The following is a 241,462-nucleotide window of genomic DNA, read 5'->3' as shown; positions in this document are numbered from 1 at the left end:
TCTTCAAAGAGGTATTATTACCTCGTTATTAAACCACCGGTCTGTCAGTTGACACTGACATCCGTGAATAATGGCCTCCATGTGACCCAGCCGAGAAATAAATTACATCCGTATCTATAAAACGTACACAATCTGTGCATTTTTATGTAAATCACGAGATGTGCCAGGATACACTCAGTTATCTTACACAGAGATATGTACTTAGTTTAAACGATTGCTTTATAATTTGTCTTACTTACAAAAAATAAATATTTTGTACCATTTATATCTGTAGATATACGAGTATAATATATATTTTTTATTTTAGACCTTAACTTACCTTGATTCATACAATAATTAACAGAAATAAACCGATTTGGAAAAGTATTTTACCACTTATTTGTACTAAATTTACCTTTCGTAATAATTCCAAGACTTCAGTAACTGATAATATTGAATTCGGTATATAGGTAACTAATAAAGAAAATTATTTTCTATGAAAATAATTTAAAACCAACTCAATTAGTCCTTTAGAGTTTAGAACGTACAACGATAGTCTCACTTGGTTATAACTGTTTTTTTATACTAAAATCCATGATTAGGGTATTATAAACAAATTTTAATTGAAGTCAAGAATTATATTTTGTATAGGATATATATTGAAAAGGTAGGTGTGAACTAAGCCTAAGACCGCTCTATATATTGTTGACTGTAGAAACACATATCTATGTAAATCTACCAAAAAAACAATAAAAAAAAAGTATCGAAAACACACTATATTCATACACAATCGATACATTATTTAAATAACATCTAAACGAATATTAGTTATTGGTAGTAATTACATTATTAACTCGAGGCCAAATAATATACTATTCGCCTTGAACTGTCAGTTGGGTTTGAATTTGATCGCAAGAGGCTTGTAAACAGCCGTATTTGGCGTGGCGTTCATTATTATAACAAAAAAAAAATACGTTTTAAAACGAAGATTGGAAAAAATTTGTTAGTGAATTTTATTTTAGCTTATTTTTTTCAAATATGAAATATTTATGAATAATAGTTCTACTTATTGAGGCAACTACTTTATCAATTTGATAGCATACAAGGATCTGTGAACTGTCGTATTGTAGTTCATTATTAAGTGAAATTTTCATTAATATTTGAGAGAAACATTATGTCTTCGAGCTTTTTTCTCTAACATCCGTGAACTTGGAGCTACGTTATCATTTTAACGGACTCGATTTTGGGAGGCATCCAAGAGGGAACGTTGAGAAAACAAATAAAACATCTCCACATTTCTAATGAGTATTTTATATGAGCAACCTGTTTTCTATGTTATATGTATGTTTGTTTCCTAGCGCATATCTCTAGCGCAGGTGTTTAGTGTAATCACAGCGAGGAATGCCGGGGCAGGTGACAGGACGAGCGTTAGAGCTCAAATCACTATTAGCCATAGGACTATGACCGACCATAGATGTAGGAATAGAATGCTTTGCCAAAGATTTTAATCAGATGTTCCGGAAAGTTCCAACCACCTATAGATATTATAATATACGTATGAATTTAAATCTCTTTTCTCCGCTCGGTTGTTAGATGTTAAATATCATTCTATTTAAAAGTAATGAAAAACAATTATCTTGATCGGTTTTTTTTAGTTTTCGTCACATACCTACTAATAGAACGCACAAGAAATGTGTGTACACTTTGTGTTACGACAAATTGGTGGTAGCTTTGTTTAAAGTTTTTTGTAAAGTAATAAAAATAGTTTCGACGCATTTATAGGACTTTTCTTCAAGACTTGAAGGATCATATTATGTATTGTGAACAGAGTCTGTTCTAATAAATCACGAAAATATCTGTATGTATAATTAGTTTATATTTAATTATTGAAAGAAATCCCTTCTAAATATATAAGATCTGTGGCGAGTGTAATGGCGTAATTCTAGACGACTACATATATAAGGTATGGTAAGTAACAACTAACAGGATTAAAAAGTACTACGACAGGTGGCGGCCGGTGTTAGAAAATTGTTAGGATTATACCAGTTTGAGACGCTCGCTTCCTCTTGCTTCTTATTTATGTTTTGTATACTTATATAAAGCTACCATGCTTTTTAAATTACATACAACGACAAATCTGCCTAAGATTTAAAATGAAATGCAATTTTAATTTGTGACAAATATTCAAATATCGTCATAATATTGTGGATAAGGCCTAATAGATTTTATTTGTCAAGAAATTTAGACATTATGTATTTGATTATTATACATGACGCACCAGTTTTATAGCTTTATTTAAGGGGTCAAGAGAACAGATAAACAATTCAACATAGTCATATTTTATATAAAAAAAAGGACTTAAAGTTTAAAAATACATTGAACTATTAAAAATTCAAATTACAAAATTACCAAGATTTTGAAACATACGTAGGTAATTAATACGTCAATTGTCGAATATTCCTTTATGTGCGTATTGTCACTAGACGTCAAACATACCAAATGACATTTGACAACAATTGAAGATTAGTTAATCAGTAAATCACGTTTAAATAAAGATTTTTTTGAGAGAATATAGTGTGAATAACGCATTCACTAACGATAGATACATATTTTACGGTTCCATGAGTCTTAAATTAACATTTTTATGGCAAGTAACAATGGCCATAGATGCGTCTCTGATTTCCGTTACTTTATGTCAATAGATAAATGAATTTAGTATGTGGGCGCTTTGCACCTGCCAGCATCACAAGTAGGGTTGACTGAAATTAAATTACTGTATGTCTAAAACAATCGAAATTTTAAAGAATAATTATTTTAATAGTTTCAAAAAGAAACATAACTAGATCAAAAATCCAATTGAATTTTTTTTTATGCAAGCACAAGGTTACCGTACGGTCCTATATAGTTATATATTAAATAGAAATATATAAAACCGTAGTGTTAATAAGATTCTTATAAGAATTTTTAAATAATCGGATTTTCGTATCCATTGAAATAGTTTTAAATTAAATCTGTTGTGATAGCCCTAAACATCTAATAATTACAGAATGGTCTAACACGATTCTAATAGGAAACGTAATGGCGGCAACCACCTGGTGTGTTTCTCAGTTAACACCATATAAAATGTATTGTATACTCGTCGATGTCGTAACAACATTGTTTATAATTATATGATTTACAGAAATTTTACACAGATAACCAAACGAAATTGCTATATTGGGAGGTGATTTAGAAAAAGGTTTTATATTCTAGCTTATAAATACTTTTTCATCGAGGCGGCCAGTATCATTAATTCTAGTGTTTTGCTCGGATTAAAGTTGAATTAAAATAACTTTTATTTTAGCATCACATATCCGTATTTTGAATTCACGATTACTTGACATTTCTATTATCATTGCACCGTGCATGAACTTTTTGTAGAAAATGACCTCTGAAACAAAGTTGAATTCATGATTAGTCGGAAATAATACTAAGATGAAAAAACAAACAATTTTATTTGTCTTACATTGACCGTAATATGAAACGGACTCGATGAGTATGTAATTTTAATTTGTATTATGTGATTGTGTATCTGAGACACACAAAAAATGGTGTTGAATTGGAAATTAGACATAGAACCCAAAATATATATATTTTTTTAATTTATCTTTTTGACAACTTTATTTGCAGAATGCAGATCATATTATCCTTAAGGTAAATAAAACTAATATTTTCTAATTTACTACGCTTTATGATATTTAAGATTTTCGCGAGTATTCATTTTAATTAAACATATATTTTTTGGATTATACTAAGCGTATTTTTTATTTTAAAACTACATACTCCTGTTACTTTGCATACGTTTCGGTTACTTTGCAGCAACAGTGATCACGGGCTGACGAAATGAAAATTCGAAAATATTAGTTTTATTTAAATGAAACTCGCAAAACTCTTAGATCTCATTACTCTTAAGGTAGCCTACTCTATTCTTATCATATATTTTTCTAATATAAGTAAATACAAAGAAGGTCAAACTTATAATCCACTCCCCTGTAGTGAGCGTCGAATGCGGATATTTACTTACGAGTTACTATCAATGACGAAGCAACAATTTACATAAACTGAACAGGTAAAGGCTATAAAAGATCTAAAATAAACGGATTCTCTTTGTAATGTCAATAATAATGTTACTATATTATTGTACCTCATAAAAGTATATATTTTCTAATATGTTAAAATTTGTGACATATTATAGTTACATATGTGTTCACATAAATTTATTTATTTTAAACTTGAACGCATCTAAAATAACGTATACAGTTAGCATGTGTGGAACTTTAAAACAAAAATGGCCGAACAAAAACTTCATGATCTAATTACACAGGAAGTTTCTATATCGGTGCAAAAACATAATATAACTATTGCGCAGTCTCATTAGACAGAAAATATTATGAACACCTGCCGGTTCAACGGAAAATGACAATTTTCTTTGACGATCTCTCGCCAGCAGCTAGTTTTGCAGCTGCGTATTGAGTACGGATTAAATTAATTTGTTGGTCAGTCTTACACTCGTGATCTAGGATTTAGAACAAATATTTAGATTGCATCTGTGTAGCGACCAGTTGAAAATTACATTATAAGTGAAGATAAACGAAAAATGACTTATTTCGCTGATTGTGGTACGAAAACAATACATTATTTACAACATTAGTGTGAAATTCGTTTTAAAATTATGTCGAAATATGTAAGTTTAATACTTACCTTAAAGCCATATAAGAACCACCATTAAAAACAATAATAACAATAAAAGATTCAATATAAACATTATAAAAGCATGGCAGCTAAAACTGTGAAGTAAGCTCCCTAGTTTAAGAAAATATGATAGGTACTCCAAGTGGTTAAAACTTAGAAGTCGAAACAAGAATTAGAAGAGTCACAAAAAAAACATAAATCCTCATAAGCAAATACAAAAATATTTTTTTTAAGTTCGACTTATGAAAATAATTAAGAATTGCTTAACAATAATTATTGCATATTTATATTAAGCTGTAAGTAAATATGTATGTGAAAGATGTTTTTATAAATTTTGTATAAATCGTGGTATTCAGTGACTTTATAAAAATAATATGGAGTAGAATGAAATGAGAATGAGAGTGCTAGAAATCATGAGGGTAAAGGACATACTATCAAAACCAAATCTGACCAAAACTTATTTAACAATAAGTATTTTATGATAACAAGCTCGACTATTCAGTAATAAGGTACAAAACAAAATGGCTTCCTGTCAAGATAGCCAAATATAGATTTGTTTCATAAAAATTAAACGCATTCCATAACTTACAAAATGAAGAAGACTGTAAGATAAAAAAAAATAGATTTTACTCTAGATGGTAAGACAATAAGAGAATAAAAGAGAATTTATTACATGAATTTTACTTGGAGTGTTAACTAGACATAGTTTTAAAATTAAATACGAATACTTATTAGAAGAATTAAACATAACATAGTCAATAATTAAGATAACCAGTCATACAAATAAATTGTTTGTGTGGCCATCTTTATTTGCAAATATTATTTTTTGAAAATTTTAATAATAATAAAAGTTTTATTAATAAGATTATTTTTGTCTAAATATTTTTTATTTCATTTCGTCCTTCGTAGGATCATTCATTTTTCAAGCCACCATTTTAATGGAGGTGCGTCAATTATTATCTGCATATAGGTAATTTATGTTCGCTTATTTGAACACCAATATACTAACATACATGTTTACTCTAGTTTAAAACTACTTAAAGACGGCAACCGATACACAGGGTGATTTGAAATGTAACAATTAAAAGATTATTTTCATGCAAAATAAAATAAAATCGCTTTACAAATTTCTTTTTTTACCATTGCTATTAGATATAGTTTCGTGTTTGTTTATTTTTATACACCTAGACTACTAAGACAAGTATTGTACAATATTTTATTGGCTTTCTCTTCTTAAAATATGTTTGCAACGTCACACTACGTACGAAACGTTTACAGTTTTATATTCACTTATCTTTTCATATTATAGTATCAATTTGTGGTTTATTTTATAATGACAAAAAGGTTGGGTTAAGCATATTGTATTCTATAAACTTGGGTTAAGCATATTGTATTCTACACACACTAATACCCTTATGTCAGAATAGCTACCACGTCTTTCGCCTTTTTTAATAACAATTTTACATTTCCAACATACATACATGTGTACATTTTTATATGTTAGTAAATTGTCAAATGTTTGATTGAGATTATCGATTACGTAATTACTCCAATACTATATACACACCCTGTATAGTTTTAAGTCGGCCCACCTGTGCACACTGAGCAGTTCCCACAACGCCTCCGTCAATATTGACACTGATTAAGTCAATCTGTGTGTTTTATCTACCTGTTTGGAGGACACATCAGTTACTGATAAGCATTTAATTATGTACACTTACGCTTCATTCAATCTAACCATACAATTAGCTAAAATATCTGCCATACTGTCTTCGTTTTGATAAACTTGAAAGAAAGTTATCAAGTTACATTCAATTTTAATGTGCGTATGTTGTAACTATGGTTCAACTTAAATAATTATCATACTTCTATATATTTTTAAGGATTGTTTTTTTTTATGTAATGAAAATGAGAAACGAAAAAGTTACATTGTTGTTAACAGATTTAAATTATTAATCTGATTCAATAGTTTATGTGTTAGAGTGAATGGTTGTTTAAAGTTGTTGTCAAGTAAAACTTCATTGATCAGTTTTCGTGTTTTACATTCAGTTATGTTTTATGACATGTTGATAATTTTATCATAATAAACCTTATTCCCTATGCCTTTGTCTGCGCTTCTGTGTATATATTTTTTTCAAAACAAACAAAAATACAGTGAAAATTTTAAAATGATCATAAGACGATATTCGGTGAGAGAATCTAACAATTCATACATAAAGCCTAATGAGGCTAATTTCTAAGACTTAAGGCATTTGGATACGTTATTTTTATGCCATTGTTTTTTTCGCGTGATCAAACAAAATATACCTATACCTTATGTAAATGAACACGCGCTTAAAATAATTTATGTGTGTCCAAAGCATGTTTATTTAATGAGATCTAAGATTTTCGCGAGTATTCATTTAAATGAAACTAGTATTCTTCGGATTTACTATGCGGATTTTATTATTTAAAAACTATATAATCCCGACGTTTCGGTTACTTTGCAGCAACCGTGATCACGGGCAGACGAGGTGTGTGTATTTAATTAAAGAGGAATCTAACATTCCACTAATAGAACATGCATTATGTTTATAGATTGATCCACATGTGTAGATAAATTATAAAAGCACATAAGTTTTGTTGCTACTACCTTAAAATACGTGTGGTTCATAAACTATTCGGTTATAAAAAAAGCTATTGTACAAAAAATCGATTTCGCTACTCCGGCAAGCAATTAATCTACGTTTGCTTTTGGCGCCGCTTTTAGTATTGCTATATTTGATAACTAATCGAATAACAGGTTTAAATAATATTCTCACCTAAGTTTTTTGTCCATCATATCATTTTTATGTCGTACATTAATCACGAAATGGGTTTTTTCTTGCATATTATTTGAGATGCTAATGTATACTTCTCGTATACATTAAATATTTTAATGCTCTACTAATAATTATGCTACAGTTCCCGTGTATCGATTTTTATAGCTAGACATAGATACGGTTTGTCTTTAAAAACTTCTATAGTAAATTTGATAAACACGACTTAAGTGGATACTCAATAATTGAGTATTCAAATTTTATTGTTTTCGAAAAAACTTTTTATTAAACAATAAAAAAAAACTCACCAAGCAAAACTTTACTTTTCGTTCGTCACACTTATAGTATAATCGAAGTTTAACAAATTAAATTTTATATAACCTTTACAAATTCCAAAGAACTAATTTGGTTGGAATTAAAAAAAATTGTACTTCACATATTTATTGTAAATCAGATTCCAAAAAATACAATGATTTAAATCGTATAGCAGGAAAGGTTTAGTAAATCAAAACAAAAAGCTATCGCGATATCCGTTAGACAATATTAAGTGTCCAATTAGTTTTATCAATACAAATAGGGATTACGTTGTTAGCCGTCTCCTACGTTATTGAGGCACGTTTACAAACACTCAAACAAAGAGATCTCGCAAACAGCTATGAAAAATACAATTATCTCGGATATCGTTCATTATATTGACAATAGTAAATATATATGATTACAATACATATGTGTATATTTTTAATTAGTTTATTTTTTGTATTGAGTTCCTCCTTAATTTGTTTTGCATAATTTTAAAACATTTGTAGGTTATATCCATTTGTTATCAGCTGTTTTTAAGTTAAGATTAAATATTTCATATATGATTCTCATATTATACTTTATCGAAACTCATTTTCGTTTGATAATAATATTATTCGTTTTCATGTTACATTACTTATCTGTATTTAAAAAAAAACATTTTTCGATACTTCGATATTAAAAAAATATCGTTCACATATGATAAGGCAATGTTAGTTTGCTTTAATTTGGCTTTTTTCTTTATTCTTTTAATTAAATTTGTTTAATTCTAAGAAGGATTGATTTAATGAAACAAATAATGAAATTATGAATAAAAAATCGCCCACAGCTAGTCTATTTTATGAATCAAATTGGCACCATCCTAAAACACTAAATTCCAAACGTCTGTGATATGGTTTCGGACGCCCATCTAACAAGCAAGGTTCTTTAATAATTGCCCACAGCTGCAAACACGAGATAGAACATCTATTTTTTGCCAATTCTATACGGACACGTTTTTAATGGGCTGTTGTGAAATCAATGACGGCAAATTACAGTTTCGAAAGTCGTTCGGCGATCACCAAAGCTTAACGATCATATAAATGACATAAAAATTTATTGCAAAGGATATCCTCTTGTTTTTGCGAAGCTAATGGATTTGTTGTTAATATAATTTAACGCATTGTTATATAGATATAAAGAATATATATTCTTTATATCGAGAAGGAAATTAAATTCTTTAATTTTATTTCGTACCTTCTATTTTGTGTATTTAGGTTACTTCTAAAGAATGATAAATGCTTTTGCTGTTATGTCAAAGTATGTTTTGTTTTATATCAGATTTGAAGCCTGTCTTTCTCCTAGAAGTATCTCCAAAGGATTTCTTTTTAAAATCGTCTTACGACATCACTCCAGAAAGTTAGGTGTCAGATAGCATTATCCGTTTGAATAATTGTTTGACTTAATCTCCTAACTATGTCTTATTCGTTGGATAGCACGTTTCCAGTTTCCAGCTCAACGTGATTGACTTTTATACCAGATAAGTGATTTATGACGATTTGATTGGACCATTAACAAATTACTTGATATTTGTGCCAACTGGCAAATTTACAAGTGCTAATAGCTTATGCGCTCGTCGAGATTATGTAACTTGTTGGAATTCCTATATTACGATTTATCTGATATACTTGGCATTTTTAACTTTGACTATATATAATAAAGTATACTTTGCAATGACAAGTTTTGAACCGTATCTAAAATACAGTATTTCGAAGGTGAACTTTAAAATAAGGGGATTATAAACTATTTTTTATTGTATCATTCGTCCTGTAGGCGCATTGTAGCGTTTGAATACCAGATGTCAATACACAGCCGGTCTATTGTTAACAAATAAGGGCACAATGCTTTACATTATTGTATTTAGTGAAGCCAAGTAGTTCGAACGAGCCAAATGTCAGCAATTTGATAATTGGGGTGATGAGGAGCTAAATATGTCGTATTTTGTATATCACACACAGAAAAGGTAGGCAGTAGGTAACTAAGGTACGTTAAAAGCAAAAGAATTGTTGATAGCAGCTCAATAATAATAATATTTTGAATATAAATTTTGTTTACAATGCGTTTGACTAGAGCATCGTTTTAAGCAAAAATTGCTTGTGTTAGGACACCATGATTTTCCATTATAGTTAACAATTCTTTTGAAACAAACGTTATAGGATACTTGTATATGATTATTCTTAATATACGAATTAAAATTTTCACATATAGATGTAGTGAAATAAGTTTAGTTACTTAACACTTTATACAACTCTTTAAATACTTATCCTAGCCTATAAAAGTTATAAGTGAGATTGTATAATAACTTTTTTTTTATAATATTCATATGGGAATCAGTACGAAAATGTTAAATATGGTTTTAATTACTGTAATTTTAAAAACGATGGTTTAAGTCAAAGTTTTTACTCAAATAACTAGCTTCACCTATTCCTGTCAGATTTTTGTGACTTACTAGTCAAATCTAATTTAAAAACAAGAAAATTATCGGAAAATTAGTACATGGATGGTTTAAAAAACACTAATCGTTATAGAAAAACAGCATCTTTCACCATCACGGCTTGACTTAGAATTTATTAATTTATAATTTTACTTCCCACCATTTTAGTTCCCAACAATGTCAGCACATTTTTTTAAAGTACCAATATAGGTCGTTATTATATGTACGAACTAGTCTCTTCTCGGACATACAGACATAAAAAAAACTTATAAAGAGTGAGAAAGTAATATTTCTGTGGGAATCAAATCATGACGCACGCGCAGCCGTGATCTTAAGGACCCACATAGAGGGTGCTTCTTTCAAAAATTAAAAAAAAATCAAGAAAATACTATAATACTGGTTTCCATACATCCATACTGCATTATACTTATTTATTTCTCCTTTCTTAATATTATTATCTTATTGCACGTATTATTTATGGCACGACAGTTACGTGTTTTATATATAATATCTTATCTTATTGGTATCTCCAGCAACGGTAATCTTAATATTTTTTACATTTAACATATATTTACTTAATGTAAAATTATATAGAGTGATATAAATATGGTGTCATTTATATCAGAGCACGCTGTATACAGTCCGTGGGCAGGTATAGATGCACCTGAGTATTTTACGCCCCGACTCGCCGGCGCCGCGGTGACAGCAACTAGGCTCTCTACAATATAACTTCCTAAACGGTAAATTATACGTACAATATGACTAGAAGTATACAGATAATAAAAAAATAATCCCACAAAGTAAGAGGCAAAACAAAGAGAATAAAAAAAATAAAAACAGGCTTAGCAATTTAATATAGGTATAGAAAATATATTTTTGTTATAACTACGATTTAATATCTCTATAGTAAGACGCAAACTTCTATATTCACATTGAACACTTAGAAAGCGATGGCTGGACACCGTGAAGCAGGATATGAGAGCCAATGGACTTACCACCGCGGATGCTAAAGACCGTGCAAAGTGGAGGAGTTTGAGCAGGAAGGCAGACCCTGGCTAATGCTGGGATAATTGCCAGGAAGAAGAAGAAGAAGAAGATTGAACACTTAGTATATAGAAATATAATTAATATAGACGTACGTGTAATGTTATATTATATTATATATATATAAGATTTCCACTAACATAATATATTGAGTCATCACGATATCACATAATGCGTAGAGACTTGAAATTTAGTAGGAATACTCCTTTGGAAGTGTTGAGGCCAGCTAAGAACGGACTATAGGAAATTCCACCAACAAGGGCTGCCAGGGCGTCAACAACGAAAAACTCTCGTTTTTAAAATATAGCTCCTACATGCTCCAAATTTGGTAAGAATCTTCTATATATATATGATGTAGAAATGATCTATAAGCGAATTTATAATAACTTATCCTTAATGATGATTTCAGGGTGGGTGAAGCAGACAGGTAACGGCTAGTGTTATATAATTTAACTACGCCCAGTGCAAATTTTTCCTTATTCTGACAATGACTTAAACAACGCTACTTATTATTAATTTATCATTACATCGCACTGAGAATGTAAATTAATATAAATTGTTTGAAAAATTACAAATTAGTACTCAATAGAAAAGCGATGGGGACGTCACAGACAACAGGAAATACCAAGAAAAGCTTTACTTTACAAGAAAAGTTCTAGAAAATAATTTTCATGTTATGTTATAAAAATTCACTTTGATAGATTAATAATAAATAAAATTTTGGTTTAATACTTTAGTTGCTCCCACGACAAGAAAATATATTATTTAGTGATTGATGTGACAATGACTCACAAAACATATTAAATTATTTTGGTATTTGATTAGATACTTTGAAAACATGACGTTTGACTGATAGTGATAGTTGACTCATAATCTTCTATAATCTATATTTTTATATATAAAATAAAGTCGTGTTAGTTACACTTTTTATAACTCAAGAACGGCTGTACAGATTTGGCTGGAAATTTATGGGAAGGTAGGTTGGAATCAGGAGACGGACATAGGATACTTTTGCATTCGTTAGACCAAAAAAAAATTCCTAATAATCCAAAAATCTGTTTATTTACTGCCTGTAAATCGAAACAGTTCGTCCGGTCAGCTATTTATAATTATTAAACTGACGCGGACAAAGTCGCGGGCAAAGCTAGTCATTTATTAAATCTCTAATAATTATGAATAAGCGCCGTAACGCACTGTGTTTCACTTACACATTATCATTAAATTTATATAGATTACTTTAAATATAAAACAATTACATTTTTTTACATACACCAAGTGTGTTGTTTTAAAAAAACTATTATTTTTCCAATACATGGAAATCATCTCGAGACTCTAGGTACAGATAACTGAAACCAGTTAGTTCGATCGGGTTATAGTAGATGGCGTTGGAAATATTAAGTTTCTTCCTAAATATCTTTAACCGACTTCAAAAAGGAGGTTTCTCAATTCGATCGTATATATGCTTTTTTTATGTTTGTTCGCGGATAACTTGAACCGCTTGTGATGATTTTTTTTTTTTCAATACTAAAAAAATAATATTCTTTGGCAACACACGAGACCTTGTCATAAAAATGATAAGAGAAAATCTCAATCGATACATATTATCTTTGAATGTGTCGTTATATATAGGCCTGTTTAGTGTAAGTCATTTCAACAATTTATAATGGCTTTAGTAGAAGTAAGTCAGGGTTATATCAAAGGCGGAAAAACGACTACAGACAGTGGAGTGTCGTATTATGAATTTCTTTGTATCCCTTATGCCAAACCACCGGTCGGAAACTTAAGATTTAAGGTAAAATAAATTTTAATGTTTTAAATTGGGCATTGTTATTTTACGTTTTCATACAATTTTACGTTTATTCATCTATATTCTTGGAATTTACAGAGTCCTGAACCACCCGAAAAATGGGATGGTGTTTTAGATGTAACAGAATATAAGGAAGACAAAGTATGTGTGCAAATAATTTTAGAGAATAACAGTTGTATAGGAAATGAAGATTGTTTGTATCTTAATGTTTATACACCTAAACTGCCGGAATCGGATTCTAAGCTATTGCCCGTTATGGTGTTTATCCATGGAGGTGGTTTCGTAAGAGGCAATGGTATAAATAATAAGGAACTTGGACCCCAATATCTCATAGATAAAAATGTTGTTGTAGTAACCTTCAACTATAGACTTGGAGTTCTTGGATTTCTTAGTTTAAATATTCCTGAAGCTTCCGGAAACATGGCCCTGAAAGATCAGGTTCAGGCACTTAAATGGGTTCAGCAGAATATAGATAAATTTGGGGGTGACCCGCATAACGTTACACTGTTTGGGATGAGTGCTGGATCAGTATGTGTAGAATGTCACTTAGCGTCTCCTTTGTCCGAAGGACTATTCCACAAAGCAATTCTTCAATCTGGTCCTACCCTCAGTTCTTGGTCTATCAATCATGAACCTTTTGAAAGTGTCCTTAAACTTATAGAAAAAATGGGCTACACTGGATCCACAAAAGACAAAAAAGCTATTCTTGAATTTTTGGTGGCAAGCCCAATAAACCAATTATCAAACAAAGCTGGTGAGGTAGATTTTGAATCAATTTGTGCTAGAGGTGCGTTCGAATTCATTCCAACCATAGAAAAGAATTTAGGCGATGGAAAGCAAATGCTTACTGAACATCCATATAAATTAATAAAAGACGGACAGTTTAACCGTGTGCCTACAATGATGGGTGTCTGCGAAAAAGAAGGTTATTTTTTGGAGTTCATAAAACCGGATTCTTTCCGTGACATTAGTGAAAATAAAAATTTCGCAGACTACTTGCCTTACAAACTTGAAGAAGGATACAAAGACGCGGTTAATAAACATTTCCTATCAGTTTATTCTATGAACCTTACCGATGGTAATGACGATAACAAATTGGCAGTGGATTTCTTCGGCGACCTTGATTTTGTAGCTGGGTGCTACTTAAGAGGTGATACAATGGCTAGGAAAGGAGTTCCTGTATATTTCTATGAATTTCATTATGATGGAAACATTAATCACTGTAAAATCTTTTTTAATATCAAAAAAGAAGGTTCCACACACGGAGATGATTGGACTTATATTTTCGAACATGACCCAGTATCAAAATCCGCTGATGAAAAAGATGAATCTGTAAGGGAAATTGTAACAAAATTGTGGACCAATTTTGCAAAAACAAGGTAAATAATAATAATTTTTAATATCTTATAATACTTTTCCGTTGAATTTATCATAATGCTCTATTAAAACTATAATTTCAGTGACCCCACTCCAAACGACGATTTAAACATTCGTTGGCCGTCATATAACACATCGAAGAGCTGTCTCATTATTGACGAGAAACCAGAAATCAAATCAAACTATCTGTCAAATAAAATAGACGTATTCACTAAAATGTATAATATTGCAAATTAAAGAGTAAATAAATAGACTTTTGTAGTAGAAAAATATATATTTTTATACAGTCATGTACATTTTGTTCACAGATAACATTTATTATTGTTAGGCTTTATTAATTAATATTTACAAATGTTTAACGTTTGGAACATTTACTAAACAATTCCTGAAATAGTTTTGTTCTTTCTGTCCGTGCATCCTCTTTCATTGACAATTTGTCATCAATCATTAAACAATTGAAGCCGGTCTCCGCTAGCGGTTCCCAAGTTGTCGTTATAACTTCATCAATTGTAGGTGTTGGGTCTCTGTAATATAAAAAGATATTTAAAAAAAAAGATCTAATAAGGATTTTTATTTCATTTATAAGACATTCCAAAAACATTTACCCGAACTTAGCAAAATTTGTCCACATTCTACACATCCTCTCTCGCACTAATCTATCTGTGTCAGTTATATCTCCTTGTAATAAACCAGATTTAACTAAATATCCACCCTCGTCGCCATGACAGGCTCCTTTCCTATCGATATTCAACTTTTTCTTCAAATAATTCAAATTTCCATCGTACGAGAACTCATAAAAGTACAACGGGGAAATGTGTTTTGAAATTAATTCAGCGGATGCAAATATGCCACCGCAGAAGTCGACATCAGAAAAGAAATCTATTGCATAGAAATCACTTTCATTGTATTTGTTAACACCTTCTAGATAAATATTTTTTAATTTAGTTTGTAATTCAGTTTTCTGTGAATTGTCCAGATCAAACGGCAATAAGGACAAAAAGTCTTTGTCTCTCACTAAAGTATCAAATGTGGCTTTGTGAATTGAATACATCATTAGTAAGCCTTCACGATCACAGTAACCCGTCATGTAAGGCACTTTATGTATTTCTCCTTGTTTGAGCAAATCATATGGAGATTTTGTAAGGAATGGTTCCCAATCTCTATCTTCCTCGACAGTAGGAACAAAACCAAAGTTAAGTCCACCCTTTGAGTTTTCTAAACCTATCACTAACATAGACATAGTTATTAAATCTTTTGTAGATAGATTCTTTAAAAGTTGCAACAGATCTTGACTGTCAGTAATATTTTTCTTCTTAATAATAGGGAATTTTAGCACTAATTCTTTTATGTTATTATTTTGTGACCAATGTAGCAGTGATGATCCAGATTGGGCAATGGCTTTGTGGAATAATCCTTTTGACATTGGTGACAACATCTGCAATTCCACCGACGCCCCTCCAGCGCTCACACCAAATATAGTGACATTATTGGGATCACCATTGAAGTTTTTAATATTATTTTTTATCCATATCAATGCCTGCACTTGATCCTTCAAGCCCATATTGCCAGGGGCTTCTTTACAGCCAAGTGAGAGGAACCCGAGAATGCCAAGTCTATAATTAAGAGTAACAACTACAACATTCTTCTCAACTAAATAATCTGGCCCGTGAACAGAATCGTCAGTACCATTGCCGAAGAGAAAACCACCCCCATGGAAGAAAACCATAACAGGAAGTGGTGGTAGGTCAGCTTTGGGTAAACTTGGAGTTGATACATTTAAATATAGACAATCCTCATCGCCCACCACTTGAAACGATTCTCTATCAAGTTGGGCACAAATATTACAGTCTTTTGTGCCATCCCGTACTCCGTCCCATGGTTCAGGTGGCTGTGGTGCCTGAAGAAAAAATTAAAAACATAAAAGTAAAATAATTCAATAACAACATGGAAAAAGTAAAACTTGTGAATTGATTCTTCTGTTCAGGGATTTGTGGAAATCCTAAATATAAAATTTTGAAATTACACTTCATTCTCTCTTTACACAAAAGGCATTAATAATTTCTAATAATAATAATAATGAATAGTTATTAAAATTTATGCATAACCTATAAATTTGATGCTTTCATGGAATAATGAAAACTGTTTCTCATGTAACATAATAAAAACATGACTGAAATAAAAATTTAAGATAGCAAAACATGCTATAAACTGTTAAAATAGCATTTACGGCTTTAAGAAACCTAAAAACCGTATCAGAACTTTAGCTGAGTAAAGAATACTTAGGTTAAGTTAGTCACTTTTGAGTTGTAACTGTACTTACTGCAAATCTCAGAACTCCTACTGGCGGTTTAGCATATGGAATGCTCTTAAAAGTAAAATAATCTGTATTGTTTGAAGTTTTACAATGTTTTCCAGATATTTTTCCCTCCACTACATCCACTACTGGGCTTTCCATTTCGATATAAGATATCGCAGATAATTTAATTTTAGACACCAAATTATTACTTTACGAAGTTATATAATTATTAAAATAATAGATTCAACAACAGGCAACAAGTAGGTTACAACAGTGTTGATACTTGATATTAATTGTTAAGTTTGACAATTTCATGAAGCTTGACATAAGCTCGCTGTCAATAAGTAAAAAAACTGTAGATATACACAAAACTTCATGATATTGAAGCCATAAAGGAGAAAAAAGTTATCTATAGTCCGAGCTTCAATGCTAGTGACCTCTTAAGATATTATGTGTGTGGTAAAACGGAGTAGGGCGCGAATGATAAATCTTAAATAATGTTACTGGTAAATTTCAATACCACATTTTAAACGGGTACACAATTAAAAATGTTAAAACATTTCTTATATATCAATAAAAAAAAAATTTTTTTGCTGCAGACGACGACGACGAGAACTTCTCAGCATTTTATGGATTCACTGTGCGGGTGTCGGATCCATCGCGTTGCAGGAAGAGGAGCTTTAGCAGTGCCTGGGAATTGTGACCCAGATGTAGGTTTGAGGGGCCCCCATCTAACGCGAGTTAAACGCTCACCTCCACCGTCCAAGCTCCTCTCTCCTCCTAACCAAATTTAAAAAGAATCTACTAGGGCTGCCTTCGAAGTACGTTCTAAGAATCAATTGATATTAGTTATGGAGAGGCCCAAGTCTTCTAGTAGGTTATGGAGACATTTAGCAGTTGTAAGTCTCGTTCCCACTTCCACCGCGTACAAATTTACGACGAACCTATTTCTAGTGAGTTCGTTAGTGAACTCGTAACACTAGTTGGCCTCGATGGCATTGTCTTTGGAGATGTTGGTTTCCTAAGGAACCGAAGCCCTAACACAACAAGTTTTAAAATTTTCGAATACAGAAAATTTCTGGTCTGGACGCCGACGCATAAACTGTAATACTATCTATATAACTTCCTCAGTGCGTTGACTTTTCCTCTTTTTTACTCCCTGATCAGAGTCATGAATATGAATCCGTTTTTTTTATTTAGTCTAGATGTCCTTGAAAGTGAAAAATTTGGAATTTCCAAGTTTGGTAGACTCGTATAACGATTTGTATTGTTTTACGGGCTGACAATTCTGTAGCTACTGCTACCAATTTATTATCATTCATATTATGTTTGTGTTCCATACTATTCGGGAATCCTGTCAGCCTTTCTTTTAAGAATACAGCTGTAAACATTACAGACAACTTTTTTCACTTGTGATGGTATTGGCGGACCCAACACAAATCATCAAGCATAACCTATCCCAGTTAAATCACGTAACCTTCGTGATAGTTGACGGTTATATTCACATGTGTTTACTTCTCCTGCCTGGGTCCTCCATACCTAAGGAGATGACTAGTAGTAGTGTGAAGCCTTTGATATAATATGTATTATAATATCGAGCAACAAAAACAAAAATTTAAAAACAACAAAAGGCATCAATGTCGTTTTGTTTATAATTTTACTTAAAATTTGTCGCTTTAGTTTTTTAGATGAAAAAAGTGCAATATAAGTCTGGACTTTTCTATTTTTTAATATTTTCGGTTAATTTATAATAACTTTCTGTTTATTGAAATCTTATTTGCTTCATGCGTGAAGATGCCCCACAGACATTTGAAACATAGGAAAGAGTGCCAGAATTCATAAAACATTCTTACATTCTTTATATCTAGCAGGAGTAGACAAACACAAATGATTTTCTCGCATTATTTTATTTTAACTGGCCTATTAATTATTTTATATTAACTTATTATGAAGGGCATTGTGATTGTATTTTTGTGCCTGCACCGTTGATTACAAATACCTTTATGCTTTATGCCTACTTTTATGAGTTTTTACATCAAGATAAATCAAATAATTCAAAGAAAATTTTAATATTGACAACTGTCATGGCCTTAATTTAGCTTGGTATGTTACAAGAAGATGTAACAAAAATGCATAAATTGTTGCGACAAAGGATGTCGGATATGAATAATTTTTGCAAAATTTTGGGTAAATTATTTAGGAGCAATACTGACAACTGTTCTAATATACAACTATTAATGTTTATTAACGATAATGTTACAATTATTACTGATGTCCAACAACTAAAACTAATGAAGTTATATCAACAGTTTTTGAACTATTTGCATAAACTGACTGACTACAAATGTGTGCAGGACGGTGACATATAAAATTTTCCATTACAGACGATTTCCCGATGACAAAAGGAAAATTATTTTAGGACTTATTTCAGTAATTTTAATTAATATTACACAAGTGTAATAATTCAAAAACACAAATGTGATAAAAATAATTGTTAACATAAAGTCGGTCGTTGTGTAATGTGTATCAATACGTTTCTATCTACTAGTACCTACTGTTTTTTTCTCCTTTATTTTTCAAACTCATGAAATATTTTTCTGAATATATTAGAACAAACGTACGTTTTTTTGTTTTTGTTAGATACAAACCAAATTCTTTCCGTGACATAAATGAAAATAAATTATCGTAGACTACTCGACTTATAAACTTGAAGCTGATTACAAGAACATGGTTATTTGAACAACATCTATAGTATTTAAGTATTCTTATACAATTATGGTTTATTGAAGCTTTAGTATTATATGAAATAATATCAACATTATGAGATCTAAGATTTTCGCGAGTTTTATTCATTTAAATGAAACTAGTATTATTCGGATTTACTACGCGGATTTTATTATTTAAAAACTACATAATCCCGACGTTTCGGTTACTTTGCATCAACCGTGATCACGGGCAGACGAGGTGTGATTGTCTGTCAGTTGATCCTTGTTATTTATCACCTACCGCCATCGATTTCTTTTCGATTCGATTCGATCGATTAAATTGACGATGATGATGACGTTTTAAGTTTGCTTTTAATTAGAAAATTTAAAAAGATTACAATCTTCCTATTATAACACTTATTACTTAGGTGTGTCATTTCTATTAATTTTCACTTATTTTTGCCTCGATTTTATTTCTTTTTGACTTTTTGAAAATTAATTTATTATATAAAAATATGTTTATATGACCAACCTTCAAATTAGTCACACATAATCTAACCTTTGTTGTGGTTTACCAATATTAATGTCTTTCGAAAATATGAATTAAAATTCAAAATTTTTTTTTTGTCTGCTATTTAATTAATAAATTCTTTAGTCATTGTTTTATGTTTAATTAGAGCGGGACTAAAATAATTCAAATCGCGGTATAGTGAGACTAAGATAGCCGGATGCGCACCTGTGTGCGGCTGTTCGTGAGAACCGAGATCTCTTCCACACAAAACAACCTTTTAATCACACACGCAGGACCATCAAACGATTAATATACTTATTCGCATAAATATAAAGGTCATATTTACTTACACGAATAAAAATCAATGAGTTACGTATGGCTGTATCAGGTGTTTTTCGGTATTTGTTGTGTTATTTTGTAGGCTTTGAACATCCGCGTAAGTCTATTATCGCAACTTTTTACGTCACTCTGTGACCATGATTTGTGTAAAAAGACTAAAATTACTATCAAGGATATGATGACATATCCTTTTTTCTTCCTTTTTAAAAACTGTTCGCGCTACTTGAGTGCGTGTAGCTACCAATATATGTCTTTTCCTTTATGTCAAAAACGGAAATTGAAAGGCATAAGCTACATTCATGGAGCACGCAGTAATGTAATTAAAAATCTAAGTTTGTAGCTATAATTCCAGATTCCAGATCTTAATAAAAATAATATTCTTTCCCACCAACAGATGTAACGGACAAAGTAGAGATCGATGCTCAATATTCAGCTTTGTGTACGATCCTAACTGTCCAAAAATATATATTCAAATCAAAGATAACCGACAATTGTTATTCTAATATAAAAATATTCATCTCTCTTTTAAACGATGTCCTGCAGGAAATATGAACTGCTCGCGGAAAATGTTATGCTACAAAACATGTCGGTTTGTGGTTTGAAAAACATATATTAAATAGGTACATGTACGACTTACACGTGTGACGATAGGTTTTATAGATCACCTTGGGAATGTTAAATAGAGAGGGCAGTTATTTCTATCTGTTACTGAATATTTTTGTACAATTAATTACAAATCCTCCGCACACCCCCATCAGAGAAACCAGATTTGGTTATAACATTAAACTTTATTTAACTATACATTAAACTATACATTAAACTCTAGTTAAATTTGAATCTGATTCAATAATTCCATCAAAATATGCACGTAGTACCACATCACCATATTTTGGCCTTCGGTTATTAATCTAAATCATGAAGTTGAGTCCTTTCCCGTCCCTATACTGCACGTCTACTCCTAGACACCAGGATGCATCTCACGTAATGCTTTGCGTTGAAGTTATCGATAGCTTCGTATGAAGTTATGTCATGTACGCAGATTAATTACATAAAGATAATAGTAATTAAGAGGCTCCTCGTTATTTCAAAGCATGGAATCCCTACAGTGAAACACGTGAGATGTTTGCAAAATTTGGATCCGCGGTCGTGTGAACCCGATTACAGAATGTCGAATGTTCCTTTTACCTTTTATATTAATAAAAAGAACTTTTTGGAGGTTTGGTATTGAGTTCTTTCATAGATTATACACGTCACCACGTGGGAAAAAGACGAAATAAAGTTCTATACAAACTTTATGAAATTACCTACTCCTTTAAGTCGTTATAAGTTATTGGTGTTGCTAGATAATAATATATTTTTGATAATAATGTTTATTTGGTTTGTATAATAAATAACAAAAAAAAAAAATTTAGGTTGTAGTTTCCCGACTTAAAAATTTTTCTTGTCTTCAATAACATAATGTATTAGCATTTTTATATCTTAAGGCATGTTTAGAAACTTAATGACTAAGAAATACCTACCAAATAAGATACATTATACATTTGTGAAATTGAAATGAGATGAATGAAAAATCTTGCTATTACTAGTGTAAAGGTTTTTTCAATTCGTTATTTTGAACAGGCTAAGGTCTTAGATCATTCTGCATATTCATTAGTATTTTTCTCTTCATTGATTTTGATCAGGTTAATGTCATTATATAAATTAAGTATTTATTTTGTGACCAGTGGAGACAATATTTAAAAATCCACTTCCAGTTCTTCACACTTAATTTCAGGTTTCTTTTTAATTCTGTCAAACTTCGCGGAGTCAATCAAAAAACAGACCATAGTATTATTTCTAGTCAGAACATCTGTAACAATGGCCGTTATATTATAGTATAGTTCACAGTTCTAACCTAGATAAAGGTCTGAACGTGAGGTAAGGTCATTGCTTGTGTGTGTAAACGCTGTGCGCAGGTGTGTTCGAGACTGGACGGCGCCGGCGCAGAGAGAACATTCCTTCGATGGTCACGGCGCTCTCGTACTTGATGACTACCAGCATAGTCATCGAACATTAAATACCTTACTAAAATAGTATTATTCATACAAGTTATAATACAACATATAAACAATCTATTCTTCAACTGTATGAAGGAGTAAAATAGACCTAAATTGAAAGCATTTACTAAAATAATTATAATACTAATATTGTAGCGACATCTGTGTCAATTTTGAAATACTTATTCAACTTGTTTATGAATAGATTAAACTAAAATTGTCATCGCTATTAGACAATAGATGTCGCTTTTTGTCAAATATAATACTTTTAGAATCTTAATTAAAAGTCCATTTCAAAAATTATTTAAAATAATTAAACATATACCGTGTTTAATTACTAAAAAATAAAAAAAAATCTATGTACTTATTTTTCTTTTTTTTTTAATGGTAACTCAGTGAACACATGGAACATAGAGTTCGTTCAAGTCGCCGGGAATCGTACGGATTGCGAATATTCTAGATTCAAGATTGATAAAACTGTCTGACAAAACTGCGCTCATTTGTCTTTAACAGTATCGTGCAAAAGTATCGGTACAGTTGATATTATTCTAAGTCATGGCTAACGTTGCAAAGAAATTGATTCCTCTACTCGATAGAGTTCTTATTAAAAGAGCAGAAGCAGTAACCAAAACTGCAGGAGGTATTGTTATCCCCGAGAAAGCTCAATCAAAAGTTCTTCATGGAGAAGTCGTCGCTGTAGGACCCGGCTCACGAAAGGAAAATGGAGAATTCATCCCAGTCCTTGTGAGCGTCGGTGATAAAGTGCTTCTTCCAGAATACGGCGGCACCAAAGTGAGTCTCGAAAATGACGAAAAAGAATACCATCTCTTCAGAGAATCTGATATCTTGGCAAAGATAGAAAATTAATGTTAATTTTAGTATTAGTTTGCGCGGTTTCGAATTTTGGTTAGATATATAGAAGAACATTGTAGTGTATGTGATTGTGTAATATGTTCAATACTGTGGGACATACTGTTATCTGATTTGCATTTATTATAACATTGTTATAAAGCATGTTGTATTATTTCCCCCATTCGTGCTAAATGTTATATCGAAAATGATTTGTACATGAGTTTCCCATTGTATAGGTTAGTTGTTGAGGTTATACCAACTACGGATGATAGAAATGAAATTCAAATATAAGAATTAAAACAATCCTTGTATTTCTTTATTTACTGTGGCTGATATATGGACCCATTAAAATATTTCAATCGGATTTCGGTTGGATGTGATAATTATTGAATACAATGAAAAAGCACCATAAAGCTAAAAATATGTTGAAAAACGCAAATAACATATATGGCAATTCAGTTCAATAATGTTAATTTTTAATACTGATAATTGTAATATAGGCATACAAAAATTACTTAATACACACTTCCCTTGTTACTTGATAGATAAAGTAAGTAGTAATTTAAATAATGGAATTCCTTTAACATAGTTATTAATATTCTAGATTGTTCTTTCCTTTAGTTACATATACAACTATTTATTATATTATACATTATTGTTTCATTGCCAATAATTAAAGCCAAAATCATTCATTTCTTATTCACTTACAATATTAACAGCATGATTAATTTTAATTATTTTGCTTGAACCTATATAAACTTAAATAATAAAGGTACGTAATAATGGCATATAGAGGTGTAAATTCAATTAATTATTGCAATGATATGGCCGTGCGTCTTACAGCTGCTGATAAAGCTGGATTCGGGTCAGGTGGTTCAGTGAGAAGTTGGACTGTTTTCCAGCAACCATCTTCATCAGATTGGCGTAATGCTTCCATGGTCGCCTGAACTCTCTGCCCGTCTTCAAAGGTGGCTGCGGTCCTTACTGGCTCTTTAATCCAATCCATCTGTTCCTTTACAGGAAGAAATGCTTCCTTAAGCGCACTTATCATTTTACAAAGACCTTTAATATATGGTTTTGGGATAACACTTGATGCACAACTCAAGTCTTCAATATCTACATAAATTACCTCTTCTTTATCATGAGGTCTTTTACCTTCATCTTCTAAAGCACTTTTAGAGTTACTCTTATACAAGCGACCATGTAAATCACCTCCTCGAACTACTAAATAACCCTTCTTACTGCAAACATAAATTTCTTGATTAAAACAAGGTCCCGGCAAGTGATTGTTCAATGTTGCTGTGACCAATAAACCTTTGTCCATTTGTAATTGGAATGTACAAAAATCAGGAGCTGTGATCCTTCTTATGCCATTAACTTTTGATGTCTCATCCACAAATGTTCGTAAAACTCCATGTACTTTCACAACTTTCTGCCCACTGAGATATGAAACTAAATCTATCACATGACTTCCCACTAAAGTGAGCGTACCTCCACCCATGGTGTCATCACATAGCCAATTATATGTTTCTCCTAGTAGAGATCCCATTTGTACTCTCACATCAATAAGTGTCAAGTCACCTGGATTGCCTAAATAACCATCTATAATACATTTTCTCATATGGCTAAATGCTGGTAAGAATCTTAGAGAATGATTGATTATAGATATTAGTGTAGGATAATACTGAGCTGCACGCACCATTTTTAAGGCTTCGGCTTGGCAAAGACCGGCGGGCTTGTCACATACGACGTGTTTACCTATTCCCAATGCTTTCATTGATATTTGCGCATGTAAATTGGGAGCGCAAACAATAAATACCAGGCTCACATTTTTTTTTAATAAAACGTCGTCTATTTTATTAGTGTAGAAAGGTATATTTAATTCTTTTGCCGCATTTTCAGCGTCTTGAACCGTCACACCCCATATAGCTTCGACTGGAAATCCCTTCTCCCTGAGGAAAGGCACCAAAACTTTAGCTACAGAACCAGTTCCGAATACACCGATACCAGGAAGCATGTCGAAAGTTTTCTTAATTTTGTTACCCAATTCTTAACATATTACATATGATAATAAATAATAATTGGTACTTAAAATACAATCAATAAGACAAAACTCGCAGGTTAAATTCTTGTTGATTTGTCAAAGTCACAAATCTACTTACAGCAAACTATACGTCTTAAAAAAATTGTAATGTCACTTTGACATTTCACTATTTACATATTTTTTAATGAATAAATTTATATAATGAATGCATTACATAATTAATTACATTAATGAATATAGGTTAAAATTTTAATTCTTATATGTTCCTACGTTTTAAGCTTTTGGTTTTTAAAGATAGCGTATACCTTCTATTGTTAAATGGATCGCAAATATAAATATATCTTTATAATAGAATATATTTTTTTACAATTTGATATAGATATTTAAAAGATATATTTGCTAAAAATGATTTTGGCTGTAATGTAGTTATGAAGAAATTTAAATTTTTATATGGAAACACATATAGTCAAATAAAATATGTCGCAATGAAAATATAATACACCGAAAGATGTAAGAAATTGAATAAACAGGAAATTCCTAGTAATATTTTACCCTTTCAGTTTTTTTTGTCTTTCCTAGTAAGAAAAGAAAAAGTGTTCATGAACAGGGTGATTGCGATTTATGCGCTACTTCATCCAAGACAGTATATGCGTTACTAGCAATTAGAGATAGATTGTTATACAAAAAAAGTCACTAACTATTTTTTTATGCGAAAATAATACATAATATATTTTAATGTATTAATTGAAATACTGTATTTAAAATTAGGTAATACTGAAGTAAACTTATAACCACTTTAGATTAATCAACTACTATCCAAATATTTTGATGACTAAATAATAGACTTTTCTCATTTTTTTTTTCATACTGCATCGTTTAATATTTGTTTGTTTTAATAATAATTGACTTTGCTCACGTCGTCTGTACTCAATACTTAGTTTTGTTACTTTGCCTAAGTTACTCCTTATTACCGTAGCTTTTCCATGAAAGTCTCTTTAAAACCTTTTAAAGGATAGGTAAGCCAAAACAAACAAACATATAGATAGACAAAACGTGTAAAGAAAAATTACTATTGTACTATGTACGTCCCCTAACGCTTTTACTAAAATGCGGTTAATTTAATATTACAAAATAAACACTCCAAATATAATTAATTACATACCTAGACATAGAGTTTCTTAAATAAAACTTTAGGAATTTTTCCTCAGATTTAAAAAGAAAGGTATTTGCGTTTACCTAGCAATTGCCGGTGACTATTTTCAAGAGATATGTTGATTTTGTTCCTATTAAGTAGTTATTATTGAATATGTAAGTGGAACAATGAATAATATTTGTTAAGAAAACACGGCAGCCTCGTAAGTCACACGAGCGATGGCGCTTAAAACGAATCACTTCGGTTCAAATGCTTTGATACCAACCACCTGGAACTGCTAGGGTTGTCGAGCAGGGGGATCTCAATGTAGTTAGTTATGAATTTATATTATTGTTAACTTATAAGGTTTATATGAAGAATATTTTAATTTAGTTTCAATGAAATTTTTAAATCACACTAAATTCATTTTCAATACTTTGATCCTGAAGAGGTTTTTTTAAATCTTCTATCTTCGGGCTTCCCAAAAGATAAGGCGTTAATTACGTAAGCGATAAATATTTATTAATAATAATATTTAACTTTACATTGTTGTTAACAGACCACTCAAGTATTATTGATTTAAACATATTGAAAATAGAAATTAATAATACGCATCTAGCATCGTAAGTGGTAACCCTGGTGTCATCCTATTTGAAGCTTATATCTCGTTAGAATCCACGATACGTAAGGTACAGAGCACCTCCATAATAAGAAACGGATTATATTACACCGTAATGTAATACAGTCTGAAATAAATTTGAACATTTCATTTATAATACTTCAAATTAATTTTCACTAGTAAAACTAATTTTTAAGTATTTAAATCCTTCTAAGTACACGTTTATTTTATGATAATTATTTGTGGGAATAAACTTTAAGCATTACATTTTTTTTTCTCTCCGTTTATCAGTTGTGAGTGTGTAGCACGTGTTGCTGTCACAAAGTATAAAGTGTCGGAAGTGGGACCCTTAGCTTAAATGTCAATCTTACCATCAATGACGTCTAATAATTGTTTAACGCGTTTTTATTATATGAAGATAAGTATTGCAAAATTAGCACAAGTAAGCAATAAAATAAAATATAGTAAGCAATAAAATTTCGTAACGAATATTATTAACTTAAATGGGAAAAGTGAAATAAGTAATTTCATGTAAGATTCTGATTTTTTGTATCTTTAAACTATAATTATATCCAAATAATTTATGTAAACATATAATTCATCAACACAAAAGTTGCACGTATAAAAACAGAGATCTTTCGTTTCATTTGCTGAGTTATAATCCTGAAATCGTGTCGGGTGTGGTTTTGTATAGCGCCGCCCAAACAGTCGCCCGCCCTGCGCATACGCAGCCTTTACTCAAATAGCAAACGCCGCGCGCCTCGGCCACTACACCCTGATAGTGTTGTTAGTGATGTTATTGTGTGATTGTGATAATGCCTAGGAAACGATTAAATCGATCGAATATCGATAAAAGAGTAGAAGACGGAGATGATGATGCCTTCCTTTTTGAAGATTCTCTGTCCAGTTCCGGTAGGATTGAACATGTTTCTATTGATTTCATTAGTTTAGATTTAGTATTTCTTTTTGTTAAGTTATTTCAATGAAGAAATTTTTACATAAGTATATCAATAGGATAAACTTTCTTTAATCTACTTATTAGTTTGTTATTCGTTAATGTTCTAAATAATTTCGTAACATGTATTTCAGTTTGACACAGAATAATTTACGATAGAATGAATCTAGATTTTCACAATTGCTCTAATCATTTCCATGCATATACAGGAAATGAGATAAATTGAATGCTTTTTAAAATACATACCTATAACGTATACTAATTAGTTAAGTACATCCTTTTCATCGTTGTGATATATTAAAAAAATATGTACATTAATTAAATATTAGGTAGAAGCGGTCACGAGCCCCAACATAGGAATGCCGCGAATGCGCGGGAAAGAGCCCGTATGAGAGTATTGTCGAAGGCTTTTTGCAGGTGAGTTATGGCAAACACAATCTGTTTAAATATTTACAAGTCAAATAACATTTCGCTAGACCTAACAATATTATTAAAACACCGAGCATAATCCTTAAACAAAACATGTTTTCAAACAGACAAAATCAGGAGTGAGGCACATATATATGTGTAGAATAATTAAGATGTATTCCTTTTGTTGCTGCATGTCGTAACAATTGAAAGATTTCAAATTTTACCGATATCTAACAAAGTTTTTTATAGATTTTGATATACCTACCAAAGCCATCTTAAACGACATAATGCCGTTTCGAGTTTTCGACTTTAAATTGGAATTTTTTTTAGAAGTGAAATAGTCATAGTCTTATTTTTTTTTGTGATTTATTTGATAGGAATCATATGTCAAGAAACTGTATTTTATGCCACTCATACTGTGCTTGCGATAATCAGGAGATATGGACATGTAAGTTTGTTAAATCCATAGGCTAAAGACCACCTTACCCTGGGTACCAGCTGACACTAAGCTCTCCAAGCTGGACACTCTTCGTTTGGCTGCATCTTACATCGCACACCTTCGCGCTCTGCTGCATGAGCCGCGATCCGCACACACACCGCCGCATCCGCTCAATCTCGTAAGATTTTTCAGCCAGTTGTATTATTTATTCTTATGGATATAAAATGATTACAAATATTATCAGTTTGTAACTAGGTGAAAAATTATCCCTAAAAACTTTTAATTTTATAAAAACACATTCAACCTTTAGTATTTAGTAAATGAAAATAAAACAAATACAATGATTATATTTTCATAATAATTTTGAGACCATTTTATGATTTTATAAGAATTGTTAATGAAATAGAGATACAGTCGCTTTAGAAATGTTACAATTACGGTTATAGTCGTCTATTGTATCTGTTTTGGGCTTATTCATTAAAAAAATTGGCAATTATGAATATGTATGTTTTTTTGAGAGAAAATCGTTATTTAATACTTGACTAATATTTAATATTCTAAGGCGCGTTCGATTAACTACTATGTATTTAAAAAATATAATTTACATTTTTATTTAAAAATCTCGTTTAATCTAAAAATATTACGTTTGTCCAAAGTTTCATACGGTATTACATCTTACACGGTATTAGAAAAGCTGTTGTAATGAATGCAGAAATTAAAAAAAATACTGGGGCTAGCACTGATAAGGCAAACTCAATAAAACAAAAAGTAAGTTTGACAAATACTTTTTTAGGAAAACTTATATCATCTAGTAAAAATATTTTATATATAAGTGCTTAATGATCGAAACTTTAAACAGATAAAAAAGAAGTTCATTGACTTTATTTGAGAATTTAATTTAGGATCTGTTCATAATATGGTGCAGTTGTATGAGCTTCCGTTCTAAAATGCACAGTTGAGAAATAATCGAATTATTATATTATAAATTGATTTCCTTTTCTAACTGTCAAAAAATAATTCGTAGCTGGTGTTTGCAAGTAAGAAAACTTCTGTGTCATGGAAAACATGCTAATTCTACTAACTACCTAGATAATGATAGTAACTAAATAGACAACTAGTGTTGTTTATTTCAAAACAGACCATAAAGAGTGTGATCCCTTAAACCCGCCTTGGATAAATTTTCCTTTAAAAAAATTATAAATGACAGAAACAGTACCAAGCTGATTATTAACATTAATTTAATATATTAATGAAACTCTGTTTTAAACATTTTTTCTGTTACGTATTAACTTAGGTGAGTTCTATTCAAAAGATGATTTGTTAAATACATTCTAACTTTTTAATTAGTCAGTTTTTCACCTTTTTTTTTCTCTATGACAAAAAGTAATATTTTATAAGCACCCTTATTTTACTATGAATTATTTATTTTATTATTATTTAATTATTTTCAAGTAAATGAAATATTTATAAATTAAGCATGAAAAGTTAAGTTTTATCTGAGATAACAAAAACAATATCTGTTTTATTAAGATCTCCATAATACTAGCAATACGACTTTGTCTTTCATATTTAAATGTATTGAATGTGAGTAAAAAACAAGCATTTATGTAAGAATACATATTATTTTTATAATTACATATAATTTTTATAATTATATATATAATTGAATTTTTATTTCTTACTATGCTTCAAGTTTAAAGATCAAAATGATACAATTCCATTAATTTCTCAGTTGATTTCAAAACTCGTATTTAAATAAAATAACAAGTGGAGAACAATTAAATATTTTTTTTTACTTCTTTCTCAATAGTCTATAAAGTATATACAAAAAAATTCATAAAAACGCCATGTTGTCACATTATAATTGTTGACCATTTATTTTCTGTCACAAGTGTCATCTTGTTAATTCATCCGTGACACGACTGTCTTAAGGTCTTTACTCTGTGAAATATTTCAGAACTTTTGTATATTTTCGAACATTTAATGTGAGATATACACAAATTTGGTGGAGGTGTTAAATAAATTATATTTCGTTATCCCTGAAAATCATTATTAACTATTAAAAATGCTAGAATTTTCTAGGGAAGCAATTTGAAAGTCGTTATTAAAATGTATAATAATAGTATTGAAACTTGAACATAATATTTTGCGTACGTATATAAATCAATGACTGTAATGTATTAGGCGGGCACTAAACGGCACCGCATCCCTGTCAACGGAGGATTACCGTTCCAAGAAGGTCGCTGACAAATGAATGATTAGGTGACAAAATTAAAAACTATGGCAGTCGTAAATTTAACGTAGATATAAGACTAAGCTTTTAACACCAAAATACTCAATAATTAAGAAAAAATGTACTCGTACATAACCGTTTAAAAATTTTGATTATATTAGTCCTCAATTTTTTTTAAATAAAGATATTTTTTATCTGTCGCCGTGTGGGTTCCGGATGTCCTTAAAAACATCTTTGTGTTTAAAGCGCGAGGTTAAGCCTTTAAAAAGGCAAATAAACAGTTGGAATGAGGATAGATACAAAATTACAACAATAAACAATTTAACGTCGGGCGCGCGCTGACCAAAAGTTTGCAGCTGTTACTGGTATAAATAAAATTTATCTCCGGACGTTAAGAGATTCCGTTTTATTGTTCCCTCGATGTTTTCACTGATGTCTAATTGTCATGAACTTTTCAGATTCAATGACATATTTAAAACTGAGCTTTTTAAGGTTTTATAACTTGTCTTTTTTGATGAAGTTGTCGAGCTTATTATGTTCTATATTTTGTTAAATTGATTTTAATTTAGTACTTATATATACTAAAATATATATAAAGTATACCGTATGCCAACAATATGGCATCTAAGGACATATTTCTTTGCGCCGCAAGAAAAATATACATTTTTCATTATAAGAATTTCATCGAATTCATAATTAGAAGATAGGAAAATTGTGATTAAGAATATTAAAAATTAAAAGCAGTAAAAAAGCAGTAAAAAATTTGTCAAGGTTAATTTAGTTATTGATTCCGTACAAATGGCCTTAAGGCCTTAATAGAAAACATAGGAAATTGGTCGCATAAGAAAAAAATCTTTGCATTAAAATGAAATAGTAAATGATAATTCATCTCACAGCTTATATTTAGGTATTTAAATTAAGGCAAAGTGGAGCCGTAGTGTTGCGACACCTAATATAATAAAGTAATCTTTCTTTAAATTTCTTTACAATCTTCATTTTACACACATCCTGTATTCTTGATCTCTCTCTTTCTACCCTATATTTAGTTATTAGTATTTATTCTTTTTATTCCAATAAGTTTCAATATACATGCAACCATTCATACAAAGGATCGATAATTATAATAATTTGTATTAAAAAAATTTCGTATAAAATGAATAATCTCGTGCCCTCTCTACTTATATAATATATAAGTGTACCCAGCAATAGATTTAAGGTCTTTTAAGTTGGTTTTGAAGGCGTAGCATGGTGATATTAATGAACTTAGAATTACTTACGTTGAGACAAGACAAATTCTCTTACTCAATTTGAAACCAAAAAGTACAATAAAATCAAAATAAAAAAATTAAAATATATACATAATAATATTCGATGCCGGCTTTTTAAATGTTCGAGATAATTTTAAGAAAAATATGTTCAAAACTACTTTTAGAAAGCGGTGCATGTAATGTAACTTGTAAGTTACATAGCGAAAAATGTAGTATTAATTATTATTAAGCCCTACTTATTTCAATTAGAATGAACGTTGAAATGTCTTGTTAGTACATAGAGCGGCAAGACGGAATGAGATGTGTTACTAAATAAATAATATTAATATAATTATTTTGATTTATAAAAATATGCATCAGGTAATGAGATCTAAGATTTTCGCGAGTTTTATTCATTTAAATGAAATTAATATTTTTCGGATAAACTACGCGTGATTTATTTTTGTAAAAAACTACATACTCCCGGCGTTTCGGTTACTTTTCAGCAGCAAGTTTTAGACTTTAGATAAACTTCAAATTGCCTTAATTTTGCATAGGCGAGTTAGTTTAAACTGAAGGTGTAGATTTTATTTATTTGATAGTGAATGTTATTCAACATTAGGCATATATATTCATTTACATTTCAACTTTGACCTGTTACATTCCCATTTTATTTCGTTGGCTTGTCTAAAAGAATCTTAACATACTATGTTAATATATATAATTTAAGGAAAACTACTGCATTGAACTGAACGCTTTTAAACAAATGGTATTTGAATGATAATTGAATTTTGTGTGAGGATAAATGTAATTTTAGGGCGCAGGTCAAAATATGTTTATTGTTTATTTGGGTTAGCAATAGACAACCCTAAAACAACTGATGATTCCAGTGCGAATGAAGCCATAGCTTAATAAAAAAAAAAGAGTGGTCGATGTTTTATAAATGTAACTTTTTGGGTGGTCCATGACACCGTGGTAGTTTATTTTGCCACCTATATAAAGTTTCCAATAAATAACTTAGATATTCTCTAGGTACATAAAAGGTTTCGCTTCTTTACTTAGCTTGCATATATAACACGTACCTAATGTAATTTAGTTATCAAAAAAATATAAAATGTTTTTGGGCAACTGTTCTAAATATATCCTTCATATTACGGAAATTAAAATGGCGGCTTGTCAGTTGAGAGTTTTATTTCTTGGAAACAGTTTGACATATTAAGACATTTAAATACATATATTTGTAAATCAAACAAAACCGTACCTTATACTATAAGTAATTACTAAATACTCTAAGTAATTTATTTTACTCTGCCATAAAATCATATAGAGAAATTTTAAATAAAAATATTATTAGAAAACTTTTTGCCCTGACTGGGTTTGGAATGAAGACATTATAAAATCGAAGAATTGCTTTACATTATAATAATACTTCATATCAAATTGTAATCTTCCGTCGTAGTATCTATTCTGGAATTTGCTTCGGAGCCAATGCTGAGCAAATAACTTTATTTATATTTTTGTGCTATTAAAAATTTTTCATTTTATTTTTTATCTGGAAAAAAGTAACAATTAGCAGTTCGAATAATTATTCTCATTAATCCGAATTTTTTACTATTTTATTATCTTTACTTTACCTTACATATAGTAAATCTTATCATTGGTTTTATTTCAAGTGACTGTATACTATTTTATATCATTATCTTGATATCCATGACTATAAATGACATATTCGTGTTGTTTACAGGCATGGCCATTTGCATTCCAACATGGTGGCAGTTTAAGTTGTACGATCTCTCAAAGATGGAGTGTTAACACACAAAACTGCGACTCAACTGCCGAGGAAAGAAACCAAATCCAAAGAGAAATACATAATAGCGGAAGATGCAACGAAAATTATAACCAAGATTATTCTGAAAATGATTACGAAGACAGAAATTACGAAGAAATGACGAACGATGTCCCTTGCAATAACGTGCAATATTGTGATTACGGTTACAAAGAGAATTATTATGAGATGAGGAACTCTTATTCGTCAAACGGATTAATGAATGTGTGATATTATTTATTTTGCAATATATTATTTTTTACCACAATAAAACAATGTACTGTCTGATTTTATTATATTTTTAGCCTTCGATGCAAAAAGAGGGGTGTTATAAGTTTGACGTTGATGTCTGTGTGTTTATCAGTCTGTACCATTATAGTTCGGAAACGGATGGATCAATTTCGATTCGGTATTTTTCGTAAAATAGAGCTTTTTCCTGCGGTGGTTCTTACTTTTGTTTGATTAATATGGGTCTATTAGTTCTTTTTCTAAATTTTATTTAACATTTTTGGGTCCATGATACTATAACCGTTAAATGACAATTATTGTGTAGAAGTTTTTTTTTTTGCGGCAATTAAAATTTCTTACTTTAACCAAATATGTATTACTATTTTGTTCTGAGCGGAATATTATTGTTACCCAACGGTTATTTGATACTAAATTACTTTCTGTCTAAACTGCCGTCAGCGTCGACGTTTGATCTCAGAGTGGCATAAGTGGTAACATTATATCTTAACACTCTCTTTCCCCGGAACCTGACAAAACAACCATTTTTATGCAAAAAAAAAAATGTTTTTGAAATTTCATTTCCTTCTATCTGTTTTTCATTTTTATTAAGATAACAACATAAATATAAATAGTCTGAAAAAAATGAAATTTTATTTAAATATTTATAACTGTTGAACACCGGATTAACAATGTTTAAAAAAAGAGGAGAAAAAATGTCATGAAACATAATACTACAATTTATTAAAAATCATGACTGAAATTGTACCTCGAACATTAGGTAACCTTAAAACTATTTGTGATTAAATAGACAGTGAACACCCAGTAAAGCTTTTCTCATTAAGGTGCCGTTGTCCGCTAAACAAATTCCTTTAACTCCCCACAAGGTCATTTTTCAGTTTGCATTGTGCGCGTTATACTATAACAAACCAATTGTACATGATCTTTGTTTGATAATTTGAATCATTTAATTTGTTATGACTTTATTTTCCTAATATTAATTTCACACGAGAAATTATCATTATATCCAGAATCCACACATTACATCTAATGGTCTTCCATAAAACGGAAAAGATTCCTGATTGTTCTTTCCATGAGCTACATATTAAATGTTATCCTTAGGTTAGTACTGAGAATGGCATTGAGAGTGGTGCGAGGATACCGCACTGTCTCCCACGACGCGGCTTGCGTGCTCGCTGGGACGCCTCCCTGGGACTTGGTCGCCCAGGTTCTGGCGGAGGTGTACCAGTGGCGCGCACGAGCTCGATCCCAGGGTATGAATCCGCCCTGGGATCCGGTGGATGATTGGCGACGCTCCGCACGCGAGGAGTTACTCCGTCGATGGAGGCGGCGGCTCTCTGAGCCAGTGGCCGGGTTGCGCACCGTGGAGGCGGTTCGACCGCTCCTTAAGGAGTGGGTGGATCGCCGACACGGTTCCTTGACCTTCCGGTTGGTGCAGATCCTCTCGGGGCATGGTAGCTTCGGGCGGTATCTGTGCCACATAGCCGGGAGAGAGCCGACGGCGGCGTGTCACCATTGCAGTTGCATGGATGATACGCCCGACCTACATTAGCGGAGTGCCCTGCGTGGGAAATGGAGCGTCGCCAACTAGTCACCGAAGTTGGCACGGACCTTTCCGTAGTTCAGGCTATGGTCGGTAGTGAGAGGGCCTGGGCGGCCGTGGTCTCTTTCTGTGAGGTTGTCATCTTGCGGAAGGAGATTGCCGAAAGGGGGAGGGAAGACGATCCTTCCTCGGCACCGATGCGCCGACGAAGGCTGGGTCGTAGGCAGCGGGCTTATGCCCGCCGAATGCCTCCCCGGTGAGAGGAGCCTGCGGGTGTCGGAGGGGTAATCCGATGCCCGATGATCCAGGCAAATGGAGAGCTGCAGTTCTAACGTTCTGGCAGGCAGCTCTTGGAGAAGGAAGGAGGGTGTGGGTGGGGCCCACCTCTCCTACCGAAGGCGGAGTCCCTTAGAGGCTCGTGCGTAGTGAACGGATGAATGGCAGGCCGCCCCCGTTACACTAGCTTACGCACTGCGCCGAGAACGTCGAGGTGGTTTTAGTGGGTAAAAATCCCACATGCCCCGGCCGGGTTCCCCCTCGGTCGGAAGTCTTTTAGAAGATCTCCCCTCGTAAAAAAAAAGGTTAGTACTAAGAACTGGAAGTATTAAAGCTTAAGACTTTTAATACGAAAAAAGCTTTGCTGCGAATGTTCTTATACTTTATGAATCCTGTCTTGTGTTGCTCAGGTTGGTGGAAATATAGAAATAAAACGAAAAATATAGCCTGTGAAAAGTTTAATTGATCTTCTTAAATTACAATTACATATACATATTATGCCAGAGCACACTAAATAGTTAAAAATATTTACAACAAAAATGTAACTTAAGCGAGGCAATGTTTTGGTAAAATTGTTTCAATACTCTACAGCACTAACTAAAGGGAAAGGAATAAACACTCGATGAATGTTTCAAGTCAGAGGCTTCTTATAACATAAACAAGATTTAAAAAATATATATAATACAGATTATATATTTTCTGATATTTATCATTGTAGATAAAAGAAATGCGTATTTAAATGAATTGCATTCAAATAAAGTATACCATTCATCGTATCTCTTTTCATACAATGGTGCCATATAGAAAATTAAAAAAAAAAATAACAATATTCGCGATTTTGAAGAAATAGAAGAATCATATTCATCCCACATCACTTACGCAATATTGTACATCTTTGCAATTTTTTTGGCAGTAAATTATATAAGGTAAAAATTTCATAATTTTTTTTTGTTAATATATTCGGTAAACAGAACATATCAAACGTTAATTTCTCTTGAACTGTTTCAATTATTTTCATACGTCTCGTAGCATAACCATTAAATAACAGAATAAGTTAGATACAGGTATTTAATATTTCAAACAAAAAATATGCCATTGTTTTGTTACCATTGGTTATACAGTGAGATGATGTGTGTAATAGTTCTTGCATCGTCAGTGTGTACAACACCTAGCACGAGTGCATTGTCAAACTAACAACGGTATGTATTCAGTTTTACATTCACGAACCTGAGAACTGTTTACGTTCAATTTGACGATGCACACTCGTGGTTATAAATGCTCAGCACAAGTTGCTGTCCCAACACTAGATTTGAAACGTTTAACTAAGATCTATAAACCAAAAACTGTTACGTTCAGTATGAAGTTAAGTTATAGTTATGAAGGTCAGGATGAAACAAAAAGTAAACGTAATTTCACTACAGATACGAGCTAAATATTAAGCTAACAACGAATATTGAACTATTTTGACACTAGCGTAACGCATAATTATTGCTAAGCAAAACGTCCCAATACTAAGTATACTAACAAAATTATCGTATAAGTTTAGCTAAATTCTCTAAATATAGTAGCTACATAGCAAATCAATGCGTTATTGATTATATAAGTGATAATCAAACATAGATCGCGACCTAAGTTTAGTGCAGTCACACTGCATTTTTTTTTTTTTTGGTATAAACAAAATTTGACACTATTGTTTTTTATTATTTAAAGCCAAAATTCCAGAGTATTCACGCCTAAGTGTATTATAATATTATTGCGTCACTATACCTACATAAGTTGAGACGGCTACCCCATACTATCCGATACAAACCGTGTTTCATTTTAAAACTACTGATATAAGCCGCACGCTAAATAATTAACTACAACACAATCTGTTTCCATTGTATTATATTCCGTATGAGCGTTAGTTGTTATAGATAGACGAAATCTGCTTGTCTCTGAGCTCATCCATCATGCGATTTGACGTCACACGGATAGTTAAAAGTTTTATTCTAAGTATAAGTTCATTATACTATTACTAGATGTATTTTATGTATTAACTACAAAACTGTAATAGTTTTCGTTATCTACAACTCACAATATGTGCATTGATAAAATACTTTTAAGACAATATAATTAAAATTCCTTTATATCTCCAGACTACTTAATAATGTTCATAGATTGTGTACAAATTCCATTAGAATATCTTAAACGAAAATATACTTTAAATGATACACATTAGAGATAGCTCCTGTTTATATAAGATAATTAAAATTATTGCGGTCATTTCATAATGGATTTCCTAATTTTAAAATACCCTAAGAATTTTTGTAGTATTAAAAATAAATACATTTGCATTCCAATGTAATGTAACGTTTACTGAGGCAAGTTGAAATGTTGCAAAAATAATTACCCGTCTAGTTGCACGTATGTACAAAATTGACATAAACGAATTGCATACGTGTACAAAAGTAGCAAAAACTGCATCACAATGTACATTTGTAGCGAGTGTACATGTGGACAAAGATTTCGGTATTAATTTCTCTTAATTTTTATAATTTTATTGAAATTTTTTATTTTCGAATCTGTAGAATTCATTCTTTTATTGTTTAGAAATTAATGTTTATTTAAAAAAAATATAACCTCAAAATATATAAAAATGTATAAGTGTATACAATGTATAAGAAATTGAATAATCTTATACATTCCCAGTATTTGTACACATTCCGTGTATATATATTTTATAATTTCAGATCAATACACAGGAGCAATCTCAGTTAAATTAATTGATGATTAACTAAAAATAATTTATTTTATTAATATTAAATAATTTAGTCAAAGCTTAAAAAAAAAATTGTAATCTAACATTACAATGTACACGCTAGAATCGATATTTCTATTATTAATGTCAGTCGATACATCGCGAGTCGCAATCGTTTTAACATTGATATCTATTCGATTAATTAATTAAGAAAATATTAGAACTAGCTCTTATATGATTATATTGCTTAAAAACTAAGCGTTAAATACGATTACAGTAACGGGTTACACGATTAATTATTACACGAATTCCCTGTAGAATGTCTTTTTCCATGAATGAGAGAGCTTCATTTTTTTTATTGGATATAATTCATTGAATAATTATAATAATGTCATCAGTAATAGGTTTTCCCAATAAATACTCTCAAACGAGAAATGTGGCATTCAATAGAGTGTTACGAGTTATATTGTCATGACGTGTTGACGAGAAAATATAACCCTTGGATATATATATATATATCCTTAACCACATGCGATGCGTTCACAAACCTATATATAATGTGCGTGCAATGTGTGAATTTTTAAAAATTAATTATAATAATCAATAATCACAATAATTAATATAAAAAAAATCAAAGATTCAGTCCCTTCACTGTGTTTCGTTCATTGCATGAAATAAATTATGTACATTTAAAAATAATATTGACTAAACAAAAAAAAAAAAATTAAAAAATTAAATCGTTAATAAAATTCATCTAAACGAAAATTAAATAACATATAGATACTATTTACAAATAAAATCTTATAAAAATATTGTCTTATAAATGTTTTTGAACGTAATATGATTTGAAATTAATGCGTACATTATTAACATCGTTTCCTTACTATGAACTACCTGCCAGAGAATATGCTGATTGAGTTTGATGTTGTGCGTTTCCTGACGAGAGTAGCTTCAACTGTAATGAAATAAAAAAATAATTATATACCTATATAGGAACGTCACTGTCATGTTATTAACATAGGATTTTTATATAATCTGTAAGCAATTAAAATGGCAGCGAAGCGGTAAATCGCAAAGCCCGGTTTGGTAATTTATGTTTTCATTGTATGTTCCTGTTGTATGATTTGTAAAGATGAAAGTATTGTCTTGTTCTAAATTTTATGATTCCGATTTTTCACATTAACTGGTGATTCGAAAACTATACAACTTTTTTTGTCATAGTCTTAATATTTCTAGAAATGAATTGTACTATTGCTACCTTTTTTTTTTTTTTTTGATGACGCAGGGAAACTCTTTTTACGAGCCGTCTCACCGGCCTTGGTGGGGCCGGAGAGGATGTGTGAGACTCGACCTGGGCAGGTCCCTACTCACTAAAACCACTGCGAAAGCCATCGGCCGCTATGTTGGTGCACCCCGGATCTGTCAGCGACAGGGCACACCAGCGACTGGCCGGTCCTGGCAAAGACCGGACTTACTGCCTCGGAGAAAGGGGGCGATCCCGGCAATTAGGATCGCCCCGACGACGCCGGGCTTTCACAGGAGCCGGGTTACCAGCCCGACCCCAGCCCGGGGCGCAGGGGCGCTATTGGAGGAGGCGTTGATATCGCCCCCGGCGCGCCCCCGTCCGTCGTCTGCGGAGGGAGGGTGCATCAGCCGCAACCTCCCGTTCCCGCTCAGATGCCTCCTTCGTGGACATGACCGTCTCACAGAAGGAGGACACCGCCATCCAGGACCTGTCACTCTCGAGCATCTTCTCCGCGACACTCGAAAGCGACAAGTCCACTCCGCCGAGTGCCGCCACAAGGTCTTGGCGCTGCGCAGCCCATCTCGGGCACACCTCGAGGGTGTGCTGGGCTGTGTCCACCGCAGCGCCGCACTCATGGCAGCCTCCTTCCGGCTCTCTCCTGGCCACCCGACACAAGTAGTCACCGAAGCAGCCGTGCCCGGTGAAAACCTGCGTCAGACGGAAAGTGAGAGGCTTGCGTTTCCGCCTCATCCAACGCTCTAGGACCGGACGGAGCGCAGCCGTTGTACGTTTACCGTACGGCTGCCCCGCCAGGTCCTCCCCCCACTCCCGCATAAGGCGCGACTCCCCCTGCCGGCGAACCGCCCGGATCTCCTCTGTCGAAGGGTTCTCTCCGAGAGCCCTCCTACCCGAGACGTAAGAGAACACCTCGGCGAGAACCGACGCCACAAGATCCCAAGGCGGATCGCCGGCAAGAGCCGTCGCTGCGGCCCAGGAGACCGTACGGTACCCCCTAACCACCCTCACCGCGGGCGCCCTTTGCGCGGAGTGCAGAAGGGCCTTGACCCCGCGGCTCATCGGGCGATCAGCCCAAACGGGAGCACCGTACGTGGCTATACTCCGACAGACCCCAGAGTATAGCCGCCTGCAAGCTGCGCTGGGACCTCCGAGGTTCGGGAGGAATTTCCCCAGCGCACCTGCCGTCCTCATGACCTTCGGCACCAACTCTCTGAAATGGGGCACGAAGGTCCACCCTCCGTCAAGGGTGAGCCCCAGATATTTCATGGTAGGGCTCACCCTGACCCTCCCTCCTCCTATGAGGAGGGTGGCACCCGGCGGGGGTCCTTTCCGCCCAGTCCCGCGGAAGAGGAGGGCTTCGGTCTTGTCGATTCTGACCCGAAGCCCCAACCTCTCTATGCGGCTGACCACGAGAGCAGTTCCGACCTCGGCCAGCCGCGCCGCCTCCTTGTAGCTCCGTCCCCGGGATAAGACGAGGGTGTCATCAGCGTAGCATATGACACCCATCCCGGGGAGGAGGCGGCTCCGCAGGACCCAGTCATACCCGACGTTCCACAGGACAGGTCCCAATACCGAACCCTGTGGAACGCCGTTGTCGACTGTCCACCACTCTATGGACCCCCTCCGGTTCTCGACTGCCACCCTCCTCTGGGAGAGGTAGCTGCCTAACAGCCTCCTCAGATACAGGGGCACTCCGAAGTATACGAGTGCCGCCTGTATCGCGCTGTGTGGGAGGCTGTTGAAGGCGTTGGCGATGTCCAACGACACCGCCAACACTACCTCTCCTCTGCGTTCCGCCTCTTCCGTCACCGCCCTCAGGCGTTTGAGGGCATCAACGGTCGACCGGTGGGCTCGGAACCCGAACTGGGACTCTGAAAGTCCCGGTCCCGAGCCTTCCTCCAGGTGCCGAACGAGACGGGTGGCTATAATCTTCTCAAAAGCCTTCCCCGCCTCGTTCAGCATAACCACCGGTCGCACCGCCGAAGCCGAGTCCGGAGGCCGGCTGCCTTTCGGAAGTAGGCATAGCCGGCCTTCCTTCCAGGCCCTCGGGAACTGCTCGGTCCTCAGACAGAGGTCGAACAGTTCCCTGAGGGCTCCTCCGAGGTGCACCAGGGAGAGGGCCAGAACCCTCCCGTGCACCCCGTCCGGACCCGGTGCGCTCTTCTTACTCTGGAGGCGAGCCAGAATCGCCTCCATTTCAGCCTCCGTGACGGTGGGCGGAACGCGGTCGCCCTCTTCCAGCGTCTGCCGAGCCATTCTGGGGGGAGTGAATCCCGCCGGGGCGTCGGGGAAGAGTTCCCCGACGATCCCCCTCAGAACAGCCGGCTGGAGCACCTCCGTGATGGGGGCCGACTGGGCGCAGATTTTGTTCCGCGCCCGCTTGTACGGTCGGCCCCAGGGGTCTCGATCGAGCCCCTCCACCAGCTCCAGCCAGGCTGCCTCTTTGGCTCGGCAGATGGCCTGCTGCAGGATCAACTTTTTCGCCACGTAGACCCTGTACAGCCGGCCATCACGCTCCTCGTCCTGGGGGCGGCGTCGCCTGCTCCGGGTATATGCCCTCCTGGCCCCGTTGCAGGCGACCCGGAGGTCGGAAATGTGTTCCGACCACCAGTACACCGCACCCCGCGGGGGTGGACGTCCAACGGGGGGCATCGCCGCTCTGCAGATGTTATTGAGAACGTCCCCAAAGCGACTAGCCCCCTCGTCCACCCCCAACTCTTCACTCCCCGGGAGACTCCAGCGGCCGACAACGGCCGCTTCCTCAGCCAGCTCCCGGTTGAGCCTTGACAGGGCCCAACGCGGGAACCGACTTCTCTCCCGGGACGACGAGGTACTCGACGCTGGACTCCGGCGACCGGCAGGAGTGGCAGACACTTCGAACCGTATGTAGCGGTGGTCCGAAAGCGTCTCCACTCCTGCCTCAACCCTCCATCCCTCCACTCTGCGTGCGATGGTCGGAGTGGCGAACGAGACGTCCACCACTGAACCTCCCAACCGTCGCACGCACGTCTGGACTGTCCCCGTGTTGAGTAGGGACAGCCCGGCAGTTAGCGCCCATTCCTCCAGCTCCCTCCCTCTGGGTGTTGTGAGGGGATTTCCCCACGCCGTGGACTTGGCGTTGAGGTCCCCCATCACAACCACCTGGAGAGGCGCTAACTGCCCTACCACCGGCCCGAGAGAGTCGAGAAATCTCTCAAAGGCCGGCAGGTCGCGGTTCGGAGAGAAATATACCCCGACTATGGCAATCTCCCCCCGAACCGCCGCCACATACCCGTGGCCCCTCGCCTTGACTGCGAGGGGGGGCACGGCGCCCGGCCGCGTGACGATCGCCACGGAGCCGCCCCTGTCCCCCGCCCAATGAGGTAGGGCAGGGACATAGTACGGCTCCGCTATGACCGCCACGTCAACGGCCCACTCCACCATAGACTGCAGGAAGAGGTCCTGAGCCCCGGCGGAGTGGTTCCCGTTGGCCTGCAGGAAACTGAGATGTCCAGCCATTATTCGGACATCTCAGCTCCCGACGCCCGCCTCGAAACCCCCGCCCTTTGTGGCTGGGCCGGGAGTTTCCCACGGGTGGATGGGGGGCGGCACGAATGACCCCCCATAACATGGTCCGCCGGCTTGCTCGCGTCAGCGCACACAGCGCAGCGCGGTGACGCGGAGCACTGGGCGGACTTGTGGCCCTCCTTGCCGCAGCGGTAGCACAAACCGCTGCGGTCTTTTGGACTGGGGCACGCGGCCGCGACGTGCCCCGTTCCCAAGCACTTGAAGCAGTGCTTGGGTCGCGCCTCCATGTGCGAGAGCCGCACCTGGCTCCACCCGACTGACAGGCTGCCCAGCTGCAGCAGCTTTTTAGCCGCCGCAGCCGGCACCTCCACCAGGGCGGAGCCTGTGCCGCGAGGCCCAGGTCGCACGCTACGAACCCTGACCTGGGCCTCGGTGCAGCCCCCCTCCTGCGCGACCGCGGCTATCAGCCGGTCCGCGGTCGTCGCGTCGTTGAGGCCCGTTACTCTTACGTCCGTGAATTTCACGGGCCTCGACACCTCCGCCTCCTCCGCCAGCACAGACTTCAGCTTAGCGGCCAAAGCGTCGGCTTTGTCCGCGCTGGCTGAGCCGGGCACCTCGATGATGCGGGCCCCTGTTGCCGATGAACGGATTTTCAGGGGCCCGATACCCAGCTCCTTCGTATTTACCTCCCTCTCGGCCCTTAAGAGGACCGACAAGTAGGTCGCCCCCTTAGCCGCTGCTTCAGGCCGTAACTTCAACATTACGGCCTGTGAGCGTGGGAGCGCCACTTTCTTGGGGCCCTCCTTAGGGCCCGCCTTCTTTTTTGGTTGTGGCGCCGGTGTTTTGGGTACCGGCACCACTTCCTTCTTTTTGAGGGCCTTGCGGCGGACCACCTCCGTCCACCCCGCCGCAACGGCCCCGGCCCCGGCAGTTATCGCCTCAGTCCTTCCACCGGAGGTGGATGGACCGAAGGCGGTCCAGGCAACCTCCTTCCCCCCCTTTGATTTCTTGGCCTTCCCCTTGGAGGGCGCAGGGAGGGAAGGGAAATCATCCTCTGACACTAATATTACCGGTGCCGCTGACGCCGGTAAAGGGGCTGAGGATTTGGCCCCTCTTTGTATGGCCGCCTGGCGGATCGCCGCTCTGGCAGCCACGGCGACGGCCGAGTTATCTCCCGCCAGGGGAGGGCGGGCGACCTCTTCCCGCCTAAGCCGGGACTCCAACGCGGTCAGCCGTCCATCCACCAGGTTGCCCACCAACCTGGCGATGTTTGCTTCAAGCGCCTGAAGCTGGTCCTGGCCGACCGGCCCACCTGCCTTAACCGCCGCCGCCCTCTCCCTCATCATCTCCTCGTATTGGAGACGGTGAGCGCGTACCTCTTCTTTGAGACCCGCGTTCTCCCTCTGGAGCCGACCAATGTCGGCTCTTAGGCGGTGGGTCTCTTCAGCCTCGGTGCGCGATACGAGCGCATCCAGGGACTCCCTCAGGAAGGCAGAGGCCTTCATAATTCGGGACGAGTAGCCCCCTTTGAGGTTTCTACTCTTTCCCACCAACTCTTTGATAAGGTCGAGGCTTTTCTCGGCCTCGACCTTTATCGCCTCCGCCCCCATTGCTTGCAGGTCCAAAGGAACCTCCCCCCCCTTCCCCTTCGCCTTCCCACCCCCGTCACTCTCCTTTCGGAGCCTCTTTTCGAGGCAGGAGTCGAAGGCAGCCTCCGACTCCTCCTCCTTCCTGTCCCTTAAAAATTTGCGGGCTCTCGCCAGCGTACGGCCGCGGCCCCGCCTTCCCGACACTACCGGACCCCGAAACATCCCACCCCCGGTCTCGGTGTCGGAACCAGATACGTCCGAGAACAGCCGTTTGGCTCCTAACACCGATTCCGGGCGCGATGACATTGAGTCATCCGCAAACACACTCTCCTTCATCTCCTTACCCGGTATTTCCCCCCGGGAACCCCCCCCACCATCATACTCTCTCTCACTCATCATCTCAACCACACTCACAACAACTTCTAACAAACACGAAAGCAAACGAAAAGCAGAAACGAAAACGACCTCGTTTTCCACGAGTCAATAACGATATCACCTGAGTTAAAAGCAATCAGCCAGTATATCTGTACTATTGCTACCTGGTCAATGTTTCTTAGAAACACCTATTCATAGATTTGTCTTTTGTCAGATTAGAACAAAATTCTACTATAGTAACATTTATTTATTTCATTTTAGAACCACGTGCTTGAAAGTTAAATAATATTTAATATTTTTCTATATACGTACTGTTTTGTATGACATTGTATAGTTTTGTGAGAATTGCGTTTGTGTAAAACATTTATATTTAAGTTGTTTTACAAGGAATGATCAGACATTCTATAGATGCGCACTAAAACGTCATATTGTGCAGCATTGTACACAAATTTGTTCTATCAATCTTAGCTATGTTTTTATTAACAATTTTTTTTTTATTGTAATCAATAAAAATTATATTGCATAAATATTTTTAGTCGGCTTTTAATGAAAGAATTAAGCGCTTGGTATTATCATTAATTATTAACCATTAACCGAAGAATTAATATTTATAAATATGTGGATGAGGTCTAGTCGCAACTAAATTGGTGTTGACCTCATTTGGACAAAATCTTGAAACTAAAATACCATCAACTTTGATTGATTCAAAGGCTAAACCAATTTTGATGTGACTGTTCTTCCGCTCATGAACCTCTAGATTTTGTTCAGGACTTGATGCATTAGAAATTTGAAGAGCACTTCATTTAATAGGACAAAAATTTAAATTTTGTTTAGGGTTTCGAAAATTCTTTCTAAAATACGATACATAATTGTCTAGCTGTCAGAGTATATGATCATCGTATTTTAAATGATGCTGGAAGAAATGTATTTGTACTTTGTCTTCAGAAGTATTAATAATGAACCCTCTACTAGTTTGCAGTTCTATAATTATACGAATCTGATGATTTATTTTAATCATTTTTTAAGCACACTGAAGGGCTAAATTTCCTTAGGCAAATATTGTGAATGGATCATCTGATGATTTGTAGCTCTGTGGTAAACTTACCGTTCAGGTCCTGGGGAGTGAGCGGTCTCTTCAGCGTCGCTTGTATGACAGCGAGCCAGCCCGCCCGGTCCTCGTGTGTGGTGGCGGCTAGTGAGAAGGTTCGCTCGGGAGTCACCAGGTGGAACGGAAACCGCGCCTCCTTACAACCGTTACCCGTGTTCGATACTTTGATATGATAGCCGTTTGATTCGTGGCCTGTAAATATCGATAGACATCGATTAATATTTCCATCGATAATTATGTTTTACATCCCTATTATCGTATAAATTAAAAATTATAGATTCAAAACTGGTCTAATTTATTTAGGAAATATTTCTAAGCGCTGTTTGATTATCAATACTAAGTCAAAAAGCTCTTTTAGCCATTTTCTCAAATAGCTTACCGATAAATATCTCGCCCTTGGGATACGCGTCCAACGGTTCATCGTGGTACATGAGCTTCCTATTGTCCAGTGTGAACCACCTTCGCCTGTGGACATCTGACGGCCGGGGACCTGTCTTCCAAAGCCAGCCCTCACGAGCGAAGTCTTTTGGCAGACGGAGCAATAGATCCGATTGTGGTGTTGATGGGAACGCTACTTGCAATATGTGCAGTTTAGCGCATCGTATAGCCGTATACCTATAAACATTAGCAGCGAAAACTATATATCTATATATATATTATAAACTCGTTAGTTTGTGATGTTTGGGATGGGAGTGTTGCTTGGTACTGCTAATTGATAACCACTGAGGAGATTTTTATAAAACTCTACAATAATATGTATTCTGTATCTGAAAATACAGGCTCTATATTTATAATATATTCTATGTAGTCCAGCGAGCCTTAGTGACTTAGTGTGAAGTTGTATTTTGAATGAAGTCGTGTAATAGACGATAGCCGGCGCTGCTAGTTACAATAATTGTATATTTTGCGCAGACATTCATTGCTATCCAATACTCAATTCCAAAATTCATTCGGTCAAAATTGAATGCATATGTAGTGTTACAAATATTTTTACTTTTTATATTAAAACTCTGTGAAAGGATACTCCATGCTTATATATATTTCAGTTTACAGTTGATATATATATTTTGCTATATTATAAAACATTACAATAAATACATATATCTGTTTTATTCGACTAATTTACTTTATATATTATGTGGATTTTTCAAACAATTTGCTATAATCGTGATTACGATAGAGATAAAAGTCTCTAAGGGACGAACTGGAATGTAAAATGGATTTTAATATTTTATATGAAGTTAAATTTAAATTTGGCAAATCGTGACTATATCGATGTACCTTCCATCACTACGATGCCAAAGTGTTGTATATTACGAAGGTAATATGTATTTGCAAAGATTTAGTTTGTTCGTTTTTTTTTTTTCGTTGTTCAGATTTTTGTGTCCAAGGTGTTGCATACATTCGAAGTTGATAAAATATCTTTCTTACTAAAAACAGTATAAAACCAAAATGTTTTTACTTATAAGGTAACTAGTACAAATCTGCACTTATTCTAAACACAACCTCCTTTTTCTGAAAGTACGTTTGGATATTTTTTATACATAAAAAGAATATTGTTAATATTGTAAATTTGGTTACGTATAACAATTTAATTTTTTTTTTAACAATTGTTCATATAGAAGTAAATAATAATACAAAAACGAAAAAATAAAGCTTCGAATGTCGAATAAAGAAACAAGGATAGAAGATTAGAAATATCAATAAAGTATAATGAGATCTAAGATCTTCGTGAGTTTTATTCATTTAAATGAAACTAATATTTTTCGAATAAACTACGCGTGATTTATTTTTGTAAAAAACTACATACTCCCGACGTTTCGGTTACTTTTCAGCAACCTTCACCACGGGCGGACGAGATGTGATCATTTAAATCAATAAAGTATATTTCTATTCTTTTTTATAAGTAGTATAGAATAATATTTACACAAACCCGTAGGCATTCAGCCAAAGTTTTTTTTATATTTAAAATAATATATAATAAGCATTACCAGCAGTTAATGACTTCCGGATCCTCATGGTAAACGTATATGTGTCTCGTTGAGCCGTCCTTCATGAAGGTTAGCTGCATGGAGTTCCTATGGCCGATCTTATCCGGAGCGAAAGACACGTTCAGCTCAGACAGCTTCAAAACACCCTTCGGCTCTCTATGTTCCTTAACGTGATATCTATTAAATTGAAAACTTAATTAAAATGGAATATATCAATTAATGACGTGAAATAAACAATTGAAATGACATCCCATAGTGTGGATAAAGTAGTGCCGTGTGCTAACATTATATACAAAACGAACGTACACGGTTGAGACGTCGACTCATATGATAATTTCATAAACTTAATTTAATATGAAAAGCGACAGAAAAGAAATCCCGAAGAAATAACGAAGCAGATTTCTATAAAATTATTATCCTGAAAACGGTACTTTCATGTTAAATAAATATATTAAAATACAAAATAATTCGTAGATGTATGGATATCTGTTAACTATGTGTTTCAGTTCCATATATTGTGACTTCGAATGTAATGTATTTAATGATTGATGTGAATATTATTTAAATTCAAGCATACGTTACAGGATGATCATATTTACAAATAGCGTGAGTGGGAAGGCTTATAAGAAGCAAGCGATATTAAACCTTTTTATACCGGGAAGCTAAGCATAGTTGTGAACGCGGGAAGAGATCGAACGTTTATTTCGATCGAATTTTCTATACATATTGTTTTTTTTTTTTAATAATATTAAAATTCTACATAATCTGTGCTACATTGAACCGTTAAACACTTCTTACCTCAAACGACCCAAGTTTTTGAGTCGGAGATGTTCGAAAATCCGACCGAGACAACCCGATGCACGGCTACAGCCGTCGGAAGCGTCTTGGTACCTAAGAACCATTCCGGATTAACACTAAACTAATTAACAGAATCATTCACATAATCAATTTTGATATTTTCCCTCTTCTTATTCCGTGCATCTCCTCTCTGTATTATATAAACGTCACGATAAGGATTTTATTAAATATGTCACTGAATGTCACATTTCACTTTGACATATTTATTGTTAGGATTTTTAATTTTTTTTTTTTTAAGAATTATCGCACAAACTAGCTACGACTTAAAATAGAAATCCTAATTTATTTATTCAATTTAAATAATAAGTGAAGTTCTTTTTTTAATTTATTTAATGTCGATGAGATATTGCGTGTTTTGATAGTTGTCAAAGTAATTTATTTTGAGGTCAAGCGGTTTTAATTTTTTATAGCAATTCATTTCATATAATGAAACTCAAATTCTGCTTTCATCCAACTATAAAAAGAGCAAATAACATATTAATAAGTATGAGTTGACTTGATATTAGTTATTTCTTTGATGTTTTTATTGAGATAAGAATAAATTTCTCATAACATAAAATAATTTTAAGACAAATGAGTGCAGTTTCACGTTAAAGTCCTAGTTTCATACGTAGTCGTGTTACGTCAATGGCTTTCCTTTGTGCATTCATTCGATTTGCCATATGCGAATTAATAGTCTGACGTCTTAAGAATTCAATAATGAATCTAATAACGCACATTATTCACAGCGATTGAATTTTTTATACCTATATTAATGTTTGTTTTCTGATAAAGATGTGATAAGTGTGCAAATTGAAGTCAGTCACAGCAGCAAAACCTCCGAGGAGTTCAGAATTACGTCAGCAGTCAATATTTGTTCTGGCCTCCTGACGTAGCAGTGTGGAAGATTTCTCATCATACGTCATTATATCAAAATTCTTTGATTAACAGTTAAAACTGCTCTACACTACACTTGTCAAAACCACGGAGTTCGTATATACGGTCGTGTAAAACGGACTTAATGAGTTTAAAACTCAGAATTTGATAAAAAAGTCATAACATCTGGATAAAATTTGTTTGTGTATTTCATCATTGTAAAATATACACTGGAGGCGCTTATTGAATGATTATACCGTCACTGTAATTTAGCCACATGAAATAGCGTGTTAAAAGAAATGTATGTCAATGAAAAGCGATTAGATTAACACAAAATATTTTTTTTTACGACTGTTACACAGTACCATCATCACGGATGAACATGTGATATGAACTGAACATAAAAATATGAACGATCGGTGTGACAGAGACCAATCACGTAACATGCATGTTAAAGGGTCTTAAACATTGACTACGCAATACACATATAACTTAATGTGACGTCTGATACAGTTTCACCCGGACTTACTTCAGTGTGTCCTCGCTTTCATTGAGAACAAACTTTCTGAGCTGATAGCGGCTGTCTTCTTTGCCTCTCTTCATCAGAAAACCGACCATTGAACCAGAAAGGTAATTCTGACGCTCTGGGTGACAGAATTCCTCTCTCTCGTACTTCGCTCTTATCCACTGCTCAATTAAGACCCTGAAAACATTTATATTATATACATATACGCATACATATAAAAGCTTATATATAATAAATGTCTTATTAACAATATTTTATTTAACTCTCGTTTTTATCTGTTTACATTCACTGTATGGGATGTTCGATATATAGATAACGCATTGAGGTCAACTTTTTTTTTTCCAAATCTTGCACAGATTTAACGTGAGCCCATGAAATTGTAAACAATATTATTATGGTTATACAAAGTGGATATTAACACGAGCGTATTTTACGTTAATAAATATAAATCTTGTGTTATTTATTAGCGGACTGTTAATAATTTATACCGCCTATTTATCATATATGAATGGATGCAACCTAAATATACACCAAGGATAAAGGATATATATATATATATATGTGTATGTGTGTGTGTGTATGTATTTTTTGTACTAAAGCCTTTCAAAAACTTACTGCGGATCATTCTTCGTGGGACGTCTGTAACAGGGTGGTACTCTCTCCTCGTATTTATTCTTAGCAGCTGTATTTCCCACTTCCTTCATCCTCTGGACCTGGGAGTCCTCCCAGCGGTCGAGTTCCAGGTGTTTGACTTTACTGATGTGCGCCCCCATGCAGCGATGAACACTGGCGCATCGCATGCATATGAATATGCCGATGTTGTATGACGCCCAGTCGGGATCTAGAATGAGAAGTATCGTATAATGTTTTTACTTTATATTTATAAATAGTTTGTCCTAGATTTAAAAATTTTATATAACGTACGCATGATATACCTCCGTCGTTTTTAAACAAAATCTAGGCTAGCATTTAGATAACATTGTATACAATTCCATTGTAATAAATAACAAATATTATATAAAATTAAAACATACTTTGTTATTTACGTTAATCATATGTTGTTGTTAATCTTGTTTGCAATAAAAATGATTTATAATTATGTATTTAATATGGTATTATGCGGTGGCGAATAGGCATAAAATAAATGCCCTTCCGATAAAACGTGTTTATCAGTTATCTGAGATAATACGTTTAAGATCTAGTGGATACTAGATATTAATATATATTAATACTATATACAAACATACTTTACTCTATGGCACTGGAATGCTGATACTTCATTATATTACCGGGGTACTTAATGTTGATTTTGATTTTATATAGAATCCATACATTCAGAGTACAGAGTAATTAAAGTGACAGACAAAACATGTATATAATAAACATCGATAAGTAAAGAGAAACTAGGTATATAATGAAAAACGATTTTAGACGCTGTGAGAGTGCGGTTTTTGGCACGGAGGATAAGTCTGCGTTAGACAGTATTTTTTGCTTTATTTTTTCTAACGTTATATATTTAGAACTGTTGCATTTGATCGTTATTTGTTATTTGTTTGGATAGATAAAGGTTCATTGTTATCAGCGACGATTGAACAAACAATAACGTACTCTATGACGTCAGTGTAAGCGCCTTGCGATATGCAAGTAACAAATCAATAATAAAAAAATGCCCACATCCGCTCAACTGTTTACAATATCTATGAATGGAGTCAGCGGATTAAACGAGTCAAGAATATACAACGCGATGGTCAAACCAAAATAGTATTAACATTCAGCCCCCGTAGAGAATTTGAATCATCAGTTTAAGACAATCGTCTTGTTTCATAATGTACGGTTACAACTACACAGACACGCGGACACGCCGACACGACGTCACACACTCACACACACAAACGTGGCCTCTCTCCGTCGTAAATAACACGCTATGTTTTGATCATAACAATTGTATGAATCTGTTATTGCGATTTTTTACTGGTTTAAATCGTGTTATCAAAGATTCTGATTCTCTACTAGTTTAATTATATATATGTACATAGGTTCTAACATTCATATATATTTTTATCTATAGTATATAAAACATTCATGAAATGTTAAAGTAAAAATTATTTGGTCTAATACGTTTATTAATAGTTTTCATTAAACAGAACTTAATCAACCTCTTTAGTACCAAACTCTTTATTATATTTCTCGTTTTTAATACGGTTTAAGAATTAAGTCATAATTTATTCAGAACATTTGAGTGTGAATCCGTTTTCTATTTTTATAAATTACTATTATATCTTTGATACCTACATAATTTGCATCGAATTTGCTAGCGATCGATGGTAAAGTACCGAAAAAATTATAACAAACGTAATCTTTTATCTTATAAATAACAAATATTTAAATTGATAAAAATATCAGTGGCGAAAATCTACAACTCTAGTATATATTTTAAGACCATAAAGGTTGTTTACACAGGATGTCAAAAAAATGCTTTAACAACTCGTAAAATAATAATATATAAAATGAATGTTAAATTCCAAAATTCCTATCGCATTGCTAAGTTAATTGCTTCTAGATAAGATTAAACGCAAACATAAATGGTTTGGAATGAAAGAAAGCTTGCATCCGACGTCCAAGTAAAATGTACACGTCATTGATTGCTTATCTCAAAATACCGATCGCAATACAACAGTGAAAAGAACACTAAAGAGCAGTTGGTGTTGTTAGTAGCGATTACCAACCCCGAAGTAATTTGACATTTGACAATTAAGCTAATGAATGAAGGAGTGAATGCTATTTTACTGATATTGAATGAGAGAATACAAACAGCTGAAATAACGCTCAAGACTTAATAACATTCGTTCATTTGCGTTTCAATGTTTTGTATTTCTGAATTGTTCAATTAAATACGATTAATATTATTTTTATTGTAATGACACTAAAAAATCATTTATTTCGACACAATCGAATGTATACTGGCATCTAAATTAAACATATATATTTTTTTAATTCATATAAATTTATAAAAGACAATTCTTATACAAGTTGGAGATAACACTTAATAGTAGTCATCAGTTATTTTTAAACAGTGATAAAAAACAAGCATTTCTATTTATATATATGATTAATGTCAAACAAATATAAAGCAGGTTTTATATTTATTTTTTTACGAAAACGTATTATTACCGCATTGCATCATGACGTCAGAATGGTGACGTTAAAGATAACAGAGTCAATAAATGTAGCGATTTATGTTTCCACAACGTATTTATAGTAATTTAAATTCATATACATAGGTATACATTTTCATGGATATCAAATTATCGCGACGTGTCCAATCGAATTTTGTTTCTTAATTGGCGGTAATTAAAGTTAATTTTTTTTTACCCAAAATTCGGGTGCTTGAATACGAAGTATGTATTATCTTTAATTCGTAATAAAAAAAACTAAATTTGACTCCTGCTGTTGTACTTTTACCTTTTACTTCTATCGAATAAAATACGTTCCAATGGGCTAAACCAGGGATAAAAAAATGTTGCAATAATTGCCTTCCTGTTTACAACAATATGGCCGTTTAACCGCAAATATGTTTGCTTTTAGTAGCAAAATCAAAACAACTTTTACTTTTACGTTATAAACATATAATACGGTAAAGAAATTAACCAATTATCGAACAGGATAGACCTTTTAACGTATTTAACATCCTAATTGAAACCTTACAAGTTCCTGTTACCAAAGTTGTTGCGCGGGAAACTCCAAATATGGCGGAGTCAGCTAACCATGAAATAGGGTGACCACATATTCAGGGCGTTGAATGCCCGCAGCCAATCTTTTAATACTGCCTATTTTAACCACAATTCTTAAAGTTCTTCCTTGGCTTGAGCTTAAAAATTTCAGTGTAACTATAGGCTGTATACAAATATATAGTGCTTTTCTCTACATACGAATTTGAACCGTAATCTTAACATCCATATTCTCTATCTGAATTTACTTAACGTATAATTTTTTATATAGGTTTAAAAATGTGAAGATAATTTTCATTAAAAAATTAATCGGATTATTATTCTGATAAAATTTTAAATTATGCAAAAAATATTGACGGTCTCATGCCATGTATATTCAAGCAAACAGAGAAATGACCTCTTTTCCTTCCATTTTAAAGTTATTTAGCCGAACTTACTAATTTACATAGTAAGCGGAATGTATTTTTTTTTAATACCGAAATATTATAATGCACTCATGAGTCTAAAACTCCTGAGTGCATTATAATATGCATTTGTTCTGCTCGATTTCTGAACGTCTTATTATATTTGCAGTTTTAGAATGATTTACCTGATAAGACTCTTTCGGTATGTAATGTAAAAAAATAACGTATTGTAAAAATAGTTAAAAAAAGGAAATTAGAATTTGTCCATTCTTTAAGTCGGTTGAACAGTTCAGCAACTTACGAAAGTTATCAAGGTCACTAGAGATTAATCATTTCACGGTGGATTTCCATTTGCAAATTATTTATTTTATTATTTATATATGAAAATTTAAGTTCATTATGCAAAATAACTTGTCCGTAATTTAAAACGCTGAAGTACATATAATATTAGTTATATAATAATTGGGACGTGATAATGTTTTTAGCTAATATATTAAATAAAATGTTACATTACTTCTTCATGTATTTAAATTCCGAACATGTTTTTATTTATACAGTGAGTTTTTTTTTTATTAATTATCGCTTAGGCTTCATTCATACTGACAAAAATTTTATTCATAAAGGTGATTGTTACTGAAATTTCCATTCATTTGTCGAGTTAAATATATTTTCTAAATCTTTTAAGTTTTTGGACTGAGATATAACTTTTGAATTTATTATGATTAAATTAGGCGATAGTTTATCCATACAAATATTTCGTAATGATATTTTATTTATGTCTTCACACTTGTCAAATATTAATACAATGTAATATAAAAGTTAGATAACGTTTGGAGTTTAGTACAAAATAATTTTCTTTACCGTTCAGTAACGTTCTTTCGAGTTTATATTTCACAATAAACACGTAGAGTCCCATGGTTTTTAGATTCTCATATATATACCTATGAATGAAAACGACGAAGTTGTCAGTCTGATTACTGCAAGTACCTACTACGGACTATGCTGTTGTGTTTCAATCATAAAGAAATAACGGTCTGAGAGGGAAGTGGTGTTAGACATAAAATTCCCATGACTAATGATAATAATATCTCTCATTATATAATTTTCTATAACTCTATTATCTATGAATGAATAGACGAAGACAGCTCAATCACTAGCTAGAGGTGGTTTACATCATATATTTTTTATTTTACTGTAATAATTATATTAATAATTATTTTTAAATCTACGTTTATACAAAAATAAGCATATTAATGAAAATGAAAACGTTAGTGTTTAGGTTGGGAAATCAAACTCGTACAAGGCCAATACACTTTTTCCGTCTCAAGCGTCAAGTGTTTTTTTCTTAAATTGATGAACTAATAATAAAATAATAAAGGAACTTCGCCAATAATAAAGATATTTGTATTGTTTTTATTATAAAAAAATAACAATTTTAAGCAATGTAAATATTAACTGTCGTTTCATTTTGATTAGTCGACAAACGTCTGATATAACAAATCATAACACGCGTCTTCGATCGCTCCGCAATACGTTGTACTTGTTTCGGAGTCACCATCTAGGTCATGACCTAATTGCATTCGTTCTTTAATTATTATTTATAAAATTGTATCATATCTATTTTTGTTACATATACGATCTCTTTTGACAAACACCTTAAATGTCAAAGTCAAAATGATGTTTTATAGTTTGTTTTTTTTTTTTTTATTGTTTTTAAAACGCAATGTCACCGTTCAAACAGCTATCTCGGTTTGTGAAATCTATTATATTATCTAAAGCTAGTCGATCGGTTTCCTAGTCTGACTCATATGAAAGTGGCTATGTAGGTCTCGCACCCCACCGCTAGACGGTGAATGAGTCATTGCGATGAGGAAAAACCATAATATTTCGGTACATCAAATCACCGCCGTTTACTGTTACTTACTGTACTTATCATTTGGCTTTGTCTTAAATGTCAAAAACTTATAAATAAGATATATATTATGTTATATTAAATAAAAAAGAACTTACAATAGCTTATATTTTTCTTTTAATAGAATAATATATCAAATTTATATATTGCTTAATGTTTGACAATAATAAGTAAATGATAATATATAAGTATATTTTTAACAACCCGTTGCATAACCGTTATACAGGGATAACAGATAATTACACATATAATTTTTTATTACTTGAAGTTATTTAAGTGACAAAGTTCGTATCTATTCATCTTTGCGACGTAAAAATAAAAACCCTTAATTGCTTCAGTTATGCCAAAAGTCTGGATGGCTTGCCAAATGTGTCTGCATTTCTTATTTAAAGTAAAATATAAAGTCGTTCTTACTTTTTTTCATGTAATTTTTTTTTTCATTTCATGACAAATCTCAACCTGATAGTTTAAAAGTTTCCAAATATCGTTATAAAATGCAATATTAGAAAAAAAAAATAAAATTTACGCGATCAGAACCTATATTTTGACTCTACAATAATTGTATCGTAAAATGTATACCTTCTTCTGAAATAATTTTTAAAACATCAGACACATAATTGTTTATTTTTATTTCATATGACTATATTCTTTAATATTTTTTTAATATATTATTACGTTATTATATTTCCGAGCCCTTATTTAACTAGTGCTGTCGTGTCTACATGTGGCGTATAAACAAGAGTGCAGTAAATTATGTAACTTAATCTACAGATGTATAGTGAGTTCGAAGAAAATTTTATAAAATGGACGTCTAAAAATCGTAATGTCATCAAATTATAATAATATTTCATACATTTAAGAGCTTTAAACAAAAGCTCGTTTTTATTACTGTTTTTATGTTTTCTTTAATTATTATTTTTTTCGTTTTCATTTCGCTACTACACACTACTGCATCGAGTTGGATGTAAATTATGTGATTTTTATAGGCAGTATAAACAGTCTAAAAATAATATATATTTTATAGTATTGTTATATTTACCATGAAGGACACCTATTGGTAATAAACACAATAATAATCCTTCCTTCCTCAACAAACATTTAACTTTTGAATTTCCAAACAATAATAATAAAAACATTTTTGCTCTGATAAGTTATTGTAGAGTTAAGGTTAATTTAAATCTTAATTATTCGTCGTCATATTCAAACATCAAGAACATGCCAGAAGTTTTGTACCACGAAATATTGACTTGAATTTATATTATACAAACCGGACCAATTCTCATAGGCGTTCTTACATTACCTACTTACAACATATCCGCTTGTTTGATCATCGTTACATTGTTATTGTGCTCAATGTTGATGATTTGTTTTCATTGAATGCATTTTACGTCGAGGTCACTGAACTCCCAAGCATGGACGCACTTACGCCCCCCGCCTATTCACCACCCCATGGAAATACCACGCTTTACAAGATGTGTAAGCCACTAATAAAACACTATAACATACCCACGCTTCCACAGTCGGCACAAACATTATTCCCTGGTTTCTTTAACAACTCCTGTAACAATTTTTCGTTATGATCTACCATCGTGGAACTTTTGCATCAATAATGAAGACACACGCCACTAGCGTACGTCGCCACCCGAAAGTCAAACGCACGCCTCGAACGCGATCTTCGCTACTGCGCGAGGGAGCGAGCCAGACTTCGACCGACGCGGCGATTTGGTTCAACAAACGCCATTTCGTACGTAACTAGTTTCTGTTTCACTCGACCCTATTATACGCCATTGGCATGAATGAGATGGAAAGAGAGGTCTAGTTTCTGTATATGAATGAAATCAGTGAGTAGCGGACTACACGATATAGGTGTCTATGTGTCGATGTAGTGGTTGTCTCGTAAAGTTTTACCTGTGTGTGTTTGGCGTAGTACGTGATACGACGTAATACAAGCGCCGTCGCCGTCTCGCGTAAATTCTTTATGTAGGTACTTACAACATTAAGTATATTCCATTTCAATAGAAATTGTCAACTACGTAAACGAACCTTCTATACCATTATTATCCGATATCCTTTATAAAATAAAATACATTCATTGATTTACTGGCCTTTTGGAATAATAATCGTAACATGTTCAAAAGATTTAGGTCAGAATTTTTTAAACAACTTGTCATTGCGGCAACTTCCTAGTAGTTTAAAAAATAAAATATATGCTGGCATAACAATCAAATGGTTATTTTTTAAATAATTTCTCCCTCACTATCAAGTCCGTCACTTAGACAATATTGGCTTTGTTAATATATTTATATAGTACACTGTCTTATGGAATATTTAATGGCTATTTCCAGCCTTATGATACATGTAACTATTTTAAAAAAGGTGTATGAAGATTATATTGTTGAGATTAATAAATCTAGCTCTAAAATTCTTAAAAAAAACAACATTAATTCTGAATGCGACAATCAAAATAAATAGAAACTGTCAGTCATTGATTCATAATAGCAATGTTAAAAAAATTACATCCACAGGAAAAAGTTTTTATTTACTTCCCAAGAAAATAATCTAAACATTATAATTGCTTGTTTAACTTTATAATGAATGAGACATAAAACAATTTAGGTACGTTCCCACGGACGGTGTAGTGTGAAAATATTTGTACACTAGCTTCACTCTTGAGAACTTGGAATTATAATTATTCACATCTAGCTAATGATCTCATTATGAACACGATCATAATAACAGTATAATAATAAAGTAGTTTACATTTTTCAATATTTCTCCGCTCTTTAGAAGAGAAGTCATATATTTTATGTATAACGTATTCTTGCAGACCAGTCACGGCCATATATTAATTACCTAATGAATTACTATTTAACATTCCTTATGAAGAGTTTTATGTTATTAGATGAGACTTTCGCGAGTATTCATTTAAAAAAAACTAATACTTTCGGATTGCTAACGCTTTATTTAAAACAACATGCTCTTGACGTTTCGATTACTTTGCAGCAGCCATGATCACGGGCAGATGAGTTTTATGTTGTTTAAGAAGATTAACATTACGATAAAAATGGATGGTTTCGCTTTAAAAATATATATTAAATTACTGGAACTATGTGCATGTTACAGCACTAATTCTTAGTTCTGACTCTCCAGCGCCTTGCATCGAAGACGCTTAGAGAAAAATATGTAAACTTTAGAAAAAGTATTAAATTTAATAATTTTTCAATTAATAGTAAAATTTATTTTTATCTGAACAGTTGCCAACCGATTCTGTTCCCTTAAAAAATTATATATATGTATTATATAAGGTTTAATAAAATTTTAAGATACTTATTCTGTATGATTTTCTGGAATATTGTTACGTGAGTCCTCTTTATTGTCACTATAAATATGGACGCAAATCATGATGTTTTAATAATTTTGAGAAATTCTTCTACAAACTCTATGATATATAAAAAAGCCTTGAATATACAAAATAGGGCCGTGAAATCAACATTAATTATTCTTTCATTCTTGTCACAACACATATATGTAATGTAATTTGGAGTATTTCAACCAAGCGTTATTTAACCTCATTCCTGCACCACTTCCTGTTACTCCTTTGAATGCTAACGCTCTACCACTAGGATGAGCTGCATTCATTACCTATACTTATAGCAAAGGAAAGAATTCTATCTTTCCTATTTAAATTACACTAAACTATTTTTATTTAATGTTTATTAGGTTTATTTCAAAAACATTTAAGCATTATTTTATTATTTTGCCTTACTCTCTCATAAATGATAATACTTATTAATAGAAACATAAAATATTTTTGTAGCTTATGCCTAATGTAAAATTTTGTACTGATTATAATTTAAGCCGTAGGGTTTACAAAATTCTATTCTGTGGTTCAATAAGTGAGCACAGGATGTTTAGCAAATTCTTTTAAAGAGCCTGTACTTATCTATGAATGTTTAAGTATATACAAACGACTTCGCTCTTCAGGTAGAAGCTATGAGTAAAGTTTCACATTTATATTCTTAAGCAGTCAGCAAAGATAAGCTGCTTCAACCATGTGGGGCCCTATTTTGAGCGAGGCCCGTTACAAATACAAAACTTCCTAATTTTTATATAATAAAACAAGCACTAGTTCTATTACTATATCAACTATTTAATATTTAAATATTACTGGATAATTTTTTATTTATACAAGAAAACAATTCTAAAGGAAATTTACAAAATGTTCCTATCTCTCGGTTATTGATATTAATATCAGACTCTAAGTCAAGTATCTAAGAAGTTTAAATAAAGGAGGTATTAAGTTTATAGGTCTGTTTTTTTTTTTTTAATTACTGTATGCTTTTGATTACAAACATAATGAATACAACAATGTTATACTATTCTCCTGTGTAACAATTAGGCTCCCATAAATTAATTAAAAGAAGTATAAGGAAAATTTAAAATTAATAGTTCTGTTTAAAATAATTTTATCATCTCTTTTATTATATTCAAAACTCTAGTTTATATATTTTTTAACTATGATGAAATATATACTTTCCTATACTTTGTTTCGTGGTTATCTGTGAATCCATGAAACATATAATTGTCAAATACAGACATTGACAGCAGAGTAAATTATAATTGTGTGGTAGCGGTTATAAAATCTTTATTTAGTATATTTAGTCTTAAAAGTTAATTTTAACTTTAAATTCATCAAAGAACTTATGTTTTAGTTTTAGAATAAGCAAATACCCTTGTAAAGATGGGGCGACGTTCAATAAATACCACCAAGAGTGGTAAATATATGAACCCTACTGACCAAGCACGTAAGTATTTCTGAAATTATTGACTTAATTATAAGTATTAGAAATAAATAAATTGTGTGCGATCGTTTTTAGTATTGATTTTGATACTTATCTCACAAATTTAGTTGGTGTGAAATTTGTATCGAAGTTTTCCTATTAATGATATGTAAACAGTTTGTATAATCACGTCTAGAATGATCAAGATCCGACATAATATATGAAAATACATTACGATTTATTGTTTTATAACAGGAAAAGAAGCTAGAAAAAAGGAATTAAAGAAGAATAAAAGACAAAGACAAATGGTCCGGGCTGCAGTGCTTAAAATGAAAGATCCAACTCAAATACTTGAAGAACTGCAGAAAATTGATGAAATGGGTATTTTTTTTTGGAAATTCGATGTTTATATTACTTATATATTTACTTTAAATCTGTGTATTGCTTTATTTCAGAGTACAATGTCCTTCAGCCGTCACCTCTTAATGAGAAAGTACTTAAAGAGAAAAGAAAAAAGCTAAAGGAAACCTTTGACAGGGTTCTGAAGATGTATGTAAGTATCAATTTGATGGTGTAAAAATTTACAATCAATACATTATGATATTATTTACACTCTAATTATTTCTAAGCTATTGTCTGTTCAGTGTTGTAGAATTTTATACATTTTTCTTTCAGGATAAAGATGATCCAGAAAAATGGGTGGAGCTAAAGAAACAGGAGATGGAATATGAAACGCGCAGGGCTCATTTAATATCATACTATGAATCTGTGAAACATGCACAATCTGTGCAAGTCGATGACATCCCTTTACCCACACTGCAGGTTAACAAAGTTTTTGCAATAAAATTAATCTGAAGAAAAAAATCTTTGTAACTGAGACAGCAAGTTGAATTAGATGTGTTAAGATTATGAGATCTAAGAATTTTGCAAGTATTCATTGAAACAAAAATTAATATTATATAGATTTACTGTGTTTATTACCATGATGAGGTTGCTCCAAAGTAACCCAAACATGAGGAGTATGTAGTTAAAGATAATTATAAACATGTAGTAAATTCGAAAAATATTAGTTTTATTTTAGATATGTTATTCTGAAAGTAGTGGGTTTGAGTCCTGCTTATATTGTTATTTTTAAAAATATGTTATCCTTTAATAATCTCGTACAGATTTTAAGAGCTGGAGTAAATTAAAATCAAAATTCTTGTGAACATTTCATACCTTTTACAAAATCATTACTGTTTAGGTACATGACATATGCTATATATGTATATGTAATAGAATATTGTACTATAATTGTGTTTATAACATTAAGGAAATGTTGCTTTGAGAACTTAGCTGAATGTTCAAATACAAAATATATAGAATGAACACTATTAATTTTATGATATATTTTATATTTTTGTGTATTTTCACTTAAATGGAACTAAGCTTTTGGGATACTCTGCGTTTTTTTATTATTTTATATCTACATTATCCCAATGTTTCGGTTCAGTTAGAGAAACCGTGATCACGGGCAGACAAGATGAAAGTGATGTTTTGTTTCAGAAAGCTTAGTTTCATTTAAAATTTATTTACTTGCTCAGTGTTCAAACCTGAATCTTCAGGAAGTTGGAAGCTATTCAGATATTGAAGGATCAAATCCTTTGTTTAAAACTTGTATAGAACCTCTAGAACTTAGTCTGATTGATAAATTGCCGCTAAAATGAACTGTGATAGTTTTTAAAATTGAACAGTTTTGATTAGAGAACCTTTAAAATAAAAAAATATATATCTTAGTATGTTTATAATAGTACAAAAAAGAGATTTGTATATAATTTGTTTCTGTCCTAAATATTTAATAATTAATTTATATGCATCTAATAATTTCCAGGTTCCTGACAATCTTATTTATGGGAATGTGCCCTCACAGATACCACTGCCCATAGATTCAATACATCCAAATTTACCTGTTCGACCTATACTGAAAAAGGACTCTGTATATAGAGTAAGTTCAAAATATATAACCACTATATTTATATATATATAAATTGATTTCTTTACAACAGTATTTAATATCACACTCAAACAATAAGATGAAACTGAATAATGAGCCAATAGGCTAGATTTGGGCACTTCGTTTGACGGCTGTCCATAGCATAATGGCCGTCCTCACTCTCAGTCACAATAACTACCCTGTTCTGAACTGGCCGCTCATAATTTTTATGAAACAAATCGACTCAATTACTTATAAGGTTCATTATTAAACTAGTTCAAAATAGACGCACAGTCGCACATATATATATATATGTATATGTATATATATATATAAAATTTAAATTATATTTATGTATCATAAGCTACAATCTTCTAATGTATACATATATAACTGAGCCCGTCTGTACATTGCAAACATATACAATGTTTCTCTTGCAATGATTAAAATCTTAAACTGTCATTTGTTAATATTATCAATATCATAATCATAGACATACTGAAAATTACAATGGTAATTATGTTCCATGTACATTTCTAAAGTGTTGTGTATATTGGATTGTTATCTGAAATGTACTACAAAATCTTATATAAGTAAATACAAATAGTTTATATAGTTGATCACATAACAAATAGATAGGGTAGTTTACAATAGGGGCCCCCTATACCTACACCTGGGTTATAAGTCCCAGGCACTGTTGAAGCTCCCCTTTAGAATCCATTGAATCGTTTGAATGTTAAGAAATTTTGCCTCTGTTTTCATATCAAACGAAGATAAGTGTATAGTATATTAATTTCACAAGTAATGGTGGTGTTTGTATGTTCTTCAGGAGAGGCCGTCAGGTGTTGAGCCTCCTGGAGTTCCTCCCGGCCCGCCACCGGATTTGGAGTCGTTACTCGGCCTTGAAAGCAACAAGAAGGACAAACACAAGGAAAAGAAGAGCATCCGATTCTCAGATCTACCAGACGAACCTCCGGGAGAACATGTGAGCTGTTTTGTAATATATTTCAAAATAAGAATTATTATATATATTTTTTTTTATATATTCCACTACGATGGTTTAAACTAAATATCTTTATATTGGTATAATTAATGTTCATATTCATATATGGCAACAATTTTAAAATACAGTATTATGTGAAATGATAGCATGTTTTTAACTCTAAAGCTTATATTAAATTTAAATGTGATATTTATATTTTGTTCCGTTTCATCATATATCAATAACAATATATTTTCAACATTATTTCATATAAATTTATTTAATTCCGTGTATTTATTGATTAAATAAGTATTACTTGAGGACAATCTTGTGTAATCACAGCAATTAAAACATATTTATATGTGATTGCATGTTTTTATAGATCTTATGTAGCATTAAGTTTTTATTGCTTGTAATTGATCTTGCCTTTATTATCTATACCATTTTTTATGTCATTATCATCGTAGAAGAAACTTCTTTAAGTAAGGAAATTATTTTTTTGTATTTTTTTTGTTGTTTATTTAATTTATTACGTCTGTAAACAAATAGATTGGATTTAAGAAAGTTTACTGCAATGTTTACGGATACTTGATTACATGCGAATATCAGCAGAGATGTCTTTTAGCAGAAAAAACTTCTTTGTGATAACTTTTAACGGATATGCAAACATTTTGATCTTGGTATAATTTGTAATGTTTTTAAACAATTAAATCGGCTTTGAGAATTTACTTAACAATGTTAATGTTAATCTATGTGTGAATGTTAACAGAGATGTCAGAAAGTATCGAATCATGAGGACACTGAAGATACAGGGGATTCAGAGAAGCAGTCTCAAGCTCCGAAACCGACTTCTCTACAGCAAAGAATGTTGATGCTGTCCGGACAGAACATAGACGACTTCATGAAAGAGATGGAAGAAGTGCATCGCAAGAGAGAGAGAGACAGAGCTGCGGATTTGAGTGCCAGGTGCGGTATAACAAATTGCTAATGTGTGGTACATGGGAGAGAATTTTGCTTGTAAAACTTAAGATTGTATTATATGTACTATCACATTGATTTCTGTGTAGATTAAAATATGACAGACTATTTATATGCCTTCATTGTCAATAAGCTATCTTTAATTATTTACAGATAAAATATCCAATAACTTTCAAATTTAAGGACTACTTTTTTCAGTAGTTTGCAGTTTAATATATTCTGCCAGTCTCATGAGTCAAAAACCATAAAATAAATGCCACTATAACCTCTTTCCATATATCACTTCACATTATATATGTAACATACAATGAGACCATACATAACAAACAAATAGCTAAATATTGATAGAATTTTTTTATTTTAGACTGACTGCCCTGAAACGTTCCGGTGGAAACCGTGACAGTGACTCTGACAGCGACAACGAGACCCACGGTCATCACCACCACCACGACTTCACGCCTGAACCACCGGGGGCTGAACTACGACAGATACCGCCGCTCATACCCCCAGGTTTCTTGTTATTTTGGTTTATCTTAAGTATATATATGTGTGTGTATAGTAACAATTAGTAGGAGTATATACAGCTTGCTACAGTGCTCTAGTTAGTTTAGCTTAACTTAATGTTCTTCTTGAGCATATAGTTATTATAAGCTAATTTCGTTCGTGCCGGTGTAAACATTATTGATTATAGAGAAAAATACTCTTCTGTTTTTCCAGTTAGCAGATTTTTGTCGTAATAACGATTGTATTATTTTTTAGGGCTCCGCCCTCCGATGCTTCGTCCGCCTGGAGTTCCCCCTGGGGCGCCGCCCGGCCCCCCTCCCGGATCACACCCTGCACCACATTCTGGTACTATTAACATTTATTTAGAGGAAATATATTTACTTTAAATTTCTATTTACGTGACCATCTATCGAATGTCTTTTTTGAGTAGAAAGCTTTAAAACCCTCACCCTATAAATGCTTATAAAATAAAAATATTTTGATTTCAAATGTTTAAAGGTATGTTTTTAATAGGGCTAACCAGACTTAATAGGGTCTAGGGTCAATAAAAATGACTATGCACATTATTATTTTGTGTTTGCAAAATTAGCCAGGTATCCAAGCACAAACATTGACGATCGCAATGACATGGATTCGGCTATACCGTCAAATAGACATTAAAAAAACTTGTTGTAGGAAGAAAAAACAACAAAAAACAACAGTTAATTTGGTATAACAAAAGAATTAAAATTATTTAAGCTCTACTAATTCGTTTGGCCTGGAGGTTAAAGGCCCGCCTCTCACACGTAAGGGCGCGGGTTCGAAACCTGGCAACTACCAGTGTGATCTTTTCCGAGTCATATGTACTTTCTAAGAGTATTTAGACACCACTGACAGACGGTGAAGGAAAACATCGTGAGGAAGCCTGATTTTATAATTTCAAATTATAAGTTTGAAATCGCCGACCCGTCTTGAGCAAGCGTGGTGATTAATGCTCTAACCTTCTCCATGTGAGAAGAGGCCTTTGCTCAGCAGTGGGCTCCGATAGGCTGATGATGATAAAGCTCTACATAAAACTGTTAGGTTAGGTTTATAAAGAAAATAAAAAGTGTGTCCATTGATTCGAGACGATAAATAGTTCCATATGTAAATAATTTTGCACAATATTTTTATTGCGCAATAATATTGAATGCCCTCTTTGAATCCAAACGTTCAATAATGTATAGAAATAAGACACAGTACAAAACATACATATTGCGCAATAAAGTTTAAGCTCGCTCAAACTTCTGTTCAGTCATTGCGCAATTGTTCAATATTATCACTACACTGATAGTAATATTGTACAATCAACTATATTGTGCAATGTTATTGTCGATGTATGGGCCGCCTTGTATGTAAGATGTCCAATATATGAATCTCTTATCCAGGAGGTCTGATGCTGCCCCCGGGTCCCCCGCCGGGTTTGCCTCGCGCCGCCCTCCGTCCGCCGGGCCCGCCGCCGGGTGCTCCGCCCCGATTGAGGCCACCTCACGCTCCCCTTACAACCCACGGCCCCCTCGCGCCGCATGTTTCAGTGCTCTCCGCCGCGCCACAGCTCATCACCAAGAAAGATGCCGTTCAAGGTACCAATGGACTATAATTCTAACATTAAATAATATAAGTAATGTATGTTTATAAATCTCTCATACATCTGGAAGTCAGAGACTTGCGAGTGACATCCCTAAATAAAGAATGGTATGCCTCGAGAGTGACAACCCTACCACCCTTACAGAACACATCACTATTTAAGCAATACATTAATATGGCTTACCGTTTTAAATTAATGATATTTATATACTCCTTGTTATTTATAGAATGGAAACTACTGATCACAGAACTTTAAACAAAAAAGTATAGGAACTAAGATTATAATCAAATAGCAGTTAAAGACCACCATGAGTGAGAAGACGAGATACAACACGCTATACTAAACCGGATCCACACGATCGATTCATCATGTTGTTTCGGTTTAACAAGGCATTTTAGCTCTTAGTCCCCTGACTTAGCGATTAAATTTATCTATCTTTTAAAATATACCATTTTTTACGTATAAGTGGGTTGTATTAAAAATCACTTATACACACGATGCCATCAACACACATCATATGTGAATTTTTTCCTCGAATTCAAACGAAGTTAAATATGTTTTCAAAACCATATTTATCTAAACACGCGAACCCAATTTTTTTGGTAATCTTTTTGTAGGTGCGACGATCAGTGCGAAGCCTCAGATAAGGAATTTATCGGCGGACGTGACCCGCTTCGTTCCGTCGGCTTTGCGCGTTAAGAGAGACGATAAGAAATGTAAGCCGGACATCAGGTCGACCTTACACCGCCCGCCGGAGACGAGGCAGCCGAGCAAGGACGACGCCTACATGCAGTTCATGAAGGAAATGGAGGGATTGTTATAGAATTAATAGCAATAAATATATAGAAATAGCTCTTGTTTTATTTCACACACAAACATACACACCTACACACACATATGTATATAGTTCATTTCAATAGAATTTTACAATTTTGTAAACAAATCATGAGAAATATATAATTAACTAGTTTTTGCCCGCTACTTCGTCTGCGTTACTTTCAAAATTAGAAATCTATAGCTAACGGGGGGGAGGGGACTCTGTTCCTCCTTAAAGGCAGAAAATAAGCTATATCTCCGATAATTTTCGGTATAAACCGTAAAGCCGTTCTTGAGCTATAAATAGTGTACTCGTAACTAACACGACTTTCTTTTATACCTAAAAATATTTATAATCATTATTATTTGAACTTTAACCAACTCACAAAGCAAACCAAAGGCTGTGGTGAAAATCAGGTAAAATGCATTTTTTTCTGGTATTTAGCAGGCGGAACTAAATATACATAGCACTAAAAGTACAAATTAAACTTTTTTTTAAATTGTCAGTGAGCTCGTAATACTTATTGACTTTGATGGTGTGGTCTTTGGGGATGTTCCTTTCCGAAGGAACGGTTAGCTTTATTAACACAACGCGCTTTAAAATTCTCGAATACAGAAATATGTCTAGTCTGGACGCCGCACAAATATCCTCTGGGATTTTATATTATTTCTTATAGTTATCCATCATTATAGTCCAATCCGGAGCCGCTTTAAGAGTGACGTTTGATGCTACAGCTTTAGTGCCTCCTCTCACACACCTATTGATCGTTCGTTTGTGGTTATTTCTTTTGGTGCTTTATCTACCGAAAGACTAAAAGTTTTACGTATGATTTCTAAAAACCTATCGTGACGATACGAATATTGATCGCTATACAGGAGTATCCTACAGCCTATCAGCAAATGTCTAGTAGTTCCAACTGCCTCCCCGTAGATACAGCAAGTTTTTCGGTACTTTTACCCCTTCTCACTTAATTACTCTGATCTGGGAAAGTCATTTGGAACGCATTGAGATAAATTTTAGCAGGGCTGGTGGTCTGTGAATAATTAAGGTCATTTAAGTGTTATTGGGATGCTAAAATCTCCTATGTGTAACCACTCGTTCTGTATTTCTAAACGCATTAAAAATACTAGTAAATACTTAACAAAATATTAATAAATTAATGTTTTTTTTTATATAAATACTTTTTTTATAATAATTAAGATTAAAGTATCTTATAAAGTACTCACATCACTAGGGGCATAGACAAATCTGTCAATATCAGCTGATCACGTTTGTTTACAAGATTGTTAAATTCTATTGAAATGTGTTGTTCATTTAGTCTAAGATTGTGGTACGAAGAAATTCAACGTATGGTAGAATCAACAATAAAATCTATTTTAATCATTATTATTAAATTCATGTTAAAATATTCCATATTAAAGAAAGGAAATGTGTTAAAGCTTTGTATTGTAATCATATATCAAAAACGTGACGAATACCTAATATTTGGATTCACTTAATTGCTCTGTATTAAATTTATATAGGATTTATCTCAATTTTCTAATGATTGAGTAATTGTTATCATATTTTTTTTTCTTGCGAGTTATCTGGAGCTAAAATTTCTTCGTTTACATGTGAAACTAAACAGTTCGTCTTTTCATACCACAAAATCAACAGGCGTTTCGCCTGATAAAAAGTTTTCTTCCACCAGCCTTTACTTTAAGGAATATATGTACATATATTATATTATTGTTAAGAACAATACAGGGACCAGTGGCTATTGATGTGGAGACTTTTGTTTTTTTTTTAATCACAATAAAAAAAAAATATGATTAATAAATCATTTGTCTATTACCTATAACTAGTTTACATTCGTGAAATTTATGACTCGTTGGTTTATATAAAATGAATTGCACGAGTACTTTTAAGTTATAAATTGACGACAACATTATATGTAGTATACCTATATAATGTATAATTTATTTATTTAAATATTAACTGGAATTACGTAATTATATTTATGTAAAGTATCTTATATATAACCTAATGGAAAAGAAACAATTGATTCATGGTTATTGAGTCTTAAATATTTAATAACTGGCTTTAACTACTGTTAAATATTTATACTTAAATGTCACAAATTAAAAAAAAAACCTTTTGAATTTGGTATCTGTAATTTTTTTAACCACTGTTCATTGTCTTTTTTTACTATTCTCCAATGAATTTTGTGATGCTAAAATGTAGTGGGGTAAAAAAAAAGCCGCATAGGAAGTTTCACTTCAGAAATGTTTTTTTGTTGCAACAATATAAAAATAAAAATAATTTGTTCAATGTAACAACTTCTTCGGTAATACTAAGTTCATATATTTACAACTGCTTAAAGTACTAAGAAGAAAAAACTCGACACAATTGATAACATTCAGAAATGCGAACGAGAATTCCTCGAAAAGTTTTATGTAGGCGCTAGGTACCTACACTTTTTATGAGATACAGATTTACGCTCCACGAATAAAAACGCATCATTACAAAAAGTATCTGTATAATTTTTTTTATAAAAAATTTACATTTACAATATATTTTTCAATACAAAAGTTTTTATTTGTAATTGTAGTTCGCGGATCACTGATAAAAAAACTAATATATTTGAATATTTTGTTTCTATAGTTTTGCTAGTCATTTATCATTCAATTTTATTGTTAGTGTTACGTCACCTAATTGACAAGTTTTCGTACTTTTAAATAGATGTCTGTCAATCTTTTTGATTCCATGTCAGTTTGACCAGTGTCTTTTTGCAGGGACACAGGGAAAAATCGAAATGAAATTAATATCAAATACTCTGATATTCCTAATTATAAGAGAAATATAAATCCATGTTTAAGATGTGTTATTTCTTCTATGTAATGTTCAGTTATTGAATAATTTATTAAGAAAATCAAAAGTACAAAAACTGTTTTTCGGTACAATACCCTCACATTATGAGTCGGACTTTAGAGACTATAACATTTAAATGAAACTAATATTTTTGGATTACTACGCGTATTTTATTATTTTTGCAAAATGGAGTATGTAACTCCTGAGATGTGATTCACACCTTGTCTACTCGTGATCACGATTGCTGCAAAGTGACCGAAACGTTGAGAGTATGAGTAATGAACGTTACACGAAGAAAGGATATTTTGAATTCTCTTCTATTTCTACATCTTTTATTTTATCATTTAGTAGATATAGTCAAAAACATTTCTCCAAGTGACAATAAAAAGTCATTGCTATTTCTATAACACTAGATGTAATATTTAGATTTTAGTTCAGATATTATTTTAATACATACTTAACATGCGGTTCGATTTTGAGAAAGAATTAAAAAAAAAAAAAAACTTGTTTGTTTCAAACTCTTAAAACGTTGGGGATTAGGCATGTCTGATGCAGCCGTTACCTTTCCTGGCGATTAATTTTGTCTCTCACCAAGACATAGTCTAAAAAATTAAATAGAAAGTCCACGTTAATTTGGGAAAATCTTCAGGGCTGTGGTATTCATTAAGGCAAAAATCTCCTCATAGATTGGCCAAGTGTCGGCTCTTGTTTTATTAGAGTAGGGGTATGATAAGATGACTTACAAACTACAATGTAACACAGTCAACAAGATAATATTCTCTAGCTAAGAAGTTCCTCTTCTTCCGTTTTTCAAATAGAAAGTCGATAAGACCTCAAAATTCTAAATACATCTCGTTGCGATAACACAAAAATGTATTTAGTGGAACAGTAAATCTGTATAAAAGTGAAAACATCTTCGGTAGAGAAGTGAAAGTGGCCGCCAATGACCTAAAGCGGCTGATTACTGGGTGAATTTAAAGGGTAAAGCTGATTCGTTAGGATGCGGTCTATTTCATATGCACTGTATCAAGGTGATAGTTGAGTCATAGGAAGGTCTTGAGCGGGACAGTTACGTCGCCTTCCATGATGCCTAAAATTATTTAGCTCTGGAAAAGGTGTCGTGTTACACAAAGTCAGGCGTTTATATATAGTATTTTGCAAGTCCAAACATTAGAGAGAAATTAGGAAAGTAAACCTAGTTAGATTTCTACCCAGACTCGAAAGACCATAGGATGATGTTAGTTTAGGAAATTGCCTCTACGGTTATTGTCGTAGGATTTGCAAGAAGACTTAATTGGTGTTAAGCAGCTGACTTTATGATTTTGTGGCGGTAGAAGGTCATAAAAATGTTGGGAGAATTACATATTTTTTCGAGGACGGCATAGTTTTTTCATCTGACAGGAACAGTCCTTGGACTACGTATAGCGGATGGTTTAGCAACATTCACAAAGCTCCTGAAGTTATTCCTTGTAGCCTCGAAACAGAGGTGGAAAGGAAAGTCTGCATCTACAAAAAAGTAGCATATCAACCAATAAATGTTTTAGTAACTGTCTGAGTTAAATATAGGGTTTTCCATTAAGGGCGCTTGATCTTTGAAAAGCAAAAAAAAAAATACATGTAGGAAAGATATTTGCGAATTTTTTTTTTATTTGGAAGGTCTATCGACCCCATTATGTATGGAATATGACATCATTCAAATGACCGTCACGGCTTCGGTTGGTGGCGCGCACACGAAAGGTCCAATTTTCGATGACTCTGGCGCACAAATCGGGCTGTATTTGATCGATGGCGTGGCGTATGTTGACTTTGAGGGCATCGGTGGTTTGCGGCTTGTTGGCATAGACCTGCGACTTAAGAAAACCCCACAAGAAAAAGTCCAGCGGGGTCAAATCGCACGATCTCGGTGGCAAGTTCACGTCGCCTCCGCGCGAGATGACCATGTCCAGAAATTGCTCGTGCAGAACTTCCATCGTAGCGTGTGCTGTGTGGCACGTAGCGCCGTCCTGTTGAAACCACATGTTGTCCAGATCCATATTCTCGATTTCAGGCCAAAAGAAGTTGGTTATCATCGACCGGTATCGCTCACCATTGACGGTGACGGCCACACCATTATCGTTTTCGAAAAAATACGGACCAATCACGCCTCCGGCCCAAAATCCGCACCAAACAGTCACTTTCTGCGGGTGCATTGCCACTTGGTGAACCTCGTGTGGACTGGTCTCGTCCCAAATACGGCAATTTTGCTTGTTGACATAGCCATTCATCCAAAAATGCGCCTCGTCGCTGAAGATGATTTTTTTGCCAAAATCGGCGTCAACTTCCAACTGCTCTAATGCCCAGTCAGCGAACACACGGCGCTGTCTATGGTCATTAACCTTGAGCTCTTGGGTCAGCTGGATCTTGTACGTGTGCAGGCTCAAGTCACAACGCAAAATTCGCCAAGTTGTCGTCTGCGAAAGGCCGAGTTCCTGTGCGCGACGCGGAATTGACTGCCGCGGGTTTTCGAGGACACTGTCGCGCACAGCGGCGATATTCTCGGCAGATCTCGCGTTACGTTGACGCACGGGAACCGGCTGATTGTTAACTGACCCGGTTGACTCGAATTTGTCCACCAATCGACGGATAGTCGACTCGGCAGGACGATCATCGCGACCGTAAAACGGGCGAAGTGCGCGGAACGTTGCTCGAACTGAAGACCCATTTTCATAAAACAATTTTATGATTTGCACGTGCTGCTCGACACTGTAACCTGCCATGGTGGTTTGGGAGGACGGAATGAATATAACACACTGCATTTGACAGCTGTCACTCAAACAACATGGCCGCAATCAGCTGTAAAAGTTCAAGCGTCCCTATTGGAAAACCCCATAGTTAGAGATACAAAGCGGTGCAATACTAAAGCTGTGTTCAAGATCTCAATCGACACAGGAATACACCATACTAGGGCACAGAAGTAGAACAACAAAAGTATTGATTTAAAATAAGACTAATTAAAAATATACTGTTATATAGATAGATGTTTTCTACGGTGCTTATATTCCACGAGCATTTACCGTTACTACACTGAAAAATAATACAAAAAAAAAATACAGTTCCTAAAATAAGGCCGTGTCAAGTATTCGATACTTATATTTAAAAAACAATGACCCAACACCCAAACAATCGTATATTTTAATGCAAAACCAATGTCAAGAAATGATACAGGGACAAAATATGCACATTTTGATGTAGTTTTTTTTTATTTTATACATTATTTTGTGTTAGTATTTTGACCCTTATAGGTATAATTTTAAAAAAGGAACATGATGCGTTATGCGAGTTCAAAACCCTTAAATCGAAATTCGGTTTTTACTGCATCACTTCGCTTTTTTTTTTTAAATACCTTTACAATGCAACGGATACTGGTTATTGAATCCTATAATGCTGGACTTTATCTCAAAAATGTTTTAAAAAATATTATCATATTTATTAAATTATCCATTATGTACACACATCCTTGAATCTTGTTATCGTTAAAAATATATAGCATTTGTTTTCGGGTTGTTTAACAGATAACACATTTTAAAAACAGGAAATACCTTATTTCTGGTTTTCTGTTGGTTTTCTGTAAATAGACGATATATTGAAAATTTGTAGTAACGTGAAGAGAACCAGTTCCATCAAATTAATTATATTTTATTGTCTGAGATAAAAGATGATGTTTTTTTTTCTTTTAGCAGAAGATAAACAGATTACTTTATATGATTACTTTTCAAAATTTGGATATGTATTTACATATTTTTGGTGGTATATGTGATGGAGTATTGCTGTAAAAAAGACAGCATTTTGTGTATCGACTATGTTGACAGTCAATATTTGCGTAAAATCTCCTAATGAACTGTTTTGTTTCTCGGTCTCTGTGAACAACTAAGTTTGTGTGCCACGTGATAGCCATATCCCATTTAGGCGACTACCAACTTGGTAACTATCAACATAATTAAATATTCTTCTTTAATGTTTTCCCTTTTATAAATAAATATCTGTTGCCAGTGAATTCCACATTAATTGATACCTGTTTTAATATTATTTATATAATTTAATTGCCTATTACCTAGAAATATATGAGATTAATCATTATGCTTTCAATTACTACCTTATTCATCAAGGTTCTCGTTTCAGACAAAGATTTCAACCAGGAAATCTTATTAATAAGTCATCATTACAAACCTACCTCCATAACCTACATAATACGAAACGAGTTCTCGGTTAAAATACACGAGTGTATACAAGCTATGGTTTAAATATCGCTTGATAAATAAATAATAAAAATAAATACGAATTAACAGATTTATAGATGAAGATATGACCAAATAAATAAATGAAGTAACCAACAAAAAGTATCTTTACCGTTTGTTTGACTTTGAATAGATTTTATTCTATTTTGTAATTATATTTATTACTTTATATTTTTTTTAAATACTTCCATAAGTGTACCAGATATGTACATCTATCATGTCTATAACATACTTGTAATTAATCTGTCTTATTGATCACGCTTGACGTCAGTAAAATCCATAGTCCTTTATTGAATACAAATTCGTATCGGAATAAGCAAAAGAAATCTCGTTAACTTTTCTTAGAAACCACGTATTGGTTTTTCCGTGATAGACTTGAAAGGAATAAAATAGATTTACTGACTTGCTCACACTTCCGTGGATAATCATAATGAAATCATTTTGCTTTACGACTTTTTTATATTGATATAATTGAAGACATCGGTAATGCATATCTAAACGGAATGCACCTTAATGAAAAACATGTTTAGAAGTTTAGGTAGATTACATCTGTTCGGTAAAAAAAAACTATGATCTTTTATTAAATTTGACATTGACAACTGTTAAACTTAAAACTATTAATTTATCTTTGAACTTTCTGAAATAAAGTAGTCCTTGACTGTCAAATTACTTATGTCGGGCTTCGGCCAAGACAATTTAAATAAAATTAATCTTACAGAGTTTTCGCTAATTATTCCAACAGATATATCCGCTTTGAAATATTTTCTAGAACATGACCAACAATCGTTTTACAGTGCGTCGTGTTGTCGACAAAATTGAATTTAAAATTTGAGTCTAAAGTTTTTTTAGCTCTTCCTTTTAATTTGCTTTAATTTTGTAGAAAAAAACATCTTTTTTTATTGCACATTATGGGTGTTACGTATACAAAGTTAGCTAAATCCTTTCATGCCAGTTTTATATCGTGTTGCCTCTAATGTCATAGATAGGTCCGATTTCTATGACATGTAAAAGCATCATCAAAAAAATAATAGCAGACAGACAGCCTTGAGCTATTAATTACTGATATTTATGTTGTATGAAATAAATATGTCAAGTATATAATTATTGTAATAACAACACTATAAAATACAATATAATTGTGAAATGTTTCCGCTTATTCTATAGGTCAAGTATGCCTGTGAAAGTAATGCCGCTCGCATTTCCTCTTTTCTGCTATTAGGATAACCTTTATGTAAAGTTTGTTTTATTGAGAGGGTATTAATTATTAGCATAACATTAATATTGGAACATCTGGGTCCGGGACTAACAATAATTATTATTTAGTATCGATGAAATCGTAAATGTAAACTATTATATATATCGGATTTAATTATAAATTCATTGTTTTAAAGACAGGACGCCAGCCTCGCTGACGTCACTAATGTCACTTGTTTCAGTACGTTCCAGATATTTTAAAATGAAACTTCAATTCTTCTAAATGTTCTTGTATTTCTCGAAGGTTCTTCGCTCCGCACCACGATCCGCACTCGCTGAACTCTGCAGTCCGCCGTCGTGCGTCCAGACGTCTTATTTATACCAGAATTCAAACATAGTTCTATTCTCTTTGATTTCGTTTTACTTTTAACAATAGTAACGACGACCAATGAGTTGTTATAATAATTGATGCCAGTCTTGAGTTATTTTCATGTTGCATCCGTCATTGAAGCTGCTAGCGCAGATATATATCTTATCTTTTATCTACGAGTTTATTTTGCATCCTTGGTATGGGAGTAGGAATGTTGAAAGCCTATATTATAAGTTTTATTTACTTTCTACAGACTCATAACCTATCAATTACTTTGAATATTAATTTATTGGTATTAAATTATGAATTGTTGCACAATATGTGTCGGAAATTTCTAGAAATTTTGTTTCATAATATTGAAACACGGAATCACAATAGATTGCGTAATTGCATGAAGTTGAGGGTCAGCATAATGATATTTGAGGGTATATGGAAATAGAGACAACGACAAAAAATACCAACAATCTTTTCTCATTGTTTAGATGACCTTTATTCCTAGCAAAAACTATATGTATTATATAATAAAACCAAAGCATATTGGATGAAATTTGTTTAGAGTTTGATAGAATGGTTTCTCCTTATTTTTCTTCTTCAGACTTCTTCTTCAGACTCTGCTTCTTATTTGCTATTTATTACCTGTGTCTGATCATTACATCAGGAGCTAACATAACATTACTTGTAAGTGAAGTTTCTAGTAATATTATATTTCTATTAAAGGAAAAGTTTGTTATGATTTTTGACATATAAAGAATAATAATGCTAACAAAGATAAAACAAAGTCATTATAAATAGTGTTTAGTGCATTAGTCTCAGAATCCTTAAAAATATATAATTATTTAAGCAACATGTCGAACTAGCAGCCATTTTAATTATTTCGTATATTGTTAGGCTTCACACACAACGTTGTTGAGTAATAGATACCTTTGGTTGATATTACTAAAAATAATTAAACATAAAATTAATAAATACTTTATTTGATTATAAAATTTATATTTTATTTATATGTACATAACATGAGATCATTTTAAATATTTAATTCGAATTCAAATGAAACTTATTATTAAGTACATAATATATTTTCATTTGATTATAATATTCATGATGTGTCATGGTTATGTTTTTATGCTCCATTCCAGCCATCAGCCTCATTATAATTAGCAATGTTTTTCGTTGCAGACCATTCTTAAAAAAAATATTAACAATATTTTTTTTTCTTAACTCGTAGTCAAGAATTGTATTAAGTCCGGAATGGATTAAATACTGTTCTTTTGGAAGGGACGATTATATTGGTCTATATGCTAGAAGTATAAAACACGTCTCTAAGGATTTCGTCATAAGTGGTTTGAAAAATGCTTAAATATGTACTTGATTAAAAAGTATATAGCATAAAACTTTAAAAATAATAAACACAAAAAGGTTTTACTTTATCCTATTCTCACTAAATCCTTTTATTGCTTGTCCTCCCACCAGCATCGCAAGAATCTGACACCAGCCATAGTTGATATAGTCAGCACTATAAGCATTGATATGTGTTATTCACAGAATGAGCAAGATATTGAAGAATTTTTCAAACGATATGTAAATCTAATACAAACTGAGAACAATTTAAAGTACCATTCATCCCGTTGTGAGTTGTGAATGTGGTTTGTCGTACATTGGACAAACAAAGAGTCCAATTATATTGGTCCAAGTACCAAAGTCCAAAAATAAAAATGTGTCGGAGTCAGCAGTAGGTGAAGATACAGTGGACACTTGATGCTCTTACGTCCTTTCTATAATCTATAGATCTATAATCTAAGACAGATATTTATCAACACTAATTCGCAAGGGTATCGTAATTAGAATACAGCCTTATTTTAATAGAGAAGATGGCTGATAATTATCTAACATTTTAGATGCCCTCATCACAAATATAACATCCAATTTCTATGACCGCAATACCCTATCTAAAAATACTATTGGGGAATTTTGCTTGTAATCAGAGTATTATGAGAGTAAATTGAAAATACCAATCGGTTTTGACAAAAAACAGGACCGTCGTACTCACGGTTGCAGAGAATTGTTTAAAATTTGAATTAATAAAAAATAGAAGTAAATTTGAACAGTTTTATTTAACTATAACTAAACTCCTTACATTTTTAACTTACACTTATATAATTGTCACCAGAGTAGATATTTTTAAATATATAATATATTCTTGCTACGGAACCCTTCAAATTTATTCTTACGAATTCTTCTCAGAAATGACGGACTTCCCCAGATAAGATTTACATTAACGTGAACATACTAATTGCTGCAAACTGCTTTTTTATTGGATACAAGGTCAGAAATGTCATTTACCAATATTACATCAATTAAAATTTCGCATTGAACTTATCAAAGTTATTTCCTTTAAAAAGAGAGCAAAATAACGGAAAAAACTTTAAATTTCATTATCATTAACGGTTAACAAATTTTCAGATAATGAACAATTTTGAAAGCAATTAACTTACATTATACAACATATTTTCAGATATTTTTCGTTCTCAGAATCGTGTTACAATGAAGCACATATCTGCATCATTAAGAAGAAACACTTCAGGCAGCAGGGCTACGCCAATCTTATGAAATTTAGCGCCACTAAAACGTCTTTTCATCGCCAAGAGGAGTCCGGTAACCTTGACTCCAACTTTTTGAAATGTGTCCTTGGAATATTCTGACCCTCTCCAGTTACTAGGCATAGAGGTTTCCTACGACATTAACTTAAGACGCTTCATTGAGTCCAAAGTTAACGCGGCTGCAAGGAGACTCCGCCTCCTTGCGAAAGTTCGGCAGTACTTCAAGCCGCTACAGCTTATTTGTTTATCCAAAACATAGGAGCACTCGTGGGCGAATACTGCTGTCACATCTGAAAAAGCGCTGCCAAATGTTACTTCTCCCGCTGATAGTCTGCGGAGAGACGTGCTAAAAGGCTTATTGGTTACAACTTGATTAAACCCAATCTAGTCGGCCTAGAGCACAAGCAAAAAGGAACCAGTCTCCAGGTATTCTAAAGGATACACTCTGGAAAGTGTGTGTAGAAATTACAAGCTATAATCTCCGCATCCAATTTCTATCATCGGACAACAAGGCTCACGGTGGGCTTCTATCCTTTCCTTGTACACTTTCCATTCATCCGGACTAAGAGATACGCTTCCTCTACCCTAATGCGCACAGCAAAGGATTGGAATAGTTTGCCTACATCTGTATAATTTAGGCGTCTTCAAGAAGAGGTTGAATATACTGAATTGAATTTACTGGAATAGTGCATTTACCAACTACAACTTCATTTAAACATTCCAACCGCTATCCAGTCGACAATAGCACAAACGACACGCGCTATCCAAACGAAATAAAAACAATGACAGATTCTATATTTAGTATATTGTGTTTCTATTTTTATATTATTATTTTTTGAATAATTCATATATTTTTAAATGTCATTGTTATTTAAGAAAATATTTAAAATGTGATAATAATTAATTTGAAAATATTTAAAATATGACTTCAACTTTTTATGTATTTTAAATTAATGTATTTCAAATATTCAATACTTATTTAAAGTAACAAAAACTTTATTCTTATTTAAATTATATACAAATTTATAACTGTCTTACAAATGTACCCACAAATACAAATTGTAAAATTACATCATCCTAATTTATCTTTATTTTGAAAATGTAATGATAAATTAAGTTACGTTCTTTATTGCTAAAAATATTGCAAAACTCTATACCATACAATAACTGTTGTACACTGAGTAGTGTCATAAGAAAAAAAAACCAACAATTTTCAATCAACATTGCAAAAATTAAAAAGTAACCTACATTTTAATTCGAGTCTTATTGACATATTACAAAACCGGTACTATAAAGTCTTGAAATAATATGTAGGGAGTATTTTTAATAGATAGCTATGAAGCCGTAAAGGGGAGTTGGGTTTCTAACCCGCATGCATGTATCGGGTGAGCGTAAATATTTTTGCTGTTACCTGCGTCACGGTTTTACTGAACACGATAAGTGGAACATGTTACGTATTTTCTTTGTACCGCGAGTGTACATAAATATTGAAAAGTAAATGAAAACTTAATTCTCACTGAAATTAAGTCTATAAATTAAAATATTGAATAATTTTATGTTTAAACATAATTCTACGTTATAAACGGCTGTGAAAGTCACACTGAATAAGCTGGTGACATTGTTATACTAGCTTTTACTTGACTTCATTCCGATTCCAGTAAGAAATGAATTAACACGCGAGGGTTTTATAAATAAGAATGTAATTATCTTTTTAAATCAGTAACATTAAATTTTTAAAACAGTCTTCTCCAAGAGTAGTTGAAGGGAGATGTTATAAGTACTTTTCATTAAATAAGACATCAATATGAAGCAGTAGATAGCTATTGAGGAAATAATTATAGGTCTATTATATCTGTTAGCCAATGGTCTGAATGTCTGAACTGCTGGATCACATGGGATTTACTTTTTATTATTTGTCGATCTATACAATTATATGAACGAATATTTCTTTATTATGGAATAGAATTTGAATGACAGAATTTTTTTTTTTTGAGAAGAATGTCCTAAAGACCCGTTCAAAAAGTTAATTCAAATTCAAAAGACCCGTTCAAAAAGGAATTAATTTGATTCTCAAGCAAAATAGTAGTTTATGTTCTGAACTATTTAGAAATATGAAATAAGGGCTGTTATTTTACCTACAGCAAGTTTTTTTTTTGTGAAGTTTATGTGACCAGGACGAATCTATTAGATTATGGTAAAAAAAAATTTTTGGGGTCTACTACCTGAACCGCGACCGTTGTATTACTAGTTCAAAATAATATTCTTGAAGACGATTTAGTATTGGCACATTCTTGATAACCAAAACGATAAAGATTTGACGCGAATCGTGATACTGTTATAACCTTTTCTAAAAGTATATACTATGTTGTTGTCGACTTATTAATCTGTGTCACTTTGTTTCAGTGTCATTGTTTAAAAACATTATTGAGATAAGCCAGGTCCATAGTTCCATCAATAATGCGCATTTTCATGAATCATATCCCCTTTGATAGATTATGAGCAGCTGTTTATGTTCCAAACGGCAAACATACTAATATTTCCTTTATATTATTTCTTAGCACACGATCGCGCCACTATTAGAAAAAAAAAAGAATAACTTAAACAGAAATACCTACTACAAATACCACCACTTCAATTAATTTATTATTTATTACAATGTTTTTTCCTCCATTTATATATCATATTAAATATAATGTTGAATACTGTTTCACAAACTGATATTTTTGACATTTGTCAATCTAATGTTATAAAAGTAGAATAATAGGCGCATTTGCCTTCTGCATTGACTAACATATTGTCTGCTCATATTATAACATTATATTACAAAAGGAGAAGTCTCCTGTGTAAACATTCTTTGGACAGATAAGTTATATTTTATTAAATTTATATTTTTTGTTTACCGCCTTAGTTATATAAAAATAGTTATAAAACCTACCTACTACCCACCCTATTTATCGACCGTTTAATATTTATGTGAAAGACGCAATATAAATATTATCTGTTATAATACTGTAAATTATACAAGAACATTTGTTTGTTGTTGTATTTTCAAATGTAAACAGTTTATCATAGCGAGTGTTCAATCAAAATGTTTATTTGGGAACCGAATGAACTAGAAGAAATAAAATAAAAATATACTCGTCAGTAACGTTTCAGACAAAATTTAATTAATTGTTGCTTCTCAAATCTTAGCCTATTTCACAAGTAAAATTTAGTGACAAATTTAAATATAAAATGCGTGTCACGTTTAAGTTTTCGTCGTAATATTATCATGATTCATATCCTGCGTAGGATTTACAAATATTTTATTATAAATATTTCCTTGATGTTGAATTATTTTATAGTCTTACTGGTTATATCAATTTGAAATGCAAAAATTTCTCATAAGGAAGACAATGTTTCGTTGTCCTGCAATACGAAAGTTTAAAAGAGTATTGATATAAAAAGTATTTATATGCAAAAAGTATATTTACTGCTTTTATTTATTTCCTTAATTTTTTCCTATGATAATTCAATTAACATTGAAATAACGATTGTAAGATATGAAGTATTTTGTAATCTTATATCAATGATTATCAGAGATATGACCTTAGCCATACCACCAATCTCTCATTGCGATAAGCATATTGGACTTAGTTTCTTAATTAAAACAATACAAATATGTTTATTGTAAACTCGCTGCGATATTAAACTTCGATATCGTTAATACAAATAATGTACTCGTATATATAATTTCACACGTCATGCATGTTTAAGTCATTGTTGTAATTTCTGTTTGATTAGTTTAGTTTGTCACGGGCATTCATGCGACACTATGTTTTCGTGTTCACGGGGAGGATAGTTAGCTGGCATGGTTTGATTTTTCAGCCGTCAGTCAGGCACTGCGCGCCAATGTGCCCGCCGCGTGCATTCGATTTTGACACATAGTCGAGTGGATCGCTTTTTTTACCGCGCGGTTCGAAAGTCTCGATTCGTGCGGATATTGAAGTGTATTTGTGCATCGTTTTCTTTTTAGATTTGGTGTCACATTCTTTTTGTATTTTATCTGTGCTTTTTTTTTTGTTTTCGAAAGGTGAGTTTTTAATTATTATTATTTTTTTATATTAAAAGCACAGAAGTCATAATTAAACAAAAAAATAACCATAACGAAATGTTTCACTGCATAAATAAAATTTTGAGCTCTCTTTAATTTTTTCGATTCGTCTATTGTTGTGAAAAAATTAATTTTTGATTTCGAATATATTTTTTATGATAGTCATTAATTGAAATTGTAATGAAAAAAGACACTAAAAAATGACCTTTTTTTTGTCGTTTTCTTTTTAGTAAAGACATAAAAGCAAATTAATTTCTTTTACTAAAAAAAAAAATTAAGATAAAGAGGGGTTTTGTGAAAAACAAAATGAAAAACTACTCTTGGTAATTCAGGTAACTACATCAATGATATGGATTTCCGATTACTTTGAAAACAATACATTAGTTTATCATAAATTAACAACTGTTTTTCTTTAATCATGATTCCATTTAAATTATTTATATGAATTATTTATTACAAGAGATCACGTGTCCTGCTTTAATATTCGAGCAAGTTGAATTACACAGAAATGATAAGAGTTGGCTCAGTTTTTCACGGAATTTGACTTATTTAATTAAAAACTTTGTTTGATTGATGTCAAAGTTAATGTTTTTTTTTTAATAAAAAAGTTACAAACAAAATATATATATATATATACATGTCATAAAAATTCAACACCGCTTCGAAATAAAAGTTTTTTTTTTAAATGACGGCTGTATTAAATGATTGAAAGGTTTTATTAAATCTGACATAAGAAAAAAACATATTAATATATAAAAAAAATTTTTTCGGAATAAAAATGTAATTAATATTCTGAAACAGAAAAAAATTCGTTAAAGTTATCTTAATTATTCAATTATTCATAAATTATGAATGAAATATTTGCTAAGGTCTATATATATTTTTTATATACTCTGTTCTCATTTTTTTTTTACTTTGGTCAAGCTAACATATAAAATACTAAAGACAGTAGTTCTAAAAAAAATGTAGTAAAAACAAATAGATTTAGAATAATAATAACTATAAATATTATAAAGTATATTTCACAGAAGTTCTACACAACTTCGACGTCAACAGAAATTAGTGTGCCGTTATAAAATTATTCTAATAAATTCAATGAAAGAGCACTTAGAGTCAAGCTTTTATGTAATGAATTTTGAAAACGCTATTGAAATTTTAACTACGTCCTTGAACTATTCGTTCAATGATTTAACAATAGTGATTCTTCATTAATATTTAATATCAGATTAATTGATAATGTTATATAAAATATTAACAACGAATAAAAGTAACAGTCCTGATTGTTAATTCTATTATAAATATCACAATCAGGTTTCAAATCTACTATTATACGTTAATAAAATGACATCTTTATTTATCTTCTACAATACATTAACTGTTGGTTGTTTTTATTTTAATAAGTATCAATGTCTCTAGCAATAAGTCATCAAAAACTCAGACCAGATATAAAGTCAACAGCCCTATTTTTCAATACTAGTCCCGATACATTCACATCAAACACGAAACGTATAAGTTATCGAAATCTGTAGCGATGTAAAACAAACATATAGTAAAATATAGAGAGAACAGTTGTTATCTTGTTTATGTAATAGAAATATAAAAACTATGGACTGTTTATCGAGTTTTGTAATAGAATAAGCAGTGTATGCACGCACGCACATGTTCATATAGTAAATACTCTTATGTTATGCAAACCTATTTTGGCTATCCATATATATATTATATCGGCATTTCGGCATTTGGAATGGTGGCATTGGTTTTGGAAGTTCACTATACAAATAACGTTGATTTAAAATATAATATGATTCTAAACAAGTAACCCTTGACATAATGACCAAATAAATATTTCATTATTTATGCATCGATTTATTATAAACGGTTTATATTTAAAAATTTTATATTAAAACAACATTATAAATCACTCTCACTTTCTAGATTATATTATAAAAATTTATTTCTTCGAGTATTTTTTTATGTCGTATAATTCCGTAGAACTTTGCTCATGGCCCGGAGAGAGGACTAGTAAGAGGGATCTGATTCTGTTAGAGGGTAAAGAGTTTTATTTAACTATACCTTCTTGATTGTCCAAGGTTAGAATGGTTGCTATTTTTTATATGGCGTATTGGTTAAGTCTGAGAAATGTGGAATGTATACACCATGTGAAAAAAAATCTTTCCTTGGCAAAGTAATGTTAAGCTAACCTTGGTTGGGACATCTTGAGGTTCAGTTGTTTGAAATCCAATAAAGCCCACGTATACAGAGAGTCCCAAATTAAATCTTTGTCAGAAAAATATCAGATATTAATTTTAATGAATTCGCAATTTTGTGTTGTGTTTGTACCAAATCGAGTTTAGCTTATTTATAGCTACTCCAGGAATTTCTCAGTAGACATAATAAGTTTTGTTCTCTATACGCTTCGCTGTTGTAACAGGCGTCAATTTACATAGTAAAGAATGTTCCTTGTTTGCAATAAAAATTATATCAGAATCAATAAAGTCCGAGACATCACAGAACTATAAAACGATATAAATACACTCTTCAAATTTTTGCATACAAAATTACCCCCAAGTAATAAGACCTTTAACCCATTTTTCGTTTACGACTCCTACGTCTGATTATAAATTTTATTTGGTTCTCTTTAAGATTGATTTTTCTTTACATTTCACTTTGATTTGTTATTTTAATTAATTTTTATTTGTGCTAAGTATGATACGTACAAACATTATAGTATTTTTTTCTCTACAGTAATATAAAAAGGTTAAGAGAAAAAAAATATTGCTTAGCTTATAAATTAAGTTGTATTATAATTTAATAACCAGCGTCTAGAATCTTCGATTTTTATAGTTCTTTTTTTAAACATTAATCATAAATCATGACAATGACGCAACTTTTATATAAGATCAGATTGATGCAATTTAAATCTTTTAAATGACTGTCAGATATTTCAGAATTGAGTTAGATTGGTATTAATTGATTCGCTCAACACTACCTGTTATAAACACGATGCTTTAATGTGTCGGAAAAAAAGGCATAATAACGTTTGAATTTATAGAATTATCAACTGGTTTCTGCATTTTTTTATGATATATGATGAAAAATTTAAAATTTTCCATGTCGGATTGTATAAATGTGAGGTAACTGTCACGTCGAGGTGTGAGAGATATTATTTTGCAGATTTTGATATTATGTAATGTTTAATTTGTGTCGACGAAGAATGTTATTACTCAAGCCGAATGTATCAAATTCACAAGTACAATATTTGGGATGACGTGGTACAATTCGGTTATTCAAACATTTGATTATTTAAGTATTTATTTATTATATGGACAAAATTTTTTAGGCAAATATAATTAGTTTTTCTAATGCCATTTTTATTTCATTAAATATTAAATTCAGGCGTAATTACGATTGGTATGATATATTATACTAAGTTAATAAAATTCATTCGTCTCATAAATTGTATTTATGGTAAGCAGAAGATTATGAACATTTATAAATAAATTTCGATATAATCTGGGAATTTCGTCTCAGGTTATAAAAAATGTATCTGTAGTTTGTTTCGAGAAATATTAAGCAAAATGTTAGCAATAAAAAACATGTTTCAATTCAAAAAATAATTGTTTTAAACGATCTTTTTTTTATTGCATATTATAACAGCCTCACATGGATTTCACGGCAGTGAGAATTTAATTAGTATTATGGTTTCTTTCCTATAAATACTTAATACGAAAATTATATTCAGGTTTAATAGTTAATAATAAAAATAAGAATATATATGAGGCTTCGTAATCCGGAGTGTATGCTTTCATTTGTTATGTTTTCTTATATGTAATTTAGAATTTATTTCTTAAATAATAAATCAAAAACAATATCGAAGTGTTGTTCAAATTTTCAAGGCGTTCTAAAAGCATTTATGAGATTGTGGTAAAATATTTTTAGAGTACAGAGGACAAGACCTGATAAAAAAAAATCCAATGACTTAACAGAATAGGCGCTAAACTGAAAAAACGTCTTCACCAAAAAAATTAAGTGTTAGGTTATAATTTGTAACAATTAAGTTACTTTTTATACTAACTCTGAAAAATCCCAGGTTACTTCTATTCACTATTGTTTTGCTTGAGAATTTTTGAGACGTTTCGGTTGCAAAGTAAGCTTTATTTAATTTTTTCACTGTTGTTAATACAATGAGAAGATGCAGCAGGTTTTATACTTGAAATTCACCAGCGATAATTGCAACTATACACAAAGGCTTCGCATTTATAGCAAAGTAGAATTTCGTGAAAGTCTATCATTGCGGATAAGTTCATTGCCTCTCGTTGGTCAAGGCAACTGCGATCGGAAAGCGTGACTATGAAGAAACGGCTTCTAAAGCTCTTTTTTTTGAATAACTCATTTGTATTTCAATCTAAATAGATTTTCTGTATTGAATATTTTTTTTTATGTCTCACGGACGTTTCGATTCGCGCACCATTATAAGTCTACAATTTTCACTCACATACTTTACATATTGCTTGGTAGAAGTAGTTGTTCTTTCAATCAATTCCGCTCCAATATATTCCGCCTCAGTCTAGACTAATGAAAAAATAAATTGAAGTATAAAAATATTCAGGCAGATATTGCCATGGAGACTTTTTGTTGCGTTACCAAAAATACAACGAGGCCTGTATGTAGCCCATAGTTTTTGCTGCTACATATTTTTTCTGTTTCATACTTACGAAGCATGACTTTTAAATATGCCGTTATAGAATTTTTTGAACTTAAACTTAAGTTTTTTATTAAAATTGTAAATTTATATGTAATTTTACCTTTAATTTGTACAAAATACTTTTAACATTTTATTTTATGAGTAAATTAAGATAATTATACATTTTACTCGGAGAGTTATTTTTTAATATATCTTAAACGTATTTAATTTCTAGAGCATTAACTTAATCACATTTAATGAGCTCGTTATTATTTTTTTAATAAAAAAAATTATTAAACGTTTAAGTTGATATTAGATATAAAACTGTACAGTATTTGAAATTTTAATAGCTGGTTTAAACAGCCTTCAAAAATGTTCATTTTGATGTAAGCGTTTCATCATGGACGTGGCATGTTTGAGTTTACTCAATACATACTGTTCTTTAGATCAGAACTAATAGTCTATGTCGAAATTAACACTTACAATGACACAGTCAAACATAAGAAACCACTCAGCCAATTGCAGCGACACTCACTCAGTGTTTCTAAAAGGGTGCAATTACAATTTAAATATTTTTAAAGATTTAAAATGAATAACTTAAATGTTACAGTCTATTTAGCACGCGGGCTTAAAAGTGTCATACAAAATAGATACATATTTACTTTTAAAAAATAACTTTTGAATTTCATTCACTTGAACAAGTTTAAATATTTAACACATTTAAAATGCAATTTTGAAAATTGTGTGTGATAAAAATTATTATATTAATTATAAAAAAGCAACCATTACTGAATACGAACTAATATAAACTTTCACAGATAAATCGAGAGAAACATTTTATAATGTTCAAGAAATTTCTGTAGAGAGGTAAATTAACTTTTACTCACCCATATGCTGTCCTTATTGCGCGTTTTAAAATCATATATTTTCTTTATTTCAAAACACCTTTATTAAACTTGTTTTATAAAAAAAAATGGCAACACTGAATTTAAATATCGTATGGAATGTGATCATATGTTAACATCCTGTAACTATCCGCAATTAAAATGTCTTCAAGTTATCGTCAGATTTAAAATCTTAAATACTTAGAAGAATATTTTAATAGGTGTGTTGAACTGAGTTTGATTGTGAGACGTCATCTGTCTGTTCATAGATTTAAACACATATTTTTAACTGTCAAATAAACATGTGAAGTCTAAAATTATTTCCCTTTAGTTGTTTCCGAATTCATGCTAGTAACAAAGTTATTACAAAATATTTATTGATATTATGTATTTACTTTTTAACTGGACAGTAATGTTTTAAGAGATTCAGTACTGAAAAATACAACAATCACTTATTATATGTACGTTTATACAAATATTATTAATGTTTTAACCGTCAAGATACAAAGATGAGTACTGGATGATAGAAAAATAGGTTTTCTGAAGTCTAAGACCTATTTTATTTTTTTATTCTCCTCTTATAAATAGATTCTAATCCGATCTTCTCTCTGTAAATTATAGGAGTGTTTATATTTTGAATTAAGCTCCTAGTCTACTTGAATTAAGCTCCTAGTCTACTTCTATGTATACGGAATAGTTGGCGATAAATATACCTATAATAAGGATATAAGTCTTGCGAGTTCAATATCTTTGAACTTGTTGGCTTAAGATGTAAGTTAAAGAGAAAACATTTTAAGTGAAAGCTGTTAAAGTGGCGAAACACGTTATGAACTAGAAATTCTTACTCACATAATAATATTAGTCACTGTGTTATATAAGTTGTATATAAACAGTAAGTTTACATGTGTGATTAAATATATATATGGAAATATTGAAAAAAAAAAATCTATCTAAATTTAAATAAAAAATATCACACAAAATATACACCGTTACTACGAAATGTAGATAATTAAATGATAATTTTTTCATGGTAGATGTAATTCCTTTGTGAGCTTGCTTAAAATTCTCAATAACTTTTCCCTCCCTCCCTTGCTTTGATTCTTAAACCAATTAATAATAAACCTTCTATCTTGATTTACATGGCCGCTGTAAAAAGTTTTCAGATGCTCACAAAATGTCAGATAAAAAAACCTTTTGTGACAAACAATGGCATTTAAATACATAAAAATTGCGTTCCGCCTTTTATTCTTTCTCCGACAGCACAAGGAAGTATCCTTTTTTCATCACTGTCTGCCATTGACCTTTTGATAAGGATGTAATCAAAAAATGCTTGTTATTTAATGTATATATTAAGCTATAATATTTGCATACTTTTTTTTTACAATACCATTTGGTAAACTTGTTATAATCTAAATTGGTATCAATCTAAAAATAGGCTTTTTTATATATAAATATATATTTGTATATATATATTCATACTTACGAAATATATATATCTCCTTTCTTACTTTTAATTATTGTATCTTACTTTTATATGAAGTGCATTTTAAGCGCGACAATAAGTGGGACTTTATTAATGAAATGAGATAGCGACTTTCACTAACTGTAAACAAGGTCTCGAGTATCTTAAAGTTTTAATGGTTCATTAAAACATTGTCGTAAAGTTAAACGAAATTTTTGTCCCCAACTCCGTTACACGATATAATTTAGTTTTCCATGATAATTTATCTAACTCATGCTCAATACTACATTTTGCTTCTAAGAATCATTGATATTTTTTATTGGAATGAAAAAGCTTCAAAAATATTAGTTTAAATTAGATATAATATCATCAAGACATCCACAAATAACGTTCAACACTTGGACGAAAGAGTAGTTTTATAATTATATTTTTTCTTTAAGAAAATTATATTATAATAGGTTTTTATGTTATAAAACAAATACAATGGAATTCTCTTCTCTGATAACATTTCATTGGTAAGATGTTAGCTTTAGTATATTAAAATAACGATTTCAAAATTTGAATATTCAAGTACAACATGAAAAAAATAAATAAAAGGAAATATGGAATCTATTAATATTTGAAAATTAATGATAATAACACTTTTCTTTTGTTTCAGACAATTCAAAATGGATTTGGAGTTTCGGAACTTGACGTACACAGTATACAACAAAATAGTTAGAGGTATATCTAAAGGAAAAAAGTTATTACATCACCAAGAGATTATTTTCATTTCACTTCTTATTAGTATGAAAAGAATGTGTTTTTTTTTTTAATTTTATTATTCAACAATACCTTACCAAACATTAATAACGACGCCGAGATTGGGGTCACAATTAAAATACAGTTTGTGGGTTAAGCTATTGTTTAATAATGGTATTTGTTTGCATTGTCCGCAAATTCTATCGCGAGATTAGTTATTATGATAAAAAAAAAATTCGCAGTAAACCACAGAGGATTCATTTTCGAGGCCATACATTTGTGGTTGTTGTAACAAAAGTGAAAGTACTTTCATATTTAAGCGGTAGTACACACTGGCTGCTGTTTTCAAGAAAAAAAAATATCGACATCTGGACATTAAAAAAAAAGTAACAGAGAATGTGACATTTATTGTGACACTGTAACCTCACTGACTATACCGCGTTAAATTAATATTCCTTTTACAAAATTCATTGTTTCATCGATTTGTAGTCGTGAATTATTTAACATTACTTTAACACATAATTCTTGTTTGTCGACGACTAGTTAGAAAACAGTTTTCTGTAGTGTAATATAAAATTAGAAAGTGAACATAGCCCGTATCTAGGCTTTATCTTATGCTTCTTTGTATCTATTGTTCTCTATATTCGTGACAGTAAATGCCCTGTTGTATGCATTATATTTCGAAACTTTCTTTTTAAGTACTTTTTGTTAGTACCGTCATAATCTCGTGGCAAGCATAAGTATATATGTTTAACAATAATAAATTTTATTAATTAACTGAATCACGTATTGGGTAATTTATATGTATTTACATACATCAGCCAAATAATGTTCGTTTTTACCATTAAAATATAAATCCTCGATACAATAGAATTAATTGCGTTAATGATAACTTCGCAAATATATAAATGATTTAATTAATTGTGATATAAATTAATTATTATCTGTATATAAATGTAGGTGAAGGCTAAATACTATTATGGCGGAATTAATTACTATTATCAGATTTTGTGACAAAGTTTACATTGGAAATGTACCGAACAAAAACCAGTATTACAATAATCAATAGTGATATTTGATACGCTAATGACTTCCCGGAAGTAAAACAGGCAAACTGTTGTTTTAAAATTATATTTAGGCGCCATTTTGAAATATGAGTAACGTTAAAGTGAGATTTATAAAATTTCGTTCAGTGGGACATTCATCTCTCTTTGCGTACTTTCACATTTGCGAATAAAGTGGGACTGTTAATGTTTTACGGGTTTGCGTGATTTATACTTTTTTTATTTGTTTCAAAATGTGACAAGTTTAATAATGTATATTTATAATATTAAGTACATATGCATATATATTTATGGCCAGTATTTTTTGTCTTATCTTTAAAAAAAATTACGACATTGTATTTTTTTTTTACATTAAATCAGTCTTGTTCTATTCCCAAAACTTCAGTCGCATTATTACAAACTTGCATCGTCACATCCTGAATCTGCGCACATCGGTTTAAAGATCTCTGTTTCTCACAAAAACAATAGTTCATTTAAAATGAGACATAGTGTTATTTCTTGTTAGTTATTATAGTTGCATTAACATTTGCATGTGGCTAACCGGGGTATAAACAATATTTCTTGTATGTACATGCATACATGACAGTATCAACTTGATTTTGCGAATGAAAAACTGTTCCTTACGCGATACGACGATGAAAACTTTAAGTAAGGTAATGGTATGTCGTGAATGTCAATTATAAAAATTTTATTAAAATTTGTGTAAAAATATACCATTGTTATATTTCGTACTTTCAATAGAACGGTTTTTACGAATGCTTTTAACAAACAAAATCTATATTTAGGGCGAATATAAATAAGCGCTTACGTAGTGTTGTACCAGACAGCATATACATACATACATACCCATTTACATACAAACATTTTGTTTAAGAGTATTTACAGCACAGGGACATTGCACTTTAAGTGTTACACTAAAATTTGTTATGGGAGTGCAAAGTGAGGAAGAGGGTACGATTTCAGAATATATTTTAAGATGTGCCAATTTTCATTATATTTTATCACAAACAAATCGACAATAGACACAAAGATTGATGATAGATTTACTTTTTTTTTCCTCAACGCAAAATTTTTTTCGTGTCGATGTTCAAGTACCCCATTATCGTTTGTTGTTTTTAATTTATTATGCAATAAAAATAATTTTGACAGGAAATCGATTAGTTTCCTGTAAGTTCCTGTAAGTTTTCAGAGGCGATATTATTATCAAAATACATCCGGCATTATTTTATAATTTAATATATATTATAAAATAAAGTACCCCGCCGCGTCTGTCTGTCTGTCTGTCCGAAATAAACAGAAAAACTATTGCACCAATTATAAAGCAGTTTTCACTACTCGATAGCGTGATTCTCGAGAAAGGTTTTAATATATAATTTGTTAAGGTTTTGTATTGATTTGTGTGTACATTAACAACATGTGTGAAGATGTCGGGAAATAATGAGCCGTCTGTCAGCTTTTAAAGAAAACGCTGCCAAAACCCTTTGAGATATAACAAAACAATGTATGGTGGAATTGTGTATTTAATATAGGTCTTTAGAAAAGTCCACGATGGCATATGTCTATCTTTTAAGGATAACATACTATATCCATTTTACAACTTTCAAAAATTGGCATTCCTAAAGCGTTTATTGGAAATCTATTTAGTATTTACATAAATACGGTTTTAAGTGTTATCAAAATAAATTACTTCGTTTTCAAGCCTACATTGGTATCTGTAAATTATTTTTTAAATCATTTAAATCGGGCGTACCATTTGAAAGTTATCATAATATAAGTTTAATAAGTCTCAAAATTAAATAGGTTATTTTATATTTTTTGTAAAGAGCCCGTGCGAAGCAGGGGCTGGTACCGAGTATGTTATATGACATTCTTCATAATGTCAGTTGTTTTTTGACATATATGATACTATCTTACTCGGTGTGATACTGGCTATAGTTAATATATAGGTGTGAATTATAGATAATAAACAGACATGGAAGAATGAAATAAAAAAAAATTCAAAAGGTTGATGAGAAGGACATTTGTCTGAAAAAAAATTAATACACGAATATTTGCTCTTGGTACAGACTAAAAATATTTCACAATGTAGCTAACAAAATCTGTTGAGATAAAATTTCATACCCAAAGTAAAGGTTTAAAGAAAAAATAATGTAAGTCTGATAGAATTAAGTCGAGCTGCCTTTTAAATACATGTGCTATTGCTTACTGAAAAACTATTTTGCATATGTATAATGTCACACGAGTACCAAAAAAACACACAAATAATATTTCTGAAATTAAATAATCTTATATCATTGATTACAAGCTCAGATATAAAAACTTAAAAAAAAACATTTTATTCGTGATTTTCGAAGTTTGATCAGTAACCTGTCATATGATAGTAATATAACGAAAAATTTATTGGGTGGTGTCCAAATAACTGCAAAATCTATAAGTTAGGTAAAAAATAAATCATTAATTTCCTGTTACAAAAACTGTCTAGAAAGAAAACCTTAATTCTGGACATAAAAATCGGATGCAGGTGGAATTTAGTTTACCAGTTTTAAATCACTATTTTATAACATCTGGATGACAAATATCAAGAAGAACAACAGACATTTTCATCTCATCTGTCGTTGATCATGGTTCCTGTAAAATAGCCGAAAAGTCATGTAAAATGTAAAATAATATAAGAGGTGCTCATAATGTATCCGAAAAACATGCTTTCATTTTAATGTATACTCGCAAAAATCTTAGATAAAATTATTTTAGAATTCACAATTTGACGTTTTCGAAATACCCATTAAACCTTCCTTCGATAAAAATGTCGTTAATAATGTATAAAGTCAAGGAATTCATAAAAATGTATCGTAAATATATACATACGTCGAGGAAAAATAAAAATATTATAAATATTTTGCGATGGTATAAACACGTATAATGAATAAATAAAAAAGACGCTGGAATCAATTGGATGAGTATGGAGTCAGACCGGTTTTTGTGAAGATCTATAGGGAAGGTATAAATCCAGGCATGTAAGTAGACTGATGGATGTTAGCACTTGTGAGTCTCAAAGGTTATGTTATAGTACGTATCGACGTACAGAGAAATGCATTGCTTTTAACGTTTAGCAACGTATTTCCCAGTGTAATTATAAACACCAGCGTTTTTATGTTTTGCGTATTTCTCAAATTGCACAGAATCAGCTATAAAGCTACTAAATACAAGTTTTATTTATGCATTACATTGTTTTTTTATTGCTGTAACATTGTTTTAAGAACGAGTTTATCTTGATTTATAAATTATAAGAAGCTACTAATTTTAATTTAACCTGATTGTGTTATTTTATCGTGGTACCAGCAGGTTTTTCACAATTCCTGTATTTTCGGTTTATAGCCTACGAATTAAATTTTAAATTAATTAGAATAATTAAAAGTTTTCTTTTATCAGGCTCCTTGGGATAGAACGGACTATTTTAACCGGATTTAAATAGTCCAATCATTCCAGTCCGCAAAACAGTCACGCATTTATTCCCAATATTATTATATGATATATAGTTATTTCAATAAAAATTTTAATAAATAAAGTCATAGCATCTATAAAAATTAGGTTTTTAATAATTGGGTTCTTAATAATTTAAGAATCCTGATATAATATAAAACATTATTTTTATTTTTAATCGCCATAGAAGAGGAGGGTATCAAAATAAAATTGCTAACTTTGAGCTGGAACCTATCAAAAACATTTTTTTTTTCATTTTAACGAGTGGTTGTGACGAATGATATTTATATTATTTTCAATGATGAATGAGATTAAATTTATCAATATCCAACATGACACACTGTAATCAATTCTACATTGTTCAATTGTATAATTTTAGCAGTATTTTTTGTTATGCATATTGAGGAAACGGATAATTTTTTCGTTTTTATAGAAAAAATTTAAAACTTTTGAACCCTCACGTTTTGTTTGATTTATTCAAAAGAATTATTTAAACAAGTTAAATGACGTAGAGTTTGATAGAACAAAACTCATACTGAGAATACAGTTTGGTTTCGAGTATAAAAAAAAATTATGTCTTGTTTTGTATACATTTGCTTTCCACAAACAGATTATAATATAAAAACTTAATATATATTGTTAAATTTGAAAGAATATAATTGATGTTTATTATCACGTAACCGAATGACCGAGTTGTGTGGTTATATTATTTCAAGGACGATCATATCATGAATTGAACTTTGATTTATTTATCTTAATTATAATTAATATTTAACAAGAACACCACTTTGTAAAGAATGCTTTTGTTCTAGTCACTTGATTTGCGCATGCGCAAATCTTCGGGTCAAGCAAACAAATTTTTTTTTAAATATGTTGACTTAATATATAAATATATATTTATATTGACTTAGTTTTAGTGGAAAACTTGAATGCTTTATATTTATAAATGTGGTTATAGGATGTTTTTAAATATGTTATACTATTAGTAGCATAATATGACTAAGTTGTTTGTCCGTGTTTTCTTTCATCACAGTGTGGGATAAAAAATATGTTTTTTTTTAAACACACGTATGAGGAACTTCAAATATTTTATAAGAATTATAACGAATAGGAGATTTGACTGCTTTCAGATAGTATAATGACTTATTTAATAAAACCGATCAACTATGATTTACACTCCAATTATACTTGATCGGACGTTAATATTCTTAGAAATTATTCCTGGCACGCATCCAGGTATAAAACGTGACAAATTTTATTAGATAGAAATAAACATGGACGTATTGAATAGACTGACTTTTTCTTATCCACCTGTATAATAAATAAGGATCCAAACGAGCCAGCAATAAAAGCCAGCTATCGAGCCTAGATTTAAGAGTTTTAAATTTCTTGTAATTTACATTAAAAAGATTTTATTATTAAATATATTTAATGTATTCAAACATTAATTAATGATATGAATTGCTAAATAAGATATCACCATGTATATAGTTTATAGAAGGCTGGTTAGTATTATTTCAAAGAAATATTCAATTGAATTGAAATCAAAGTTTTGTTGTCCAGTAAAACTGATTTTTTGATTAAACATTTTGTATGGCAAACAACACTGACATTTAAAATCTGACGAAATCCGTCAGTTTGGCAACTCTAAAAATGGGGCAAAGCTTTAGAAAACTCGAAATCGTCTATTTGTAGAAAAACGTCTATAAAATAAATATCATTACCTACTAAGATTTTGGTAGACAAAATTTTTATACATTGCATAAACTGAGAAACGTCCGCAACTTTTTAAATGTTGGATTGGATACAAATGTTTATCTCTTAAACGAAATATTATCACAAGATGACATATATATAGAACACAATTTAGTTCAGCCGTAGTAAAAAAAAAAATCAAATAATTACAATTTAGATTGGATAATTCTTGCATATTATTTTCTACTGATTTTTAATTCTTGATTTATAAGAAGAATTGGTAACACGGAAGCGGTTCAATTTAGAAATCTATTATCTGCTATGACATAATATTGAAGTATTAACAAAAATGATTTATCACTAATTCATCCTTGTATGTTGTTATGCGAATGGAAGAAAAAATATTATTTAATATTAATATTAAAAATATGAATATTGGTAAACATAAAAAACTCTAAAGAAACATTTTTTTATTTATGTATCACGACTATGAGATAAAAAAAGTCATGAGATAAAAAAAGTATATATCTGTTTAATTAGATTTTTTTTAGGTTACACATACTCATATTAATTTTTTTAAATTATAATTATAACTTGCTGTTACCCGCGACTTCGTCTGCGAAAAAAACAAAAAACAATGAAAAAAATTCCGGATTGTTTTTTGGGACCGGGATAAAAACTAGTTTAAGTTACTCCGTATTACATCAGCTACATGCCAATAAAAGTCCCGTCAAAATTGGTCCAGCCATTTTAAACGTTACCCGGAACAAACAGCAAGACGGACAGACAGGCGGACAAAATTGTATATAATCAAAATGTTATTTTGGTGTATTTACCGTATATATATGTATATTCATGTGTATGTATTAAAAACGGTTATTTCAATATTATAAACAGACACCCCAATTATATTTATATGTGTAGGTTTAAAGAAATAACGCGCGATGTATGGAAAAATGTTACTCTCATGAGTAAATTGACACCGTCCCAAATAGACGGATATGACACAGTAACTAACATTAAATACGTTCCAATTAAAAGACCCAGTTTCAATTCTTCATTTATATGTGTAATGCCGGCTGCATTTGGTCTGTTTCTCTTAAAAATAAACAATATCACGTTTTGCTGATATGATTCATACACGTTTGGGTGATTATCCGTGACGTACAATTTACATATATATTAATAACTTTATCAAGGAAACCGTGCATAAGTTGGAAGGTATTTTAAAATATGAAGAAATTCTATAGATGCTGGTCGGTTAAACGGCTAAAACTATTAGGAGCAGTTAGTTAACAATAAAACCGAGAACAAGTTTAAGATCGGTATAAATAAACCTGATATCCACTATTTAAATTAATATTGAATATTAATTTATTACAAATATTATAAGATAATTAGATCAGATGTCTGTGTGTTTGTAAATGAAAACTTGCAGTATCATTAAAATATAGTAATCAAAGGAGATAAGTGTTAAGGGTGATGGCCAGTGAAAGTTCAACATAAACAATTATTGGAAAATGAAAGCATGTGTAACTTGTTGAAAGACCAGAATTTACAAAAGTCGCGCGACACCTCTCACGCTTCTAATTCTTGATTACAACGTGTTCTACGCTTCCGTCACGATTTTATTATAATGTATGGCAAAACTGATAAGAGTTAATTAGTGATTCCTCGTTTCAGATTTAATTGTGTGGATTCCAATAAAATAACCATAAAATAATAATAATTATGGTAAGAAAAACGTGATATATATTTATATTTCCAGCTATCTTGGTTTTTATAAATAGATGGGTGATGTGAGCTAGCTGGTATAATTTATAATAAAGATAGTTTAGATTCAGGGCCCGAACCAGTGAGGATATATTTCTTGGAATAAATTAGAAAATCAAGCCTAAAGAAAACGAAAAAAAAACCACTACATTTGTTTTAAAAAAATATTTTTTAAGCTGTATTATAAATAACAATTTATCCTCACCAACCTTACCTTATGACATTAAAAAAAAAATCATAACATTTCAAAGAATTATCGTAATTTTATTCGTTTCAATAGAATTATTGTCATCCCATTACTTAAATTTGGCAAATTCATTGCTTCTATATAAATAAAATTGGTTTGTAATGTTCTGTTATTATTCCGACAGCCGTGTTTCGAAAACTACCTTCGAATCAATAAAAAACGCCTATTGAGTTGGACAAATAAGATTACTGAGACTTAAAATATATCACGAACATTATACTTCATAGAATGAAAAGATATATATAGATTTAATATACAATAACGGTCACGTTTTTGAGGCTGGTTAAAAAAATACATACTCTGATACTCACAGACATAAACAAGGAAAATATTTACACCTCCAATATCGTGTTGAGAATTACCTTATAGCTTTTTGATCGTGAGCTATTTCATATACAAGTCGATGAATATTTGGTTTCGGCTACGGTTGTACGTGGATATAAAAATAATACTAGAACCAGCTATAAGTTAAAATATAATATAATTTCCAAATATTCTTTGTGTAAAACTGTTTTTTTTACCTATTCATTTTATCCTCGACTTGAATAAAGACAGTTAATGTTACCAGTCATATCATAAAATGAGCAGAAATTGATTGAACGCTGTATGCTCCTGACAATACGTCAACTATAAAACATGCCAGAACGGGATTTGAGGCAGAAAAGGGAAAAGCGTGTAGTTTGACGATACAAAATTGTAATGAGATCTAAGATTTTCCCGAGTTTTATTCATTTAAATGAAACTAGTATTATTCGGATATACTACGCGGATTTTATTATTTAAAAACTACATAATCCCGACGTTACGGTTACTTTGCAGCAACCGTGATCACGGGCAGACGAGGTGTGATTTAAATGATACAAAATTGTGCTAAGCAAACTGAGAGTATAAGTAGTAGGTGCCTATAAGTCGCTCACAAGCGTCCAAAGATTAAATTTTTACGTTGATGTGTCATTGCATATATATTTTTGTACTATATCCTTTATCCTTAACAATAAAATAAAAAAAAGAACAACAAGGTAATTTACAAGCGGTTCAAAAAAATATAATATGCATAATAATAACCTGTCAATTTATGTGTTAACAGGATATCGTTCAAGGTCACAGTAACAGCCTTATAGTGGGGAAAATATTCAGTTATTCAATTTATTATATGTATATTCTCTTTAATACAACAACTTACTAAATGAACTTATTTTCATTTGGGCAGTTTGGCAGCTGTTTAGAAAAAAACAAACCTACTTTGATATAACCTTATATATAATAAGATCTAAGACTTTCGCGAGTTTTATTGATTTAAATGAAACTAATATTTTTCGGATATACTACCCGTGCTTTAGTTTTGGTTAAAACTACATACTCACGACGTTTCGGTTACTTTTCAGCAACTGTGATCACGAAATTCACATCTCGTCTGCCCGTAATCACGGTTGCTGAAAACTAGCCGGAACGTCGTGAGTGTGTAGATAAATTAATAAAATACTTGTAGTAAATCGGAAAATATTAGTTTCATTTAAATAACCTTATATAGTTTATACGAAAATTAATCTCAGCAAATTATAAGATAGTTTTCGTAATCATTATAAAATTATTATTTTGTCGAATTAAGTATATATTAATAAGAAAACTTAGGCCACCAGCATGTTACTGGCTCTGGAACCAATCGATTCACTGTACCGTACCCCAGTTTGGTTTCTATAAATAACAGACTGGATTGTATTTCCAGTGCATAGTAATTACGGGCCAACGACCGATGCACCTAGGACATTACACCCGGGCCATAACGGTTAGGTTGCATATTTGTGGACTAGGTCAAATACAACAACAAAAAATATGCCTAGTGGTTCAATACTATGATAAAATAAAGCGAATTGTTTTAATAAAACTATTATATCTATTACTATACTATAAACTAGTATATTCGGATTCACTACTCGTTTTTTACTATTTTAATTATGGACGAAATGAAAAATCGGCCTTTGACCACGGTTGCCGCAAAGTAACCGAAACGTCGGGAGTATGGAGATAAACTAATAAAAAACGTGTAGTAAATCGGAAAATATTAGTTTTATTCAAATGAATAGTCGCGAAAGTCTTAGATTCATAAAGTGATTTGTTCTTAATTCGTTGCCATGGATTTTCATAGAGCAAGAACATTAATAACAAGCGGCAATGTTGAATTATTTTCTCAAATAGAAATTTAATAAGAGCATCTAATCACACGATATAATTTATGTAAGGGGCAGATAATAAAACAACAAATATTAATATTATCCACAAAAAACTGTTTTTTTGAAGTTTGTAAAAGAGTAGGTGAATAAGAGATAATAACTTATCACAGGTCTTTGATAACCAGTTCTCGCAACCTAACACTGTATGTCAACTTGTTGCCAAAATTTAAAAACATTTTGTTAACATTTTGGAAATCGTTCCTATACTTTTTTTTTATTCTTTTCTTGACCTTATCCTGCCTGTTGATAATTCGTTTGAGTTACATTTTGTCACTGATTTTAATTTTTATTTACTTCAGATTGAGTCTTCTTATTCTTCTGATATTATTTTAATGTATTTTTGTATGGATGTTTATTGCTCAAAAATCTGTTTTCGATGGACCATTGTAGTAAAGAAGCTTACATTTAGGCTATAATTTATCCCTTCAATACGTTCAACTCCAGTAGAATTACGGCATAACAGTTGTTTAAAGTATGAAGTCGTGTGACACAGCCTGTAGATGTCACTGGTGGTTATAATTCCAAACTTCAAAAAAATTACAATCTTTCGCTTCACATTCACCTCAACTATTTAATTTGTAGAATACTTTATTGTGCTTTGAGATATTAACAACCTAAGACGGTAGATAACACAAAATGTCAAATAAAATTAAAAACAAACAATTTTATTGAAGATAAAATATCAACGATCTTGCAGAACGAAAAGCAAAATCTTCATATTTATGTTTAGTTTGTATACGGCGTTACTATTCTTAGGCGAATAATATAAGGAATTGGTATGTTAAGACAATCGAAATTTTTGGTACAAAATATTTAATTAATCTTAATTAATCCATTCAGTTAAAGATAAAAAAACGTTTGCGTAATAGGGTACAAGAATACAATTGTGGATCTGAAATAGGCAGTTTAATTTCTTATGCAAAAAAAACGCAATAAAATATGAATATTTTTTTTATAATTCTGATTTATTTTTGTTATTTATGATTTCTGTCAGAATTTCATACTTGAGATATATTCACACAACTTTGGAACGGTTGACAAAGAAAGTAGCTTTAGCTGTAGCTGTAGTTTAGCTATAAATATATATATAATAAATAGATATATATATATATAAATATTCCTTTAATGAGTGTTTATTTAAATAGATGAATAAATCGAATCGAAACGGAAAAAAAACACTGGAAATATGTGTCGGACTCGCAGATATATATAATTTTAATTCAGATTATTATAATACTCATATTAATATATAATTTGTTACTAATCAAATTATACAAACGTGAGCACATGATATTAAAGACAAACTTTTATCATAATTAACTTTCATTTGTTTTTATTTTTATCAATCGAAATATATTTTTGGATGATTATAAGTGATGTGAATATTAATTGATAAAAGATAAACATATTTTTATGAATCCTTTGTCCTTATATATATCTATATATATTTTGTCCTTATATATATATCTGGCTCATAACATAACATTACGTAATCTGGCTTAAGTAGCCGATCTAAATATCTTGTACCCCGCGAAAGTTGATAAAGTAATAGATAAATATAATTATCATTAAGTAGTGCTTTCTTTAATCATTCCTTATGTATATGTGTAAAAAAATCTTGTATATTTTCAACCATCTAATGTATTAGTTGATAATTGTATCAGAATATGTGTAAGATTTATATAAGATAATAAAAGTAGAAACGAAACTACTACAGGGCTTTCATTTTAGAATAAATAGAATCGTGTTTTTATTGCATGAGATTTCATGGAATAAAAAACCGAATTGTGAAGTGTTTAGTGTTGGAACATTACAAAGTACAAGCTATCGGTAGTTATTGGTTAATACTTACATATATTACTATTATTTGTTCTATCATTAGTACTCCTTACTACTTCCGAGCCTCACTTTTAGCAGGCGCCCTTAGAAAGTATGTACCCAAGGGGCTCTTCAGGTCCTTCAGGCCGGTCCCAGTACTGGCCCACTCTTCCGGTGACGCTGTAAAAGCCGCTGGGTTAATAGCAATACACAATTTAAAAAAAAACTACTTACTACTGCTACTATCATTACTACTGTTACTCATATTTTGAATTAAATTCAGTATTTATGTTATGTTTATGACTTCTCTGACGCCATATATATAATATATAAAAATCTGTTTAATAGTTTTTGAGTAAAAGATAAAATCTTTAACCTGAATTATCACCTTTTCTTACTTATAATATAAGTAAGGTATACGTTACTATTGTCATTATAATTAATAAATAGGATAGGCTATTACAAATTAATATTATGTTTATTACTAATAAATTAAATATTCGTCTCAGGCATGATATTGAACATAAATAACGACGTTCGTTATTTATTCATAAAAAAAATTGATAAAAATCTATGCATTTTTGATACTGGAGCTCGTTTAAATGCATATTAGACTAATTACACAAAAATATACATATTCATAACATTGTTGCCAGTAAATTATCTCACATATATTCGGTAAAATTTAAGAGTTTTCTATTGAATTATGATTCTAAAATAATAATATGTTTAAAGGTCCGGGCAAGCAAGTCGTAAAAGGCGTCAGTGGCAGATTTATGTCCGGACAACTCATAGCTATTATGGGACCTTCAGGAGCTGGCAAAAGTTCTCTATTGAATGTTATATCTGGATACAAGTATGTATTAAAACATTTTTTTCCTCTTCGTTCCCTTTCCATAATTATAATGTCACGTGCAAGAAAACATATGCATAGTTAGTGTAGAACAATTATGATCTATGGAAATTGATAATACTGGAAATCATAGCCTTAGTATGAATTTCAACGACAAACTAAGAACCTGGGTATTGGGTTGGAAAACATAGATCTGGGCAGACAAACAGTGTTGATATATATTCTTATAAAATAAAACATTGCAACATTGAGTATTTATTTTGATAATGATTTTGTGTTTAGAGTTCAGATTGCACAAAAAATACGTAAAGACTATTATATATCACACTCGTATCGGGAATGCTTCAAGGTATTTGAGAAAGCCCATGATTGATTTCGAAAATAAAACCACTACTAAAACATGGTCATTAATAGTTGGATAAGTGCTTGGGTTTATCAATAATATAACGAGTTGAGTTGGTCAATAAATTGCGATTAGCTTAAAAATACAGAGATCTTTATTAGGGCTTAACATGAAAGAAGAATAACAAAAAATATTTTATCAGGTCCGCTGGAGTCACAGGTGAGTTACTGGTGAACGGTCAGGCACGTGATGAACAGCAGTTCAAGAGATCGTCCTGTTACATCACACAAGAGGATCTTCATCAGCCATTGCTCACGGTGCGCGAAGCGATGGACGTTGCAGCCAAATTCAAGCTACCAAGGGGTGTTAAAATACCATCAGAGGAAATTTTGCAACAACTCGGGCTCTTGGAACACCAACATACAAAAACAGATTTATTATCTGGAGGGCAAAAGAAAAGGTGATTTACATTAATGTTACAAAAGTTACTGTTACAAAAACTATTTTACCTTGCGGAAGTGTTTTCAGTGAAATCTTGATTTATTTCGCTTACTCCATTAAGTAACCGGTCGTTAATATGGCGTAATATATGAGTTTTGTTACATATAAATACTTATGTAATTATACATTTAATTATAATTGTGATTTTCATTGAACATTGTTTCTGCAGATTATCTATAGCTCTAGAGCTGGTGAATAATCCACCAGTGTTCTTCTTGGATGAACCAACTAGCGGTCTCGACACAGTCACAACTTTGCAGTGCGTGAAATTGTTGAAGCAGTTGGCGAGGCAAGGACGAACCGTTGTGTGCACTATCCACCAGCCGCCGGCTTCTCTGTTCGAAATGTTTGATCAGGTATTTGCTTAGGGTTTGAAACAATGACGTCATCTGTATTATTGCTGCATACTTGCTGCTTAAGTGATTTAGTGTTACGTAAAAAGTAGCAATCCCAACGAACATAACGTCTTGGCAAATGTGTATCTTTATTACATTTTATTCGCCGTAATATTACCTAACTATACTGTGCTACAGTTACAATATGTGACATTCTAATAATTGTTTGTCAATGTCTATTCCTATTAAAGAAAATGTGACGCTCAAGGCCTCGCTTCAGCATTGATTATAAGCATCATGTGGTTGTAATAATCTCTTTATGTATGTTAATCGTAATCCTTTTCAATATTTAAAAGACACTCGTATTTTTACTAACACACGTTTTTAGGGTTATATATATCAAAACGAAAATAAAAAACTGTTTTAAGATACGTGATTTTTTTTTGTTGGAATACATCTGCAATGAATATAAATTTTAGAAATATTATTAAGAGTATATTTATAAAGGATAATGTCCGCTCATCTTGACTTTGGTAAAAGAGTTGAATGAACTAATGTCGTTCCGTACTTTTGTTTTGTATCCCTTCATTCCTTTAAAAAACATTTAAGTTTCTATAACTTTAGAATTTATCAGTATTTGTATTCGTTACATGTCACATTAATCAGGGCACAAGTTTGTATTCTTTTGAATCTTCTTTAAGACGATATTTCTTATTAAATTCTGTTTAAAAAACGAACTCTCGTATAACAAAAAACGTATATGTTAGTATTTATATACAGGTATAAATCTTTAGATGTGATATACAAAACTATTAAAATGTTAAATAAGAAGTATATGAAAAAAATTGTGATAGCTGAACTAGTAGATATAATAATACTAGCTTTAAAAACTCTTAATCTTTATGAGATTTGCCTGTTTGATATATTATATGAACTTAAAGTGTATTGCAAGCTTTTATATGGCAACAATTGCAAAAGCCAATACGTTTGCAATCGACTAATGACTTTATCCATTGCAAAAGTCGCAACATAATGGGAATGTTTTACATACAGTAGCTATTATTATTTGCGCAGTCAATTATGTTTGCACACATTATATGCTGTTTTTGTTACATATTACGTATTTATTTATAATATTAAAAGTGGGAATTGTTTGATTTTTTCTACTTGAAACCTAATTTGAAGGAAATTCATATCTAGAAAAAATATTGTTTTTTCTTTTTAAAACGCAAAACTTTCTCTTCTGTACTGGCTATTGCAATCATTACAAGGTTGACACAAAACTTCAGCCCACATAATAGGAAGACCATAACTATTGCGTAATCTAAAAATAATGCAAAAATTTCAATTACATATATCCGTTATGAGAAAAAAGTTTTACATATTTCTCGATAGAGCTTGAATGATGTATAAACATTAATGAGATTATCAACTTGCATTTAACACGAATATGCATTCATGAATTTTGAAAATCATGATTTTGGAAAGCTAATAAATACTAAAACTCTTGAGGAACTTAAAATAAGAATAAAGATCGATCTACCACGAGGAAATTGTATTTTGTTTCGATTTATGCGACCCTTAAACAGCACCACCCCGATATACAGACGTATTGTGATAAAATTATTTTTAAATATATCTTAATTAAGCATATACATACCCACTCAAATATTAAAAAAACACACTTGTTATCCAATTATAATCTTACAAAAAAAAAGTTTGCGCTTACAGAAATGATCAATGTTATATTTTGTTTTTACCAAACATCAATAGTGTTTTAACGGGAAATTACAATGAAAAACGTCGTTTCTGAATTTATATTCATTACAAAGAGGTTTCTATTTAACCAAGAATTACTTCCGTGTTTCTCGTAAACAGTTTTCGATGCAAGGTATACTCTGAAATATATAATAATTACGCGTGAACGCATATTACTTCGGGAGTAAAGTAAATCTAGATTTTATTACAACTATTTCTATTACTAATTTGCTAGTTATATTAACTCTGTCGTGATATAAAATGTGGTAATACTTCAGCAGTACACTCAGTCATACCCAGTCACAATACCTAAAACCTTGATGGCAAGATTTTAATCATTAAAACAATTGATTATGTGTCTATAAAATATAATAGATCTTCTATCTCGCTTGTTTTATTTATTGTAAGGCATCTCATAGTCCCTATAGTCAGATTATTATATATTTAAATATCCATTTATGCAGATATAATTATAAATTCTATAATAATGACAGCTTTGTTAGCTTGATATATTTATTATCCACAAAGTGAATACTTCGTTGTTCGTAATAAATCAATGTAAGTTTAATCGATTTGAATTTATTTCATCATTTTAAATATGTTTTACATATTAATATGTACGCGCATTTATTTTAAAGTTTAAACTCCGACGGGTTGTTATTGGACGATGGAAATTTTGTTTATGTATTATTTATGTAAATGTTTATTTTTAATAGTTAGTAAATAATATAAATCTGGTGAAATTAAGATATCAAAAGATTTTATTCAACATAAGTTTCTTTGCTTCTTTGCTGGCAACTATTTATTTGTGTAGATAACGGAAGGTCTCGAATTATTTCAATTTTATTTATTTAGATTATTCTGTTTTTCATTTCTTAATATGTTGTTGCACTTAATATATTAAAATTGTGATTATTTTATCTCTGTAATATGTAGATCGGTAAATATAACACTTTTACGCCTAAATGAATCGAAGTGGATTGGTAAATGATAAGATATTTAAAGAGTAATTTCTTGCTCTGACTGTTAATTATCACACAGGCCACAGTTTTATAAATTTTGCTTGTCAAATATACCTAAACCGGGGTTTGCAGGAATCATTTTCTTACTTCGGTCCTTATATGTATTTTTATATATTTACATGCAATTTAAAGTATATATTGCTTGTAAATATATAAAAATATAAAATAATTTAAAAAGAACGTTTAATTTATAACTAATAACCTTGTAAAAATTATTAATATAAATTTTGACAATAGACTTATTTCGTGTCAGGTAACAATAAAATCCTTGAGACCGTAGCAGAATTAGTTATGTAGAGAACAGTTAAAGTTAGCTCAACAAAAACGTCTGAACCGATTTCACGAAGTCCGTATTTTTTTGCTTTCAATTCAATGGGTTTGCGACTTGATTCGTCTACGATGACTGGTGATATTGAACAGTTGTTAGCCAACTGAAATAACTCACGTAAAATTATTCACTTTACTGCATATACACGCATTTTACTTAGATATTTATTTTACTTATACATACGTATTATTAACGAATGCTACGACAAAAACTTAATGTCATAATTATTTATCGTCGTAATAATTAAATGATTTACAGCAAGTTTCATTGTTATGTCAGGACGTCGCTAATGTACGTGTTACAAGTTATATTGAATAATATGTCAAATTAACAAGAAAATTATCAATAAATTATATTAATTCACTGTTTTTACGCTAGATAATGTAAGGTAATTAAAATATAGATGTTATTCTAATAGAAACGTGTGGACGTTTAAGTAATCCCGTTATGGATGTACAAAGTTTTGTTGTCAGTTTTCTCGTTCGTTCCTAGCATACAGGTATTACGTTTGTTTTTTAACCATAATACTATCAAATGGGTATTTGATAAATTAATAATTCTAAACAACTACCTCGGTAACATTATATGTTAGATTGTCTTAAGCTCCATATAAGTTAAATATCCCGATATCAGTATCGAAAACAGAGTCAAAACTGACGCACTGATTGTGGTCTGTATACGCGAGTGTATTTAAACTTGTGATCTAGGTCTTCGTCTATCCAATGTGCGTTTGTGTCTAAGTCAAAATTCATTATCGTTAAGGATATTTACACTACTACACACTTCATAGATAAATGTTATGACACACTGCCTGCACAAAGATTGGCATAATTAAATAATAATTTGCCATTGCGTGTAGAGTTTTTCATTGTTAAAACGTTACAGCAATTATTTTTAGGTAGTAGTATCACAGAGAATTATGTTGAAATGATTATTAGAAATGATGGGGAATTCTCGTTGAAAATTGTAGAGTTAACTCACTGAAGATTAACATTGGTTAAAATAAATAATTAATCATGTGTTTGGTATTTATTTAAAGAAATTATAAATATTGCCAAGCACGAAAGACAACTGCAGATTATTTTGGAATTTGGATCATCTCTGCTTTACTTTATAGTTGGTTAGCAAAATGGAGGCTCTTTAAAAAAAGCTATGAAATAACCAAGTATCTAATATAACCATTGCTGAACTGATCATAATCAAATAAGGCTTCAATCAAACATTTATTTAAATGTATGAATACAATAAATTTACTAATTTTAATAAACTATTACCCGGAAAAATCATCACGGAATAAAAGGATAAAACAATCTTAAAATCTGTTTATAATTGCAGTGTGCAAATTAATTACTTTAATTCTCACTTATATTTTGATTTTCAAATGTTTATATGTTGTTTCAGTCCAAACATTAAATATTTATAAAAACACGTAAAAAGAATAAATAGATCTTAATAGATTGATGTAATTGCAAACTTATCTTCGTCATAACAAAAGACTAACCGACCATTTTATGCGATATGGTATTGTAAAACAAAAACAAAAATAGTTTTGAATTAAAATTTAGAGTAAAAAATTATGTTTACAATTAAACTAATTACTTACGATTAAATATACTAAAATGAATATATCAAAGTTTACAAACATTACGACTTCTAGTGAGATATCCGGAAAGCAGTCTTTCGTCAGTGCCAAATGTATACCCATAACGCCTTAATGTAATATTTAGCGAGAATTTCTTTAGCAAATATGTCTACAAGAAGCCTAAAGAGATTTCGCATATCATTTTTAAATCGGACCTCTACAAGGTTTTGATTGATAAATAGTATTGCGATTAAAATGCCGAACCTTGAGATCGTCCGAGTTTAATTGACGATGATAATACTCACTTGGAACCTTGTATAATAATAAAGTGGTTCGCGAAGCACATTAAAAAATACACATTTGAATCAAGCGTTGCTTTTTTTTCGTTTAAAATATTCGGTGAATATTTTAATGAACATTTTATAATCAAGTAATAGGTCTATAATTATATAAAAAAAATAAGTTATAATAATTTCCTGTTATCTTGAATGAATGTTATCTTGAATGAAGTAGTTTTGATTTAATTAAATGAATAAAAAAAAATTACAAAAAATCCTTATCACACCTTGAAATATATTTTTTTGCCTAAACAGGATGGACTGAAATATTTTTTTTTAACAATTATTATATCTTTATATTATTTAGTTTAGGTTTTAATATTTATTGTATAATATCAATAGTATGTATGTCAAGTGCCTCATATAATTTCAAGTAAAGGGATATATTGAAGATTATAATATATCTTTAGCCATCTATGAACACCACTCGTGGCATCAAACATAACAATTACGGTTCGTTGACTTGCGCTATTCGTTTGTCATAGAATATGTTCATAGAAATATTTCCAGCAGTTTGTTATTTGTTTAAAATAAATTTTAAAAAGCATCTATTTATCAAATCGTCTCAATATATATTTTCGTCGTAAAATATTATAAATCCTAATTCTGCGTTAATATATTTAAGTATCCTGGAAGGTGGACAGTATTGTGTTAACATTGGAATACGCATAATATTAATATAATGTTTCAGGCGTATGTATTAGCAGATGGACGCTGCATCTATCAAGGAGATACTGAAGCAATGGTGCCACATCTACGGAGCATCGGTCTTGTTTGTCCGAGACACCACAATCCTGCAGACTTTAGTAAGCAACACTTTATACATACATTAATAAACTGACAACTCGAAAACTACTTAATTTGAGTCGATGTAGATATAGAAAAAAATTATTCGAAATAATTTTGCAACTTGTTTATATTGAAAAGAAGTATATTTTTTGAATAGTTTTTTGCTCATACTTAAAGATTTTTTGAACCTAATTAAGAAACACATTATATTATAACGTTATCTTAAAAGTAATAAGTTGTTTTTTGTTTAAGTTTCTGTAATCTTTAAATAGATTTTGTAAAAAATAATTTACGATTCATGTTTTTATATTCATAATTTATTGTAATATACCTGACCTTAAAAAAACTTTGTAAGTTAAGTGTTTAATAATAATTGCAACATTATGTCCATAATAGTATGAACAATATTAATTGCTTTATTATATTTAGATAACTTTAGATATCAAATTTGTATATTGTATGTTATGATGTTCTTAAACTCAAACATTTGGTTGATGTTTTTGTTATCCAAAACTATTTTTTCTTTAGTTAAATCTTCATATAAATATTATAGTTGTAATTTTTTATATATTTTTTTTTAGTTATCGAAGTACGGAAAATCCTGAAAACGTAAATATTATGTGCAACGAAACGTTAAATGGAAAAATTTATAAGTCATCTAAATTAGAAAATATAACGACTACTAGCGAACCCATGAACAACATGCAGCTAAAGATTTGCTATCAAACAGAAGATGAGAGCGGGGAAACGGAAATAGTGCTGTCAAACGAGAAATGCACATATAAAGTACAACAGTATAATGAGCCTAGTAACTCAACGATTTCATTGAGTCGAATGTCGACTGATGATTCGTCTTTAGCCTGGATGAAAGTACAAAAGTCGACAAGTCGCTTCCCAACTACTTATTTCCAACAGTTCTCAATACTTCTCTGCAGGATGTTGTTGCAAATATCAAGAAACAGACAGGGTGAGAAAAATTTACATTTCAAACTGTGACTGTAAAATCTTTGTTTATCGAAACGTTCGAAGTGTAGATATTTAATTACGTAATACAGTCACCTAGCCATTTGTAAATGTAATTAAGACGCAAATACCTATAGCTTTGGCATGACAAATTTTATTGTTGATAAGATATGCTAATGTGTGATTTTTTTTTTTACATAATGAACACTGCATCTGAATTTATTAGTACTAGAAAACGGAAAATCGCGTTAAAATAAATGATTTTAATATTAGTTTCTTTGCTAAATCTTTTGTAAGGAGTGTAGGTGTAAAATGTGAATAAAAAACTTAACAGCAAGATGTGGTATATTTCACAGTTTTGTACTAAAACTTTACGAGATATTACGGTCGGGTGACCATACGTGAATCATAGCCTTTGATGAATCTGATGCATTTAAAACGATGCGTCACATGTCCGTTATACATAGATTAATCTAATCGCCCCATTGTTTTCTAAAATAACTCATTTGCATGTGTCCTTTATGGATGATTGTTACGAATGGCACAATTATGAGATCAAAGTCAACGGATGGAATTACAGTACCTAGAAATTAAATCGAGTAGAAAAATAAGCGTGATTTTTTTTTAATTTGTTTTTTTTTCCAGCACTATGGATCCAAACGATACACCACGTGATGTGTGCGGTATTAGTGGGTATATGTTTCTTTAAGACGGCCAACGACGGCGCCCAAATGTTCAATCATTTGAAGATGTGCGTTGGGCTTGTCATATTCTTCGCGTATACACAAATTATGGTGCCCGTTTTAGTCTGTAAGTAGTTTATTGGGATTGAAAATAATAAAAAAAATATATACAGTTACTTGTCGATGATTATTATATTTTGCACGTTGTTTTAATCTTCTTTTAACAAAATAAACGTGACAGTGTTGAAGCCTATTGTACGTAGGCGATTTGAAAGAAAAGCAAATCTGCACACATCTTCGCAATCTTCTCAATTAGCGATTATTTTGTTGATATGATATTGTTATTGTAAGTATAGAAAGTACAGCATTTTTTATTAACAATTAATTCATGTTTTCAGATCCCCAAGAAGTAAAATTGGTTAAGAAAGAGCACTTTAATGGCTGGTACGGTTTGCTTCCGTACTATGCCGCATTAACGGTGTCGAAACTGCCGGTACAAATATCGTTAAATATGATATTCTGCACCACAGTGTTCTTCATGGTGGGAGTGCCTTTTACAATACCGAGATTCGTAATGTTCTGTGTTATTGGAAACATTATATCTTTGGTGTCCGAAGGTATCGGAATGGCCATCGGATCTATGTTTAGTGTGACGGTTAGTATCATCGTTTACATTGGTTTATTTTTTGGAACATTTGACATAAAAAATGCAGTTAAAATTAAAGGTTATTAATGCTACGCTTTTTTCTAATTGATATATTTTTTTACCAAAAACAGTTCTTTTGTGACCTTCTAATTAATTAATCAAAATGCGTACCTACACTATTATTTTTTTAATGTTTTTAGTGGCTCGGCTCTTGTTGACGAACTTTGTAATATCAGAGATGAATGACACAAAAAAGAGATAGTCTTAGTCCCGAATTACAGCTAATTTAATATAAAAACACATTCAAGTAGGTTCGCAAATTTTTGCGACGTCAGTAGTGATATAGAGCGAGTATTATGCCTAAATAACTATATATGTAAATATATAGATATAGGGTCATATTTAAAGTAAAAGAATGCAGATATCATTAATATTAAAAAATTAATTATCAGAGTTCTCACAAACAACTTTTTTTACAAGTACTTTTTATGTTATTGCACATTCCGTATTTGCTATAATATAAATAGTTTCCTATTTAATGTGTCGAAGAATTCCAACGAAGCTGCGATTATTAGCTTGTTGAGTAATGAATACATACACGCACATATAAACTTTCATATTTATAATATTATTAAGAAGTGAAAGTAGTGTGTTTTGTTGAAAGCCTTATAAGATAAAGAGTAACTTTCATGTAAAATATTATATTTTCTGAGTATTGTTGAAAGCAGTTACCGCGAGTATCATATAGAAGACTAAAAAATAGATGGATTGTGATTTTAATGTATTCTATTCGTAAGATTTGTCTTGTTTAAGTTGCGGCTAAAGTACGAATTAAAATAATACATTGAATATAAAATAATTCCAATAAAACTAATATTTTTCGGATAAACTATGCGTGATATATGTAAAAAACACATACTCCCGACGTTTCGGTACTTTTCAGCAACCGTGATCACAGACAGACGAGATGTCCGAATGTAGTAACCGGAACGTCGGGAGTATGTAGTTTTTTACAAAAATAAACCACGCGTAGTTTATCCGAAAAATGTTAGTGTCATTTAAATGAATAAAACTCTCGAAAATCTTAGATCTCATAATTCCAATAAAACACGAAATAAAAGTAGTCCAATATAAAGTATTACGACGCCATTACATTACAGAACGGCTGTGCTATTGGCCCAGCAGCGATAGCACCGTTCCTCGGCCTGGCGATCTACGGCTTCGATTTCGCTCACAGGATCCCGTTAATCATGAACATCATCATGAAGACCTCGTACATCAGATGCGGTGTTGTCGCCATGGTTCTAACCGTGTTCGGTTTCGGACGAAAACCTTTGGAATGTAAAGAAATGTACTGTCACTTCGCCAAACCCGATGTCCTCATGAAATATCTAGATATAGAAAATAGTTCGGTTTACTTTGAAATTGCTATTATGGTGTTTATCATGGTATCTGTACGGTTTCTGTGTTATATGGGATTGAGATGGCGTTTCGCGACATGATATGCCATAAGCAGTTTAAATTACAACGACTGCAAACTAAATGTGTGATATCGTAAATTGTAGCTGTCACGGTTACATTCTAATGATCGTATGCATTATAGTAAAAACCAAAGAACATATCTATAAGATATTACGGGGGCAATGGGAAAATTTTTAATGATATTTAATGTATGAAAATGTATGTTTTCTCACGATCCAGCCATTAAATACATGAGTTTTGTAATATCATCCAAGATTTTAATGTATCGTCATTATACTATTTACATAAAAACTAAAACCTTCTTAGAATGCGGTGTTTTAATGGAGAGGTATATTTACTTAACGACGGCGATTTTGGTCGCCATTTGTTCATTTTGTTAAAATTAGATGGGAGAGATTTAAAATACATCATTTATAAAAACAGGACATGCAAAAAATCTAACAACAAACTATCAAACAACAGAGGAGCCCACAAGGAGCTATATTTTATACTTTTTAAAGTGGTATTAAAAAGACAATGAATTTAATTCATAAGTATTATATAAGAGCTTATAAAGCGTTTTATATATAGTATACCTAAAAAAGTGATTATAAATAATATTATTTAAATAAATTATGGTAAGGAGTTTTGACTTTTATAAATAAAATATTTTAAATAAATACATTTTTTTTAATTTCTTTCACCTATTCCGTTATACGGAAAATGTTATTGTGTGAAGTTTTATTATTTTAATACGTACATCAATGAATATACTCGAAAATCTTAGATCTCAATGGATAAGTCATATCATCAATAATTACATTTTCATCATCATTATCATCATCAGTCTATCGGAGCCCACTGCTGAGCAAAGGCCTCTTCTCTCATGGAGAAGGTGATTATATTGTAGTGAGGTTGAAAATAGCAGTCATTTTAGAGTTACGATTATGTAATTATTATAACGCTTTAAAAACAGCTTTTAAAAAGTAGTAATTTAATCAGGGTAAATCGACCAATTTTAGAACTGCAAGAACAGTCTTTGAGTCAGTCTGAAATTAAATCACTAGTTAGTTATGGTAATGATAATAATATTATTTGAAATATCAAAACTTAGACTTGACTAATAAAACTTTGCTCTTTGTTTCTGTTACCATTTTTATGTAACTTAATTGTAATCAATAAGCATTTTATATTTAAATACATAAGAAAACAAAAAATCTATTATTTGCATAGAAATTCTCAACTTAGACAGTTAAATTAGCAAGTAGGTAGGTACATCATTATTATTAAAAATATTAAGAATGGCAACTTATAAGCTAAGGTATAATAAAACGCAAGGTTTTCTTTTGTTTACATAAAATATTAAAAAAACGTTTCCTTTTTCTAGGTATACTTAATTTAATTTCTCTTTATCTTTACCTTGGCTATAGGGATAGCACTAATATATTGTTTTATTTTATTCCGTTATATTTTATTAAATATATATATAGATATATTAACACTACATATTTTATTATACACATTACTTCCAATAATCAGCTTTTACTATTAGCAATGTATAAAGAAAAATATGCGGTAGACTCATGATCAATTAATTTAAAAATTTTGTTGTAGAGCAAAAAGTTACCTGTTGACTGTATTTGTAAGAATCCTAATATTGACCAATCTAATCTAATGGTATTAACGAAATTTGATAAATTTATTGTTCCCTTGAGGGGCACGTAAAATAAATAAAATATCTCTTCAAATGTTACGTTTAGACTTTAGAGGTATCGATAACTATATAGTATATAGAAAGTATCATTTAACGGAATAGCCGTGATATGTTGTAATTTATAAAGAATTAACCTTAAAAAAAAACATCACTGGCACAAAAATCGGCGCCGATTACCAATACAATACTATACATTTTTTCCCTTTGAATTGAAGTCTATGGAATCCTTGAAGAATCCAATCATAGGAGAAGTGAAAATGCTTTTGTAATTTACCCTAATAATATTTTTTAAAGATTATTTTAAATAGTTATATAAAACCTTTACCTAACAATAAATAACACATGCAGTTTTTGCACACACACATGCAAATATTGTCTGCATACAACACGAGATTTGTATTACGTCCTTGAGATTAGTTGTGCCTACCGCCGGTCTGTCTGCATAGCGGCGCTAGCAGTTAGCAGCGGCCCATCGAAAATGTTTCGTTTTCTGTTTATAGATGGCAGTTTTATCAATTTTACCAAATCGTGAGTCAAATGACATTTTATTAATTGTTTGTAAACAATTAAACATTCGTATTGCGTATTGTATGATTTAAAGTATCCAAGTAAGAATTAAACAATGTAGGTTTAGTTTTTGTATGGGTAGGGTATGCAGTGCTTATTTGCATCTGTGGTGTGCACGCCACTGTATGCATGCCACTTTATGCATATAAAATGATGAAAAGGCAACAGTTTACAGCTTTTAATCTATATATCTCTATACAATGAAGTTCATGTAAGAGTTCTTACAAATAAACAATTGTAATCAAAAATATTACAAATACATATATGTATATAAATTATTGTCTTCTTATTTATTTCTTAACAGAGGCCTTATCTCTTCTTTTTTTAATATGTTTCTTGGTTTTAGTTTTCCTCTTTTCAGCCTTTTCTTCTTTAACGGCCTTCTTTCTTGCCTTTTTGCTGTTTGGTGATTCATCTCTTGGTCGAGCGCTGTTTTTAAATTTTGTTCCTGTAATTTTTACAAATGCTGTGTTTTAGTTGTCATCTGAGACATATTACTGAAATATGTCAGTTTTAAAAGTAATAATTACAACTTAAAATCATTTTACAAATGAAATACTGTATTGGATTTAATTACTGGCAGGTTAAACAAAAACTTTTGTAATAAGGGAGATAATGCCTTCTTTTTAATTTGACAAAACATTTTTATCTTCATGAACTGCTAAGTAAAAAAAAGAATTTTAAAGAATTGCTTTATATTTATAATAAGATCTGATATATTATAATCTTCATACTTTCTCCATCATCTTCATCTTCATCATCACTGCTGCCTGAACCAGAGCATGATACGTCTTCGTCTTGTAATATCTGAGGCTTATCAACCGTCCCCGTGAAATCTTCATTGAATCCAGCTATCTTCTGGTATATAAGATCTTCTGTTTCACCTTTCTTTGCCTTGTTTATGTCGCGTTCATAATTTATAACCTGAAATTATAAATAATAATAATAAAAATGTAAGGCTTTTTGTACGAAAGTTGCGAAATACCTTAATCACATTGAGTCTAGATGTAGAAGATTTATGGAATAATTTAAATAATGATATATGTAGTGATGTAAATTATTTTAAAAGACCTAATTTATAAGAAAAAAATAAAAGTCTATATATATTTAGATAAGTATTCAACAAATCAACTATTAGTTGTTGTTCATAATTATAATTATACAGAGTTATCGTATATAATATACCTCGTCGAGTCTCTTTGGAATGTACACATTCTTAAACGCCTCCTCTTCAATTTGTTCTTGTGCCGTCAACTCCTCAAAATTCCTAGATGCAGCCTTCTCAGACAATTTCTCGAGACACTCCTCAAGATTACTTTCATTAATAGATGCATCAGTTATGAAATCAAATAATTCCTTCACGGTCAATGTTGCGACACCTCTTTTTCTGAAGAAATCGGATATATTAGTGCAGTCTTTCCTTAAGAATTCAAATGCATGGGGATGATCATGTTCCACCGATTGTGATACATCAATGACAACTACATTGCCGTTGTGATACAAAAGATTAAACTCGGAGAGATCTGCATGAACTAATTTGCATATATTAAACATTTTCCACATCATAACAATGCAATCTCTATACAAAGACCTAGCTGTTGATTGTGATATCTCTACATCTTTCAGCTTGGGAGACGGCCAGCCATTTTCTCCCATGAAAGACATCACCAATACATGACTCCTCAATATTATTGGTTCGGGCACATTTAGTTTAGCATTGTATAATCTAACAAGATTTCTCATTTCCTTTTCAGCCCATGTCCTGACCATTTTCCGAGGGTTTGATCTACAATAACCATTCCTGAAACGATACTCTCCAGAGACATATTTATCACGATCCTTAAAAACTAGGATAGATGTCTTAAATATTTTCACGGCATAATCCTTCCCGTCTTTCGATGTGGCATGGTAAACATTCGCTTCTTTGCCAGTCGATATGCAGCCATTGATTTCGTTGATGATTCCCCTGTTTAACAATTTGAAAAGTATCATCTTTGTACGTGGGTCCATGACTTGTTCCACTGTTGCTCTGTCATGTTTATCTTTGATTTTGATTCTTTCACTGTCCGTTTTCTTGTCATTAAGATCCATAAACCTTTCAGTTTTCTCATTGAATGTTGGTTCATATTTGTCAACATTTATTTTATGAATATATCTTTTGAATAGCTTCTCGCTCGGTTGGTATGAACTCACTTTGGTTGTTGGATTTTGTGGATTAATATTCTCCTTTTTCTTACTTGTTTGCACTTCTCCATCTGAATCATAAAAATAATCATCTGAATCAAGCTCTTCTTCTTCTTCGCTGCTAATTTTCCGTATTTCTGGTTCTTCTGAAAACTGTAATTTAGGAAAGTAGAAATATTCAGATAAATTTATTTAAATTATATTGTCTATTAATATTTTTTACAATTTTAGCTCATACCTTAGAATTATTGAAGTGAACAAAAAATATATAATTACTTAAATTCGAGTGTTTTTAAGAGTTACAGCTGACACTATAATATGTAAACATTAACAATAATAATTGTTGTTAGTGTATTTGATTTTGCTGGTGCTATTTTTTTAAACAATAATGTAGTTTATTATGTAAAAGGGTTTTTGTGACTAGAAATATCTTGTAAATAAAGGCAAATGAAAGGAACTATTGTCTAATTAAAATACTTTTAGTTGAGTACTCACTCGAACTGTTTTCACCTTAGTCGATATATCGTCTTCGTAATCACTGAATTGACCGTCAGACATTATAAAATTAATAAAATTAACTATATTGGAGAACTTTAACAGTCACGTTTTCTCTTTATAACCAAAATAACAAATTGTCTAATGACACCGTCCACACGTTTCTGACAGTGACATTTAATAGATACATTTTATATTCCTTTTAGGTTGGAATAAAAAACCGGTAAGGATTTAATTATTGATGGTTATTTAAAATCATTATAATGAATTAGGTAGATCTTAATAACGCAGAACTTTCTACGGTATTGCTTCAACTACTATCAACCTTGTACTTACATGAAAAATTTATCTTTTATCAGAGAAATGTAATATCCGAGACAGAAGAAAAAATACAAGAAAATTAAGGTTTTTGTAAAATCATTGCAATTTGAAGCAGAAATCTTGTAAGGTAACAAATAGTATCGTCAATAAGAGAAATAATAAGTATACGAGTCGATATTTTGGGTTAGAATATACAGAATTTCTCTAACTTTTGACAAAAAACTCTAATTTTAGTTAAAGACAAACATTTCAGGTAGACTGTTTAAATAATGGTCATGGAATAGTTATATTAATTTATTTTTTATAAAAAAAAATTATACATGATAAATAAAAATAAATGTAAGAAAGAGTTTATGCTTTTTTATTATAAACTGTTGTAATATTTTAATTAAATTATATTGTCATACATTACCTTTACATTATTTTAAAAATAAGTGATATATATGTATATATATATCTTAAGATTTATTTTACCTTTTATTGAATATTTAACAATTTTTTGAGGTGTTAGAGTCTAACTGTGGTCATATTACTACAGCTCGAACTTTGGCTGGCTCGACCGGGGAAGTACCACCAGCAAAGCAGTCCTGAATGTCTGCGTTTCGTCTGATGAGTGAGTGAGAGAGCCGGTAGCCTTTTTCTTATTCCGATCCTTTCCTCCCACAATCTTCCAAAATCAATGTCAACAACAATTCGTAACATCTCTTATGTTGCAGATGTCCATGGGTAACGCTGACTATATTTTATCAATTAGGCCATTTGCTCGGTTGCCCCTTTGACATGAAAAATACTATTCCTTAATTATAAAAATATCTGATACATGAATTCTAACTTTAAAGTAACAGAATTCACAACTAAAAAAACAACATTATTTTTTTAATCTTTTAGTAAACAAAATGCACATATATTTAAATAAAAAACAGTTTTGGGAGATGGATAATAAATAATAATAATTTAAATGCAATATGTGTCATCGAGTATGAAGTGTCCCATGCATATTTTATTAGCTGAAAATTTAATAATTATTATTGTACAATTCACCACAGAATTATTAGCAATGTTTTATAAACTTGTACAGAAATATCTATTTTAATAAATTTATATTCTACTTACGCAGCAATGATGCTTCGGAGAAGCATATTAAAGTGGTAGAGATCAATTTACCTCGTACCAGTGGATCTTTGCAAGCAACGAGCAAACTTTTTTAATTTTTTAGTCGAAGGTAAGAGAAAAAAAATGAAAAAAAAATTCTAAATCGTGATAAACATAAGCAACAATAAAATTTTGTCACATATGGGCTACATCTAGTTTATGTCAAAAGAAGAAAGTGAAAGCAATAATTATTAGAAGAAGAAATTTATTGTTCTATTTAAATAATTGAAAATTGATCGTTAACAAACATTAAACATACTTAATATAACGTACTAAAACGTTACAAGAAAAGCTCTGTTCTTATTATTCAAAATATATTGCGTTTTGACCTTGACAATGAATTTGTTTTATTAAAAATAACTTACCAATAAAAGGGGTCGCTTGATTGAGGAATCATCCAATTCAATGTTAATTGAAAGAATGATCAAATTGTTACTTGTTTATTTAATTTTTAATATTCGTTATTGGACAAAAGGACGGTACGGCTAACATTATAAAACATACACTTCTAAAATGTTTGTTCCCAATCTTACTCATACAATTGCAATTACATTTTCCAAATGCACAAATACACGTTGCAAACATTACACATACTAGTAATGTGTACAGGCATCCTACGGTTGTTCCGCGTAAAGCGGTAGTGAATGGACGATTTATTTGTATACAACCTTCCATGAAAGAATAATTTACTACAAAAACAGCGTCTAAGTCGTTTGCTTAGTTTTGTAGTTTGCGGAAATATGTTGACAAAAGCGGAGAAAGGTATTTTATTTAATATGTCATTGTATCTAATTAAGATACCTAGGAATTAAAAACGAACAGAAATTCATTTAAATTCTAACTATTCTGTTCAAGCCTTTAGAACGCTTAGGAAGTATTCTATTCTGGATTTTACAGTTGCTGTTTCTGAACATACAAAACTTTTATTATTAGATGTAATAAGATGATTAAAAAAACTTTCGCAAAACTTTATGGGTAAATAGCCTTTATATGGTTTTGGTCCAAAATAAATTTGATTGATGCTAAATTTTGTATACAAATGAATACAAATTAAGCATTTTTCTTTCCAATGAAGGATTTCGTTTAATTTTTTTTTTCTTTAAACGTTGCGAACAGATAATAAAACAAAGTTAGATAAAAATAACTGAAGGAGATATTAATCAAAAATAAATTTTTAATCAGTCGGTCATCGCAGAATTTGAAAGCTACTAATAAATGATATAATTAATATTATAATGTAGTCGATTATAGATAAAATTTGAGATTATAAGGTTCATTATCACGACCTAAGCTATTGTAAAGAAATAGCTTGCAACTTAATGTAATAAATAATAACGCAACTTGCGAATCTCAATAAAGAACATTTAATTATTGCGCAAAATATGTCGTCTACTGAAACGTATATTAAATATTCATTCAAGAATTACTCAATATTTTCCGTATCAGAATATTTTCCTGTTACTAAACTAAAAATTTTAGCTGAAGTGATTCTTATTTCTTGTAATTATAATGGGATAATGGGATAGGGGGATATTTTCTGTTTATTTTACTGTGACACTAAAGTTCACAAACCATTCAATAAAAAAACGATCTAAATAGCTATAACCTAATACCATTCAGTCTGGGTGATCAGATTTGATTATCAATAAAAAAAAATAGCACCAGGAATTGCTGTTATACGAGTATAGCACCTCTATATAGGATCATTCGAAAAAAATTCGGCAAATTACTAATTGGTAAAGGCGTTGATCTTGTAAGTGCTGAAAATGGAGTTTTAAAAGTTTAATAGATCGAACAATAAATATGGAATACAGCCTACAGCAGTTAGCTGTACAAATAGATATTACATAGGTTTTGATATAACCTTTCATTAGTTAAGATAACAAATTGTTTCATTAAAACATAAACAATTAGGGAATATCGGGATAACAAGCAACAATTCTAGGTATAAACACAAAATCTTATCATAATCACTTCTGTATTCTAAAGGATAATAACCTAGTATCGAGCTTAACACAATTACTGTAAAACTTGATTAATGAAGACGGTAATAAAATTGTTCAGTGATAAGGTTGCTTTGAGTAAAACGTAAATTTGCCAACTTTGAATAACAACAGTAGGTTTGAGACAAAGCATCTTTTATTTTAAGTAACTAACAATAGTTAAACTAACTATGATGCTTAGATATTGTTTCTTTCGACATGATGTTGTATCAACGTATATCATATTGTTTTAATTGATGATATTTTTGTGTTTTACCTTGAAAACAATATTATAATTTTATTCTACTTTACTTTCTTTAAATAAATTAGTATGTACTCATCATTTTTCATGGGCGAATGTTTTTCAAATCGCTTAATTGGGATATCCTCGTATTCTACTAAGAAACGAATAATTATCACTTTTTATACATGACATTATATATATTTAGCAATCGTTCGTCAAAATTTGCTAAATTTGAGTGCAAGTGCAAAAAAAAAGAAATTTATTCCAAAAATTGTTTTCCATTGGAATCCATATCAAATTAAACTCGATGGTCATTCGCAGTTGACTAGTCATGTAACAAAGGTCAAATCTGACCATAGTGCAACTAATTACCGTTATAATAAGAGTTCAAGGTAAAAAAAAACTATTTTTGGAGAGCTGGTATGAATATATAATTAATAAAATTCATTAATAAGCCCAGAAGCGAGGTAGTGTGAATAAACAATCAATACATTCCTATTATATCTTAGTTATATAACACATTACAGTCATCATTCTAATGTGTTATGGATACAAAAAAATATATATAGCTGTTGCCATAGATGAATAGCTAACGTAATTGCTAAAATAGTCGTAAATACAACGTATAATTACTTCTAGGTTTATCCACACATTGACAACCCTAATTGAAAATATAAATTATTATTTGATTTGATTACGATTTACTGCAGTAACCTTATAAAGTGAATTGAATCCAACGCGAAGTATTTAAGGACGCTTCAAAAGCATTTACGGTCCAAAATCGCACTGCTAATGGCAGAGACCGCTCGCAATCGAACGAACTTATAAAAAAATCATACCAATTCAATGGTATTGTTGAAAATTGTCTAAAATAAATTCGAAAATTACGAAAATGCGTGTCGATTCAAAGATAATTGTGAAGAAAGAAACACAAGACGAAAACCTATATCAAAGTTTAGCCGAGAGATCGAAGCATGAAGAATTTTTAAGAAAAGCGGTAGATTTGCTAGTGGAGAGGGTGGTTTTTGGGAGGTCAACGAGGAGTTCCAAGGTTGTGGAGTGGGCTGCACCAGATGAAATCAAAAAGGCGATTGACCTTAAACCTCGGTTGGGACCTGCGAGTCATGATGAGTTGCTAGCGTTTATGGCTAACGTAAGTATTATGCTACAATATTCCTAAATCATGTATTAGTTCTCTAAATCTGTGGACCGTAATACAAATAAAAATATAAAACTAAACAGGCTAAGAGATTTTGTAACTTTTTTATACATTTAATTGTATCATAATTGTTCTTTTTGTTAATTGATATCTAAAATGGCTAGATCTATTGACAAGTTATGTAACTTAAAATAAATAATACTTTTTATATTTTATAAATTTTATTACCACGTTTTGTTATTAAATTATCTCTTTGATTTTATAAAAGGAATATGAAATTCATTTGAACATTATGCGTGTACTGTGTGCATATCAAATAATTATTAATTGTATTCTGATCAGATTCATCAATGGTTAATACGGTTTGCAGGTGGCTCGTTACTCTGTGAACACAGGTCACCCATATTTCGTGAATCAGCTGTTCTCATCTGTTGACCCATACGGCCTGGTCGGACAATGGTTGACCGATGCGCTGAATCCGAGTGTCTACACCTTTGAGGTTGCACCAGTTTTTACTTTGATGGAAGAGGAGGTGTTACGTGAGATGCGTAAGATCGTAGGATGGCCGGAAGGGGAGGGCGATGGAATATTTTGTCCGGGAGGCTCTATAGCCAATGGATACGCGATCAGCTGCGCTCGTCACCACTTTTATCCGGAAGTTAAGGTTGGTTTATAACAATATATATAGTATAATATATTTTTTGCAGTTCATAAAATATGATACTATTTTTGTTAAAATCATTTGTATAAATAAGAACATAAAAATCTGATTGATATTTCTTAAGTTATTCTTTGAGGTCACTAAAAATCTAAACGTTGACTTGACTCATATTAATAATTTCCTAATAATTATATCAATGGCATTAATTAAGGAATATAAATTTAAATACATAAAAATAATAGGTTTTGGTGCTTACTATTTAAAATGCAAGGCATATTCTATCGACATAAAATCTCTTAAAAGTCTTAATGTCTATGTCTTATCGACATACAATCTCTTGTTGCACATTACTAATAGTAATTACCATTGTCCTTCGCAGCAGTCCATAATGGTCTGTTGAGTTTTTTAATAAAGTAATAAAATTGCTATTAAATTACAAAGTTTGTTCCATACTAGCGAATCAATTGTTAAGACAAAGGAAATACTTAGTTACCTTAACCTAGTTACTTCTGGCTGCGTGATGTAGAACACATGTTGCGTAACGTGTCAAATATATATATAATAGAATATCATAAATATTTATTAACGTCACAGAAAAAGATTATACTGCTTTGATAATTAAAAATATATATTAGACAAAATATTTTTAATACACTCTATACGAAATTGTTCAGTTAACAGAATTATCTTATAAATATCCGTTATCTCTTTTAATTTTTCATCTAAATTATACTTTAGTCATATAAATCAAACACAACATTATTAATTGTAAATAAAACGTCATTCGTCATAACAGATTTTCCCTGTTTGCAATATCATACTGATGAAAGAATATGACTTACTTGGAATTGTCCTTAGTGTTAAAAGTAAATACCCTAAATATTTTCCGGGTGCATTACGTACATAGTAACTCTTTTCCTTACAAACATATAAACTTTATGGTGTATAAACATTAGGACTTATCTTACATCGTCATATTCCGATGATGTAAGATAATTAATTGAATACTAATTGTTTTCAGTATAAAGGTGTACATGCAGTTCCAAAGTTAGTGTTATTTACATCCGAGCTTGCTCATTATTCTACAAAGAAAATGGCTGCTTTCATGGGGATCGGTAGCGACAACTGCGTCAATATTAAGACGGACGATGTTGGAAAGATGAATATAGTGGATTTAGAAATGAAAATTAAGATCGCTATTGATAATAAATGCACTCCATTTATGGTCACAGCTACTTCGGGAACCACAGTTTTCGGTGCTTTTGATCCTTTAGTAGCTATATCCGATTTATGCAAGAAATACAATCTTTGGCTACATGTTGATGCAGCTTGGGGTGGAGGTGCACTCATGTCGAAGAAACATAGACATCTCTTAAACGGAATTGAACTGTAATATTGGTTTCTTAATTTTTTATGTTTGCAATAAATTCTATATAGTTTGCATTTTTTTAATGTCTCTGAGTGTTAAAATTAGTACTAATTTCTATTATTTTTTTATTTCAGAGCCGATTCCGTTACATGGAATCCACATAAACTTCTGGCAGCTCCACAACAATGCTCTACTTTTTTAACCAGGCACAAAAAGGTGCTCAGTGAAGGGCACTCCTCGAATGCCAAGTATCTTTTCCAAAAAGATAAATTCTACGATACGTCATACGATACCGGTGACAAACATATTCAATGCGGTAGGCGAGCAGATGTCTTGAAGTTTTGGTTCATGTGGAAGGCAAAAGGCACAGAAGGTTTCGAAAAACACGTCGACAAGTTATTTGATAACGCAAAATATTTTCTTGATCACATCAAACAAAGAGAAGGCTTCCAGCTCGTTATAGCAGAACCGCAATGCACTAACATTATGTTCTGGTACATTCCTAAATGTCTGCGCGGATGCGAGAACGATGCTGATTATTACGAAAGATTGCATAAGGTGGCACCTAAAATAAAAGAAAGGATGATAAAAGAGGGAAGTATGATGGTCACGTATCAGCCACAAGGTGATCTCGTGAACTTTTTCCGTATTGTTTTTCAAAACTCTGCTCTTGACCACAAGGATATGGTTTACTTTGCTAATGAATTTGAAAGGCTCGGATCGGACATGATTGTCTAAAAATACTTTATTTGCATTGCAAATGTATTGTATCTTATTTTTATTTAGCCTGTGATTCTTAATTATAGTTTGATATTTATTTGGAATAGAATTTAAGGTGTCGCTTATAAATAAACGAAATATATCTTACAGTCATCCATTTTCTTTTACTTAACCCATTCCCGTGTTGGTATGTACAATATACTTATATATACTCGTATGTGATCTGACATTTTGTGAAATAAGGTAAATCTTTTCCTACATCTTATTAGTAACATCGTGTTTTCTGATCACAAAACATTTTGAAACCTAGCAATTGCGCCTTTATAAAATGGACAGTATCTTAGAGTTTGTCATTAAAGTTTTTTGACTACACAATTTGTTTAATGATGGATGAATGAAAACTATAAAAGGTGTGGTTATTTTGGTGTTGATACAAACTCATAGTAATCAAGCGAGTCCATGAACTAATGATCTATTTTGAGATTACGAATGTTATACACACACACTTACATATAGACGTAAATATTACATACGCATATGTTCACGTACAAACACACATATGTTACCTTTAGATTAGTCAAAGCTATGTTGAAATAATACAAGAGGGTTAATTCAATACACGAAAATAACCAGCCCAGTAAAATAGTTATCGTCAGTTAAAGTATATTGATACAAGAACAAAAGATGCTACGAATAAAAATAATAATTTTTTTTATTGAGTTTCTCAAAAAGTTTTATTAACACACCTTCTCATAAATAATATTAACATTTTGTTCATCTTACACAACACTGTATTTAAAATTATTTAAAAAAATATTTCAAACACTTTGTAGATAAAATCTATATCTTGCAAAATTATATTTTACACCAAAATAAAGAAGGCATTTTAAGTAATATCTAATTTACCATAAAATAAATGATAAGTTCAATGTTAAATAATAAACAACACAACACGCAAAAATTAAATTAATTTCTCAGATCTAGTTCATTCACAGTTTTTATCGTCGGATGTATCTCCTACAGGCAATTCTTCATATTTGCTCTGAAAAAATATTTGAATAAATTAAAAAAATCTTCAGTGAAATGTGTTTAAATTTGTTACTATTTTTATATAAACACAAATTAACTTACAACAAGTATGTCATCAGGTACTCTAGAGAGTAAATCCATTATTTCATTGTTTGGTATCCGATTCGGACGGAATATTTTGTACAAAAATTTTTTTATTCCTGGAAAAACATCAATGAGAAAAGTGAGCAGAAAATCAATATTTTATCTAACCAAATAAAGGAAGGGAAATAAAATTTTATTGCAAAAAAAAATATATATATATTCATAAAAATATACATGCTTCTTTAAATTTTTAACTTATATATATTGATAATTACTTACCCCAGAACATGCAGATGTAATTGAAAGGTATTATATACATTACTAAGGCACTAACAAACAGCATGACAATAGCCAGTAAACTCACAAAAGGCAGCGTAAAGTTGAATAAGCTGAAATAAAAGCCCTTTTAAATAATATACCTAAACAAAAGAAATCACTTAAAGAAACAAAATATTCTAAGATTACAACTTCTTAACGCTCTCCCCAAAATCGGCTATTCTGCCAATTAAATTCTGTATGGATTGTATGATTTCCTGGAGTTGATTAATCTTCTGCCTTATTGACACATTTTTGTCTTGTTCCTTAAAAATAATTCAGAGTTTAATAAGCATAATTGAAATTCAAAATAAATTGTTTCAGAAACAAACCTTGTTTTCTTTAGCCTCCTTGTTATTGACTGGACTGAATTCGTTTACAATTTTACTTTTCCCTGTGAAATGTCGTGTAATATTATAGTAATTATAAATTATAATATCCAATATTGAACAACCTCCAACTTTTTACAGGAGGGAAACTTACAATTAAAAATAGTATATTGATCTGGTTTGTACCACACAAAAGGTATAAGCAGCAGAAGAGGTAACATCCACAGTTTAAAGTGATAGCAAAAAGTCAACCATAATGCTAGCGATGCTACATTCAATTTCATAGATTCCCATTGAAAACACGTCCTGGGAAAATGCTATTAAAGTCTATAATTTTATTTAAACACAAATCGTGCATATGCAAAGACCATGCATGATGCATGCATTTAATAAACATAATACTGCTAATAAGTAAACATATAGTTTAATGAAGTAAGTAGCATTTACTTGAACATATCAAATGCGTTCATTATCCAAGTGGTAACGACTTTGGCCCTTGACAAGTTTCTCGCAAAAACATGTCTGTCTAATTTTTCCTCTTGTTGTAGATAATTAGGTTCTTTTGGATTTATCACTCGTATCGCTGCTTTTATCTGTAAGATATTTGTTAAATGTGTTACTTTATTTTGTAGGTATTAAAAAAAGTTGTGTATTTCATATACAGTCTCATAAAAATTGAAATTGCTTTAAAAATATACGATACATTTATTATAATGGTCACATAAAAAGGTATTCTTCCTGTAAATTGATATTTATATGTCTTCTGAGTTTTCGCCTAACTATTCTTTTTAATATTTATTAACATATCAACTTACCGCATTCCAAACAAGATTGATTTCTAAGAGGATCCTAGGATTGTTTCCCTTCGCCCTATCTTTGAGATTGCAGCATTTTAGGGCATACCAATTTTTTCCGCACTTAGCTTTAAGCAAAGGTATCGCTACCCTTCCGACCTCGTCGTTCTTTTTTTCGTCATAAATTATAACTTCTAAAACTGAAGTTATATCTGTTACAGTACTGTAACAAACGAAATAGCTTTAAAGTTTTATTAACAGAGGTTTCGAGATTATGTTTCAAAAGGAACAGAATTCTTACAATGTGACGATTTTCATCCAACTAGGGGCGTTAGTTTTATAGTCAGTTTGGGTTTGTACTCTTTCATTGTTTAGATTAAGGATGCAAAAACAGTCGGCGCTGGATAGACCCTTCGCTCCATAGACTATTACATTAAGAGAACCGATGTTTGAAAACTGTCCACACAAGCGATACCAAGCCTGTAAATAAAATTGCTGTTTGTCTTATAATCTGATGAGTGATAATATAATGAAAAATTTAAGTTACGAGGAAGAGTACTAGTAAAATAAGCACTTATTGTTGCTTAATGACATTTGGTCCTTAACCATCAACAAGTCGAGTGCATTTAAAAACTTATATGTTTTGGGTGCTTATGAATAGAAAGAAATTGTTGCCATCGATCTACATATATGTCTATAGAATAATTAGTATACAGAAGTAATACGGAGAGATTTAATGGGCGGAAGTTTATCAATAAATAATAATATACTGTAAGCGGAAACGAGCATACATATTTTTTTCTTAGTAAATAATCTTTATTTCTCATCTCCGTTTCGTCCATACCATAAAGTGTGTTGTTTAATGTTCCACTTATTGTAAGAAGGAGAAAAATCTGAATGTTTTTCAATTCATAATCTGAATTTATACGCATTCTGTGCGTTTTTTCTTGTTCCAATTCGTTTAAATCTATTATATTTCTGAAAAAAATTTATATATAGAATTTTCTATGAAATGCTCTTTTACTGGATTGTAGAACAATAAATTTTGTTATCTTGAATTCACAAAAAATATGGTATTATATTTTGCTTGTGTGGGTATTTATAAATGTTTTTTACCTGCATATTATATTATCTCTTTCAGAAAGTGTGAGCTCCAGTAGACTGTCGCTGTTATATAAGTTAAAATTAAATATTTCTTGGACTTGGACTACGTCTTTGTGACTCTTAATTAATTTTGATTTAAGCTTTTCGGTACCTAATCTGGATGAATAAATGTATATAAAAGGAAATACATCAATCAATCAATCAATCAATCAATCAACTCAGACATTATTTACCTAAGTCGAAACATTAAAACACGCGGTTTATCCTCTAACTTGGTCGTTTCAAAACCCGTAACTTCAATCAATGCAATAGTCACAGTAGCCTGTCTCATCTTTTTCATTGGTTTAACTTTCCCGTATTCTACTGCATTAGACAGTATGTACTGAAATAGATGATATAAAGATATATAATGAGATCTAAGATTTTCGCGAGTATTCATTTAAATGAAACTAGTATTGTTCGGATTTACTACGCGGATTTTATTATTTAAAAACTACATAATCCCGACGTTTCGGTTACTTTGCAGCAACCGTGATCACGGGCAGACCTCGTCTGCTGCAAAGTAACCGAAACGTCGGGATTATGTAGTTTTAAATAATAAAATCCGCGTAGTAAATCCGAACAATACTAGTTTCATTTAAATAAAGATATATGTTAAAATGCAAACCAAACATTAACTACATTTGGTACAAGACACGTTATAATAATCAGCATTTATATTTTCATTGATGAATAAATGTATAATGTTCAATAACTTATTAAAAATATTGACATGGAATAAATAATTGTTTAATAAACTAATAAAATCAATGCTTACTTTTTCAACTTTATTTTTACACTCTTTTGATTTTGGTTTAGTGATTTTTTCTTCCCGCTGCCGTTTTCTGAGCCGTGATTCTATTCTACTACGAAGAGTGCGCGGTGGAGGGGTAAATGGTTCACATTCGTCACTTTCCACTTTTGCGTCTTCACACAATCTTGAAGTTTAAAACTGTTTGTAAAGAAGCTTAAAATGAAAGTGTAATTTTTATGTATAATACTACGATTCAAGGCTTGTTTTAAAATAATGTTTATTAAAAAAAACAAAATCGTTTGTACTTTCACATTCGCTGTCACACTTTTCACTTACATTTGATACGGATTCAGATTTTGCTACAACAGGTTCGACATAAGCAATGTCGTTTCGAGTTATATTCTCTAGATTAGTATCTAGTATTGTTATGTGTTGTATATGATTATTTATTTCATTAAGTAAATTTCTTCCCTTGTCATTGAATTTAAATCACAGACACTCGCACATTTTTTTTCGTCCTCGTTACTTAAACAATTGCAAGTTAACGAATCCATAGATCGAGACTTTTCCAATTTCCTCTGCATTTCTTCATATTTATTTTGAATCTTCATATGTATACTTGCAAATTGTTTTTAGATATTGTTTTTTCTGTTTGAACACTGTTTTCCATTATTGGGGGATTTTTTTTTTTAATTAAATTGGAACAATTCCGTGCTCTGATATAAGCGAAAATGGCAAGTCAAATTGTACGTGGATATAGATTATTGATTTATTTTATCTTTTCTGGTATTATCTTATCTTATATTTAGTTTCTGATGACTTGCAATGAAATTGTTTTCATTGTTTGTGTTAGTGTTTTTTACATAATCCATAAGCTAATTCTTTTTATTATTTTTATAGATTGCGGAAGTGACTTTAAATATCCTTATCGTCCGTATTCAAATTAAAATCAGATATTGTTATAGAATATAAATTTAAATTAATTTATTAGATTTTAAATTATTTAAGAATTTTTATGTATTATACAATAAAATGAAAGAAATATGAATTAAATGCAATTTAAGTATTCACCAATCAAAGGAGCGATACAAATTTTAAAATATCAAGTATGTTATAAAAAAAACATTTCTTCCAAATAAACAAATAATATTAAACCCATTAGAAATTCTACCTTCTACTTTAGTTAAATTTGTTACAGAAAGTCATTTTATTATAGCATACAACGCTTACGAGCCACTTTTCAAGACTGCAATCTAGAAAACGCTTATGGTTGCTGAAAAACTCCAAAATGGAAAGCATCACCGTTCAGGTGAATTTATGGGTGTCCCATGCAACGTACGGTTTGTCATGTCAGCTGCAAATTATGAGCTACGCTCTAAATTGACTACTTTTTAGCTCGTTTTTGACAATTTCGGTGCTATGTGGGTACACGGGTTCGTTATGAAAAATACGAGAGATAATTTTGGTTTGCGTTAATCAAACATACTTGTATAAACATTAAATGTTATCAATATTTTACAAATATTACGTTCATTCAGCTAATTAGATAAATTAAGTTATTCTAGTTAAAAATCCATCTCATGAGATAAATGTTAAAACTACGTAGTGTATTTGCAGATAACTTGTGTCGGCATATTGTAAAAATGCAGTAAAGAAATAATTGTAACAAAAAATATTCTTTACAATTATACACGATCTTGGTTCCTTCCTTTTCGTGGGTGATGGTGTGTTGTAACCGTCACTCCTAAGCAACTGGACAACATAAGGTGTTGTAAATGCGTTGCATATGTGGGTTATAGGTTATAGGTTTAGTCAGATACTTCTAAAAAAACGTCCTCTTTCTATAACGTAATAAAATTACAAATAGCAAACTGGTAGATAGATAGTCTTTCGAATAGGATGATTTATGATTATATTCACTCCATTTATGTTAAAAGAAATAATTAATGTAATGGGGCCCAGATTAAAGTGGGGTATTGTTAAGAAATAATACATAATTCAATCAGGAATTATGAATTAAAGTGTTACGTTGCTTTGATTTATGTATGAAGCATTTAATTTAAATATTGTTAGAGTCCCAAAGACACATAAAACGTATGTAATCTTAAAACTTTTAAAGCGTTCACGTCCCAAGGCATCACTTGCTTAGTTATATTTATTATATTATATTTATGAAACGGATCTTTGAAAGAATTAAGTATTTTTCTTTATGACAATGATTTAGGGTTTATTTACTTCGTTTGCTTGTGAAGTGTATCATGCCATTTCTACTCTCTTTTATTTTTAACTTTATAGAATGTTTCTCTTATTACCATATTGTAATATTGCATAATATTTTTTAAAGAATGTAAAAATGTGAAAATCAACGATGTATATTGGGTTCATAGAGAAAGATGGCGAGGTAAAACTTGTTTCCTTATGTTGACGTATATTCGTTTGGTAAGTAAATAATAAAGTAGAATTTCATGCATCAGGAAAGAAGTCGATCTCAAAACAGATGCGATTGTTTTCTTAGAACATATCTAATAATAATGTTGATTAAATGCTTTCAAATAAATAAAAGACGTTATCCAAATAAGTGAAATCCTTACATTTTTACCGTTTTGCTGTGATATTATAAAGCAAAATTTTAGAAGCGTTTAGAAATAATATACAGGCTAAATAAATATGAAAGTTCTATTAGAACAAGAATATTATAAGTTTTGTTGTTGCAATGAATCCTAAATTTAATAGATCTATTTATATTCACAATTTTCTATGAAAATATAATTTATTTTATAGTGTTTTAAAACAAATTCTGTTGTATATCAGCATCCGGATCCTGTTTAAATTTATTTTTTATCTATTACATTTGCTTGTTCAGACGACATGGAGTTCCAAAATATGAATCATTATAGTACTTCCTACAAAATAAAAACATTGACGAGATTTATAGAGTATTCACTTACACATTTAAATGAAACAAATATTTTTCGGATAAACTACGGCAGACGAGGTGCCCATGATCATGGTTGCTGAAAAGTAACCGAAACATCGGGAGTATGTAGTTTTTACAAAAAAAATCACGCGTAGTTTATCCGAAAAATATTAGTTTCATTTAAATGAATAAAACTCGCGAAAATCTTAGATCTCATTACTTACACATTGTCTATAGAGCAGCGTGATAATGATTTATGCAACTATAGAAGAGATCTTTTTATAGATACATAAATATGATTTGTATTAATATTTAATTTATAGCAAAACTTTTAATGAACTTCTTGAAGGAATTCACAAATTTATGTCAATTAAATTTCGTTAACGAAACATGTAACTACACAAGTCACGCTAATTATTAAAGAAGAAACTTATCGCGGGCTATAGAATTTACTACAATAAGTAAGTTAAAATAAGAGAGCTACAAGAAAAAAAAAAAAAAAAACGGTGAGTGTGTTTGTAAGTATGTGAATGTTAAGTTAGCCTTAACTTCATTATAGGAATGTTTATAGATTCCAATTACTTATAGCAATGCCTAGAATCAATAGTATCAAAGATAAATAAAACCGATTAATAAATGATAACGCTGTACTTCTGATTCATTCTATGATTAAGTCACACGTAAAACGTCATGTTATTTCGATTAGATTGTTTATTTTATTTATCGTATCTTCTAACTATTCTCGTGTTTTGGATGGGAACCCCCCACAAGAAAAAAAATCAATATAAAATATTTTTCAATTATTAATTCAATAAAATTTTTATAATACACACTATAGAACGTTATATATATATATAAAAAAAAATTGCATTAAAACTTTAGTTAATAAATAAATGCAAATATTAAGTTTCTTGATAAATTCTGATAATTTTTTTTTACATGATAACAACAATGTAAGGACAATGATATCAATAACGTAAATGGGAGTTGTGTGAAGTAGCTGTAATGTTTAAAATTTCATGGCTCCTATAGTTTAATATAAATAAAGGCAATTAATTCCAAATATACGTTATAACTATTAGAAAACTATTTAAAACGGGAGTTTAATGGTTTTTATAGCACTTTATCGACGGTCGCTGAACATGTTTAGATTTTACTAAATAAAAAAGACTTGTAAGAAAAATTTTACACTTTAAATATAAATTCTACCTTAACTATTTTCGGCGAAATTAGTTTTCTTTTCGAAAATCCAATAGAGAATCATCAGGTAATTTTAATGTCATAAAAATTTACGCCTAAAACAAATAAACAGCAATGTTTCTAAAGTAATTTTATGCTTAATCCAAAAAATCAAATCAATTTTATTTGCTGCTATAAATGTATTTTAAAACCAGTGTTTAGATTAATTATAGCTTTAGGTCAACTCAAGGCCGTAACACAAGTTAATTTAATATTATTTAAACATAGAAATTACAGCACGCATTGTTTTTTTTTTGTTATTATAAGTTCATTTTAGATATAAATTTTAAAGCTTAGTTTTTTCTTAATAGTTTAATATTTTCTTAATAATTATAATACAGTCTTGACCAAAAAAAAATTAGTTTTACAAAAGACTGTGGTTGTCAATTTTGACAAAGACAACGCCACGCGGTTACAACTTTAATGTGTATCGGATGCTACCGCTCTCACTGCCACCCCTATTTGTAATCTTACTAATATTATAAACGCCAAAATATTTTGAGGAAGTACAGACGTATGATGTAGATGATTGATGTACGGATAATGATAAAGATGTACGGATAAAAGGATGTACAGAAAGCTAGTGAACCATATTTAAAGTCTATCAGGCAATCTGTAAGATGGCAACTTCTATAAAAAGCCTCAGACTCGATTGAACGCATTTGCCATATCAAAGTTGACTGTCAGCCATAACTATCAGCGGTGTGAGGCCGGCGGTAATTTGATGTAGATCACCAGTCCAGCCACTGTTGCGTGAGCCTTATTCACCATTGATCAACTAATAGTGTTTATCTCTACAATTTAATTGAAGAGAAGGAAGACTAGGGCGACAGACATATAATTCTATATGTCTGCTCTGTGATCTGTTTTTGACGCGGGCTCAATGTGGGCTGTCATTCACGAAGATGGTACTCGCTCTCTATAATAAGAAAATGACATATTTAGACAGGTTTTAATATCGGAGCACTTGACATTGAAATGCCATCAGACCTACTCGTCTTATGGACGTTTGGCTCCTATTTTCCGCAAGGCGCTGGTATTGCAGGTATTGGACAATTGGGGTAGCTCGAATTAGAATGAGTTAAAGCTACCTACCTCAATAAACTTTATGTATTGTAATAAATTATAAATGTGACTCTGAAGTTTTACTTGTGATTTTTGAACCGACATCAGCAGGTTGATCTGAAAATCAGCCCACATTTAAAGGTATCGTCTTTGCTGCTTCTAGAAGTATGTAGGATCAAAATATTTTGAGGCTTAGTTTTGATGTTATTATATCAAAAACATCCCATGACTTGTTAACTTGATTAATTCCATTGAATTGAAACACTTTTGTGGTTTCTTTTAACCCCTATATATAAATGGTCAGTATCAGGTATTTTATATGATATTTACTCGTAAAAATATTCAGAGCGTAAGCGTAAGATAGCAGATACTTAACCAAAAAATCGTTTTAAAACTATCTGATATCTTTAACGGTCCGCATAAAAAGTGTATATTGACCATACTATCGGATTTCCTGTAGTAACTCTTGGAATGTTGATGAAAAAAAAACCCAATGCATTGCTAAAAGATAATATTACTAGTGAAAGTTCTAGTCCGATTGCTAGTCTGTAATATTGGAGGAATAAAAGATGGAAGTATGCTTTTATTCGTAGATTGTAGGGTAAGGTAATTGTAGGGTTGAGTAAAACTCAGCCTAACATTACTCCTTACCACTTACAAATTACCAAATTGATAAAATAGATTTGGTAAGTGTACTCTCTAGAATCAATATGGCATCTGGCTTTCACCAAACACCCGTATTTTAAAATTATAATAAGAAAACTTCTTAAAAACTTTTGAAGAGTCAATGCAATATTAAATTTTTTTCTTTTCATCTATTAAATACCTCAACAATATTTCAAAAACAAGTACGCTTTAAATTCTTTAAGAGAGAAAACAATTCTAGTTTATGTGGATTATGTCTTTACTCTACCTGAACTAATGAAGAGATATTAAGTGTAAAATTGTCTTATCTTCGCTTGAAAGCAACAGATTCTATTTGGATCAATAAACAAGTTGTAAGAATACGTTAAAAAAATATCATAACTATAATAGTTGTCACCATATGTGACAAAAAGAGTCAAAATAAATTAGACTAAGTAACAATTTTAAAGACTCTTCAAAATTAATAATTTTCTAGTAAAATATCGGTTTCAGCTTAATTATATTATTAGTTCCAACAGAACTTTCATATATGCTCTTGAAAATCATAAGGATGTAATAATTAATCAGTGGGGCTTTGCTAAAATCGCTGATAGCTGTGTAAATCTGATGAAGGTTAAAGGAGCGTGATAGCTAATGACATTAATGATAATAACTGTGAAAAATTATGTGATCTTAAAACGGACAGTTTAATTTTATTAATAATTTTGAATTGATCTGTGAAACCGTGTACGAAAAGTTTAAAAGGAAAGTTTTAGTGAAATATAAAGTTGGTGAAAATTTCAAACTTCTTGCAAAGTTTTTCATCGAACTTTTAACGAAATTGGATTAACGTATTAACACTTAAAATTATCAGTGCAGGAAAGCGTAGATATATTTTTAAATATCTCAATAGACGAGGTAGAGAGAGGAGCTGGGATGGTGGAGGTGAGCGTGTAACGCGCGTTACACAGGGGCCCCTCAAACCTACACCTGGGTCGCAAGCCCAGGCAGGTGAGTCCATGAAATGGTGAGAAGTTTTCGTCTCGTCGTTTATTTCCTTCGTTACATACTAGAAAATCCCTTTATTTTCAAAGGTGCAGCTTTTGGCTGATGTTGGTTTGACAAAAATGACAAAAGCATTTCAAACATTCAAATATGTTCTTGTTCCTCATATAAACATATATACATATCCATACATATATAAGAATATGCATGTATATACATATCCTTATGTATGTACGGATATACGCATACTAACACAAAAGCATATATATAATTAATATAATTACAAACAACACTTGTTTAATTCAATTATTTAAATACATTAAAACTATTGTGGATTATAGTTTATAAAGTATCGCAACAACAAAATCATAAAATAATATGATAATGTAATTTTCGCCTCAAATTAGAGTATATAATATAAAATATACATGCATAATGATAACAAATGAATTAATTTACTATAACTACAATTTGTTTGTCGATGCCATAGAAATTTAATTATTATTTTCTAATTTTACAACAGACGTTTTCAACATAATTGAAACTTGAAATCCCTCGAATTAGTCTGACATTCCAGTTTGTAACTATTCTTTTGTAGAGTGAAAACTAAATTAGAAAGGTTCTTGGAAATCCCAAGTTTGTTAGAACAAATTGTTAGAAGGAGAGTTGTTGATTTCATCTTAATGAATTTTTTCGATTTACTCAAAGATTTTTAGTACTTATGTAGGTAAAGTTAAGTATTACGAAAGGCGGAGTATATGACAGTAAGGAATACATGTATTCAATTCATTGAGGAAATATAATTAAATGTTTTAAATAAAGATTTACTTTACAGTTCAATGATAAATAATTCAAATCTGTATTAAAAATAAAATTCAAGTGTATGCTTCTAATTTCAAATAACAACTTTTGACGGAACGCATATGAAAGTGTATGCGATACCCGCTCCAAAAAATCTTTTTTTTTGTCACTTTGTTTGTTTCCGGCTTATATCTTAATGGGCTGGATCGATGTTGACTGGAAAATCGGTTGCAGGTTCGGAGCGTCTTAAGGAGTAATTTAGAACTCACTGTTACCATGTAAGTATCTGATGAAAACGTTCTCCAAAAATCAAATAAAACCTCTTAAGGATAAAGTGTATCTCGAAGGAGTTTAATATACGGGCAATGCCGCACAGGAAAGCAAAATATAATATAAAAATTGTATTATCATATTCCAATATATATTTTTTTTTAATTACATTAGATGTCTAATTCTGAATAGTTATCCGAGATTTCCGTAGCGAAAACCATTAAGCGAGTTGGTGTTTTGTAGTAGTGATTCTGTTAATTCATTATTAAGGTACATATGTATATTATTTAAGAGGTGGCGAACTTTTCAACTTTACTTGTGATAAAATATTATATTTTTCCACATTTCTTAATTAATATCAAAATATGTGAAATAACTTTCTTATTTATGAGTTACTTTGATTTAACAGTGCAATACGTACCATGACCCAAGTAGAATTATATATTGACAAGTGTCCCTGTAAAAAACATCATGAGTGGATAGATGGTCTAGCTTATCTAATACAATTAGACCAAAATCTATCTATCTATCCTTACGAGATTTTGATAAAATGTTTCGAATGTTTTCTGTAACTCCATATTAGAAGGCTTTTATATGATCTCGATAAAACGAAGATAATTAAAAATACTGTATTTTTACTGAAAAGGAAGCTCTTCCCGTAAATTTTTCACGATGAAAATAAATGTTGTTGGCGGACGTAATGCGGCCTGCCCTCGGGAAATCAACCACGTTATTTGTTAAAACAACAATTAGTCTATTCTTTGAATGATTTTCACTGTGAAATATTTGTACCTCTTATGAATTTGTCATTAGTAAGGAAAAAAAAAAAGTTAAATATTAACTAATTTTATTTCTCAATATTACTATTTAATATGTAATTACTTACTTTACTTCTTCCAGGTTAGACAAGTGAAATAGAATATTCTGCGTCTTCAACCAGTCACTGCCGCTTTAAGTGTTGTCCTTAAAGAATTATCCTACATTCAAGGGAATTTTATTGCTTGCACTTTTTCCACGAGCACTTAAGTTTCGCGTTTAATTTCAATTGGCTAATAAATTTTGTCATCTTAACAAATAAATAAAAAATATACATCGCAAATAGGACTGTTTTATTTGTAGGAAGTGTTACGTTTTATTGTGCTGGATAAATGCGTTGTTCCGGGATTAAATAATTGAAAATAAAAACTCTATTTTATGCGATGATAAAAAATTCGGCGATAAAACACAAAGTCACTCAATACATTAATTATAAAAATTATTATATAGCGATTTTTTGGTATATTTTCAATTAACCTACGTAAAGATCATACAATCAATAGAAATGACTAACTAACGAAGAAATAAGGACGAACATTACTATTGTTGAAGTCAATAAATTTTGCTTAATAGATTGTATAAACAAAGCAAAAATAGATCTTATGATATAAATTTAATTTTTAACGTTTGTGTATTAAAATTGAGTATCGATATATAATTTTATGAAAAATGACCCAATCAAATTAAATTTTCATGTTGGGCTGAAGGTCATTAGGAAGTAGTCCTTTCTCTTTTATACATATAAAGGGAACGAGACTGGTTTAATGAGATCTAGTTTCATTGGCATGTGATATTTATTGAGATTATATTTATTTTATTTTAGAGAATATTTATTGAGATTTATTTTTAAGATGCAATAACATAGTTATGTGACATTATGATGGTATGTATGTATGTAGATGAGTAAATTGGGGTAAACGGGGTAAATTGGGGTAAATGGTGTAAATGGGTTTAATTATTTGTAGGTGAATGTAATGTTTATAATATTCATAATCATTTCAAAACCTTATTTTTAACTCGTTGTTCTCTACGGTACAGTTACCGATACAAATTTCGTTTCAAGGTTAATTTTAATTATTTAGTATGTTTCAGACACTAAAATAACTTTAAGTGAGACTAAAGTTGCAAAATATTGATTCGGAGAAAATATCAATTTACGGCAAAGGATTTTTTCAAAAACTTTTTATTATTTTATGTAATTCAATAATTACAAATATAATCACAAAATTAAATGTTTTGAATTAAATCCCACTGTATCAGAATTTCTCCAATTTTTGTTCCTTGATATTTGTGTTTATTTACTATTGATTACGACCATAATATATGTCGTCGTCAAACTTCAGAAACATTTTTGTTTATAACATACTTTATATAGTCGATACTTGACCATTAATGATGGATTATTTCAAGTTCAACAGAAGAATTGAAATGTCAAATGTCATTGACCTTTAACGACAAAACAAACATGGAGTTATAATCACAGTTCTACCTATTAAGTGAGTGTCAATGTATCGCTAATGCGTGTAATGTTTATTTTAATCGATTTGATATATTCTCATATATTAATAAAAAACTTGTATTAAATTCACCATTATCTTATCCACCATATTTATTAAAACTATGAAGATTATTTTAGTGCAATTTTTTTTTTAAATATAAGGGTTACTTTCGTATCAATTAATATTTTTTTCTTAAGTGGTAACAAAATATTTTTTAGAATGAATCTTTTACTTACATTTTTAATGAAACAAGAAACTCCAGTTAAAAATTTTGCAATAATTTCCGCAATGCTTTAAATATATTTTAGTAGGACTATCCAATTGTAAGAATTGCGATATTTTAAGGTATTGTTGGAAGTCAGGCAATCGTTTTTCTCCTCTACATAATATTTTATTACTCTTCGAAAGAAAGAAAGCAGCTAGCGTTTCAAATTTATCGACAGGTACATCTTAATTATCAATTATCATTCAGTAATAAATGAGTTTTTGTATTATTTTATTTGACTTTAAATTGCTCACTTTGTCTTAAACTTGATGGTCCATATGGCTAGATTTATTTCCACTCTACACTAACTTCTTCATAATTTAAATAACACTTACATGTTATTAATGGGTCCTTTAAAATAAAACAAACACAATTTCTTCCCGAATTTCTTTGATGATGGGAAACAGTACTCAAATTAATTTAGCTGTTTCTGATATTGGCGCGTACAAATACATAAACAATCAAAAATTTTAATGCATATTGTTTTGCATTGCGGTACAAGATGAAACTACGGTTATGATCTCAGGTATCTAGATTAACTGTAAAAAATTTAAAAGTAATGAGATTTTAGCTAATAATAATTAAAAAAGCGAAACAATGCCAATTCTATTACTGTATCCTTTTATATTGAATTTAGCAGCTCGCCTCTATTTACAGACGATTAATAAATATTTGATTCTTCGTACAATTTGTCTGGAATATTAATTTTTGCATGATATTATACTTCTTTTTCCCGAAATGTCGTTTGCGTGAACTTCGGAATTGGGATTTAATGGCAAAGAGATCTATATTATTATACCATGGGTCCATTGAAACTGTAGGAAACTGTGGCATAAACAACAGTCTACGGCTATATATATTCTGACGTCTTAGATGTATTAAGTTTTTTTTAATCCGTAAACTTGTCATCGCGGGTAGGAACAATAAACGTCTATACATTCATACATATTAAGATTATATTCTGAATGTAAGAAAAATAAATGTAAGTAAATAAGAAATGTTCAAAAAGTGCTTTAATATAGAATTATAGTGAAAAGAGTGAAACAAAATATTGATATTTTCAAAGAAATTATCAAATAAAATAAAAGCGTTGTTAAATTCCTCTTTTCATGTTAAGAAGAAATTAAAACTTTGAAGGCGTCTAGTAATATGTAAATAAGTAATTTTAAATTACAATGACAAGATCAAAATATACATTTTTCTTTACTAGATTATTTGTTTCCAATGACAATATAAATATTTCCTATCAAATATACGATAACCAATAAATGTGTACAGTTAAAAAAAAGTCTGAAATATAGATTTTGTTAATAATTTCATTTATTTAATGCCATATTATGTTAAAAAAAAATGATAAAGACACAGGCTACAGAAAGCCCTGTAGATGTCTCAGTTGTCATTCTGGTTCCCTGCGTAACAGTACTGCGTGTGGGCTAACCGACAATCATAGTTTTAAAATGTTTTACGTAGTGTTCTTTTGTGTATTGTTATTTTATTTTTATGGCATTCGAACATTTAATTATTGGAGAAACAGAGGTATAAAAAATGATAAACCTTTGCCTTATTTTGGAAACAACCTAAAACAATTCATTCAAAAATCAAGTATGGCAATGGTAGCAACAGATTTATACAAACGATATCCAGAAGAGAAAGTAGTTGGGTTTTTTAGAGGAACATCGCCAGAATTGGTAATACGAGATCCTGTTATCATCAAAAGAATATTGGTAACTGATTTTCAACATTTTTATGCAAGAGGTTTTAATACGCATGAGACCGTTATAGAACCGTTATTACAAAACTTGTTTTTTGCGGACGGTGATTTGTGGCGATTAATAAGACAGAGATTTGGACAATCTTTTAGTACAGGTAAAATAAAAAGTATGTTTTCTTTTATAACTGATGGAGCTGAAAAGTTACAGTCATTAGCCAATGATATATCAGAATTGGATTCCTATGATATTAAAGAACTAATGGCAAGGTACACAACTGATTTTATTGGTGCTTGTGGTTTTGGAATTAATATGGATACATTAGGTAACGATAGCTCGGAATTTAGAAAACTAGGTAAGAGAATATTCCAAAGAACATTTAGAGATTCTGTAGCTGGAGCAAGCAAATATATTTTTCCTGATTTATGCAGATATATCAACTTCCTTGCGCCTGAGTTAGAAACTTCAATAAACACTCTTGTTCAGAAGGTTATGCATTATAGAAATTATAAGCCATGTGGAAGAAACGACTTTATAGATATAATGCTAGAATTAAAAGAAAGAGGAAAAATTTCTGTGGAGTCTTTAAATCTAAAAGATTCCAATGGTTGCCCAAAAATTGTTGAAATGGAATTTACTGATTTATTAATCACGGCACAAAGTTTTTTATTTTTTGGTGCTGGATTTGAAACTACTTCAACAACTTCCAGTTTTACATTACACCAACTCGCTTATCATCCAGACTGGCAGCTAAAAGTTCAAAATGAGATCGATAGAGTTCTTATTAAATATAATGGTAAAATAACTTATGAAGCGGTCAACGAGATGCAGTGTCTAGAAAAATGCTTTTATGAAGCTATGAGACTATATCCTGCCGTGGGGTTCTTGATGAGAAAATGTACAACGTCCTCTTATACGTTTCCGGAAATTGGATTAACAATAGACAAAGGTGTAAAAGTTATTATCCCAATACAAGCGATTCACAACGATGAAAAATATTTTTACGAACCAAACAAGTTTCATCCCGACAGATTTACATCTTCAAAGGATATGAAAAATTCTATATTTTTACCATTTGGTGATGGACCTCGGGCTTGTATCGGTTAGTACACATGGTTAAATTTAGAATTCATCAAAATATTATGTAGATTGACTATAAATATATATCTTTATAGTCAATCATAATATAATCTACATACAATTAATTAATTTATTAATTAATTATCTATATAATTATAATATAATCTACATATATGCTCGCGTAATTCTTAGATATCTTAATATTTCTCTTTTGTTGATTTTGTTTTGTATTAATATTTATTTTAATAGTAATTATAAGTCTTTGTCATTTGGATATATTTTAAAATTGCCTAAGAGTTTAAATTAAATTATTTTATTTTTACAGCTGCAAGACTGGGAAAATTGTTGGCCATGGCTGGGATTGCTGCTATTCTTCATAAATTCCAGGTGGAACCTAGTGCTGAAAGTAAACAGTTTCCAGAACCAGACCCAATGGGAACTGTATCTGAAAGTTTTATCGGAGGACTTCCTATCAAATTAAGAAGAAGATAAAACAATATTCATTTGACACGGTAGTAAATGAAGTTTTTTTTGTTCCAATAAAATTCAGATTTAGAATTTTTACATTTCCTATACTTTAATATATAAAAAATATTTAAAATATTATAGATAATTTAATCAATATTAAAAAAATAAGAGATAAATACAAAAAAAAGCAATACATTAATATACTTATGGCAAATAGATATGTCAAAAGAAAACATTTTTGGCTGTGAAAACATTTATTCGATCTAATTGTATAGACACAGTCATATTTTACGATTCATTGAAAAAACATTATGAACTAAGTACCTAAATAAATGCTTATTGGTGTGTCATGTCTTAAACATATGTTTATGAAATACTATTTTTATACAAGTCACAAAGAACACATATCTTTGGTTTCATTCATATTCAGTTTAAAGATAACAATTCTCATTTCGAACAGAATCTATGTACATAATAAATTTTTTTAGATATATACATACATGTATATGTATATGAACATTGTGTCTATTGCCCAAGTATAATTACCTTTATTCTCGATTCATGTTAATTCTATTGAAAATATAAAAATTAACTATATTTATTTTAACTAACACTTTTAACTAATTCCTTTGCTTTTTCCTATTTATTCGACTTGTTTAAAAATAGCACAACACCAGTCGACTAGGATCTACAATATAAAATAAGTAGCAAAAAAATTTTGTTAGATACTTACCGATCTAAGCATTCTCATTACATATTAAAAATAATGAAAATAATCAGACTTGAATTTAATGATTAAGATTATTAAATTACAATTTGAATATGATGCTGTATAAGTAGCTTAGTATTACAATAATGATATATTGACATCGTATAGAAAAAATAACTAAACAACTAAGTTATGAAGAAGTAATAATGATGTGATTGGATTTTATTTGTTTTTTTTTTTTTTAAATATAAGCTATTATTAATTATATTAAGCAATAAAATAATATGTACATTCGTAGAGTTCAAATTAAGATAAACTAAATTATCACAAAAAACATACCCGATAATTATTTGCTTATAAAAAAACATCAATCGGAAAATTTATTTAAATCACCGCTCCAATGATTCGTCTGATATAATATAATACTAGATAAATAAATGCAATTTAGAAAACCTTAAAAATAAGTAATCGTTATATCTACATGCGTGAACGGAAGGACGTACCTACATTAGCTTTTAATTATATTATTAAACGATTTAAACGTTTAAATACTAAGCCATAAATTCCAATATTGCTCAAGATATTATACAAAGATATAAGCTAATTTAAAAATCTCGTTTGAACACCATACATATATTCATAATTTAAATCTCATGTAAATTGAGTATGGCCATATATTTCAGGTTTATAAACGTGTTACTGATATTAAAATTGATATATTATTTCGATATCAGTAAGACAGAATTGGTATTAGTATAAGAATTATGATTATAAAATTACCTAGGGTAAAAACGCAAACGTTATTGAAGCGATTACGGGCACGGACAAATTGATTTAAAGAACCTTCAAGGACCATAGCTTTTATGGTTGTCCGAATATCTCATTTAACAAGTCTTGATATTCTTCAGCGTTGTACGGATGATACTCGTCATTCACCGAAGACATGTTGTACCTGACATGAGATCAGATTTATATAAAGTACTGTATTTTGGTACACAAATAAAAAAATCTCACACCTTTACTATAGATATTTTTTTGTTTCTGATTGTGATGTTTATATAAATTATATACTATGGTATTTTTTTTTATATAAAGAACATTTATTAGTATATTAATGTGTCTATGTGTTTTATATCACATAAAATCATGGAGAAATTTAATTTCAAAAATTATTGTAAGCAATACCATGTAATAACTTCAAGCATTGAGGCAAGGCTATTTTAAATTCAATGCAAAGTATAACAATTGATATAAGTATATAAAAAAAATTACAGAAAATTAAAAATTATTATATTTTTATAACCTTGTTTACGTAAATAAGCGTTGTCTGTCAAAAACGTCGTAGGCACATATCTTAAAAAGTGATTTACCTTGCTATCTCTCGTTTTCTTCGAACACTCAAGTGCGAAGTAGCTTCAATACATAATACTGCAAAGTGGTTATTACAGGAATATCTGCAGAATAAATATCATGTAGTGAGGAAATAGGTTTTGATATCATTAGTATAAATAGTAGACAAAAACAGATGTTTAAATACACGTTTAAAAATTGAACAAAAAATTGCATCACGATTCTTTAGATATGACAATTATGTTGTGAGAAAAAAACAGGCAAATACATGTACATATGTATATGTATAATTAACACGCTATTACGAACCGGATGTCGTACCGTAACGCTATATTCATAATATACCGTAACGTTATATTTATTATATACCGTAACGCAGTGGCGTGCACACCATAGATGCAAATAAGCACTGCTTACCCTACCCATACTTACTTTAATACTTGTAATCATGCAATAAGCAATATAAATGTTTCATTGTAAATTGTTAAGACATTTAATATTATGTCAGTCGATTCACGATTTGGTAAAATTGTTAAAAGTGCCATCTATCATGGTATAAATTAAAATTTTCGATCGCCGCTTTTCGGCCGCTACTAGCGAGTAGTGTCGCTTGACAGCCAAAGCGGCCTTATGCCCGCTTGTGCTTATGCACAACTACTCGGTGCATATATTCCATAAAAATAATCTCAAGGACGATCTACAAAACTTGTGTTGTATAAAGGAAACATGTTGCACGTGTGTGTGCAAAAATTATGCATATGTTAGGGTTCGAGAGGCACTGCTTCCTTAACCATACTCCTTTAAAACGTCATAGAAACTGAGTTGAGTGTCAAATAAAAAGGGGCTATTTAATATTAAGTTTTTTTTTCCCTCAAACATATTCTACTTACCCTAACCCAAATCTCTGTGCACGCCCCTGCCGTAACGTTATATTAAAAATTACTTATATATTCTATTAATTATTAAAGGAGATAACTATATTTTCTAACAAATATTATTGTAAATGTTATATCATACTCGTAAAAGTTTTCCACTTTGTTCACACATTTAAAAATATTTCAATCATGATTATCCATACAAAGATTATATTTGCAATTTGCATAAACTTTTCAATTCGATAAATTACTTTTGCTTCAGATCAAACAACTAGTTTAGTATAAATTAATACTAAGTATGATATTTTAGTACCGATAAAAAATTGTAAACTACTCGTATTTCAAAAGTCCAGGGTAACAGTAGCGCTTTTTATGCTTATTAAATATATTTTTCACTTTCACGGCACTTTCCAGATAACATAAGTCAATCCATGTTTCGGATTGATACTTCTCACAGTATATATATGAATATCTAAAGAATTGGACAATCAAAGAAGTAACTAATAGAGGTTTATTTATCTATTTAAAAAAGTGTATACTGCAAGAATTTTCGATTCAATGTTCTTAATACATTTTGAACAGACCTTCGTATAACTATATTTATATCAAAAATATCACAATTTCAGTATGCCTGCAAAACCGTTTGTGAAATTAGAAAGCCTCTGGCATTTAATTAAGTGAACAAATAAATGAAACATGAAATTAAAAAAAATACGTAATACAATTTAAGCAAGTAATTAATGGTATAGATAATCCTATAATTACCTCTCCTGAGACAAAAGTCGGTGTGAATGTAACGAGGCGGCCATGCCACGGGATGAGGGATCAGCGCTCTGCCACTCCTCACAGAAAGTCTCCAGAGCTCGTTCTCCGCTCGCATGAGATCCGTGCCAGATGAGCTTTTGAGGCCTGATTTTTTTATAAATTAACGTAAAGTGTAACATAATTAATTTCTAAACATAGTATAAAAGTTCTCAAAGTATATTTAGATTTTAAATTATAAGAACCTACATTAATTCTCATTAAAATTCTGTTTTAATAAAAAAGAAAAAAAGTTATACAGAGATAGACAATCAATAGTTAATCTTAAATTAAATATATATAAAAGTGAAAAGGATCCGAAACATTTTGTACATAGTGGATAGATCTCACCAGTTTGAATCAAGCATTATATTCTTTCCGCTAAAGCTGTATATCCTTGGGGATCCAGCTATCACACCACCATTTCCATCAAAAATATCTGAGAATGATTGGAATAGGACGTCACCCTGAGTGTTGATAACTGGCAAATGTCTATCAGCATATCGCACTGTGGAATCTAAGTTTTGTATTCTGAAATAAATAGACGACGAAAGAATAATATCATTTGATAAAATTTGATGTGTCCATAATATATGGATGTCAGTAACAAGATTTTTAATATAATATTAAAACTACCTGCTTGTAAGAAAGGCCCTGAATGTTCCTTTCAGGCCAGCTCGACGAGCTTGTCGGTAGCAGGCATAGTCAGCACGGCGTATGCCATGCATGTCGCCGGACAGCGGCTCATTCAGAGCGGCTAGACGGAGCTAGATTTATAAACATTAAATATTTAATTATATTATAACTGAAAAAAATAACAAGCCTTTACCAATAACTGGTTGGAGTGTTCGTATAGTAGAGCAGTATCAGTGGTGTATTTGATAAATCAATTAACTAGTTATGGAATTTATAACATGTAACATTTTTAATAATGCCATGAAATTATTTTAATAATTGGAATTTATGAAAGTTCTCACTGGTAACATCAAATCAATTGAAACTTTAAATTAGCCGTTATTGTTGGTAATATTGATATAATGAATTACTGTAATAGCCTTTTCTGTAATATTAAAATCATTTCACTTTTTTTAAAGGCAAACACTTTTTTTATGGAGCAAACAAATATAGTCATTGGAGTAAAGAATATTGTGAATAAATGATCATATAACCAGCATTTAGTATGAAATGTTTTTTAATAATTTGGACTTGACATTATTGGCTTATATATGGGGTTTTCCAATAGGGACGCTTGAACTTTGACAGCTGATTGCGGCCATGTTGTTTGAGTGACAGCTATCAAATGCAGTGTGTTATATTCATTCCGTCCTCCCAAACCACCATGGCAGGTTACAGTGTCGAGCAGCACGTGCAAATCATAAAATTGTTTTATGAAAATGGGTCTTCAGTTCGAGCAACGTTCCGCGCACTTCGCCCGTTTTACGGTCGCGATGATCGTCCTGCCGAGTCGACTATCCGTCGATTGGTGGACAAATTCGAGTCAACCGGGTCAGTTAACAATCAGCCGGTTCCCGTGCGTCAACGTAACGCGAGATCTGCCGAGAATATCGCCGCTGTGCGCGACAGTGTCCTCGAAAACCCGCGGCAGTCAATTCCGCGTCGCGCACAGGAACTCGGCCTTTCGCAGACGACAACTTGGCGAATTTTGCGTTGTGACTTGAGCCTGCACCCGTACAAGATCCAGCTGACCCAAGAGCTCAAGGTTAATGACCATAGACAGCGCCGTGTGTTCGCTGACTGGGCATTAGAGCAGTTGGAAGTTGACGCCGATTTTGGCAAAAAAATCATCTTCAGCGACGAGGCGCATTTTTGGATGAATGGCTATGTCAACAAGCAAAATTGCCGTATTTGGGACGAGACCAATCCACACGAGGTTCACCAAGTGGCAATGCACCCGCAGAAAGTGACTGTTTGGTGCGGATTTTGGGCCGGAGGCGTGATTGGTCCGTATTTTTTCGAAAACGATAATGGTGTGGCCGTCACCGTCAATGGTGAGCGATACCGGTCGATGATAACCAACTTCTTTTGGCCTGAAATCGAGAATATGGATCTGGACAACATGTGGTTTCAACAGGACGGCGCTACGTGCCACACAGCACACGCTACGATGGAAGTTCTGCACGAGCAATTTCTGGACATGGTCATCTCGCGCGGAGGCGACGTGAACTGGCCACCGAGATCGTGCGATTTGACCCCGCTGGACTTTTTCTTGTGGGGTTTTCTTAAGTCGCAGGTCTATGCCAACAAGCCGCAAACCACCGATGCCCTCAAAGTCAACATACGCCACGCCATCGATCAAATACAGCCCGATTTGTGCGCCAGAGTCATCGAAAATTGGACCTTTCGTGTGCGCGCCACCAACCGAAGCCGTGGCAGTCATTTGAATGATGTCATATTCCATACATAATGGGATCAATAGACCTTCTAAATAAAAAAAAAAATTTCGCAAATATCTTTCCTACATGTATTTTTTTTTGCATTTCAAAGATCAAGCGCCCTTAATGGAAAACCCTATATTATACATTGTATTTTTGCTTATTTTGTCGTCGATTTAATAGTAAATCATTTAGAGTTTTTTTAATTTGTAAACTATTAATACCAACTCATTATATTTTTTCTAATAAATAAAGCTAAAAGTTTGTAAGAGCGTAATAAACGTTTTAAAATAATTATACGCTATTTAAGAACACATATTAAGCAGGATTATTTTTTAGAGTTCCATTTGAAACAGTAACATCTAAATACGCTTTTCTTCATTATTTACAATTAAATACATTTATGTCCTATGTACGACGTTTATTACTTCTACTTACACTAGGTCCCATGGGAGCTAGAGGCGTATCCACCATGTTTGATAAAGGTGCATGCACAAGGCTTGCAGCCGGCAGTAGTGGTGGTGGTGCCGGAGCAGACGTTGTTGTTGTATGGAGAGCTGATTGCGTCACTAGGGAACCTAACTGGAGACGAATTAAAATATTTTTGAAAAAAGCACAAGATTTCTTTTTGCAATTGAAAAGCGTTGGTTATATTGTTTTCATAATTAGTTTCCTAGACAATGTTTTCAAAATTTAAATGAAATTTTCGTCTTTACTAGATTATTAAGATAAAAATTTCTAGTTAAGATAAAGATTTTTTATTTATTTCAAACGATATGTTCTTAAAATATCAATGATGAGCTAAATTTTAAGCTTTATGGTTTTAATATTGAAAATGAATTGAATATTATGCTTAATATTATTTTATTTTTTATTTTCTTACCAAAACGTACTGCCAGCCTGAGTTAACCTTTACAAAAAGGGATTGTTCTTCAATCACATACGCAAGTGCTCCAAGATGACTTGTTGACGCAAGCTGTGTAAGAAGGTAATTTAAAATATTGATAATGAAGAAAAAACATAATAAATACAGCTCACAAGATCATAAATGTGGGTTGTTAAAATGATTAGTAACATTATAAATTTTTTTGCCTATTCTAGAGAGATAAATATTTTTTTTAACTAATTGCTTAACGACATATAAACACAAAAATTACTACAAGAAACAACGTTTTATATTCCTTCAATTTTTTTGGTGTATCCACTTTTTTTTGGTAAAGCAACTAAAACGCAATATTTCGGAGGTTGTAGATTCAAATCCTGCTTGGTCAATAAATTTTTCATTCTATACCGTCTAGTTTAAGTTTTAATTTAAGTATAAGCTCAACATTACCTTAGAGTTAAATACATAGTTGCACGAATTACTAAGTGAGATTGAGAAAGTTTAGTAGAAATATATTGATTTCATCCCATTTTTAAAGCTATTATGTTAAATTTTAATGTATTAACTCTTTATAGAATGTGCGCCGTACATCTATATGCGAATATACATATATTTTATTGCTTAAGAGATTGCGGTCGTTTTTTTCTTATTACCCGTAGCATCTCTTCCGTAGTGTGGAATACCAGAGCGCCGGGTACATTCTTGTTTGCGTTCGTTTCGTCTTGATGAGGTCTATATTCTGGAGAGGCTGAAGAAATTAAAATTGATTATATTTGTAACATAAATACAAAACATTGAGAGCTAGCCAATTAAGGTTTTAAAACTAATATACTTACGTATACGATCTTTATTCCTATCTTTTAAACCTTTCAACTCTTTTAAAGCCTTTAGTTCATCAATTGGACTTTTAGGTACTATAGTCCAGTAGCGTGCAATAAATTTGGATGTATTAGATAATTACCATAATATAATATATTTCTAAATTGTTGGAAAGTACCTGGTCTACCAAAGTATTTCGTGCTTCCATGCACAGGATATTCTTCTAGGTAGCTAACTCCAGGTTCACCCTTGGGTCCGACAATAGATATTCCAGGAGTTCCAGGTTGCCCTGGTGGTCCTGGAGGTCCTGGTGGTCCAGGAATATATTGTACTGCTTCTGATCTAGAACCGGGACCAGGTGGACCTGGAGGTCCAATAGGACCCTGCTCTCCTTTCGGACCAGATATCCCCTCTAATCCTCGGTCTCCTTTTTCTCCCTTAAACTTTATTTTGTTTTTGTTATTAATGTTATTTCTAACGCTGTCCCCAACATGGAGATCTATTTTAATTAATGAAAGACTTATGGTATACCATTGAGACATCTAATATATTCACTCCAGGGTCCCCTTTTTCTCCCTTTGGTCCTACTGGGCCTGGAATTCCCGGTGGTCCTAATGTTCCTGGTCGTCCCTAAAATGAAGTTGTGACTAAAAATGTGTTTGATTTTGTTTTGTTTCACTAATAGGTACCTCTTAATATAAATGTTACCTTCATGTTCTGTTAAGCGTGAAATAAATAAACAATATATAAATTAAACCCAATGCTTAAGTTTATTTTTAAAGACATGTCTTACTTACCATCCAACCAGGTAAACCAATGTCACCTTTTTCGCCCGGTTTTCCGGTTGGACCAACTAAGCCTTGAAGTCCTTGGGCTCCTCGCGGCCCAGGTGGACCAGGTCGTCCTCTTCGGCCCCTTAAGCCTGGTTCACCTTTTTCACCCTTCGTTTCAGGAATAACAAAATGTTTATAAGGTTTCGTATATTATTTTACAAGGTCCAGCAATGAAAACAAAATTACTTTGATTGTTAGAATATCAGAGCCGGCAGATGTTAAACTGACAGGGCCTGGAGGACCTCTTTCTCCTCTGTCACCCTTTAAACCTGGGCTCCCTGGAGGACCTGCAATACCTGGTAAACCAGAGGGACCTATATCACCCCTTTCGCCTGGCTTACCATCTTTTCCAGGAAAACCTGATGTTCCGTCATTTCCTCGACTCCCCTTCTCTCCCTAAAATGAAATGATTTTCAATAAATCCGTCACTTCTAGTTTAGTTCTTTAGAATTTTTACTTTTTTAGTGTTTTTTATGGGAACATTGTTATAATCCACCTTTTCTCCTTTTTCAGCTGGTCCTAAGTGTCGTAAACCTGGAACAAAACATGCTTATTAAAATTTTATAAATATGAAGGAAAGAATATGATAATTGACAAACAGATCTAAAATAAAATAATATAGCAAATAAAATAAACTTGAGTTTTAGTATATTAAAGTTTCGAATTCAACAAATAATTTTTTACAGTAACATTAAAAGTAGCATAATAATTTAAATATTAAATTTATTTGTAAATGCAATTACAAAAAAGTTATACAGATTCTTCACTTTGTAAATTGTCAGTTACATGTAAAATCATCTCAGAAGATTTTTTATAAATTTTCATAAAAATAGTAAAATAATCAAATAAATACACATATACATTTTATATGAAACCCCACAAAAACATAAACTAATAGTTTGAATAGTTTAGGCTATGTTATGATTGATAAATTACTATTACTAACGCGAAGACAGTTTTTAATTGTGTATAAATTGTGTTCATGTCTATAACGAAAAATCACAATAAAAATCACAAGGGTCTATCCTTAATGAAAATAAATAAAAAATAGACTGGAGTCTCAACGCAACAACTGGATTAAAAATTGGAAATTTCCGTATAGTGGTTTATGTGAAGTCTCATCATTTTAGAAACTAATTGAGTTTTTGGCATTGTCATGATAGTCTATTCTCGGATATATGGTAAATAAGACGTTAAAAAGTTAAATGAATGTTACTAAACTATATAACCTATATTTCGTTTTCTTCTTTTTGAAAAAGAATCGTTAGCACGTTATTCACTCAAGAAAATTTAAAATAAAATGCACCACATATTTCCATTCTTACTTAGAAAACGACACTGTGATGATGCATATCGCAAGATCCAGTGTTGCAATTTAGAATGGTTAATGCTATACTGAGTCCAATTCGTAGTTAAAATAAATTATTCTTTGCTTTTAGTATGTATTTATATAATTTACATTCTTATCTATCCTATAAAGTATAAAGTATATAGTATATTTTCTAAACCTGTCGCCAGAAATTCCGGTTCTTCCGAAGCAACAACCCCTATGGGTAGGGATGGCGGTCCCGGTGGACCAGGTATGCCTCGTTCTCCTAATTTGAAACAAAAAATGAAATTGTGTAAATATAAATCGAATTAAAATATTCAGTGACTAATTTCACAAATGGTTACCCTTTTCTCCTTTTTCTCCAAAACGTCCATTGGCTCCCGGTAGACCAGAACGCCCATCTAGTCCTGGATTACCTCGATCTCCCTTTACTCCTCTATCTCCCTTGTGGCCAGGATGTCCCTGTGAAGTACAAAGAATTGGTAATTTATTTTCATTTACATAGTTGAAGTTTACTACCGGTAAATCGAGGTGCTCAAATGCCCTCAAATTCCGAAACTCATAAATGATTTACTTGATAGGAAAAATATTTTTCTCCAAAGATTTTCATTAATTATAGGTCGTGTTTAGAATTACGACTCATAGAAATCGATCATTATTGTAAACATATTCTCAGTATATATCTCTTATATTATACGTATCTCTGAATTGTAGATATACACTTAACTACAAATACATATCCAGTTTCTTCTGCTGGTTTAGTAACGCTTTTAAAGTTTACCGTCACTTCGTAAACAATGGAGAGATTTTTATTTTTACATGCAAAAACTGGAGAACCTATTTTATTAATATATTATCATAGGCAGTGAAATTATTAGTAGTGATTGTCAAGTCCTATCAAATAAATTGTAGGAATTTGGCTTATGCAGTAAAACGATTACAAGGTCGAAGAAGCCAGAATTCAAATGTGATGTATATCCCAAACCGGTCAACGATCTCTTTGTGAGAGACGTACAGTGGTTTTCCTAGCAGTCAATATAATTTGATTTTGGTTGATGAATTATTGAATGAAAATAATGCGAGTCAAATGGCATTTCCATTATTATGAAAAGCTAAAACCAATTTATTTTTTACTCACACGGTCACCTTTGGCTCCTGTTTGTCCAATTTGCCCTCTTTCACCTTTGGGTCCAGGGAATCCCCGTTCTCCTTGTAGTCCTATAGGTCCAGGTTGACCTGCATCTCCCTTAGGCCCTGGGGCACCTGGTCTTCCAATTGCTCCACCGTATGAACCCAGTAATGATTCCTGGTAATTAATAGATAAGTAGTATAAATTTAGATGTAGTTTGTTTAAATATACTTTTAAAAAATAATATTTATTGATTAAAAATTTGTCTGTGGAAAAAAGTGGATGTATAAAGATCATCTCTTTCAAACCTACACACATATGATTTAATTACGGATCTATAATTGTGATATTGATTGACTTAAAATTTCGTATGATGTACCTATATGAATTATAAAAATTTGTTAATGATAGTTAACTACATATTAATGACATGATTATTATCAATCTTTCGGTATACTTAAATGAAATGAATAAACTTGGAAATGTATATTTTGTTAAAACTCAGTTCAAACAAACTCATCAGTATTATTTTTAGTTAAGCTTAAACGAAACTCTCTACAATCAAAATTTTAAATGATTTACTTAACAAAATGGGTATTATTTTGTGCTATGAGAAAACTTTTGGCAAGGAATGCTCAAATAAATTTTCTTATCTTTCCGTTCTCGATGTGTATCTATCAGCAGCGAAAAGTCGTTTACTAAAGTTTGTTGAAGCGGTTTGTTTACCGAACAATCGTTTCTAAAGAGACATTCGTTTCAGTTAGTATTAAAGAGGTATAATATTAGGATAAATTGATATTTCGTGTATTAAATCTAAATTTTGAATATTAATTTTAACACATACATTTTAAGAGGTCAAATATAAGTGATAGTATTTAACTTGTCATGCATTTTATTAGTAAAGTATTAATTATAATTTTAAACTCATAAACAGTCTGCTATTGTTATAATATTATCTTACCTTATATATTTGTCTAGGTTTCCAGTTTGACTATAAAGTATTGGCAGCATGGAACGATAAAAGAAAAATAAGGTACGTTTCTAGAATATGTAAATAATGAACATTTATTCATATAAGCCTGTTTTTCACTAGCACTATGAAAATTTATTAATCATGTCATTATGGGCCACTATTAAAATGGATGTCTGTTAATATATTTATAACAATAATTAAAATACTAACATCAAAGTTGTTATAATCAGAAGAGCCAGGTGTTCCTGGTGGACCTGGTGGTCCCGGACTTCCAGGTCTTCCATCTACACCTGGCTCTCCTTTAGGACCTGGTTGACCCTCTGATCCTCGTGGTCCACTGTCACCTCTATCACCCTTTTCGCCTCGTTGGCCGATTGAACCTCTCTCTCCAGGCATGCCAGGTTGTCCCTGTAACATTTTGGTTAAACATTTTTGCATTTTGATTTACCTATTTGATTGTTTTTTTTTATTAAATACTCACAGGTATTCCAGGAGCACCTGTTAATCCGTCAGCCCCCGTTATACCAGGAGGACCTGGAGGGCCTTGAAGTTCGGGAGCAATTTCCAAAAGTGATAATAAAACACTTGAATTGCATCCACAATGACCGAGCGATGCGTAATTTTCTCCAAAAATTTGCTAAAACAAGAGCATTGACATGAAATAAATTGCACGAAGTGAAATTGGCATTTGATAATTGAAATTACCTTTATTACTGTTTTCTGTGTGTCATCCAGATTGCAAAACCAAAAAGGCAAGTTAATTATTAAAATAACTTTATCTTTATTATTTAATACTTAAACAAACATTTTCTCATTAATTTTATTTATTTTAGGACATTTGACCTTTTACAAAAAATAATCATGTGAACCACTTTTTCAAGGCTTTCGGACAAAAAGTTCTTTCCCATTACACGTCGAATTTGAAATCGAAGATGGATGGGCTTTCATTACAAATTGGAAGACAATAAAAAGGAGGCATCAGAATGTAGGCAATGTGAATTCCAATAAGGGTTGATTTATGTTACCCAATAAATGCCCTCAGGGACGGGATTTAAAAAAAGAAAATTTGATTTTGAGAGATGCTGAAACAATTGATAAAAAAAGAAAATATTGGTTTATTTAATTTTTAGAACCTTTTAATGAATTAGTGTTTATTAAGAAAAGATTTGTTGTCTATGGTTGTATAATCAGTACCTTCGAGCAAGTTGTTTTATTTTATCCACATACTGTAACTAGAATTACAATTCTATGGAAGGACTATGGAAATTTTCTGTGAATGAATATTATCGACATTATTTATTGCTTCTTAATGATATGATAGGAAATAAAATTACGTTTGTTTTACTCATTATAATGCCTTCTGTATAATAAACAAATAAATGTATATAAACCCTATACTACCAACATTATTCGAGCCTTAATTCAAGATTCCGCACAGAGTAGTGCTATTCCTTATTAAGTACCTACATACTACAGACACATCCTAAAGTTATACACTTTATACCTTTTGTTGTATTGGTATTTGTATTGTTATAGTTTTTTTGTTACTAAACTTGGGTTGATCCTGTGTTTGATCTACATGTTCTTGAACTGTCAATGTAACTGATTTATTTAATGTTTAAAAAGTAATTTAAAAATATTAAAATGCTTGTTTTATGACTCCCTAAACTGGCTTTCGCCAATTTTCTGGCTATTATTATGACAGAGACCATCGAAGAGAAAATGAATCGATTGCTTTCGAAAATTGGCACTGTGCCCAATGCATAGTAAACTTAGTTATGATCACATTAATTCTGTGAACTGCAGTTTTCTTGGTTCATTTGGAGGAATTATAAATGCAAGATATTAGCAAAAATGTGGATATTTAAAAATTATTGTGGATAGTTAAAAATTATCATATTCCTTTTATTACAGCTCGCTTGTTGTTGTTGTTTTAATATAAAAAAATTAAACAATTCAACATAAGATATATTTTTACGTTCTCATGATATTTTTCCTGTTGTATCTGCTTTAAATCATTCTAAATCAGCTTTTATCGATTGTTCTTAAACTTAGATATAGGTAAAATTCTTTTTTGGCTAATTAAAATTTTTATATATTCTTGTGTGTATGTTTTCTATAGAAAAAATAATTTAATATTTCAATAAGAGCAAAGACTTCGTAATTACTACTTTTGCAATTAAAAAGTAGAAATACGACATAATTTTAAGAGTAACCCGCTTGCTTCAAGCAAGAACTCTTATTCCGAAAGACCATTGTGAATTGTGACAGACGTTATAATAATTTTTCGTTCTCACCCTTTGGTTACGGACTCCTAAAAAGGGGTGATCCGTTATTGTGTTCTGAGAAATGCGTGTTTAGTTATTTCAATGGGTCTTGTAAGTTGTTTGAAATGGCATCATTAGAATGAGTCAATAACTGATTGTTGTATATACGAAGAACTTACTTTTCCTAGTATCTTTTTCGAACGCTCTTTAACATTGCTTTATATAATTCTTTTATAATGTAAGTACATCTTTTCTATTTATGGTGAGTACTAATTTTTAAGCGTTTTATATTAAAAATATAAGTAATCAAAAATGTACAATAAATACATTGACTATTACTAAACGAAAAAAAATGTTTTAAGGAACCCGAATTCATATAAAAGGCTATATATATCAAATATATATATATCAAAGAATTTGTAGCTCGCACATTGTGAATATGGGAGATGTTATATACACATATGTACTAATATTAACATTAAAGTAAAAACGTTTACCAGACCTAAGCATAAATATATCTCTGTTCTATGATAAGTTTTCTTGGACGTATATATATATTTATGTTACTTACGTCATCTCCGGACCCTGAAGTTTCCGAGACGGTGTTTACGCCAGGAGGACCGGGAGGGCCTGGTGGCCCAGGAGGGCCACGTATAGATTCCCCAGGCGGACCCTGCGAATAAATTATTACTAATATTCAAAACGGATGCTAGTCTTTCTGTTTTTATAGAAAATAAATATTACATAGTTTAAAAGACCGTCCTGCTTCAGATTGTCTATATTTTTTTAAGCAATGTTTCATTTCATTCAATAAGGTTTCATCAAATCAAGTATGCTAGAATGCGAGTATCATCGTACGTACATGATCAAAACAGTGTTAAGTGCTCTATAATGGCTCTACGTCACGATACGAGCGTGTTACTCACAAACACACGACACAAATGCTTTTTGAAATATATGAAGTGTTCGTTGCATCATTTTTTGGATTCAGTTCATATATTGGAACTAAGATACTATATTATATACAAATTTTATCATTAATAAATATAATATATTAAACATGTTATGATCTGTAATGTAACAATATAATTTCAGATATTTTCTTCTTCTGTAAAATTTGTATACAATTATTATTGTATACAAATAATAACTTTATTTCTCCAGCTCGGTCGCATCGAGAAAATATTGGACAAGCTTTATACTAGTGTTAGATTTTTTTTTTTTGTCATGTCGTATCGTAAGCGTGTCAAAATTTCTAAAGAGCCATACGGTAGGCGCAACAGACAATAAATCCAGTAGCAAAACAATGGAGGCTGCCCTTTGTGTGAAAACTGCGAATTTCGCGTTCCAATCCCGCATGTTTGTTAACTGCCGAACGAGCACGTCTCCTTCCTTTTGTAGGCTCTTTATTTGCTCCGAATTAATTTACATTCATACCAGATTTCGTTTATTGGGTATTGTATGTACGCTTCACTTGTTTGATGTAGAATTTACTACTATGTTTGTAATAATTAAATTAATGTAATTTTAAGATGTAGTGTTTTATATTTAAATATATAATCATCTCTTGCCCTTGGTCCTCTTTCTCCCTTTTCTCCTCGAAGCCGCAAAGGATACCCTGAAATCAATGCAGATTATAATGAAACATTTTTATAATTTATATCAAATATATTTGAATTATTTCCATCACAAGTACTTGTTTCCGTTGAAGTACATTACAGTGTCTAACTAACCGTCAGATGTACAGAAAGCTGTAGTTAATGGTGTAGTTGGGATCATAAGTCACCCTCTATAATTACTTATCGGTTTGAGTAAACAGTCGTTAATCCGAGTAAACAGTGTAAATGCACGGTCTCTGAAAACGTCCCTTATAATGTTTCTGATATTATATAAAGTCCCCGTGAGCTTGTAAAACGTGCGGGCTTAGAGTATTATCTCACTGTTATTTCGGATGGGTGATCTTTATTCTTTAAAATTTTGTAGAATTTCATTTTTATGTAAAACACGCATTCTACACAGCGGTTTGACGTATTTTTATTAGATATGCTCAACATGACTGTATAAAAATTTAGACAAACATTTATTATTCTCACAATTTAATATAGGATAATTGATTAAAGTTTACCATCCATTCCTGGTGGTGGTGGTGGAAACGGTGGTATGGTCCCATACCGCCCTGAACCCTCTGAATCTCCTTCCTCCTGGTCGACCTGTGTCATACCATTATTATATTTTATGTATAAGATACAAGCTTTGAGAAATTTACCCTGTAAAGTTTTATTGCTTAAGCGAATTTATCAAGTGTTAATTTAACAGAAATTCATTTAACGAGGTAAGTTTGTTGTTAGTTTACGCTAGAAGTGTTCTATCCGAGTTATCATTTTAATCTCCTGTGTAGTTTTGTTTATTGAGATAATAAAGTTTCCGAACAAAGTATAGGAAAGTGTAATATGAAAAATATAGACAAATATGTAATATATTGATCGCAAAACGAATAAAATATCGACGGTGTAATAATACGTTGGTACCATTCTACTACCGGAGAATTTATTAGCGAATTCCTAACAGCAACATAAGTGTTTACTCAAAACAATACTGTGTATTTATAGCACGTAGGCGTTCAAGTTATAATTAATTTGCAACTGAATCCATATGACATAGCTTGTTCACGTGGTAATTTGATTTGGTTTCATTACTTAAGTAAATAAAGCATTAAATAATTGAAAACATTTACATTTCATAACCAGAACGAACACTTTAATGAAGACAATCTTTTTCCTTGTTTAAGGTTATATGGGGTATATTTGTCAATCCTTGTAGAATTTGCCCAGAAATTTCGAGACTTGAGACGTTTGATTACAGAAAGGGAGTGTATGCGGAGAATACGAAATTTGACTCCTGTGTTATTTTGATATTCCGTGTATGAATATAAATGTCATATGCCCCAATTTCGTGTAACCCTCGCCTAATGAAGTGTTTGCTTAACTTTTCACAGATGACTTCCCATTGTATGAATTTAGCGTTCTCTTAAATATACTTATATTTTTTTTATAGTAATACTAATTTGAATTAAATTGTTAATAATTATATGGTAGACAATAATTTAAAAAAATACATTATAGCCATTGGCAACTAACTATATTTCAATATTTTAGGTATATCTTAGTTTTTTATCAACATAAGTTCAAGCCTTTTTCTAAGCAGATAAGAATATCATAAGCAAACATGACTATCGAACGGGATATAGATTATTAGAAACGTTCGTAACCTGCCCAAAATATTGTATTATTTGAACGACAACGGTTTCCTTGATATGGATATTAATATTATAGAACAAATTTTAAACATCTGCTCTTAAGCTAAGATTGAGAATTATTTTCCGTTTTATTACATTGTATCAGCGAATGGCATTGTTTACTGTGGTACCCCTATTCAACTTGTACGGCAAACAGTTTTGTATTGTACTAAAATGAAAGTACTTGTGAATAAATAGAAGAGACCCGCATGCTGCTGTTATTGATTGTAAATTTCGTTCCGTTGAAGCATCTATATTATTTTTGTTGTACATTACGAAGACAATACGTTAACTTCAAGCGATACTTAAACACAATGGACTATAGTAAAGCGTACATTGACATGTGCGTCTTATCTGTCTGTAAGTCCGCGATCTAGAGATAGCAAATATCTTTAAAGCTGTTTAATTGTGAGCTATTCCAATTATGTGTGGCGTTTTAAAAGTTGTTAAGAGAATTGTTATTGAAGGATCCGCCATTTTCTGGTTACGACGTAATGTTAGAAATTTAGTTTATATAACATAAAAAAATATCTTGCAAGGATTAAAAATGCATATTAACTATGCACGTATATGTGTTAGTAGCGACGACACAACTAGGTATTAAAGGCCGGCTATTCTTTAACACGACTGAAAGTAACAAAGGAAATACGAAAATAGCTGCTTGGTCTATACTCTATTCTCAAAAGTCTGATATTTTTATAATAAAATGTTAACAAAAGTTGATATCGAAAACTATGAATGTATTGCGAATATATTTGCATGTTCATATGCATTAATCTTGCTTTATTATTGACGTGTTAAAAAATAGTACGGCGTTGATGAGTGAAATAAAGAAACAAAAAAAAAAAATAATAATAATAATCACCAAAAAATTGTCAATATCGATTTCATCTCCCTCGCTGCTTTTACCTATTTCCTGTCAAATCATGCATACTTTTTAAAAAGGTTTTTACAAAAAAAATATATCTTAATGTAATATGAAGTCAAAACAAATAATAATAAAATTGTAATATTTAATGGCTGGGAATCGTGTAATAATTTCAATAGCTTAATCATTAAAATAGGAGTAAAATAAGATTATCTTACCTCGTATGTATTAACACATTGCACTTCCGCTTGCGATGGAGAGCCATAAAGCTTGAGCTCTTGAAAGGCACCCTGTACCACGAGAAGTATTACAACACGTAACCAAATCCATTTCATGGTGACGGTAATTTATCGACCGTATTTTTAAAAAGTTTAATTTTGGGATTTATTTAGTTTTTTTTTTAAGTGAATAATATTTTTCAAGTAAGTATTTTTCAAGTGGTTTTATTTTAAATAGATTTTTTTAGCACCAGTTTGTACGACATGAAAAAAAAACCCTCTAATAATATACACAAAAAGCATCTTTAATATTTCATTATGTGAGTTAAACGGGCGTGTCAATCAACGCGTGCGCGGCGATGCACTAAATTCAAAACGAACTTAGTCCAAGAATCGTTATAATGGCCACTTTAATTCGCTACATGACAAGCATCTTATCCTATGGGATTACATATGAATACCGGTTCATTTTATATTGGTTGCGAAATTAAACGTACCGCTGTCAAACGGAGGATTGATCGTATTGCATTCCTTTCTTGAATATTAATAAAAAATAAGGTGTTTTAGAATTCCATGTTTTATAGAGAATGCGTTAATGCTTTAATTTAATGATAGGCGTTAAAGAAAAAAAATGGTAATGTAGCCATATTACGTTCCAATTCGTAAAACATTTATAACAGAAACTACATTTCAAATAAATATTTAAACAATACAAAAATAAATGTAAGTAAGTAAGCCTATTACAAGATTGCTTATCCTTATACCAATATCCATTTCAGTTGTCTAAGTGTAACTTGTACACAACTAGAACATGTATTGCAAATTCTGGAGTTTTATGTCAATGTCTGTAAAAGATTAGTTCTTTATTAATTGAATGATATTTTCGATACATTTAATATTTGATTTAGATTAACGGAAAGATTAACCATATAGGTTATCGTTGTAAATATTTAAGATAAGCTGAAATATAATTTAAAAGGGTCTGGACTCAACCAATAATAGAAATAGCTTGTTGCTATATATTTGTGTCTACTTCTAGCAAGATAAAATAATTTGAAGAATTTATCTCCAAATATATAGGAAATTTAAACATTTAGGTTATTAACAGAAAGCCTTTAAATATTATTAATTTAACAAGATGTTTGTTAAATGTGAGTTTGTATATATTTCTTTGCGTTTTAATCTAAACCACTTATGTTTGTTATTATTATATTTAATACTGTAAAGATATATTCACAATTCACATTCAAAATATCTGATTTAAAAATATTAAGAAATTTTCAAAGCTTTTACATCCTAGAGACATTTTTCATCTTTGATAAGGTTTGAGTAGTATATTCTATGAGTAGGTACATACAGCATGTGAGTAAATATGTATCATATGAGTTCATATTACGTATGCAGCATGTGAATACATTATATTACGAGCTTGTATTTAGATTATGTTCTTGTGAGAAGTTGACTATCCTCTCATAGTTGAGCAGTTTGAGGCACCACGGCATTTCATTATGACAAAATGACATAGCTATCAACCAAAAGTCCATCGATTCCTTACAATATTTCTATCATTTCATTCTCTTTCTAGGTTTTAATATAATATTGAAAGAAAAATTAAAAATCCACTCCTATTTCTAAACTACTGTAACTGCTCATAATGCTGTGTCGTTCTTATTAATCAAGAAATTTTCTTTTTAATTTTCTTCATTACATTTATATTAGAATTATATAAAAATATTTACAGCATTCCCATAATATAATAAACCAGTTTATCGAAGTAAACCAGAATTTCAAGGACCATGAGTTTGTTTTGTGTAGATATATATATCAATTGCAGCCAATCTCTTTGACTCAACAGAGTTTAATCGGAAGCGGGAAGTAATTACTAAGACGTCAATCTAGACATTTCAAGTATTGCACTGTTGAGTCTATATTTTGTTGAATAACAATAACAAACTATTTCTAAATCATATATATTATAACAATTTTGAGTAACCGCTTATAGGAAAATAATAATATTAGTGGGTATAACTATGGTGAATAATGAGTTTTGTAATATAGGAGAATTAAAATGGGTTTGATTTAAACGGTTCTGTAAAATTAGTTTTTTAGCCAAGATCTTAGTTATCAAAATATATATTTTTATAGTACACTCAGTTTTTGTGTTACCATTTAAATATGTTAAATATTTTTATAACAGTTTTTTAGAATCTACCCTTACAAAGACAAAGAAGCCACAAACATTATATATATGTACAATTATACAAAGACAAAGAAATTATCTTTCACTTATTCATATAAGAAATCTGCACATGTGTAATTCAGCTACACTAATAAATATTGCAAGCATTTCGTACAATCATCATAACTCACTAAACCTTTATGAGTTAAAAACTTGGAATTGCGTTTTGGAAAAAAAAAAAAAATATTTCATCACTTTAAAATTAATTATATTTATATATGATGCGAATGACTTAAAAAAATTTTTTTTCAATTAATAATTAACAATTAAAAATTGATATTTTTTTAAAAATAGCCTCGTGACTAAGAACGCGCCACGATTGGTCGCCATGCTTATGACGTCACAATGTTAAAAGAATTTGAAGATTGTACAGTGTCAATAGCTTCTATTCGTGAAAATATCCGAAATTCAGGGTAAAAAAATTATAATAATAAGTGATTCAATTTATATTTCGTATAATACATAACCTAACGCGTTATAAAAATATAACAATACTACATTAAACCAAAATCCTTTGATGACAATATACAAATTTATTATGTAATCGTTTGTAATTTTCTTAATGCTATTATTTTTATAGTTACGATTCGAAGTTAAGTTGAAAAAAAAATTGTTATTGAATTCTATTTATTCGTTTGCATAAATAATTATTGATTAAATCTTCACAATAAAAAAAAATTGATGTTGTTTTGGGATTAGATCGTCGCACTGCTTGGAAACATTGATTACGATGTTTAACATCTTGAGGAACATTTAAAAATATTTCTTCCGGAATTGCTTTAATAGTATTCATACATACGAAGCAAGCACGATTATTTTTAAGGTTCTATTTTTAACATATTTATCGATATATTGACGATAACAATGAGATATTATCGGTTAAACGCCAAAACACTGTATAAGCTGTGTGGTATGATGAGGAGAAATTAACATTGTGACGTCACTCGCGCTCGGGTTCGCTGAGGAACTGCCGGCATGTTTTCGGTACTGGATTCATTAATTTATTTTTAATTTGATATAACTTTTTAATTATATCGAAAAAAATAAAATAAAATAAAAATATTTTTGTCAGTTACAGCTTATATATGATCCTTCCGTTTAACATAAAAAAAATTTTTTTTCAAAAACCCAATTGACTTAAATTATTAAAAAAATATATAAATAGTTCAAAGGTCGGCTTCTTCATGAAACCTTATCCGTGTGGGACAAACAAACATCAAACATGATTTATTAATAGCAAATAATACTCACAATCAATTTGTCCTTTGTTGTGCAAAGTCTAACCTATAATAACAGTAATTTTACCGTCAATTTGAATTTGTAGGAATAAATTTTCTATTATTATTAATTTTCGATTAAATTTGTCGCATTAGAGGGAAATGTATTGTTATTTTATTATAATTTATAATACAGAACTTTGTTACTATTACATTTGAATAATATAGTGTGGTAATAATTCAAAGGAACGTAAAATTATGATTTCATAATCTTGCGAAGAGATATTTTAGATGTCAAATGTTCTGATGAAAAAACTTTACCAATACCTCGTCTGAATTCATACCAATATATTCAAAATTTTAAAACACTGTTATAAATGTATGAAAGAGTTTATTTTAATAAAAAAAAAACTTACCACATGTGATTTTTTGTTCAAAACCAGTTATAAAAATCAAATCCCTTTTTCATTAAATCTGGTTTTATATATAAAAATAATTAATTGTTAATATGTAATGATTGATTAGGATGAATGATAAAAGGGCTTATTAAGACAAAAAATATTGGGTTACATATTTATCTATTTCAAATAAGCCTTTTATTTTTCAAGTCACATCAAGATTGTTTTATAATGTAAAGTGCATAAATGTTGCTTACACAAATGGATAATTTCTAAAATGGATATTATTACAAAAGAAAAATTATTTATAAAGAATAAGAACAAAGATAAGTATCAACAACAACAACAAGGTAATAAATAATTTGTATAGTAACTTTAAAACACGACTACTTTATGATCAAGTGCATTGAGAAAAGCTTTCTAGCACTCTATAGAAGACTGGAGTGGGTGGAAACTGAACGACTACCGTCATTTAATTATCTCACAACAAAACTTTCAAATGTCAAGTATTTTAATACTTTGCCAGACATTATTTCGAAATTCTCATAAACCTAGTTTACACAACGATTTACTAAATGCGACACATTGTATTTAATTAGAAGGATATAGCGAGCCCCATCTGGCGATGAGCTTTATGTGTCTTAATTAAAACTTCTGTCCGATCGTGGCTCTATCAAACCTCAATGTCGATTTAAATAATATTTCATTGAATTCTATCTAAGAGAAACGGAAATATGAGTGTATATAAGCTCAAAGTCAGTAAAAGGACAGCGAGTGCCGACAATAATTCTATGTTTAAAAATATAAATTTAAAAGCATAATTTGGACCTTAAGAGTCACTAACATATGGAAGGTATATAATTAAGTTAATTGTTGAATCTAACATTCAGTATTCAAAAGCAATTCAGCATTCTAAGACTTCATATTTAGACTCAGGTAACCTCCCTAATGACTGGCTTTTAATAAAAAATTTTCATTTATATTATGGCTTCTATTTCTTATTAAAGTAAATGTGACATAGAAATAGTTTCTGTCTTATAGAAATAGTTATGACGCTTTTTTCTTAGTTTTTATTGAAAATTAAAGGAGTCCACTGCTTAACACGTTTATGTGTGCATGTAGAATCTGAACTTAAGATTATCTCAGCATTAATTACTCATCTTAACCACAGATCCGAGATGCTGGAACGGATGGGCGTGCTGACGTGAGTAATACAAATGAACTCTGAGACAAGAAAGGACGTGACAGATTACAACGGATTGTTTCTTATATCAAAAGTCTTCGTAGAATGAGGGCTTTAGAGAGAATCGAAGTATCGTTTACATTAAAGGATTGGGTGCATGAATATGATATAGGTTTTTTTGTGAAGAGATATTAAAATAATCAAGTTGAAATTTACTCTTTTAATAGAAGCTGATACATCTGCAGTATTTATGTTAAAATTTCTTTAAAACGTAGGTTTCAAATGTAAGACAAAATATATTAACTATATTTCATTATGTGCAAACTATAGACAAAAGTAAATTAGGGTTAAACAAACAGATGTATTCGGCTTAGTAAGTATAAATACCAGTTATTGATTTTCACAATCATGGCAGAATAATGGCAGCTTTTATAAATATTTTTAATTTTTAATTCTGCCCTGATTGAAGCAAAACATAGATAATGAAAGAATTTTTTCATTTTAATTTCAACGCAACACATTATAGTTCTGTTTTATTTCGATAAATCATTGTTACGATTTAAAAAAAAAGGATCATTTAAAGTTACGTCGAAAAGTTGTTTTACGTAAATATGATGTTTTCTTATTTTAAATTTTATTCTAAATGTAGACTTTATTTTTTATATAGAAGATACAAATAGCAGATATCATATAAATTCTCATCCGAATTTCCCCAAAGCAAAATAAGAATAAAGCTTACATAACTACGTAATAGAAAGAAATGACAATAACAACTAGAATAGAATACATTTATTTAAATAACATTATAATGTAGTGAATTCTTTTAACTGTTTATCTCTTTTATAACACAATCACCTTCAAAATAAAAGTGGGGAAATAACAAGCTTAAATTTACAAAAATAACAAATATTGTTTCCAATCTGATTTATGATGGTCTGATATATAATGTCTCTCACAACGGATTTGACATGTAAATAAGATTGATAGCCCAACGTTTTACGGATTATCCTAAAACTGAGGAATTATTGGAAAGCAAATGAAATTTATATAGGGGATTTTTTTGATCAATCAATATTTTTCACCGAATTAAAATACTGTCTGTTATTGCACCCTCCGAAATCATGAAGTTTCCTATCGATATATAAAAACAGTAAATTTCAGATGCATTGTATCTATTATTTTTAATTTTCAACTTTGGTTCACGAGGCTATTACATTGAAAACCCAGTTCTTCGTTAAAAGAAGTTACATTTTCTAATATACGAGTTTTCTTACAAGTTGATTGCGGCTTTTAAAACAATGTATGGTCTTATTGTACTAGTTATTTTATTTTGGGGCGCTCACAAAGAAAACTCCTCTCAAACTTAGCTAAGACGGTCTACAGACAGGAACAGTTTTAAATTGTACGTTAAGTCTTTTATTTATGTTATTCACTTCTTTACCGCAGTGTAAATTTCTTCAGATTTCATTGAATCTTTATTGTATAATACGGAAAAATAGAGATATTGAATATAATAATACTATAATAAAGTAGTAAGCGATAATTTTTTTTTTCTGTTTTTGGGTTAAAAATAGGGACATAAAAATTAAAAACTATATGGCATAGAAACAAATTTAGTTTAAATGATTTAGATTTAGCAGAAATATTATAGACTGATGCTGTACGATGAGAATTAGTGATGAGATTAGAATTTCTTGGTCCTTAAAACGAATATATAACCAAAATAACTTTTAGCCCAGAACTAATAATACCAATTTCTAAGAATGTTGTAAGAAATAAATTTGGAAATTCCATAAAACACTTAAAACAAACGAGCACTCTATTTAAGTATAAGTAAATAAGTTTTACTTTGAAAAAAAAATATATATATAAAGAAGTATACTTACTTTAAAAAAACAATACACTTTGAAGTCGGCTATTGTTTATCAAAAGACAATTGAAATATTCAGTTATATAAATGTTGTATTAGAAATGTACTTAAAGCAAATGAAACCTACACATAAAATCAGCACAAAAATTACGAACAACCATCTATTCTGGGCCATTACAGAAAACATACGAACACTTTTAACTTTATAGGTCACAATTTCCTTTAATGTACTCACTGGGGAATACGAAATCAATTGTGGTTTTATTTGATGTATAACAATATAAAAAGGTGTATTTCAAACAAAATACACTTTAATATCAATAACTTATTAAGGTGTTTATTACATTCAATATAATTTGATTTAGTCTCGCTTCCATTTGATGTGTTTCGGTTGAATGTGATCAAATAAAAAAAATAATGTGTCAATACAATCGAAATAATGTCTATCATTACTTCGATGGATAGGATATTGATTCAAATGTAATACACTAATGATATCTACGATTTTCGCGAACATTCATTTAAGTGAAACTAATATTTTTCGGATAACTACGCGTATTTGATAATTTTAAAAACTAAATACTCCCGATGTTTTGCTTACTTGGCAGTACAGTGATCACAGAGTATTTAGTTTATAAAATAATAAAATACGCGTAGTAATCCGAGAAATATTAGTTTCATTACAATGTAATACGTTCTCATAATGGAGGTCACTCGTATTATATTTATAGGATTTTAGTTTTACTTCAATGTTCGCAAAAGATTACGGTTCCTAGTCGTTCGTTACTGTGAATAGTTATTTGGTAAGGGTCAGAATGTTTTAAATCGGAGTTATGTCAATTTCATAGATTTGCAACACCACTCTTGAATACTACTAAAAAGTACCCTGAGAAATATGACGGTTCTTGCGTTATATAAAAAGTTATTGAAATTGTTCGCAGTAATCCGAAAAACATAGTTTAATTGAAACTTATAATAATGGTAATGGTAATGGTAATTTTTTTTTGTTATTTATATGAAAATTTATTATTTCAATGTATCGTTTAATAAGAGCAACTGTCTTTCGACACTTCAACAGAATTTCTTTCTGAGATGCTGACCACACCCTCGCAAAGGAACAAAAGTCTCTACTAATATGTATTGGTGATACTAGCATTATATATGTTTATACCTGAATAGGAGATATTGTGTTAACTTGTACTTACATTCCAATGATTTATATCTTAAAGCTCAATCAATACATGTAACAAACACTTTAACCTTACTTACCTTTTGATCTTTACCTTTACCATTTGTATGAATAACTTAAGAAATCTGATATCTTAAAACAGGTTAAACGCTTTACATTAAGTTGGAAATTTGTGTACGTGACGGAAGATGATTTCACAATTCGTTTCAAAACTTCCAAAAAGATACAAAGGAGAACTTTCGTCGAGGCTTCAGAGTTTCGAAACTTTTAAAAATATAAAAGAAACACGTCTTGACCACAATTATACATCGGGTAAATTCATTATAGAGTTTAAAATTATGGTGGTAATTTAATTACATAAAAAAATTATAAGTAATCGCTGTTTCTTAATTTTGCATTGTAAGAAATAAGAATAATTTAGTAATTTAATCAATATATAAACTACTTTTTTTACAATTTATGACTTTGTTCACTCTAATCTCTGGTAAAGCTTTCAGGAATTGCGATATCTACTAATGAAGTGTGGTTATATTTATAGCACATATATCGTTTTATTTCAATGTCATCATAAGTAACGTTTTAGGTAATTTACATCGCGAAGATAGTTATTTAATCAGAATACCTAACTAGTATTCAATTTATGTTAAAAATGTCAAAGTTAAATATAAAGCCGAGTTAAAAAGTCTAATCATAACATACTCACTTTGTCCACAATTTTCGGTTCAGATTTCCACTGGCTTAGTTTCTCTGCTGTTGCAACTTGACTACGCTCCTTATTCTCAAGGAGTCCTAGAGTTGACACTACGGCTAGTCCAATGCCCACAACCACCAGAACGAATAATGAAAATATACATAGTTTTGATTTCTTCGACACCACCACAGCCATATTCTGTCTTTATTCACTGTTTTGAAATCACTTCAGATATTTATGATTCTTAATATCCAGTTGCAGTTAACAAATTTGCAATTTTATCCTTATTTGGAATGAAATTAATGTATTCTATTAAATGCGTTTAAAATTAAATAGTGAAGCATATCAAATAAATATCTAAAATTTTACAAAATAATTCTTTAAAAAAAATAATTAAATAAACAGTTTTGGTGAATGCTTCAAAATATAAGGTAAGACTCGAAAAAAGTCGCCTCTGACAACGTATTTCTATAGCGGGTACTGCCCAAAAAAGGTGGCTTTCCCTTCTCAGTTGCGATAAGAACATTCCAAAAATTTTGCAAATTAAAAATGTCGTTTTCATTAAAAAGAAATTTTCTTTAGAGCCCGCTTATCTTTTTTTTTATTAATGCTTACTGCACAAAATTGTTTTCAATAGAGATTCGGTGGCATGTTTTGTCTTCAATAAATAATGTATTTGGATGCGCCTAGAGTATTATAATAGCACTTTCAAAGAAAATATATAGACCAGACAGATCTTATAAATGGTAAGTGGATTCTTTGTTTCTTCTTATTTTTGAACAACAACAGTGTGTTCGTACTTTCATCAATACGAAATAGGTAAGTAAGGATGTAGGACATCTATAAAGGGTTAGCAGTTGATGTGACAGTTGGCCGCATGTTATGAATAAAGTTTGGCTGAGGTCTATTACCATTGAACACGCAAACTATGTTTTCAAATTATAAAGTTCCCAACACGAATAAGGCAATTAAATAGGTCACAAGTCCTGAATTCCTGAAATTGGTTGTCGCGAACGTAATTTCGTTTGTGGTTTTCCCTAACTGACTTTGTAGGCAAGTTGAGAAGGTTAATTCATTTTAAATAGGTACAATGAAGTTGGTTAGATTATTTTTGACTATTGCCTATATCTGTTCTAAAGAAAAACGTCTGTTTTGAAATATTTAAAATAAATGTCTATATTAGTTACTTTGACGCAATATGTAATTTAACATGACAGTGGGTTTGAATTTTCCATTTTTTATAAATCTAAACACGGAAAATTAATTTTAAGCAACATAACTTTTAACTATCGATAGTTTAATGTGACTTCATCAATATCTCTCACGTCTCGGCATCTGATCTAAATTCGCTTTAACAATATTCCCTTTAACAATATTAAGATAAAGTAAACTTTCTTGTTTCAAATATTATTTAATAAATACCATTTGAAATCTTGTTAACGCTAGAAAAAATTGGGTTGCGTTGAATATAAACATATTTTAAATTGATCAAGTGGTGTACCTCCTTGTATTTTTTGGAAATTTACTTTTTAAGGTTTTCATTAAGAGTATGTAAAATTTAAAAGTAATATTTTAATATTTATTTCAAACTGAATCGTATTTTACTGGATCTATATTCGCTATTATCGGATTATAATGCTAGTTAGATTTAATGAATTATTTACGTATTGTGTCAAATATTTAAGTATATTAGTTTATTATGGATAAAATATATTTCAAATGTGTCTATTATTTCAAACGGTTAGCGATTAACTAATGAAAAAATCATATCTCGAACACACAAAATAACTTGTATTTGGCATCGCTGGCTTGTTATGTAAAACTAAGGCGTGTTAAGAGACCACCTACGGGCTCTCAGGTAATCTCGTTCTCAGAAATAGATTTTCCACTTGAACTACATTTCAATGTAAGTGAAATATTTTATACATGTATCTTTTTAATTATTTTATTTATTTATTTTAACTAAACATTATGTTTTATGTTTATCTTAGAGTTGTTAATTACAAAATACATTTAAATGAAACTAGTGTTATTCGGATTTACTACGCGGATTTTATTATTTAAAAACTACATAATCCCGACGTTTCGGTTACTTTGCAGCAACCGTGATCACGGGCAGATTCACACCTCGTCTGCCCGTGATCACGGTTGCTGCAAAGTAACCGAAACGTCGGGATTATGTAGTTTTTAAATAATAAAATCCGCGTAGTAAATCCGAATAACACTAGTTTCATTTAAATGAATACTCGCGAAAATCTTAGATCTCATTATACAAAATACATTCCTACTAACTTCTACCCGGGGGTTTTCTTGTGTGGAAGTTATGTTAAGATTACGTTTCATCTTAATATGCCAAGCATTTTTGATAAATATTTAATAAAAATATATAACCAAGTACAAACGTAAGTATTAATAACATAAGAGTGAATTCGATTTGTATGGTAATTTATAAAGCTCAAAGTCGAACGACATTTTAATTAAATATAGCCTAATGAGACATCGATAAACACGACAATATGATCCGAAATGTATAAGGGGATTTCAGGCATACTAATACGTTCTGAAATACCTAAATTGATGGTTTGATTTAAATGCTCTAACTTTAGTTAGAATTGTTTTGGACTAGTTGTTGACGTTGTAAATGGGAACGTCGGGTCGATTTAAATTTTCAAACCTAATAAACATTTTAATCAACGTATCTCTAATTACATTTAATTTATATCAAAATATAAATAATCAGTAAAAATAAGTATATTTTTATCTAAGTAACAGCAAATAAAATACATATTATAAATTATGTTCGACATTGTTCGATTTGACAAGTAAAACGTTATAATATCCAAATATTGATGGTGAAAGCTGTAAATGTAAATGTGAAAACAATTTTACGTGATCTTTACGATGAATTTTATCGAGTAAAGAAAAAACTTAAAAAGTCAAAACTTAATAATTTTCAACACACTTTTTGCATTTACATCGTCACTCACGGGTTTGTTTTAAGTATCCAGTCAATTACGTGGCTTGCGTGTCCTTATCACAGAGAGCTTACGGTTCACGAATTTTTTTGAATTTTCTTTAATTGCAGAGGCAAAGGATCGAGGAGCACATTTTCGGCACAACACATCGCCCGCTTACAAGCTACTAAAATCTGGTAGCATCAGCTGTTTCGAAGTCAATACCGTTGGCGACGTCTAGTCTGCGAAGCTGACCTCGTTATCTTTCTGCCTCAGAAGAAACTGTTGGTTTTATTTTCAATGGGGGTAAACTAACCGTATTAGCTCTTGAATAGAATTCGACGTAATACCCTTGCAAGACATAACTTTCGAGATTTATTGTCTTAGATATTATATCTATAAAAATTGGATGGCAAACATCTAGTATTTCCAGAAAACATACAATTTTTAGCCATTAATTAACCATAAGTTACCTAAGTTCAATGTTTTGCAAAAATCAAACAGAGATTTGCTATCATTATATTAAAATTAATTTACCTAATTCTACTTGCAATCGATTACTCGTAGTAACTGTTTTACTAAGGCGTCTTTTAGTCTGCGAGCTTGACCTCGTTATCTCGAGCACCACAATGAAACAACTTTACAACTACCATTCGTTTTAGTAGAATTCAATAACTTAATTGAACAAAAACTGTACCCTGACGCTACTAAGCTATTCTATTTATAATAAAAATTAATAAATAGATAATATTTTATTAATTTTAAACATTTTCTGTTGTGAAAATTTAAGTTTTTAATATTTCACTATAAAAACATGAAATCTCGCGTAATAATCTGGTTGTTTCAAATGTACATTATTTTTTTAATAGAATTTTATGGTCCAAGGATTTTCGCATAAAGAATTCGCTATTTTATTTCCTGTTTTTATAAGTAATCTTGCGAGAGCTGCGGCATAAAAAATGACCTATAAAATAATTAAGGATTATAATATATCCTCGTTGTTGACAGAACACTTATTTAAGAAACCATGATTTCGTCTTGGTGGCTTAGCGTGAATGTGATTTTGTAAAGTACAAAAATCAGTATCAATAATTTATATGAACAGCTTAACTTTATACAAAATATTTGTTCGTTTATTTTGAAATTTTGTAAATGCAAAAGACGAATTATTTCTGAATATTCATATCTGGATATTATTATTAATTCTATTAAGATGTTATAAATATCCAGAGGATAGTTCTGATACTAAATTGTGATATAATATGTGCGATCCAATTTTTTTAGCTTACAATATAAAACAAAAACACAAAACATCTAACTTCTGTACAGGCGCCCTAAGAGATAGAGCTTCTAAAGTCAACATAACGTAACCGAGATATAACACTCCAAGTCAATTTGTTTTTGTTAAAAGGATAGACTATTTATAAAGTATTTAGACTGTGTTTTTGTACTGTTACGATTCTATATCATTTCAAATTAATTAATTGAATTTCACAGACATCCTTGACGGAAGCAATGGTGAAAAGATGACCTATATACAACCGGCCTACGTACTTCTCATAAATAGTACTCAGCGTTTATTAACATTATAAAACCGGTCGAAACTAGTATAAATTATAATATAAACGCGAAACGATATTAAAAAATATTTTTTTTCAAACGTAATTATACCGTCTGCTTCTGCTACTTTGTATTTCAGTACGACGAATAGTAATTTACTATCTTAAAAAGAAACATATTTTTAATGCCCGGTCTCGGCAAGCCAGATAACGCCACTGGGGCACTAACTATCTAAAGCTAAAATATGTAAATAATGCAGAATAAATGTAAAATAATTTTTTTGCAACGAAATATTCTATGAGAATGTCATTCATAAAAACGTGCCTTTTGAGCATCTATTTGCATCGCCATTTTTAATTTACACCAATTTTACTCCTAATTTTTTTTTATAAATATGGAATAACAGAACAATCTAATTTTATTATTTCAACATTTATTTTGATTATTTTCTTCTTAGCTTTAGTTATTAAAACAAAAAATATGATTAATAAAGTTTTCTCAAAACAAATTTCGTCCGTAGCGTTTGGAAGTAGTCTTGTTTAAAACAGCGATGCAGGCCATACGGTCTCTTAAATATTTTATTTAGAGTGGATGTGTTAGTTCAGGCTGTGTAAATGGACACTAAATATTAATATAACGAAGCTAGCATGCTTTGCAAATTTATTAAAAGATGAATATTAATACGAATGTTCCTTTTATCGACACTATGTTTTCTAATAATTTATTGTTATAAATAAATCGAATTTATTTGAAATTTTCGTATTACGAGATAAGATGCAAAGACCTAATAAAGTTTTTGAAGTAAATTGAAGATGACAATAGGAGATGATATAAGAACTCTGTTTCTTTTTTTAAACCGCTTTATAGAAAAAAGTATAGGATAGCCTGCGGTTGACAAGCGAGACTTTTTGTGTTCTGCTCACGAACTGTCAAAACCGAACGCCTGTCAAGTTACATAACAATTGTGTGATAAAATCAGTGCTCCCATCTGGAAAGCATCAAAAAGTCTTATCGCATTTTAAAACTAATATGTATTAAAAAATTATGCGTTGAATTAAATATTATTTTGTACTCTTTATTAGATTAGTTTTAGGAGAATCACAAAAGTTACCGCTTTATTATTTGCATCATTTAAAAGAAACAAATATCTATAGTATATTATGAATAGAATATGTTTTGAAGAGTTAAAATTTTCTATTGTTAATTAAATTTATAAGTTATAAAGAACATAACATAAGAAGCTATCACTTACAGTTTTAGGTTCACAAGACATTCTTTATGCAACAAAAGTTCAATACATTGCGTTATAAGTCATGTCGATTGAAGGCGTTTAGTTAAACGTCAGCTGTCAATTGAATTTTTGACAATGACAACATCTTTTATGCCAATAGCACGAGCACGCGACGGTACCGTTGAATCTAGACTGAAATGAAGCTCCCACGTCTCACATTTGGCAAATACAAGGATAAAAACCAGGCAAACATAAACATCTATTCAAATGATGAAAAAGCTTTTTCCATTTCCTTACCCCTTATACTATCATCATAAGAAAAGGCTTTGACGACACGTTACATACTTAATGCAACTGACATGATGTCTCTGCACGGATGAAAGTCAAAAACAATGAATTTAATTTGTTTTTCCGTTAACTTTAATGTTTTCATTTGTAAACTACACCTTCCTTCCTCAAATATAAATTTTTCGAATAATATTAATCGATATAAAATATAGTTCTAGCTAAAGATATTCAAAATAAATTAAATTTTACAAATTATTACTAAAAATAATCTTGAATTCATAGAAACCGGAAAAACATATGGTTTGCAGAAACAAGCAAGCTACTGGTCTTTAACTAGAAGTGTATAAAGAAAATTGGAACGGTCTTTTTGTAACCATACTATAAGAAAATAGCTTAACCCTTAGCTGGCTAGATTGCTTATGAGATGGCCTATTCAAAGGCTTTGAGCCAGTAGAGTAGAGGTCAATCCTTATATTTTAAGAATCGTATTGAGAACGCAGCTTTTTATATTGACAAATGGATTCGGTCTCTGAAACCAGATAGGATCTTTTGTTCCTAAATGCCACCATGGATAATAAATAGCGTAAAGGTATGAAAGAAAATTAGATTCGGAGCGTAAAGTGTTTTACCATATTACATAAATACTTTATGATTATATATAATAGGAGGTAATAATTCCATTCAGTAATTTGCAGTTAAGCATTCTATGCTTTACATATGTATAAGTCGTTACTTTTAAAGGACATTTAGTGTAAAATACAAAGAAAACCACAGTTTTAATATAATAGCAGGAAATTAGAATAAAAATTCAAAACATACAAATGTGATAAAAACCCCATTATGATACCTAATTATTGCGGGATATTTTAAGATGAGAATTTCTTTTGGGTTAGTAAATATTTTTTCACTTGTTTTTATATAATGTTAAGTGAAATTATATAAGATTTTATTATTTCATTGTATATTTTCTGAGGTTTCGAATACTTACAACAAAATCCGTCCAACAACCGTAATCACTCGCAGAGAAGATGGAATAAGTGATTTGTAAAAAAATCTTAGCCTGTAACCTTTTTCGAATATGCCTTAAACGTAAAACTTACAAGTAGGTTAGGAATAAAAACAATCGTAACATCCACCCTCAGCATTAATTTACAAGAGTTTTCAACACCACTCGTCACTTCGAAATGCTAGATATAATGCGTATTTTATAATTTTTATCTTATTTTTCATATCATAAAGTTGAAATTCTGTTGCTTTTTCACATTTCTTATTTTTATTTGCGAGTATTGAGTGCGTCTGAGTGATGTGTACCTGCTTTCAAATATTTTTTTCAAAGCTATCTGTGTAAATATTATATTGAAACAAAAAAAAATACATACTGTTTTATGATTATTATAACAAGTTATTATTATATTCAGTACGGTCAAAACGTTTGTGTAGAAACGTTAGGAACGGTAGTTGTGGACAGAATATTTTTCTTATTCGCACAAGTATGTGATGCTTCATATCAACTTGACGACCTCTGCTAGGTTGATTTAAAGAAAAAATACATAATTATAGGCTATGAATGAAAAACACACATAAAGACTTTGACTAGATGCAACCTCTTTACATAATAGGCTCTCTACCTGAATTTCTATTCAGGGTTTACAAGATACAAGGTTTACAAGATTTGTAATGTTAGGTATATTTACTATTATATGCTAATCATAATGAGATCTAAGATTTTCGCGAGTTTTATTCTTTTGTATGCTAATCAGTTTATGTGATTTATTTGAAAATGTAAAGAATCCATAGCTTATAGATTCTTTAGGATACTTTTTTTAGAAGATTAAATCTGTTGATTCTTTTAATTTTAATAAAGAAATTTTAACATTCTTTTTTCATATAATACAATTATTTTTATTAAAAAAATAAAATAAAAGAGTGTTAGTATCTTAGGTATGTTGATGATGACTTGGAATTAGTTATTTAGTTATACATTCAAAAGGTAAAATTTAATTTAATAGAAATGTCTCGTATAATTTTTCATATTTTATAAAAGATATTAAATAGATGTTGTTAGAAGAGAAGATCTACCTACTTGATAAATATTTCTTCTTTAGCAGACTCATTTCATATTCAGCACTATAATATTAAATAAAAGTTACGTTTTTTACTTAAATACAAAATTATAGTAAATTATATGTGCAATTTAAGAAACTAGACCCATTCTAGCCTCGAGGAAAAAATTGCAAAAAGATAATAAAACAACAAGTTCAGGCTGCTTACAATTACAAGCGAAACCTGTAAATGAATCTATGACTCCCTTATTCCTATACCTTAAGGATTATTTTACGATGAACTATTTACCAAGGACTTTGTTTCCGGTCAATTATTTACCAACTCTGTAAGAAATCTACGTAGCGATTGCTATGACATGATACGAATCTTAATAAGTAGCTTCGAGCGACGCAATACAAAATGCGTTAGTTGTCTCGAACGTTGAATAATCTAGAAAGAATCAAGAAACTGAATTTAAATTTAATAAAATTTCAAATACTGGAACTCTTGAAATATAAAAAAAGAGAAAAAAATATATATCTGTAAACAGAATATTCTTTTGAAATATTTCTTTAAAATATATATAGGTTAACAATTAATATTTATAATTTACAATATACCATACGAAAATGTATGACCATTGTAATAAAATTACGTAAATATAAATTTCTAAGTATATAGTAATATAAAAACATTCTCGTAACTGTACTAACATTATTTAAGTTATATTTAATATTATTCAGGAATTTGAAGCAGAGGACAGTGTTTATTTTACAGCATACAATTAAAACCAACTTGTTTGTTCTCAGCAGAGCAGATGCAATTTGCGGTTGAAATATACTGCTGAGTGTGATATGCTAACGTGACCCCGTTCCTTGAAACTTAGCACAAAGTTTACCTGAACAACTTGGATGGCCGTGGAAAGCTAAGAAAAACAAGCGAGCGACCCAGGCTTGTTACAAAGTTGGACGTGATTAGATTTTGTGTTTAAGTAACTATTTATTTACAACAAGTAACGGATACTTAAGTCTGACCGTCCAAAAAAGCATAAAAAAATAATTTTTATATGATCTGTTAATTGTAAAATATCGACGATTATAAGTAAATAAGCATCGTGATATTTTTTGTGTAAAATAACAACAAAGGAAACTTATTACGTTGCATTATATATATTTACTTTTAATCAGAAATGGAAATGCATAAATAATAACCAAAATTAACGGAATACCGGAAAGATTATTCAAAATGTGCAATGCTATAAATTGTATCGCTAATGTTCGTGAATTCATAAGCTATTTAATGTTAATGATGTCAATTATGATAAATATTTTTTTGTTATTTTTGATTCTGTGTAAGGATGATTCAAATAATACAATTTCTCTTTCCTTCTTAACAATTGCATAATTAAATATCAGCTCGGATGTACATTCCTCATAAAAGCTATATAAAATATAACATCAATTCAAATGTCTCGAAGCAATTTTTCTCTTTATATTAAATTTCAGTAGTATGAAGCGTCGTATTTAAATTAATATGCTCCGTCTAACTCAAAGCTGTGAGAATTCTTATAACACTTTATGTGGATTGTTGGACTGTTGCGACATTTTGTACATTGTAAAGACTTTGTCTGCAATACATAAAACATCCTCAAAGCCTAACAAGGAAAATAGGCTTAGAAATAATAGAACTATTTTCGCTAAACCAATGATTGATAGCGTCGTTATTTATTAAGTTTATTAAACAAGAAATAGTTTCGGAATGTTATGTCGTCAAGTTGTTCAACAAATTGTTTTCGGAATCTCCGGGGAATGCGTGTTTGGGACTAGCTGTTGTCATAAATATCGAATCGTTAACTTATCATATAAATTGTCCCATTTTTGTATTTTCTTTATGGAGAGCATACATTACAATACTTATTTTGTTAATAAATGTGAAAATAATCACAAAAACATTTAATTTTTGTTAATAGTATTAATGTTATGCAGATTTTATTATGTTATTTTTAGATGTGGTACAACTTTGATGGTTTTTGATAATAATCACGTAATTATATAAAGTAGTTGACGGAAATAAAGATGCTTTCTTGGCCCAAATCGGTCTTAATAGAAAAGTTTCAAACTCGTAGTGAATATCTAATAGATAAATAACTGATGCTGTTGTGATGAAGCCTTTTGAGAGTTTTACAATAAGATGTTTACGGTCGATAAATTCCCATCAATATTTAATAAGATTTTTAACAAATACAAAGTTTATATTTTAAATTTGCATTTTTTTTATGTGTACGTAGTGATTTGATAACTTCAATCTAACTCAATACCTTTACTGCAATAACGTTGAGGTTAGATTGGATGTGCATGTCGCAATACCATTAACAGTTTTCCCATGTAGTAGTCAAGCAATATAGTGACTTCAACATGAAAGTGCTATCCGCCAATCTCAATGTGCAATTGGCACTAAGGGTATTGAATAACGTTGATATAATTGAACTAGTTCAATTTCCTAAATGGTCTAAATGTAATATATTCTTAAGTAGCTATTTATGTAAAATGTACTTACATGAAATGCACCTGTAATAAGGGGTCCCGCCTGACCGACGTACAAAGTAGAGGCCGAGTCGAACACCAGCTCCAAAGGGTTTCTTTTAACTACTAAAGTATCAAACTCGTGACAGTTCAAAAATAAAGTAACATTATCAGAGGTTACTTTGAGGGCAAACCGACTCCATTTTTTGGCAAATGATGGCACGACAAACGATGCTATGGTCTGACTTAATGCATATATATTTGGATCTGTATAGAGAAGTGAAATGTTTGTCAAACCAGGCCCAGAAGGTATTAATTGAACTCCCAATTGGACCACAGTCTCCAAAGGGTTCACAACGGAGAAAAGGAATCCGCCATCTTTGTTGGCCGGGCGTACGGTAGCGGTTATTGAAAATTCCGAATATAGTTTCTCTGGCATGAAGAGCCTATATGGTGATTTAATATCCGAGCCTGGTTTAAGGCCGTATGCAGGGAAGCCGTCGAGACCTTCATCGAAATACTGGGTTTTTGGGTTACTGAATGGAACTCCAATCGCGTGTAGCAAGTCGTATTCCGGGATTTCTGGAAAGCAATAAACATATCTTTATTTTATAGCCACTTTACTGCGCTTCTTTTGGTTTAGTTCTCTGTATTTGTGTGTTAATTTCTTTAACTAGCAGAAGAAATTTATTGTTCAACTACGCTCCGCTAGTTTGTTTCCTAGTTGTTTATTTTTATAAGATTTACTGCTTTTTATTTCTAAAAACAAATTAAAATAATTGGTACAAAGTGTTCACTGTAGGTATAATTAGATCTTAAATGAGATGAAGAATATTTTACACTGAGTCTTTTTTCTTTGTAGAGCAGACTATTTATGTATAAACGTTAAAGGAAATGATTTTTAATTATGATAATAAAAAGTGGCTTAGTAAATTAAACATTATCTTAATTAATAATCACTGGCAGTCAACAAATTTAATGTAATTAAGTAATATTTGTGTTCATAGTGATATTAGTTGTAAGAGTAAAAATTAGTTCACAGTGTAGTCATTAACGTTACTGGCTCTTACGGTCCAGCGTCCAATCAAAAAATTCATATGTTAGAGGTACTCTAGAATACAGCGTCGATATATAAAATATTTGACAATATACGAATAGTTTTCGCTTCAATTCGTATTAAGTTTATAATAAAATAAAAAATATTTTCGTAAATTTGGTTTGGTGTCATAAAAAAAATTTTGCTCATACTCAATATCACATAGGCTTTTTTTTATTTGTATATAAATTATGACTTCCTTGTAGCACCGTAAATATACATCATGACTTAATTACACAATAGGTTGCCTTGATCTTCTTTGGGAAATAAAGTATATCTAACTTACAAAGATTTCAGTTCTTCTTGTCTTACTTTACTGGGTTATTTCTATATTTAAGCAAGTAAACAAATGCCTTTCCTGATTACTAATATCACATATTTTAAAGTTAAGCAACATTAACAAATGTTACCAAGATCTTTTGCTGTAAAAGCTTATGTCTACTTAGCACGATTTAAAATATAACATGCCGTATGTCGTCAATTTGGCTTAACCACCCGTGGTTTTGTTTACATTTTAAATTATGTAGTCGTTATTTTTACTTCAAAAATCTTAACGTTGTATTGAACAAGAACTCAAATGTCGTCTCGACATATAACTTTGTATGGACTCGATAATAAAAAATGTATAAATTTATATAATTCTGCGTATTTCGGCTCTTTTGTAATGTAATTTTTTTGTAACAATTTATTATTTCAAACTGATGAAATACACTGTCATGTGATTTTTTACGTATACATTTTTAATTTTTTATATTTCTTACAGAAAATTTAACTGTTTAATTTTTTTTTATTGAGTTCGTCATGTGCCAAACGGCTAGTTACAAATAACGTATATGTGTTTCAACAATAACAATTAAGTAATTCCAGAACTCATTCGAAACGAAACAATTGGTTTCGAAATAATATATATTTCTATTTATAATTTACATAACGATAATTTTTAATGTACAAACGTCTTTAAATAAATAATTCAAATTGAAAAATTATATACGTACCTAAGATTAAGTACTATGATCGTGTTGAACTTCAGTTTAAACAAAAGGGAAATTATTAAAGAATTAATACATTTTTTGTATAACATTGTAGTCATTAAAAAATAAATAATAAAAATAAAACAATACTTACCGTTAGGGTATTTGGATCCAAAAATGCCGTCGTTGGCTGCACATATTGTTGAATATAATACAATTGCGAGCCAAATGTACCTGTAATAAATGAAATTGAGTTAGAAACAAAACATCTGAGCAAATTTAAAATATAAATATATTTTATTTTAATCTTGACTCCAAGTAAAACGTTTTCTTATAGATATATATTTTTAAGTAGCCAAACATATATAAAATAATCTGTCAATTATTTTTAATCATTGAAGTTTGTATTTATGATCGAGTGAAACAAAATAAACAGGCTCCTTGACAGGAACAATAAAAAAACTTCTGCTACGTCCATTCGGGGACCTCCAATCAGATCTGTTTGTTCCACTAAAAGAAGTGAATCTGAAATTCAGATGATATTGAGGATGAAGCGAATCTTAATTGACATGTATCTGTTATTGATGAAATTGCTTTTTGACTACCAAATATTGGGTATCGATCTCATTGTCGTATTGTTATGTATTTCATTATGCTGGAAGAAAAGTTATATCTAAAAGGCTTGTATTATCATATGCATCCTATACCAGCAAAAAATAAATATTTTTTTAATGTTAAGCATTGAATATCATTAAAATTTTATGGATACATTAAATTAAAACTGTTTATATCATGATGTAATTGTCAAACAATGTGCCAAATATGTTTATATTATATCGCCTCTCCGCTTTCTCCATTGTAATTCAAATAATGATTTATAGCACCTGACAAAAGGGATTTAATACGTTCTCTTTTTACAAGAGCATATTAAAATCCATTAAGTATAGGCGATTTATTGATATTAAGTCGTAATATATGCTCGTTGTAATCGAGAAGAAATTTTGGATATAGCAAAATGAAGAGTATTAAAAATAATATTAATAATTTTAAAACTAAGTTACTTTAATTGTCGTATTTTATGTCACATAAAGTATTTTCTCGACTGAATAACTAGTGGAATCGATTAACTAGTATTGGAAATTTAATAATACTTTAACAGTTAACGACTGATAGACATTAAAATAAAATAGGTCTAGTATAATCCAGATCAAGGAACTCTTTAACCAGTAATCAAGATTACAAACTGAAAGAGTACTCGTGCTGCGAATAATGGAAATACAAAGGTAACAGAAAATAAAGATGAGTTTGATTTAATTATTTTTCGATTCAAACAATACAACGGTATAATTGATGAAACCGTAATTAAACGGAACATCCGTCTAGTGCCAGTGAGAATTAATTGTACAGAACAAAAGTCATAAGTACCGATCCATCAGACCGAATGTTGAAGGAGGTTTGACAGCGGGTCTATTTCAACTTGAATGTGGGTAACACATACCCAGACATACCATTAACGTAAATAAGGACATCAATCATTACTACATTGTACACAAATTGAAACTTATTAGAAACAATATAATTTTTTAATTATCCAATGTTTTTTATATTATCAGTTTCGTAAGTAAGAACCAATTTGTATTCAGAACCTATCTTTTACTTAAAATATTAAGTTATATCAAATTAATATTCAATATTCTTTAATCTTTATTTGTCGACATAATTAAATTTGTGATGGGATCAAATAAGGTCGAGATTCATAAAACTGCTTGGAATTTTATGAAGTCGATTCATGTATATACATAAGAATTATCTATAGTGGAATTCAGATGTTTTATAAATAAGTATTTTTACTTATTAATATATGGATATAACTGAATGAATTAATTTCAAGAGAGATATCATATTTTGTTACAAAAAAAATATTACTCAATTATAATATACATCAGTGTACAGCTTTTTAATAGATTTTCCATATAATCTGAATATTAGAAAATCATTATTTAAATAAACAATAGCAAGCAATTGAAAATAAACTGACTTGTACAGACATTCTTATTAAAAAGTCGTTAACCTTTCAGTGACTCAAGCATTAGTTGGTTGAAGATCACAGACAATAAACTTGTATCAATTACACAGATTAAAGATGATGCTAATTAATTTATTGGCCTACTGGTTATTGCTCCCTACATTATTATATCACATTAGATCATCTTGCGTTTCTTTAACTACTGAACGTACTGTTCTAGAAAAATTTTCCAGCATTATGTCATGATCTGTGTTACTTAAAGACGTAAATAATGTTATATATTATCTTAGCGTTATTAATTATGTACTATGTTTAAAAAACCATGACTTAATAGAAGTGAGAGCCTCATTTTTCAACGCCTTTGTATTAAATTATGGTAATAAGTTTTGTGACCCTAATTCACTTGACAGTGTAATGCCTTTAATATGTCAGATTCTTTACAAATTTATAATTTCAATATTAAATATTTTTAGTTTTAGTTGTGTTTAAACCGTAAATCTATAGTTATACACAGTGATATTTACACATATAGTAAGCTGGCACGAATATGAGTTCAAAATACGTACAACACAATCGGTTTAATGATGTTAAATTTACAACAGAAGATGAAAATTCTCCCTTCCTAATTAATGACATCAAGTAGCTCTCATAAAAACATAAAATTTTATTATCGTATTGGTTTGCGCATACGAGACTGAATGACAACGTACGAATTGATTTTTTTTTTCAAGCACAGTGTCAGGGATAAAATCTTGTATCGGATGACTGACTTTAGGATGGGCTTTATAATTTAAGCTATTTTCATGCAAATTGACCGAAACAGCGGAACGTCGGGTCATTGTCATTAACCGATGTATGCTGATCGATATATTTAATGACTTTAAAATATTTTTCTGTCATTGTAAAATTACATTGAAAAGATTTAATGTTTTAATCTCTATAAGAGAATGTTTTACGCTTTATTTTATGATTTATATACGAAATTAATAGTTTTTAGTTGTTTAGAAACATTATTGTAAATAAATAGAATAAAAATATTAAAACATACAACGACAAAATTTTTTTTTTACATTAGCAAAGTGTCTGGCAAAAATGTTATTTAAAAGAAATTATTAATATTTAAATAGCTTGGTAAAGTTGTATTTATAAATATTCTAACAATCAATACCCTTTCCATGTATTTCATTGAGTTCCCATCTTTATGAACGCCGACAAACTATTGTCACCGTATATTGCCTTGTTTTAATGTCATATCTGTTACTGAATCTTTTACAAAACAATGTTACAAGTGTATGGAATACTAATTGAGTTTTAACCTTTTACGTTCTGGTTGTTATTAAATGATACTTGGAACTAAGTTTTTGTGATAATTAAATTTACAATACTAATATTATGTTAATTCACTTTTAATAGTTTAATGTGGGACGGTAGGGTTGCAAAATTACGGACATTTGTTTAATAGTACAGTATTTGTTCTGTCAAAATTTTCAATGATTTATGATTACAGTTTTTTGAGAGATAAGCAATTAGTTAGATTAAAGGAAACTTTTTTACAATTTTATATATTGTTATTGTAACCTACCACAAAATCTTTATGAGTTTTACCATCTAATAAGAATTCATATTTAAGTTACAATAATCACAATCTCAATAAATAATTAATTTAATGTACATAAAAAATAATACTTGAAGTTCTAAGTATAGATATTTTAATGTATTAATAAAAACATTAGCCGCATAACATATACGGCCTTTTAATATTGTTCAACAGCACAAACAAGACGTGGTATAATGCGAGGTATATTAAAGCAGGAACACTTGGTGTAAATACCAAATAAGGTAGCGAACTGGCTGACTGTCAATCTAAAAGTAAGGACAGGCAGCGTGTTTCATATACACGTAACTTGTGTTCCTATAATATATCTATATGATAGTTTATATATAGAAACAAAGTCATTCATTCCTTTTCTATTAGTAATATCTGGAATATTACTTAATTCAGTGCTTACAGATCATTATTTACATCATGTTTTTTAACAGTTTAGAAAAACTAAAATGGTTTTGAAATATATTCAACTCATTTAGCATTAGTTATGTACATATATATATTTTTTTTGTTGACATTTGATTGTGTTATCAAATTACACCTTAAGTATTTAAGAATCACATGTAACTAACAATTTACTCATGATACGAAGCCATATTTTCGTAGTGTAAATTAAAACTACTCTTTTTAGAATATAATCTCATTTTAAATGTATCTTACATGTAAAGACACAAATACATCACAGGATATAACCGGCCTGGCAGATTGTATATTTTCTATATATATATATATGCCCGTAATTTATTATAAATATTAACATTAAATTACCATACTATGAGGAATAGTGAAATAAAAAAATAAAATCCTAAAAGGACCAGAATGAAAGTAATATAACACTAAAACTGTATTAAGCATATTATTAGCACCTTGTTTGGCTTCTGGTAATTGAGTGTTCAGTGCTCCCGTCACGATAAGTACAACACTATTTACCATAATTTACTTATTACTATAATAATTCTCTGCTCAGTGACTCAATACTCAACCGCTTCTGAATAGGTATACCAAGATAGATTGCCGGCTGACACGAACTGTGGGCACGTTTTGAACGTAGAAAGTAGCTCTAATTGGCATACCTTGTTATTTGTATTTAGTAAAACATTTAATTTTGTATTGTGATTTGAAACTAGTTTCATTGTATTTACATATGGAATACCGTTTATTTTTTGATTTGACAAATGTTTTTTTTTAAATTTATAAAATGGTTATTCACTTGTTATTATCCCAACACATAGTCTTTACACCCTTATAAACAACAAAAGTTATAGATTAATAATTAATTTAAAGAAAAAAAGTGTTATTCCTCTGGACCAAACAAAAATAACCCTAGGTCTATTATAAAGACTGATAAATTTTACAAAACATCATCTATTGTCTATTCATAAAAATATCGGAGAATTCTTGCGCATTCAAAATTCGTAAAAAATTTAAATTCGTAAATTTTTCTGTTGAAGTGAACATATAAACGTATTCTAAAATTTACCGTATTTAAATTAAAAAAATTATAACAAAGAATTAGCTTAAATATGATAATAACAGTTCTTTTTAAAAATAGTTTTACGAAACATATTTTTCCAGGACTAAAACCGAGTTCAAGCAAATTAATGAAAATTCAGTTCAGTAACGTAGATTTGAATAAACAGTAGGTAGAGCGGAAATGTTGGAAATTCTAATTGCTACGGTGATTCAGTCGGGCTCATTTTAAATTTAAAATGGAATAGACCAGACACGTTTGTCCGCCGAGATACAGCTACGGTTTACCAATTGACTGGAATTATTGGCACTTCGCTATTCTCCATCGCGTTGACAAAAAAAAAAACCACTAACAATATTTACAGCGGTACAAGGTGAAGAATAAAAAGTTATGTATTCAAGTTTAACCCTTATAAATAAAACAAACAATTTGGTTTCATATTACTACTATCTAATTAATTTCTTAGATTAATTAATTTAAATTTAAAACAAAAAGGGTCCGTCGTAAAATTTGTTCTGAATGAACCGCTCTTTTTATATTTCTTTAAGGACGAATAGAGTTTCGTTGTGAATTCTTAACGAGCAGTAAAACGTCAGTAAACTGTTTAATGAGATTATTAAACCGCCAGAGAATGTTTATCTATTCTGTCTTTTATTTTCAGACCTGCGAAAACGCCAAACTTTTAAATATGTATGGGCCATTTCAAACTGGTTACAGTTTGGATGTATGACGTCATGGATGTACTGACCTGGTTACGTCTTTAACTCTATTTACGAGGATTTTTTGAAAGGAGTTTTTAAATATAAAATGATAAAGGACTAAAATTATAACGAACGTCATTATAAATATATATATATATATATTTTGTAACCCCCAGATCCCCATCGAAAGAATGTTTAAAGTAAATAAAAATTACGAGATTCGTCGAGATTTAAGAGATAAATGAGATCATTTGTATGATACATAATGTTGTTGGATTTAATGTTAAATTGATTTTCGTCCCTTATCACTTCTTGACAAATTGTAAATGAGACTTATTTGAGAGTAAACTTAATTTATGAGATATATTTCATTATACTAAAAAGATATGTATATTTTAACAAAGCTGATGAACTCATTAAAAAAAAGTACATAAAAGTAATAAGACTAAATAAAAAAAAGTATATCAAGTATAATTTTGCTTTGACTGTAAATCCCTTTATATCACGGTGCACACTGAAGTCTTGAACCAGCCTTTTAGATTATTAGCCTTGCTTTACGCTAGTCTAAATTGAATTAGAATATAAAATATTGGATATCATTATAAAATAAATTGTTCACGAAAAATATTATTTTTGACTATTACTCTGACGTAGTCGTACTTTATAAAAACATATGAAAATACCTTATTAAGAAAACGACGTTTCATTTAATTCTTATATATATTGTTTTTAAAGGCGAAAGGATAAATTACGTGTGCATTTTTAGCCTTTCCAAAAATTATCATCGTTCCACCAATATATAATTTTCATTGGGACGTTCAAATCTAATTATAAGGCATAATGAAAATAATAAATTAATTCAGGAATTATATTAATTATAAATTATTATTGTTAATTACAATAATTTATTTAATTAATTTTATTCAGTTGCGGTATATTATATTTTGCAATCAATATGTACCTACTGATTTTGTTTATTTTGTGTTAATTTACAAATGATATTGTTAATTGTGAATAACAATAACAATGTTCACAAGGTAAGGTTCACAAAAAAAATATAGAACTAGTTTTTCTTATTTTTAAACTGTGCGATATGTAAGAAACTAAGCGTGTTTACGTTTCATTTAAGATTAACAAAAACATATTTACATTTAATTCAGTGTCAGCAAAACAAATAGTTGTATGAAGTAATTTGCCTTATAACATGGATTGAAATGGTCACGTATAATGTGCATGCATTTGTAAGAAACGAGGTTAGGTTAATAGAAAAGAAAAAACATTTTGTTTAAGCATTAAAAATTGTACAAAGAATAATTTCATTACATTTTTGAATGGATTACTATATAATTCTTAAGATATAAAACTTAAGGGTGACTTAAATAAAAATATGTCGTTTATTTATATAAGAATAAGAGTATTTTTTTGCCCTTTATTTATATTAAGATGGAGATATATTTAAACAGCTGTTTATCTACAATGTATTCTGTAGTAATTTTATTTTTATAAGGTTTATTCATTGCTATTTATAAAACCGCCACATTGTTTTCGTATGTTGTATTATTGTTATAAATTTTATTTCAAGAAAATTAAAATACAATTATAATAAAGATTATATAAATACCTTAGTTTCTTTTTTTAGTATAAGTACATACCTATCAATTAATATAAATGATCATGCAGTAAAATAGGTCTAAAACAGCCTAAGGCAAGCTGTTGCCTCTGTATTCTGTCTATGTAAGACTTTATATTACAGGACATTGATATCAGGCTTTCATTGCGAATAATAGGTGTGAAATTTGTATGCCATATTTGAAAAGATATTTAATACGAAATTATAAATCTCTTAACTTTGACATACATACTTTGACTTTTAAGATTTTGCTAAACTAATCACATTGATTTCATTTAACCGAATAGTAATACTAGCATCTTTTTTAAAAAGCCCGTAACATTAATAAAACTACCTTATAAAAATATACTGAATATCTGTATAAAAAGTTAAGAATATAATCAAACTAAACCAAGCCTGTAAAAATCAGAATACGAATTACCACATAATGTAAATGTTTCTACCTGTATAACCCGAATATCCGCTTTTAATATACGATATCAAAAAAGGCAAGCTGACACTCGCCGATATTCCGTATAACGCAAAAGATAAAATTTTACAGCATCGTTTTCTCATTCCTGATTGGCCTGTTCGAAAATTCACGCTACCCTTTTCACGTACTACCAGTTTCCACTGTTTTCGCTGAGCCTAAATTATGCGTTTTACAACATGCAATTTATTATTGCGGGCATAATTAAACTTGCAGGTTAAATTTATAATGCGTCGTGTCAACAAATTATATTTAAACTCATAACTATTTTAAAGAATATGATGCGTTTAAATGAATACTAATAAATATGTGATGAAAACAAGTGAGTTTTTAACGTGATATTTAACGCAAAGCAATCTTTTGGAACAATGGAATTTTATTGTTTTTATTACATCCAAGCAATTTCGGTATCGTCACTGTTGAGTATCAAAACGCTTTCATCTTACCACGCTATGTCAAAACGAGATAACCTGAATTCCATGTATCATCATATATTATGTGAATATTTACTTTATACAGCTATTTCCTTCAAGGTGTGATATATCAAACTAAAATGGAATATAACAAAATACTGGAAGGGTAACAGATTTATAAGAATATAAAATCAAACCTTAAAAGATTATTATTTGCGATAAAAAAAACTAAAGAGTAAAATATGTATACCAGAAACATTATAATTGCATGTGAATTTATCCCTGACATATCTAAGAATAGATACTGCATAATGTTTATACAGACAAAGGTCTGTATCTGAAGAAAATTTATACAAAGTTCAACGCGACGTGTGAAGTGTGACAGTACCTTTATTTTCGTTCGACCTCATATAGTACGACTTTGCATCGTCGACAAACTATAATAAACTGAATACCACAATTTATACATTTTATCAAACAAAACCGTGTATAAAACCTTCTAAATAAAACCACTTAAACAGTTGGAACAGGATTCAATTAAAATCTAGCCAAGTTCTAGTTTCATTCTCTAACACTCCCAAGTCTAGAACCTTGTTTGGTAAAACGAATACGTAAAATGACGGGCTCGAGGTATCATGTTACTTTCTAATTGAAAGTTTTATCTATTGTATAAAATCGTATGTAACGTACCAGCTTACATTTAATTTTATAATTTTGTCATTACGCTCTTTTGTTCATTTTTATTTTTATGAATTTTCATATATTTAAAATGGCAACTTATAAATGAATTCGTTCATTTATATTACATGAGGTTACGTACTAACTTCAACAGTACTAAAGAAAGAATTTTTGTCTTTATTTAAATCGCAAATAAATTTGTGAATTAAAAAGATTCTGAAACATTTAAGGTAATTAAACAACAGTCGACCGTGAATTAAAACTGTCGTTACATATTTGAATATTGATGAGTCAATTGCATAGTGCTCATTAAAAATTTTAATCACCATAAGATACTTTATTTACTTCCTTTACAACTTGTAACTAGGACACGGATGATGTAATGATTTTTAACAAGTTCCCAATGGGAAAGAAATTGTTTACACATGTTATAATGAATACGTGAAAAAAATTAACTTCACACGTTCGTATGTAAGATATTAATATCATACATATGGCTCATAGTAAAACTTAGACAATGATCATTAAATCTTTTCATTAATAGTCATTTGTAACGTGATCTATTTCAACCAAGTGTCATCTTAAATATTTAGGTCGAGCGTACTCACGAAATTTAATAGAAGTTCGAAAGTTAGAATCTGTCAAAAGTATCAACAATTTGCATGTCAGCGTCAATAAAAATGTTTCCATCTGCAAACAAAATGCGAATGGCGTTAAATGTCTAACGCAATTTGTGCTCGCAGTTCTACCTCAAGTAGTTTTAACAAGCGTTCGGTAAACGGTACAAATATTTGTATAGACGCCCGTTCCCGATCGAACACCTAACCGCTTTAGTCTATATTGGACCTGAATTTTTCACGCTACTATGGTCTTTAATTTATTCACGAAGAAGCTAAAGTGGCATGCACAGTATATTTATTTAAACATGAGATAAGGTCGCTAAGAAAGTGGCGTTAAGTGTGTAACTTTGTCGCTTGAAGACGTTGGAAGGGTTTGATGTGTGTCAAACTTTTCACAATATTTTCTTTTTACCCTAAAGTTTGCCCTTTTTGTAAACGTACAACAAAGGGCTGTTGATTATTATGAATTATGTTTTGCAATTCTTTTATATTTGCGTCGATATAATCTGTTTTCAATACTGAAAATACTTTTTTCTTTTGTTGTCTAATATACCTTTTATTGTCGTTCTCAATTCTTAATAAGTAATAAATAAATTTTATATATAATGTTAATTACCCTAAAAATATTATTTTGATCGTTGAAGATCTATGACCTAATTAGTTGAAGATCGTTGCTGCCCAATGATGAGTAAAAATCTTTTAATATTTTAAACAACATTAAAATGCCTACTTGAATGACATGAAATTTTTATCTCCGTCAGCTTCAGAATATGTATCGTAAAACTGAAAATTCGTTTCAACGTTCCATATAACGACATCAGATAAAATGTCAGGTATCAGAAATTCCCGTTATGCTGACTGCAAATTCGCATGGGATTACTTTTTTTTTAACATTAAAATATTATTATCAATTGACATTCCGCACGGAAATACTGTTGTTTTAACTTAATCAGATAAATGTTACATTTAAATACAAACATTTAATAAATATTAGAATTAATGCGTTGATAGCTTGTATGTTGCAGTGGCAATATTCGTTAAATTCGCATTACAAACGCTTAATATTATTTAAGTGACCAATAGGATTGCGCTAAACTGTTGTTTCAACACGCAAATGTTTGCTAACGCACAAAGCGATTGCAATGAGGTATTTATTGCAGTACCTCTACGGGATTTTACGGTGTTAACCGATTTTCCACATCTGAATACACGTAATGTTCTCAATACTAGTAACATATTTGCATTGTTTATTTTCTGTTTTATTTTCCACCAATTATTTGATATCTCATTTTTTTTTTATAATTATTTTCGGAAATTAAAAAAGATTTTACATTGCAAGAATTACTTTTTATAAATTAAATAAATTAACGCTTAGAATAAATTATTTCTTTAATATGTAGTCGATTATTTTAAAAGAATTCTCTTTCATAGAAATATTATTTTGGAATAAGTTACGTTGCTACTATTATTAAATGAGAAATAACTTGAAGACTACAGGATCTTAGCCCATGGCTAACGTTTTGGGTCACTGAACAGGGATATTTCTGTAAGGATTACTAGAATAGGCACGCCTACGCTAGTTGGTTTTATTTTCCAATTTGATACAAATAAATCAATAACTAGTATTATTTTTATTAGTACTAAGTCTAAAGATTATCCCATTTTAAATGTAAAAAAAAGAACAACAATATAGAACTATTTATATCGTTTACTTCTAAGTAACAGAAAAGTATTTGTTATATTACAATCTGAAAATATCATTGATATTTATGTGGACACAATAACAGTTTAGAATAAAAAGTACGCCGTACCGCTATGGTATAATAAAAAGAATATGTTTTATTAGCATTAGCGAAATAAGATTTTCTAGATGAAATATCACATCAAAGCAATTGTTTACAATCAACCAGCGAAATGCCTCTCGATATTATCCTCGTAGGAATATTTTAAAAGTAACTTATACTCATTTTTAAATAAAACTATTTCATCGTTATAAAAGTAAATATTTCAAATAATTTTTTTTTTTACGAACTTTCGTGGAAATATTCTAAATGCAATTTAATCAATCAAAATTTTGATATTTTCATTGAAACTCAAACATCTAATAGATATTCAAAATTAAAAAAATATCTAAACAAAAAACGGGCTAGCTATTTATTTGTCAGACGCTAACTATTATATTATAGCGATGCATTTATATATATGTACGTATGTTAAAGTGCTCCTTTAAGATTTTAAAATCTTATTTTGATTTGTTAATCTTTCTCTAAAAATCAACTGACATCAATTTCATTCTGCGAAGTGCTTTGACATAAAGGAGAGACTGAAATATTGTGCTTTATTTTAAAATTTTCGATACGGAACTCCAAACAGCACACAAAAGGGAAGGTTTCACGAAACAAACCAACGATATCGTTACAAAGTGAACACTTGTTATACAATCTAAAATCCGTGTTCCACCACGTTACCTCCAAACGTTCCCCTTCAAAACTTCCTCAGTAACGACACTGTTCAAGAGTTTGATAACTATTTCATTGTTTTTACAGTTATGAAGTTGTTAGATCATTTCGAACAACATCATGTCTTCCGTCAATAGTTAAATCTATTGAATTATTTTTTCACATAGATTATTAAAAATAATATTTATAACCTAACTTTTCATACGGAACGGTCAATATATATATATATTAATGCGGACCGGTAGTAGAAATTTCATTGTTATTGTAAAGGAGCTACAGGATTTTTAACAATTTATTTGAGTGTGTGTAAAAATCCGCACAAGACCGCCGTATGTTCCCAACGTTTGTACAACTCCATCTTTTCTATTAAAACTTTCTAGAGAGCTCTCACTGAAAGTCCGCAGAGAAACGAGTGCTATAATTTTCTTTAATAGTTTCCTTGACAGACATAAAATATTTGATATTGAGAATCAATAAATATAATTCTTTGGAGTTTATTATGTATACATCGTCATGCTTGATCTAGTTTTGTCTTTAGATATAGATGACTAAACAATGTATATCTATTCATTTTATAAAAAAAAAACAAAACTGTCGATCTACTAACTATAAATTATTGTTTATTTTATAGTATAAACTAAACTTATGAGTTCACCGGTCCATATATCTTGAGTATGGAAGTTTGTCACGGAGTTTAAGCGTTTGCGGTTCCATTACCTTCACAGACAGGATAAACAGCGACACCACATATACGGCTTCTGTAACTAGAACCTTTTATTCTTTGTGAATTTAAAGTACAAAGAAATATATCAGGAGAAATACTCGAATTCGCGTAGGAACAGCTATTGCTATCCAACATTTCGTTTGTAGTTTAATTTAATTTTAATTTCATTTACGACATAACATAGAAAATGATTTAATAGCTTAGTTTATTTTAGCTTATTTTGGAGAAAATATTCCGTGGTTCGTTATTGTAAGACAAACAAAAATCGCCGATGACAATAAGTTAAAGAAATAGAATGCATGTTTACTATGTAAATATGTGTTATAGTTGTTTATACGAAAATGAGTAACGGCTGACCGACTTCTTTATATTGTTTTTGGTATTGTTTACCTCAAGTAATACTAAACTTCAAAGGTGTTATAGCTTAAGTTTTTATTAAGTATTTTTTCTTTGAAAATAACATTATACTAAATTATTTTATATAATACTTTTTTGTATACCTAATACAGGTGGCTCGCGGAATGTATGGGTGTGATATGGTTTTTGACATGGCATTATATAGATTTATGATATGTTTATGTTTCACCGTTCTTTGTAGAGAAGGGGTTGGAATGATGGTGATAAAGGTGGTAATATTTTTATGAATCCGGACAACCGAAATGAATTAAAATTTAAGATTGTGTTTTAAATCTTTCTTTTTAAATCTGTTATCAGTTTATTAATTTAAAAGCTATTTAATAGATGAGACGTTTTGTTCTGCTTGTCCTCAGGAGACTGTAGATTCAGAAACTTTTTTTTTAGTTCAAAACCCTAACGGAAAATATTACATATGTATATGTTTAAATCTTTTACCCCACGGCAGTTTTTGGACTATAGGTAGCATACATTGTGTCTGTCCGGCTATCTTTTATGGTATATAAACAAAATTTAAGGATCTTTTACGTAGTTACGTAGAAATACAGACAAGTACATTTGCAAATACTTCAATACTATATGTTATGAATAAGTTTTCGATAAGAAACTACATTTCACAAGGAAATTTTTTGTTCAACGCATTATCTAAAAAACTATTTTATATTGATTTGTGGTTCAATAATAATAAATCTCTTTTATCATAAAATGTATTTGGTTTTCCAAATATATAACTATTATTTGGATTACATTTGATTATTTCTTTGTAGATATAAGTATGAAGTAGGCTGATATATTAGATGAGTTTTAATTGAAACGGCAAAGTTTGGATTTAAATTTAACCTTTATATTTAACTAGAGCATGTTGGAGTCATTCGTTTAAATTTTTAAAACCTTTTAAAACTTTAATTATCGAAAGTCTCCTTATATTCTCTATTTGGAAACAATTTGAAGTACCATATTATATTACCTAAAATTAGGAATACCAGTAGGTTGTTGTCATAGCGATAGAAAATTCAGTAATCAACGTTCTATGGAAAGTCAAACTAGAATTTTAATACGATCTTCATTGCTGTGTTTCTCCATATAAGCTTATGATAATAAATAGTAATAATCTGCATGGAATTATGGAAAACTATTGAATAGACTCAATTCACGACGAGAATCCACGTCGGCTTAGTTTTAAAACAACATCATATTTCAAAAGGCAGTCTGTTTATTTTCTAGAGCGAAAACTTTGTTCTCTTTTAATTTTCCTTTATTTTATTACTAGTAATGAAATCTATTAAACAATGGAATTACTGAATGAATACAACAAGACAATATAGTTAAAAATGTTACGAAATAATTCGAAAAAAATAGTGTAATGTTTTGCTCTTTAATGCTTATCGTTAATTTTTGTTAAACTTAATGCATAATATTATAGATATTAAGACTAATTTTAAACTGTTACACTATATGAAGATAATCGTAGTTTAGTTCAGATAATAATTTTGTCTATATATGTTATAAAATGAAAAACTTTTCCAGGCTACGTCATATGACAAATAATATTCAAAAAAATTTTATTGACAATAAAGTTCGTTTAATAAATAATTACGTTTTATTAATTATAATATTTAAAAGACCTGAGTCAAGTCCTCGGAGTAGCTAGGACTGTTATGTTATTTTTTTAACTGACTATAAAAGAAGAAGGATTATGTTTTACTGGTGTCAATAGATTCATTATTGTCGTAGGAATGATATTGGGTACATCAAAATTTTAAAAATAAATAAAATTTGTGATTTTTGGCGCATAAACCGAATCTTAAATATGTAATGTCTTTAAAATATATAGAGTGTTGTGAATTATATAAGGTGGCAACCGGAGGTTCCAGGAAAACTACGAAACTTACTTATATGTATATTATAATAAAAAATTACATATTAAAACTTATAACCTATACCTCGGACTACATGATTGCCCCGATGTTAGGATAGCAATGCCATTCCATAGCTTGTGTGGTATCAGGAATCTTCTGGTTCACACGGCTTGGTGTTGGTTCCGCGGAGTCAGCTGCGTCACTTGTTATATGATATTTTATCTATACAACGATGTTACCCCGGCGATGTTCATTTATTTTATAATATGTAGCGCGTACGTAACATGTGTAAAAACAAGGAAATGCAAATAAACCACATTGTTATGTGAAAAATATAAATACTAAGTGTGTCTATCGTTTGAAGTCTGATGAATTGAATATAGGTGGTGTTTGTAATGTACATAGCCGTTTGTCATATAGGGGATTTCGGGAATTACGGAAGCGTTACATTGTTACAGTTAGAAATCTCAAAATTTAATAGATTCTGTATATTTATTTGGAAACATTTCAGGATTCATACGATTAGTCGATTATATTACATTTCTGTGAAAACATGGCGTACAAACGAACAAAACTATCAATGAAATTTCTTTAAAAGTTATTGGAAATATTAATCTACATTTCTTTTATTCCAAGTCGAAACTTAGTCCATCTATCTCAAGCTTTCAGACACTCGTATCTGATTTCAGATACCAGGCTTCGCTCTCTTCCACTTGTCGGCGAAGGATATTTGCTGGTTGATGTATCAGACGTGTGTGCAACGTCGAATGTTGTTTTAAGCTCTTAAATATTTCTTCTTTGATTGTTTGAATTGCATTATTAGTTTTAAATAAATCGCATTAGTTTTTAGTCATAATAAGTTTATAAATAAAATTACAAATATAGGTAAAGCATAATTTTTAGAACTTTAAAGTTTTAGTATGCTATACTAAAACATTTAACAGATCATAAGATATCATCACAGAAAATACAAATTGTTATTTTATTGTAACAAATGACGCTATCACATAACCCAATGAGCTAGCACGCCCCCATGTATTCAAATGCAATCAGTGATAGTAATTGATGTCAATCGAATAAATTCAACAAAATCGTCCCACGTTCAGCCTACATTGTTTGTTAATAGAAGAATATATGTTAAACATACAAATGGGATTCGATTTATTGTAGTTTATCATCGATTCTATAACAGAAAAGTCGTTTTGATCATAGTTTATGTATGTGTTCGTGCCTGTTGCTGCAAATAAATCCGATCGTAATACTTTCTAAAGTGTATTGAAATAATAATGTGTTGAGGCGAGTATCGCATGTACTAACATTCTTTGTGCGTTTGTAATCGTTTATTTTATCGATGTGAAGATAAAAAATAACACTCATTATTTATAGGTAGGTACTTTCGGTTACCTTTTATGTAGATTTCTTAATAAGTCTATTTTAATTAGGTTGCTCCAAGCAAAATAAATATATAAAATACGTTATATATACCTTAACTAATAATGTTTTCATCGACTCATTTTGAACATCAACAAGAAGAGCATTTGAACTACGCAGAAAAAGTACTTATAAATATCTATCATCAGTCAATTAGTGAATCAGTAACTGTGCAGTTTATCTTCTGAAAGATTTGAACCAAAACATAATTATAAGAGTTTCGAAGTACGTGCTCAGAAACTAGTCCGACCAGACACTACTAAATCAAATGTCATTTTCGTGCTAGACGCTATTTTCATAGCGGAAATGAAAGCATGAAAATAGCGCCGAAATCGGGATAAGATCACAAAACACACTTGTGCGGTCTCGTGTGATTCATAAGTCAACCTTGCAAGAAATATTTCACATACGTCTCGATGCTGTTACGAAGTTTTATAAGATTTGACAAAACTTTTTAATACTTTTAGATTTATTACTGCGCAGCGTTCCTCCTGAAATAAACAATACGTACTTAAATAATGCGAAACATTTTAATATTAAAGTATTATTTTTAAAGGATTTATTAGTATTATTATATGTTAATCTAACTGTAGACAGGGCAGGATAATTTCCCCCGCATTTTTATTAATCAAACGTCATAATTGTTTTAGCCCCCTTCATATTCGTAGTATTTTCTTCCAACCTCTTTTCCCTTACGTTCACACATGCTTTTCGGTTTATACACGTAATTAGTCTTTCATTATTGCTTTTTGCAATAATTATAAACGATAAGGGAAAGATTTTAAATTAATAGGTAATTAGAGATAGCATTTGAATTTAATATTGACGATCACATACACGATTAAATGGCCCCTAGCCGTAAGGGCCTATAATAGCTTGGGTAATGGAGATTGAAAGTTCATAAGAAGCGAATGGTAAGAGATAAACGGTAAATAATGACTTCTTCATTACCATCGGAAATAACGCTATAAAACTACGGTCACTTGCAACATCTGAATCATTTAGGCCTACCACAAACATTATACAAGGAAATTTATTTTAATCTATTCATCAAATATATGTTGAAAAAGCAATAAAAAAAATATTTTTTTATTTCATTTAAATATACTTCTAAAATAAAGCAAATTGATACATAAACATATTAACAAGTAAATTTATATACAATTACTATACACATACATATATATTATACATTCATTATTTATATAATATGAAAAACCTACTATTTTTTTATAAATATACATCATATGTTTACAATACTTCGACTACCATTGAACGTCGGTCTGTAATAATTAAGACTATAAATTTCATGTGTAGATAGCCTTTACAACAATTATACTGGTAGCCGAAGGTCAACAGCACAGTCATCCATCAAATATTATCAACGGGTGGGTCCATTCAAAAGGGTCACCACAGTCCATAAGAACTTACGGCATTGATTTGAAACTTTCTCAGGAGAATATCGAATGATTGTAATAATCTCCGACCGTGACAAATTATATTAACGAACAGTAATAATAGTTTTAGGTTCTATTCATGGAGTTAAATTAACTGCTATGGTTTAATGAGCTGCCAAAAGGATATTATGAAAACGAAATATCATTTTATCTCAATTCGATTTTTATTTTAAAGCTTATTCACTTTACAATTAATATTTTTTTTGACATAATTGTTTGGTTAAGTTAATGTATTTTGTTATATATTTAAACTCTCGTCTTACAAACAAAAATAGACACTCATAAGAAATGTAAATATTGACAATGTTTTGCCATGCCATTTACATTGCATTGTATTTCGTGTTTCGATTAAGAGGATTCACCGGGTATTTTTAATGAGATAGTGACTATTAGTTTTAGCTGTCTATTATCAGGCGTGTATAAAGTGTGATGCACTATTCAATCTTATCTGTTAACAACGTGGGAGGTCTTGACTTTCTCATTATGTTATTTACGGTCCGACAGCGTTTGTTATTTTCATATTTATAATTGCTGTTTATATTATTCGTTATTGTTAACATTGACGTGTATCTAACATAAATTAAAACAATCGGAATATTGATTTAAATTCGTCCGAATAAATAATATTTATGTTAGTTTAACTAAAATTGTTTTATTGTTTTAATATATTTAGTAAATCAAAATGCAAACGTTATTTATTTCTTATATGATATTTTAGGTACGATTTAATGTTATTTGAAGTATGCAATACGCATTTCATTAATACCGATTGATACATAGGGCAGGGACAAACTTGTCACGAAATACTGTCAACCATTTATCTTTGGTGACAACGACCAATGTCACCAAGAGAGGTTGCTATAACATCTCAGCAAAACATACCCTTTAGATAAATTTGCCACACAAATATATCCTTTGTCACCTTCGAATAAGATTCATTGAACATTTAAACAGCTGTAGTGAGTAGGATCTGGCATAAATCTTGGGTATCTCAAATGGCGTATACCAAGTTTGTGAATTCATTGTATGGACACATAATAAATTTTCAGTCATACATATTTTCCTTTATGTGTATAACATTGAAATATTTACTCTATCAAATATTTATATCTGGGTATACCCACAAATATAACTGAAATAATTATTTTGTATAAAATGTCGAGAAACAAAAAGAGGGTATTGATTTTACTAAACAATAATTCCATCGATGAGCAGATTCATTAATTTTTTTTTTGTATATTGACAATCTTATTTAACGCGACATTGGAGAATTTGTTCCAAGATTGTTCATCAGAGTCAATTTGCGGTGAAATTAACTGGAAACTCTATTCAGAAAGTTGGGAAGTTTTGGAATGTACGTAATGGTCTTAGCGCCTGGAAGGACTGCTAAACAAAAGATCTATTGTGTCAGAGGTCTCCGCTTGAAATCTGAGGAGAAATAGATACATTACTCTTTGTCGAGAATAAAAGATACACAATACTAATACAACTACATATGTAGTTTCATTACAATTGAATGAAAGTGTCACAGATACATTCTGCAGACATACTACTTTCGAAAAAATCACAGGATCAAATTGATGTTTATTTCTTTTTTAAAAGGTGTGTGTCGAATAATAATAATAAAAAAAATATGTCTTGTAATATTTAAGTTCTATTAGATATTTAAAAAAAAATCTCATAACTTCGTTACCGTGAAGTAACAATTTGATATAACTAATAAAATTTGCTAAGTATTACAGAATTATCAAACTGACTTTATGATTTTACCATTCAAGATTATAGTTCGCGCTATACGGATCTATTTTTCCTTTCACATCAAAATATTCTACATAATAAAACGGTGTCAAGATATTTATACCTTAATTTGCATCCATTAGCCAATATTAGTCAGAAATAATCCAAACGATGTATTGCTATACATTCAATGACCTTAAACTAAAATAAGAAATAATATCTTTGGAAGCAATGACTTCTTCAATGTTATATATAAATAAATTTGTAGCAGTAAAGATAAGCAAATTAAAACACTCCATTAGCATTTCGATCTAATCTGACAATAAGAAGTTGCCCTATTTTAGTGGTCCATCGATAAAACCGGTCAGAGTATTTGACTGAAGTCTACTTTAAGTAAACGATAATCTTGCAACTGTATATTGAGATTAACAACATAACTTAAGCCTTGAATATATTTGAGTGCAGTTAAAAATGTAACGTAACTGTTTAATTAATAATATAAATGGTTGCTTTGTATTTTAGACGCGGTAAAGATTAGTTAACCTAACACAACCCTCGTCTGTATTTGCTTACAGCTTAACAAACTTTTGAAAAGAGTAAATAGGTCATATAATGGTTTTTCACGTGCTACATTTACGTTACACAGGCGCTTTAATTACACGTCATCAAAAGTGTAATAAAAATAAATATTTTTTTTTTCTATCTTATTACTGTTATTTAAAATTTCAAGCGCTTAAGATGCAAACTCATAAAAAAATAATAAGGAAATCTTTGTGGTATGTTAGATTATTCGTTTAATAAAGCATAATCAATGTTGATCTTTTTGTTATATTGATTTAATTTTATTAGTTTTTCAATACGGTTTAATTATTACTGTAGGTATTTAATTTTTTGACACAAATTATTAAAACCGTATCGTTATTATGCCCGTATAGGTATTTGATCGTTCACCCTAATGGACTGTCAGACACACGCGTCTATTGTTTTCTGAATAATGTGCATATGAGAATATGTTAATAATTACCTGTCCCTACAAATCCTAGTATATTAATTACCTTTTGTTTGGGCGGTAAATCGTCTTTTTTATTTATGCGGCAGCTTATCGAAAAAGACATATCAGATTATTGTATTTTTTGTTAATATTGCTTACGGGCTCATAGTGTATTTGAACATTTTATTATTTTGAACATAAAGGTTAAAGAGTTTTGTTTATAAAATAATTAGATTGTTAACCCAAGACCATCAATTAAGACAACGGTCTATTTACAAACTAGGAGGAATATAAATGCGAACAATTAAATATATTATATTGCAATGTGGTGGTTGTGATTATGTCAGTTAAGAAGTTGTAACATCATTCCTTTAGCGTCATATGTATCAATAATTTATCGACATTTATTTAAATAAAATTTCCCCTTCGCTTAATTAAATGATACATCATTCATCATAACTAATAAGGTTGTCTATTTTTCTAGAACAAGAGTCTAGAATAATTACAGAGATATTGTAATTTGAATTGTAATAACAAGTAAGACACAGTAATTTAAGCGGCTCGCCCAGAGATAGATATTATGATAATAAGGAGAAGGGCGAGCAAGGCCTGAAACTGATAGGATAATTTTTAAGCTTTTAGAAAATGATTTTATAGCATAAAACCAGACCTTCATACTTCCAAGTTAAGATTTTATTGAGTGACTTGCAATACCTTAACTGGCATCACGATCGTGACACGCCAAACCACTATTGATAAAATTTATTGCTGAATAGAAGCGATTGAAACAATAAATAATTTAATCAACGTTCGACTTCTTTTTTTAATTTTAAATAAAGATTTTCGATGTTTATGATATGAAAACGTGAAATTGTAATGTAACATTTATTTAATACTTTATGGGACACTACACAATAAATATAAATAACATATTTTTTAATGAAAACCAATAATAATAAAAATAGAGTATCTACTAAGATAAATAACATTTTCATGGTTTCTTTTGAAGCATGTAAAAGTCAAGTGAAATTATAATTTTAACCACGCTGCCAGCGATGTATTAGTGTTAATATTAAAACTTAAAAGATTTTGCTCGTAGTTTATTTAAACCTATTTTTCCACAGACAGTAAATCCTTTTCTGAGCGAAACTTTATCCAAATCCTGATAGTTAAAGTTGTAGTAATACTTCATATATCCGTTTACTATGTTATTCTCTATTTTAGTTTAATTTACTTAAGAGGTAGTACTCGTAGCTTGAATTTGAGCTATGAACAAAATAGGATGTTTCCTCATCCTATAAGGTGTGTGGTTAAACTAAGTAAGTATAATTTTATTTATTATAATCTATACATTAAAATCGACGGAGTGAATACAAGGCCAAAAGATTTAAAAAATACACACACTAAGGAAATGCAAACTATTTGTTTAAGATTGAAGTATATTTTTATTTTCAAATACTTTTATTGGAGATAAATAACACTAATTCAATTTTATAATACATTAAGCTATGGTTAAATCGAGGCATTGAGTAACAGAAGGTATTATTTATTTCGTGAAAGTAATAGAAATCGGAATTTTATTGCTTAATAAAATAGCCTTAAAGTTTGTTACTTAACAGCAAATCCTAAACTATTCTTACAACATTCTATTTGCAATACATCCAAGAAACACACAGTAAAATACGATTTCAATTCCATTTGAATTGAAGATTTTCCTTCAATAAACCCCACAGTGAACCCCAGAGGAAGCACAAAGAAAATTTTATACGTCTCAGTCAGTCCTAAATCGGTGGATTGAAATAGTAATGCGTTATGACAGGCTATGCATAACAATAAGAGTCAAATTCATCCCAGCAGCTATTTGTATCTTTACTTTCAATAATATTTATCCAATAATGTTTTTTATTTTATGTTATTATTTAAAGTAGGTACATTGATTTCTAAAACTATTCGAATTTTCAAACTAAATGTGTGACGACCGAGTCCTTTGTGTATCCTAATACGCGTAATCCAATTTTATTTTTAGACTGTCATCATATTGTAAAACGTGTTTTTGAAATATTTAGGAATAAATAGTTCTGACTAAATTTTAAAAGAGCTTTTAAAAGAAAAGGTAGATAAAGATTAAACTATTTGAGTACGCTTATAAATTAATCCAATTAACAATAAAAGACAGTCTTTTTTTTTCAAAAAGTGTGAAAAATAATACGGGTTGCTGGCATAAATAGTGTAAAATAGAATCTATGTCCATCCAAATAAATATCAAATTCCTACTACGGAGTTAGTCAAGTATCAAATTTAAAGAGATCCAAAAATCAAACAGTAACAGCATCCTCATTCATAAATCCGATTCTATCTCAAATGCAATTAAAAACAAATTCCCCCGTGCAACGTTACATCTCTATCAAAGGGGTATTCATTATTTTTAGAATGTCAATTAGCTCTTTGATGTTTGTAAAATAAATGAAAAAAAAAAGATCCTCAGTGGAAACGTTATTAACGCTTAATCATAAATCTTAATGTGCTTGCGCTAATCAACTCCGTACTTGCCAGCTGGGCTTAATTTGTCCGAACGCTTCATACTGCACACAGCACATTGCGCTTTTATTAAGAACCATACTGATAAGCTTACTATATAATTCTATAGCGTTAAATGTAAACATTCTTAAAAAGTTAGTAACGTTTTATAACAAAACATATAATCATATATTTTAACGTAAACAAATAATAATGTTCAGAATTGCTTTGTTTCAAAAATAATATAACTTGCTGAGACAGGTGCACGATAAGTCTAATTACGTTTATCGGCAATTCACGGTTCGTCAATTCCTGGATAAAGTTCACAGTGAAACGATAATGCTGTTCAGTCTGTTCACACTGGAAATATAAGACTTGTTTTATGAATTTTTATAGTGACTTTTGTAACTTTATTTCATTTCTTTCTTTAAATATTTCATAATTAACAATGTAGTTTTCCGATCCTGTAATTTCGAATGAGAAAATAAAATTTTATTTATAAAAATCGTGTGTAATATTCTTAAGTTCTAACTATCTTTGCAGTGCCCTCCAAGTATTAATATCTAAGATATTTCTTGTCTGGTGATTTTTCAATGAGCTAGACAGCCAAGTCTGTACCTTATTGCTAAAGTAATATGATGTATTAAGCAATCAATTTAAGAATATTACATGTGGTTGCTTAAGGATACTTAAAGAAAACAAGTCACTATTGCATAGAATAACATTGGAACTAATGAATTAATTGCTAGATTAACAAGCAACATATATTCAGGCTTAGCTAACTTACCTTGTAATCACATTGTGATTTCTAGAACATACAATGTTTTGTAACACACTTAGTGGAGTTATAATGACAATATTATATTTAATAGCTTGATAAGACATACGATATTAACATTTACTGTATGGTATAATGAAAACTATAGTTTTATTCGGTTATAGATTAAATTCAGATTATTAAAACTATCGCAGTTAAAATCATTTTGTGTATAGAAGAGTTAATTTGATGCTACTAGAGCATAAAACAAAGATACGAGTTTATCAGAACAAACCTTTAGTCGTGACACTTTGATTACAAATAAGGAATCTAGTATAATGAAGTAGTGATAAAACAACTTGTTGCAAAGTAGTCTGCTTTATTTTTCTTTTACGATAAAATTTTGAAATTTGTACTAACTTAGATAAATTAATTAATTAAAGAAATTTATAAATTTCTTCTTCTACGCTATGGCTTGATAAATTCTCATCCCCATCAACCATTAAAAGAACAAAAAGAATGGAAAAATATTAACTGTCCCTAGAATTTACGAATAGTACAAAACATTCAAAAGCGTTTTTAAAATGAACTAGGTACAAGCAGATTTCAGTATTTTTCAACTTTGGTAAATTAAAAAAAAGAAAAACAAAAATTCTTAACCCGATTAGGTTCCTTAATTCCGATTTTAAAATTACCAAAATCTATAGTTTATGCCCAGGTTTATGTTGTGCTGTAGATTATCTCGCAAATCTAGACAAATAGTCCACTAAATACAATGGAATGAACGAGATTATAATCCGATTATATTATATCCCTTTCTGTTATATAATACACGGGAACGCTTTATAATATGGTGACAATTGGACTGTATCAGTATTACTAATATCTTGATTTAACATATTAATTGGAGAATTGCAAGCCAATGAACCTACAAAATTATCACAATGGGACAATTGGATTAGATCAAAAGACTTACTATAACAAATAAGTCTCTTATTGCTCAGACTAATCTCTTTCTTGAGGGTTACTTTAAATGACCGAAACATTTTCAATATCCTCTAAATTGTTCAATCATTCAAAACCTAGTCCCATGTCATATAAATATCACATGATTCACGTGGTTTCTGAACTCTTAGCATATACGTAACCAATAACAAAGTTAAAAATTACTGTGTGTATTCCAAGAAAATATTGCAATTATAGGTATTCTTCTATTTTATGTTCTAGCTTCCTAAATAATCCATACGAGCTTTTGTAGTCACGACAAAGGTTTATCGACCTTTACCGTTCTTTGAATTATTTATCACAAAAGCATTTTCATTGGAAGTACTTGCATTTCTGTTTCTAGAACTGCCTCGTTCAATATAACATTAAATTTCGCTGCAAAAGGAGTTCAGTCATACACAAAAGGAGTTGACATTAAAATCATATATTTATAATCATATTTGACGTGTCTATAAACCTATACATAAATTAACTTGGGTCAATCTATCCGGATGAAGTCATCAACATAAAGCATTTAACACTAGTTGGTACTAAACATCACTTTAGAGAAAAGCATCTTCATAACAGCCTGTGACTAGTTAGCAAATATAACACTACGTGAAATCCATTTAAGGATATTTAATCCAACTAACGTAAGCGGTATTATTAAATACTTGGAATAAATAAAGGAAATATGAAACAACTCATTTAAAGTGGGTCTTAGTTCCCTAGTTTAAATAACGACTCATTAAAATATCGTTTTGGAAAACAGTTCTCCTACAGTTCATGTAAATTAAGTATCAAAGAAGTGCATTCATTATAACAAGATTAAACGATATGAAAATGTCGTTTAAACTAAGCGAGAAATAATAACAGTGTAAAAACAAATGTTATTGACAAAGGATAAATAAAATTTCCTTTCCTATCTTATACAATGAGAACTTGGATTTCTAGTTACTTTGTGCACTACGCCAAATAAAATAAAGGGAGTAACCAAATATTCTCTTAATATAACTTTTGGATCGGTTTAAAATAAACAAAGAAAACACTATTCATGCAAATGGAGGAAATGAAGCCTCAGCTATGCTAAAGGCCAGTCTGGAACAAAGGCTGTATCTATTATACGAACAATGAAATATAAAGGCGTGTAAGGTAATTAATATTATAATATAAAATTATGATGCAGCAACATAAACCTTACGTTGGTTGAAAATTAATGCATTATAAATGTATGATAGTTTGAATTATGATAGTTTTTTTATGGAGATTCTAAATACAATATAAAAATCTTTGCAAAAAAAATCGTAACAATTTTCAAAATTATATCTAACCTTAGATTAATATAGATGGACCCGGCACCCGCACGGTGAATCCATGGAATGCTGAGAGGTTCGTCTCGTCTAACTCTAGAATTAATATTCGACGAAAATAATTTCATCAACACAAATTATATTCGAATCTACCATTTCCAGAATATCGCGTCCCAATTGCTTTACCAATTAAGCCATCGTGCTGTTTTTTTCCCTCTGGAATGTTTCTGTAATCCCTGTTGGCTTTGACAGCGTCATCCGGGAGTGTGGATGGTCCGAATATGATCTACTCTTAAAATTGAACGGGGCCTGCAGGTCCGTGGAACACCTGTCCCAATGGTGTCTTTAAGAGACCGAACCTTTTCTTGGGAAGTTGTTGAACGGGTGGGTGGCATAGGAGGATGTGAAAGCAGGACGTCGTCCAACCACAGAAAACCGGGGTGACGTGTTTGAAATAGGACCTCGTTTAAGTCCAGCGGAAACGGTGTGTATGTGTGTTGTTTTGGTGTGTTAAGAGGACATTAGTGTCTGCGTTATCAGTCGTTATTTTGTCTACAGGATCTAAGAGGTGGACGTCTCTTACTTATTGGGGAGTTAGGGGAGTAATCGGCAGCTTTAAAATTATCGTGCCGTAACTCGCATTGGTGATTCGGTAGTCGATTTTTATACATCAGGTAGATTTTTATATATCATGTATCACTATTTTCTTATTTTGTTTAATTAAATATTTGCTCTTACCCTAGTGTTTTTACAAAGAAAGAACTGAACAAAGAAACGTTAATTCAAATCGAGGCTTGTTTTGTTTTTCTTATCTCACATATTGATTTCGGTTGAAAGACGGAATTTCAAAACTTAATTTTATCTGCCTACATTAAAGTCACTGATTAGACTCATGCTTCTGGCAATTTTATTTAACAACATTATTGTCGAGCTAGCCTAGTGTTCTACTATAAAAGCAATTAATGTTGAAAAAAATAACAAAATCGTTACGTGCTTTTATGGAAGCTTATTTTTCAATTTGATTTAACACGAGAGTTAATTTTTATCATCGAATAATGGACTTCCAATATTTTATAGCTTAGAAATAGAACATGTTAAGTTGTTTCTCATCATATTTAATTTAAAGTTTGGGATGAAACTAATATTTTTCGGATTACTACGCGTACTTTATTATTTTAAAAAATACATAATCCAGACAAAATATACATAATCCAGACAGATCAAATTGTGAGTGTCTGTCAGTTGGTCCTGGACGTAGATTAAAAAGATATATATCTTTAGTTACAACTTCACTTCCTATAATGAGTGTTTATATGTGTGTATTTCTAAAGGCTTTATAAAAGTTTTTATGTATTATTAAAATGATGTAACTTTATAAGATGTATGTATGCAGTTTCGATTTTTTACCTGGCTATGAGTGCAGAAAAGACGTCCGATATAATGATGATGTGTGCCAACAATGTCACTGAGACAGATCAATATCAACATGTTTTTAAGGAGGTATGGACATTACCAATTATATACGTTTTTTTTTGTAATATATTTTTGTAATTATTAAGTTAAAAAAAGTTAATAAATGAATGTACTGAAGGAATATGTGTAAAATGTGTCATTGAAAATCGTATGCATCACATAAAAATCTACCGTCAAAATATAGGTACATAATTTACCGCATATTTATTGACCCAAAGCATACCATGTCATCAATATCGTACTAATAACCTTATTTAAACTGAGAGTTGTATAACAATTATTTTTATCACAGAAATTTTAAGAGAATTCATGAAATTAATCCCAAACGGAACATAATTGCTAAGGAAAATGCAGTCATACCATATATGTATTTATAAGACAATCAGACAAAGGTGAGATGGCAGTTTAAAATTCTTTCAACCCGTAACAGAGGACCGCAAAAACTTGGCAGGGATCCAACAGGTTCTTGAACAAGACAAATTGCCTTGATTTTTATATCGAGGGCAACTTGCTGATAATTGCAGTTTTAGTACCGGCGGACTATCGATCGCTTCAACTCTGTTGAACTTTTTCAATAAAAGAAGTAATTCTTTTAAACATAATATTGAACATTTAAAGTAATCAGAGAAAATTACTTTTTTAGCTTGTAGCATTACTCAGGCATTAAATTTTAGTTCCCTAATTCTGAGAATATTTGAAGCAAATATTTGATTTTAAAGAAAACTTCAGATATATTTATATTCTACGGGTACCATTATATTTTTTACCCCACAAAGTTCACATTTAAAAAGGCTGCGTTACACGAATAATACTTTCTATTGCAATCCATTACTTAGATACGTCGTTTAAAAATAAAGTAATTGCTTTTAAAATATGCTGTAAATATGTGCAAGTTTACAAACCTCAAGAAATAGTATGTCTCTTATTATTTTATGACTTATTCCTTTTATTTATTATACATAAAGTTTCATTTATAGATATACATAATGTAACAGCTACTGTTTTTTCTAATGCTTATATAGAAGATAAACATTATGTTTGCTTTATTTGTATAGCAGGTATGTTTGGTGCTTTTAAATTTATAAGTGAAATAAAACATTTATATATAAAAAAAAAACATTGAGACGCGTCAATATTAAAATATTATTATTACTAGTTAGCCGTATATTTTCCCTGCAATCACAAGTTTACTAAGAATCATTGTCTGATAATAAATTATGCATTATCGATCACAGCTCGGAACACATGCGTCGTAAATGAGAAAGGTTATGTAGAATGACTTTTCGTCAATAAATTATTGTAAATTTACATGTTCATATATTTTATGAACGACAAACCTCCATTCGCCTATTTTATGACTTTCCAGTTGTTATTTCTTTTCGATTATTAGAAATATGTTATTGAATCGTTAATTATTGTTATAATATATTTTAAAATGCTTTATGTTTTGATACAGTTCCTGAAATAAAATATTAATATTAATAACTCTAATAAATATATGAAAATATTTATTATATTAAAAAGAGAATTTAAATTAATTATTAAAAAAATATAATTTTTTTTGAAAATAAACATGTTATAAAATAACTATATATTTTTATTCTTTTTTCAATTTATGGCAGTAGTTTATAATGTTGTAACTATTCATGATCAGCTGTTTAAAGTTAATCAGTATAATTAAATGTGTCATAGGCTTAAAGGTCAATAGATCTATGCAAATACTTATTCCCTTGCAACTGATATTACACCCCATTTACTTTGTAATAAAATTTTATTTTATATTATGGATTTATTCAAATATATGGTTTAGTAATAATACCTTCCATTTCCTAAGACTAATACATCCTCATCCTCACCAACACATCTAAATTTTAAGATTCTTATCTATGATTTTGAGAATATTAGATATGGTACGGAGGAGCAAAAGGTATCCACACTTCATACAATTAATTTCATTATAATATTTATATTTTATTTATATCATAGATTCTTAAATGTTTAAATAAATATCTATCCTACTTAGTCCAAGCAATTGATAAACTTTCGCGTTTATAAAATAAACATTAAAATTTCCCGCAATTATTTACGATACGTCAATTAATTATTAGAATCTATCGTTGACTATGAACGTCTTCGGAACACTTATTGTGTTAATGAGGCGGCAGACCGATTATATACTATAGATTATATATATATATATATATATATATATATATATATATATATATATTTATTTTATAACAGAAGTCTATGTTAAAAGCTGTTCAGAAATATTTGTAAAAATATCAGTTCTGTAGAAGTTATTCTTTGATAGTTTTGAATTTTAAAAACATAAGGCGATCAGCAAAATTAACAAACAAAGGAAAGCCGTATTGAACAAAAGTTATATTTATAATATATAGAAAATGTTATCTTGAATAATTACTTATAAATATTTTATATATAATTAATATTTTCGTGGCAATTCGATTAATTATTAAGAACGTGTCCCAATTATCACGGTTAAACAAATAGGTAATCTTATAAAGTAAAATAATATTGTCATCTTATCAAAGAGCCACTGACCTTTGTGACCAAAGAGATGTTAGTTAGTTTTTATTTTAATAATTCTAGTAAATGAGAGAGATTTATTTTAGCAAACAGATTTGTATATTTGTAGTTGGTTATATGATTGTTTTGCTTTAAACTATTAAAATATATAGTGATCTTAAATATCTATGAGCATAGGAGTGGTTGTGAATTGACATTTTACAGGACACCGTCTAATGAACTTTAACTTAAGATAAAATTTTGCATATTGAAATATTATAACTAGCACAAAAAGTATTTTGCTTGTCTGGAATAATACAATTAATATTATTTTAATCCATCAAGGTTTCACACAAAGATTCCATTTCAGTGAGGAAACTTTAATGCAAAAACAGTACCCGCTCAGTGCGTCCAAGCCTTAATTTACATAAAGTAGATAAATTAATTGCAACTTCAGAGACAAAATGCTGTTACTCATGTAAATAAGGTTAAGTTTGTTTTTTCTTTTAAAGTCAATTATGTTACTTTAAATTTCAATGTGGAAATAATTTTAAAATTTATTGTACAATTACATAGATCTGTTTATTTCTGTAATTCATAGTTACTTTAAAGAGACTAATAGTAGTCTTATAGTGAGCCAGTTTCAGTATAAGACCCCTATATTTTTATTAAGATACCACAATATCTTAGTTAATGTGTACACAGATTCAGTTCCATTGTGCAGTGCTTTTCTACTAAGTTGAAAAGGAGCATTAGTTGGCCATTACGGTATCTGGGTTTCTCTTATTACAAAGTACAATAAACGTTTTTAAATAATTAAAATTAAATACTGTTTATATATTTTTTTTCTTTTTTAACAACAGTTCGCAAAACCCTCTTGCATTATTTTTACTGTTACGTTTAAAATTAATTATACTTTTTGGGAAATCATAATTACTATCAACATTTTTTGGTAAGTGCATCGAAACTTATACTTATATCTTGATTTTAACTTAACGTGTTTCCTTTATTTTCATGATTATGGTCGAATATACAACTTAATCGTCAAAAAATATATCCCTTTAAGGTCAGAGTAAATAGTATCTAGTAATGAGAAACGTAAGAAGCATGAATTTCACAGTATAATTAAATTCGGCCCATAACGCGTTGACAGACAGACAATTTGTCTTGTCATTCTGAGAACTGTCTTAAAGGTCCTGATTTGAATTGCTAATGACACCAGTAATTATTTTCTAAACGAATAAAGGTGATGAAATTATTGAATGAGAATAATTGAAAATATAAACTTGGTGATACTATTGAAGAAAGTGCCTAAAGCCCGCGTCAGACACATATAGTAAGACTTGCTTGATCAATGGATTTGACTTACGAGTAGTATCAATGACGTTATTTAAGAAGTTATATAACTTTGTGACTTTATATTTCATAAGAACAAAGCAAGTTTCACTATAATTTTTATCGTTATATATAAAATAATATTTCTATTTGATACAGACTAATGTACTAACTGCACAAGTATAAAACTATTATCATATCATCTCGTCTGCCCGTGATCATCGTTGTTGCAAAGTTACCGAAACGTCGGGAGTATGTAGTTTTTAGAAATAATAAAATATGCGTACTAATCGGCAAATATTAGTTTTATTTAAATAAATACTGGCGAAAGTTTTACATCCCATTAGATCTCATTCCAATCATTAAAGATAAAATGGATGATAGGGTGACATTTCATAAAATATAAATATACGTATTCACTGTAAGTTGGTAGTTTTTATTGAAAAATTTAATTTTATATATAAATTATAATTTTACTTAATAAGAATAAGATTATTTTTTTTTAACTTATAATTTCGAAAGTACACATGTAAGTACATACAAGTATGCGATTGCAATAAAAAGTGATACATTACAAAAATTAATACGTATTTAATATTTATATCTAAGATACTCTTAATATTATATTTGCATAAATTTTTTTATTTACACAATAATATTATTAAAAAAAAATCTTAAAAAAAGGAATGAAGCCGAAAGTTTTATTTTATTCTTAACAATCATATTCTTTCAAGAAACTGGCAGAAAATAGAAAAATTTAAAAGAGTAAAATAGAAATAAGAATAAAAAAAACTACTAAGATGCCGACGACATTACGGCAATGAACATAGCAACTAATTGAATTTTTTTTAACACTGCAATAGCCTGTTTACATTGCGCTTATTTAAAACGTTTACAACAGTCATAAATTAATTTAAATAGATTGAAGTATTTTATGAGCGCGGTTAGATTAACGAACGAAGAACGCATTACTCAAACCTTAAGAATTTCGTCTCAGTTATGAAATATAGACTAGTTGGTTTTAGCAGCTTATCTTGCAGATTCAGATGATTTAAACAATTAAATTCGTGTATATTATCGTTTACATTTTGAAGTTTAACATATGTTTACTGTTATGTACTTTGTATCTACAGTACAGGACGGTAGAGTGATGATTTCAAGGGAGATCCTATATTTTATTTTAAAACGCATTTCTCTATATCTTAAGAAACAAAATAATTTCAAACACTTTTATTAACCAAGGCTTCCCTTTCCAGTTTAATAACACTAATTATTTCAGTATTAGTCTATATATTATAAATTTATCTACTTTTTCACTTTAACTATATAATAATGGTAAGTATTTAAAGTAATTTTTCTCCTTTGCTGCCATCAAATAATCCAGAGGAAGTACAAATAGCGTTGAATCGTAATTTTACCAAATAAATGTCAGAACAGTGCCCTCTGTCAATTCTTTAGTTATAACTAAATAAGTTAGAAAATTAGTTAGTAAAGTAGGACTCAATTTAACTCTTAGCGTATTCTAGGCTTGTTGCGGTTCAAGTATTTCTCACCTTCGCTTCATTACAAGTTTTCCGATTCATGTTCTCCGCGTGGATACATGCCAGACGGGAATTAAATACCTTGTGTTCCGAATTTATTTCAAATACAATAAAATTCAGCTCACAAGATCTAAGGAATAGAAATTTTCCTTACAGCAGAAATATCGTACAATTACACTTTCACTAGGTAACATTAAATAAAACAATAAGACGATATTAATATCTTTATCAAGTCATAGGTTTTTACACGAAGGATATGAATTAAATTCTTAGTACGATGACACTAAATATATACTCGCACGATGATGACAATATCTGTCAATATCCGGCGTTTTAATAAGGTTGACTATTTTTTTGTACTATTGGGAGTTTATTAATATGATCTAAGGCATTTGTTTTTTAATGTATTCAAATAAAATATTCTATTTCTCAGTGAATTATCCAGATTGCATTTAATTAATCTACTGATTACTTTTCGCTATTCATTTGTTATGTATCAACAATATCAGCTACAGATTGCGATGTCGAACGTTCTATAGTGATTATATATCAAACTCAATCACCTGATTATTATAATTTACATCAAAGGCGTCTGAATTGAACAACTATTTCCCTAGAGTTCGAAATCCCTAAGCTTAACAATGTCATAATCTTAGATTATCTGTTTACCTTTGCAAAACATTAATGCCTGTGGTAGCACATTAGCTTCGTTAATTAACAACCAACAGCCATTAAGGCTTATCTCTGAATTTATGGGATGACAACTACCATAGTGTAGGGAAGAGTGTTACCATTAAACCATGTTTTCTTTCAGAACAATATTATTTTATAAACTGTATACATTTATCAAAGAAAAGTCTTAAATTTGATGTCAATGTGGTATTTTATAATGATATAGAAAATGTACATATTTATTATATATTTTTTTACAAATAGCCATGAACTGTCAATGTAATTTCTTTTACTACAACTGCAACTTTAACTACAGCAAGCATCTAACAACCACTACTATCAACGACTTTTTGTCAATTTAAAAAAATATTTGTCCTTATGTAAGTCAATATTAATGAACAATTAACGTTCTCAAAATCGTTTTCTGAGGTCAAAATTGAGCTCAGTTGAAATATAAAGACAATTATTATACAAATCTCAAATTGTTTTATTAATATTTGAATGCGCTCGTAAAAGTAAAGGTGAACTGTCTTTAGTGGAGAATGAAGTAGGGAATTATTTAAAGAGATAATAAATCTATTCGCATAAGGAGACTCGCAAAAACAAAAATATGTTGGTTATTCACAATAACTATTCCCCCATCGCTCGCTGTTTTAAATGTTAACCTATAAAAATTAATGCACTTTAACCAACGCTTCTGCTTAAAATAAAAAATAATAAGAAGAAGATTTAACCACAGATAGACTTAATAAAATCAAAATATGTATTTCATATTCAAACTATAACATAAAAAAGATTAGAATTATTAGAAGAAAGATATTTTAATTTACAATAAGGAAACTTTCAGTTGAGATACCAAAACTATCAATAAGATGTGCCTTGCATTTGAGCAATTCATATAAAAGCCATATAAATATATTTTTCAAACGCGGAATGGTATTTGTGACAAGTGCAAAATTATAATTGTGCACTTGTCATATTATTATAATAGGTGTTATTACTATAGGTGCTGTATAATTCAATAAATTTAATAATCAAAATGTGTTATTTGATAATGAAACACAAAATGTGTGGGTTTATTTCCCATTTATACGTGTAATTATCGACTTAGAGAATGTGAATTGCTGCGTGGGCGTGGGATATAGACAAATGAATCGTGGTTTTTGTCTTTTGTAATACTGACATTTTCAATAATAATTGCTTAGAAGAAAATAAATAATACATCGGATAAGACTTTCGTGGTCATAATATAAAATCCTTCCGGTTCGATATTTAAAAAGTGGATACTAAATGTTAAAAAAAAATACGAAACTCAATAAATATTGAATAAAATGAGTTCATTTATTTTATAAAATGAATATGTATGCAAAAAATATGTCATTAAAACTCTCGTTTATAAATATTCAAGTTTCTTCAATTATTAGTGATTAGTCATAAATGTATCTCAAAATATCACTTCAGTCATGAGACAACTGCTTTAAAGTGTTTAAATTCCATATACAATCTATGTATCAAATGTACTCAAAACTGCAATTCATTTGAAGAAACTTGAAAAAATTTTAATTATTTTTAATAAAGATAACTAGGAGAAGAAATGCGCCTCTAATTGTTTGTTTCAAGTTACATGCGCTAATAAGACGGTTTGTCCAAATGTCTGGAGAAGTCACGAGAAGCTGATTCATGAACAAAATTTACAGTGACGTTATTGTAACAGAGTTTATAGCAACAACCAAAATGCCGCAAAATACAGCCATGACGCAGAATGCCTAGTATTTTAATTACCGAGGGATCAACGACACTGAAATTATTCTTGTCTGTTTTTCTCACGGAAAATTGTGTGTCCAACTCTATTTAGGAAATTAAAAAATTCGGCTTACGTTTCAGTTTATTTTTTAAAAAGCGAGTCGCTATAAAAATGGAACTTGATAAAAGTATTATGATTTTTTCTTTAACTGACAACTATGCATTATGAGCTTAACATTTTATGTGAATATTTGAATATAATTTTGCTACTCACTATTCGTAACGCGGACAGGTACAATAAAATCGATTTATACGCAGTTACTTCATATGAAATCGTAGGTTCATGCTTCCTACGCTTTATTACCTACCTTATTATCTTCTACTGTACTAAATCCATAGAAGCATTCTGACGTCGTGCTAATTTTGAAATGCAAATAGACATTTAGCAATACAGATCTGAAACTTATGAATAATTTAGTGTCTTGGTGTGACTAATGCTGAGTGCTCGTATGTGATTCTATAAGCTTAATGTCAATGTCTGAGTGTGCCACTTAAATATTGCATAATTATGCATACTTTCAGTTTCAAAGTATTAGACGTGGTCACTGTATATGTTGTCTAAAAAAATAGAAACATGTCTCATATATGTATAATGAAAGAAAAAAGTATTAAGTGAATTATTTTAAATGAAACATAAATAATTCTATAAACAGAATGAATCGTAAACGTTATACCAGGCCATGTAACAGACGGAATTGTGGTTACTTAAAGAAAATTTGCATTTCAGCCTATACCTTACATACATTACGATAATATTTATAAATGTAGGTATGAGCCTTTATAAATTATTTTTTTTCTAGAGTTATATTCTTTGACCGAGCATTTTCCGTGGAAACTAATGAGGTTGAAACTTATCACACAGCTCACGTAGTGGAGAATTGCTGCAATGTACCATTTTGTATGGGGATGTTGTTATACAGCTCCGCGCCAACTTCTTTTGATCCCAAGACAATGGTAGGTTTGTGGGAAACTATTTTTCCTGAGATCTGGACTGAACATTAAATAGGGACTTATTATGTCCTCGAACGCTGTTCCTTACATTTAACTTAAATATAATATCATGTATTAGTAAATCCTTATAAACGGCTAACTAAATGGTATTTGTTCCTGGATTAAGTTTATTTATCATTATAGTTATAATATTAAAATACTCAAATTTAAAATTATAATTGTTCAACGCTAATACTGCAATAAAATTTGTCGCATGCAACTACCTACGCTGATATTGTAAAAAGACAACAATGAGTTCAAATATTTGGATACTATCTCATATTTTCATATATTTTTTTCCTGGAATGTAATTAGTCGTCCAGACTTCTTTATTATTTTACGACAGTTCCTAATATGTACCTGAATTGGGAGACGTTGCGTCATTTGTTAGAAAAGCGTTCCATATCGTTAAGTTTGCTTGTTATAACTTTATGTGAGTCAGGGGTGCCCGTAATATAAATGGAGCCACCTAAATCTCGACACCTATTAAGCGTAAAACGATAGGCTGTTACCGAATTACCGAACTTTTGATTGATTGTGGTCGCACCTTATGTGTATTTATGATTTTGTCTAAATCAAATATTTAAATGTACACAGTTTGTAACATTAACGCCGTTAGTTATCTAAATGGTGTGGTAGAACCCATTAATGTATCAGAATCAAGTCAATTTATTGCATACATGCATTTGGTAGCGTCATTTGAATAATTAAGTGTGACAAAAAGCGATGTTGAAAATATAAACGAACAGCCATAAAAAAATAATTTAGCCCCGGGTTTCCTATTATATTATAAATCAATAAGTTCTTTTGCCTTACCAAACACGTAAACAAAAAAATTCAATTGTACTCAAATAAATTAGAAGGGATTGGAGGACCAATATTTCTTATTACCAACACCTTTTTTTTGTCTCATAGCAAATCTATATTCAAAGTAGGTCATATAAAAGTAAAACTCATTACGATCCTTCACTAAAAACAGGTTTTATGGGTCTCCTTTGAATATTTCAACGAAACGTGGAATTCATGTCACGTCCGTGGCAAACCATCTGACTCATCTTAGGAAGCCTCACTGAAATTTTTAATTAGCTTTGTCTTGAAAATAACATGCATCATGTATACTGATCATTCTTGTAAAGTTAGAACGAGGTTTTCTAAAGACCTCATCGATTACATTCATTCTTAATACTTAAAGATAAATCTATCTATCTTTTAAATTGAATTCTGCATTAGTACAGAATACGGATAGAAATATGAAAAGACGTAAATATGAAAATTATTCTAAATAATAATGTATATTGCAGAGATTGTGCTATAGAAATATAATACAATGTCACATAAAATATTGTTAAATATTGATCTTCCCCTTATAAACTTTCATTATACAATTGAAATTACTTTGTTGCTTGAGAAGTGAAACTAATTTAATAGGCTGATAGAATGAATTTGTCACAGATATTATCACGGTAATTGTAGACTGTGAACTATTATTTACCTTAATTAAGTTTACTGCTAGTTTCGATGGAATACGGATCTTAGTTATAAAGAACTGTCTTTAGAGTTTCGTAATTAATATTATGCTTACTTACTAAAAATACTTAGTAGTCATTAAAACTAGATTTAGAAAGTCCAGGAAGTTTGTGCACTCAAAAAAAAAATTGCTTAATTTTTAACACTCAATATCTTAAATATTTTAAATAAATGGTTAAAATAAGAATTATACGCATATATTAACTTTTAATTATAGATAAAACCTTCAAAGAAGTTTCAATGAATATTAAAATTCTCGGAATTTTAACCCAATGAATTTCTGTGTGCTGCTACTGTTTTTGTTGGCTGAAGCAACGTTTACAGCACCATAAGATGAGGAACGTTTTTGTGATCGAGAGCTCAAATAATAAATCTTCGTCATGGCCGAGTTCCGACATTTTAACGGGGACATAAAAGAGTGCTCAAGCCGATATTATTCGTCGCTCAAAATTATTCTCAAGAAATATATACAACTTTCAATAACAAAATACCTATACACCAGCAAACTTTGTAGCTATTTGACTTGTTAAGCGAAGTTAAAAATAATAAATGGAAAACATTAAGTTATAATGGATTTTTATTATAAAATAAATAGGAGAAGATTCTTGGTCAGTTCTTAAAGTATCTTAAAACTAAAAAACAAAATGTTATAATCCCAACAGATATTTCATTATTAATCGCTAAGGAGGACAGTTCGGATGGGTGAATTTATGTGGTATAATTATTTCATGTCAGTGATTCCGGGTTCGATTCCCGTTGAAAATTATCATGCGGTCATGTTGTACGTTTTATATGCGTATCACAATTAGTCCACTGCACTATTACCATACACGTGTATCGCTTAACATTTTGTTTAATCATATTCTAAAAACATAATGATGTTTATTTATAATTTATGGACCAAATATGAAATGGACAACAGTGCACATAAGAATATCCTCAAATATTTTTGTATTAAAATTTCTTTCACTAAAAAATTTATAGTGAAATTAGTTTAGGGATACTTTTTTTTAAATACCTTGGTGCAAACATTTTTTTCATTGATTCGTTATTTCACTTTGAACCTTATTCGGAAAGCAACTAGGTCAGATTTATAAAATTTTATTTCTAGCGATTTGCTCATGTTAAAAAAAATGTAAAGAACACTGGGAAAAGGTATATAGTTTTTATTATAGATCAGAAGTTAATCCCTCAGATTTCCTATTTAAGGATAGTATTATTGAAAGAGATTATAACGAGTAGTAAAAATAGTAAAATTACGCAAAACAATTTTTTTATATAGAATTTATAACTAAATTTAAATCTGTTAGTGTAGTTAATTTAAATGTAACATTAAAATTACAATGCACATTTGCCTTTAACACATGTCACGATTTTGCCTGCCTCCTGATTTAAATCACGTGTGATATACATAGCCCTTAAAACTAGACAGCAAACTAATATAAATACATAACCAAATAAATACATAACCAAAATGTATAAAACAAATATTCCACCAGTGATAAAAAAGAATCGTACACTATGCAATTACTTATCCCCCCAAAACTATATGAATATTTGTCTACAAAACCATTTCATTAATTTTTTACATACAATCTTTAGTAAAAGTATACGCTATTTGCTCCATTTCAGACTGGCCTGGATAGCCATGTATTTGCAGAGACATCAGGGCTTTATGGCGACATACATGATATATTACATGCTTAATTTCGGAAATAAATATTTTTCACAAAATAATAAAATTTATTTTATTTCTTATCTCGAAAAATGGTTATTTATTACTTTTAATATGATATGAGCGTAAGATATCAATTTAAAGGTAATTCCATAACGCTAAATATCCGACAGAGAGTAAATATTAAATATATTTTGCATAAAAAAATAGGAAAATTTTGCGTTGTATAATTGCGTTGATATGCTCGAGCCATCCGCTTATTAATATTTTACTGGTGTTGTTAAGCACCCACCCGTTTACGGCAATGGGACGGTTATTGTTTACAGAGTTTATAAATGTCAATTTTTGAGATGTTTGTGATAAAGGCTGTATAAATATTTTATTATTTTAAAATTGGCTTGCATTTACTTTTATTTATTTTGATATAGTTTATTATCGTCCATGGAGTTTATTGTAAATTAATGCATAACCATCGGTCATAAGATTCACAATGCTTTGGATCAACGTTTTATCTTGACCATCCACAGATCGGGTTTAGTGGCTTCTTAACAAAAGCCTCCAATCTCCACAAACAGATAAAAAGTGAGATAAGGTGTGACCAAAAGGCGGCCTTGAATTTCTCAACGTCAGCGACATAAAACTATTTTATGTTGATAGATATACATAAGTATCATATGATTAATAAATATAAAAAAAATACCTTCATGTTCTAAGTAATGTATATTTATTTAATAATTTAATTAAAAAATGCTAAGTCTTACCCAGACACACTCTACCGATCTTCGGAATCTCTGGGACATAAAATTGTATTGTGATTTCAGAGTTATAGATGTGTTCACCTATTTAATTTATCCAAATGAGTTTTGTCCTTTTTGAATAATTGAGTTTTAACTATAAACTTATATAAATTTCGTACTGGTATGTAGTAAATGTATTTTTATAAAGATAAAAATGGAAATAGTTATTGATTGATTATTATTTTGAAAGTATCAGTTATTTCGTTCTACACTTCTCACTGACATGACACTGGAATTAATTTTATATATTTTAAAATAGCGTCACTTTTATTTTTTACGTCACCTGAAATAGCATTATAAACGGATGATGACGAATGTTCGGTGAAACACGTTAGAGTATTATTCGTCTGACAACAGTTCAGATCGTTCAAAATGTCTTTATGGGTGGTCGCACCGCCTGTTCTTAGTCTGTTTTTGATGATAAGAACCTGCTAACGATCTTGATGACACTAAATCCGATATTCCTCTACACAATTTATACAAAATATATTCAGTACTTGAAGTAGTATTAGATTATTAATGATATTTATTGAGATAAACATATTATAATAGTTATTCGTTAATATGATTTTGTAATTTCAGGTAGTTTTAACTGAAAGATATCTTGTGACGACATTAAGAGTTCTGGAGCTATGTCATCTATATATCGCACATCATAAACATTATAAAAATAGTTATAGTTTATTAACAGCATCATTAGTTATACTCACAGTAAATTCCGATTTCGGGGTTTTGAATTTTTGTTATAAAAATAATGTTTATTTTTCACGTACGAACCTCAAGTCCAATGTAAATTGATAATGTGATATTGATTGTAAATTTTATCAACTGCCCATTAAATTTATTATATTAATTATTATAATTTAATAAATCCATTTTGTAAATTCAATTAAAAACGGTGAAGTAATTTTCTGTGTTTGTTTCCCTACCGATAAAATCTTATTGTTATTGTAAAATGCTAATCGAGTTATGTTTACACCAATTACTCATCCTTATCAACATTGTAATTAAATTTAAAAGTCATTGTTCCTTAGAAATTTTTGATTCTACATTAATTTAAATCTTGTATTTAATTGCTACATCAAGTTTTATAATGGCTGAAGTTCTTATTTTCGTATGATATTTCTCTGTAATGTCAGATTATATGTTTTGTGATTGATATTTTTTTATAATTGTCATAATTTATTATATTAAATATATTTAGAGTAAATTCGTGGTTTACTTATAGCTTAATTACACAAAAAAATACTATTTAAAAGTAATTATCTTTTGGCAGAAAGGATACTAATTTAATTCACATATTAGTTGAAGCAGGGCGCGTTGCTGACGTGATTCCATATTTTTAGATCAGCAACCTTGAATTTTTCCGCGGCACCGTAATTTATTTCCATTAGCCATCTCCTTTTTCATAGTTTTCCGTGATGCGATCTAATTTCCTTCGTTGTTGTTAGTCAAATAAATGACTCTTGGGAATAAGAACAGATGACAAATTATTCTGCTGACCTCAGGAAAATAAACATTCTTTGACTGCATGTACCTACTAGACAAACGTGTGTTTGAAATACTATTCATATAATTTTGCGCCAAATTCTGTCCGAATTTATCTTAGTACGTTATAGTAATTTAACTATAATTTTTGGAAAGAACATTACAAACTAAAAGAATTGACATTTTTATATAATTTAACTAACTAATATACTAACTATAAAATACATATGAAATCTTCCGTGCTTAAAATGTATTCATATCATATCTTTCAAGATCTGCAAGAACTTACTTATTATTATAACCAATTAAAATATTATTAGTCCTATTACATCATGGATATTTCGCTTCTGATATATTTCTGTAGGAAACAATCAAAGTTTACAGTGAAGTCGTTAAAACTATGAGTTTAGATTTCATTACATATGTACATTTATATTGGCATTAAAAAGATAAAAAGTCAAATATCTTAAATTTCCAATTTATAATATATGTAAGAAAAATGTGAATAAACCAATAAACATCTTATAGTACTTCAGTTGTGGTTGAACCAGGAGTGGTGTGGCAAGAAATCGATCACTTGAAGCTCCTTTATTTCATATACCATACTTATAATACAGTAATATGATCCTTATGCTACAGATATATGGTTCTATTTAAATTAAAGTTAATCCTCTAAGCATTTAAATCGCAAACGTATCTAATAATTTACAACCAATCCATAACAACCTATGTCCTAAGTTTGTTGACATATATCTGAGCATGCGCAGTGCGCTATCTCTCCATAAACAATGAGCAGGACGAAATAGACCATTAAAATGACTAGATATAGATACGTTATCTATACGTCAAACAAATTTGTAATAAACGTTTAGATTGATATACTTTGATATTGTATGTTATTTAACATATTAACATATAGGTATCTTCCATAATACGATGAACTAACGGAATCTATCTTTTGAAACGGAACCAGTTTAAAATTAAAATATTTAAAAAACAAAAATAACAAACAAATTAGTGACACATACTTATATATAGTGAATTCAGATCATTTATACGTACATATATTAAAATATATTCTTATATTTTTCTTTTAATATATGTATATATATATATGTATATATATATATATATATATACATATATTAAAAGAAAAATATAATAATTTACATGATATTTTCCTAAAAAACAACAAGTAAAAGCTTTTACTTTGTTTACTTACCGATAATACTCCATAGTGTGAATAGCAATATTTCAGTGACACCTTCAATATGGTTTTGATCCTATAGGAACATCGTTCGAAATATCGCCGGTCTCTTATCAAATATCAAAACACTTTCACTCTTAACCACGTATAAGATAAAACACCGGCTGTTCACACCGTCTCGACTGTCAAAATCACGTGGCGGCAATACTCGCGAGACATAAGCGTAAAGCGCTTTTTCGCGAGCATATAGCGCATGACATTAACGAAACATATTATTCATGTACCGTACTAACCTCCTACACAGTTCGTGAAGAACTAAGCGCAAGTTGTCGAGGTGCACGTGGCCTGTAGCTTACGCGACCGCCCTTCCAATGCGGCCAAAGTATATTACGAAAAGCTACTTTCTCCAGTCACAATTAAGCATCATTTCGTCTGTATGTGATATGATAAACCCAGCGAGATGAGCTAGAATATGGGACGATACACACAGAGTATTTCCGTACTATCGTTTAGTGTGTGTAAAAGCGTTCGTGTATAGGCTTGAGAAATTAAAAATGCATTGGTTTTCATTTTAGATGAAGGAGATCGAAGTTGTTATTATTGATATGATATAAATCCACTTAGATTGTTAAAATACTAAGTCCTTACAGTATCTCTTTTATTTGCATTTTATATAGAAAGTGTATAAGATATATAAAAAAAAATATTTATTAAAAAATCTTCAGCTCACCGTTCTGATATGTACTTAAAGAGACGGCTTTTGTTATCTCGATCCATGTCTCAAACGTTAAAGAGCCGGTTTATTAAAATAGAATTGTAAATATTGATGTAAGTAACCGTATTTGAATAGCATAGAATGTATGCAATACTCTAGAAGCGTAAAACGACCTACGGGTCAGTGAGCCAAGCGTTATAAAGGCCAGTGATGCGTAATTATGTTTGATTTTTCTATAAATACAATTCAATGTAATGAATACATTCATTGATAATTCATTATCCACAAACATTTAATATAAACATGGTTTGTTTTTATCATTTCTGTTTTGTATAATTAATTAGTATTTTTTCAATATTAGGTCAATACTGTCTAAGATAAGTTGTGGTTATTGTCATGACAACAATATCAATGTATTTAAGATAATGATTTTATTTAAAACATTCGATCAAAACAATTTCGCTTTTCATGATTTAACATTTAGCGTACTCATTTGTAACCTAACTCTGTATTGGCCCTATGCCAAGCCACCGAATTGTATCAACTATTTGTCACAGTACACCACAAAATAACCGTCTGACATTTCACAAATGATTGCTTAATTATGTGCTTAATTATAGCTCGAAACGAAACCTAATAATCCGGACAAAGGTGAAAAGGTTCTATAATTTTCAATATCTTATAATAAATTCAGTTGTTAGAATTACTTTCATATTATATCAATTTATTCAAGGTTATTTTGTCTGCTACTTTAACTTTCTCCTGAATAATCAAAATAAAAGGCACATTTGAAACGGCTTTTAAGGTAAAATAATAATACGCTTTTATTACATTAGAAAATTCTTTTCCTAACAATATACAAGACAAGCATCTTGTGTAAACAGGTCAAGTGTCCTAGAAATGATTCACATTGTTTCTAACACAAATAATATAACGCATGATTAATATACATACCAGATTTATTATAACATTATCATCAAAGTTATTCTGCTTGTGGTCTAAATTAATTTAATGTATACACGATAATCGACATCAAATAAAGTAAACATAGGCACTTCTACTACATATTTACTAAATACATACAAACACTGTATAGTGTTATAGGACATAATCAAGCTAATACAAAGTTCTTACATGTTCTTACCTTTAAACTTTATATAATTAGGTACCAACCGTCGGGTACCCTAATAGCATCTCGGTTCAAAGCGACAATCCCACGTGAATTTGTCACATGAAAGGACGTTTAATTTGCTGTTTCACTAGCTGCTAATTACAACTTTGATTGCTGTGACCACGATGAAACGTGTCACGGTTGAACGTACGCCTGTTATGTGAATTTGAGTCTAAAACGTCTTTTATGACTACCTATTGAAATCTAACTGCCCTTCGAATTCGTTTCGATACCATGCAATTTAATTTGTACACGATTTAATACTATGAGCGAGGAAACAATCTACTTACACTTACCTCATGACGTGATATAATGTTTTTATTATATGAATCAGTTAGTCTTTCTCAACGAAAAGAGATAAAGATAGGATAACATAAGAGTCAAAGATAAAATTTTGATAACAGCTACCAGATGATCTAGAGATTGTAACGTAATTAAAAGTGATAGAGGTGTATCGATAAAACGGCTGATAAATAAATGATCATTGAATATAAATAAGGATTTTTCGTAACGACGCTATTAATAAACCACTTTTGTAGTTTAAATATACTCGTATATAAAAATATAGGAAAAAGATGTTAAATTTATATATACTTTTTATAGCGTTTAAAACAAAAGTAATCAATGAATAGCAAAATGTGGTTTTGAATTGATTTATCAAGTCCAGTTTTCAATCTAAAAAAGAATAAATTCAATAAAAAACCTATGACATTTCATTATAAATATTTACTTAATATGAAGTTAAGTTAATTTACGGAAAATACATCAATAAGTAGTTATAGCAAAGCAAGGTTATGATTTTCACGGAATGTGTAAATAAAATATACGTCTGAAAATGCCCAATTTCATTTTCATATAATATATTTTCTTCTATGTGTTTTTGTTATAATTATGTATTAATTAATATAAAATTTTAATTAATACAAAAAAAATATAGGACATTAAAATAAAAATAGTATATTGAATCCCATATATCAAAAAATCTACATTGTATATTTAAAAGACTTTAATAATTTATCTGTCTAATTACAAAGTGTTAAAAATTACATGAACAATCATAGTTCTTATATTCACGTAGTGTAGCAAAAAGTTTTTAAACATTATAACTAAGTTTAACTAAGTTTAATAATTAATAAGTGACATCTTAAAAATGTTTATTAGTATTAAATAAAGCTATGGAAGTAAAATAGACTGAATTAAAAGCCGTCTTAGTGATAAACAAAAATAACTTAAAGTTATCGTACCTAAAGTTAATTTTCTGAGTAAGTACAACAATAAAGTTTCGTTAATTATTACCGTCATTTTGGTATATACGAGAGTACAACTTGTGTTGATGTTGCTACCTTCTTAATTTAGCTTGTGTGTAATCCTTAACAAAATTTCGGGAGAGTAACAGTTCCCCCGAGACCAGTTGGCAATCAACATTATGGCAGAGATATGCTTTTGAAAATATTATTCAACGACACGTTTGTGTGAGCATACATAGTTATTTTGAGTAAATTAATAAAAAAATGTGTAAGTTACAATCAAAACATTTAATAGTGAAAATATATTTTTGAGAGAATTGTGAATAAATTTTGACAATGCCTCATAGTTATCTAGATTGCATAAAGAAAAATATTAAATAAATATTAAAATTATATTATTGGGCCCAATCATAGCATAAAAGCTGTTTTTAATTTAAGCAATTTAAGAGTTTTAATCAACTTTCGTCAGAAATCATTGGAAGGAAAATTTTTAGACATTTTTTAGGTCTTGCTTTTTTAATCTATTTTCATGACATGTTGAATAACTCTTAGATATTTACACTTTAAAGATTTTGTTATCTACACATTCTTACAACTGCATATATAAAACTTATAATATATTACAAATACTTAGCTTTTGACGTTTCGTAATTAATTTACAATTAAATAGATGCAAAGGTTATTCCCGTTAGAAACAGTTCCTAGAACGTGCTTTGTTTTGAAATAACCAATTTGACTCTTCCGACCCCAGTATAGCACATAGCATCATGACAGTCTTGATACTTGTTAGCGCTTACCTGCGGCGGTTTCGATATCACGCTATTCGTGGGTGTCAATACCAGTAAGATTTGATATAAGTTTAATAAACATATTTGGAAGTATTAAAACATAGTTAAGGTAAAATACGTGCACAGATAAAAAAAAAATTAAGTAAATCCAAAAATAATTTTAGCCTTCATTTAAAAATTCTTAGGAAATAAAAGACATTTAAATTATAAAGCATATAGAACATTATTTCAGAGTATAGTTAAATTAATAATAAACCGTGTTGCGTGGAGCGTAAAATCGAGCATCAAACTTGTTTACGGATGCTGTGGTCGCATCCAGGGTCGTAAAGATGTACTCCTTACCCTACAAGCCAAGTAGTGGCCATTTTAACTTGATACCAGCATCACCCCATTGTAACCTAAACACCAGCATATTCAGGGTGGGCAAGAAAGCAGGAGAGCTCTAAATGATCTGGTCAAGGAGTATGCACAGTTTGGAAACTGTGCGAAATAAACAACGATAACAAGGAGGTGCGGCCGTTGCCTTTAAATATTTCCCTTGTAACCGTTTGAAAGTACTAAGAATTTCCTCCTCTGGGTACATTCTCTTAATATAATAAAGTTATTCTTTAAAATTGTGAGGCTGTAAAAAGAATCATTATTTAACAAGAATACGTTCATAGTAAAAAGCTTACATTTTGTAGTATATAAGTTGTGAAAAATATTTCGTAAGTAACACAAAAGAAATCAAAGCATCAAAGCTCCACAAGTCTTCTATAATTATCATTTCTTAATATTTTATTTAATTCTGTATTGCCAATCATATTTATGGATAAATAGATATTTTAATACAAAATTAAAAATCTTTATAAGTACGCTATGTATGGCATTCAATATATTTAAGTTCATAGGATTAAATCATTTATCTTATTACCTTTAAAAACTTAGAATAATTTTAGTTGACGAAAGTTAAGCTTATCAGTTAAAAGTATTACAAAGTCACTTTCACTGTTCCTATTAACACCTATCTGTTAATACCGAATGGGATTCATTTCGAAAGCTTTACGTTCACAATCCGATGTAATAGCATCAGCTAATCAGCTTACAGGAATTATTCCGAGTCTAATATATTGACATCTAACGAATTACCCGAATAATTTTAAGGTACACATTGTTAAGGTCGATTTTTCAGTGCCCAGGAACACAAAGAAAAGAGGTAGCTAAGTTTTTTCTACTTAAGGGAATCAAATAATTTTACTATTCCGATTCATAACGAGCTCGAGAATTGATCGTTTCGAGCAAATTGGAAGGTTCGCTTTATGCTTTAACGTGAACGGTTGTATTGATACCGTTTTATGATTTCCGGTAATGTCAGCCATTATTTTTATAGACGACAGTGACCTGTGAATAGCTTTGCAACAGAGTAACTATTGATATTCAAATGACATGTATAAAATAAATTATAGTGCCGTCTTAAATGTTAATATGAGCTACTACTTTCGAATGTCAAATGAGAAGGATATTTTTGGCAGAATTACGTCTCCCCGTGTCCAAAAAATTGGTATATTATATACCAATTTTATTTATTTATATATAAATATGTAACGCCGATAGTTTTTTTGGCAAAAACATGTACTCTTGATATTTACACCGTAATTAGTATAAAATTCAAGTTATAAATATATGTAGTTGATTTATTGTAACGTAAAACGGAGTAGTGAAATCTAATAATGATTTATATACAATCTTCTAAAACATTTAAAGAAAAATTATATATATCAAAATAATTAAAATATAGGGAGTAAAAAATTATTGTTTATAAGCATTGTAAGTTTTATCAAATAAAACTAAGATTAGTAATTCATCATTAAATTATAATTTTCATATACTCCAATAGCTATGTATGTTCCAAATGTCTGTCAGAATAATTTGATTTGACAACTGCTACACAATTAAATCCTCAAATTTAATTATAATCGGAATTTAATCATAATATGCAATGCTGGTCAAAGTCTAAATTGATGGCAATAAAGTCTCCATTAAGTTGAGCTTTAATTATAATACATTTAATTTTTGTAACGGAGTACCTATAGCATATTTTTTGTCCAAAAATTACTTTGCTAATATTCTTTACTATTATCAATATTAAATACGTCAAATGTGTGAAATAGAATATGCTTATGAGCAAATGAAATAGTAATTAAAAATCAAAGACTAAATTAAATTACTAAATGTAAATTTAAATTAGAATACATAAAACTAGAACATCATCTCTGTGTAAACTCTTTTAGTAAACGAACGTTAACTTTAGTAATTCAATAAAGCTCTCGCCCGATTCTGATATGAGCTTCGCGTCCCCTATCAAGGAATCTATTAAAGTTAATTTACATTCAGTCACAGCATTAATATCATTTAAGAATTGATTGATTGCCTTATCCGTTAAATTGGGCTAGCTTATTAAGATGAAACAGACGTTACGACACTAGTAGGAAATATAAAAAATATATTATTAACAATGAAAAAAAATATTATAATACTTGTTTTTAATTAAATCGACACAATTTCATTTGATTTTGGCAAACAGTACATTAAATGCTATCACCGACCGTTAAAGCTCCGCTCGAAATCATACCAACATTTAATATAACAGATAATAATATGAGCGTTATACCAATGACTGTTAACAGAACATGAAAAGCAATATCAATTTATAACAGTAAACACGTAGATTGTTTGTAAGCATTTTGTTAGTACGTGGATGTTTACATTAGATATTAATAGAGCATAAGAGTTTTATTTATAACACTCAATCATCGAAATTAAAAGAACTAGTTTGATTTTTGTTACAATTTTTTTGAGTTATCTACACTATTGTAAACATAACTAAATTCATATAATACGATTGAATGGCCGTGATAGTTCTGTTCATGCAGTAATGGCTGTGCAATTAACAAATTAGTACAATGCTCGGATGAATAAACATTTTGGTATAGTGACGGTAACAATTAACATTCTAGAATAGTGTTTAAAATTTCGTATTTAAATTTGAATAATTATACTATTCGTTTAATTTGGAAAAGGTCGATGTTGATACATTTTTGTGAAAATGATAATGACGTACAAAATAACTGATTGGTTATAGTCAATTCTCACACCAATTATTATCATTAATGCAATGCCAGCTTTAATACGGCTGACCATTTTGTGACTTTCAGCCTTAACACAAAATGTTTAATTAAATGCAGGGATTGTTGAATGGAGCTTAACACAACGGTTAAATATACGTTATTTGCAAATCGAAATGACTAGTATATAATATAATTATTTATCATAGATAAATAGCATACAATACAATGTCTGGTTTAATTGGTAATGTCAACTTGAACAGTCACTTTCAAAATAAATGTCAAGTTTCATTCATAAATCGGGTATAAAAGAGTATGCGCAGTTTTATGAATAAAAATTTTTAAGAGTCTCGATCTTTAAATTGATTGTAAAAATTTCGTAAGAATATTGTTTAATTTTAATATTAGATTTAAAATAAAAGTCTGAATAAAATTCCGTCGTTAAGTTTATTTTAGCACACACTTATGAATAGTGTATAAGCATAGCACTTTTATTAGATTCCGTCCGTTTCTCCGTAACGTTTAAAAATTTCCATGTTTCATACACGCATATGCATACTAATGTTTTGAGTTAGGAATAAAGCGGCTTAATAAAATGTGCAAATTGTTTTAAAGGGAGTAGGAAAGTAAATTTGACGTTGCTTGTTTCGAAAAGAGTAATGGGATATTAAGAAAAAAATACGAACAATATAAAATTTTATTCAAATTTGTTTACAATTTGTTACACGATTAAAGTAAAAGAAACGTTTCTGCATCCACGTACCAGCAAATGACAGAATGAAACGAGACATGAATACGAGAAGGGTAAATTGTCGCATTATTGAAGCATTAGTCTCACATGAGCTTAATGCGCCTACACCAGAAGTTTTATACGAAACGATCGCGATACGACAAACGATATGTCTGCTAAGTCGACCGAGACTCGTAATTGGGGTTAGAAGAAATAATAAAAAAAATATTAAAATAATATATGATTTTATAGGTTCCGTGATATTTTCGAATCAGTGAGAGTTTGTTCTAAACTTGCTCGCATACATGTTTTGAATTATTCGACGTCAATTATGACAAAATTGAACAAAGTATTTTTATTGACAGTAAGTTTTGAATATTTTTTAGCGACTATAGAATACCATACTGCTTTAATTAAAACAATATTTACATCTTTACACGTGTATGTAAGAAAATGAATATTTCATTATATTTTTTTTAAGTTATTTTATTTAACTTTATATATTTTAGTTGAAACGTATCGTCTGGTAGCAATGTTTAAAACATATTTCAATTCATATGACATTGCTAAGAGTTTAAATTTGTCGTGTCAATGTAATATGCGACCTAGTTCTTCTAACAATAAATTATACAGTGTAGTATTTTATTTCTTATTTCTATGGCCCTGCTTTTTCGTTTGTACTTAGCTTATGTATTCCATTTTATGCTCTCTGTGAAGCTGATTTCATCGAATTTCACTAGTCGTTAGCTTAATCTTCCGTCCGTGGAGAATTTTTGAACGAAAATAACGGTTTTTTTTTTGTTTTCCTTAAAAATTTAAATATTTAAGATTTCTAACAAGTTTTTAATTTTTTTTAAGAATCTGTTGGATACCGATGCCGTTAAGATGCTACAGACACAAAGTAATTCAATGTTATATATTTTAATAATACACTTATATTTTATTGTACAATATAATATATTATTGTAATAATAAACCCTTTAAATCACTACGGCAGTGGAGTAAAGTCCCATTATGTTCTGTTATCTGGAAGAGTCTTGGAACTTAAATCCTTTGAGATATTAGGTAAGTAAGGAATTATTGTACACATATTTTTGTATTTGTTATTTTTAAAAATATTATATGTTTCTCCAATAAAGAAACATTTATGCCATCTTATATAAGGCTATATTTTAAAATAAATCGTATTTCTTATAATAGGAATAAAATAAAATAAAATTCGGTTTCACGCTTGAGTAATGTTTTAAATATTTTTTAACATATAATATGTGTCACTTTGAAGTTGAGAAAGTCTTGTTGAGAAATTATAAATCAATGAGTTATTCATTTCCTATGATGAAAACGTATTCTTTTAAAATACTATCGTTACCAACTTTCTAGAGTTTTGAGGATATTTATTTGCTAATTGCGGAATAGATCTAAACAAGCCATACAAATAATGAAAGCTTTGGTCCACATAGTTTAATAAGCCAGCGTCCCAATTACGTTGTGAACAGGATGTTATATAATTTATTAGAGGACCGATGCTCACATTTCCTTTGCCACACCTTCTATTATTCAAACGGAAGTGCTCTAATTATATTCTCTTTGGTGCGGATCTTCGGATTGTAATGATTGATCAACCCATTGTTGAAGAAGTAACTTCAGATCTTTACGTCACCCACTGTTACGATTTGCATATTGTAAAAGATAGTTATGACTTGGTCAATGTTTTTTGAATACCTAATGTTTTTGTGCTTGTTAAATTACTATTGGCGTAATCAGCAATAAATGAACATCAAATATTGATAAATCAAAACATCGAGTGGAGGTGTCAGATGAACAAATACAATCTTTGCTGACGATCGGTAGCCCAATATTTTATGTCATTCAATAAATATTTATTTTTGCCAGGCTGACGCGGCACGCCGCTGTTTGATGGGTTAAAACCATATTGCAAAATGATAAATGCATGCAATCATAATCATGGGCTTGCAATTTTTCAGTATTCGAATATAGATTTTTTCCTTTTTGTGATTGATTCGAAATTAAAAACTATCTGATTAAGCATATCATTCATTCTAAAAAGAAGTATTCAGTGAATAATTTTGATAGTTAATTAAAAAAACATTGAAATTAATAAAATGTTATTTTAATATTAATCATGAATATTTAATTTGGAGAAATCATAAAAGAATTATGCCTCGAGTGAAATGTTTTTATAACTTAATAAAAGTATAATTGAGTAAAATGCGGCTGAGAGCTTTACAATAAGCTGTACCTAGAACTAGAACTTCGCTTTCAAAGAATATCCGATGCTGGTCTAAAATATACTAGAACCATAATCTTCAAATACAGCCGAGAACATATTATGGCTTCTCGCAATCGTGGATTATAAGAAGAAAGCCCTCTATCTTGATATTGGATCGTAAACCTAAAATCGATCAGATTCTTGATTTGTGAACCATTTCAGTTTTAGAGTGAAATACGAAGATTATTCTCACATATACTTTATATAAAACTATTTACCAAATCTTAAGCTAAATGGAATTAATAAATAAATTAAGTCTTAACGTAATTTGATTTTTTTTTTCTTGCTTGTGATATACTATACATGTACCGAATATGACCAATTTTAGTATGCTACTGGAAATCCAGATTTTTTTATTTTATTTTAAAATTTTCCGATAGCTAACTTTTAGTTGATAAACATCAGTTTCAAATATTCACTTCAGGAGGATATTCATATTAGACGTATGTTTCTAATGAATAAACAGTTGTAGTCAATAAATAAACCATTTCGAGCATTCAATTTACATGTTGGCAGGAGGGAAGGCAGTGAAATTAATATTCAATTAAATACAATAAGCAACATTGATACTGTATGTTGGCGAAGTGCCATTTCACTCACTGGTGCTGGTTGGTGGTGAGAACCCTATTGGAGATACGCTGACAATACGTAGAGTAACGAAGTCTGAGTCTAATTTGGTATAATTTTATAATTGTACTGATGTAAAAATCCTTTTTTTGGAATGGAAAATCAGTTAGCGTTGAAAACTTTGCAAAGTGGCTTTGTTAAAAAAAATGGGATTAATGTTAGTTAAATGTATTGTAACAAGTTTCTTTATACAAAAAGAAATAAACCAAAGAACTAGCATTGTGTTCATGATTGATAAAGATAAACATGGAGTACTAGTCTTATCAATACAAGAAGTAATACGTTCACATCTCTGATTTAGCTACAGGAAAGGATTAGATTTAGGCTTCTTTTCATCAACTATTGCTTAACTAAGAAACAAATAATAATGGTATACTTTTATTCTGATATATTAGTATAAATATATATGGGGAAACTTGGTATATTTCACTAATTTAAAAACATCATAACTCATATAAGTAATTTTTTAGTTATATATGAAAAAATCTTATTTCTTCACACCTGTCCCTTCTTGGTGCAAATAAATCGAGTGTTACTAAGAATATAGTTTTCAGCTATGTTGCTTTAGTAAAATTTAATACTTGTGCTTCTCAGGAATCTCAGCAAATGTTATTAATTAATCAATCATTAATATTATACATTTTCCACCATATCTCGTTATGTAATATAATCGTTCCATTAAATTATGTAAATTAATTCCATTGATACCATCGTTATCGGATGTCAGTTTCAAATTCATCATAGTTTAATTTTAATGAG

The 241,462-nt window shown here is 30.6% G+C and overlaps 13 protein-coding genes across 21 annotated transcripts; 7 read left to right on the top strand and 6 right to left on the bottom strand.

Annotated features, from left to right (window-relative positions):
• The first annotated feature begins 12,565 nt into the window (after positions 1 to 12,565).
• On the top strand, positions 12,566 to 14,794 carry LOC116772350 (juvenile hormone esterase-like). The gene is made up of 3 exons (XM_032664514.2): positions 12,566 to 13,114; positions 13,208 to 14,508; positions 14,590 to 14,794. Exons 1-3 carry the CDS (start codon positions 12,986 to 12,988, stop codon positions 14,741 to 14,743), a joined length of 1,584 nt encoding a protein of 527 aa, XP_032520405.2. The 5' UTR covers positions 12,566 to 12,985; the 3' UTR covers positions 14,744 to 14,794.
• LOC116772352 (juvenile hormone esterase-like) lies at positions 14,761 to 17,111 on the bottom strand. The gene is made up of 3 exons (XM_032664515.2): positions 16,827 to 17,111; positions 15,112 to 16,403; positions 14,761 to 15,030 (listed from the first exon to the last, which is right to left on the bottom strand). The coding sequence occupies exons 1-3, from the start codon at positions 16,959 to 16,961 to the stop codon at positions 14,862 to 14,864; spliced, it is 1,596 nt and encodes a 531-aa protein (XP_032520406.2). The 5' UTR covers positions 16,962 to 17,111; the 3' UTR covers positions 14,761 to 14,861.
• A 5,687-nt stretch (positions 17,112 to 22,798) lies between these two features.
• LOC116772486 (10 kDa heat shock protein, mitochondrial) lies at positions 22,799 to 23,404 on the top strand. The gene has a single exon (XM_032664696.2). The coding sequence runs from the start codon at positions 22,949 to 22,951 to the stop codon at positions 23,258 to 23,260; it is 312 nt and encodes a 103-aa protein (XP_032520587.1). The 5' UTR covers positions 22,799 to 22,948; the 3' UTR covers positions 23,261 to 23,404.
• A 129-nt stretch (positions 23,405 to 23,533) lies between these two features.
• LOC116772484 (glucose-fructose oxidoreductase domain-containing protein 1) lies at positions 23,534 to 25,389 on the bottom strand. Its single transcript, XM_032664695.2, has one exon. The coding sequence runs from the start codon at positions 25,260 to 25,262 to the stop codon at positions 24,057 to 24,059; it is 1,206 nt and encodes a 401-aa protein (XP_032520586.1). The 5' UTR covers positions 25,263 to 25,389; the 3' UTR covers positions 23,534 to 24,056.
• A 2,322-nt stretch (positions 25,390 to 27,711) lies between these two features.
• On the top strand, positions 27,712 to 34,530 carry LOC116772441 (transcription factor 23). Its single transcript, XM_032664639.2, has 4 exons — positions 27,712 to 27,952; positions 28,325 to 28,412; positions 28,876 to 29,023; positions 34,070 to 34,530. The coding sequence occupies exons 1-4, from the start codon at positions 27,856 to 27,858 to the stop codon at positions 34,379 to 34,381; spliced, it is 645 nt and encodes a 214-aa protein (XP_032520530.1). The 5' UTR covers positions 27,712 to 27,855; the 3' UTR covers positions 34,382 to 34,530.
• Positions 34,531 to 36,658: 2,128 nt separating this feature from the next.
• On the bottom strand, positions 36,659 to 58,746 carry LOC116772523 (arf-GAP with dual PH domain-containing protein 1-like). 2 transcript variants are annotated; one of them, XM_032664740.2, is made up of 8 exons: positions 58,579 to 58,746; positions 51,644 to 51,869; positions 51,032 to 51,205; positions 49,588 to 49,680; positions 48,790 to 48,966; positions 47,178 to 47,413; positions 46,796 to 46,990; positions 36,659 to 39,910 (listed from the first exon to the last, which is right to left on the bottom strand). In XM_032664740.2, the coding sequence occupies exons 1-8, from the start codon at positions 58,658 to 58,660 to the stop codon at positions 39,846 to 39,848; spliced, it is 1,248 nt and encodes a 415-aa protein (XP_032520631.1). In that variant the 5' UTR covers positions 58,661 to 58,746; the 3' UTR covers positions 36,659 to 39,845. The 2 variants fall into 2 exon arrangements, with proteins under 2 accessions (XP_032520631.1, XP_032520632.1); XM_032664741.2 differs by lacking the exon at positions 49,588 to 49,680.
• A 2,922-nt stretch (positions 58,747 to 61,668) lies between these two features.
• LOC116772558 (WW domain-binding protein 11) lies at positions 61,669 to 68,746 on the top strand. The gene is made up of 11 exons (XM_032664784.2): positions 61,669 to 61,877; positions 62,109 to 62,234; positions 62,309 to 62,406; positions 62,529 to 62,675; positions 63,724 to 63,837; positions 64,655 to 64,810; positions 65,577 to 65,773; positions 66,150 to 66,295; positions 66,545 to 66,634; positions 67,696 to 67,890; positions 68,513 to 68,746. The coding sequence occupies exons 1-11, from the start codon at positions 61,814 to 61,816 to the stop codon at positions 68,716 to 68,718; spliced, it is 1,539 nt and encodes a 512-aa protein (XP_032520675.2). The 5' UTR covers positions 61,669 to 61,813; the 3' UTR covers positions 68,719 to 68,746.
• A 15,040-nt stretch (positions 68,747 to 83,786) lies between these two features.
• LOC116772428 (ATP-binding cassette sub-family G member 1) lies at positions 83,787 to 116,451 on the top strand. The gene is made up of 10 exons (XM_061522178.1): positions 83,787 to 84,069; positions 91,779 to 91,843; positions 104,905 to 105,025; positions 105,568 to 105,825; positions 106,036 to 106,222; positions 111,921 to 112,035; positions 112,572 to 112,985; positions 113,627 to 113,791; positions 114,063 to 114,319; positions 115,471 to 116,451. The coding sequence occupies exons 2-10, from the start codon at positions 91,789 to 91,791 to the stop codon at positions 115,810 to 115,812; spliced, it is 1,914 nt and encodes a 637-aa protein (XP_061378162.1). The 5' UTR covers positions 83,787 to 84,069; positions 91,779 to 91,788; the 3' UTR covers positions 115,813 to 116,451.
• A 1,764-nt stretch (positions 116,452 to 118,215) lies between these two features.
• Positions 118,216 to 120,891, bottom strand: LOC116772616 (serine/threonine-protein kinase RIO1). The gene is made up of 4 exons (XM_032664850.2): positions 120,732 to 120,891; positions 119,238 to 120,389; positions 118,787 to 118,976; positions 118,216 to 118,500 (listed from the first exon to the last, which is right to left on the bottom strand). The coding sequence occupies exons 1-4, from the start codon at positions 120,792 to 120,794 to the stop codon at positions 118,343 to 118,345; spliced, it is 1,563 nt and encodes a 520-aa protein (XP_032520741.2). The 5' UTR covers positions 120,795 to 120,891; the 3' UTR covers positions 118,216 to 118,342.
• A 4,306-nt stretch (positions 120,892 to 125,197) lies between these two features.
• Positions 125,198 to 128,486, top strand: LOC116772509 (cysteine sulfinic acid decarboxylase). Its single transcript, XM_032664727.2, has 4 exons — positions 125,198 to 125,583; positions 125,960 to 126,253; positions 127,272 to 127,639; positions 127,754 to 128,486. Exons 1-4 carry the CDS (start codon positions 125,323 to 125,325, stop codon positions 128,355 to 128,357), a joined length of 1,527 nt encoding a protein of 508 aa, XP_032520618.1. The 5' UTR covers positions 125,198 to 125,322; the 3' UTR covers positions 128,358 to 128,486.
• Positions 128,487 to 129,076: 590 nt separating this feature from the next.
• On the bottom strand, positions 129,077 to 133,558 carry LOC116772491 (multiple C2 and transmembrane domain-containing protein-like). Of its 5 annotated transcripts, none has more exons than XM_032664702.2 (14): positions 133,038 to 133,554; positions 132,812 to 132,971; positions 132,228 to 132,376; positions 132,007 to 132,150; positions 131,682 to 131,868; positions 131,192 to 131,370; positions 130,912 to 131,113; positions 130,544 to 130,689; positions 130,251 to 130,402; positions 130,100 to 130,161; positions 129,921 to 130,033; positions 129,732 to 129,841; positions 129,471 to 129,568; positions 129,077 to 129,381 (listed from the first exon to the last, which is right to left on the bottom strand). In XM_032664702.2, the coding sequence occupies exons 3-14, from the start codon at positions 132,332 to 132,334 to the stop codon at positions 129,325 to 129,327; spliced, it is 1,557 nt and encodes a 518-aa protein (XP_032520593.2). In that variant the 5' UTR covers positions 132,335 to 132,376; positions 132,812 to 132,971; positions 133,038 to 133,554; the 3' UTR covers positions 129,077 to 129,324. The 5 variants fall into 5 exon arrangements, 4 of the variants coding, with proteins under 4 accessions (XP_032520593.2, XP_061378359.1, XP_061378360.1 ...); XM_061522375.1 differs by having other exon boundaries at positions 133,124 to 133,554; XR_009752828.1 differs by lacking the exon at positions 129,077 to 129,381 and having other exon boundaries at positions 129,732 to 129,855; positions 133,038 to 133,557.
• Positions 133,559 to 144,703: 11,145 nt separating this feature from the next.
• LOC116772674 (cytochrome P450 6B6-like) lies at positions 144,704 to 146,641 on the top strand. Its single transcript, XM_032664933.2, has 2 exons — positions 144,704 to 146,099; positions 146,403 to 146,641. Exons 1-2 carry the CDS (start codon positions 144,746 to 144,748, stop codon positions 146,567 to 146,569), a joined length of 1,521 nt encoding a protein of 506 aa, XP_032520824.2. The 5' UTR covers positions 144,704 to 144,745; the 3' UTR covers positions 146,570 to 146,641.
• Positions 146,642 to 146,780: 139 nt separating this feature from the next.
• On the bottom strand, positions 146,781 to 230,355 carry LOC116772264 (collagen alpha-1(XVIII) chain). 4 transcript variants are annotated; one of them, XM_061522225.1, is made up of 29 exons: positions 230,047 to 230,355; positions 186,895 to 186,974; positions 184,708 to 185,255; positions 165,289 to 165,360; positions 165,068 to 165,118; positions 163,033 to 163,117; positions 162,479 to 162,525; positions 161,479 to 161,580; positions 159,346 to 159,360; positions 159,122 to 159,277; positions 158,851 to 159,048; positions 158,629 to 158,658; positions 157,677 to 157,844; positions 156,883 to 157,000; positions 156,717 to 156,803; positions 155,705 to 155,742; positions 155,395 to 155,604; positions 155,173 to 155,316; positions 154,907 to 155,005; positions 154,554 to 154,818; positions 154,393 to 154,470; positions 154,210 to 154,304; positions 153,557 to 153,649; positions 153,112 to 153,255; positions 150,917 to 151,047; positions 150,632 to 150,811; positions 150,245 to 150,388; positions 148,625 to 148,708; positions 146,781 to 148,206 (listed from the first exon to the last, which is right to left on the bottom strand). In XM_061522225.1, exons 1-29 carry the CDS (start codon positions 230,058 to 230,060, stop codon positions 148,116 to 148,118), a joined length of 3,567 nt encoding a protein of 1,188 aa, XP_061378209.1. In that variant the 5' UTR covers positions 230,061 to 230,355; the 3' UTR covers positions 146,781 to 148,115. The 4 variants fall into 4 exon arrangements, with proteins under 4 accessions (XP_061378209.1, XP_061378212.1, XP_061378211.1 ...); XM_061522228.1 differs by lacking the exon at positions 154,393 to 154,470 and having other exon boundaries at positions 230,047 to 230,354; XM_061522227.1 differs by lacking the exon at positions 158,629 to 158,658 and having other exon boundaries at positions 230,047 to 230,354.
• Between the last annotated feature and the right edge of the window lie 11,107 nt (positions 230,356 to 241,462).

Source organism: Danaus plexippus, chromosome 12 (assembly GCF_018135715.1).
Source record: "Danaus plexippus chromosome 12, MEX_DaPlex, whole genome shotgun sequence".
NCBI lineage: Eukaryota > Metazoa > Arthropoda > Insecta > Lepidoptera > Nymphalidae > Danaus > Danaus plexippus.
Note: the sequence above shows the minus strand (reverse complement) of the source record. Positions and strands in the feature narration are given on the sequence as shown.

What these genes read in the sequence shown, in the direction of transcription:
- LOC116772350 (XM_032664514.2), top strand. Translation starts at nt 12,986, where the DNA reads ATGGCTTTAGTAGAAGTAAGTCAGGGTTATATCAAAGGCGGAAAAACG. An exon ending in TCGGAAACTTAAGATTTAAG is followed by an intron (nt 13,115 to 13,207) that starts GTAAAATAAATT and finishes TGGAATTTACAG; the next exon opens with AGTCCTGAACCACCCGAAAA. An exon ending in ACCAATTTTGCAAAAACAAG is followed by an intron (nt 14,509 to 14,589) that starts GTAAATAATAAT and finishes CTATAATTTCAG; the next exon opens with TGACCCCACTCCAAACGACG.
- LOC116772352 (XM_032664515.2), bottom strand. Translation starts at nt 16,961, where the DNA reads ATGGAAAGCCCAGTAGTGGATGTAGTGGAGGGAAAAATATCTGGAAAA. An exon ending in TAGGAGTTCTGAGATTTGCA is followed by an intron (nt 16,404 to 16,826) that starts GTAAGTACAGTT and finishes TTTTTTCTTCAG; the next exon opens with GCACCACAGCCACCTGAACC. An exon ending in ACAAATTTTGCTAAGTTCGG is followed by an intron (nt 15,031 to 15,111) that starts GTAAATGTTTTT and finishes TTTATATTACAG; the next exon opens with AGACCCAACACCTACAATTG.
- LOC116772486 (XM_032664696.2), top strand. Translation starts at nt 22,949, where the DNA reads ATGGCTAACGTTGCAAAGAAATTGATTCCTCTACTCGATAGAGTTCTT.
- LOC116772484 (XM_032664695.2), bottom strand. Translation starts at nt 25,262, where the DNA reads ATGCTTCCTGGTATCGGTGTATTCGGAACTGGTTCTGTAGCTAAAGTT.
- LOC116772441 (XM_032664639.2), top strand. Translation starts at nt 27,856, where the DNA reads ATGCCTAGGAAACGATTAAATCGATCGAATATCGATAAAAGAGTAGAA. An exon ending in TTGTCGAAGGCTTTTTGCAG is followed by an intron (nt 28,413 to 28,875) that starts GTGAGTTATGGC and finishes TTAAATCCATAG; the next exon opens with GCTAAAGACCACCTTACCCT. An exon ending in CGCCGCATCCGCTCAATCTC is followed by an intron (nt 29,024 to 34,069) that starts GTAAGATTTTTC and finishes TGTTGTTTACAG; the next exon opens with GCATGGCCATTTGCATTCCA.
- LOC116772523 (XM_032664740.2), bottom strand. Translation starts at nt 58,660, where the DNA reads ATGGTAGATCATAACGAAAAATTGTTACAGGAGTTGTTAAAGAAACCA. An exon ending in TGCCGACTGTGGAAGCGTGG is followed by an intron (nt 51,870 to 58,578) that starts GTATGTTATAGT and finishes TTCTCATTCTAG; the next exon opens with ATCCCGACTGGGCGTCATAC. An exon ending in CCGGAAGTCATTAACTGCTG is followed by an intron (nt 47,414 to 48,789) that starts GTAATGCTTATT and finishes TAATGTTTATAG; the next exon opens with GTATACGGCTATACGATGCG.
- LOC116772558 (XM_032664784.2), top strand. Translation starts at nt 61,814, where the DNA reads ATGGGGCGACGTTCAATAAATACCACCAAGAGTGGTAAATATATGAAC. An exon ending in GCAGAAAATTGATGAAATGG is followed by an intron (nt 62,235 to 62,308) that starts GTATTTTTTTTT and finishes GCTTTATTTCAG; the next exon opens with AGTACAATGTCCTTCAGCCG. An exon ending in AAAAGGACTCTGTATATAGA is followed by an intron (nt 63,838 to 64,654) that starts GTAAGTTCAAAA and finishes TATGTTCTTCAG; the next exon opens with GAGAGGCCGTCAGGTGTTGA.
- LOC116772428 (XM_061522178.1), top strand. Translation starts at nt 91,789, where the DNA reads ATGGATTTGGAGTTTCGGAACTTGACGTACACAGTATACAACAAAATA. An exon ending in CCACAATCCTGCAGACTTTA is followed by an intron (nt 112,036 to 112,571) that starts GTAAGCAACACT and finishes TAAATATTATAG; the next exon opens with TTGTAATTTTTTATATATTT. An exon ending in GATCTATGTTTAGTGTGACG is followed by an intron (nt 114,320 to 115,470) that starts GTTAGTATCATC and finishes ATTACATTACAG; the next exon opens with AACGGCTGTGCTATTGGCCC.
- LOC116772616 (XM_032664850.2), bottom strand. Translation starts at nt 120,794, where the DNA reads ATGTCTGACGGTCAATTCAGTGATTACGAAGACGATATATCGACTAAG. An exon ending in TTCCAAAGAGACTCGACGAG is followed by an intron (nt 118,977 to 119,237) that starts GTATATTATATA and finishes TTATAATTTCAG; the next exon opens with GTTATAAATTATGAACGCGA. An exon ending in AGATGAAGATGATGGAGAAA is followed by an intron (nt 118,501 to 118,786) that starts GTATGAAGATTA and finishes TAAAAATTACAG; the next exon opens with GAACAAAATTTAAAAACAGC.
- LOC116772509 (XM_032664727.2), top strand. Translation starts at nt 125,323, where the DNA reads ATGCGTGTCGATTCAAAGATAATTGTGAAGAAAGAAACACAAGACGAA. An exon ending in TGCTAGCGTTTATGGCTAAC is followed by an intron (nt 125,584 to 125,959) that starts GTAAGTATTATG and finishes TACGGTTTGCAG; the next exon opens with GTGGCTCGTTACTCTGTGAA. An exon ending in ACTTTTATCCGGAAGTTAAG is followed by an intron (nt 126,254 to 127,271) that starts GTTGGTTTATAA and finishes AATTGTTTTCAG; the next exon opens with TATAAAGGTGTACATGCAGT.
- LOC116772491 (XM_032664702.2), bottom strand. Translation starts at nt 132,334, where the DNA reads ATGAAAAAGATGAGACAGGCTACTGTGACTATTGCATTGATTGAAGTT. An exon ending in TCAATCTTGTTTGGAATGCG is followed by an intron (nt 130,690 to 130,911) that starts GTAAGTTGATAT and finishes AATATCTTACAG; the next exon opens with ATAAAAGCAGCGATACGAGT. An exon ending in TTTGGGGAGAGCGTTAAGAA is followed by an intron (nt 129,842 to 129,920) that starts GTTGTAATCTTA and finishes CTTTTATTTCAG; the next exon opens with CTTATTCAACTTTACGCTGC.
- LOC116772674 (XM_032664933.2), top strand. Translation starts at nt 144,746, where the DNA reads ATGTTTTACGTAGTGTTCTTTTGTGTATTGTTATTTTATTTTTATGGC. An exon ending in TGGACCTCGGGCTTGTATCG is followed by an intron (nt 146,100 to 146,402) that starts GTTAGTACACAT and finishes TTATTTTTACAG; the next exon opens with CTGCAAGACTGGGAAAATTG.
- LOC116772264 (XM_061522225.1), bottom strand. An exon ending in ATATATTAGATGTCTCAATG is followed by an intron (nt 154,819 to 154,906) that starts GTATACCATAAG and finishes AACAAAATAAAG; the next exon opens with TTTAAGGGAGAAAAAGGAGA. An exon ending in CGACTTTTGTCTCAGGAGAG is followed by an intron (nt 148,709 to 150,244) that starts GTAATTATAGGA and finishes TTTATTCTGCAG; the next exon opens with ATATTCCTGTAATAACCACT.